The sequence below is a fragment of the Onychostoma macrolepis genome, chromosome 01 (assembly GCF_012432095.1).
Source record: "Onychostoma macrolepis isolate SWU-2019 chromosome 01, ASM1243209v1, whole genome shotgun sequence".
Taxonomy (NCBI): domain Eukaryota; kingdom Metazoa; phylum Chordata; class Actinopteri; order Cypriniformes; family Cyprinidae; genus Onychostoma; species Onychostoma macrolepis.
This window is the reverse complement of record NC_081155.1, coordinates 36171921-36409311: the sequence shown is the minus strand read 5'-3', so window position 1 is coordinate 36409311 and position 237391 is coordinate 36171921. Positions and strand designations below refer to the sequence as shown.

The 237391-nt window shown below is 36.2% G+C and overlaps 13 protein-coding genes across 34 annotated transcripts in view; 8 read left to right on the top strand and 5 right to left on the bottom strand.

The window, feature by feature from the left end:
- Positions 1 to 10190: 10190 nt before the first annotated feature.
- On the bottom strand, positions 10191 to 13036 carry LOC131544016 (uncharacterized). Its single transcript, XM_058781919.1, has 2 exons — positions 12337 to 13036; positions 10191 to 11976 (listed from the first exon to the last, which is right to left on the bottom strand). Exons 1-2 carry the CDS (start codon positions 13034 to 13036, stop codon positions 11942 to 11944), a joined length of 735 nt encoding a protein of 244 aa, XP_058637902.1. The 3' UTR covers positions 10191 to 11941.
- Positions 13037 to 14163: 1127 nt separating this feature from the next.
- mgarpb (mitochondria localized glutamic acid rich protein b) lies at positions 14164 to 20521 on the bottom strand. 2 transcript variants are annotated; one of them, XR_009271531.1, is made up of 4 exons: positions 20302 to 20521; positions 17824 to 17927; positions 17640 to 17712; positions 14164 to 17270 (listed from the first exon to the last, which is right to left on the bottom strand). XR_009271531.1 is itself a non-coding variant. In XM_058777329.1 (4 exons), exons 1-4 carry the CDS (start codon positions 20372 to 20374, stop codon positions 15834 to 15836), a joined length of 507 nt encoding a protein of 168 aa, XP_058633312.1. In that variant the 5' UTR covers positions 20375 to 20521; the 3' UTR covers positions 14164 to 15833. The 2 variants fall into 2 exon arrangements, 1 of the variants encoding a protein (XP_058633312.1); XM_058777329.1 differs by having other exon boundaries at positions 14164 to 16090.
- A 403-nt stretch (positions 20522 to 20924) lies between these two features.
- On the top strand, positions 20925 to 25654 carry LOC131534511 (histone PARylation factor 1). Of its 2 annotated transcripts, XM_058767776.1 has the most exons (9): positions 20925 to 21069; positions 21306 to 21354; positions 21711 to 21885; positions 22072 to 22258; positions 22399 to 22497; positions 22816 to 22966; positions 23143 to 23230; positions 23402 to 23574; positions 24355 to 25654. In XM_058767776.1, the coding sequence occupies exons 1-9, from the start codon at positions 20963 to 20965 to the stop codon at positions 24484 to 24486; spliced, it is 1161 nt and encodes a 386-aa protein (XP_058623759.1). In that variant the 5' UTR covers positions 20925 to 20962; the 3' UTR covers positions 24487 to 25654. The 2 variants fall into 2 exon arrangements, with proteins under 2 accessions (XP_058623759.1, XP_058624194.1); XM_058768211.1 differs by lacking the exon at positions 21306 to 21354 and having other exon boundaries at positions 24355 to 25617.
- A 1106-nt stretch (positions 25655 to 26760) lies between these two features.
- On the top strand, positions 26761 to 103715 carry ank2a (ankyrin 2a, neuronal). Its single transcript, XM_058780378.1, is given in 51 exon segments — positions 26761 to 27248; positions 47752 to 47853; positions 51026 to 51124; positions 51898 to 51996; positions 52124 to 52222; positions 52546 to 52731; positions 53813 to 53836; positions 54829 to 54927; positions 55579 to 55677; positions 56790 to 56888; positions 57071 to 57268; positions 57355 to 57453; positions 57709 to 57807; positions 58493 to 58591; positions 58710 to 58907; positions 59659 to 59757; positions 59844 to 59942; positions 60033 to 60230; positions 61121 to 61219; positions 61333 to 61431; positions 61733 to 61831; positions 61912 to 62010; positions 62108 to 62180; positions 64642 to 64765; positions 64998 to 65082; positions 65424 to 65527; positions 65869 to 65904; positions 66741 to 66965; positions 67513 to 67611; positions 67996 to 68150; positions 68798 to 68923; positions 68926 to 69008; positions 69672 to 69864; positions 69955 to 70051; positions 70130 to 70358; positions 70436 to 70561; positions 70764 to 70886; positions 71043 to 71075; positions 71193 to 71214; positions 79142 to 79219; positions 90775 to 90906; positions 90996 to 91136; positions 91910 to 92111; positions 95105 to 95177; positions 95433 to 97667; positions 98343 to 98432; positions 98939 to 99022; positions 100293 to 100457; positions 100596 to 100769; positions 101097 to 101188; positions 102521 to 103715. Coding segments are annotated over 51 exon segments (8118 nt in total). The 5' UTR covers positions 26761 to 27125; the 3' UTR covers positions 102726 to 103715.
- A 153-nt stretch (positions 103716 to 103868) lies between these two features.
- Positions 103869 to 144823, bottom strand: camk2d2 (calcium/calmodulin-dependent protein kinase (CaM kinase) II delta 2). Of its 14 annotated transcripts, none has more exons than XM_058780392.1 (22): positions 144467 to 144822; positions 142086 to 142180; positions 126140 to 126199; positions 125987 to 126041; positions 122998 to 123063; positions 122412 to 122484; positions 121881 to 121983; positions 120287 to 120370; positions 119596 to 119690; positions 119261 to 119383; positions 119059 to 119142; positions 118444 to 118486; positions 116984 to 117024; positions 114910 to 114969; positions 112375 to 112419; positions 112211 to 112259; positions 111806 to 111904; positions 109993 to 110013; positions 108676 to 108751; positions 107789 to 107883; positions 107464 to 107692; positions 103869 to 105983 (listed from the first exon to the last, which is right to left on the bottom strand). In XM_058780392.1, exons 1-22 carry the CDS (start codon positions 144526 to 144528, stop codon positions 105980 to 105982), a joined length of 1662 nt encoding a protein of 553 aa, XP_058636375.1. In that variant the 5' UTR covers positions 144529 to 144822; the 3' UTR covers positions 103869 to 105979. The 14 variants fall into 14 exon arrangements, with proteins under 14 accessions (XP_058636375.1, XP_058636386.1, XP_058636403.1 ...); XM_058780403.1 differs by having other exon boundaries at positions 116984 to 117021; positions 144467 to 144821; XM_058780420.1 differs by lacking the exon at positions 114910 to 114969.
- Positions 144824 to 149985: 5162 nt separating this feature from the next.
- On the top strand, positions 149986 to 153294 carry cxcl8a (chemokine (C-X-C motif) ligand 8a). The gene is made up of 4 exons (XM_058744332.1): positions 149986 to 152206; positions 152326 to 152458; positions 152590 to 152676; positions 152794 to 153294. The coding sequence occupies exons 1-4, from the start codon at positions 152143 to 152145 to the stop codon at positions 152804 to 152806; spliced, it is 297 nt and encodes a 98-aa protein (XP_058600315.1). The 5' UTR covers positions 149986 to 152142; the 3' UTR covers positions 152807 to 153294.
- Positions 153295 to 165793: 12499 nt separating this feature from the next.
- Positions 165794 to 167178, top strand: LOC131541818 (interleukin-8-like). The gene is made up of 4 exons (XM_058777771.1): positions 165794 to 166373; positions 166493 to 166625; positions 166757 to 166843; positions 166958 to 167178. Exons 1-4 carry the CDS (start codon positions 166310 to 166312, stop codon positions 166968 to 166970), a joined length of 297 nt encoding a protein of 98 aa, XP_058633754.1. The 5' UTR covers positions 165794 to 166309; the 3' UTR covers positions 166971 to 167178.
- A 302-nt stretch (positions 167179 to 167480) lies between these two features.
- On the bottom strand, positions 167481 to 188200 carry pde5aa (phosphodiesterase 5A, cGMP-specific, a). Of its 2 annotated transcripts, XM_058779872.1 has the most exons (23): positions 187996 to 188200; positions 187106 to 187197; positions 181204 to 181587; positions 179509 to 180124; positions 177989 to 178078; positions 177751 to 177831; positions 177435 to 177524; positions 176895 to 177032; positions 176047 to 176114; positions 175755 to 175839; positions 175130 to 175208; positions 174210 to 174379; positions 173920 to 173973; positions 173476 to 173622; positions 173236 to 173361; positions 172926 to 173020; positions 172386 to 172473; positions 171957 to 172057; positions 171779 to 171856; positions 171435 to 171498; positions 171222 to 171296; positions 170946 to 171029; positions 167481 to 170795 (listed from the first exon to the last, which is right to left on the bottom strand). In XM_058779872.1, exons 3-23 carry the CDS (start codon positions 181530 to 181532, stop codon positions 170643 to 170645), a joined length of 2811 nt encoding a protein of 936 aa, XP_058635855.1. In that variant the 5' UTR covers positions 181533 to 181587; positions 187106 to 187197; positions 187996 to 188200; the 3' UTR covers positions 167481 to 170642. The 2 variants fall into 2 exon arrangements, with proteins under 2 accessions (XP_058635855.1, XP_058635934.1); XM_058779951.1 differs by lacking the exon at positions 173236 to 173361.
- On the top strand, positions 187083 to 202747 carry ppp2r2ca (protein phosphatase 2, regulatory subunit B, gamma a). Of its 4 annotated transcripts, XM_058780345.1 has the most exons (11): positions 187083 to 187208; positions 188207 to 188723; positions 188843 to 189046; positions 190014 to 190111; positions 191221 to 191395; positions 193205 to 193317; positions 193484 to 193661; positions 194327 to 194491; positions 195365 to 195534; positions 196447 to 196538; positions 196773 to 200907. In XM_058780345.1, exons 3-11 carry the CDS (start codon positions 188983 to 188985, stop codon positions 197062 to 197064), a joined length of 1347 nt encoding a protein of 448 aa, XP_058636328.1. In that variant the 5' UTR covers positions 187083 to 187208; positions 188207 to 188723; positions 188843 to 188982; the 3' UTR covers positions 197065 to 200907. The 4 variants fall into 4 exon arrangements, with proteins under 4 accessions (XP_058636328.1, XP_058636411.1, XP_058636334.1 ...); XM_058780428.1 differs by lacking the exon at positions 196773 to 200907 and adding an exon at positions 202639 to 202747 and having other exon boundaries at positions 188207 to 189046; XM_058780351.1 differs by lacking the exon at positions 188207 to 188723.
- wfs1a (Wolfram syndrome 1a (wolframin)) lies at positions 199115 to 211728 on the bottom strand. Its single transcript, XM_058779751.1, is given in 11 exon segments — positions 199115 to 203696; positions 204802 to 204925; positions 204928 to 205489; positions 205628 to 205765; positions 206137 to 206291; positions 206437 to 206514; positions 206719 to 206892; positions 207034 to 207178; positions 208240 to 208316; positions 209182 to 209745; positions 210611 to 211728. Coding segments are annotated over 11 exon segments (3195 nt in total). The 5' UTR covers positions 210615 to 211728; the 3' UTR covers positions 199115 to 202522.
- On the top strand, positions 207092 to 228011 carry crmp1 (collapsin response mediator protein 1). 3 transcript variants are annotated; one of them, XM_058780151.1, is made up of 16 exons: positions 207092 to 207163; positions 208257 to 208325; positions 214764 to 214825; positions 214934 to 215022; positions 215737 to 215921; positions 216488 to 216652; positions 217313 to 217374; positions 217465 to 217545; positions 217632 to 217700; positions 217812 to 217932; positions 218470 to 218626; positions 224702 to 224843; positions 224925 to 225095; positions 225376 to 225555; positions 226224 to 226389; positions 226514 to 228011. In XM_058780151.1, the coding sequence occupies exons 2-16, from the start codon at positions 208319 to 208321 to the stop codon at positions 226603 to 226605; spliced, it is 1749 nt and encodes a 582-aa protein (XP_058636134.1). In that variant the 5' UTR covers positions 207092 to 207163; positions 208257 to 208318; the 3' UTR covers positions 226606 to 228011. The 3 variants fall into 3 exon arrangements, with proteins under 3 accessions (XP_058636134.1, XP_058636056.1, XP_058636219.1); XM_058780073.1 differs by lacking the exons at positions 207092 to 207163; positions 214764 to 214825 and adding an exon at positions 212466 to 212831 and having other exon boundaries at positions 208255 to 208325; XM_058780236.1 differs by lacking the exons at positions 207092 to 207163; positions 208257 to 208325; positions 214764 to 214825 and adding an exon at positions 213432 to 214089.
- Positions 228012 to 229941: 1930 nt separating this feature from the next.
- Positions 229942 to 232481, top strand: LOC131544652 (D(1) dopamine receptor). The gene has a single exon (XM_058783024.1). It carries the CDS (start codon positions 230011 to 230013, stop codon positions 231187 to 231189), a length of 1179 nt encoding a protein of 392 aa, XP_058639007.1. The 5' UTR covers positions 229942 to 230010; the 3' UTR covers positions 231190 to 232481.
- A 2760-nt stretch (positions 232482 to 235241) lies between these two features.
- fip1l1b (FIP1 like 1b (S. cerevisiae)) overlaps positions 235242 to 237391 on the top strand; it is a 10034-nt gene continuing 7884 nt past the window's right edge. The window contains exons 1-4 of the mRNA XM_058789305.1: positions 235242 to 235538; positions 236328 to 236385; positions 236698 to 236800; positions 237040 to 237146. Of these exons, the coding sequence (XP_058645288.1) occupies positions 235460 to 235538; positions 236328 to 236385; positions 236698 to 236800; positions 237040 to 237146 (347 nt within the window). The 5' untranslated portion in view covers positions 235242 to 235459. The remainder of the gene's footprint in view (positions 235539 to 236327; positions 236386 to 236697; positions 236801 to 237039; positions 237147 to 237391) is intronic.

Genomic DNA, 237391 nt, shown 5'->3' with positions numbered 1-237391 from the left:
CATACACATAATATGTAGCGCCCTCTGCTGTTTGACTTCTGGCATAATTTAATACATACGTTATTTGATACTTACTGTGAAAACAATGTCAAACACTAATTTTATTGATTGTAAGTTTAATGATTGTATGATCAGATGTCTGTATTTGTTCACAGGATTATAAAAATGTTATGATAGTCCACTTTAGACATTCTACTAACTATAAGTAACTTTGTCAACTAATTCTCATTAATTTGCAACCACATGTTTCTCTACTATCTCTCAGTAGGGTAGGTTTAGGGTTAGTATAATAAGTTGACATATACTTGCAAAGCATAGTCAGTATGTTGTATGTTGTGGACCCATCAAAATAAAATGTTAGAAGATATTAAGCAGACAGATTACTAATACTCTAATGACTGCTAGTTGACATGCAGTTGCAAAGTTACTTCCTGTCAGTAGAATGTCTAAAGTGGACTATCGAAATAAAGTGTTACCAGGTTTTTTTAAAAACTGCATACAAAATAAGCTTGTTTGTTAATGCATTAACTAATGTTTTTTTTTTTTTTTTTTAAAGAACTAAATTATATGGATATTTACTCTCGAAGCAAGACACTGCTTTATGTCTCTCGCTCACAGTGAAGATCAAGCTTTGTGGGTGTCAGATGGGGTTCAGGTCAGCTTCTCGCGGGTCGCTCACAGAAGGATGCCAAGTCCCCTCCCTGGCTGTGGTGCGCTGGATCCGGCTGAGCAGGACTCAAGAGTGGATGGATAAATAAAAAGTTTGGTGGGGTTTGGGGGACCATCACTCTTAAAATGGCTGGGTTAAAAATAACCTTCGATGAAAGGATATTCCAGGCAATTTTCAAAAGGAATTGCAAATTATATTTTCAATTGTGTTTTCCACATGTGACAAATTGTGACATAATCTGAACACAATTGCAAATCTTGCATTACTTTTTGCATTTTCACGAATGCACAGTGACTGACAAATTTTAAATGGAAAAGCAAAGTCCACTTGAAACTGTATTTTCCATGTATTATGAGTAATGAGCCTGTCATATTTAAAAAATACAATGTCAAAGCAGCTTTACAGCATTAAATCGGAAAATAGTGTGTAAATGCAAAAGGACAACAGTAAACACTCAATTTTCAGTTACAGTCATTGATTCAGTGATTTATGTTCCAGCTCAGTTCAGTTCAAACAGTATCTGTGCTTTCAAGCTGACGATATCGCTGGAAATTAAGTGTCCCTGACTAAGCAAGCCAGAGGCGACAGCGGCAAGGAACCAAAACTCCATCGGTGACAGAAATGGTGAAAAAAAACCTTGGGAGAAACCAGACTCAGTCGAGGGGCCAGTTCTCCTCTGACCAGACGAACCAGCAGTTCAATTCCAACTGCAGCAGAGTCAGATTGTGTAGAGGACTCATCTGGTTCCCGTGATCTTGTGCCGATGGCTGTTGAGGTGACGTGGTCTTCGCTGACATTCAGAGCTGTCGAGGTCATCTCTAGGTGCTGATCCACCATCTGATCTGGATATGGACTGGCTCGGTGGCTTCGGAGACCTCGGAATAAGAATGAAACAGACTAAAGTTAGCTTAGATGCATCATAAGAACAAATACATCGGGTGTTATTAATTACCACGTCTGCTTTATCACTGTGTCACACGTAACCAATTACTTTAGCATTTGAATTTCCAATGCCTCACATGGAAACCTGTCAATCCATGTCAGGGGTGGGATCATACTATGGGGCGTGTTTATGTTGGGAGGTGACGTCACTCACAGACGATTGTGCCAAATGCTTTGAACAACGGAGGTAAATTTTTACCCCAAATGCAGCGACTATCCCCTGCTATAGTATATATGCCCCATAGTATGGTCCCACCCCTGACACGGATCGACAGGTTTCCGTGTAAGGCATCGGAAATTCAAATGCTTAAGAAATTGCGGTTCCATTGGAGTTTTGGCATATTACATGCACAACGCAGAGAGAGTGAAAAAGCAGACGTGGTAATTAATATTGCTATTTAAATATGACAGGCTCATTACTTGTAAGACAAGAGAAATACAGTTACAGTTGCTTTTCCATTTGAAATGTGGCAGTCACTGTGAGTTCATGAAAGCGAAAACGCAAACAGTAATGCAAGATTTTCAATTACGTTTGGACTGTCACAGTTTATGCGTCCACATGTGGAAAAATGCAATTGAAAATACAATTTGTAATTCCTTCTGAAAATTGTCCATAATATCCTTACCTGTCCATTGATTATGATCAATGCCTGGGAGATCTGCTGGCCATTTCAAATCGCCATGACAAATGGATGGGGTTTTGTGGACTCTGCCCGGTTAAGGAATTCCACCATGTTTGTTCCAACCTATAAAATAAAGTAAACAATATACAGATTGTTTTATTAGCAATGATTCAGTTCAATTAACTGTGAAGTGCATCATGAAATTGAGTTCATCATGATTATGAGTTAAATTCACCTATACTGATTGGCTGATGTGCTTTCAAACTGTGTAATAAATAGGATGTTCCAGTCAGTATAATCACAGTTTTATATTAATACATTGGCTATATCGAAACACACATGCACAGTCACTGGCACACAGATAAGCTGCAAGGGCTGGTGCTCTCCCTGGCAGTGGCAGGTCGCAGCGCCACTTCCGGTGGCATCCCCGCAGCTGCCACGGTTTTTCTCGCCGTTTCTGCTGTTTGGTCGGTAAAAACTACACTGGGTAACACTTTACTGTTTCTTACTTACTGCATAACTAATAAGGAATTACTGAAGAACTAACAGGTAATCATTCATTAACATTACTATTAATTCATTAATTCACTACTGTTAAGGAAGATGTGTTAACTAATCAGTATGTAATACAATTTTATGATTGTGTTGAGTAACAGTTAGCTAATCAATAACTAATGTATTCTGTCATACCTCCTGAAGAACTACTATTAATTATCTACTAGTTAAGGTTCAAGAAAAATAACTATGAAGTAACTAGTAACTACTTGAGTTGTGACCCTTTCATATAAATGTTATCAGTAGTAGTAGTATGAAAATGCAATATTAATAAATGCAATAAATTTTATAGAGGTTTTGCCTGTGTAGTGAATTGTTTTGCGAGTGTGTTTTGTAAGAAATCAGCTTCCAATAGGAACCCCACCACCACTCCAGTGCCCTGCGAGAACTTACCTTAGTTTTTATATTTTATATGCAGTACTGTATGTGTGCCTCCTCAGCATATACCATATTACCATTAATTCAATTCCTGCAAGGCCAGGACTGAGGGAAAGTGAATTAGTAATTAATAAAGAATTATCAAATAATTCTGCAGGACTTATGTCGAACCTGAAATAGTAGGCCTATTCTAAAGTGAAAATATTGGAAACCCATTAGTAATTAATAAAGAATTATTAGATAATTCTGCAATTTATTTAGAACCTGAAACAGTATTCTAAAGTGAAAATATTGGAAACCCATTAGTAATTAATAAAGAATTATTAGATAATTCTGTAATAATGACTTAGAACCTGAAACAGTATTCTAAAGTGAAAATATAGGGAACTCATTAGTAATTAATAAATAATTATCAAATAATTCTGCAGGGCCTATTTCGAACCTGAAACAGTAAACCTATTCTAAAGTGAAAATATAGTGAAACCTTTAGTAATTAATAAAGAATTATCAGATAATTTCGCAGGAATTACTTAGAACCTGAAACAGTATTCTAAAGTGAACCTATTAGTAAATAATAATTACTACATCATTTTGATTCAAATCAAACTTACTCTTTAAAAAAAACTATAAAAGTAATCATAAACTTTGTAAAATATGCGACACAACTTGTTTACAATCTTTATTTCAGATGAGAACATTTCCTAATACAGCTCTGTGTATCCGCTCTGCGTTTCACTCATAGTTGCAATATGCTGTAACTGACTCCGTAACCTGCCCATAAACAAACAGTGTACAGCTCTGAGAACTTAACATCCGAAGTATTTAGATTTAGTATGTTTAAAAATAAAATAATTTGTTTCATGCAAAGGATCAGGCATTTCCATCACGTAAAACGGAATAGTCATGTGCAACTGACATTGCGTACCTGTTGTTTTGCATAACATAAATTAATTTACAGGTCAGTAATGATTTTATAGATTAAATAAAATGTGCACAAACCTGGGTTGTTAGGCATTAACACAACACAAAAACTACCCAAGACTAAAAAACATAAAAACAAATATGACCCAACAACTTCATCCCAGTCTTTTGGTAAATAAATAAACAAACCACCATTTTACAGAGTGTACTATCTGTAGTAAGTTGGATAGACATGGCAAGACAGTGGAGTTGGGGTTCCTTTCCGAAGCAAATTTCCTACAGAACATGTGCACAAAGCAATTATTTACCATACAGGTAAAAACTTATGTACAATTATAGTAATGAGTCCTTTTGGGTGTGCAGAAGACAAAATGCATATTTCATTTCCATTATAGGCTAATAAGAGTAGTAGTGGACTATAACAAAGTTGCTACTGTAGTAGTACTTTGTACTTGTCCTTTTACTCAAGTATTTTTGAAAATGAATAGGCCTATACTTATAATTTTACTGAAGTAATATTTTATTGGGATATCTGTACTTTTACTCAAGTACTTGATTTGTGAGCCCCAACCTGATTAATATAGTGACTATTTGCGTATAACTGTTCAGTAGTAGTTATTTCATAGTTATTTTTCTTGAACCTTAACTAGTAGATAATTAATAGTAGTTCTTCAGGAGGTATGACAGAATACATTAGTTATTGATTAGCTAACTGTTACTTAACACAATCATACAATTGTATTACATACTGATTAGTTAACACATCTTCCTTAGTAGTTAACAGTAGTGAGTTAAGTGTTAATGAATAATTACCTGTTAGTTCTTCAATAATTCCTTATTAGTTATGCAGTAAGTAAGAAACGGTATTCTAAAGTGTTACCCTACACTGTTCTCAGTGGCGAGCGATGGTGTTTTAAAATATTAAGGCAAAGTTCCCACAGGTGTGTTATTTATTATTATTGTTATTATTATTATAAATTTTTATGTATCATTTATTAAGGGAAAAATGTAATATAATTTATATCATTTATATAAATTTATATAAATATAATTTATTTTCCCTTTCATTTATTAAGGGAAAAAAGCTGTCCAAACCTACCTGGCCCTACGTGAAAAATTAATTGCCCCCTCCTGTTAAATCATGAAAGAATTGTGATTAACCACATTATTTTAGAAAGCTGAGTTAAATTTCACTAGCCACACCCAGGCCTGATTGCTTCCAGGCCTGTTGAATCAAGAAATCAATTAAATAGAACCTGTCTGACAAAGTGAAGCATGTTTAAAGAGCAATACATCATTCCGTGATCTTAAGAAATTCAAGAACAGGTGAGAAACAAAATAGTTTACATGTATCAGTCTGGAAAGGGTTATAAAGCCATTTCTAAGGCTTTGGGACTCCAGCAAACCATGGTCAGAGCCATTAAGAAAGAGACTGGGCAAAAACAGCATCCATGGGAGAGTTCCAAGGCAAAAGCCATTGCTGACCAAAAAGAACACAAAAGCTCGTCTCACATTTGACAAAAAAATATCTTGATTATCCCCAAGACTTTTGGACAAATATTCTGTGGACTGATGCGACAAAAGTTGAACTTTTTGGAAGGTGTGTGTCCCGTTACATCTGGCTTAAAACCAACACAGCATTTCATAAAAAGAACATCATACCAACAGTCAAACATGGTGGTGGTAGTGTGACGGTCTGGGGCTGCTTTGCAGCTTCAGAACCTGGATGACTTTCCATAATTGATGGAAACATGAATTCTGCACTCTATCAGAAAATCCTGAAGGAGAATTTCCGGCCATCAGTTTGTGACCTCAAGCTCAAGTGCACTTGGGTTATGCAGCAGGACAATGATTCCAAACACAGCAGCAAGTCCACCTCTGAATGGCTCAAGAAAAACTAAATTAAGGTTAAATCCAATTGAAATGCTGTGGCATGACCTTAAACAGTCCATTCATGCTCGAAAACAATTCTGCGAAGAATTAATTGAATTAAAACAATTCTGCAAAGAAGAGTGGGCCAAAATTCCTCCACAGCGATGTGAAAGACTCATTGCCAGTTATCGCAAACGCTTGATTGCAGTTGTTGCTGCAAAGGGTGGCACAACCAGTTATTAGGTTTAGGGGGCAAGCACTTTTTCACACAGGGCCATGTGGGTTTGGATTTTGTTTTCCCTTCATAATAAAAAACTTAATTTAAAAACTGCATGTTGTGTTTACTTGTGTTATCTTTGATTAATATTTAAATGTGTTTGATGATCTGAAACATTACAATGTGACAAACATGCAAAAAAAAAAAAAAATCAGGAAGGGGGCCAACACTTTTTCACACCACTATATATATATATATATACAGTGCTCTCCAAAAGTATTGGAACAGTGAAGACAAAATTGCTCTGTTGGCTGTGGAGAAAAGATGAATATGAGACAAAACTACAGAATGTCACATTTTATTATTAGCCGTTTCAACACATACATGTTTTACCAAATAAAAAGAACAGCACTTTTAGAGTTCATCCCACTCATTGATGTGAGCATAAGTATTGGGACTGTTGAACATAAGGCAGATATAAAAGATTAAAAGCTATTATTTAGTTGCACAATCACAGCAGTGAGTCTGTGACCCATAGACATCACCAGACTCTTGGTCTCATCCTTTGAAATGCTTTTCCCAGCCTTTAATGCAGCCAATTCCAAGTGTTGCTTGTTTTGGGGAGTTTCTACCTTTACTCTCCTCTTCAGCTGCTGAAATTCATGTTCAATCAGATTTAAATCTGGAGATTTACTTGAGCAATCTAAGACTTTCCATTTCTTTGCCCTTATAAATTCCTTGACTGAACTGCAGGGTGCTTTGGGTCATTGTCCTGATGCAATATGAAGCACTTCCCAATGAATCTGGTGGCATTTTCTTGAATATTGGTAGGCAAGATGGTTTTGTACCCTTCCAGATTCATTCTGCTACTGTCATCATACATTAAGTCATCAGTAAAGTTGAGAGGGCCTGTTCCAGAGGCAGCCATGCGTGCCCATGCCATGACACCACCTCCACCATGCTTTACAGATGAGGCTGTATGCTTGGGATCATTTGCAGTTCCCTTTTTTTCTCCACATTTTTGCTTTCCCATCACTTCGATAAAGGTTCATCTTTGTCTCATCGGTCCATAAACACAGTTATAAAACTCTTCTGGCTCACGTTTGTGCTTTTTGCAAACTCTAATCTTGCCTTTCTATTTTTGGAGCTGGTCAGAGGTTTGTATCTTGCTGTGTAGCTTCTGTAATTCTGTGTCAAAGTCTCCTGAGGACAGTAGATTGTCAGAGCATCACCCCAGCTTTCTGGAAGTTGTTGGTGATTTTACAGACACGTCTTTTAGGGTTAATTTTCACAGCTTTTATGATTTGTCTGTCATAAACTACTGTTGTTTTCTCAGCCGATCAGGTAGCTGTTGGTCGCTGGTGGTATCCAAACTCTTGATTTCTCCATGCCCTTTGTTTTTGCTATAACTATAATTGACTTCCTCTTTTCTTTTAGCATCCAAATTGCTTGCTTTTCTCTCTAAGTCAGCTCCCTCATCTTCATCCTGGTTTGTGTGTGTCATCATCGAATGCAAGATTCAGAATTCAGAAGTAATGGATATAATTGATACGACATATTCCCTGCTTTTAATATCTGAAGAATTAATGCAACAAGTTTTTCTTTTTTAATAAATCTGCAAAAATGTCAACAATTCTGTCAATATGGGGTGCTGTGTGTACATTAATGAGGAAAAAAATGAACTGAAATGATTTTAGCAAATGGCTGCAATATAACAAAGAGTGAAAAATTTAAGGGGGTCTGAATACTTTCCGTACCCACTGTACACTGTTGGACAATTTTTTCAAGTCAAAATAGTTTCTGTACTGTAATAAATGCTGTCAGGTAGCACTGAATTGTTCATATACTTTATTTATTACCTGGAGATGATTGAAAAAAAGCACAAATAAACCATATATTTTCACAATCGTGTTTAATGTCTTCACGTTTCTAAAGGTTTCTGCCTTTTATTCAGAGCATAAAAAGGCCAAATACAATTATAATTTGTATTTTTACAATGTGTAATATTCTGTTTACCAAAACCAATAAATTTCATCAAGTTAGTGTTTTTTTTCGTATTTTTACATTTATTCCAAAATAATAACAAAAGGCAGTAACAATACAAACATTTTATTTGTCAACTGATGTTCAGCTGTTCTTTTTAACTTTACCAGCGGGTGTCGCTGTTGGACAGAATTACTTTATAAAAACTAGTGACTTTTACACTTTTTAATGTCACATTTTGTAATACTTGCGTTGATTTATTTTTGTTTTATCTATAATTTTCTCATGCAGTTTTTTTTTTTTTTTTCTCTAAAGAGACTCTGCCTCCCTTGCCTTGACTAATTGCAGGCAACGACTGATGGCAGAAGCCGTACAACACACAAACATCTGAAATTCAGTAATCTTAAATTATGATCCTTGCGGATTTGAGGTTATGTAAATTTTGGCAGGTTATTTTACATTCATTTCATGCATGCAAATTAATAAAGTGATAAATGAAAATTGGGCAGTTCAATTAAGTATAGAATTTTTGTAATAGATACAAAAATGAAAATAGGCAAATATCACCGAGAATTTTTTTTTTTTAGGCCTATTACAATTTGTATAGCCACGGTTTTACCACAAATAGCATGCTTAAACTATGGTGAGTGTAGCAAAATGTTTTAACCGTAGTAACCTTTTTTATTTGTTGCAAAACCATGTGTAATTTTCGTAAGTTCTGTTGCAAACAATTTTTACTGTTATTTTATAATGAAAAATATATATATTTAGTAATATATTTAGAATATTTATAGAAATCATTCATTGTTAGAAAAGATAATTTATGTCATGTACTGTAAATGCTCTATAATCTAGGCCAACAAGTTTGAGGCATTAATTGTAACATTAGTATACAGCATACACCAAATAATTTTGACCATACTTTCTTCTTTCACAGCAGGAAAACATTTTTTGAGAGACACCAGGACTGCAGTTGACTGGTGCGGTAACAGAAATTGAAATGGATTTTTATTTTTATAAAAAAAATGTATGATACATACTACATACCAACAAGCAGATGAGCACCAAATTAAATCCCTACCCAAAGCTGCGTGGGCAGAAAGTTCTTCAGCGGAACTGTTCACTTCTTTCCTGTTTGTGAAAAGATAGGACTGTGAGATGTTCTGCACAGAACTTGTGGATAAAAACAAGTGGGCTACTGTCACCATATTTGAGTAAGAATTGTTCATCCTTCAGGATCCAACAGTTCACTTTATACAGTTCACTATTAACTAACTATTGACTTTTGCCTCAATAAACACCTAATTACTGTTCAGGTTAAACCAGTGGCTTTGCCCCGTTGTCCTTTCAAAATGACAGTTAGGGGAGCGATTTAAACATCTTCGAGGCGCGAAGGTCGTAACTCAGCGCTGGGCTGAAACCCAGCATTGCAACCCAGCAGGAACACCTGGAAAATTGAAACTACCCAGCAGTGTTTAAAATGTGATAAAATGAACCAAGAGACTCAGCCCAGCATTTTTTAGTGCCTGCCCCAGGGGATAAAGGATGGGACAGGGGTTGGTGGTGGTCTAGTTTTTTACCATCAATAATCCAAAACAAGCAAACAAAAACAAAATAACAATAAAATAAAAATATATTTGCTGGTGTTGATTGGTGTCATAGTGATTTTTTTTACAGGGAGGCAGAGCCTATCCAAAAGGATTTGTTTCAATACTTTTGAAAGTATACTTGCCAAGGCAAGTGGCCTGTTATTTTCCATATTAGCTATATTTTACAGATTTCATCTAAATAAAATAACATAAAAATAACTAATAAAATAATAGAATCAGGTAATACACCATGCATAGGAGATCAGAGAACACAGCAAGTAATTTGAATGAATGTTCTGCCGCTATTTTGACTACTTGCTGTGTCCGGACTGCTTGTGAATTAGTAACAGAGACAAATTTGAAAATCAGATATTGAATGAGTTTAATGTAAATACACTCTTTCTATTAATGATGACTTCACATGTATTATGCCTTGCCAAGAACTGGTGAATGCACATAGTGGAGATTCATTTCACACTAGTGCTAACACTATATATATAAAAAAAGCACTAACACACTAATTCATTTGGTTTAATTTCCAAAACAGCTCATGCAATTCTTGAAACAAAGATGTATTTAAAATAATTAACTTTTTTTTTTACACACATTATCTGCAATACTCAATAGTTTAATCATGTTCTCATTCAGAACACACAATCACATAATAAACTCAAGCATACTAATCTGTGTGTGTGTGTGTGTGTCTTTATAAAATACTATTCTATTTAAAATTGTGCTTTGACAGTTTAGCTAAATAATTAACCAATTACAGATAAAGTAGAATCCCAGTATGATAATTATGAAAGGTTATGAAAGGTAAATTTATGCTACAACTTACATATCTACTTGACATATTTTAATTTAAGATAGGCTACATCATAATAGCAACACTATGAATTTTAAATTTAATTCAAATTAAATTAAAATCTGTTCACTTAATTAGCCTATATATAGAAGATGTCTAAAATGCACACCTATACATAAAAAAATAATAAAAATAATTAAGATCGGTGTGATTAATTTAAATTTCATATAATGGTTGGGACCTTCTGCCCTAATTCTAATTTTATCTTGTCACTTTTAAAATAAAAAGCAATCTAACAACATGAATGTGCCCACAAAACCTTTGATATTTCAGCATAATACAGTGACACAGATCACTATTTTCAAAATTAGATCAATTAAACTCAAAACTGTTTCAACTGACTAAATCTCACAAATATCTATTTTCAGATGAAATAACAAAATTAAGGAGATCATTGTAATTCACTAAATTTGCATTCATTTGGAAAAAACACTTTTGGTAACACTTTTCATTTTTGGTAACACTTTACAGTAAGGTTCATTAGTTAACAACATTAGTTAACATGAACTAAGCATGAACAATACTTCTACAGCATTTATTAATCTTAGTTAATGTTAATTTCAGCATTTACTAATGCATTATTAAAATCGCAAGTTGTGTTTGTTAACATTAGTTAATGCACTGTGAATTAACATGAACAAACAATGAACGACTGTATTTTTATTAACATTAACAAAGATTAATAAAGAGTGCAATAAATGTAGTGTTCATTGTCTGTTCATGTTAATTAATACATTAAGTAATGTTAACAAATGACACCTTATTGTAAAGTGTTACCATCTTTTTTATGACTGTAACTGCATCACTATATATGTGACCCTGGACCACAAAACCAGTCTTAAGTCGCTGGGGTATATTTGTAGCAATAGCCAAAAATACATTGTATGGGTCAAAATTATCCATTTTTCTTTTATGCCAAAAATCATTAGCATATTAAGTAAAGATCTTGTTCTATGAAGATATTTTGTAAATTTCTTAACGTAAATGTATCAAAACGTAATTTCTGATTAGCAATATGCATTGCTAAGAACTTCATTTGGACAACTTTAAAGGCGATTTTCTCAATATTTAGATTTTTTTGCACCCTCAGATTCCAGATTTTCAAATAGTTGTATCTCGGCCAAATATTGTCAGATTCTAACAAACCATACATCAATGGAAAGCTTATTTATTCAGCTTTCATGTGATGTATAAATCTCAATTTTGAAAAATTGACACTTAAGACTGGTTTTGTCGTCCAGGGTCACATATGTTAACTTCGGTGTATTACATCACAGATTGTTTAGTTTCACTGGTTTTCAGTGTCTCAGGTGCGGTACATTCACTTCAGGCTTGTGCTGCAACATTTCCACTTTCAGCAGCTGTGGAAAAAGAAATAAACATGATGAATGTCTAAAACTAAAGTCTAATTTAAAAAAGGTGGGGGGTAATAGTTCAGCCAAAAATGAAAGTTTGCTGAAAATGTACTCATTTTTCCACTTCACAAGATGTTAAATGATTGGTTGGATTATTGTTATGTTTTTATCAGCTGTTTGAACTCTCATTCTGACAACACCGATTTACTGCAGAGTATTCATTGATGAACAAGCGATGCAAAATTTCTCCAAATCTGTTCCGATGAAAAAACAAACTCACATCTTGGGTGGCCTAAGGGCGAGTAAACTTTCAGCAAATTCTTATTTTTGGGTGAACTGTTCCTTATGGTGCATTAATCATGTTACCTTCATCTGAAGCCTCAACAGGTTTATCTTTGTCCACAGCATCCTGCATCATTACCATCACAATAACTTCTGCAGCTTCTGTTGCACCTGTAGACTGTAATGATTCCTCCAGGTCTGCTGGTGGTGCTGTGAGATCTGCATGTTCTGTTTCTGTTGGCTCATGACACAACGCTTTACATTTGTCCATTTTCTGACCTACTTCCTCGACTGTTTCTGATGTCAACTCTGCAGCTCCAGAGACGGTGTCATCTTCTGGGAGCATCACCACAGGGCTTGTTGAGTCGTCCAATTCCAAAATGTTCTCCATCTCTGTAACAAGGGCCTCCTCTGATGAACCAAGGCTTTCAATATTAACTTCAGGCACAACATGGCTGTCTGCCTCAGACTTGACATGGTCCTCTGCCACAACAACAGTTTCTTCTATTGCATGAAGTGGCGATGGAAGTTCCTCCAGTTCTTTTCCTTCTGTTTTCAGATTCAGTCTACCCATCACTGCCTCCTCAACCACAGCTTCCTCAGGCACTTCTGCTGGGACCTCTGCTATAACATCAGCAACCTCCAGCCCATTGAGTGTCTCCACAGGATTGTTTTCCTCAGACAACCTTACTGTGGCCACCAGGTGCTGATCACCGACTGAAGCAGCTGCAATCTCTGCTGTAGATCCAGCCAGGATTTTCACAGTGCTCAGTAGGTCAGACATTGGGATAACTGCAACAAGATTAGTTTATTACAGAAACACATAGGTAAATATGCCATAAATAGGCCCACATAATCAATGGAATTCATTTTAGCATTTTCTAGTATTTATTTTTTTTTGATGGTTGAAACATTGAAATCACACTTGGAGAACCAATAATATCAGTTAATGAGTGTTACTGTAGGCTACTTTTAGATTATATTGCATAAAAATAAAAAAAATAAAAAACACACATTACAAATGACAACATAGTGGGGTCAAAAGATTCCCTCACAAAGTTGTGCTAAGTGACGCTCATTAGAACATCCTTTTCTATCCATTTCTGAGAACCTTGCACTTGGATTTAAAGGAGATTTATATCTCAATATCATTTTCCTGATATTTGTTTGCAATATATGGCAATGTATCTACAATGCATATAGCAGCAGGGGGCAGCCGAGTGCCATTTGGTGATGGGCACACATAGGACTTTGCATGGAAATATCCCACCATTTTCAAAGCTAGATTTGTAGGTGGTACCATTGTGAAATCTCCTTAAGCCACCATAAGTGGCATAAACCTCTATGATTAGTGACGAAAGAACCAACACATTAGAGAGATTTACTCAGATTAACTGTAAGAGATGCCTAAAGTCATTATAATCAAGCCGGTATGCAAACTAAAATGGAATTTAAGAGCAACAATTGGTATGCATTTTTGCCAGCATAAGGAAGTGGGTTTTAATTTGTATTTACAGAAATGTGGGAACATTTAAAGCAGATGATCAAAACTAAGCAAAGCGTCCCGACTGAAAACACAGGAAGGAGCTTTACAAATGCACACAATATACAGAAATACAAAATATAATGTAAATACACTGACAACTTGTTTATTATTTTTTTCATTTCATTTACAGTTTGTGATGTAAAGGGATCAATGAAAATGGCATTGAATTCAGACTCAAAAAGAATAATATTTTAAGCACTTTTATTTTTACAAATATTTTGTCCGTTTTAAAACCTGCAATCAACAATCAAAAATTCTGAGTTGGTTAAGTCTAAATTCAAAAAACAGCATTGAGATTAAGAGCAAATGTTTCTAATGTAAGTATTATGATATGCAAGTGACACTGGCAATATGTTTCCTTATGATAGTTCACATTTTAAGAGATATTTAAGCTAATTATAAAATTTAAAAAAGGCACAATGTCTGTCTTCCATCCCAATAACTGAGAGACAACATGCACAGGCAGAAAAATGGCAAGTCATTTAAAAAAAAAAAAAAACAAGAGATCTCTTATAAGATTGCTTATAAGGCCACAATGGCTTGGAATGCATGTGTATTAATACAATGTATGAAATATAAGCTTAGAAGAATTATATATAAATGAAGTATTCATGTCTACACTGTAAAAAAAAAAAAGTTGAGCCAACTTAAAAATCTGCTGAAGTTTGTTGCCTTAAAATTTTAAGTTGGCTCAACTTGTTGTTTTAAGTTTATACAACAAAAATTTGAGAATCTCCCACAAGAACAAGTTGAGCAAACTCAAAAATCTGCTGAAGCTGGTAAAAAATGTTTTTTTAAGTTCGCTCAACTTTTTTTTTTTTTTTTACAGTGTATCCACTCAGTTTTTAATCTAAGTGTGCCACACAGCCATTTTGAACTTGAACATGCAATGCATCTGGTGTCAGCCATTTCCAGTCATTATCCAGTTATTTAACTGGCATTTGTTGTATTATTTTAATTAGTTTTAGTTTATTGCAAATTGTTGTTCTACTAGTTATTTAATTAAAGTAGCTAATAAACTGAAAGTCTCACACATTCACAGGAAATAGCTTGAAAAAAGATGGATAGGGTCTATAAGGCTGAATTTAAACTTCATTTAAAATTTGTCTTGATGGGTCTTCTTTTAGTTAAAATTACAGTTATTGCACAATGAATTGCTTCAACTTTCAGTTCATATTAATTCTACTTCCCTAAATATCACAATTCTGAATGCTGTTTACTATAACAATTCAAATTCAATTAAAAAAATAAGAACTGACCTGGGATTTATAAAGCATTTTCAATTCAGTTCTACATATCCATAAAATTTTAGCATGTTCTTATTGCCAATAAACATTATTTAATGTTACTTAAGAAAAATGCCTCCCTGCACACGTATGAGACACTATCCCTCGGCTTCACAGACCAGGCTTAAGCCTAGTCCTAGACTAAAATGGAAGTCTTAGCTGTTTCAAATGAAATAAACTTGCACTGACTGATCTTAAAATATATTAGTGCCTTTGTTTTGTCTCAAGATGCACCCCAGTAATGTTTTTTTTTTTTTCTAAGCATGTTTATAAAAATTACTTAAATGTCCTAATTTAATTATGGCCTAATTCTGGCTTAGTCTAAGCCCTGTCTGTGAAACCGGGCCAAAATGTTATAATGTGGGTACACACTACACAGTAACAAGTATTACAGCAGGCACATGCACTGGGGGTGAAGGAAGAGAGATTAAAAACTTTGTGTGATTTAAATTAGATATTCAAGTGTCAAAACACAGGCTGGAATAATAATAATTAAAAAAAAATTCCATATTTAGTTTGTTTGTTCATTTAAATCTCCAACACTTATTTTTGGACTTCCTCAACCTCTCCTCCTCCACACCTGTGGGATTAACACCCTGTGGAGTTCACAATTTGAAAAGGGACACTTCTTTCCGTTCAGAGGACACAGTCAATTAGTTAAAAGGAGCACAAAAATGGGAATCTCTAACAACTTAATGGAGCGTTCCAATGTGGGTTGGGAAGAATCACATATCTAGACTGCTGGGGACTCAGGCTGCTTCCTCAGCAGAAGATGCCTCACCGGTTGTTTCAGCAATGGGAGCAGCAGCCTCAGCAGTGGCATCCTCAAAAACAGTTGCAGTAGGTTCCTCAGCATCAGCTGCTACTGCTTCTACAATTGCGGTTGCTGTCTCCACAGGTTCTGTGGTCTGATCCGCCACTGCATTAACCACCTCAGCTGCTGTGGTTTCCACAACCGTATATGCTTCTGCTACTGAGGCTACTGAGGCTACCTCGGCCACTGCTCCTACATGGAATACAGTAAGCAGAACTTCAAAAAAAGGCAACATGATCCAAAGAAAATCCAAGATCAAGTGTGATTAAAAAGTTAAAGCAGACTTAGGAAATGTGTTCTTATACTAAATAAAGAGGGTTAGCATTAAGTGTTACTAATTCCATCTGTCATTAATAGAACAACATTAGAGAGATTATGAGAGCAGGACAATACAAATAGATAGCAGAAACCATTCATTCAGATTACACTTCAAAGATTCTAAGCTCTTAGAGTTAGCATTAGAAATGTTTTTTTTTTTTAATTAATACTTCAGAATTAGTCAGATTAGTTTTTAAAGAACTTGCATGGATGCTTGATTAGCTCAAGACAATGTAGACCCATCACCAAGCCAGCATTGAACAAATAAAAACATTAAGATTAAAGATTGATTCACCCCAAAAATTTAAATTTTGCATTATTTTATAATACCAAGTGTTTCTGAAGACATACGATAGATTTTTGAGGCAAACAAAACAAAATTAATTTGTGTGTTCCTTGGAAGTAAGACAATCGTATGGGCTTGGAATTACATTTTTGGTGAATTACTGATTTAATAACAAATGGTTATTACACACAATATCATATGTGTTGAACATTCATTACCATTCAGTTCAGTTCACTTTCGGATCTGTAAGATTTTTTAATACTTCTGGAAGTATTACTCACCAATGCTGTATTTATTTGTTTAAAAAAAAAAAAATTAAAAACAGTAATATTGTGAAATATTATTACAATTACAAATTACTGTTTTCTGTTTTAATGCATTTTAAAATGCAAATATAGGTGCAGTATGTAATATTGACACTTTTGGTCAATTTAATGCATTTTTGCGCAATAAAAGTAGCATTTTTTTTCTCCAAAAACCAAACAAATTATGATAATATGAAAGCACTTTTCAAGTTCAAAGTTCCATTGATGTCATCAATCATGCTTACTTTCCTCAATTTAAATTGTTGCAAACACTAAAAAGTTGTGCAACTACTCTTGGAAAAGTGTTTCTGTTCTGAAATGTGAGATGCATGTTGCTGCAGGTAAAACAAGTAAATGGAAACAGACCAAAATTTATAGAAAATTTTGTTATTGACTAATGAGTGCTGCTCAAAAACAGACATGCTGCCAAAACAGAAGCTAAATTTATACTCACCCTCCTCACCTGATGGGAGAACAAAAAGTAAGTTGGTTAACAACACGCAAACAAGAGAAGTAAACAAGTGAAAGCTGCTCTAAATGTAGCTAGATTAAAGGCTGCCGAGTAGCTGCAGAAAGAGGATCAGACCTGAGGAACTGCACTAACATGCACATACCAGAACATCGGCAAAACCTGACACCCTGCCTCACGGCATCCATCAATTCAGAGAATCCAAGAATAAAAGAACTCTGAATGGGAATCTAATCCCATCTGTCTGTGTACATTATTTCCGCTTTACTGATGCTGAAAGATTAACTGTGATCTTGATCAGCCAAAATGAAAACAAGTATTCAGATAAAAACATTACTATGCCACAAAATAAAATAAACTTACTTTTAGGTCTGGCCTCGAGTTGAGCAATTCTTTCATTATATCTTGCACTGTCAGAGTTTATTGTCTTATAAGCCTGTAGAAGGATAAAAGTGGAAACAAAGATTAGATGAATGGTTGGTTTTTGTAAAAATTACAATAATAACACTTACAAAGTATTTTAAATAAAATAAATAAAAATACATACATAAACAAGAGCAGCAGTAAGTGAGCTTCCACCAAGTACCACGTAAGCTATGTTTGTGCCGGACGCTGGTAGACCAAAGGACATCTGTCGTGTAGGAAATACAGCTATTAAAAGATAAATGGAGACATGTATCAGTTCATGCAAATTAACCAGTTACAAACTATTTTAGTAATAGAATTCATTGAATAAATAAGAGTTTTCCTTCAGTTTTGAAATATGAAAATCTAATACAATCATTTTTATTAATAACCCTATAAAGGCTACTGTATCATATTTGATACTCAAATTTTAGGGCCTCTAAATTGTCAGCAAAATCAAAACTTTGATACAATCTATGATATGCATTCTGTCATCTGATAGTGCATCCATTTTTGATGAACACTTAACGGACTTAACTTGATTATCCATACATTGTTTTTTAGAAAAATCATGTTAAAATATGAGTATACCAAATATGATACATCAGGCTTTTTAGTTCTCAATCATCAATTTATTACATTGCATTATATATTTTACCCTCATAATAAAACCCACAGAAAGCATCTAACTAGGTTGAATTATTGGAAGATATAGAGTGACAGCTGATACGTGCATGCATTTTATAGTTGCTATACTGTTATAAAGATCTCAATAATGTATGTTATAAGCTATCAGAATGTAATCATATACTTTTTGACCAGATAAATATCAGCAAATGCATCAAATTCTCCAATTTCATAGTGTTAGCCATAAAAGCCTCATGTAAATGTTCAGTTTCATAATTCATTTTCTGACTATTACTTCATATGTCAGGCTTTACTGGTTTAATTTTAAAAACTGATGATCCAAAAACGAGTGAAAAAAACATTTCAGTTTTAAAAAAAAAATGTGAACAATAAACAATTGTGCCGCTAATAAAGTTGTATCGTGGATGAGTGGACATTTTAAGTGACATGCAAAGTTACAAGGGACCAGATAAACCTGATACAGCAAGCATGTTTTAGGCTTTTGTGTCTGTGCATGCATTTAGGCAAACACACATCCTCTGTGTAGCTGCAGTGAAGCAGCAGAAGGGAACACAATGTCCAACAGTTAAACTGCCCCTCCCACCCTCTCTCTAAAGCAACACTTCATCCCACTGAAGCACATGCACAGGATACTGTCACATCTCAAACTCTAGACTTGAAATAGTTATTTCTACTAGAACCCAGCATGAATTTCAGGAGCAACTCCAATAGCAAGGTGACTGTCTGCACCAAGGTGGCCTGTGCCTCATTTATACATTTAATCTCATTTACGGCTGCGTCAATAGACTGTTAAGGTGAAGGTAGACCAGCAGGTGTCCAGGACAGTCCTGCTCTCTGAAAACAGTGATAGCTGCACACGTAAAACACTGGCATAGCATGGAGACAGCAGACATGTCAATGTGCAGAACCTTAGGCAAATTCATGCTGGCAGAGAGCCCTGCATAGGGCCCTCTTCAAATATTTGGGTAGTTTTAAAAAATGCCTGAGCAGATTTTGTGAATACATCAGTTCAATCATGCACAGAATGCTGAGTCAGCAAGAAAACTGACCAGCCCTCAAAGTCAAATGGGCCAGAAGATCTTCATATTTTAAAACAATAATGAAGGGGCAAACTTAAAAACAACAACAACAACAAAAAAAAACTTGCACACAGTTCAAACCGAGTGAATCCTTTGACAGGAAATTAACTTTAAACAGATCAAACTCAGCTATTTCCCACAGATGCACTGGAGCAGGGAAGGGTTTACATGTTCCAGCTGTCTGTTATGGAAAACTCTGCATTAAAAACAAACTTCAAATTCAGAAAAATGCTGATGTCAAACATTTTTTTTTAAATGAAACAAAATGAAACACTCGTCTTTAAAAAAAAATTCAATCATATCTCGCCTTAAATAAAAAAAGTCATAACATTCGACTTATCACAACATTTATACCAATCATAAAATAATACCTTCTAGACACTGTAATACAAAACCACACACACAAAAAACCTACAATAGACAGAATCTCTGAATATTCTGTTACATAAAACACTCACGGGTCTCTTCCAAATGCAAAGACAAAAGAGGTCTTTCTAGTTTACTGATATACGATAATAGAAACAATGTTGCATTTTCTATATTTTATGCTTACTTTGGGATGTATTTGATGAGCATATCTCACTTGTTACATAACAAACAGTAGAACTCAGTGTTCTAGATTGGGGTAAAGTCGTAACCACTGACACGCCTCCTAAAAGAATAATTAAAATTGTCCAAAAGTGTCCAGTTACTTTCTCCCATTTTCACAGTTTTCATTTCATATTTCATAGTTTACGCGCTTTTTACTTTTGGAACATGCACTCTTTGTTATATTTGTAACATAGCTCTATTTCTATCTTTTAGCCTGCGAAGTGTAGGCTGGTGAATTTCATTTGTAAAATCGAAACAGCATTGAATATTGATTGAAAGACTGGAAATCGATGTTTTCTTACCATTGCTGAAAGGAGTGAGTGTTGTACGTGCCAGAGGCGCGAGCCTTTGCCAAGCCGCTCTGCAGAACATCATTATTATCGGTGCTGTGGATCCAGAATCGGAGTTACTTAAAACTTGAACTAACAAATTTAGTTGCCACAAGCGTGTCTATCTCACAGACTGATCCTTTTAAACTCCCTGCCACCTCCCTCTGTGTCACGTCATGCATCATTTAGGCTACACGTGGTCTGTGAATAGTCGAAATAATCCCATTTACACTGCTATAAATACAGAATTTAAAAAACAAAACAAATAAATAAAAATTAAAACCGAATAAACTATTGATTCTATTACAGTATCTAACATTGCAATAGAAAATTATAAGATAAGATAGAAAATAAAATAAAAAAATGAATATTTCTTTGTATACTTACTGTAAATTACATTATACGTTGCTATTTGTATGTTTATGATGAAGATAAATATGAATATAAATTTTACTCTAAATATTAAACAAAAAAAAAAAAATATTTATAATCCAAAAATGCTATTCTAAAAAAAAATATCTGGACAAAAATAAACATTTGCTTTTGACATAGGCGTTTGTGCATTTTATTCAGTAGGGACAAGATGATGAAAACAAATTACAAGTCACGACTTTAATTTTGAAATCGCTACCGGATGTTCAGAGCTTTTCTACTGGCTGCAGCGCTTTACGTGGAGACTGCGGGAAAAAAACAGCAGGCATGGCGGGGCGCGGGAAAAGAAAACCCAGATCTTTGCCGCAGGTACATTATATAAACTTCATTAGTTCGTGGCCAGCTAGAGTAAAGTGTTCAGTTAAACTATTACTTTGAGTATTTACTGAGAGGTTATATGCTGTAGCTCGTTTGTGAATGATTGTGGTTCATATGCCTTTAGCATCAACTAACGTTACACTTCTATTATTTTGTTTGTACATTCAATCAATGCTGTTAAATATTGTGTAAATAATCACCATGTAAATCTCTGTTCGTGTCTTCAGTGCTATTTACTTGCAGTCAGTTTCCCAAAACGTGTCAACATTTTATCAGGTGCTAAACAGTTTATGTATCCTTCATCTGACTTTAGTTCATTGTGACAGACAGGTTACAGACATTGTAGTGTTTGTTCATTATTGCAGTAATTTCGTTTTAGACTAAAACAGACCTGTTTATTTGTCTTAATATAGGGCAATTTTATTAAACACTGTTTCCTTTTTTAATGAAGAACAGATTATTTCAATTTTTTTGTTACTGCCATAAAATAATAAGTTTAAGATGATCTCCTGGTCGACGTTTGCTCAAATGTTAGAAAAGTTATGTCTCTCATCCTGTCTTTTTATTATTATTTCATTACAGAAATTATTTATTTCTGCTTATTTAACTTATTCAAATGTTGCCTGTTCCAGACAGAAACACCAAACGGGGTGGTGAAAAAAGCAAAAGAAGGGCAGAGGGACGAGAAGACCACTATCACAGGGGAAATGAGAGAAGAAGTGGAAAAATTATACAAGCTGCGCATGCCCGATGATTTTTTCCAGTTTTGGGAATTTTGCAAGGGTCTTAATGCTGACTGTCCACAAGGTATCTGTGTTTAATTGATTGTTCCATATCCATACCAGCACTATTCGCATATGTTTTTGCAGTATTATCATCATATGCATCCTCAAATTATTAAATATACTCTCATAAATATATTACAGTATTAACTTAATTTTGTCTTGTTGCACTGGTGTTTAATCTTTGCATGTGTTTTTGTGTGCTTTACAGGTGCCCTAAAGGAAACACTTGGGCTTCGGCTAGTTGGCCCGTTTGATATCCTGTCCAAAAAGCACAAAAGCTCATCTGCCTCTCAACCCAACTTCCACCTTCACTGGCGTTATTTCTATGATCCTCCAGAGTTTCAGACCATTATACAGGGCAACTTAGACACCCAGCACCACATGGGCTACTTCAGGTGACTGTTTATCTGTTGCAAAAAAGTTTCAAGGGTGATTGCATTAGCTATTCTTGGCACATACAGATTTTTTTGTATTGTGGCTAAAATAATGCTGTGTCTCAGTGTGAGTTCCTCACTGTACATGTCTCCCTGCACAGAGATTTGCCTGATGCTTTGCCTGTGTTCATTGGGGAGAATGAAGCCAAAAAGGGCTGTACCATCACACAGATGGGGGACAACATCTTTGCAGCTGTTCTGTGAGTGTCTTCAGTAAATAATGAGTATAAATTAAAACGTATATAGATGCTGTGACTGGTCACCATTTCAGGTTCCAAGTTTTATTTTTATTCATTTTTAACAATTCTATTGCCTTCATTAGTTTATTTTAATTGGTCCGTTGGTGTGACAAATTAATTAAAATTAAAATAAGAGAGAGAGAATTTTTTTTTTTAAATTTTGAATGTGACACAAATCATTTGTTTGTTTTTAATATTCTATAATATTTCAATATAAAAAAAATATTTTTCATCTTTCTCTTTGCATAATGTTATTCTCTCTCCTGCCACACCATCTAGGCTGTTTTTGCAGAAGAAAAGGAAGGAGAGGGGACAACAGAAGAACGAAGCAGCTTTGGACCTGTTAGAAGATGATTTAAAGCGAGAGGCAGAGAGGTTGGAGTTGCCTCTGGAGCAGAAAACTAAAGCTATGAAACAAAGAGAGAAAAAGGTACGTTTTATAACGTGATGTAAAATGATTTGACAGAACCACCTCTTTACCTGTGTAAAATATGTGTGGAAATAACTGGGATGTGTTGAGCTTTCTTTAAACAAATAAATGATAATGCAATCAGTAAATAAAAATTATTAGCTTATTTCCAGTCTGTTTTTTTTTTTCTTCTGTAGGTGGTCACAAAGACATTTCATGGTGCAGGAATTGTGGTTCCAGTGGATAAAAATAATGTTGGATATAGAGAATTGCCAGAAACTGATGGTAAACCTGAAAGTCTCTCACAACCTTTAACAGTGGCTACTGGGAGAGTGTGTGAAAAAAATGCTGCTGTTGCATTGTATTATGCAACAACACTATCAAAATGTATAATGGGAGACAAAACAGTAAGATTTTAGTTTACAGTTTTTCCTTCTTCATTTTGTTTACCTTTAGCAAGTCTGAAGAAGATCTGCAAAGCGATTGCAGAGGCCAAAGATGATGAGGAGAGAATGAAAGCTTTTGCGCCCATCCAGGAAATGATCACCTTTGTTCAATTTGCCAATGATGAATGTGACTACGGCATGGGCTATGAGCTGGGGATAGATCTGTTCTGTTATGGCTCACATGTAAGATTAACACACACATACAAATAATCCAACTAAAGTTCAACCTTAAATCCTTGCTCAAATTTATATTTATACTACTTGGTGTTTTTTTTTCTCGGTTGTCTTTACCTTATGTATCTGGATGCCAAAAGTTAGTCAGGAACTACTAATTTACTATTAAACATGGTCTTTAACAGTTTTATTTATGTATTTAAAACATTTTAGTTACATAAAGATTTCTTGGATATAAGTTTAATAATAAAAAGAATAGAAGATAATAATAAAATAAAGAACAAAGAAGCAAATTATAAGCCATAGAACAGACAATATTGCTGTTTGTTTATTGTTCAAAGGATATTATACCTCAGCAGGTCTTTAGGTCTCATGTCTCAGCAGGTCGGCAGTAGATTTACATTGTAAGACATAATGAACAGAAATAATAAATTTTTCCTGTCTGTTTGCCACTTATGATGTAACTGACTGTTTACATTAATATTTTGCAAAGACAAGCATTTCATCCAGAAATTTTTTTTCTTTTTTTTACATTTTAATTTCGGTATGGACTGTGCATTAAGCTTTGCAGGCAAATGCAGTGTTTGAGTTCAGATATTCTCAGAACATTTCTTTTAATGCCTGCATAGCTGTTACTTTTAATAGCTTTCTGCTTTCCATCCAATGCCATTTTCCAGCGAGTGTGTCCTTGCACTTTACAGACACTTTAATAGCCATTTCTGACAGATTTCTCATGATATAGAGTTCTCCCGGACAAATGACCAATTTTTTTTCTTCCCTTTTTGGTAGTATTTCTATAAAGTGGTACGTCAGCTGCTGCCAATGGCATACAATCTGCTGAAGAGAGGTCTGTTTGGAGAGATACTGGAGGCGCACCTCACCAGCCGTTCCCAGGACAACCTTGACCAACTCGCTGTCTGACGTATACTGAGAGGATGATAAGCTATTCAAAATGACTTCCTGTAAATAGTGTTGGGGTGGGGTCAGAGACAGATTACACTGCACTAAATTACGCTGTTAGGTGCTGCTGCTTCATTCGAAATGCAACAAAGTCCAGGAAAGGTTAGTTTCTTAAACCTAAATTACTCTTACTTTTCTAAAAGATGTATTGGTGATCTAAAATTTCAACATTTCGTTTTTAAGTTTAATTGGTTTAACATAATTAAAATGAATAGGCACATTTTTCCCCTTTTTTTTTTTTTTTTAAGATCTCACTGCTCAGTTGTGCATTAAAAGTTAAATCAAATTGAGTTTTTCTCACCAGGTTTTTCATCCTGAGAATCAACTTTTTATGAGCAATACTGTGCCTTTCCAAACCTGAATTTCTTTGATTCTCACTGTCAGTCTAGTAAACCATAGAGAAATGAGTTATAGCTGCTGAAAGTTCAGTATGTTGCATATATTATTTATGATACTGCTTTCTGCATTTCCGTTAACATATTTTCTATAACCCAGTTGCTTGAAAGCAATCCTTCAATTTGCCAGGTTATTTGAGCAGTGATTGCTGAGTGCTGATCAACATCTTGGTTATGGTTTCAGGTCCGTTTGTTTATTTTTGTGAAAGCAGAACGCACTATTCATAGCAAAAGTGAGCTGTTTCTTGTTAAAATGGTACCTTAAGTAATCTGTACTGAGAAACTTAGTTAGAAAAATAAGTTTGCAGTGTCAATTTCTTACTGTCTCCATCATCATTCATCGTTATGATGATTTCGTTATCGTTGTCCAGTACTGTTCCAAAGTAGATGTTTAATAAAGTGTATATTTTTTGTTTTTTCTTTTTAATTGCCTGTGCTGTGTGAAAGATGAAAGTGAATCATAATATGTCCAATTGATATAATTTTGCTTACGCTGCAGATGTAAGTCTTTTTTATCAGTATACTAAATATAGGTTTCAGTGGCCTAAAAAAGTGTTTATAATATATAGATATATAGATATAGATAGAGAGATAGAGATATAGATATACACACACACACACATATATATATGTATGTATGTATGTATATTAGACTTGCTTAGTCTAAGTAAGTATATAATAAATGGAAAAATTTCATAAACAAACAGTCGAACCAAAAATTATTCGGACGCCAGATTTTTTATTTTTTGTTTGTTTTACTCGTGGGTGCAGGACACATGTTGCATTTACAAGTAAACATGTTGTACAACGTGTTGCATTTACAAGTAAACTGTGACATATTATACCCAAAAATATACCCAAAAAAGTGGATTACCAGTAAAATTTGATTAATTTTGTACCAGAAATTATTCAGACACTTTGACCTGACCATGTTTTGCTTAAATGTTTTTCTTTAATTGTTAATGCAATCTTTTTACACCACAGACTGAACAAAATTAAGCATTGCTTTGTAACTGGTTGACCTAAATTGGTTTTATCTAATTGTGTACTTGGGTGGAATAGCTGTCAGCTGTTAAATTTAATTCATTACATACCTTTCTATCAAAGTTATCGTCAGACATTATCAAGATGAATTTGTTCAGACAGTTTAACTCTGAGTTCTTGTCATATTTTATTACCATTTTCTAAACTATAGCGAATCAACTAGCGAAATGTTGAAGGTGTCTGAATAAATTTTGGTTTGACTGTATATAATTTTATATATTATTGTATTTTAATAAACAGAGAACATATTCCACTTGTTATTAGCAACATGAAGCACATTAAATATTACATCAAGGAGTTCCTTAATGGAAAAAGCTAATAATTAAAGCATAAACATGTAAAATAAGTATATATATATATATATATATATATATATATGTATATACTCACACACAATTTTATTTGAAATATTTTTTATTTTGTGTTTATGTAACTCCTGTATTACTGCAAGTAAATTGCTGAAATACTGTATTGCTGCTACTATATCCCTGCTATTTGGGGTAAGTTGTCACCATGGAAACCTGCCAGTAATATATCCTAGGAATAAAAGTAGTTAGCTCCCAGATAAAGTAGTATAGCTTAATTGCTTTGCACTGCACATACCTTGGTTTGATTTTTGCAATAAAATCCTGAAATTTATAATTTTAGGTGTGCTATAACTGTCCATCTACTATTGGGTTACTGTATATTCAAAAATATAAGCTATTAAATCGATTTTGATTTTGCCTCGTCATGTGTAAGTGGGGGTTTGGCTTATGGAGGAGGGGAGTGAGTGAGGGAGAGAGGAGCACGGGAGGGGTCTACTCAACACAGCGATGAGAACATCGCTCATATTGCGCCTCTCTTACACCATCGTGTATTTATCTCAGACTTATCGTTAATTACCCTCATTCCTCCTCCATCTCGGTCAGTGTTTCAGCACTGCAGCATCGGTGCCTGTGCATGTGAGCCGCGGGAGTGCCGCAGGACACCGCGCTTGAGACCCGCACCGCACCGTACCGTCACGCCACAGGACATTCGTCTGTCTCCACTCTCCAGTACAACCACAACATGAGTCGGAGCTTCAGCCCTGACATCTGAGGCCGGAGCACGGGTCTCGACCACCGCAGTATCGGGACTGCCAGATTCAGTTTCGTGGACGACATCACGCGCTGAGCCTGAATGTCAAAAAGCTCGGCAGAAAGTCAGAGCAGGGGCGGCTCCGTCCGAGACGTGAGGATGGCCTCTTCCAACAATACCTCACCCGAAGGAGGCTCTCCACCCCACCAGAACCGCATCCGCCAGGTCAGTGTGCGTGTGTGGAATGATCGAAACATTTCGCTTTTTGGTGTTCAGTGTGTGTGTGGGCGAGCGCGACACCCGTGTTTCGCGGTCTTGTGGTCCATGATGCGGAGGATGAGGCGTTGTCCTGGTTACCGAATCTTTCTGAAGCATCGGTAGACTATCGCAATGTAGCCCGTTTCATTTCATAATGGCAGCGTTGTCTCTGTAAAAACATGGACACATCGAATCTGTCTCTCTATGTAAAATTCTGCTAAATTTACTGTACAAATATACTAACAAACAAAGTTTATCATAGCAAGCCTATCCATTAACTATAGCCAATATTCAGTCATATTTCCTTTTAGGTCACGTGTATTTTCACTGTAAAGCCTATACAGTGACTTATTTTTTACTTGCATAATATTTAGTCTCGTAAATAATGTACAGTACATACTTCTCACACTTCATAAAACCACAATTTTTCTTTATGGTGAGCTAACAATATTTTTCCATTTTATATTGTTTTTTTGTTTTGTTTTTTTCCAGTATATGCCTATTGCATTCGCTTTTCATCTTGGTCCAGCCTATACGTGATGCTGTAGTGACCGTGTGTGTTGACTGTTAGTGTGGTTTCACACCTGGCAAACTGCACGGTTAGAGCAGCATTGTTTTGATCCTTAGGTGCCATTCTGGCATGTTTCCTAAGTAGCACTGCTTGAGATTCAGTTTATTAACTGTGGTGTTTTACGCATGAAATCGCAGCTGATGACCCTGCAGAGCTTGTTAAATAAATAAAAAAAGAGAATGTCCAAACAGTGTTTTTTCTATCACATTCTCTTAAGAGCCCTACAATAACAAGCTTAGCCTCACTCACCTTCCCCGTCTGCTTATTTGCAATCTCATAAACCAATTCATCAATAAAAACCGGCCATAAATAAGTGATGGACTGGCTGAGTCATGTAGGGCATTAGCTTGTCTGCATGGATGCATAGATGCCCTTCCGTGCCACTCAAAGGTGTAGCCTGTGTGATTTGTTGCTCGGAGCTTTCCCAGAGATATTTTCCACTCTATTTTCTTTATTATTTCACTTTTAGAGCTGTCAAGGCTTAGTGCCTGTGGTGGGTTTTTCTTCATGGTCTGTTGAACTACATTTAAACTCTAGGTCTAAATTCGCCTTTCATCTCTCCATTCTGATGTATCCTAAATCAGTCTTCTCACTGTTTCTGCTCTGACATCATGGTTGCACCCTTTGCCAAGTGCTCTTGTCAGATTTAGCTGGTATGAATGAAATTGTTCAGCCATGACAATGCTTTGCATAATTCTTGTATCAATTCTGAGTTTATATCCCACAATTCAGACTTTTTCTCAGAATTGCGAGGGATATAAACTCAAACTTTGAGAAAAAAGTCAGAGCTGTTATAGATAAACAAGAATTATTATTATTTTTATTATTATTCATTGGCGGAAACAGGCTCCCATATAACACAGACCTGCACCTTGAAATTAAATAATAATAATAATTCTGCTTAATTGTAAAAAAGGCCCAATATTACATAATTTGATGATGCTGGGTTGAAAAACCTACAAAAAAAAAAAAAAAAAAATCATCCTGTACATTTTTTTCCACAAATTAAGAATGATTTTTCAAACAATGTTGTTGTCAGCTTTAATGCTCTTGTCAAAATAACAAAAACAGTCAAATGTGAGAAGTTTTAATGACATGAAGTATTCAAAATATATGTTTTTACTTACAATTTATTTTTTCCCACAAAATATGTCATTTTCAGTTGCTGTTTGCATGTATAAAAACACCCACAGCTGTAGCTTCAAACAATAAGTTTGCATGTTCTTCTGTCACTGGCCATAATTCTAACCTTGAAATCAGGATTAGGCACAAAATAATGCATTCAGAATCACTCAAACATGTGAAAAGCTGGCACAAAGGAAGATAGGAATCATATCTTTTTTTGTGGCAGCTTTTTCTGGTGATTAGTGGATAATACAAATTTCTTCACCTTACAAATGGTTGTCGCAAGTAAAAATGCTACAAAATGCACATCATGTGTTGTGAGAAAGGAATATTTTTTAAATCAGCACCCCAAAATTTGTAAGAAACAACATGCATTGGATTTCATTCAGCAAATATGATACAGATATAGATTATATGGAATATGCACAGCTTAAAAATATCAAGTAACCTGTTGTGCATATGCTAAAAGACTGGGCAGAACTCGTCTTCCACAGCTATTTCCTGTCAAACACACTCTAATGCAGTTTCCTATTGGGTCCTGAGTTATGATATGAGAGAGTGCTGTCAGGGTCTCTCTGGGTAATTAGATTTCAGTAATGGACCAAGCACTGCAGGCGTATACACCCAGGCATCATCTTATTGCATGGATACCATCTACTGGCACTCCTAAAGTCTGTTCACTGGCTAAAACAATGTTCATTTGAATATGTGGAAGTCTAGCAATTAATAAATGCAGTGTGATCTTGGTTTGAAGTAATTACAGCAGTCAGTTTAGGAAGTAATATTGCATCGTTTAATTCAATTAAACTGCAATCTATTCCTAAATTCTGTGTGCTAACTTCTTCAGTGGGATGAATAGAGGAGGGGAGTGGTCCGAGAACAACAGGCCTACTAAGTTATGGTGCTTGTGATGCAGGTCTAAAAATAGGCTACCATCAGTCTAGTCATTCCTGCCGCCATACTCTGGTTCCCCTCAGGAGTGGGTAGTGTGTTTCTACCTGCAGGGCTGGTTGGGAGGGTGGTATTTGATTGCACTTCAGCTGCATGGAACCAGTTGCGAGTGGATGGAAGAGTGTCACAAACACTGCTGTACAGAGCACTGTAGTGGGCAAAGTGTTTGGTATTTTCAGCATAATTGGGATGTTTAAGCTATTTGTGTGACACAATTTTATTTTGCAAATATATGACAAAGAATGGACCTTTTCTAAGGTAATAATGTGGTGAGATTTAGCCATAAACTGGCATAGTGAGACTTTTAATTGTCAGTATAAAGTCTGGTTTACTTCACAGCTTATTCTACTAAGAACCTCCATCATACAATGCAGTCACATTAGTGAAACGTCAGTAAAAGGTTCGTTGTCAATCGTGTAGTGATCTATGAAGTACAGCTCACACAGAAATCACTTTCAAAACAAGTAGCTTTCTGTTGAATTCATGTCAGCAACTTGAAATCTGAAGACCTCCTGTTGGGATTTTGCATTTTTCACTCTCACGCGAAAATTCTTGTGACTGGAAATTTCACCAAGCAGCGGTAAATATGACTTAAATATGACCTGCAGACTAATAGAGTGTAACAGTGTCTGTCCACATTTTCAGGGCCTGAAAGTATATTTACCTTAAAGCATCGTAAGCCATGAACCAAACCATCTATGAGGTGAATCATTACAAACTTTGACTTAAAACATAAAAGTATTTTAAAATCAGACAAAAAGAAAAAGGTGCAAGTCTGTTTGCTTGACAGCTGTAATGAGGGAAAGAACTACAATCCCATGAAGCACTGTGAATGACAGTTTAGATAAAAATGATTGATAGTCCCTGTTGAAAAAATCAGCATGTGCTGGTTAGGTATGTTTTGAAGCATGGCTGCTGGTTTGAGTTGGTTTAAGCTGGTTCTTAGCTGGTCATAGCTAAGGACCAGCTCAAACCAGCAGCCATGCTTCAAATCATAGCCTACCTAACCAGCATATGCTGGATTTTTCAACAGGGGATATATAAATATCGATTCAAAGATGGTTATATATATATAGAAACAATATATTTCACTTTTATTGCAAAAGGTAGTATGTAGGCACTAGAGGGTTCTTTTGGCACAGTTTGTTTGTTTTGATTCTCTGATTGCTGTAAATTTTTTATCATCATGGGTAATGTAGTTTTCATTTAAAAAATGATTGATTATTTTAAAAAATGAAAGAATGCAGGCTGATAGCTTCAAATGAAATACTGTATATACAATGGATTAACAACCTTGTTAGATTTATAAGTAGTTACTCTTTAATATGTATAAGGTGCTGGCCACAGCTCATTGTGCTTATTTTACTTCAGCAGTTTTAGCAACTTTTCTTATTTTCTTTTAGTTTAATGTACCTATTATAACTAAAATAACTGATTAAAATAACCATTTAGACTTATTAAAAATAAAAATGACAAAATACACATCAGGATAAAAACTTAAAATTAAAATGAAAACAAAATATGGTATTGCTATTTCTGTGTGTAATATGCATCAGGTGGTCAGTGAACATACTGTGTGTGATCTAATAACATGAAATATTAGTATATCATTGTATTCATGTCACATAACTCTTTTTCAAAGATTTAGATCCAACAGGAATAATTCTGTTAGAATTTCTTGTATACTGTATGTATTAATGAGAATATTATTGCCTGTCTGAAATTCAGAGGACTCCACCTTTTCTATCATTCTTTCACTTATACTGAGGCTAATAGATGCTCTGTAATTCTGCAACCCCTTCAAGTTCACATACAAAGTAACTAATAGTCTTTTGAATAGTAGAGAGTGGAATTATCAATCTGCCGTGATGCCGTGAAGTTTTCTCATTAATATATCACCATGTTGCCAACATCCTGCAGTTCCATGCGCATTATGATGTATTATACTCAATCATTTATGGCACTGCTTTCAGCTATAACTTATTTTACAGCCAAAACTTATCTGGACAGGTGCTATACAATGTGTAGATCTCGTGTGGCTCGCCGTTTCTGTTCATCATTTCTCTCTTGTCCTCTATTTGTCCATAATTCACTCACTCACTCAGTCTCTCTCTCCCTCCTCCCTGTGGGGGAAGTATGATGTGATGTACAGGAAGGAGACTGTAATGGAGCAGAAGGGTTTTTTATTGCATTACACAGCTGCATGCTGTTGCATTGTGGGTAGTGGGTGCCAGGCCTGGCCTGCCCTCTGAGGACTGTTTCTATAGCAACCTCGCTGTCCAGCACTGTCTACACACAACTTAAAACTTTAATGATCATCATTATTGACCATGATCATCCATTATCATCATTGCCCACATTATGATTTCGATGCCATATGAAACTTTGCACAGAAGCTATAAATGTTGATGTTTGCTAAACTACAGCAGGCTGTATGGTAGAGTTCCAGTCAAATGATATAAACAAAAATCCCTCATAATACTTTCATAATATAGGAATAAAACTATAATAATTGGTGTATGTATGTGCTACTGAAGTGGAGATTTCTGGCTCAGCGCATGAGCCAGAATTTTTGAGAAAAAGAAAAAATGAACTAGTGCAGGGGAAAAAAACTATAAATTTGACTGCAGTGCCTTGCTTTAATCCACCTGATTGGCAATTTTTTTGAGGGGTGAGGGTGAGAGTGTGGGACATGGAAATGCATCTCATACGTTAAAATATTTATGAAACATCAATCAGACTTCCCGTAAGAGTGGAAAATGGATCAATGACAGCTTGAGGACGGGTGAAAAACAGATGGGTGGATGGATTAGGAACAATTTGTAAGATGTGGTGGATGCATTAAGGAACTGGTCCTTTGAGAAGTAATGATTGTCTTCTAAAAAGTCGAAATTTGAAATGGTTTCCAAGCCCTTGGAAGGATAAATAAACAAATAGACATAGTGCCTTAGTCTTTAGGTCGATTCTCCTGGTTAAGTAGAAGTGATGGAAATACTCTATGCACATACAGTATAAAGACAAATACAGGTTCAGCTCACCTCACACACCTTAACAGATGGAAAGCGTCCCAAAAATGACGTGTCTGCCAAGGTAATGTCCTATGCCGCATGCTACTTGAAAGCATCTATAAGGAGAGGGCAGACAGAATGGCTCATCACACACACATGCATACACAATAGCCTGCCCTTCCCAGAGAGCAAATTGAGTAGAGTGTGTTTACTGAAGCTTGCTGATGCTCTGATGTGATTGCTGTCCCGTCTGCTGTCTGCATACTTTTATTGATCCGTCCTTTCTTTCCCTCGCTTTTTCTCAGTCCTTCAATACACGCCTTCACTTTTTCAAAACTCACCTTCACTTTTTCAAAGGTGATGCTGAAGTTATTATTTTGTCATTGTCAGGCAGAATTAAGTTGGCAAAGCCCGTAATTTGAAGTCACATGATGTATTATTAATCAGTTGTTTTAGGGTGTGGCTCTTTCCACTGCACAATAGATCTGATGTTTTAGTCTGCAGAACATATCCTCTGCATCCAGATCACATTATGGCAGTGTGTGGGAAAAGATATGTTTTGAAAATTCAATAATTTAAAATCTTGATACTTGATACATTGAAAATTGAGATTCCTTACAGCTTTAATATGGCAAATACCAATGCCATTTTAAAGCTGTAATTTTATGCCAATTAATCTCTATGATATATACTATTGTTCAAAAGTTTGGGTCCAGTAAGATTTTTTACAATTGTTGCCCAAAAAAACAAAACAAAAATAAAAAATAAAATAAAATAAAAGCTGTTCTTTTGAACCTCATACTCATCAAAGAAACCTGAAGATAAAATTGACGGTTTTCCTAAAAATGTTAAGTAGAACAACTGGTTTCAACATTGATAATAATAGCAGCAAATCAGAATATTGGAATGATTTCTGAAGGATTATGTGACACTGAGGAATGATGCTGAAATTATATTTTAAAATAGAAAACTGTTATTTTAATTTGTAATAATATTTCACAATATTACTAGTTTTACTATATTTTGATCAAATAAATGCAGCTTCTGTGAGCATACAAGATTTATTTCAAAAATATTGATTTTGAGAAATACATCCCTGAAATTTAAAAAATGTGGTGCTGTTGTGCGAAAAAGCCATATAAATCAAATGCTTATTAAACTTATAAACATGCAATTTTCAATCCAATGAGAAATGTGGTGTTCATGGATTCTTCCTGAACTGACATGTGGTCATTAAGACATCAGTGACATTTGTCCAGACTTTTGGCTCTCTGCATAAATTCCTGTCCATTTTGAAGTGTACTCTGTCCAAGAACCACCTGATTCAAAAGAAAGTGACTAAGCTAAACCCAGACCAACAAAGGGAGTGCGATAGAAGCCCTAACTGGAAACTAGCAACTTCAAATCAAATTAGAGTGCATTCAGTTTCATATCTTCCAGTCGCATTCATTTTCACCGCACGTGTCCTTCCTTTCCTCCAGAGTACATGCAGAATCAAATGAGCTGGGCTAAGAATAAGAAGCTTCTGGATTCAGAGTCACCAGGTTTACTGCTATTTGATTTCTCTAAATGTGTTTTCTTTTTTGCAGGCACTCTAAGTTAATTTAAGATGATTCAGACACTAAATCAGTGAGTGAATGGTTTATCATGTACTGTATGCTTTTGGTATAGATGACAATCATAGTCTATTATAGAGTAGTATGATAGGATGTAGTAGGAAACAGCAATGACTTGTACATATGGGTACAGTCATTTTAGACAATTCTATTTTTAAATACATTAATTATGTTTCCATCTTTGTTGCCACAGTTTTGGAAGTGCATTATGCTGTTCTAAAGAAGGGGGTGCACCAATACTTTTGTCCATATAGTGTATGTACAAGTCATTGGTGTTTGGTGATGAGTTTTAGGCTCAAGGTCTGCATTTAAAGTCACACCAGAGGTGTTCAGCAGGGATTAGGACATGGCTTTCTGCAGACCAGTCAAGTTCTTCCACACTGACTCAATTAATCATTTCTTTTTGAACCTTGCCTTGTACACATATGTATTGTCATGTTAGAATAGAAAAGGGTTCTGTCCAAACTGTTGCTATAAAATTAGAAGCACACAATTCCCTAGAATATTATTATATGCTTAAACATTAAGATTTGCACTCATTGAAATTACTAAAGTCGTCAAACCTGTTCATTAGAAGGGGGTGTTCCAATACTTTTGTCCATATAGCGGACAAAAGTATAGCGTATATATATATATATATATATATATCATTTTTGGGTCCCACTTTATATTAGGTGGCCTTAACTACGATGTACTTACATTTAAGTTAATTATTTGGTACAATGCACTTATTGTGTACATATATGTTTTTACATTGTACTTATATTTTTAAAATACCTATATGTAATTACATCTGTAATTAATTTCTGTAATTACATTTATAATTACACTGTTGACCCATCACTTACACCTAAACCCACCCTTAAACCGACCCATACCACCAAACCTGTCCCTAGCCTTACCTGTATCCCACCTCAATAGCAGCAGAAGTGTTTTGCAATACAGTATGAACACAATAAGTACATAGTGCTTATTTTTTTAATGTAAGTACATAGTAGTTAAGGCCACCTAATATAAAGTGTGACCCATTTTTGTATTGCCACAAAAGATGACAAATTGTTAGTGGTAGGTCATTTTAGGGCAGCGTACTCGAAGAGCGTTGTGTTGTTTTGAGCAAAGTTAATTCTATGAGGGTGTTGTTCTCTGGAGTGCATTTGCATTTGTCTTTCTCGCTGTCTTCTTTCTGTCATGACACTTCTTCCTTCATTTCTCGCCTTTTATGCGACTTTCTCTCGCTCTTCCTCAGCGACTGCCCTCTTTCTCTCTGTGCATCTGTCAGTGTTTGTGATTGGGTGTGGTCTCTACTGATGTGAACTGAGTCTGTGATTATTGATCTGTTTATTTCTACAGTGACATTTTAAAGCAGAGAGCGGTTTCCGCCCATTGTCTTGATGTAATGTACTGTGAAGCAAATTCCTTAATAGTGAGAATTTTCAGCCCTGTGTCTGGAAAAAGTGGAGCTGTTTCACTGCATGACATTTACACTTTTGAACGAGAGAAGGAAAGAAAGAACGGGGTTGCCTTCATGTTTACGAGGGGCTGTAGTTAATAGGGTGACAAATGGGAGCTATTCTAGGTGCAAATGCAATGGGGACCCACAACAAATCTAGTAGGATGTTGATATAGCATCTAAGAAATGTATTATCAACTTAATTGACAAGATATACAGAGAATCGTTCTGAGAGAAATATTACATTTAGCACATCTTATTGTGATAGGATTACTAGAAATAATTTCCTGTCAACTACTAGACTACTAATAGGAATCTTGACGGATAGCATTATACATAAAGGAGTTGCTGTCTCTGGCCAAAATTAGACTTTTTTAGAGGCTGCACTTTTTTTCTTTTTAGAGGCTGCATAATTTGTTTGCTACAGTTTCAGACATTGGGATTGTGCCTATATGATGCCAAATATGCTGTCTAGGCAGGTCACTCACTACAGGTTGAGACTGTGCCAGGTGTTTGTAAATGGCTATCTGTGTGTGTGTGTCAGTCTTTATTGAGTCTTTAAAACTAGTATTTGTTTACACCAATGCTTTTAAATAGGAATGCAAGACATATTTGTGACTGTTTTTGTAATCATTTTACAAAAATGTTTTGCAGATAATATTAAGGTTTATACTATTTCTTTGTGCTAGTTTTCAAATATACTAAGCAGTCATCTGTTCAAAAATTTGGGATCTGTTATATTTTTGATAAAAATAAGAAGTCTTTTGAAAGTAGTCTCTTGTGCTCACCAAGGCTATATTTATTTGTCCAAATAATGTAAAAATAGTAATATTGTGAAATATTACTACAATTTATAATAATTTTCTATTTTAATATATTTTAAAATGTAATTTATTGTTGTGATGACAAAGCATTTACAGTAAAATGTTTTTACATTTAAATTTTAATCTGTCCTTGCAGATTACTTTTTTATTAACAGTCCTAATTTTGATGTTTTAACGCTTTGATTTCATCTTCGGTGTGTTCTGTTTTGGAGTTTTAGTTTAAATACCTTTTTTTCTTTAAAATATCAGATATCAGACATTATGTTAGTTATTGGCCATAATAACTAATGGCTATTGTATTGGCCAAATATTTCAATATTGCTGCATTCCTGCCTCTAAATTGGGTGCATTAGAGTGATGGATCTGTGCAGAGAAACGGGATTGAGGGTTGACTGTGAGTGAGCTTTTATGAAAGATCGATGTGTTGACTAATGGCTTAATAACAAACACTGTAAGAGCTTCAAAACTGAATAGGTTTTAGATGATGTAAGTCAAAAAGTGCAGACTCGGCTATGACCATACACACACTGACTAATACATCAACACACTATACGCACATAAACGCTTATTTTCGAAATTTCAATTGTCATCATTCACTTTTAGTGGAGATGTTTCCATGTTACAGATGTTACAGTTTTGATATATTATCCCTGTCGTAAATATACTGCACACACTTAAAACAAAGATTCTAGTTGGCATTGATGATTCCATGAAGACCCTTTAACATCCATGGAAGCTTTCCACTTCAAAAGTTGCGGTGGAAAAAAGGTTAAAAAAAAAGTTATTGCTTCTTTGGGGAACCAAAAATGGTACTTCTATGGCATTGCAAAAACTTCTTTTAGAACCTTTGTTTTTAAGTCACCTTGAATAAAAATCATCTGTGAAATTACTACTTAGTATATGTACAAATAAAAAAGCTCTCATTGTTTTTAATGCAGGCCCCTGACGCAGCACAATTTGCCATTCACAGCAGCTGTGATGAGCGAAACATAAGCATCCTGAGTAATGATGTTCAGTAAGTGTAGAGATGACGATAACTTGTATTCCCCTGGGAGCATTGCTCTCTCCACACAGATATCTGAGACCTGGCGCCTCTGCATGCACTGCTCATGTTTATCACTGTATTGATCCTGTCCTCTGCTTGTCCATTTATCAGCATGACAAGACCTTTTCAAGCTCAAATGAACCATATGTCAAACATATCTCTTACGGTGTGGTGTTTTTAACATATTTATAGCAGTCTTACAGCCTGATCTTTATCTGTTACATCATAAAGTCATACTTAGGAGGTTGCAAATACAACCACATGGCAAAAGCAACATACCGGTGACCAATCACAGTTCCCTAGCATTGTGGCAAAAACATTGCTTTTAGATTCTGTATGTAGAGTATTCAAAACTGAAATAGCTTATTGTAATCTGGTTGACTGGGTCTGACCGCCTGGTTGAAGGAACTTGATTGATGGTCCATCTTTGCCCTGCTTTCTGTGTAAGTCTGTCTCTTTTCTAGTTACACAGCTCTTGCTCTACTCTGGAGACTATCAGTTGTCATAAAGGATCAATGTTTTATAGATTTTTTTTTTTTCTTTCTGCATCTGAACAGATTCTGCTGCTGTTCAGTCTGTTGCATCAATAAATAACATGAGATGCAGTGCTTGTTAAGGATGAGAATGCCTTACTGTAATCTAGTACCATCTTTAGTAAAAAAAAAAAAAAAAAAAGTTTTGATTCATATTAATTCATAAGTGTGGTGGAATGGCACTTTACATGAATAGAGTTGGAAATAGGGCTTGCATTTCAGATTTGTTATTTTTTCATTTCAGTTTAAAACCTGTTAAAAAAATACTAATATTTATAAATCAAATCAGAGTAGTGTAGATTAATTTGTTGACTACTATGAATTCAATTAAGGGGGGACAGAAATATGTATAAAAAATTTAACAATGATAAAAAAAATAAATAAATAAAAAGTGCATGATTTGTGTGATATTTTCTGAAAATAATAAAAGTATGACAGTATGAGTTTTAAAAATATGACAACCCTGTTTAGGAAAAAACCCTGGTTTTTGTTTGTTTGTTTGTTTTTTATAACTAAAACAGTTGTACATTTAGCATATAAATGTGCAAAATATTGTTCATTGTAACATATACGGTAACACTTTAGTATAGGGACCCATTCTCACTATTAATGGTTGCTTATTAGCATGCCTATTATTAACATATTGGTTATAAAGCACATATTATGCATGACCAATCCTAAATGTAACTACCTTTATGACTATTAATAAACAGCAAATTAAAAGTTTATTCAGACAAAAGTTGTAATTAATAGTTTGTTAATAGCGATAATTGAACCTTAAAATAAAGTGTGACCACATATTTTATAGTCCATCCTATATAAACCATAATTTCACTGTTCTAACCATGATAGTGGCATTCACCTGTTCCTACTATGATATTACAACACCATATCTATGGTTAATATATAAACAAACTACAGTACTTTTCAGGTGCCTTAGTGTTCAGTTCTTGTCTTATAGGTGTTTTACCTAAAGGACTCACACAGAGGTGTATGGATCTGGTATAGTGTGTGGTTTAACCACCAGGTGTCAGTGTGCTGAGGTCTAAATTACTGAGGTGTAGTTACTTTTGCAAGCCAAAAGGTGGTGTAGAAGTATTTTGACGGAGAAAACGCATGTTGTGTTGCAGTATGGTGTGATAATGTGTGTACTGGTATTCCCTCCATTAAGGGGACCAAATGTCCCCACAGGTATAGTACTACAAGTAAATTTTGACCTTGTGAAAGAACAGCATTTATTTGAAATAGAAATCTTATGTAATCCTTCCCTTTTTTTTATTACAACAAAACTGCTTAAGTGAGATCATACTAAGAAATAGTTCCCTCTCTCCATAGCATCTGCAGTAGTTTAGCAAACACCTTCAAATTCAGGGGGATTTATAGTATAGTCTCACTGGAGCAACCTGCAAGATTATGTGCCTTTTTGAACAAGCATTGACCCAGCAATTCTGATTATCAGCCCTGGGCATTTACCACTATGCCACCCCACCCCACCAGGTCGGGTCTTTGACTACAGTAGATGTGTGTTGGAGTGTACCATTCCCCTCCAGGTTGATTTGTGTATGTGGCTTACAGTTTCCCCAGTGTATTTATTCCCAGTGTTCCTGACAGCCTCCAATGTGGTCTTCCCCAAACTCCTCCCCAGCTCAGAGCAGCACGCTATGTGCCTCAGGTGTCTCTGTAGACTTGCTGTTTGTCACACAGTTTTTATTAACAGTTTCATGTTTTTTTCTCTGAAACAAACACTTTTTAATTGTGTCTCTACTCTTACACACATTTGTAAAACACACACACACACTCAGTCCTATGGCTGGAATATACTGTAGCTGGATGCCTCTACATCTGGACAGACAGGTCCTTCCTCTCTTCCTCTCTCTCTCTCTCTCTCTCTCTCTCTCTCTCTCTTGTCCCTAGTTCACACATGGCGATATATATTCAGATTCAGCAAGTGAGGCTTTTCTCTCTTCAGCCAACCAATAGACTGGAGTAACTCTCTGTAGGGGAAAAAAGAAACAACAAACTGCACTGAGGAGGGAATTCACAGCGGATCAGAGTAGTTTAGTCTAAAGAGTTACTCAGAGTGAATTGTGGGAGGATACTGGCATGGTGTGTCCATTATCACCTTATTCAAAGGAACCATTGGGAAAAGCAGAACAAGGACTCCAACATTTGCTTTACATTAGTATGATAAATGATATGGGACTATTCCACATCTGAAGCGACAGAGGAGAACCTGTGTACGGTTTCTGTGGCGGCTGTGGTTTGTCATCATGGCACACGCAGCAGCACACCTGAAAAAGGCACGGGAACTGGAACAACCTCCTGAGATAAAGGCTCTCGCCAAAGCCAGAGAGAGACGCAAGAGACACAGAGAGAGAGCAGAGCGCAAACGCAAGGTATACTAACACCTAAAAACTCAAATTCATATGTGCCAGCTCGGATGCGGCTGACCTATCACATGTGTCTGTTTAAAAAAATCTGCGATCAATTAATGTCAATATCTTTACGTTTATCATTGCAAAGTCAAAAAAGTGTAATCGCAGACATCCCTAATACTATTTAAAATAGTTTATTTCATAATATCCAAATGTAGCATCTAGTAATCCAGTGGTTGTTCTTCATATTTTAATCTGTGTTTATTCTATGTGAATTGTTCGGTTTTTGTGCTTTCAGTGTTAGCAGAAGTAAAGTAAATGTGATGAGAGTTAATCTCAGTAGCATTCACATGCACAGAGGGTTAATGGAGGTCGGAGGGTATTATGATGTCATACAAATATTTTATATATACAAATATAATTCAGCAGCCCGTCAAACAACATATACATGACTTTTAATGCAAAATATGATTTTATTTTACTTTTGTTTTATTTAACTCACCTTTATGATTTCTTTATTATTAATAATATTTTTTAATTCTCAGTTGTGTACAGAAAGCTATCACGACTGTTACCTGCAGTATATAATAATTAAAGCAAATTTTTATGGTCGCATTTTAGTATTTTTGCGCTGCAGATGAGCTCCGGGGATAAATCCTGTAGTCAGCTGTTCCGCACCTGTTTCAGAGCACAGATACTGGAAGAGGCTTAGGAAATAGGATCATCCTGTATGCAGATTTGTCTCTAGAGTGCAAAATCTCATTGGCTACATATGAGATGACATAACCTTTTGATATAACTCATGAATGCTTTAGTTTTGTTCTTGCAATCTGCCAAGGACATCCAAGTTTTGAAAATGGTTCACTGTATCAAAGATTCGATTTTTTTAATGGCTGATTTATTCATTTTATTTTATTCAGTTAAAATGTATTAATGTATAGTGAGAAACAACTAAGAAGTAATGATTTTTACCACCTTGTTCAATCTTGTTCAGAAAAATGAACAAATCTTTTTATTAATTTTAACAGATTTAAAGGGATAGTTCACTCAAAAATGAAAATTCTGTCATTAATTACTCACCCTCATGTCGTTCCAAACTTGTAAGACCTTTGTTCATCTTCGGAACACAAATTAAGATATTTTTTGATGAATTCAGAGAGCTCTCTGACCCATCCTATCACAATCAAGGTCCAGGAACGTAGCAAGGACATAATCTTAAAATATTCCATTAACATCAGTGGTTCAACCGTAATTTTACGAAGCTACGAGAATACTTTTTGTGCACAAAGAAAACAAAAATAACGACTTTATTCAACAATTCGTGTCCTCCGCGTCACCCTGCCGCCATGTTGGAGAGTATTCACTTGTGTTCTGAAGATGAACGAAGGTCTTACGGGTTTGGAACGACACGAGGGTGAGTAATTAATGACAGAATTTTTATTGTTGGGTGAACTATCCTTTTAAAAAGTTATATTTTCAATAGCAAAATTCCCTTTACACATTCACATAAAATCTTTGATCATATTCAAATCAGGAAATAATTATAATGGAGCCAAGGTAAATTGTGAGAAGCACAAATGACTACTTCACCTCCAGAATCTTGTTTATTAGTAAAGTCAAAGACACAATGAACGAATCATTCATGAAAGATCCATCCCCTCTAAAGAGAGGTTGGAAAGGGTTGCAACAGTGATGATGGGAGTAAAAGTGTTTGTCTTGTCAGCACAGATGTGTCATAAAACAGACTTAACGTGGTAAGCTGTTTGACCTGGATGGCCTGCTGCAGCCTATAACTTCTGTTTCTGTTTATTTCACTTTTAAAGCACACATTAATACAAACTGTTTGTTGCACAAGGTGCTGTACAAACAAAGTCAAACAAATAAAACCAAGAAAATATACAAAAAATTAATTCAAAATAAACACTAAAAAAATTAAATGACACCCCTCATTACCCAGTGGAATCAAAAGCCTGAGATAATAAATGAATTTTTAACCGAGTTTTAAATATAGTTGGAGCTGCTCTAACATACAGGGGTAATGAATTCCACAGTCTAGGTGCAATTACCGAAAAGGCCCGATCACTTCTAAGTTTTAATCTAGACTGGCTTGACTGGCAGTGTCATCATTGCAGTGTTTTTAAATGCATATGAAGCTAGAAGTCTGAGCAGGCTATTATAATTGAGATACATAAGAAGCTGAGAATATTTACATAGAATTAGAATTTGCATGTGGAAATTTTTCATGTATAACATAATTTACATGTAAATAGTACAATATACAATTTTATAGTGTTTTTTTTAATAATTAGTTCCTCAAAAAATATTACTATTATTTTTAAATGGGAAAGCCTAGTTTATTTTTTTAGAAATACATTACATTTTTGGGACAAAATTGCTTTATATAGCAAGGATGCTTTTAAAAATGTTTAAAATTTTGCATTTATTTCTGTTTCTAACAAAAACAGTTCACTGTATCAGTGTTAATCAGCATATGTGACCCTGGACCACAAAACCAGTCTTAAGTCGCTGGGGTATATTTGTAGCAATAGCCAAAAATACATTGTATGGGTCAAAAATGATAGATTTTTCTTTTATGCCAAAAATCATTAGGATATTAAGTAAAGATCATATTCTACTGTAAATATATCAAAACGTCGTTTTTGATTAGTAATACGCATTGCTAAGAATTCATTTGGACAACTTTAAAGGCGATTTTCTCAATATTTAAATTTTTTGCACCCTCAGATTCCAGATTTTCAAATAGTTGTATCTCGGCCAAATATTGTCAGATCCTAACAAACCATACATCAATGGAAAGCTTATTTATTTAGCTTTCAGATTATGTATAGATCCCAATTTCGAAAAATTGACACTTAAGACTGGTTTTGTGGTCCAGGGTCACATATTAGAATGATTTCTGAAGGGTCATGTGACTGAAGTAATGTCTGCTGAAAATGCATATTTGCAGTAAACAGATTACATTTTAAAATGTATTAAAGTAGAAAACAGTTCATTTAAACTATAATAGTATATTCACATTTTAGTGTATTTCTCATTAGATAAATGCAGCCTGGGTAAGCATGAGAGAATATTTTTTTTAAACTTTCCTGAGAATTGCACATTTTTGTGTATTAGTATACCACAGTGAAATAAATTTGGAAATATAAATAGAGATGTCTCGAGCTACTTTACATTGTCAGCTGTACATAGAGTTCACTATGCTTTGTTTTTAAAGGCTAATTAGGATGTGTTCCTTATCATTATTGCCCCATTAACTGTAGTAAAACCCATAGTAGGATGGTTAACAGGGGGCATGGCATTGATCAGGGCAGTCAATAGCAGGTCATTATGTCTGTAGTGGAAGTCAACCAAATGCTGAATCATAGTCTGGTCAATGCGGACTGCCTCGGGACCAGAGATGACCCACAGACACTGATGCCTTGATGCCATTTAGTCTGATTCTGTAGGCATTGCTATAGCTGTTTAATCTCGGTTACACTCCACATGGATGATGAATTGGATTCAAGTGGTGTTAAACCATTTTGGAAGAGCTTTTACATGAGGATAAGAAAGTCTTTTAAATGATGTTCCACGATTTTAAAGATTTTAAAGACAACCAAAGGTTTTTGTAAATAACACCTTCTTCCTCAGTTGTCCCGGTGGATGCACATTCCTGGTCGTCAGGAGGAAAAGGACAGGTTTCCCAGCTGGCTCTTCCCCAGTAGGATTGCCCCTTGCTGGGCCTTGCTCTGTCACATTGCTGCTTGGGCCTGGAGGGGTTAAAAATAACCCAGCCCTGGATCCTGGACGGGGCGGATATTTGGCCTGATATAGCAATGGGAGACACATTTACGGCCGCAGTTGTCAGTCACGAAGGCAGGCGGGAAGAGAGACAAGACCGGAACAGAAGAGGAGACAAGAGCCAAGGTGTCTGTGCCAATACGGGACGCAGATTCTCACAGAAGACACGGGGCAGGGATCAGAGAGAGCACATAAGAGATGATGTTCGGGACCTGAGGAGAAACATAGAGATAAAAGTTTGGGGGATTTCACATTAGCTGGATAGATGCTCTGAAGCTGCTAATTGAATGGGCTCCTGGGTACCTGAAGACTGAGGATAATGCAAGCCCATAAAGCTAAGTGCATATGAGCAAGAATCAATCTCCCGGGAAGCGATTTGATGTTCAGTGGTTGGTTATCACTGGAAGAGGCACAGTGAGTGCGGAAACTTGGTTGATGTAAAGTGTAGTGCAGTTTTTTTGCTAAGCTTTGGGTCACTCTTTACCATGGGCAATGCAGCAATGTGTAAGGCATGTGGTTCAGGTAAAGGCCTGCAGACCATTGGAAGTGATTCATCTCTGGACCGTTACTACAGTTCTGTGGCGGATAGCATGGTAAGACAATCTTAGTAATATCTAGGTTCAGTGGAGGATTGTTGAGGTGATTTTCCTGCTGTCCATTTGTGTTTGTTACGCTGGGGTCGTAATACAAAACATTTCTAACTTTCAATGTTCTCTCTATTTTTAAATTTTTTTATTTTTTTTAGTATGGTGATTGCAGTTAACATCTCATTAAGGATTTTCAACTTTTCAGATCTTGACTTAAAGGGACAGTTCACCCAAAAATGATAATTTTCATATCGTTTCTAACCTGTATGACTATTTTCTTCTGTGGAACTTGAGAAATGTACTCTTGGAAATAAAGGTTCTAAAAGGGTTTTCTTAGAGTGATACCAGAAGAAGAACCATTCTTAATTAAATGAACAGTTCTTATAAGAACCATTTATTTTTCTTTATGTTAATAATCTAAAGAACATTTTTTTTTTATAAAGAACCTTTACTGTAATGGAATGGTAAAGGTTCTTCATGGGAAAACTGTTGCTAATAAAGAACCTTTTTTTTTTTTTTTTTTGGTCATAAAATGAAAATCCATGGGCTCATGGTTATCAACACTCTTCAAAAGATCTTCTTTTGTGTTTCACAAAAAGTTATACAGGTTTTGAACAACTTGAGGATGGGTAAATGATGACAGAATGTTCATTTTTGGGTGAATTATCCCTTTAAGATGGAAAGCTTCCGATAGCCTTCTTAACTAGTTTAGCCAGCAAGACTTATTTGGTCAACTAGCATCACCAGAAAGACCATGTTAACTGACTAGCTTCACTAACTAAGATTTGCTGGCCAACAGCATGGCTATATGCTGGCCTGGCTGGTTTGACCAGCATCAAAACAGCACTAAGCTACAACACATGCTGGAAATTTAAGCTGATTAAAGCTGTTTGATATAATATGTTTTTTTTACAGTCAGCATTTCAAGACTTTGGTGTTTAATTCATTTTTATATTTTATTTTTTATCAAATATAGTATAGTATATGTCTTACCTCAGAAAGGTAACAATGATCACCACTAATGTAAAAGTATGTCTGTTTCCATTGGATAGGTCTTATTCAGATCCCACACACGTTAAGATGTGACCTCTCAACCTCAAAAGGAGCAGAGGTCATGTCTCAAACATTTCGGTCAATAGTCTGTGATGACCTGACACATTAATGCTTCACGCTCCACATGACCTGAGAGCTGTTGAACTGTTCATTAGCTTCTTAAATACCGCTGCCAGAACTTAGCACCAATGCTCTTGTCAGTTTTAATGTAACAAGATTAAAATAAATACCTTAATGCTTGCTTCCATTATTGAAAATGCTTGACTTTAGAGGTTTCTTGAAGTGTAAAGCTTTTAATATTTTCGTAACAATACTGTCTGTATGTTTTAAGAAATTGTGTGCAGCTTTTGAAAGGTAGTTGAAAGGTACTTGTACTCTCTATCTGCTCTGTAGTGTTCATTAATCAGATTTTGTGTTGGTATTGCACATGCAGGTTTTATTGTCACAGTTGTGACTCTTATGCCAAAGGCTTTAAAAGGGATTTCTCTGAAGTAGTATAATCAACACATGTTTGCCTGTTGATGCCAAATCTGAAATTTGATCTTGGCATTAATTTTCTTCCTCACATGGCAAGACTTTCAGTGCATAACCATGCACACATGCAGATCTCTCTCTCTCTCACACTCTCTCTGTATGTGTGTGTGTATGTTCAAATACATGGTTTTTACAATGTCATGGGTACCACAGCATAAACATGGTTTATGAGGACACTTCCTGTGTCCTCGTAAACCAAATGGCTTAAAAAAATATGCTAAATATTGTTTTTGAAATTAAAAAAAAATCCTGTAGTTTTCTATGAAGGTGCAGGGTTAGGAGTAGGGTTAGAGTTAGGGAATAGAAAAGACAGCTTGTGCAGTATAGAAACCATTATGCCTATTGAATGTCCCCATTAACCACATATACATGTGTTTTTGTGTGTGTGTGTGTGTGTGTGTGTGTGTGTGTGTCTTGTCAGCTGCCTTCATTCTGTTTTGCTGTCTATATTTAGCAGAGTCACATTCAAACACAATTCTGATAAAAGATACACCCACTGTAATCACAACCTTCACATACTCGCTGAGACTTAAGCACATACCATAATCTTTGAGAAAATGAGAAATATTTACACTACTTTTCAAAAATTTGGGGGCAGTAAGATGTTTTTTTAATGTTTATGAAAGAAGTCTCTTATGCTCAGCCAAGATGCATTTAAAAAAACAGTAATGCTGTGAAATATTACTACAAATTAAAATAACTGTTTTCTATTTTAATATATTTTAAAAAATCAATTTATTCCTGTGACAGCACAGATTAATTTTCAGAAAGAATTACTACTTTTCGGTGCCTGTCGGTCTTACTGACCCCAAACTTTTGAACAGTAGTGTATATTATCAGAAATGTCACAGATCTCACCCATTTGTTCTTGTTTAATATCTTAGAAATATGTCACATTATGGAAGTAAAATGAGTCGCATTGAATATTACTTTCAGTTTTTTTTACTAGTGTTGAGCTGATGTTTCCTAAATTTTTTCCTTTGTGTTGTATATACAGTCGGACAGTAACACCAGCTTCCTGAGGGCAGCCAGGGCAGGTAATATTGAAAAGGTGCTGGAGTTCCTCAAGAGCGGACAGGACATTTCCACATGCAACCAGGTACCTTTTTACATCAAACAGAATTTAGTGTTGTAAAAATCAAAGAAATAATTGCAATGTCCTCTCATTTATTTTCTTCTCATCCTAAATGTACTATTTTATACTTTTTTTTTTTTTACAATACAATTCAAATTAATTCACCAATTGGAGGTTTTGCACACCGTTACATCTCAAGCCATTTAGATTATGTATTTATATGAATTTAATCTAATCTGTTGCGATAAAATCTGTTGAGTAACGCTGAATATGAAGTCTATGGTTTTCCAGGAAGTGGGTATAGCCATAAACTTCTTTCCAGCTTAAGAGACATGTTCTGTCAACTCTGTGTTAGCTGCAAACTCTTTAGAAAGTCCTAGTAGATTGTGCTTTGTGAGTGGAGGATAATCCTGATTATTAGAAATGTGTATGCTTTTTTACTCTGCTTCCCTCAATTGGGCACAAATTGCATTGTTATGATGTATAGAGAGCCATACTGATTCCTGACAAATGCTACATTGCCAACATTATCAGCTAGTCCTCTGGCAAGCAGTTCTTTCTAGTACATCAAAGCCTTTTTACTCATGCGTGTCTCTGGCAGCTGTTCCCGCTCCCGACCTTCTGTACCTTCTGCCTAACTAAACCCTCCCACTGTCACAGCACTGCTGTGTTCAACCATTCCTTACAAATTACCCCTGGCATAACAATGCACTGATATCACAGAATATATTGAAGCTAATTGATCTTCAATTTTAAAATGTGTGATATCTTTTGAAATCAAACATAGTCAAATGCAAACATGCATGTAAAAAAAAAAAACATTTCCTATATAGTCATATATACGTATATACAAAAGATACAAAGCTGATGTACTTTTATGTATGTATAATATGTATCATTTAGTGGTAAATAATGTACAAAGATGTGCTTTTTAACTTTTGTACCTTAGGGTATTGCCCGAATTACAGCTTTATACCTTTTTTTTCTGAGAGCGTATGATTAAATTGTCCTTTTATTAATGTACAGGAGATACCACATGCAAAATACATTCAGAGAGGTTTGGCACAGGCACGACCTGCAAAATTTTCAACCAATCATCTTCACGGTTTTGGTTTTAGCAAGGTGTGCCATATAAATATTATGTAAATGTAGTACTAAAGGTTTTGGTTATCATACTGCCAAACAAATACTCTTGAGCCATGGAACCAACATGGGAAGAAAAATAGAAAAACATGTTTTAAGTGCTTTAATGTTACAGTAACATTCAGGCACATTTCACTAAGTCTGACTGCCATGTGTCCGAATGAAGTAGTATATATGCTGATACATGATATAAACAACCTTTTGTGAAATATTTCCCTTGAAAAGTGTCATTGTGCTCTTTTTTTTTATTTGTTTTTTTTACATTAAATGCAGCTGGGTGTGAAATAGCAAAAATGTTTTAATGTAAGTGACAGGTCTAGTCAAACTAGTAACAATAAAAATAGTTCTATATAATTATTCAAATTTTCAGTTGAAATGGACTGAATTGACATCAGAGACGACAAATGTCATAGGGTTGCTATGACCCCTTTATTATGTAATGGGCTGAATTTGCCTCTGCTGTGATGTATAATAGATTTGACCATGACATTATCCATTATGATGTCATCTGGAGTCGCCAGCAATGAGCACATCAGTACAACAATGGACAGGCATTCCATGCTGTTTTCTCTAAAACCCACTCTTCTAATCCTCACTGAGTGATATTGCAATATAATCTGCCCATGTTTCATCTGTTTCTTCTTTCCACTCTTTCACTGGAATCGCTCTCTCCGGATGTGAAAACTCCTCCAGCTTTCATTATCCAAATAAATGAGATTAGCGTTTCGTTAATTCTCTCTGCTTTTAATGACGAGTCTGACTGTTAGCCACACTGCGTTACACAAGAGCTGTCATGATTTACCCATCAAGCACGGAATGAGGTGCATTAGTAAATTAAGACAGGTGGTGATGTTTGAAAAAAAGAATGCTTATTTACAGCTTGAGAAAAAGTGATTAAACACTAAAATTCCATGTTTAAACATGCAAGCTTTATTTACTAATAAGTGGCTTTTTACATGATATAATGAAAATCCCATATTTCATAATGACTCAAATTCACAACGACCATTTTTCTGATCATCACATGACAATAGAAAAAGGCTGCTGCCAAACTTAGCCATAGTAAATTCAGTCATAACTGTTCTTTACAAATACAAGGAATAAAATAAAATAACATTTATATACTATATGTGACCCTGGACCACAAAACCAGTCTTAAGTCGCTGGGCTATATTTGTAGCAATAGCCAAAAATACATTGTATGGGTCAAAATTATAAATTTTTCTTTTATGCCAAAAATCATTAGGACATTAAGTAAAGATCATGTTCCATGAAGATATTTTGTAAATTTCTTACCGTAAATATATAAAAACTTACTTTTTGATTAGTTAAATGCCATCGCAAATAACTTAATTTGGACAACTTTAAAAGCGATTTTCTCAATATTTTGATTTTTGTGCACCCTCAGTTTCCAGATTTTCAAATAGTTTTATCTCGGGCAAATATTGTCCTATCATAACAAACCATACATCAATGGAAAGCTTATTTATCCAGCTTTCAGATGATGTATAAATCTCAATTTCGACAGTTGACAGTTAAGACTGGTTTTGTGGTCCAAGGTCACATACAGTATTATGTTCTAATATATAAAGTGTTCAGATGCAAAAGCTCCTATGTTTATGTTCAGTTATTTCACTTTAATGTGATTGAAAATAACCTATTCATCGCCATTAAAGTGAAATGACTAAACCTACACATAGGAACCTGATAAAAATGCTCGTTTTAGAAAACAATTTCAAATGGCACTTAGAGGCTTTTGCATCTGAACTCTTCATATTTCTCAACATGAAATTTCCGTAATTAATGTTTTTGTAACATAACAATTCTCCATGTTTATTAATGAACATATCAGAGATCTAGCACGGGAAACATTTTTATTAGCGTTATAAAATTACCCTGCCAAAAGTCTGTTTTTTATGCAACTTGTATATTGCTATTATTTATCATGAGCAAAATTTGTTGTTGTCTTGTTCTGTATCGTAGCTTAATATCAAATCTGTACTGATTGTATTAATCACAAAAACATATTAATCACGCCTCCCTCTGTGCATAGAATGGACTCAATGCGCTCCATCTAGCAGCCAAAGAGGGTCACGCGGAGCTGGTGGAGGAACTTGTGGAGAGGGGTGCGAGCGTGGACTCTTCAACCAAGGTTAAACACACATAAACACTGATAAATTGGAGGGAGGGGTATGTGATTCCCAAATGGCGAGAGAGAGAGAGTAAATCTGACGGAATGCCAGTCATCCAGCACTGTGTATGATGAGTACAGTTGGACTCTGGTGACTCCTGTCATCTGACACACAGGGCCAAACAGACACACCCACACAAACACATGACCAGCAATCACACTGACTGCAGGGAGTTCTATGAGGACAAAAGCTTTTGAAACTTTGTGTTTGGCAGAAATGTGATTTTTTTATTTTTTTTACATGCGTTTGTTTTATTATGGATTAGATTTGTAAAAGTCCATTTTTTGCCTAATAAGATTTCTGCAGATCAGGTCACATGTAGGTCACATGTAGGTCTCATGTAGTCCGAAGTCCTCATTTGCAAATAGCTGTTCTTGTTTTATGCACACACTGTAAGAAAAGTATGTGAAAATACAGCCCACATGGAATTTTCCATATTGTTTTCTTACAGCTTTTTATCCTTTTTTCCATTTCTTACAGTGTAAATGTCACTGAATTGAAAAATAAAAAAAGATAAAATGTTGCTTTTTGTGGGAGAAAACTATACTCTAATCCTAAATTTGTGATATTTTGTTTGATATTTATAAGGTAAAGCAAGACCGCAAGTTTTTTCTTCTTTGTTTTCAGTGTCATCCTTTTGAGCTTTTAATAATTCACACAAGTACCAGTGAATTTGTACACAACAAGTGCACAATCACAGTGAATGTAAGCATCTCCCTTTCCTTCTTTCCAGAAAGGGAACACAGCATTGCACATTGCTTGTCTGGCTGGGCAGAAAGACGTTGCGAAGTTGTTAGTGAAAAGAGGAGCGGATGTAAACTCGCAGTCACAGGTGAGAAAAGCCTGTAAAATTATAATAATATAAAATTTTTAAAATATATAATTGTATTTATTATGATTAAATATAATTCAATAAAATGTTATAATGTTAAGCTTTACGGCATCTGTTGTTACTACAGAATGGCTTCACTCCACTTTATATGGCTGCTCAAGAGAATCACCTGGATGTTGTGCGATATCTTCTGGAGAATGGTGGAAATCAGAGCATGGCCACAGAGGTTTGTGATTGCGTGTTTCCATTCATTGCAACATGACCATACAAGTACCTGTGTCTAAAAAGAGGAGAATCTTTACACATTTCCATAGACTGAGATTTTGATAACTTGCTTATTGTCTTTGACAACATTGTTCAAACATGCAAGGTAATGATTGCATAAAACTGGATAGAAGTAAATTCTCAAATCCTGAATGATTTTAAATGCTATTCATCCCTGCTAGAAATTCAGCCAATAGCATCATATGGTTAAGGTTTTACATGGTCACTTAGCTGTTTGTTTGTAGTGTTTTCTTAATCTCTGTCTATCTATGTCTGTGTTTGTAGGATGGCTTCACTCCTCTGGCCATTGCTCTGCAGCAGGGTCATAATCAGGTGGTCTCTCTGCTGCTGGAACATGACACAAAAGGTAAAGTCCGCCTGCCTGCGCTCCACATTGCTGCCCGCAAGGATGACACCAAGTCTGCTGCTTTGCTGCTTCAGAACGACCATAATGCTGATGTCCAGTCTAAGGTGAGAAAATAAATAGTGAGGATTTAATGTTCATGCTTTTTCAAAGATGGAACTAATTCTGTGGTTTTCTGACAGGTATATATACTGTAGATAATGCCATTGTTTTAAGGTTTTTCACCATGATAATACTATTTTGGACATAGTGTCATGAGAGCATTGTGTGTTATTTGAACATTTGTGCATACTATTGATGTTTTTTTTTCATATAGTACCTGTACAGTATCATTGTGGTGTTCTTTGAAGATTACTAAACACTGTTATACTATGACTGTACCATGGTACCACAGTTCATTTTTGAAGGATTGTTTATGATTATTTTGACTGATTTTATTAATTCATTCATCTTAAATGAATAGTTCACACAAAAATGAAAATCAGCTGAAAATGACTCACCTTCAGGCCATCCAAGATGCAGATTAGTTGAACTGAGGAACTGATTTGGAGAATCATGCAGATGTTTTTAACTTCAAACTGTTGCTTCCAGATAAAATATGAGCCTTTTTCTATAATATTACTTTCTCCAGTGAAAAAGTAATCTTGTCTGAATCAGGAGAGAAATAGGCACAGATCAAACACTGTTTACAAATGAAAATAGTCTAAAACAGTTCTAAACAAATACGTCGATGGATTTCGATGTGAGAGAACAACAGTAGATTGACTTTTTCACTGGATGAAGCGTTATTATAGACTGGTATGACGGTTTAAAGTTTTTAGTTTGGACTCTCATTCTGACGGCACCCATTCACTGAACAAGCTGCATGATGAGCAAGTGATGTAATGCAAAATTTCTCAAAATCTTTTCTGCTGAACAAACAAACAAACAAACTCATGGATGGCCTGAGGTTGAGTTCATTTTCCACAGATTTTCTGAAATGAAAATTGTCGGTGAACTATTTCTTTAAATAGATATTTTCAGTGAGGTCCAAACTATCTAGCTACTTGTTTTGGCTTTATTTAATCTTCACCGAATTATATTTTTGCTTTTGACATCCCTCCTTTTAAGATAAAAATGTTAAAATTGTTTTAAAATGTCATATTAATGAAAATGCTATATTTTCCTCCTCATGTGCGACTCCTTCAGATGATGGTCAACAGGACTACAGAGGTATTAAGATTCTCAGCAGAATCCTGCACCTGCATTCGTCTAGGCTCTTATAAAGCCTAATGTGCTACTTAACACTGAATCTTTCTTTTACAGTGCATGGAAAGAGTAGAGTCTTGTCCTATTAAATGTTGTAGTGCATGACACATAGTTGTTTTTATTTTAGTAGCAGCACCCTATTTCCTCAAGAGGTTTTTGGGTGTTTCTAGCTCATCAACACGTTTTTATGCTCCTTTATTCCAATGAACATTTTGAGCAGAAATTAGGGGTGCATTTTGTTGTTTATACGCCACTTATGATTTTACTAACAGACAAAGCAGACATTTAACTCCTAATTGTGCATGTGAACTCACACTGACACTCTGTGTAGAAGTCTCTCGGTCACATTTTGCTGCACCTTTTTGTTAATTCTGTTTTTTAAATTGCACCATGTCTGTCAGAATGGAAAGGTAAGAAAAAATGGCTCCATCAAACGAATGAGTAAGACAGACAATGCCAATTTCCTATCTATTTCATCTTTAGCAATACGTAGTGAGTAGTTGCTGAATAACATTTGTTTGTTCAGACATTTTGTTCATCATCTTTTTTTCCTTTCATTGTCACTGAGAAACTTCTCATCTCTGTCATGAAGATTCATATGACACTGGGAATGTGCTCATATATTATTACATGTACAAATCTAATCTTTCTGTTTCTTATTTCATCAGTTTTTTTTTTTCTTTATCTTCACTCCAGTGCATGGTGTGGTTGGATTCATTGGTAGCAGATGAGAATCCAGAATATATATATATTTTTTTTTTACTTTTCCATTTTTCTATCTTTTAAGTTTTTGCACAAATGTGATGATTCATGGGAATGCTGCATGGTAGATCATGAATGATGGACGTTTTAAAACAGTCCAAACTGACCAGCATAGACATTTACCTTCATTCTGTTTTCTCCTTTTCTTTGTTCTATTCCTTCTTTTATCCCAATACTACTCCATCATCTAACAGAGTGGCTTCACTCCTCTGCATATTGCTGCTCACTACGGTAACGTTAATGTGGCCACGCTGCTGCTCAACAGAGGGGCTGCTGTAGACTTCACAGCAAGGGTATGCTCTTATACTGCCAAGACCTTAAAAAAGCAGCAACTTATATTGACAAAATTAAATACTTTAAGTGATTGTACATACTTTTAATTGTTTGGTTGTAAGTCCTCTAAATCAGTGGTTCTCAACTTTTACTTTACTTTAAGGCCCCCCTTGTCCAACACTATAATCAAAGCCCTCCCCCAATATAAGCTAAGATGTTTCTTCTACAGCAATTATGATGTTATAATATAATAATTTATCAATTGAAATACTTATTATTCATCCTGCACCTCCTGGAAGTTTACTGATGCCCTCGAGTGGGCCCCGACCCCCTGATTGAGAACCACTGCTCAAAATCAGTTCTTATTTAAGCTGTTATTCACTTAAATCACACATTTATCATTTTGGGTAAACTCCAGGGATATTTTTATGTGCATGCTTTCTTTTATTAATTTCTATACAGTTAAAACTCTGTTAGAGGGAATGAATTATCTTTTGCTATGATGTATAAATTTTATCAGATTTCATGTACGTTAAGAAAATACTTGCAGTTCCTCTTTACTTACCCTTGATTTTAGAAGACAGTGTGTGTTGCTATAATGGTTTATTAAGTTTCAGTTTTTTCAAGTATGAAAATATAATCTCTGCTAAAGAATGTATTGTTTTGTTTAGAATGGTATAACCCCTCTTCATGTGGCCTCCAAACGAGGAAATACAAACATGATTGCTCTGCTGTTAGACAGGGGGGCTCAGATTGACGCCAAGACCAGGGTGAGTATCAACAGTACCATAAAAATGCAGTAAAACAAGCGCCCTCTAGTGCCTATACCACTAACAGCAGTTCAGAGAAACATTTCTTGTACCGGGTGTACTCAATAATGATCAGTGTTGGGGGTAACGAATTACAAGTAACGCGAGTTTCGTAATCAGATTACTTTTTATTTTACAAGAAAATATCTGCGTTACTTTTTTAAAAAAGTAACGCAAGTTACTTTGTTTTCCCATTTATTGACTGACAAGTCTCCTGTTCCCATATTGGGAGAAATTGGACGTACAGATGCGTTGTGTACGCTGTGTGAACATGACATTACTGTACTGTGATTCTAGACTAAATGTGATGTGCATTAATTCATTCCACTCGCAAAAAAACTGATTTAGTATTCATCAAAATGAATTAAAACAGTGAAATGCAAACTCAGAATATGACGCAAACCTGCAATAATTAAATATGTTAAATAACACAAATGTATCTAATCCCATTTTATTAAGCAATATCTTTGCTGCTGACCTTTGATGATCCAGTTCAACCATACTAATAAGAAAAAATGACTTTAGATAAACTAACAATTGTGCTTCATTGTTTTTTTTTATTGCTGAAGAGTGTTGAACCTTCTTCTCCTGCTTTCTACTGTACAGACGTGAATTTACTTTTCCTTCAGCCTGAGGTTTATTCATTACACATTTTGGTGTGAAAGGGCTTTTACATTTGCTATAAATAGAACTTATATTAAAAACAATCAAGCCCTGCTCATATTTAAAAAGTAACGCGAAAGTAATGCAAAAGTAACGTAACACATTACTTTCCATAAAAAGTAACTAATGTAATTAGTTACTTTTAGGGAGTAACACAATATTGTAATGCATTACTTTTAAAAGTAACTTTCCCCAGCACCGATAATGATAATGCTAGCTTTTTGTGAGCTGTGCATTATGAATGCTGCTTTTATTTTGAAAAACTTAGCAGCGATAGGTATTTTAGTACATGTTGTCATGTGCATTTACCTGAGTAGTTTTCATAATGCATTATTAATGTGTGGTTTCATATATGTTTGTCATATATGTCATATATGTTTGTCTGTATTTATCTTCTCTCTGTTGAACAGGATGGGCTGACACCGCTGCACTGTGCAGCCAGAAGTGGACATGACACTGCAGTGGAAATACTGCTTGAAAAAGGAGCTCCCATACTGGCACGGACCAAGGTACAGGGAACTAAGCGGTTCCATGTTTGTATCTTTTAATTAGTCTCCTATACTCACTAAGGTTGCATCTATTTGAATTTTTAAAATATAAAAATGCAGTAAACAGTATTATTATGAAAAATTCGTATTATTACTTTTTGATCTGTATTTTTTCCTCTCTCTTTCTATTTCAACACACACAGAACGGCCTGTCCCCGCTGCACATGTCTGCTCAGGGTGATCACGTTGAGTGTGTTAAGCACCTGCTGCAACACATGGCACCGGTTGATGATGTCACACTGGACTACCTGACTGCCCTTCATGTTGCCGCCCACTGTGGTCACTACAGAGTCACAAAATTACTGCTTGATAAGAAAGCGAATCCTAATGCCAGAGCACTGGTAATTCTTTGTCTTTGAATAAAAAAGTCAAATGAATGTGTGCTAGTGTTAATGAGCGTTACTGATGTATTTATTGTGTCTGTCAGAATGGCTTCACTCCTCTGCATATTGCCTGCAAAAAGAACAGAGTGAAAGTCATGGAGCTGCTGGTTAAATATGGAGCCTCGATTCAAGCTATCACTGAGGTAAGAGTCTTAATCTTGCATACTATTTCTGATAACAATATCTGATTTGGCATGCAACTTTTTAGAGTTTATTTCAAGCCTAATAATGAAACTTAGCTCTACTGTTAGCCCACTTTAGTTCTAAAAATTAAATTGTAGCTCATACAGGAATGTTTAGAGTTCATATAAACAGAGCTTTCAGAACCTGAAATCAGAATGGATTAATTCAAATTGGTGCATGTAACCATAACTACTTTCTGTTCTCTTTCTTCCTAGTCCGGCCTGACCCCAATCCATGTTTCGGCATTTATGGGACACCTCAATATTGTTCTCCTGCTGCTACAGAATGGAGCCTCACCTGATGTCTGCAATATTGTGAGTACACGGTTTTCATGATTGGACATGATTTGTACCACATTTAGTGGAGCTGAATCCGAAATCTTTTAATATTCTTCATATTCTTTGCATTGGTTGGATCACAGTAGTATAAGGTCTGTTATTTGACCCCTAAATTGATTTGAGAGCAAATCTTCTATGTCAAATTCTTAGGTTTTATCAATAAATTAAATTATAATAATAAGACACTATAGAGCTGTTACCAATCAAATTAAATCAATATGAACTAAATCCATTTTTTGCACTGCATAGATGACATACTGTAAGCTACATTTGATATGGCATTCAGATGTACATGTGTATATCTATAAATATGAATAAAAAAAGATTCATTCAGTAATGAAACACTTCTTTGTGTTGCTCAGAGACACGGATCAGTTCTTCTCTGCATTCTAACTGCATTAATAGACTACATCACACAGTGAAACAGCAGCTATTACAACATCTGCCTATACATATCTATGAAAACACTATATATTCTAGACTATATAACTATTGCACACCCCTACTTTCAGAGCCTATTTTTTTAACTCATGCTTTACCACATTGTTTTGCTAATGCTGGGAGTTTTTGATATCATTTGCTGTCTACTCTCCTCTAAATAAACAAATTCAAAAAGGCCTAGCAATGCATTTCACGTAGTACTGATTGTGTGTGTCCTCAGCGTGGCGAGACGGCATTGCACATGGCTGCAAGGGCAGGACAGATGGAGGTGGTGCGATGTTTGTTAAGGAACGGCGCTTTGGTGGATGCCATGGCCAGAGTCAGTTGATAAAAACACTTACTGAATAAAGCGAGAATACAGATATTAATGACTACACACAAAGCTTTAAATATCCTACATCTGCATTTCTCTCCCTGCATTTCTCTCTTGCCTCCAGGAGGACCAGACACCCCTTCATATTGCGTCTCGTCTGGGTCAGACAGAGATTGTGCAGTTGTTACTGCAGCATATGGCTCATCCTGATGCTTCCACCACTAATGGATACACACCTCTGCACATCTCCGCTCGTGAAGGTCAGATGGAGACGGCTGCAGTGCTGCTGGAGGCTGGAGCATCTCACTCACTCGCCACCAAGGTGGGACTGCAGGGAGATCTGTGAAAGAGATAAATGAGCCTTCATTCCAATATACTATCAAATAGTTTTCAATAACAATATTATTTTATACAGAGCCCGCACATGATATGCAGACAAAACTATATATCTTCTCCAGGAATTAAGAATTTGTTCTGTTATTTTAGGCAACTTTGTACTAATTCGTTGTAAAATGTGGCCATGTTTTGCAAATTTGTTTCCTCGTTTAAATGAATACAAAACAGGGAATTAATTAGTACAACATGCTCACAATTGACTAAAATGAGGGAACTAATTAATTAAACAAGGGAACAAATTGTAATGTAATAATATTTTACAGTTTTACAGTATTTAATATATTTCTGATCAAATATATTATATTAATGATATAAATATATTAACGATGCTGAATTTTGAGCATCATTACTTTAGTCTTCAGTATGCTGATTTAGTGCTCAATACATATTTCTTAATATTATCAATATTGAAAACAGTTGTGCTGCTTAATATTTTTGTTAAAGCTGTGATTTCTTTCTAGAAAATAATGAATTGCTCAAAAGAACAGCATTTATTTGAAATAAAACTCTTTTGATAAATGTAAAGTGTACTTTCTGAATAAAAGTATTCATTCAAAAATATTCATCAATAAATAAATAAATACATACATACATAAATACTGACCCCAAATATTTTTGAAAAGTAAAGTATGTATTCATCTATAATCAACTAAAGACAAATATCCTTCCCTTAACAGAAAGGTTTCACTCCTCTACATGTTGCTGCTAAATATGGTAGTCTGGATGTGGCAAAACTCCTCCTTCAGCGGAGAGCACTTCTTGATGACACTGGAAAGGTGAAAATCAAGCTTTAATCACCTATTCATTGGAATTTATTTTGTAAATATATGTTCACTTTTGTCATTTTGGCTTTCTGAACCAGTATGGTCTCACACCACTGCATGTAGCTGCTCACTATGATAACCAGCAGGTGGCGATGATGCTCTTGGATAAAGGGGCCTCACCTCATGCTACTGCTAAGGTGCAAATCTTAAACTATTGCAAGATATCTCTGCATCCAGTAATTAAAAAATGCAAAACCTGAGGGTTTCTGTTACTCCCTTCTGTGCAGAATGGCTATACACCTCTCCACATTGCAGCAAAGAAGAACCAGACACAGATTGCCTCTTCGCTGCTTCAGTATGGAGCAGAGACCAATGCATTGACTAAACAGGGAGTGAGTCCTTTACACCTGGCATCCCAGGAGGGAAATGCAGAGATGGCCTCCCTGCTGCTGGAGAGGGGTGCACATGTCAATGCTGCCACTAAGGTAAGGTCTAGATCAGGGAAGACCACAGTATGTATCCTCAGCATCAGGCTATTAGCTATTGCTCGTTAATAAACATAACAAATTTACACATTTATTTTTTTTTGTCATCCAAACTGACCATTACAAATGTCAGCCAAACCACTTAGATGTAAAATGTTTACTTGATGGTACCTCATAAGAACGTAAGCTCTTTAAATTATTTCTAGAATTTAATGACACTCCGATGTCAGTTAATGGTGACATGGCATACAAGTAAACAGATAAAATCTTTTTTGTTTGTTTGTTCTATTTGTAGCTAGACTTAAAGTGGATTAAGTCTTTTTTGTGATAGTGTCTCATTCCACATTACAGTCACATTGATGTTTTTGGAACTCAAGAAAATTGAATATTTCTACTACTGAAGAATGTTAGAAATTAAACTTAACCTAGTGTGCATAGAGTTAGCAAGTGCACATTAAATGCAACACATGCAGAGATGGAGTTTGCTGCATTTTCTGTGAACTGAGAAACTGTTCATGCAAACAGTACTATATTACAACTCATGAACCCCCTGTAGTTCCCTCCCCCCAGAGTTCATGATTCCCAGTTTGGGAAACTCTGCCCAAGACCTACACAAATTTATGCACTTTCCTATTTAGAATAATTGCAGACAAAAAAAAGACTTATCTCTAAAGACTTATCTCTAGTTTACTTGGAAATAAATTACTATTCAGATCATTAACCGATTACCAGAACCCATTCTGTTTAATCCTGACTTTGCTAATACGATAGGGCCACAAAAAAAAAGAAAAAAAAAAAAAGTAGACTATAGAATTCAGCAGCTGACCAATCAGAAAGAAGTATTTCAGAGAGCCATGTAATAATGGTGTATGATTTCCTTTTTTTTTCAGAGTGGCCTTACACCTCTACACCTCTCTGCTCAGGAAGACAGAGTGCAGGTGGCTGAAATACTGGTCAAGCACGATGCAAACGTAGACCAGCAGACCAAAGTAAGTTTGAACCATTTTTATTTTTTTTTGTTACCACGGTCTGATTTTTTTTTTTTATTAATGTTTCAGTATGTTACACTTCAGCTTATGTGATATTTGGTTGTTTCTTCTAGTTGGGCTACACTCCTCTTATTGTTGCCTGTCACTATGGAAATGTCAAAATGGTTAATTTCCTTTTGCAAAATGGCGCTAATGTCAATGCAAAAACTAAGGTAAGAGTTTAATATATTTATTAAAGTATATGTGACTTGGTAACCCAATTAATTATTACTTAATAAACTATTAAATTAATGATTCTGTAAGTATGAGCTGTGTGACCATGCATTTTGAGTTTGTGACTGAGAAACAAATGTCTATCACAGATTGTAATTTTGTGCAATTATAATGTTTTGTAATATTCTGTCAGAATTGCAATATTTTAAATGTATGACATGCTTACATTTTTGCATTGCATTCTCTGATTGTTATTATGATAATTATTATTTCTGAGCTGTTTACTGTTTTTTATTTCAGAATGGCTACACACCACTTCACCAAGCTGCTCAGCAGGGAAATACACATATTATCAATGTCCTGCTGCAGCATGGAGCCAAGCCTAATGCAGTCACTATGGTGAGCAACACACTCATACTCACAGAAATTCTATTAATTCTGTATCTTATTTCTCTAACCTCACACTCTTTCTCTCTCAGAATGGGAACACAGCACTCTCTATTGCTAAGCGTCTGGGGTACATCTCAGTTGTGGACACTCTGAAAGTTGTTACTGAGGAAATAATCACAACGACAACCGTATGTATCCATGCCTTTACATATTAACACCATTTGATGCATTCATAAACCATACAAGAATATATGTTGAATGCCTTTTTTATTTCAACTATTGTAGACGGTGACAGAGAAACACAAGCTGAATGTTCCAGAGACAATGACAGAAGTTCTGGATGTGTCTGATGAGGAGGGTAAGATACTCTTTTATTACTGACTTTTATTATGCATAATCAGGATTTCTTATATCTTTGTAAAAGCTACTGTGCCTCTGTAGCCCAACATCAGATGGAGGAGGATCTTTTTACTGAAGTCTCTATGGAGATAGAAGGTATACAGGGTATAGATATAGAGTGAACCGAACTGACCCATTGAAGTTACTAACGTTACACTTACTGCATTACCAAAAATCTGTTCAGTTCCTTCCGTATCTATTCCAATGTGTGGTTTGCAATTTGTGTGCTAACTGGAACGGGCATGATTATTGTGTGTAGAAAACTAAACTGTGAAAAACTAACTTTGTGCTAATCTGGGGATAATTTTTCAAATCATAAAAATGAGAAAACATGATATCTGTGAGTCACTGAGTATTTTAGTTTTAGAAGTACCTGCATAATGGGTGAACGGTGCTTGTTATGCTTAATATGTTGTTGGTTAATATAATTTATTTTTATTAATTTTAGTTTTTTATGGCTTTATTTTGAAATCTTTACTGTCATGTTGTCTAAAACCCAAATGTTAAGAATTAATGCTATTTGGTCTGAATTAAAAAAAAGTATTTACATTTATATTGGTTCAGAAAATGAGAGGTTATATAATACATTGTACATGATTTGGGTTGTTTATTAAACTACAGCCTATGCAATATATCACTTAATCAATAAGGGCCAGATTTACTGAACAGAACAGTAAATTAGTTTGAGACCACAATCCCATAAAAGCACCAATGGGAGTGGAACGTACACAGGTGCAAAATGGGATGAGACATGCTTTTTTGGGTGTTAAAGGGGTCATCGGATGCCCATTTTCCACAACTTGATATAATTCTTTAAGTTCTTAATGAAAAGTCTATAACATATTTTGATTAAAATTTCTCAATTGTAGTGTAAAACAACATCCTTTTTACCCTGTTAAAAACAGCTCTTTTCAGAGCAAGCCATTTTCTTTTTTTTTGTTATCAACATTTTTTATTTTTCATACATAACATCCAAAATAAAATAAAAAAAAAACAAACAAAAAAAACAACAACAACAGACACATACTCAATATCTCAAAGTCCAGTCAAAGGGAGGGAGAGAGGGAAGGACAAGAAAAACACAAAAGTCACTCCTTTATACAGTCACGTCAAAGAGAAACCACTGCCAAGCATCAATGGTAGAAGGCTTGGCCCCATTGATTCGTGCTGTTGTACATTCACAAGTCACTATTTGCAGGAGGCTACGAATCCAATATGTTTTTCCACCCATGTGCGGTGTAAACCAGTTTTGTATTATTGTCTTCTTCGCAGCTGTAAAACCTGCAAGCAAGCCGTTTTCTTGCATGCCGCTTTAAATGCAAATGAGCTCTCCTAAACTTTAGGCGCAGTCATCGTGAAACTTGCTAACTAGCATGTTATTAGGAAAATCAATTTGCAAATATTCATAAAAAAAAAAAAAAAAAAAAGTATACTCACTTCTTCTGTAGGTGAAGCTGGATAACGAATGATTTGCGCGAAGATAGACGCACTTAGGTAGATCGGGTCGTGCATTCCCTTCACAAACAAATGTAATCCTCCTTCAGCGGCTCAGATGTCGGGAGTAAATGACGACTGCTATGTTCATTATTACATCCAACAACTACTGTCACTACACTACTGTCAATCAACTATCACGGGAGGGCCCGGGTCTGTGTGACATCACACAGACAAGAAGCTGAGAACGGCTTGATTTGAGAAAGGGGTAATGATTTTATTAGCTTAAAAAAAAAAACACTGAGTGGATTTTTATCATTATAGGGTGGTTGTGTACACACACTGCCAAAACACATTTATGTTCAAACAACATGTAAAAGTGTATTTCACGTCCGATGACCCCTTTAAATAATGGTGCAAATACCAGTAATCTGACAACCATAAAACCAACCTGATCTCACAGCAATTCTTATATATATTACAAGGTGGCTATTTCGTACAAATTTTGTATGACCTCGCTCGTAGGAATTCGTACGTTTTGTGAAAAATCGTGTGTATTTTACAAGGTGGCAAATTCATAGGAATTTGTACAAATGATCACCCATAACCCTGCCCCTAAACCTACCTCTCACAGAAAACAAAATCGTACAATTGAGGTCGTACGAGTGAGGTTGTACGAATTCATACTAATTAGCCACCTTGTAAAATACTTACGAATTGGTCGTGAGATAGCATTGGAAAAACGTAGTAAATTATGTTGCGTGATTCACTTAAATACTCTCTTCCCACAAATTTAGCATCTGATAGAGAAACTCCTACAAGTGCACATGCAAAAATATCTTTTCATCACAAATTTTTCGCTGCGTCTCTTTAGTAAATCCTGACAGCAGTTTTTTTTAACACCAAAAGAGGGTTTGAGCTGGTGCAAGCTGTTAGTGAATCTGGCCCTAAGTCAGTAATTTGAGTTCAACTGTGTGTATGAGCAGGTGAGGACACAATGACAGGTGATGGAGGGGAGTACCTGAGAGCAGAGGACCTGAGAGAGCTTGGTGATGACTCTCTACCTGGACACTACCTGGACGGCATGAGCTACACCCATAACTTAGACCGGTAAAAAAATAAACCAAGGCACATTTACAAACAGACAAACCAATATTTTAATATTCCATAGACAAGTTCATTCCTGCTAAACAGATTATTACTGTTAGCCCTGCCTCCAAACTCACATCAGAAGCTTTAAACATTTGTTGCCATTTTTGTGGGGCAGTTTAACTCTCACAAGTATAACAGGTGCACACAAATAACGCTGTTTTGCTAACCTGCTTACATTGTCCTACCTCAGGTCCCATGAGACCCCCAGTCATCTTGCTTACAGAGGTGAAGGAATGCTGATTGAGGATATGATCACCAGCCACCAGCTTAATAAGGTGAACCATGAACTATCATACCTCATATGTACACCTAACATTTGGCTCAGTGTTGTTAGCCATGGTTTACAACACGAATTGCTCAAATATAATTATTAGCATTGTTAAAATCTTCTTAGCTGTTCTAAATTCACTGTAAACCATGGATTCACAGGGCTTGTTGCGTTTATACAACAGTTATACCATAAAAATAGTCAAATCGGACATTTTGGAACAATTTTGAAACATGCAGATGCAGTGACATAGTAATACTGTTGTAACGAGGTCACAGGTTGTCATTTAGAACGGCTTTGAACACGAGTCACGATGATATATTATAGTCTGATTATGTTGTTTGTTAGGTTTCTGCATTCTCTCGAGAGCATGATAAGGACTCATATCGACTGAGCTGGGGTGCTGAACATCTGGATAATGTGGTGCTTACTAGCACTCTTCTGCAGTCAGGGTTAGTAGGTTTCACACACAGACACACTAAAACGGACATGAACACACACACACTCGCCTTCCCCCGTCGTACATGCTAGTAAATATATATGTATGTTTATTCAAAGCTGGAATTGCATCAGATGTCACTATTGTGGATCATGAATGATAGCTGCTCAGTTTCCTCTCATTGTTCTTTCTTTCTTTCTTTCTTTCTGTCTTTCTCTTTCTCTCTTTCAGATTTTCTTTCTTTCTCTCTTTCTTTCTTTCTTTCTTGTTTATTACACTCACGTCATCTCCCTAAATCACTCTGCCTCTCTCTCTCTCTGCTGTTCGTGATTGTGTCTTTTGTTCTGCTTTTAGCCGATCAACCCCATGCCTTGACAATGACAACAGCAGGTGATCCTCCACTTCTCTTCCTTGTGCCCTTTTTGCTTCCTCACTTCATCTACTTTTATTTCATTATTGCATGTATTTATAACAACTGACTGCTTTGAGCTTTTTAAATGAGCCTTTTTGTGCCTTATTAAAATATTAAGATTTTAATAAGCATGTTTTGATGAACACAGTGAGTCATGTCTCAGTATTCATAGAGATCCCCATGAAAAATATGAAGTATTATTCAGTATCTTTCACATGGGTGGTATGAAACTGGAGACATTGTGTTTCTCAACTATTACGGTATTTTCCCCAAGTACATCTTGAGCATGTTCAACGGTTATCATTCTTTATTATCCAATTTCTCCAGTGACTTATCTGTAGATTCTTTTGGAGACTTTCTCCATAAACTTCTTGAACAATACATAAGGTAACACTTAAAATAATATTATACTCTTATAGTGTACATCAGTGACTCTGTAATTGTAAAACATAATGGCAACACTGTCTGATGATAAAAACGATGTTCAAGGTTTAACAGAAATTACTCCTTTTGATCGCCGAAGAAAACTATTGGAACCCAAAATGTTTCTGGAAAAGTGTGTAATTTCAAATGACACCAAAGAGAATTGCAAAATTAATAACTGTTTACAAACATACAGAAGCCCACAGAGCCTATAATGTAAGTTTAGAAAAATAGACAGAAAAATAATATTGCATGGCCTAGGTGGCTTCTGTAAGTTTATAAACAACAATGTAATGCATTTATTGCAGTATTTCATTTCTGTATAGCTTTAATGAAGATGTTAAACATTGTGTTGTGTGTTTCACTGTCACATGCTGTTCTATGAAAACAGCTTCCTGGTCAGTTTCATGGTGGATGCCCGTGGTGGTGCCATGCGTGGCTGTCGTCACAATGGACTACGCATTATTGTGCCACCCAGAAAGTGCTCAGCACCTACACGGGTCACATGTCGTCTGGTGAAGAGGCACAGGCTGGCCTCTATGCCCCCTATGGTGGAGGGAGAGGGGCTCGCAGGCAAGCTCATTGAAGTTGGACCCACCGGAGCCCAGTTTCTTGGGTAAGGGGGTGTCTAAGGGGATCTAAAATTGAAAATGTATGCTGTATCACCATGAACATTTTTGTCTATCTTTGTTTGTGTATGATGCAGTTTTATATGTTCTCTATTTTGTCTCGTCTTGACTGATAAAGTAGCGCAATATGTCAACATATTTGATGTGTCCTAACCAGGCGCGATGTTACAAGATTCCAGCTGTCCATGTAATCTCAGCCAGTAAAATTATGTTTGATGTTTATTTTGTGAATTTTGGGCCAATGAGATTCAGTGGATAGATTTTAGTTTTAAGTTTTAGTATTTTTTTATTTATTAATTAAAGAAAGAATTTTAGGTAGATTTAACCAAGTGATGAACAAAATGTTGCAGCTGGTTAGGACAAAACCTCATGGATGAGCTTTTAGTGTTTGTCTCACCTGGTTGGGACACTTGTCATCTCTAGTTTGGAGGAATGACAACGATGTTCCTCTCTCACTAAATCTGAGTTCAGTAAATCAGGTTCACAGTGTGCCTTGTTTTTTTACATCTTTTTTAATGGCTGCGATCGGAACAGTAAACTCCACCTCCCAACAGCCCCTCCTCCTCTTAATGAGGGTGAAAGTCTTGTCAGCAGAATTCTGCAGCTGGGTCCACCCGGCACCAAATTCCTCGGGTAGGAGAGATCCTAATGCCAAATATCCTCTGGATACCAGTCACATATCCCCCCTAATTCTTTTAAATACACCTCCATCTGTATTTTATAGTTTTTTGAGTTTGTTTTTATCATTCCGAAATAGAGGTGTTCCATTAATTTATCTTTACCTCCCTTGTTGACTTTTGAATATCGTTTGAGTTTAAATTTGTTATTTTCTTGTATTGGTCATTGCTCTGTGTATGCTGTATATGACATTACCCATGGTTTTGTTCCTACATTGCTGCATGCTACATTTACCTGTGTTTATGTCTTCCACAGATGCAATATCTGTTTCTCAACAATCCTCACTTTGACAAGTCCAAAGCCATACATTTGGCTGAAATAACACCCCTTATTTTTCAGGCCTGTGATAGTGGAGATCCCCCACTTTGCTGCGTTGCGTGGGACAGAGAGGGAGTTGGTGATTCTGCGCAGTGAGACTGGAGAGAGCTGGAGAGAACATCACTGTGAGCATACAGAAGAAGAGCTGAATCAGATACTCAATGGCATGGACGAGGGTGAGTGTGTCCCGAATACACACGGAGACACTTGTTTGATGTAACACACCTTAAATTGGCAAGTGGTATGCTAATAGAACTGTACTGAGTTTGGGGTCAGTAATGTTTTTTTTCATAGTTTTGAAAGATTCTCACCAAGGGCAAAACAGCAATATTATGAAATATCATTACAATTTAAAATAGCTGTTTCTATTTTAATATATTTTAAAATGTAATTTATTACAGTGATGTCAAAGCTGAATTTTCAGCAGCCTTTAATCCTTCAGAAACTGTTCATATATACTGGATTTGGTGTTTAAGATCAATGTTTAAAGCAGTTGTACTGCTCGCTATTTTTGTGGAAACCATGATACGGTACGTTGTTTGATGAACAGAAATTTCAAAAGAACAACACTGAAATAGAAAGTATTTGTAACATTATACATGTTTTTACAGTCACGTATAATCAATTTATTGAATCCTTGCCAAATAAAAGTCTAAATTTGTTTAGACAACAAAACTGTGTGACAGTTCTTTTCAAACATTTTAGAAAAGGTCTGTGCTTAGTTGAAAAGTTTGGTTTGGTACAGAAGGATAGCATCTTTCAAATGAAATAAAATGAAGATTTTGGTCATTTGGAACAACTGAATTTGTCATTTTCACACCAGAATTGGACACTCCTGAGGAGCTGGAGAAAAAGCGAATCTGCCGCATCATTACAAGGGATTTCCCACAATACTTTGCAGTGGTGTCCCGCATTAAGCAGGACAGTCATCTGATCGGTCCAGAGGGCGGGTGTTAAGCAGCACACTTGTTCCACAGGTCCAGGCTGTGTTCCCAGAGGGAGCATTGACTAAACGGATACGCGTCGGGCTACAGGTAACCTACTATGCAAAGCAATCTTCATCATTGACCTTTTAATGTTATTAAGGTATTATTTTAAGGTGTCCTTGTTGCAGTGTAATTATACATTTAAGTACAATTAAGTAATATTAATTAACAACATGTACAAACTATAGCATTAGGTTTATGGTTTGGTTTAGGGTTATTGCATGTAATTATGCATAATTTTGTGCTAATTCTATAGTAAGTACATGTAACAAGGACACCTTAAAATAAGGTGTTACTGGAATTTCAAATTTTTCTATTGATTCATGTTAGTTTTCTCACAAACGATGTTGAGGGCAACACTAGATCAATAGTACAAACAACTTTTAGTAACTTCTTTGTAATTAAAGCTTACTCAATTGAGATTGAGCTATATATCAACGCAGCAGCAATTTTCTTTTTTTATGTAAAGGTAAAAAATGTATTGGTACACTGAAAAAAGTAATACTAATGCATTGCTATTTTGTCTTTAAGTCTTATTTTAGGGTTCATATTAAAAGTGTGACTCTATGGAAAAAGCTTTTTAGCTATGCTCTTTTGTAAAATATCTAATTAGCAATATATTACTCTTAAATCGGAGGGAGGGGGATGAAATTGAAAAAGAAAATGAGACATCCATCCTGCCACTTGCATCTCAATCTCATCTTTTATTAGGCCCAGCCCATCACTGAGAATCTGGTGAGGAAGATCCTGGGTAATAAGGCTACATTCAGCCCAATTGTTACTTTGGAGCCCAGAAGACGCAAGTTTCACAAGCCCATCACCATGACTATTCCTGTCCCTAAAAGCCCAACCAATGATGGGACAAACAGTACACCCACTCTACGACTATTATGTAGCATTACTGGTATGTGAGAATAAAGAGTAAAACATATCTTTTGTAAGTAAGTGCCTTTATAAGAAGGTGTAAATAGTTCTAATAATTTTATTTTTCTAGGTGGGACGACTCCAGCACAATGGGAGGACATAACTGGATCCACACCGCTAACATTCATCAACCAGTGTGTTTCATTTACCACTAATGTGTCAGCAAGGTGAGTTCAGATGCAGTGACAAATGTTTGTTTACTGTTCTCCCATGACAAATCGTTAAATACATGTTTTCCCTCCCAGGTTCTGGCTTATAGATTGCCGTCAGATCCAGGAGTCTGTGAACTTCTCCAGTCAGCTGTATCGTGAGATCATCTGTGTTCCCTATATGGCCAAGTTTGTCATCTTCGCCAAGACATTGGACCCTATAGAAGCACGACTCCGCTGCTTCTGTATGACGGATGATAAGATGGATAAAACTCTGGAGCAGCAGGAGAACTTCACTGAAGTGGCTCGTAGTCGAGATGTTGAGGTAAGTGTGGTTTAACTAGTCTTGCTAGTGCATTTGAGATGAACTTTTTCTACATGGTGGTATGCTTATCTCTACAGGTCCTAGAGGGAAAGCCGATCTTTGCAGACTGCTTTGGAAATTTGGTCCCACTGACCAAAAGTGGACAGCACCATGTGTTCAGCTTCTATGCCTTTAAGGAAAACCGTCTTTCTCTCTTTATCAAAGTAAGTTATTATTTGTAGCACTATTTATAGTAGATAACTACGTAGATATTATATTGAAGTTTGCACAAAAATGCACTGAGTTACAGATTTAAACGTGTTACAGTATGCCACAATGTTCCCTACTAGTTTAACTGTGATGCCACAGTATTGTATAATTGTCAGTTGGTGGTGAGCAAAGTTACAGATTTGTTGTTTTCAACAGATACGTGACAGCACTCAAGAACCATGTGGCAGGTTGTCTTTTACAAAAGAACCAAGAACATATCGCAGTCTAAACCACAATGCAATATGCAACCTGAACATCTGCCTACCTGTTTACTCAAAGGTAAGAGAAACACTTTCATAATGATATTACCTCACAACCACATATACTGTACATGTGCATATACACCACAAAAAAACAATACCTTTTAATCAAAATCTATTTAGTTTAGCTAAATTTAATCTGACAGTTGATTTTTTTTTACTCTTACTTTTTAAGGAATCTGATTCTGACCAAGATGCAGATGAGGAGGTAAATACCTATGTTACACCTTAAAAATAAATAAATAATTTTGTAAATAATGTTGTCTTTGCAAAAGAGATCATTTTCATTCGATTAACTCTCTGTTTCAATCTAATTTCTTTATAGAGTGAGAAGACACATGAGCAATGTAAGCAATTTTTAAGTTTATAAATATATATACAGTATACACAGCTTTTTCTCTCATTCTTTTTAACCCCCATAACTCCTGTAAATGTAGGTTACCAATGTATTAGTACATTAAGATATTTAGCATATTTATTAGCGATTTTAAGAGAAATTGTATTTGTGGATCCCTGATTGCTATGCTATGGCTGATAAACATCCCTTCTTCCATTTTTATTTGTATGGTCTGCTGTTCTCATGAAACATTACATCCAATTCTATTCTCTCACAATGGTATCCTGCTTCTGGCATGATGGTTTCTAAAATGTTTAGTGTGTTACATGCCAAAAGAGATACTGGAAAACAAACCATTCTCCCTAATATCAAAATCATACTGACCAGGCACATATTATTTTGCCTGTAATGAAATCACTTAATTTGCTTGCCACAAATGTCACCTTTGCATGGATCATTTCCTTTGCATGGAAATAACTTGACTTACACATATTATATTATTGTATATGTATGTGTGTGAGTGTGTCTGCTTGAATGTGAGGATATCTTTTTTGAAATATGCATAATTTGTGACATTTTTTTATCCCTATCACTCACATTCTTTGTTTCCTTTGTTCGCTTGTGTTTATTGTTTTTCTAAATTTTTCTTATCATTTACCTCAGACTTATAACAAATTCCCATATGTTAAACAACTCCATGTTTGACTCCAAGATCTGCATAACTAAAAAGCCATAGCATTTAATAATTTGAAAGTGTTTTATGGGAAAAGCCTCTGATTGTATCTCAGTGTTGCATAAGGGCATTGTTTTGAAATGCTATCTGTGTTTGTGTTGACATGAGCTCTTCATGTCGAGAACAATCTTGAGATGCCTCATTGGTACAGCTCCACTCTGTGTTATGATTACTTTCCTCATTTGTTCTTTGTGCACAGGTTTATGTATTACTTATCCTTTGTTTTTTCTTTATACTTTCCCTCTTGTGTAAGTGTATGAGTGGATACTTGAATCAATATAACATGTTTAAGCAAGTTATTTCCTGCCCATTTCCTGCCCTCACTTTGTAATTATATTTTGCTTTGCTTAACTGCTCCTATGCCTTCCCAAATCCTTCGGATCCAAATCTAGATAAATCTAGCAATGTTCTTCATTCTGTCAAGTAGTTTCCTCATCATCTGAACTGAAGACAGTTTGTATTGGTCCTGCCCTGACTAGTTTTCCAATGTCTTTTGTCCTCTTCATTTCCCTCTTTGTTCTTTACAAACTATTTGTGCTGTTCAAATGGAAGATTATGATGGATCTGAGTCAACAGAGCTTTCCATGCTGCAAATCATACATGATCCTGCCACACTCGCAAGTCCAGATCTACTTTCAGAGGTTTCTGAAATGAAGCAGGACCTGATTAAAGTGTCAGTCCTTCTGACCTCTGAAAAGTTGGAAAAATCGGGCTGCTCTGATCCCGGAGAGCGATCAGACAAGGCTGGGGATGAAGAAGTGGATGAGCCATTTGAAATTGTTGAAAAAGTGAAAGAGGACTTAGAGAAGGTAGAAGAGATTCTTCGTGACAGAACAATGGATGATACGAAGAGGGAAGGTGCTATTGGGAGATCTGTAACCATTGATGATGAGGAGTGGGTACTTCTCAGTGAGACAGATGTTGAGGAATCCAAAAGCAAAAATATCACTGAAGTCCAAGAGGCACTCATTCATGAAGTTCGAACCACAAGAGACACTATATCCAGTTCTCCTCCTAAGAGGGACATTTCAGGTATGATTTCTTATCTCAGCAGTGACTTAGAACAGTGTCTGCAGGAAACGCCTGTACCATCTAATAAGTCACAAGATGTGGATAGTGTTCAAGAAAGCTTTAAAGAGGTTGTTGTGACACGTGGTAAACACCGTCCAGCAGAAATCAAAAAGCCAGCAAGGAAAAAGCGTAAAGACAGGGAGTTTGCAAGCGGCAGTTCAGAGGATGACTTGGAAAGGATGAGTAGGAGTCAGTCTGAGGAGTCTCTTGATGACGATGCAGTTATCAGTGGATCTGAAACTGTCTTTGGACCTGTTCCTGTGTCTCCTAGAGTTGTAGAAACTCCGATTGGATCCATTAAGGAAAGGGTTAAGGCACTGCAGAAGAAGGTTGAAGAAAAGAATGAGGTGGACAGTCAAAAGTGGAAATCCCAAACAGTGAGTACTTCCCAGAGTAAGCCATATGTCACAGAGACAGAAAAATCAGCCAAGCTTCCTCCAAAATCCCCCAGATCCCCAAAGTCGCAGACGGAACGGCTAGAGGAAACTATGTCTGTAAGAGAGCTGATGAAGGCTTTCCAGACTGGCCAGGATCCATCGAAAAGCAAGTCTGGACTTTTTGAACATAAAGCAATTACGACTGTAACCTCTGAAGCAGCACGTTCTGATGTGATACAAGTTCCCCCAACATACGATAGCCAAATGACGGTAACAACTCAACATTTACAAGAAAGAACAATCACAACGGTAACCTCAGAAATGCCAAGTCCTGATGTGGTGCAGATTCCCTCAAGATATGATAGCCAAATGACAGCAACAACTCAACATTTACAAGAAAGAGAACTTACATCTGTAACCTCTGAAATGCCGAGTCCTTATCTGGTGCAGATTCCCCCAAAATATGATAGCCAAATAACAGCAACAACTCAACATTTACAAGAAAGAGAACATACATCTGTAACCTCTGAAATGCCGAGTCCTTATGTGGTGCAGATTCCCCCAACATATGATAGCCAAATGACAGCAACAACTCAACATTTACAAGAAAAAGAACTTACATCTGTAACCTCTGAAATGCCGAGTCCTTATGTGGTGCAGATTCCCCAACATATGATAGCCAAATGACAGCAACAACTCAACATTTACAAGAAAAGAATTTACATCTGTAACCTCTGAAATGCTGAGTCCTTATGCGGTGCAGATTCCCCCAACATATGATAGCCAAATGACAGCAACAACTCAACATTTACAAGAAAAAGAACTTACATCTGTAACCTCTGAAATGCCGAGTCCTTATGCGGTGCAGATTCCCCCAACATATGATAGCCAAATAACAGCAACAACTCAACATTTACAAGAAAGAGAATTTACATCTGTAACCTCTGAAATGCTGAGTCCTTATGCGTGCAGATTCCCCAACATATGATAGCCAAATGACAGCAACAACTCAACATTTACAAGAAAAAGAACTTACATCTGTAACCTCTGAAATGCCGAGTCCTTATGCGGTGCAGATTCCCCCAACATATGATAGCCAAATGACCGCATCAACTCAACATTTACAAGAAAAAGAACTTACATCTGTAACCTCTGAAATGTCGAGTCCTTATGCGGTGCAGATTCCCCCAACATATGATAGCCAAATGACAGCAACAACTCAACATTTACAAGAAAAAGGACTTACATCTGTAACCTCTGAAATGCCAAGTCCTTATGCGGTGCAGATCCCCCCAACATATGATAGCCAAATGACAGCAACAACTCAACATTCACAAGAAAGAGCAATTACAACTATACCCTCTGAAGCAAGTTCTGATGTGATGCAGGTTCCTCCAACATATGATAACCAAATTACAGAATCAACCCAGCATTTACAAGAAAAAATTGTAGTAGAAAACAAGATCCTTCAAGAATCATCACATATTGAACAAAACACAATTCAGCATAAACCAATGATCGATGATGGTGAAGCAGTACATGGAAAACCACTGACGATCATCCAAATCGAAGGTGATCAAGCTGTAACATCCAACATTATCTTTAACTTTGAAGAGAAAAGCTCTCCAGAAGACCTGCTCGGTAAACATACAGCAAATGACCAAAATGGAAAACCATCTCAGGAACCAGGAACTGAGGAACAACAAATATGTTCTGAACTATTAAGTAACAAAGACCCACGGTTGATACATGAGAGAATGTATTATGAAGATAACATCTGCCAGAACAGGAGATTGTCTGTGGAACCTCAGATTAGCCCAGACAGGAAACCATCAGAGGATTTTAGTGCAGATATTAAGGCAGAACTTGAGGAAAATTCTGAATATCTGCTCTTTAGGCGAACTTCAGGTGAAGCAAGTAAACATTATTTAATGTGTAGTGATGGCCTTTCTTTGGAAGATGAGGAGCAGATACACCAGGCAGCAGTGCATCCAAGTAAATCGAACATAATCACTGCATTTGCTACTGCAATGGTGCAAGGTGAACCCTTACGTCAAAGTGAAATACATGATGGAGCATTGGAAGAAAGTCCTGATAGTGACAAACACGAGGCCTTGGCAGACTCTCCTGGCAATAGTATAGGGACAAGGACTCCTCACTCCAGCACAGGTGACAGTGAGAAACATGAGGGACTTGCTGAAACCCCTCAAAATAGTCCTGAAGTCCTTGTTTTGTCTTCCAGTACAACTAGTAAAGAAACAGAAGACAGATATCCAGGGGATCAGGAGACAACTCACCAATCAAGTTCGACATTGCATGAAAGAGTGGAGAGTGACAAGAATGAATTATGTTTAGTAACCTCCATAAAAAGCAAGACTGAATCACCTTATGATTCTAAGATTGAATCATCTTCTCCATCCACCAGTATTGAGTCACCGTCCTCTGCTAATTCAAAGACAATAGTTCAAGATATAATTCAAGTTATGAAATTGGAGACTGAAATATCAGCACATGATATGACAAGTGATTTAACCAGTAAAGATAGCATGAAGCTGATAAAATTGGATGTAATTACGGAGTCTGAGAAGATACCACAACATAGCCATCACAGTCAAGATGCACCAGAGAGACCTTCTAGTTTGGATTCTCTGCAGCCTGCAACCATGAGTGATACTAAAACTCTTTGTAGAACAGACTCGCTTGAAACTACTCCCATCAGAGAAGATGGATCATCCCAAAAATCCCCAGACTCTATTGAGCCAAGCCCAACCATGGAGTCCCCATGTCAAGACTCTTTAGAGGGAAGTCCCACTGGTCAAGAATATGGTCAGATGGGTTACACTGAAAGGGTCTTCTCAACAAGTCAGGCTTTCGTTTCTGACTCTGGGGAAAAAGAAGGAATTTCTAAACAAAATATTTATTTAGAAAGTGAGTCATCCCAAGGTTCCCATGAGACATTAGATATACAGTGCATTTCCATGACCCGGGAGCAAAAAGAAAAGGTGATTGACAGTGGGGATCTTCATGACTTTGATGCTTTACAAAGGCAATTCACTCCAGAAGAAGAGATGTTTAAGATGGCTGCAAAGATCAAAACATTTGATGAAATGGAAAAGGATGCAAAAGTTAAAAAGGTCAAATTTGATTTTGATTGTGGTTCTAAACAATCAAAAGAGGACGAAGCGCTGTCACCACATAAAAGTTCACTAGACTTTAACACAATGTTAACCATAACATCAGAAGAGCAGTACTTGGAGAACCCTGCTGAATCTGGCCCGGTATTACCCTTACATTCCTCATTGTCAGATGATGATTATGACATTCCTGAGTTGGATGAATCAACTCACAAGGTCTCAGGAGAAACCACTGAGGTTTCAGAGACCACAGACAAAATGGAGGAGGAACATACTCATTTAAAGATTGCTGATTTACAGACATGCATAGACATACCATCTATGCAAACACATGTAGAGAACGAGGAGGAAGACTATGAACAGTTACCTTCAGAGTACCATAGTATAGTGATTGGTGAGACTACAACTAATGAGGATTTCATTATTACATCAGCAGAGAGCAAAATGGGCATTGAGAAGGATGGTGATGTTGATTCTAAGTCTACTGGTGAGAGCACAACTTCTGAAGAAGTGCTTGAACCAGTTTCTCCCATCGACAATGTAGGTGCTACCGCTGTTACAAAGGAAGTGCCGGATGAATCCCTGCCAGATTTATGTATTTATCAAGAGGACAGTGAAGAGAAGCCAGAAGAAATCCCAGTATCTATTCCAAGAGACTTGGTTCCCTGGAGTGCTGAAGTGGAATACGATGAGGCATTCGATGCAAAAATTGAGGCTGAGGAGCAGATGATACTTGCTTTGTGTACAGACAGACGTTCCCATGGAACCACACCTGACACAACTCCAGGACGAACCCCTACTGAAGAGGGGACACCAAATCCTTTCCTGTTCCAGGAGGGAAAGCTATTTGAGATGACCAGAGGTGGCGCTATTGACATGACCAAAAGGACCATGGAGGAAGAAGAAGAAAGGTTAGTCTTTTTTCCAATAAATGAAGATTCGGGTGAAGAATTTGAGCAAGTCGATTTCAGTGCTAGTGAGTCTGTTGCAGTAGCTTCATTTGAGATGCCTGCAGATGGTTTAGTGCATCAAGACAGAATTACTGAGGAACCTGATGACTTTAGTAAAATTGGAACCAAAATTGTTCAACTAGAACATCCAGAATGGAATGATTTTCCTATCCGAAGTGAACCAAAGAGTCCCACAGAGGATAATGGAATCTGTGAAGACACATTAATATCGAATGTTGACACTGCCACTTATACAGTAAGACAAACAGTTTATTCTGAGCAAGACCCGGAATCCTCTGACTCTTCGGTGGAAGATGAACAGCATTCTGTTGTTGAAATGCCCATATCCACCCAAGTATCTACAATTTCCCCTAGTGGCTCAGTTCATACTGTTATTCAACAGCAATTCCAGACATCACCTTCAATGTACACTGCATCCAAGGACCTTGTTTCTGAAATTGAAGGCACAACATCTAAATCAAAAATAGCTGTAAAAGCAGCCAGCTTTGACCAAGTTTTAGGACAAGGGGACTCCATTGAACAGAATCAAAGGCCTAAATCTGTAGCAGATATTGGTGACTCAGAATGGTCCGTGTCTGTTGTGGATGATCACACTAAAATAGACAGCAGCTACACCAAACCAAAGACTTCATTCTCCCAGATGCCTGTTTCACCGACACAGTCTCCTAAACTACAGTATGCTGTATCCAGTCAACCTGAACTTCCTGCTGAATTCTCTCAGGATTTGGACTCTTCAAGGAGCACAGAGCATGATGAAACCAAAGGAGACAGAGCCTCTGTTGAGTTAGGGGTAGAAAGTAGTTTGAAAGCAATTCGACCCCCATCTGTAGGCGATGATGTCTTTGAGTCAAGGCACAACTGGGAAGATTGTGTGGAGACACAGATGCAGAGAATCTCAGACAGCACTACCCCAGACCAAAGTAAAGGTACCTCTGCTTGGCACTTGCCCCCCGTATTACTTAATCCAAAATTTACTCCATGCCAGTCTCTTTTCTTATGATTTTTTAATATTATTTCTTGTTCTGTGTTGTCTTGTGTTTTGTGCTGTACTTTGTCTCTTTGTCTCTCAATGTTTTCTTGTATGTCATTGTGTTTGTGTGTCATATTTTGTGACCTTTTTATGTCATGTTTTATTCATTTACATATCAGTGTGTACATGAAAACTGAAATCTCAAGATTGATTGTCTACTTTTATTTGCTAATAATACAGTTCCCTGTGCATTGCATGTTAACTACTGCATGTTTCCTCTTAGGAATAATAAAACAACCATGAAAAGGGCACTTTTTGTGTAAAAAGTTTTAAAAGAATGTTATGGCATATATTATTTCAACAGATCTTCAGTCACCATGTTGTCCAACCTAGCTTCAATTAACATTTCTTGATCCCACTGTTACAGGTTTAAATTAATTTTTTAATTATTTATAGACATTTAAAGACTTTACAACAACTCTACTCACACATTTACGTGATATCTCAAGTATCTTTAGTGCACATCCCATAATACAAACTCATAAATAGTTCAAATAGTCAATTTAGTTTATATCATGAATTTGATGTTTAATCGTTTAACTTCGTTAAATCTTTTTTCGTGTGTGTGTTTAAATGCATTTCTTTAAGTATTAATGAAAATACTCTGACTGATGTTTACAGTGGACTGGCATGATGATGCAGATAGGAAAGAAGAGACTTTGGCCATCATTGCTGACCTTCTAGGTTTTAGTTGGACAGGTGAGTATATCAGTAGTATATTTAGTTTATCAATATAGGATATACAGTGCCCTCCACTAATATTGGCACCCGTGGTAAATATGAGCGAAGGTGGCTGTGAAAATAAATCTGCATTGTTTATCCTTTTTATATTTCATTCAAAAAATTCACAAAATTCCAACCTATCATTGAAGTAAAACAATTGAAGGGGGATCTCATTGTGAAATAAATGCTTTCTCTAGTTCATGTTGGCTACAATTATTGGCACACAATTATTGCAACATCCTTTTCCCAAGTTAACAGCTCTGAGTTTTCTCCTATAATGCCTGAAGAGATTGGAGAACACCTGATAAGAGATCAGAGACCATTTTCTTCATACAGAATCTCTCCAGATCCTTCAGATTCACAGCTCCATGTTAGTACTTCTTCTCTTCAGTTCACCCCACCCATTTTCTGTAGGCTTCAGTTCAGAGGACAGGGACTGCCATGGTAAAAGATTCATTTTGTGCTCAGTGACCCATTTGTGTGTTTATTTTGATGTTTGTTTTGGATTGTTGTCCTGGTGGAAGATCCAAACACAGCCCATTATAAGATTTCTAACAGAGGCAGTCAGGTTTTGATTTTTTTATCTGTTGGTATTTGATCCATGATGCCATGTATCAGAACAAGATGTGCAGGACCTCTGGGCAGAAAAACAGGCCCACAACATTAAAGATCCAGCAGTATATTTAACCGTGGACATGGGGTACTTTTTTATCCCTGTTTGTACAAAAAAGGTATTTTTTCAGTTTCATCTGACCATAGAAGCCAGTGCCATTTGAAGTTCCAGTCGTGTCTGACAACTGAATTTGCTGGAGTTTGTTTTTGGATGAGTGAGGAGAATTTTCCTTGAAACCCTCCCGAACAACATGTGGTGATGTAGGGGATGTTAATTGATATAATATATTTTTTTAGGTTTCTGACCCCAAGACTCAGCTAATCTCTACAATTTTCCAGCTGTGATCCTTGGGAGAGTCTTTGGCCACTCAAACTGTCCTCCTCACCGTGCATTAGGACGATATAGACACGTCCTCTTCCAGACAGATGTTTAACATATTTAGTTGATTGGAACCTCTTAATTATTACCCTGATGGTGGAAATGGGGATTTTCAATGCTTCAACTCTTTTCTTACAGCCACTTTCTATTTTGTGATGCTCAACAATCTTGTTCTGCACATCAGAACTATATTCTTAGGAAGTCATGGCTGGACAATTTCATGCTCCTAGTCACCCTGGTGTGCTAAAATATGGGAATATACTTCAGAGATATTTTACTCATAAGAATTTCTAGGGGTGCCAATTATTGTGGCCAACATTCATTGGAGAAAAAAAATTATTTCATCATGAGATTTTCTCCCCACTTTCAATTGTTTTACTTCAATGATAGGTTAGAATTTTGTGAATTTTTTTGAGTGAAAGATCAAAAGGATAAACAATGCATATTTATTTTCACAGCCGCCTATGCTCATATTTATCAAGGGTGCCAATATTAGTAGCGGGAACTGTATACAGTAGCCTATATCAAGTAGTCAGATCATCACCTACCTCTCACATTGCATAAAGTTACATTGACCAGATATCATAACAGACTTAGGGGGCAGTAAATACCCTAGAAACCCCCCAGAGCATCTTAGTAACCACCAGTGTTGGGAAGGTTACTTTGAAAATGTAATAGGTTACAGATTACAAGTTACCCTACTTAAAATGTAATAAGTAGTGTAACTTTTCAATTACTTTATTAAAGTAATGTAACTGATTACATTTGATTACATTTTGATTACTTTTTGAAATTTCAACATGATCTCACAGAAAAAATTCCGTGATGGGCTCACAGAAAAAATTCCGTGATGGGCTCACAGAAGTGATAGCAATGTAAGTCAGTGACAGGCATCAGCCGTGCTCCACGCACAGAAACCCTTAGCATCAATATGCTGACGCGATACTGGGAAATTTATCGTCATCATTATTGTTCAGAACTGGGTAGGTTTAGGGTAGGGGTGGGGTCAGGTACTCCAGTGAAAGTATAACTGCATCGGAGTCACTCTTTTTACGTGGTCCGATGCAGCGCTGGTGTTGAACCAGTGAATCCGTGCATGGACCACGGCTGATGCCTTCTGTGAGCCCATCACGGAATTTTCGGCGATTCCGTGATGCCACCACAGATTCGGGGTTAATTAAGTCCGTGAACATTACACGGAATTCTGTGAGATCAGGTTGGAAATTTCAATGTTTTCAACTGTTAATCATTTTGAAACATGTAAAGCAGACAGGGTTAACCTTACAGTAGTGCTCAACACTTCATTTCAACACAAAGTCATTTTCTCCGCGCTTGAGCAGCTGTAGTGACAACAATGTATTGTAAGCAATGCAGGTGTTTTCTTGTTAGATGTAGAAGAATATAAGAGTCCTAATACTCTCCAGACATCAGAGCCACTGAGGACGCAGTGGATTCGTTTTTGATTTTGATGGTAATGCGTCAACGAATACTCCTAAATTCGTTTATGTCTGCGCAAATCATTTTCTCCTTTGTTTTCTGAATGAGGGACAATTCAAGGCAAGTTTTGTTAAAAAGTTAAAACTCAAGGATGGATCAGTACCCATTGTTCATGATCCAGCTGCACCTCCAGAATAAGTAAGTCTCACACTTTATATTTTTTTTAATGATTATTTGCGAATCGCCTTTGCTCTTCCACAAAAGAGAGGGGCGGGGTGAGCAGAGCTCATTAGCATGTAAAGAGATATGCAGCGAAACGAGGTGCTGTGAACAGAGCTGTTTTTGACAGGGTAAAAAGGGTGTTGTTTTACACGACCACTGAGACCATTTCGAGAAGACCCTAAATAATCATACCAACTTGTGGAAAATGGGCATCCGATGTCCCCTTTGAAGCACAGCCACCACAAAATCAAAATCATAATAGTTTAATAGCTATGATACTGTTTTTGAAATCAAATCTTTGCATAGCTATGACAGGAAACACTGGAATCTAACAATGCCTTAAAAAAAACAGTTAATATTAAAAAATAAAGCATTTACATAAACCCATATAGGAAATAAAATAGTTATTACTGTAAATAAGCATATTATAAACTCCTGAAGCATTGTTGTTTCATATTTTAGAGCACTCACTGCAATTTATGAAAAAACCAATTAAATCTGAATGTGGGAGTGTGTGTGAGGAAAAAAAAATAAAAATTCAGATGTAACCCTTTGTAATCCTTTGTAATCCTTAACATTTTCATAAGTAACTGTATTTTAATTACATATTTTTTCTCAGTAACTGTAACTGATTACAGTTACTTTTTTGTAATTAAATTATGTAACTCCGTTACATGTAACTAGTTACTTCCCAACACTGTTAACCACATAAGCTATGGCATTATTTTACTGCCAAATGTCAAGAGCACATTATTGTAGCGCGAAAGCACATAAATATAATGCGCGAGCGCAAATCTCTCTGCTCGCACGCGGATTTCCTTTGCTCTAGCTAGCACAAAACCGGACGCGCGCGCTCAGGTACACGCTGCTCTCGCTCAGAGACAATGCGCACACTTAAAACATGTCTCTCCTCTCACTCAAACTGTGCCCTGTGCACTCGCAAATCACACTGTACTCATGCGCTAGATATTAATTATTTTCGCACCTGAATTAAACGTTGTCAAAAGTTATCAACCAATCAGATTTCAAAGATGGATCTGTAATTTCTTTACAATTTAATACTACTTAGTCATAATAATCAAATATTAGAAATCAATCGGGTGCTTGGATAATTTGAAAATAACATGTTTGGTCAAACCTCTCTGAACGATTTATCTAAACACAAACAAAAAAGCATATGATTCTTAAAGTTCTTATGGTCATATATGTATTGTGTACCTATATATATATACAGGTGCATCTCATTAAATTAGAATGTCGTGGAAAAGTTCATTTATTTCAATAATTCAACTCAAATTGTGAAACTCGTGTATTAAATAAATTCAATGCACACAGACTGAAGTAGTTTAAGTCTTTGGTTCTTTTAATTGTGATGATTTTGGCTAACATTTAACAAAAACCCACCAATTCATTATCTCAACAAATTAGAATACTTCATAAGACCAATAAAAAAAAACATTTTTAGTGAATTGTTGGCCTTCTCGAAAGCATGTTCATTTACTGTATATGTACTCAATACTTGGTAGGGGCTCCTTTGGCTTTAATTACTGCCTCAATTTGGCGTGGCATGGAGGTGATCAGTTTGTGGCACTGCTGAGGCGGTATGGAAGCCCAGGTTTCTTTGACAGTGGCCTTCAGCTCATCTGCATTTTTTTGGTCTCTTGTTTCTCATTATCCTCTTGACAATACCCCATAGATTCTCTCTGGGGTTCAGGTCTGGTGAGTTTGCTGGCCAGTCAAGCACACCAACACCATGGTCATTTAACCAACTTTTGGTGCTTTTGGCAGTGTGGGCAGGTGCCAAATCCTACTGGAAAATGAAATCAGCATCTTTAAAAAGCTGGTCAGCAGAAGGAAGCATGAAGTGCTCCAAAATTTCTTGGTAAACGGGTGCAGTGGTTTTCAAAAAACACAATGGACCAACACCAGCAGATGACATTGCACCCCAAATCATCACGGACTGTGGAAACTTAACACTGGACTTCAAGCAACTTGGGATATGAGCTTCTCCACCCTTCCTCCAGACTCTAGGACCTTGGTTTCCAAATGAAATACAAAACTTGCTCTCATCTGAAAAGAGGACTTTGGACCACTGGGCAACAGTCCAGTTCTTCTTCTCCTTAGTCCAGGTAAAACGCCTCTGACGTTGTCTGTGGTTCAGGAGTGGCTTAACAAGAGGAATACGACAACTGTAGCCAAATTCCTTGACACGTCTCTGTGTGGTGGCTCTTGATGCCTTGACCCCAGCCTCAGTCCATTCCTTGTGAAGTTCACCCAAATTCTTGAATAGATTTTGCTTGACAATCCTCATAAGGCTGTGGTTCTCTCGGTTGGTTGTGCATCTTTTTCTTCCACACTTTTTCCATCCACTCAACTTTCTGTTAACATGCTTGGATACAGCACTCTGTGAACAGCCAGCTTCTTTGGCAATGAATGTTTGTGGCTTACCCGCCTTGTGAAGGGTGTCAATGATTGTCTTCTGGACAACTGTCAGATCAGCAGTCTTCCCCATGATTGTCTAGCCTAGTGAACCAAACTGAGAGACCATTATGAAGGCTCAGGAAACCTTTGCAGGTGTTTTGAGTTGATTAGCTGATTGCCATGTCACCATATTCTAATTTGTTGAGATAGTGAATTGGTGGGTTTTTGTTAAATGTGAGCCAAAATCATCACAATTAAAAGAAATGATGTTTTATTAACAAGGTTCAGGAGGAGCACGATCAGATAATCAGTCTGGCCCAGGTGGAGCTCGTCAGCTAATCACCTTAACAAACACATCAGGTGTGTATATATATATATATATATATATATATATATAGCCAACTCACCTCTGTTCTATGACGGTTTTCCAGCATCCCACCTCCACCCCAACTCCTCACTCTTAATCTAATTTCATCCTATTCTTGGGATGGGGGCGTTCTCTGGGTTCGGGCTCTATCCCGAGCTCGGAGCCCTCCCTCCGGACAGCACGCCAAATATGCTTACTAATTGCTCAATCATATTATATGTTAGTGCGAACTCGTGAACCAAAGACTTAAACTACTTCAGTCTGTGTGCATTGAATTTATTTAATACACGAGTTTCACAATTTGAGTTGAATTACTGAAATAAATTAACTTTTCCACGACATTCTAATTTATTGAGATGCACCTGTGTGTATATATATATATATATATATATATATATATATATATATTAATCCAAGTACACAATACATATATGACCACAAGAACTTTAAGAATCATATGCTTTTTTGTTTGTGTTTAGATAAATCGTTCAGAGAGGTTTGACCAAACAAACTAGGTAATTTTCAAATCATCCAAGCACCCAATTGATTTCTAATATTTGATTATTATGACTAAGTAGTATTAAATTGTAAAGAAATTACAGATCCATCTTTGAAATCCGATTGGTTGATAACTTTTTACAACGTTTATTTCAGGTGCGAAAATAATTAATACCTATTGCGCTTGAGCACAGAGAGATTTGCGAGTGCACAGGGCACAGTTTGAGTGAGAGGAGAGACATGTTTTAAGTGCGCGCACTGTCTCTGAGCGAGAGCAGCTTGTAGCTTGTGAAAGAGCAAAGGAAATCCGTGTGCGAGCGGAGAGATTTGAGCTCGCGCATTATATTTATGTGCTTTCGCGCTCTCGATATTTGGCAGTAAAATAACGCCATACTATGCATAACAACATACTAAAAACCCTATGGGGATCAGAATCCCGCCAAATGTATTGCAGTCACGGATAAAAACATAACAAGCGTGAAAACAGAATTTAAAAATATATTGCACAAAATTTTAAAATGAAAGCAAAGTTTTCAGAATAGCAAACAATGGTCACGGATCGACAAATAATGTGTAAATCAAAAATTTAATAACGCATTTAAAAAATAATAAGCATGAATCAAAACTTTAAACACATTTGAAATCATATTGCAGAAAACTGAAATAATATTTCAAAATTATCCAACTTGCACACAAAATCATGTTTTCCTTGGTTATATTTTTCTGTTTTTGTGATCTCAGACATTTTCTTCTCATATTTTTATTTTTCGTATGCTTATGCTGTTTTCCCCTTCGCTCTTGTTTCCACATTCTGCACTTGCTTTTCCAAATGTTGCGGTCAGAGTTTCATGTAAATCAGGGCCTCATCATTGGTCCACTAGTTCTTGATTGACAGCTCCTCCTCTAGCTAATCAGTCGAAGAGGGGCGGTGACGTCATTCCAACGCGCCTAATTAGCTGCAGATGCTCAGCGTTCACTTGTACAGGTGAACATGGATTACTGTCAGCTGGAGTAACATCTTTCCATACAGGACACCGTTATATGTGTCTGCTGTACGCCTGCCTGGCGATCCGTTAATGTTAAATGAGCCGTCCTAGCGACCCGTCACTATTATGTTAACCTATCTTTATTCACCTACGGTCACATCGCGAAAGGGAGCAGCCACTATATTCACAGGTCTCTCAAAGTCAGTTATATAGCCTACCTGAATGATGATAAGTTGGTGATCTTGTTATGGTAGGGTGACCAGACGTCCCGTTTTTCCTGGGAGAGTCCCATATGTATTTCAGCTCTATTTTTAGTGTCCTGACTTGTTTTGAAAAAAATCATGTTTTGTCCCGTATTTAAAAATTTCTTTACGACTGGGTGATCAGAGCGAGTAGTAATAGTGTTCTGTCATATGAGAACAGCCTAATCAAAGGTAACCAAGCTCATAAAACAAAATTACTATCCAATCACAATTCGTTATCTAATGCCGAGTTCACACTGCACGATTTTAGCCCGATTTTTCACTCGCCGACAGGTTTTGATAAATCGCCGACAAATGCCTGAAATCGGAGGCAAATCAGCGCTCGTTCACGCGAGTGACAATCACGCAGTGTGAATTATCAAAGACACGATCTGATGCTGAGTTCACACTGCACGATTTTCAAACTCGTCGGATCGCTGTTGTTTTCACACTGCGTGACTATCTGGGGTAGAATTCAGTCGCTGCTGTGTTCACAGCAGAGGCTCGACGACAGGGGCTTTCACATTGCACGATTTCACAATAGGAAGAATCGCCGACAACTCTGTCTGATCCGCAAACTATGTTTCACAACAAAACCCACGCGAGAAGTGATAAGGAAATAACGCGAGAACCTGTGCACATCAGACCGTTGGTCTCGAGCAAGACTGGAAGTATTAAAAAAATATAGCCCGCAAATTGTCTGTGCGCTGATTTCCAACTACAAAAAGAAAAACAGATTATGCAGGAGGGAGATGCAGGGAACAGGGATTGTGTTCTGCAAAGAGTGGCAAATAATAATTTTGCAGTAACTGTTATGCTGATGTTGCGGCTGGTCAAGCGTTTGTGCTTGTTTCTGTATGATATAATTGTACATATTAAAATATTGATATGGTCTATAACTCCTCACCGAACTTCCCTCTGCCCTGTATCTTTGTCTGTCATTGGCTGAAGGTCATCGCCAATGTAGTTTTCAGTCATAAATCATTGCACACAGCAGGACTGTGAATCGCCGACAGCTCCAGATATTTATGCCGAGTTCACACTGCACGATTTTCAAACTCGTCGGATCGCTGTTGTTTTCACACTGCGTGACTATCTGGGGTAGCATTCAGTCGCTGCTGTGTTCACACTGCACAATGGATCGGCGACAGGGGCCGTAGTAGTTTTCAGTCAGAAATCATTGCACACAGCGTGATTGTGAATCGCCGACAGCTACAGATATTTAGCATGGCAAATATTTCACGGGCGTCGGCGACGTGTCGGCGATTCTCTCAGATCGCGTCTTTGTTAATTCACACTGCGCAATTGTCACTCACGTGAACGAGCTCCGATTTGCCTCCGATGTTGGGCATTTGTCGGCGATTTATCAAAACCTGTCGGCGAGTGAAAAATCGGGCTAAAATCGTGCAGTGTGAACTCGGCATTAGCATGTCAAATATTTCACAGGCTCGGCGACGTGTCGGCGATTCCCTCAGATTGCGTCTTTGATAATTCACACTGCGCGATTGTCACGGGTGAAAACCGGGTATGTGTCAGTAGCCTTTATTACATCCATATTCAGTTATAAAGGGACAAACGTCTGCATCATTAATGTTAATCAAACAAAAGATGCTACAGAAATTTATACATGTTAAATAAACCTTCTGTATTTGAAAAATTAGTTAATTTAATTAATATCTCTATAATATTTGTCTTATGGTTTGTAATTTGCTGCTTTGTTGTTAATAAAACAACTAGCCTATATATAATGAAATAAAATGTCTCATATCGTGGTCATATTTCCCACTCCATTCCACCATGAGAAATATGGTCACTCACAGTTATGGTTATTAGCCTACTGTTAGAAAAAGGATACTATGAGTAAGAGTAATATGTGCCAGTCACAATTGTTTAGTTCACTTGTTCGTGATTGCAATATTTTTTTCTCTCTCAGATCTGCAGCTTTGTCTTTCATGTACAGTAGGCTGTGTCATTGATTGGTTGTTGTTAGTTTTGTAAGATTTATCACATTTTATGTTACTCTGAGATTATAAAATGGCATACAGTTAAGCAATATCGAACAAGGAAGAGTGTTGTTTTCAGCACCATTGCAAATGTTTATTGAACTGTAGTATAAAATCAACATAAGAAGTCAAATCTGAGTAAGTTAAATAATGTAAGCTATTTTCTCATTTTGCTCTATTTCGACAAAGAGTCCAAACAAAGCCAGAGTAGAACAGTGTCCCCTACAAGCAGCACACAGCAGCCTTTCGTATTGATAAAATGATATAATAAAATGATTCACTGTATTCCTCACTGAACGAATCAGCCGTTTGAATGAATGATTTAATGACTCACTCTAGATAGAAACTTGCTGCCACCTACTGGCTATTTTACTTTCATATTGTTGCTATATTCAAACTGTATATATTTAAGACATTAATCGACCCTATTATGCAATTATATATGAAAATAAACACAATATCCAAATGAAAAATTGTGTATACCAAATCCATTTGGCCTCTAGCAGTCTCCTCTGTAACACTATCATTTTCACTGATCACTCAGTAGTCAAATCTAGCCAAGTCAATATAAAAACACTACATTAATTCATAATTAATTTACCAATTTACTCATTTAAAGTTAACGGATCGGCAGGCAGGCGTACAGCAGTGACAGACAGACACATATAACGGTGTCCTGTATGGAAAGATGTTACTCCAGCTGACAGTAATCCGTGTTCACCTGTACAAGTGAATGCTGAGTAGAGCTGGGAATCGATTCCGAGGCGTTGGGAATCGAGAGTCGATTCCAAAGGAGGAATCGACTCCTCATTCAGAGCTTTTTTCAGTTCAACAAAGCTTATCTATGGGTGCCTCTCAAATGGAAGGCTGCATACGAAGGCTGCACACATTTAAATTCACTAAAATAAACTGAAAGAAAACGAGTCGGTACTTCATCATCATAATTTGAGGAAGCAGCCTTCCGTTTGAGAAGCACCATTCGCCTCCCTCATGCTCGATAAAAGCCGTAATTACGAGAGTTGTGAGATAAAAGATAATTTTTTATATATATATATAAGATCTATTTCATTTTTATATTTACCCTTCGCCTCATGCTCGCTAAAAGTGATTAGAAGTCTGATTCGTTTCCACAAAAAGGTTCTTTCGGATAGTTTTAATCAACCAGTTAAAAAAACAATTAAAATATTCAGGGGTTATTTTACGGTAGAGCTGGCTTATGTTGTTCACAGTTTTGAGCGCTGCACGACAGAATAGATCATGACATGATTGAGGATGTTATTTCCATCTAAAATACTATTTATTTCTATCAGCCAATGATAATTCTAAAAGAAAACGTCACGAGCATAGATCAGTGGCCGAGCATCTGATTGACAGATAAACCACGAGCTCTTATCAGTGTTATTGTTAATGTTCTGGTTATTTTGTTTCAATGTACAGTTTGTTAATTTTATTGTCATTTTTTACAAATAAAGCTTCATATTATGAGAAGGATACTTTCTACGACCTTTATATCCTGCAGTCATGGCGAGATTAGGTTCCTTCGATCTAAAAAAAAAACAAGAATCGAAAACAGATGAATCGATTCTCGGAATCGACTCCCATCGATTCCAGAACCAGGAATCGAATCGGACTCGATTCCAAAAATTTCTGAATCTTACAGCCCTAATGCTGAGCATCTGCAGCTAATTAGGCGCGTTGGAGTGACGTCAGCGCCCCTCTTCGACTGATTGGCTAGAGAAGGAGCTGTCAATCAAGAACTAGTGGACCAATGATGAGGCTTAAACCCGCCCAGATTTACATGAAACTCTAACCGCAAAATTTGGAAAAGCAAGCGCAGAATGTGGAAACAAGATCGAAGGGGAAAACAGCATAAGCATACGAAAAATAAAAATATGAGCATAAAATATCTAAGAGCACAAAAAAGCAGAAATATAACCAAGGAAAACATGATTTTGTGTGCAAGTTGGATAATTTTGCGTTAATATTTCAGTTTTGTGCAATATGATTTTAAATGTTTAAAGTTTTGATTTATGCTGCTTCTTTTTTTTAATGCGTTATTAAATTTTTGATTTACGCTTATTATTTTTTGATCCATGACAATTGTTTGCTATTCTGAAAACTTTTGCTTTCATTTTAAAATTTTGTGCAATATATTTTAACTTTCGTTTTTAATTCTGTTTTCACGCTTATGTTTTTATCCCTGACTGCAATACATTTGGCGGAAGAGAGCACCATTTTTCTTCTAAAAAAAATGTAAAGAAAAAAAAAGAAATGGAAAAAGCTTTGAAAAAGAAAATAACATGATGTTGATGCATAAGTGGATTTGTTTCTTTTTTAACAGCTCATACATTCATCTATTTTCAGAGCTGGCCAAAGAGTTGGAGTTTAACGAAGATGAGATTCAGCAAGTGCGTGCTGAAAACCCAAATTCACTACAAGAGCAGAGTCATGCTCTTTTACAGCGCTGGGTAGAGAGAGAAGGAAAGCATGCAACTGGTAAATCCTGTTCTAATTTACACTTTTAACAGTCAATGCCTGAAGTCCATTTTAATTGATAGTTTATGATTATGTCTCAAATTCCACAGAAGATACATTGATTAAAAGACTCACTAAAATAAATCGCATGGACATCGTCCATCTTATTGAGATCCAAATGCACAAGTCGGTTCAGGAGCAAACTTCAAGAACATATGCAGAGATTGAAAAGACCCTGGACCACAGTGAAGGTAGGACATTCAGCACATTCATGTTTTACATTTAGATCTTAAACACAAGATTTAGATCCTAAAAACAACACTGTAAAAAAAATTCCGTAAAATTTACGGTAAAAAAATGGCAGCTGGTTGCCGGAATTCTACCGTAAAATATACGGTAGCAACGTTTTTAAAATAAATTTATGGTTAAATACCGTATTTTCATTAACTAATATAATGATAATATACCAACCTATTAAAGTACTGAAATCTGTTTTATACGTTTGTATTACACTGATAACCACCAAATGCAGGTGGTGATGAGAAAGTCACATGATGAACCAAAGCCCATCACAAGCAGATTTTAAATAATAACATATATAGAAGGTGCACAGTGTCATTCACACAAACACTAAACACCATCATGGTGAGACTCATTAAACTGAAATATGCAATAAACATTAATTTAACAACATTAGATGTAGCATACAACCCTAATAAACATAACTGATAAGAAAAAACTAAGAAGAAACCTAGTTATTTAAAAGAAAAAACATCAAATTCAAACAAAATTTGAAATGCAATGCAAGGAATTCTGGGAACGTCAATTTACGGTTTTTCCCTGTAAATGTTACATTCTTTTCACTTCCAAAAACGGTATTTCACCGTATATATTAGGGGAACTTACCGTTAACCATTTAACAGGTTTTTACTGTAGATTTTTCACAGTTTTTTACCGTTAAAATCACAGTCATTTTTTAGTCTTAGTCTTTACACTGTCAAAGTGAATGTTTTGTCTTTTGTAGCTCTCTCCTCAGTCCAAGAGGATGGTGACAGCCTTCGGGTGGTGCGGAGAGTGGAGACTTCACAAAGGCATCCTCCAGCTGTGTCAGAAGAAGACTTATCTGTGGCCTCTCTCCTTGACATTCCATCGTGGGCTGAAACAATGGGAAACACCCATTCAGAGAGCATTCATGGGGATATGATCGAAGAATTGGAGATCAACCAGTTAGTGATACGCAGATTGACTTTTACAGTGATGTTTACTAGAGGTCGACCGATAATGGATTTTACCGATACCGATAGCTAGGATGGACCACACTGGCCGATACCGATTAATCAACCGATAGTTTTCAAAATGGATACTGAAAAAAAGCTAGTGCTTTACTATTTAAAAAAAAGCAGTAACAGTACTGAACCATACATTGTAAATGAATAAAAATATTAGGTAACACTTTATTTTAAGGTCTCTTAACTAGTTGCTAATTAGCATGCATATTAATAGAATATTAGCCATTTATTAGTAGTAATTAAGCACATATTAATGCCTTATTCTACATCCCTAACCCTACCCAATACCTAAACGTAACAACTACCTTACTAACTATTAATAAGCAGCAAATGAGGAATTTATTGAGGGAAAAGTCATAGTTAATAGTTAATAAGTGTTCCCTATTCTAAAGTGTTACCAAATATTAATATTATTTACTATATTGATCATTAAAGTTATTTCATAGTTTGCTAATGTTAAAAGAAGAAACTTTAAAATTTTATAAATGTAGCCTATTAGTTGCTAATAGTGAATGTTGAAATGAACACTCTTACAAGGAACAATACTTATAGTTTTCATTAATGCTACGAATGGACTCTTATTGTTAAGTATTACCATTTAATTTCAACAATCATAAAGATGGCCATCTTTAAATTACATGCATATGGATATTGTGTGTGTACTCACACACTTTATATGCTTCTATTTTTTAACACTTGATAATTATCTAATAATAAAAAATAAAAAATGTTAGTCACACACCGGGCAAAATCGCAGCGCTGCGTCTAGGAGAACTCAGAGGTATCACACACATACACCAGACGCCACACCAGACGCATTCAAATCAAGTGGCGGTCTAAAACTATTTATTTAATCCCCAAACGGACATAAGTTTGCTTCAAGAATGAACAATGTGGCATAAATGAGTTTGAAGTTCGGTGTTTAAAAAAACAGAGCAAGCGGAAAGAGAAAGCGATCTATTACAGCTCTCTATATGAAGCATACAGACTTTATTAGAGCCACAGAAAGACAAACGTTTTGCTGAAAAATACACAATACATAATTTATAGCCTAGGGTGAAGTCATTATGTACATTCACAATGATTTGGGACAAATATAATGTAATTTAATAGGAAACTATGTGAATGGCGCTTTGTTCCGCGGCAGGATTTTCTGTCGGCTGTATTTAAATGCGCGTCTGGAGTTTCCCGCTCTGTGCAGCGCGCAGTGTCACGTGTCAAAATAAACAACACGTGCTGTCAGTGATTTCCGCCTCTAGAGGCCTCTCTCATACTGTATAATGCCAGCGGACCCTTCTCAGCCACTCCAGCAATGGTTGCAAACCAGAAAACTATCGGCGTGGATTTTTGCCGATAACCGATAGTTGCGGCAATCAACTATCGGTGCCGATTAATCGGCAAAACCGATGAATCGGTCGACCTCTAATGTTTACAGTACATTATAAAAACATTCAGTTAATCATCTGTTATTACACCTCCTGGGCCCCGGTTGCATAAACTGTTTAGACTAGTCTTAAAAAGTTAGTCATCTAATTTTTTTTCTTCAAGGCTGGTCATAACTTTTTTAATTAAGTTATAAAAAAGGAAGATTGGTCTTATATTTATTGGAAAAATAAGCCTGATTACCCCTTGCAGGGCTCGCAAAATTTCTAAATCCCTGGTAGCCCTTCAGGCAGGTACTCTTCAGATTTTGGTAGCCCGAAAATTAATTTAACTAGCCTGAATTAAAAAATTACTATTTTATTTCATTTTATTTAAATATTTTATTTATTTATTTAATATAGAAAATCAGATAGGAGTTTAAATGTCAATCAAAAATATTTTCAATACACAAATATCAACAAATATGAAGGAAGGAATTTTATTTCACTATTTACAGGGTATCTGCAGAATTTAAAAAAAATATATTTAAGGCAATTTATGACCCATTTTAAGAGCTGCACAAGTAAAATGAACACCGAATGAGCGGGGTTGGACAATGTCTATGGTAACATACAGTTTTGAGCCATAAAATTACATGATTTGCAGTTCAGATACAGGTTTTCACAAAAACAAAAATCTTATACAACAGCGTTTCAGGCTATAGACAGTTTTTATGAAAAGGGATCAATCAAACATATAAATTGTTAATTTAAAACATATAAATATTACTGTCTTAATTGTTTAGATTTTTAGAAGGCACATCAACTTCTTTCTCATTTACAACTCTATGTGTTTGTTGCGTAAAAACATGAGTTGATATCTGCATTGATCTGACCATAAACAGTAAGAAAGGCTATTTGGAAATGCAGATTCACTCTCTGCCACGAGGTGGCGCTTTAGGAGCGCTGAAATATTGCGGTTTCCCCGGAAACGCTGTACACAAAGCAGCTCCGCGCTCATAAACGCTGCTTTATCAGAAATTATAGGTAAAATGAAATTAAAATGCCAACGTTTCTGAGGACAGTCGGTTCCCTTCAGATACATTCACATAAAGACATCTGCGCCGCATTTTGACTTGAAACTGCAGCGCTCATTATTTATTCAATGACATCATTGCCTTTTGAAGTTTAATCCTGCAGTATCGCGCGACTCTTGTCTTTCCGTCCCCAACTGTAAGACCTCTAGAAATTATAATTAAGACATTTCTTACACCATTTAACATATTTAAAACTTTTTATGGCCTTAATTTTGATACAACTCACTTTCAGAGTTTTTAAGGACCCTTGGGAGATCTGTATTTAAGGAGCCCGTCGGGCAGGCAGTGATACATTTTGGTAGCCTGACTGGAAAACACAATAGCCCCGGGACGTTGGGCTAGCGATTTTGCGAGCCCTGCCTTGGCAACTGCTTGTTGGTCAAACTAGTTCTTAAGACACAGTCTTAACATGGTGGCTAAATTTATGCAACTGGCCCCTGGTCATTCACTTTCCACTCTCAATGTCTCCTAGGGACAGCTTCACCAATCCATGGCTGTTTCAAGAGGCCAAAAAAGAATCTACAAAGGAAGATGCAGATGAAGAAGTAAGTTTATGGCATTGTGCTTTTGAAACATAATAAGATGGTCATGTCCCGAGTGTCTGAACACCAAGAAACCTTTCACAGGAACTGATTACTGAATGATAAATGATTACATGGATATGTTTCTGAGCTGAACTCGTGATCATTGCATGTGCTGTTTTATTTTGTTGTTTGTCTCTCACTGGTTGTAAGTATCCCTTCAATATCATCTCTTTTCCCTTGTCATATTTTCCATACCTCATATAATTTATCCCATAGGTTTCTGCAGAATCTGAGGAGGAAATTCAAGCTCAGTGTGACTTTTCAGACCATGAAAATGCTTGCCTCTCTTCATCACCAATCATTTTGAACAGTCAGTCAGAATTCCAACAACAGTCAACGAAGGCTTCTCAGAATGCCTTTGATTTCAGTCAGGTATCTATTGTGAGATTTTCGTCAAGTGAAAATTCAGTTTTGTCAACAGTTGACTCTGAACACACTGTACCCGACCTACTGCAACACACTTCACCAGACAGTCAAGAAGAAACAACTCAACTCCAAGAGCAAAATTATCAAGATGAAGGTTCTGTGTGTCTTGATCAAGTGTCACCTGTATATGAAAAAAGTGATTTAGAAGGCAATGAAAAATCAGTAGAGGCGCATCACTTTGAATCTGATGAAATTTCAGACACCATGGAGTCTTCTTCATGTCATGAAAGCAAATCATCTGAAGTTGATATATCGGTTCCTGAGAGCAATCAAATAGTAGGCGAAAATATCAGTCCTTCATTTTCCCCTCCTGCTCTTGAAAGGGAGGCTGATGAAGCTGTCTCACACAGTGTTGAAGTGAATCCGGGGGTTTCAAGAGTGACTCCAGACCTCATTAAGGGCTCTCCAGAATCAGGTCAGGTCTTTCTTACCCCAGAAATGCTTAGTGATTTGGATCCAGTGCCATCATCGCAAAGCCATAGAGTAGAAGAGCAAAATTTTGTTGAATCGTCTCTTACAGTTGACTCTGCATCACTGCAGTCATCTACCCATCACGAGGTCACAATTTTAAATCAAGAACAATATAATACCAACAGCTCCCCACAGCATCCTTCAGTGCCTGAATTTGATCCTAGGATAGAACAACAATCTGATTCCCATGAACAACATCTGCAACTATTAGAGTCTCCAGAGCAAAAGCCTGAAACCTTAGGAGACCATTGTGGTGATCAGGACGATGAATATAGTCCTGAGGAGGGAAAAGTATGTACACAACTGGATTTAACTATTGAACCTCTTATAGATGACAGTCATGAATTTAAGAAAGAACTGTTGTCCCAATCGGAGACTGACTCGGACATGTGGATTCAAAGTGAAACTCCACAGCTGAGTGAAACTTCACCTTTCTGTAATTCTGACCTCAGCCCACAAACACCAGAAACAGTCATAACTTGTAAACATTTTGACTTTATGGAGAAGTCTTCTGAACTTGGATCAGCATCTATTAAGAAACCTCTTTCACAGGAGGCTGTGGTATCCAAAGGTTTAAGACGACTGCAATCTGAATCAATAATCTCTAATGCAACCCAACAGTCAGAAGAAAAACATATTGACCGGTGTCTCTCAGAGTCCTCCGAACCTTTGATGCTCACTCTGAACATGAATCCAGCACTTAAGGAACCTGTTTCCCAGGAGGCAGTACTAGCTCCGCCACTCTCTCAGGATGGCAGATGCAAGACCTTAACTTCCAAAGGTTCCAGACGCCTGCTGTCAGACTCAGTTATGTCTGGTACAACATCCCAAAAATCAGACGAAAAACACTCTGTCCGTTTTCTTTCTGACTCTTCTGAACCCTTGGTTTTCAGCATGAATTCAGTGCTTGAGGAACTTAAGAAAACAGTTCAACCACAACAACCATTGTCTGATCAACCACTCAGCTCCGAGATGACTGTTTCATTAATTCTTGGTGTATCCCAAGACACATTCACAGGGAATCTGCAATCAATGGTTGAAAACGCATCAATTCAGTCACCTAAATCTCAAATTGATCTGAGTGAAAATGTGAAATTAGAAGTCACTGATGTGCCAAAACCTGGCAAAGTTGAAAAGCCAAAACACAAAGATTTACTAAGCATTAATCAACATGATGAGTCTGATCCTGAGACTTTTTTTGACTGCAAACAAACTATCTCAGACTATTCTGAAGCAGAAGACGAACCTTGGAAAGGTGCCATGGCGCTGAGTAATAAAGTTTTAGGGTCTACTGTTCATGAATTACAACAACAACCAAATGTCAGAAGTCCCTCAGGATATAAGTCATCCCATGAGAGCCCTCGTTGGTCAATCAGGTCATCAGACAGTGAAGATTTCGAGGATTCTGCCATTTTCCATGAACCTAATGATGATACAGAGGAGAAAGATGTTTACTTTCCATGTCAGCAGAAATGTTTGGAATCATCTGCACAAACTCCTCAGGAGCTTCCTCCTCGAGGAGGGGCTGAGTATAATGATGATGATCTGAGGAGGGTAAGCGTCCTCAGCATGACCTCCCCCTCCACCCATCCTTCTCTGAGCTACCCTAATCCATTTCCTGCTGAATGAGTTTGCTGAAGGGATGGTGTTTGGTTTCTTTTAATTAACAATTTCACTAATTAGGTGGATTTTAAAACCTAAAAAACCTTTTGCTCAAGCAAAAATAAAAAATAAAAACGTGATCATGTCACATTCATGCCTTAACACCATCATAATTGCTGTCAGCTTGTTCAAATAGTGCTGATGCATGTACTACATTTATGACATTGTAAGGTCATATACTAAATATGCAGGATTTTGCAAGTGAGAGTTTTTTCATAGATATTTACACTAACATCTAAGCAACTGATGTTTCATACAAGAAACAACACACAGTTGTTTCATACAAGAAATCTGTTTAAAAATGGTGCATGTTGTCAAGTTAACAATGTTTTGTTGCCCCTTCTGTTGTTTTTCTGTTATGTTTTTGATAACAAGAATTGTCATTAATTTTCATCTTATTGATTTGATTGTCAAGTTCTTATAATGTTATATCTTATGCTGTTTTGCCAGAGGGGGCAGCATTGCATTCATTTTTCAGATTTATTTATTTTTATGTTTTATTATACATTTCATGTACATTTCAATCTTATATTATTGCATGATTTTTCATACATACTGCTTGGTTAGGAGATTGATGAGACATTAGGTGTGCTGTCGGATAGCTCTGATGAGGATGTGGTGACCACCAGAGTGGTACGGAGGACAATAATTATTCAGGTATATCTATGACTGAAGATTGCTTGCTCCGTTTTGGAGGTTCGGTGTGAAAGCTGCAGTGTTTCTTAACATAAATCTAGTGTACAACTTTGGCCTAGGCTTACTTAATAACTCATTCCCAACAAGCTGTGTGATGGTTTTTTATGTAGCTCTAAGATTTATTTTGGAAACGGTTTTGATTTAAAAATCCTGCATTTTCAGCTGTGACTTAAACTCCCTGCTCCTGAATTATTAGTAGAAGTTGTCCATTTTAAGATAAGAACACACATATAATCTCCCCTGTATTATGTTATATCGTTGTTGACACTTAATCACCATAAAATGGACAACTTCTACAGGAAGTGTGCTCCTTTCTAAATTGGATGGATATTTTCAACATTATTTCTTTATTATTCCTCTTATGCTAACCCTAACCTTTACTGAAGCCAGGGCAGCTGTTTCCTCTTACGGTGAACACTGCTTTAAACATTGACATGTACTGATTAAGTGTCTGGTTTCTTCTACAGGGTGATGATGTTCCAGATGTTCCTCCACAGTCTGTAACAGAAGAGCAGTACACAGATGCACAGGGAAACTTGGTTGTGAAGAAGGTAAACATCCGAGATTTGCAATATTCATGTATCCATTCATCCATCCTTTAATCCAACCATCTATCCATTCACCCTTTAGTTCGTCCATCTACCCTTTATACATTTTACAATCCATCCTTCCTTTAATCCATCCATCCATCTTCGGAAACACTTTATTTTGATAGTCCATGTCTAGACATTCTACTAACTATAAGGTACTTTACAATTACATGTCAACTACCAGTCAGTCTTCTAACATTTTATTTTGATGGTCCTCCAACAGACATCCACCTTTCCTTTCATCCTACTACCCATCCTTCCGTCCATTCACCCTTTCATCCATCCATCCATGCATCCATCCATTCGTCCATCATCATCCATCCTTTCACCCTTTCACCCTTTCAACCATCCATTCACCCTTTCATCCATCCATTCACCTGTTCATTCATTCATTCATTCATTCATTCATTCATTCATTCATTCATTCATCCATCCTTCATCCATTCACCATTTCATCCATCCATCTATTCACTCTTTCATTCACCCATTCATCCATCCATCCATTCACCCTTTCATCCATCCTTTCTCCATTTAATTAATTAATTCATTCATTCATCCATCCTTTCATCTATCATTCACTCTTTCATCTATCATTCACTCTTTCATCCATCCATCCATCCATCCATCCATTCATTCATTCATTCCATCATCCATCCATTCACCCGTTCATTCATTCATCTATCTATCCTTCCATCCATTCACCTTTTCATCCATCCATCCATTCACCTGTTCATTCATTCATTCATCCATCCTTCCATCCATTCACCATTTCATCCATCCATCTATTCACTCTTTCATTCACCCATTCATCCACCCTTCTATCCATTCACCCGTTCATCCATCCATTCATCCATCCATCCACTCACCCTTTCATCCACCCTTCTATCCATTCACCCGTTCATCCATCCATTCATTCATCCATTCATTCATCCTTCCATCCATTCACCCGTTCATCCATCCATCCATCCATCCATTTACCCTTTCATTCATTCATTCATCATCCATCCATCCTTCCATCCATTCACCCTTTTGTCCATTCACCCTTTCATTCATTCATTCATTCATTCATTCATTCATCATCCATCCTTCCATTCATTCACCCGTTCATCCATCCATCCTTCCATCCAATCACTCTTTCATCCATCCATCCATCTGACTGATCAACAATGGATTTATGCTAAATACATCATATCCATACAAATTTGTTTATCTTACTCTCTCACCTTCTCAGGTGACCAGGAAGGTCATTCGACGATGTGTGTCATCTGATGGGGTGGAGACAGAGCAGGTGAGGATGGAGGGCTCCCCCCAGCAGCCTGTCAATGTGGCACTGGGGGACGGATACTCAAAAGTAATAAAAAGGACAGTACTGAAGAGCGAAGGACATCAGACAGAGGTGTGTGATGCTTTGATTACTTAATCATGTAATGAATTTAAAACTAAAACTAAATAAACTTAATATTAGTTTAGTGAGATCACTTAATCTAAATATGGCCATTTAATGAGTTTGGCTAAATGTTTTATTTCATTTCAGGTGACTTTCCATGAGCAAGATGGCATGTCATCTTCAAAGGGTGAATCTGCTCTAGGCCAAGAGGTCAGACAGGTGGTCCAGATGACGATGCTACATGGAGAACAGCTGGAAAAGCATGAGGGGGATCCTTATCTTGCCTCAGACCTGCCCTCAGCCCAGGAGGACTTCACCCAGGTGAGCTGCCAATCACAGCAGTCAGTTCTGACATCTATAAAACATCAGATTTTAAAGATTAGGGTCATTTTAAGGAGGAAAAGTGCAGAATTACCACTGCAATTTTTAGACTGCAATTTTTTTTCTAACCAAAAGTTCTTTCACAGTTTGTTCCAGTTTACCAGCTTTTTATGTTATGCAACCAGAAACCTGTGATAAAATTATATAAATGCCATGTCTGGTCCTGAGAAAGTAATTACATCTGTGACTAACAGCTGTTCTGACTATTATAATATAATTTATAATATATAATTTAGTGTTAATATAGTGTGTGCCTCATTCCCTCAGGCTCTAAGCTACTTTGGAGGTTTTAGGAAGGTGCAGATCTCTGGAGTGGTAGAGCAGGAAATACTGCAGCCTGATGGATCTGTGATCAGGAGGTTTGAGAGACAGGCATGGTGTTTGTGTGCATATTAGTGTGAAAGTGTGTGTATGGGGGCAAGTAGAAGGAAGAAAAACAAAATCTAAACTATGTTCAAAAGCCTCTTATGCTCACAAAGGCTACATTTATTTGATCAAAAATACAGTAAAAATAGAAATATTATGAAATATTATTGCAATTTAAAATAGCAACAGAATTTAGTTAATAATAGTAAACTTTACTGTTCATTTTGATCAATTAAAATGTATCCTTGTTAAAGCTGCAGTCCGTAACTTTTTTGGTTAAAAATGATCCAAAATCAATATTTGAGCAAATACATAACCAGCCAGTTTTCAAAACTATCGCCTTACTTTAGCCCGATTCACAACGGTTAGCTTATAATAATGTTTTCTAATTTGAGTAGTATGGGTAGGTTTTCACAGGAAATTCGAGCATGGCACCGCGTCATTACGTCATGTCTGTAAACATAAAGTTGTTATTAGACTGTACAGAAATTGAAATCTACACGCTAAAACACACTATACTCATAGTCACGCAATGCTAATGTTGTCAACATTAATAATTTGAGAATAAAGTATAACAATAATAATACTTTGCACGGTTTGATGTGATATGAGCTAACTGATCTTTAGATTTAATCACCATTGGTAGCGCGATTTATTGTTATGCTTTTTTCCTCAGTTGGTCTGAACAAACGTGGCAGACTTGTTACTTGTTCAGATGGCAATATACGCTGAAAATTCTTATTTGGGTCATATATTCCAAGACGTAGGCTAGAATCTGGGATTGCGAAATACAGTAAACATCTACACCGGTGCGGTGACGGTAATGTTTTAATCAAAACATTACATTCATCCAGCTGGAGCCGTGCCAACTCACAACCCATGCAAGTGAAATAATTCCGCAAGCAGCTTGCAATTCCAGGTTTTCAAACAGAGATGGCGACAAAGAGGCAAAATTTAAGGACTGCAGCTTTAAATAAAAGTATTGATTTCTAAACCAACAACAACATGAAATCTTACCCAAATGTTTGGTAATGTATGTAATATGTTTATGCAAATGTTCTGTAGAGATTGTATTGGGAATTTAGAATTTTTTATTTAGCATTGATGTGTGTATATTTGTTAACAAAGCATGTCTTTACATTTTATTTCTCTCTAATAACATTTTTCTTCCTCTCTCCTATCAGTCTTCTGAATGCACACCTAAAAGAATCTTATATGTGCACTTGCATCTTAAATGTACACTTAAAAATTCTAATTTCCCACTTCGAACTTTTGGTAAAGACATAAAAGCACTGATACCCTGTTTCTTTCTTTTTCACTCACAGGGCGAGGATGCAGAAGTCTAGGACCCACAGGAGGTCAGTAGTGAGGGATGCTGGGGGACAGAAGCGGGTGTGCGTGGAGCAGATAGACGATCGGTCTGAGCCCCATGACAACTAACAGCATCACCTCCATCACCTCATTCACCACTACTGTGCCCAAAACGACTGAGAGGAAGAGAGAGAGGAAGCCGAAGAGAAGTCCGAGTGATGGTTTTCCCCTTCATTTTCCTCTCCCTATCTCCATCGCTCCTCTCTTTGAGCCTGTCTGCTCTCCTAACCACTCCTATGCACCATGCTCATGCAATCCCAGAGTGCACTTCACTCCTGCCACTTCCAGTCTTCCTGTCCAGTCAAACTGGATCTTTGCCCAATTTAAGTCAACAGACAATATTTTCTCTCTCCTTATTTTCCCCAGTTTACCACAAGTGTTTATCTTTTTCTGTCCTTCATTGTGACCAAATAGTGTTCTTTCCTTTCCTTTGCTTTTTAAATCCCTCAGTTATAACACCTATGAACACACCCACAAAAATCACAATAACCAAAAACGTTTTATCAAAAGAGAGGAAAAAAAGTCCTGGTTGTTCATACTCAGAACATTTAAGCTTGAACTAACAGAACCTGTACTGCACTGCCTACCACAACTATTGAATATCGTTGCATTATATCACCACATCATGAACATGCTATTTTGATCTCAACGGTTGAGATGTCTGAAAACTTCTTGCCTTCTTTATCAGCTGTTGGGGTATCGTGTGTCTGTGTATTCTATCCATGGAGAGTATATATAATATGCATTTTTAAAATGACAGTAGATCACATTAGCCACCTGTAAGGATATTAGCAGGCATGCTTAGCTAGCAGCAGTCACTTATTAATAACAGACTCTTTCTGTGGTTAGACGACTGTCATTTTTCTGTCTTTTTCGTCTCACTTCTCTCTTTGTGTCTGTGATCTGTAGCAATTCTAGTCGTCATCATCATCACATTTCAGTGCAGCTTTTTGTTGTAATAGAACACATTAACATGCGCTTTATGGTTTTAAGCTCACTTTAGCAAGCGTGTCAAGAGGGACTCAGGAAGCAAAGGTGGAATCAAATTCAAGTAATCAGTTACACATATTCTATTCTATTTTTATCTTTCGATCTGAATTCATTAATTTCTTTACGTATGTGTTTTTGAGTGAGTGTGTGTGTGTGAAATCAGAAATGTGATTATTTTCAAATGATATTAATTTTGTTCTGTACATATTGTTCAATATCAGTATGTGTCGAGGAATTTTGCTCTGAGGTATTTATGATGGTAAATGCTTTTAAAATGTTACTGGTTTCAGAAGTGAGCATAAGGGATGTATGTTTTTTTTTTTTTTTAAAGAATGTTTTATTTTGATGTATTTCATTTATTATACATAAGTGGGAGTATTCTCTTCATGATTCGCCAAATCACAGGTTGGCTTCAGTTGAGACTGTTGGGAAGGAGTGCGTACCATGTGATATTCGAATGACTTTTCCTTTTAACTGCAGATTAATACAGCTGTGTTAGCAGAGGTTGTTTTTTTGCTGCTGATCTGAGGCCAGCTCTGCTTTTTTTTTTTTTTTTTCTTATAATAATTTGCGTTTGGGAAACTGGCCCTGGAACAGCATTTCAAAAGTCATCCTCTAAACTGAGCAATGTCATTAAGTTGAACACTGCTACTACTTTCACTGTGACTGGCCCACGTTTGATTTACTGAATCTGCATTCTATGTCTGTGGAGATAAGAATATGCATATATATATAGTACATAAATATCTATCCATAAAGGCATGTATTAGTTTACTATATGACTTTTAAAAAAGACATTTAAACACTATACCTTGGCTGCAGTGTGTGTATATGGCTGAACGAGAATAAAAGTGTATAAGTGTCACGCTGTGGTCAATATTTAATGGTTGTGTGTGAAGAAAAATCTGAAACTTGACATCATGCTTACAGTACATATCACACCTTTATTGTATTTTTCATTAAATATGTTGATTTGCTAGCGCCACCATGGCAACAAATTATGTAGTTCACATCCTCGTATTGGCGTTGAGGTTCTGTAAGTATCAGCAGAGGAAATGTCTTTAAGAAGAGAAAAAGGAACACGGAGAAAACGGAAAGCATGGTGTTGGCATAGTCCAGTAGTGGTGAGGTTTTTCCTCAAGGAAGACCGTTCCATTCCGACATTACCTTCTATGACATCTTCTTCCGATTGAGTGGCGCACAGACACTAAGTCGCCACTAGGGGCAGTGTGCATGCTTGTAAATCAGACTCGGCTCAATTTCGCTCTTCTTGCCATGGGCGAAAATAATGTCGGGATAAATAAAAAGCACAAATATGTGTGAAAATGATACATGTAGTTTCTCTTAAGCTACTTATATTTCTTTTTCTCATACAGCCATGATATAAAGTCAAAGGATAATATTTTCACAGCCACTCAATATAGGAAAATTAAGCTACATCGATCTGAAAGTAGGGTGATACTTCTAGATATGTTGGGTCGTAATGATGATAATCGCTATCATCGTTACCACATCAGATTCTTATGATATTGATAGAAATAAACAATTTGATAAGGAAACCATGAATTACACAACATAAACAAGAGCAAAAAGAAACAAATTATAGCATGGTCATTCAAAAAATAGTCCTCCATGCAATACCCAATGCTTGTCAATGTTTGATGTATCATATATGCTACATTCTCTTTGATATCTGTTATTTTTTCTCATATTCTATGACATAAAGGTAAACATACAGTCCATATTAGTATTCTGCAGTTCTCTTAATCAAATAAAGTAAATCTGAATCTTTAAGGAGCCAAACATTGTAAGCTAGCGAATATAAACAAAGCTTTTTGACAGCATTTACTAAAATTTTTAATTTTGCTGTAAGCCAGAATTTAAAGTACGTAATTTTAAAAGTTTTTTTTTTATTTTTTTTTTTTTTTAAGATTTTTATTTTATCATTTTTTATCTGAACGATCACGACATATGTACATCACCAGAACAATAGCAAGCTCAATATTAACATTCTTATCTTTCAAAATTTGATATATTGCACACACATAAATAGACATAAAAATACAGTACAGACTTGGGGAAAGGTGATTCTCTTTACATATCTATACATTTAAAATGCATACCAAAACAGCTTAAAAAAAGAAACAGAAAATAAAATGTTAAAAATACACTCCTTTTAATAATGTCCATATATGCGAATGGCCCACGGATTTTGGTGTAGGTGATGACCTTTAGCAAAATGTTTGAACTATCTGGTCCATGTGCGATAACATGTAAACGACCCTCCAGGGGGGAGGGGGAGGGGCGTGGTTGTTGGGAAGTAGGTGTGGCTTAGTAGACACACCTCCAGCTTGACTGACAGACAGTTGGGTTTTTGCTGATGGTTTTTCCTCAGTTGGGAAAAATTGAAGCTTAATATTCCATTAACTACAAAATATACACACAAAGAAACACACATTAATAACATTTAGAAATAAGCATGAGATTAAATTAGAATTAGCAAATTCCACTAAATTATGAAGTAATGTTAATGTGTTAATATGATATTTTTTCAGTTTGCCCAAATAAGCCACTAGGAGCAATAACAGGTCATTACATATCAAGCCTCAAGTCACTAGATCTGAATATGTGTCCTCAAATATACGCTACTATTAAAAATTAAAAATAACTGTTTTTGTATTTTAATACATTTAAAATGTAATTTATTCCTGTGATGGCAAAACTGAATTTTCAGTAGCCATTACTTTCATTCAGTGTCATATGATCCTTCAGAAATCATTCTAATATGCTGATTTGGTGCACAAGAAACATTTCTTACTACTATGAATGTTAAAAACAATTGTGCTGCTTTCATCTTCTTTTTCATGTTTCATTTTCATTTAACTGTGATTATTTGTTTTCAGGGTCCTTTGATCAACAGAAGATTCAAAAGAACAGCATAAAAACAAAAAATAAACTTAATACAAATTTATTAAATAAAAAAATGTACAATTAAAAAATAGAAATCTTTTGTAACATCATATACTTATGATCAATTTAAAGGGATAGTTCATTTGGGGGTTAGGGTGTAATGCAATCTCTGATCGCATGCAATTGCTGCACTCTCGCGAAAGCATGCAATTGCTTTCCAATGTGTGCTATTTGTTCTGATTTTACTTTCACTTTTGAACACGTTCAGCAAGGAGGAGAGAGGATGGAACGGGCCCACTGCTCGCGAATCGCTCTTCCGGTAGCCTACTGATAGGCTAGACGGTGCGCCCATGCTCCTCCAATTAATTATCCATTAACGGTTTAAATAAATAAGTTCGTTAAGAAAACTGAGGGGGCACAAATTCTTTCTACATTATTATAGTCAATAGTCGTGGGAGGGGACTGTGCGTAACTATGTCACTCTGCCAAGAATCTCAGAACAGCCTGCTCTGAGAAAGTGATCGTTATTATTGGGGATTTAAAAAAAGCACTGGGTGGATTTTTATCATTATAGGGTGGTTGTGTACACACACTGCCAACACACAGTTACAAACAACATGTAAACGTGAATTTTGCATCCGATGACCCCTTTAATTACCCTCATGTTGTTCCAAACCCATAAGACCTGCATTCATCTTCGCAGCACCAATGAAAATATTTTTGATGAAACACGGTCCTACGGGTTTGGAACGACAGGAGGGTGAGTAATTAATGGCAGAATTTGTATTTTTTGGTGAACTATCCCTTTAATGCATCCTCATTGAATAAAAGTATACGTGTTTAAAATTTTGATTTCTTGAAAGGTCAGACTCCGCAGAAACCATTTCAAATTAAATGATAAAAACCTTTTCACACACTTTCCTGAGAATGACCCTTTTGTGATCATGAACATTATTATTGCATACATTAACCAGTAGAGACACTCTATGAATCTTACTTGATGGGCACGCTGGGGGCTCCAGAGCGATGGAAGTGTATGTTCAGCCACTTGCCATCTCGACGGTGCCAGACGCGGGTCTCCTCTGACTGCATGGTGCGTGGCATCCCACAGCCATCCATGTACTGGGTCAGGCGGATGTACGCAATACATGCTGCATCCTCCCCAATCAGGTGCACATGGGGGTTCAGCAGGATAGTGTGTACAGGTTTATTACCTTTGGACAGTGCTAAAGAAGATGACAAAGAAATACGGTGATCAAAATACTGTTGAAAAACTATATTCTCTTTAAGTTTTGGGTGTGAAAAGATATGGATCTAGATACCGTTCTCAAAGTAGAACCTGTGGAAGTCATGCCCCTCCACCAGGTTTCCCAAAGCTTCTGGCTCAAAGGAAGTAAGACCAGGATCGCAAATCTTTCTGTGAGATAAAGAGTAGAAAGTAAAGTAAAAGTCTTAATTTGTGTGCAGACATTGGTAAAAAGAAAGCATTAGAAGTCTTCCGATTTCTGCCCATCAAAAGCTGTAATTAAGTGAGGCTTGGATCTAAATATAGATGGAGCACCTGTTATGAAAAGGTAACTATTAAATATAATCTTAAATATAACGCTTGTTTTGTTTACTGTGTGGAGACGTGCTGAAATCGCGTTTGGTCTCGTACTGTATCGCGTCCCTTGTCAGTGTCAGGCGCTTGCTTGGCCATTTGTTGTGATTAACAGGAAAGTGTGTTCAGCTGAATTGGATTAGTATTTTGTTAGACGGGTATAAAAAAGCTTAGTTTACAGTCGCAGCAGCCATTGTGTGAAGACCGAAGAGTGTAAAGACCATCGACTCTACCATGCGACTCCACCGGACAGGGACACCGGCAAAGGATATAAGTATCGCTTTCTATTTTTCCTCTTTCCTACTACTTGTTTCACTTCTGTTCAGTTTTTATAACTATTTCTTGCTATGTGTAAGTAAGTTAATGTTGTTTTTTTATCATGTGTGTTTGGCTCAGTGTTATTTTTTAGGATTACTGATAAACTAATGTAGTTTGATTTGTATGTGTTATCTGTTTTAGTTACAGTTGTAGTAATGTTGTCATTTTATTAGTTTTAGTTTTATTTAATTTGAGTTATTTTAGTACTTCAACGTACTAAATGGAAATGAAATAATATATATATTAAGGGGGCTGTGGTTGTCATAGCAACATGTTTGACCGTTCACTCACGCGTAAGCCTCAAAGTCTCCGTTGTTGATGGATTCAATCAGCTGTTCAGTCACCTTTATGATCTCCTGCTTTCGAGCTGAAACACACAGAGACGTCTAGCGAGTGAGTCAGACAACCTCGCAGCATGAGAACCAGTATTATTATTCAACATCCCAACTCATTTCAAAACTGAATTTATGCAATCCACAAAATGCAAACCTTTGTTTAGAAAGCACCAGACAAAATTTACAGTGAACCTTTATAGCTTCTGTCTTTGCAGGTTTTAGTTGGCTTCAGGGCTGGGCGATAAATTAGCAATGAATCATAAATATCGTTATTAGCACTTTTTATTTGGCCATTACATTTCTTAAAGAGTCTGTAATTAGACCAGTTTCACAATCATTTTTTGACTACACTCTCAGAAATTTGTATTTAAACGCCATTAATGTTCAGTAATGTACAAAATGTTGACAACGGTTGGTAAGTTTGATTCATTGCAACGAATCAGATCAAACTGGCCATTTCATTGAATCAATTCAAAACTGATTGAGTGATTCTTTTGCGTCAACACTCATGTTCACTTTAGTTCCTGCATGGCATAATAAATATAGGTAATGTATTAGTTTACAGATGCATTTAAATGAAATATACATTTTCTTGTTCATTTAGAGAAAAACCATGGAAAACTGGACCTAACTACTTCTATAAAAAACTAACAAACTTTAACTAAAAAGGAAAAACGGGAACACTTTAGTATAGAGACCAATTCTCACTATTAACTTATTGCTTATTAGCATGCCTATTATTAACATATTGGCTGTTTATTAAAGCACATATTCTGCATGACCATATTCTACATCCCTACCCAATACCTAAACTTAACAACTACCATACTAACTATTAATAAGCAGCAAATTACGAGTGTATTGAGGCAAAAATCATAGTTAATGGTTTGTTAATGGTGAGAATTGGACCTTAAAATAAAGTGTGACAGGAACAACTCCATCCTCCAAAACGTTTCAGAGCAAACGCATTCTGTAAATATTAAGATATATAGATTTTAAATAATATTTAATAAGAGGTTATATCGCCCAGCCCTAATTGGCTTACATAGAGGTTGTGTGAATTTTCTATAATGACTATGTACAATCTGTAGTTGTTCTGTTTTCTTTATTAATAGCAAGAGGCAATTTTGACACTCGATAAACAAAGGGCACCCAAAGGAAAGCGTATTCCTAGTACTCCTAGTGCTCTACGATGAGTTTCAGAATGAGCAGTGTTTACTGGTAGAAAATCACAGGCAACACTTTCATTCAAAGTATTAAAGTTTAAATTTACCTTTATTGATAACTTGGCAAGCTAAGGGACAGCAAAGAGATGGCTCATAATTGGTCAAAAAGGCAATTTCTTATGAAAGCACCAAATAAAACTAGAGCAATGTATCTACGTCTACTGATGATGACATAATAACTCCAGCCCACCGGGCAAAAAGACGTTAAATGTACTTTGTACTTTTAATATTTAACAGTTCATTTAATGTGAAATATTAATTATATCATTAAATCACTCATTCTCCAGCACTGAGTTTATGGTGTCTGCAAATTAATAGATGAAAAGAAAAAAAGGAATGGATACGTCTTCTAGCTGATGTCTTTCGCCCGGAAGGCACTGAATGACAAATGAGATGGAAAAGGGTTTGCGGCTTTCAAATGAGAAAAAGAGGACTTTACTTTTCTTCAGAAAAGCATTCCGTCTAATGCTTATTTTCTCTTACAATGGACATGCTTTGTAACATGGGGCCTTCAACCTTTTTTCAACATCATTTTCATTATTCAGCATAATGCCGCTGTTAGCATATGTGGAAACACCATTTCCCTCTGTGTTTCATAAGATATCAGAATGTTTTTTGTTAAAGAGTAAAAGAATCAGGGCTGTCAATTGTGTTATTTAGTGGGATTAACGTATTAAACATTTAACATTCATTTCTAAATGTATTTGAATTCATGTAAATGTTTGACTGTGCATTTAATTCAATGAACTACATTGACAGCCCTAAAATAACATAAAAAAAAAAGTTCATCATGTGAAACACAGAATCTAGACAAAATGCTTTTTGTCTCATGGTCATGTCAACATAAATTGCGAACAGAATCTGACGTTGAAAAACAGCGTATTGTCCTTTCAATACTGGTTTAGGTCCATTCCATATTACTGAGCTTAAACAAATCCAAAGCGAGTCTGTTTGTTTAAATATACACACATAAATATAGATCTTTTTTCAGGTTGGATTGGTGGGAAGGGGGAGAGATACTAAACAGAAGGAGCAAACATCAGGCTCTCAGGCATGGAGCAGGATGGGATACCGGAGCAAGTACACTCCTAGTGCAGTGGATCTCTCCGTATTAGGAATGTTGGGTGTAATACAGGATAATGCAGACTCTAGTCCTAAAACACAGGGGCAAAAGGTCAACTGAACAGTCTTTTCAGTGAGAAGAGGTTTGTTAGTGGTGCAACCGGAAGGCCTCAAGCACCTATAGAGAGCTAAAAGGCAGTCAGGTGGTTTTCTGGCAAGAATGAAGAGCGCTAAAGGACTTTCTCCCACGTCGAGAGCGTTTGAGACAGTGAGAGGGTGTCTTTTCATGAAGAGCACATTGAAAGAACGTTCTGGTACTTACACATTAAAACCTGATTTCCCATCGACTTGAGCATCTCTCTATTGATTCAGAGATTTACTTTTAATCCATCAGCCCTTTCTAACACATGCTACACGCATCTATGCCTCCCTCTCCTTCACAGACTGGAGTTGGAGTTTTTTTTCTTGAAAACCAGATGGACAAAATGGTTTTAATGCTAGGCTAAATTAGAATTTGATGTGTTCTCTATTGTGATTTATGATATTCTTGGCCTTAAAAGCACAGTCCATGAAGAATAGGCAGACACAGACGTGTGTCTGATAGAAACAGCTGGATGGATTAAAACATTTGGAGCATTGATGAGGAATGATGTTTGGAGTTGTCAATTAAAAAGTATCCTTAAAAGGGCAGATTTGATTTGTTGAGGGGCCTCTCGTTCATACAAGGGGGGTTCGAAGCATTTGAACGACGTTAGGGGAGGACGGGGTGATTTTGCCTCCTGCCCATTACGGACTTACTCTGCACCGAGGAGTTGGGCGCCTGCTTGGGCTCGGAGTTTTGCGGGCGGCCCGCGGGTTGCCAGATTGAATTAATGCTGAGGTTTCCAAAGCGTCTGGCTGTACATTGAACCAATGAGAGGAAGAAACAACAGGAGCAGGACAAACGAAAAAGAAGACATTTCAAATAGAACACTCGACAAGAAATACTGAAACAGACACCCTTAAGCAGGGAAACGAACGAAGGATGAAGGGGGGGAGAGAATGGCTGCAACGGGCAATACAAATTCGGTGGAGAAAATAAACAAGAAAGAATGTACATATGACTGAGGAGAAGCACAGATGGAAGACATATTGAGGAGGGAAAACAGCAACAAATGCCACGTCTACGGGCAGACACGCGGCCGGGGAAATGCCAGGCTTTACCTTTAAGGTCCTCATCCTCAATAGTTGTGTTGGCACTCTCTGTAGACTCCTGAAGAAATGTGAAAGAATACTTATGAATCACCTTCAGACTGGACACTGGACAGTGTCTCATTTGGTGTTGCTATTTTTGATTCACCTCCGCTAACAAAAATGCGCCACATTACCTTGTTTCTGTCCACTGGGTTGTGGATCACGGTAGTTTGTGGCTCCTGAAATAGTGCAAGGGAGTGAAAAAAGATTATTATTTGTATGGAAAAGAAGCTTGATAAAGCATAATAGCATATAATGGCTGTGTACCAGACACAACATGCATGGAATTGCAAATGACTTCGTTCTCAGGCATTAAAGAAAATATATAAATACAAACTGCTAAATAAATCCAACCAGCAAAACAATGCTATCAGAACAGAGTCTCATTACTCGCATGTGCCCTGCATGATAATGCAATCTGGACCCCCATCCAAAACACACTCTCACACACACACACACACACACACACACTCACACACACTCACACACACACACGCCTTCTTTCTCCCATTCATGCTGAAAGTTTTCCATGCATATTGCCAGTGCTTTAGCAAACACTACACCTCAAAAAGAAACCTGAAATCCCTATGGATGTGCATTTGTCCTCTAATATTTTGGAAGTAGACTCATTATTCTCTAAAATGGCTCCTCATCCAGTTCGGCTCATGCAGAGATGGAACAAAAATGTCCAGTTTGTTTGGAGTATAATTGGATCTGGCATAGCTTTAAAATACATATTTTAGCAGGCATTTTCATACCTAAGCAACTTAAAATGATGTGCAATCATGTGCACACATACCAAATAGCAATTACCAAAAGCACAAGGAATAGCAAAAGCTTTTAGCTCTAACTGCCCCCACAGAAACTAGATATATGGCAAATATTACATGCAAAATATATACAAAATATATAAAATGTATGATCAGTAATTCAGCACTGTATAAGAAATCTTTCTTGATCACCGAATCAGCATATTAGAATGATTTCTGAAGGATCACAAGGGAAAATATTACTGTTTTTACTGTTGATTAAATAAATGCAGCCTTGATGAGAATGAGATACGTCTTTCAAAAATGTTTGATTTGTAGTGTATGCTTAAAATACACGTACAAATATGTGACATTTTTACATTGGTGAAAACCATGATCATATATATTACTGTATGTCTTTTAAATGCATTGCTTGCCATATATCTGATTTGTTGTTTATGGGAATTACTAAATAAATCACAAGAAATTCCATAGATTTTGGATCAGTTTTCTCCTGCAATATGATATATTTTTTCTTTAAAACAAACAAGCTGTGGATCACTGCTATGAGGTGATCCCTAGGTCACAGACACATACACACACACATATCCTGACAGATACAATGTAATTAATCAGCCTGGTGGTCTTTGAGCGGGACTAAGCGGAACTGAAGATGTCTTGTCTAATGACCACCAGATTAGAGAAGATTACATACACACACTTGTCATTTGTCTAAGAAACATCACCCACTGAGTGCCTGTGTGTGTTAGACAGAAGAGAGAGAGAGAGAAACAGTCTATGTGTGTCAGTACGAGTGCGTCACAGTGTCGTCAGTCTGAAAGACATTTGTTTACATGCATGTCTGCGTCATTATGGAAGGCAAACAATGTCAAGCTACACACAGTGAAGAGCTTCAAGTGTATGACCCTATCAAAGCAATGCTAACACCGGCCATGCACTGCAATACTTCAATTATGCATCTGCCGGAAAAAGACAATCTGATTCAACAAGATTAAGATTTGAACAAATGGGAAATACAAATGGGCAAAAATAGTAGGCTAATGGCAATACACCATGACTGTGCAAGCAAAACCACAAGCGTTAAATGGATTTTTGTGCTTGAGATGCCATAAAACTAGATCATTGCAAAACATCAAGTAGCAGCAGTCGCTTTTGATGTTTCAAAGATAATTTGATTGAATACAACCCTAAATTTCCTGGAATTAAGAGTTCAAATGGAAGAACAACACATGGGTGACATAAAGGTGACATGAGAGGTAAGTAAAATCATGCAAGGTCTCTGAACTTTGGTTAGACGACACACCAACAGTGCCAGATTTACAAACCCTTGGTTTTCCTTGCATATGTTGTCTTTCATTTTAGCTTGATATGAAGTTCACATGGTCTTAAGCTGTTTTATATACCTTAAAAAAACTATAAGGCATAAAAGTGTTGCATTAGCTTATTAGCATTAGCATGAGCAATCTAGACAAACAATGCCAAAGCTGTTCCAAAATACAGGCAGCAACATCAGGCAAAATCCAAAGGCAGCATCATATATCCTTTTTAGACAAACCAATCCCAGAATGCAATGCAACATGTATGAGCTGTATGTACTGAAACATGAAAAATAGTACAACCTAATTAAAATTTCAGTATTTCACCAAACATCTGGTTACCAGATTATACCAGATTCTGGTATATGTTTTCTGCTTGTGTTAGCTTAGCAACATGCTAACATTACAATCTGTTGGAATCAAATATGAATTGTGTCATTTGCTTTATGCAGGAACACCATTTGTGTTTGTTTGATTGCTATTGTGTTATGGTGAAAAGGTAAGCAAATCTGGCTTGTTGGTTAAAGGGGGAGGGTCTACACGGGTGATGTCGTGCAAGGGGCGGGGTTGTTGTCGTGGGTACCAGTGCTGGGGCGGGGCCTGTGTCTTTGGGGCTGCTGGCTAGGTTGGTTTTGTTGTTAACCTGCAAGTGGGACGAGGAGCAGATCACACATTACCAAATATCACACTGATGGGGTCTACTGCATCACAATAGGGTTACAAAATTACACAAGACTGGGGGGAAACAGGAGTGTTGTGACAGGACATCCACAACTAGAAATACACACAGACAAACACAGATACGCATGAGGGAACTGATGATGGATGATCTGATGATACAGCAACTCCCAAACAAAAATTGTGCACATATATTGTGCCACAAATAACAAAAGAATTTAATTATAAAATTAAAGGTTCTGAGATTTATTAATTATTTTCTGTTGTTTTTTTTTTTGCTTTATAAATTAACTTTTTATACTTACCATATACCAAAATTGCACCCATTTACTTTCTTATTGCATGTTTCTGCATTAAGGTCTTATGGTGAATGATTCATTAGTGCAAAATAAATAAAAATATATATATTTATAATATTAATCACCAAATAGCCATTTAGGCATTGTTTTAGCAAACTCGGTCTGGCTTTATTCTTGTGTGTGACATTCACTTTTCATGATACAATCGATCTCGGATGCTTAAAATACAAGTCCCACCACTATATATTTTCAAGTGGAATATCCTGCTTAAAATGTCACATTATGAAAGTAAAATAGGTTGTGATTGGCAATGCACATTATTAATATTTTTTTACAACAACAACGTATATATTTTTAAAATAATTGATATCCTTTCTTTACTTATTTTTTAAATATGTTTTGTGAGAGTTGCCCAATTATTTTCAATTTTTCTTATGTAAAATCTGATAAAGACATAAAAGACACATGAGTGACACGTGGCAAACCAACATCACATTTAAAAAAAAATGGGTAACACTTTACAATAAGGTTCATTAGTTAACAACATTAGTAAACATGAACTAAGAATGAACAATACTTCTACAGCATTTATTAATCTTAGTTAACATTAATTTCAGCATTTACTAATGCATTATTAAAATCACAAGTTGTGTTTGTTAACGTTAGTTAATGCACTGTGAACTAACATGAATAAACAATGAACAACTGTATTTTCATAAACTAACATTAACAAAGATTAATAAATATTGTAATAAATGCATTGTTCATTGTTTGTTCATGTTAGTTAATACATTAAATAATGTTAATAAATGACACCTTATTGTAAAGTGTTACCAAAAAAAAATGTGTGTCAGAAACCTCTTATGTATTGTTTTAGAAGAAATGATCAGAAAATAAAATTCTAGATCAGGAAATAAATTGAAACAAGAAACTCAGGAAATGGAACACATTGGGGCAAAAGTATATGGGGCAAATTCACTAAACAGTATTTCAACACACAAAAACCCGCATCTTCTGTGCTCTTTGGCATATTTGTGCTCTTCCATGTCTATTCAAGTTAAGTAATTGTTCATTTTAGGAAACAAGTCCGCCTTTCTACATAGATTAGGCTTATTTAGACAGCAATTTATTTCTAATGATCTGCACTCAGAAGCAAAAAAAGATGCATGGTGTCCGTACTTTTTACTTGATTTGCATAATTTCTTTAGTGAATCCCTAAAAATCATTTTTAGTGAATTCCCCCCATAGTGCTTAAAATTAAAAACAATGGAATACACATTCATATACATTCATATACACATTCAAAATAAAAAGTGACAATGATGGGTAATTCCATTTAATTTCCAGCAAATTCAGGGAATTAACTAAACATTTTACTAATGACTGAAAGGTCCAAATAAATTTTTATTGCCAAAATTTCCTAAATAAAATCTGAAAATTGGAATTGAAATGGAATTTATCAAAATGCCACACAACACTCTAATATATTAACTATACTGTTGTTGAATTGGAAACTGATCCAATTAAAGACCTCAGAATTTCTGGAAAAACATCCAAAAAAACAAATGCAAACCTAAAGGATGTTCTGCTGCAAGATTATTCTCAGGCTTTGCCAAGTACTGATGTTCTTTATACATCTTAGTTTTGCCAAAAGATAAATAGGAAACAGATTTAACCCACCTTCACACCATCTGTCTTCTTGTTCAACAAGCTCTTGGCTGCTGTTGGATGAAAAATAAAAGGAAACCATGATTATTTATGCATAATAACATTATAAATCCATGAAGGCACATGCAGCAGGCATTCTGGGATTATTGTTCTCCTTATTGTGTCACAAGACCTCGGTCAGGAGAAACAATTCAAATAATTCATTTTTAGGATAGAAACTCTTGGTACACAAATGCAAGGCTAAGGGATCGAAAAGATTATACCCAGGACAGAATTTAAACCAAAATAAGCAACTCTATTTTTAGAGGATGTGTTTTATAGGATGTGTGATATACTGTGTACAATCTTCTCACAGTCTATGGCTGTAATCTCCTCGTTGGTAAACAGGAAGATATATAAAAGTGACTTTTTTTTACCCTAATATAACAGAAATCATCCTATTAAATTTATTTAATTACTTATAAATGTCATGATTATTGAACTGTCATGCTATGTGCATAGATATTATAAAATAATATACAAAATTGCATGCAAATATATTGTACAGCCTTCAAACATCTTTAACTAAAAGTAAAAAAGAAGCGCACACACTTGCCCTTGAAAAAAGAGTTGCTTTAGAATACAGCTTATTACAAATAAAGTGCAGACGACCATACAGCTATTACACTGAATCTAAGCTTTCTATCATTCTATTATCACATGTTTCCAACTATATTTTGGTAACAACCATCATATGTAAATGCTAAACCTATGAATTATATCTTATACATAAATGTAACATTCCAGGATGTACATGAACATATCCAGACAGAAATGTAACCAGAAAATGATCAAGCATTCAAAATACTTCTATGAGCAAGACAGAAAACATTTACTCACCCAATAACTCAGAATTATTATATTGCGATTACATTCATAAAGTATTTGTTTTTTATTTTATTATTGAAAATGCATATTGAAACTTGCAGTTTTGTTTGTTTAAAACATTGCATGTAAGTTCAAGATTAATGCTAGTTGACGTTATGAATGTAATCTGTTTGATTCCATGCAAACAAGGGTAATTAGTATCTCAGAGTAACAGGGAAGTGTGTCAAACAAGCAAACCAGCTCACTGGTTAGAGTAAAAACACATCCCCTTCTTATGTCCAAACAGACTCTTACCTCACAGGACACACAGGACCCCCCCCACCCAAAAAAAGAGATAAAGCAATGATAAACAGGAAAGAAATGTTAAATAAAATGTCTGAAAAGGTGTACTTTACCACCTTGCTTTAAAAAATAGTCTTTGTCTAAAAAAAACTTAAAATAATAATAATAAACAACAAATTAACTGTAAAATAACCAGTAACAAGATTAATGAAATATAGCATTATGAGAATCATGTTCACATGTAAGAAGATAAAAAAGGGAGTTTAAACACACACACACACACACACGCATTCACACATACAGGTCAGCAGAGCCAGACATACCTGAGAAGTTTCTTGTGACCAGGAGAGTGGTCAAAATTGCACCCTAGTTGCAAGAAGTTTTGGAAATTAAAGAAAAGGAAAAAAACAACAAGCAAGAGAGAAATGAAAGAAAGAATAGTACAGAAGCAGAAGCAACTGCAGGAGCAATGTATACCCTTATTTTCATAATGTATGTGGAGGATGTCTAATTTGCTGGAACATCTTGTCAGTTTTGGGCATTGCAAATAATCATTGCATTACATAGTTCTTGGAGTTTTGGAAATAATGAATAAAGAAACACTATTTTTTCTAATTTACACACAATAACACTGCTACTTTTAAGTAACGTGTTATACTTCTGGCAAACACAATTGATAACTTTCCTTTCCTCACAACATGGGTTACCCTGCTGGTAGATTTATCAAATCTAACTCAATTATTTTCATGAATAATTGGCAATTATAATGTAATTAGCATAACAAGATAGGGAGTAATGCAATAACACAAAGCATTACATTTAAAATAATCCTTCTTGCAAGCAGTAAGGAGATAAATGCATAGTTTGTGAGACTCTGTGTGAAGAAAGCTGAAGATTGATCAAAGGACATGTTTAAAGAAAGTCAGACCAAAACTAACCTTGAGTTTCCTTCTTGCATTGAATTTCTTCAAGCACTCCACGGTTTCCTGTCTGTGCATCATAGAGGCTACAGTGGAGCGTTGCTACAGAAAGAGACAGATCATTAGTGAAGATTAGGAAATTCTTTTGTTGTATTTAAAGAAGCATGCATGTTAGTGTGTGTGTGTGTGTGTGTGTGTGTGTGTGTGTTGAAACACATACGCAGATCCAGGGGTGTTTGAGGGCTTCAGCAGCTGTGATGCGTTTAGAAGGATTGATAGTCAACATCTTATTAATCAGATCTTTAGCTTCAGGGGTCACTGTGTCCCACTCAGGAGAAGGAAACTACATACAGACATAAGATACAACACAATAATCCATCATTTAATCATTTTTGTATGAATTTGTAAGCCTTGGAAGCCAATGAACTGAAGATGACATCAATTTATCATCCGAGTTATTAGCAATATAATCATATGTTGCATTTGTAGCTGTAACAGATTTAATAATCTTGTAGTGAACACTGTGCAAGCAAATCATTGGAAATTCAGACTCACGTCATATGCACCAGCCTTAATCTGCTGATAGAGGCGATGCTGGTCTTCATCCCAAAACGGTGGATATCCAACCAGCAGAATGTAGAGAATCACACCTAAGAAACATATCTCCTATTATCGCCACATTCAGAGAGAAATATTCTTCAAACAAATACTTGAATATCACGTAATCTGGTCATACATTTGGCTAAGATGACTGTACTTAAGCAATCACATTCAAACACTGCGTACGGTGGAATCAAATAAACATGGTACTCTGGTACTACTACTATGTTTTTTGGACATCTACCATAGTAATGTTACGTTTAACTTCGGATGACAGTCCTGAGGTGTGATGCATGACTATGGTAATAATTCAGTACCATTCAGAAAGCACCATGGTATTACCATCTAACATCTTTTTTAAATGAGAAGAACTTCCTGATGGTGAATTTGAATAATTGTGCAATCATTTTAACATCAAGACTAAATTGAAACATTCATTCAACTGCTTGAATTGGACTAACTAGTTTTAAGCCTAAAAACAGAAAGACAATTTACCAGGGACACTCCATTTAGCTGATTAGATTCAACGCTCCTTAAAAACTCAGGCTGCAATAATTTAATAATCGGTTAATGAGCTTCAACAGTGACATCCATCACACCGACTCACTTACGAGGCTGATATTTTTGTGACTCATTCATCCCTTACCACAGGCCCACATGTCCACCGGTTTGCCGTAAGGATCTTTCCTCAAGACCTCTGGGGACAGGTACCCTGGAGTACCAGCAAAACCTGAACAGAGAGAGCGGTTTAGAGAAATAAGGGAGCAGTTTCTACAGTATTCATTTATTATTTTGTAGAATATTAAAAAGTGTAGTCATGCAAAAATGTTTAAAGCAAAATTACTAATAAAACAGTGTTCCCTATAAAATTATGCTTTTACAGCCTCGACTGAGCCTGATTACGTTTTTGAAGCAAACTTGTTCTAATTAAATACACTTCATTACAAAAATACTCTCAAATGCTGACATACACCATTCAAAAGTTTGGGTCTATAAGATTTTTTAATGTTTTTGAAAAAAGTCACTTATAACGATGCATTTATATGATCAAATGAGTGCTGTTATGTTTTGTTTACATAATATATGTGTGTATACTGTGTATTTTTATTATGTATATATAAATACAAACACATGCATGTATATATTTAAGAAAAATATATGTTTATATATTTATATATATAATATAAAAATATTAATGTATATACATGTAAATATTTTCAAAATATATACTATATGTGTGTGTATTTATATATACATAATAAATATACACAGTACACATACATATATTATGTAAACAAAAACTTTTATTTTGGATGCGATTATATGCGAGATTAATCGTTTGACAGCACTAGATCAAATATACAGTAAAACATTAATATTTTTATTCTTGTTCATATTACAATTTTAAATGAATGTTTTCTATTTTAATATATATTAAAATGTAATTTATTCCTGTGTTGTCAGGTTATTAAAGTTAAACTAAAACCATTAAAAAATTTAACTTTATTTGGAGTATTTCATTATTGAACAGTGCACTAAAAGGTGTTTTAATATCACTGCTTATAGGGATTGTATGATCTCTGTATAATCTCTCAAATTTTCTATTTAAAATATAATTAATATAATTATTCAAACTGAGCATACTCCTAATCCATTAGCATATTTATTGACATATCATTTAAGACTTACTGATATAAAATTATTATTAAACTTACTTTGGAGTATTTCAATACTGCACAATCCACATTTCTTACTATAATGCCTAAAAAGTGTTTTAACATCACTACTAATTAGGATTGTATGATCTCTGTATAATATCAGTCTTTAAATGCAATATATTTAAAGTATACCTGACGTATACTTGCAATAGTTCCACTTTAGCACAATCAAATATACTTCAGTATATCTTTAGCTGGACTTCATCACTAGTTCCACACAATTAAAGTGCATTAAGCACAAAATTAGTTGTTCCAGTATAACAGACTTTAAATATAACAGTTTAATTTACCAAGAGTACAACTGCGTGGAATTTTTATTAAGCACATAAATATAAAAATGTATTTGTAGTATACTTTCAAATACATTTTAGGGGAGTATTCAAAAGTAATTCAAACTAATAGCTTCAGTTAGAGTTTGAGAGTCTTTTGACTCTTAAGAGTGATTTGTTTGTGATTTGTTTGTCAATCTATCTATCTATCTATCTCTATCTATCTATCTATTTATTTTTTTGTGGTACTTACCAAACCATGCCTGCTGGTCACCCTGGACCTCTATGGCCAAACCAAAGTCAGCAAGCTTAACTGCTGCCCCCTTCATCTTACTGGCCAACAGCAAATTCTCAGGCTTTAAGAACAGCACAGAGACACACAAGCATATCACTAAATGGTCTTAATTCTCCCTTAGGTAATGACTTTTCTAAACGTAGCTATTTATTGAATAAAAGGTTTTTTAACAGCAGCCATGCTATGACTCATTCCTCCTCAGCAGGTTGAAAGACATTTTGGCCAAAGAACAAAAAAGCGAAATCTGTCAAAATCTGAATTGTATCTGCACAAATGTGGATTGATTTTTACTAGTTAAAAAGCTTTGTAAAGATTTCAGTAGATGAAAGGATAAAATATTAGATTCTCAGACACAGCAAGGCTATTTTCTGTTAGACAATACGAGATCCGGCTACGTCAGACTGTGCTAAATTTGGCACTGAACTGTGCTACATTGAGCACCACTGTCTGGAGAAGCATAAGTGTGTGTATGTGTGTGTGTGTCCTGACCTTCAGATCCCTGTGGACGATCCCATTAACATGGCAGTGATGAACGCTCTCCAAAATCTGCTGAATGCAGTGACTAAGAAAGAGAGAGAGGCAGTGAAAGAGAAAGGTAAGACAGAGGGGAAGCGTGACAAAGGCAGCCGGAAGGAACACAAGTAAAAAAATCAAGCAACATAATCAGTAAAAAGAGGGAACTTAGAGGTAAATAGAGATAATAGAGAGTTTATCAGCCTTTTTTGTGAAGTAAAAATGCAGTTGTGGAGGATTTACATAGAATTATACATTCATGGATGCATGCAGTCATTAATCATCTATAAATAACATGCCACACACTTTCTTGTCCAGCCCCAAAGACACACATGCACATTTTCCTTTACACATGCAAAATTACACTGAAGGAGGCGAGGCTGTAAAGGCAAGCAGTGTATAATTTATCATTGGTATAAATAACTCGCACACAGAGAAACAGGCTCACAAATGTGTGCGACCTAAAAGAACTGTCTGTAAACATATTTTATGTAGAGCAAACTTGACGTTATGAATGTTCTAATGCGCTACTGATATAATATGTCTGTCTGAATGTTCTTACCTGGCATCAGCCTCACTGTAGTACTCTCTTGCTACAATATCTTCGAACAGCTCACCTCCAGTAACCCTGAGGTCAAAGGTCAATATGTAAAGTTATTGTTTTGCTACACGCTTTCATAAAAGCAATGTAATTTCAAAATATGTTTCATTCCTGAAGAAGTGCTTTTCTATCCTGAATCCTAAAAGTCCTGAAGTCAGATTCAGCAATCAGAGAAGTCACTGTTACCATAGAAATGGCAATTACCATAGTCCCCACAGTAGGGAGTTTTTGCAAGATAGCGGTGGATAGTTAGACTGTAAAAAGAGTGGAATAACAATAGAGAGTATGATGGGGGTAGACAGACCATTATGGTGACATTATGGACCTCTCAATCAAAAAAAAAGCACACTGATTGAAGCAAAGGCATCCCTTGTGAAAAAAGAAGCATGCTTAAGCACACTATTATAAAAATATATATATATATGTTAGTTATGTTAGTATGTTAGTTAAAATACTTTTTAAAGCCTGACAAAAAATTATTAAAACAATGCTTTAAAATGTATTTTCAAGTAAAACTTTTAATTTTGCAATATTACAGTAAGTATACTGAAGTGTTACAAAACAGTCTCTCCACACTTAAAGTGATAGTTCACCCAAAAAAGAAAATTCTGTCATCATTTACTCACCCTCAAGTAGTTCCAAACCTGTATTAATTTCTTTGTTCTGCTGAACACAAAGGAAGATATTTTGAAGAAAATTTGTAATCAGGCTGTTTTGGGGCACCATTGACTTCCATAGTAGGAAAAAAAATACTATGGAAGCCAATGGTGCCCCAGAACTGCTCTGTTTCCCACATTCTTCAGAATATCTTCCTTTGTGTTCAACAGGACAAAGACATTCATACAGGTTTGGAACTACTTGAGGGTGAGTAAATGATGACAGAATTTTCTTTTTTGGGTGAACTATCAGTTTAAGTGTCCTTTTATTTCATTAATATTATATCTGCAAGTACAACATTAATATATATATATATATATATATATATACTTTTGAGAATTAAAGTACACTACAAGTGCAAAAATTAATTTTCACAAGGAATTGCCTGATATTTGTACTCTACAACATGCATTTACATACCTGAATACAGTTTTTAATATGATTTGAATTAGAGAAGCAACAATTTTTATTGAACGCCATTTATATCAACATTTGTAATTGAAACAACAAATTTGCTACTAAGGACGACCTATCTTCACTTACCTAATATGAGATGTTATATAGCATTTAAACAGACTAATTCAATTATGCCTTTCAACAACGCTTTTTTTTATGTGAAAATTTTGTGAATGACATTGTACTGTTTGGTTGTAGTTTCTGTAAGCTATAGTCCAGTGATAAAGTGAGCTGTACTGTTGAGCTCGATTCAAAACCTAAACTGAAAATCAACACTGTATGTTTATTCGTACAAAATCTGACAGTGTTTAAAAATAGCAGTGCAAGCAGTTGTCATACTGTGTGAATCTGGGTCACAAACAGTTGAATATTACTGAATATGACAGCTTGTGTCTCTCTTCTTGTTTTTCTCTGCTTGTTTGTCCTTGTGTTCTCGTCTCTGTTTGCCTGCCTTTCTCCCATCAGCCACATCAGCTACTAGCAAAACTACATCATAAGCCATTTATGACAGAAGATATTTCTTGATGCCATGCAGACAGGAGTCAGCACAATCCACTGCTCTGCTCTATTTCAAAGGATATATTCACACAGTCAGTGTTTAGGACTGACAACCGTATTCACAAACAGGTGTGACTCTTGAATTGTCCTGTTCATACAATAATATATTATACCGTTCAACAGTTTGTAATAATTATGATTTTAATGTTTTTAAAAGATGCTCACTAAGGCTGCATTTAATCGAAAATACCGTAAAAACAGTAATATTGTTAAATATTATTACAATTTAATATAACTGTTTTTTATTTGAATACATTTTAAAAAAGTATGTATTTCTGATGGCAAAGCTGATTTCTAGCATCATTCCTCCAGTCTTCAGTGTCACATGATTATTTAGAAATCATTTTAATACACTGAATTAGCACTCAAGAAACCTTTCTAGTTGTTATCACTGTTGAAACAGTTTTTGCTGATCAATATTTTTGATGCACTAGCATTCAAAGGTCTTGGGTAAGTAAGATTTATTTTTAAAATACTTTTATTCAGTGAGGACACATTTAATTAAAAGTGAAAGTGAAAAAAACCCAAATATATATATATATATATATATATATATATATATATATATATATATATATATATATATATCACTGTTTCCACAAAAATATAAAGCAGCAAAAACATTGATATTAATATATAAGAATTATTATTAATAATTGATCCCCAATAATAATTGATAATAATTAAGCACCAAATCCTAATTTGAAAAAAAAATATATATATATATATATATATATATATATTTATTTAATTAAAATTTTCAAATATATTCAAATAGAAAACAGTTCTTTTAAATTGTTACATTTCACACTATTGTTGTTTTTACCTTACTTTTCAAATTAATAAGCTTGAAAATACATTAAAAAAAATTAATTAAAAAATTTTTTTAATGTAATTATTCTACAGCTTAAAGGGGAATGTTATAAAAATGGGGTTGTCATGTTAGTTTATCATCAAACTGTTTGTGAACGTAACTATTTAACACTCAAAAACAGGACTGGCAACTGTATGCAGCTGCAGTATGAACGTAGCCAAAAAAAACAAACAAAAAAAAAAACATTCTATAAGTCACTTCTATAAAGCAATGCTGAAAATGGGCTCACTGATTCAGAGATTTGCCGAAGGCTGCCCTCTGGGCACTGTCCTGCTATCACATAAATATCAGTAGCACTTTGTAAATGGGGCAGTCTAATACTAACCACACAGACTCTGAGAAAGCAAAGATAGAAAAGAAAGCCTAATAAGAAGTAAGGAGGAGATTGTATTAATATATACTTACAGATCAAAAACTAGGTAATGGAAGCCCTCCTCCGATATGCTGTCATGTAGTCGAACTACAAAGAGAATTTTCTCTGTCATTTTCTCATCTTTAGTTACCATTAGGTAATACAAATCTCTGGTAAAACGTCTTTGGAAAAACTGAATCCATTACCAATATTCGGGTGTTTCAAGAGACGGCAAATCCGGGCCTCTCTCTCCAGCTTCTGGTGATCTGAAACAGATTTCAAAAAAACAATTTATTGAGATTATTGATATACTGGACATGTGTCAATCAATAAGATGCTGCATGCAGATCTGTCTATGAAACAGTGCATTTTCATGTCTAGTGCTTCTGTGAGAGGCTGCAGATCTTTTAATCACCACCAGAGGACAGTGTTTTAATGCCTGTGAGGGTGTATGCAGGGCAGATGGCACCCTGACCTGCAGAAAACTATAAATAACCACATGCGCTCTTCTCTCTTCTGTGCTAATCTGATATATTAAAAAAAAAAAACATACTAAACTTAACTCGCAATCAGAACAAAACATTATGTGACACGATTCAGGATTCAAAGTAATTTGAAGCATCTCACATCAGTCACATTAAAATTAACAAGCCATTAAGACACAATGGAGATAAACAAATTAATAAAGCAATTTTTTTTTTCTGCGTAGTGTACTGTACATGTACACTGCCTACCTAGAAAAAGAAACAATCAATATAGGCAAAGATAAATGCTTCAAAGTGTAGTATGCTGCATTGTTTTACAGGTCCTCATTACGCTGAATGCTATGCTAAATTCATCCCAGAAAGGGTTATTTTGCATTTTGAATTAATTTTTGTGTAAAAAATGTCTGATTAAATAATGAGTTAAAGGGATGATTCACCCAAAAATGAAACACTCACACTCGTGTCATTTATTTCATCTGTTGAGCACAAAAGAAGACATTTTGAAGTATGTTGATAACCAATCAGTTGACGGTAACCATTGACTGCAATAGTATTTTTTTTTTTACATACTACTGACGTCAATGGCTACCATCAATTGTCTAGTTACCAACATTGTTCAAAATAGCTTATTTTGTGCTCAGCATAAGAAAGAGACCCATACAGGTTTGGAACAACTTGAGGGTGAGTAAATAATGACAGGATTTTCATTTTTGGGTGAACTATGTATCTCTTTATGCCGTCCCTTTTGAAAAGAAAGGGTAATAAATGTTAGAAATGAAAGACTGACAAAATACATGAATACTGCACATTTTGGCAAATGCATAGTGCACATTATGCATAAAATACTGCTAAAATAGCATGAGATGCATGCTAGTATGCAATTCTGCACATAGCCATAATTGCAGCTGATTCATTGTGAAATGAAGCCTGGTGAATCACATAAAAAACATGATTCATTTGAATTTGAATTGAGATCATAAATGAATAGCTCATGTCTGCTCAGCCTTAGGCCACATTCAGTGCCTTCTCTCATTTTTGTTCAAATGGAGGGAATAAATTAAGTTTTGAAGAGGGTGAGGGGGATAAAATAGCATGCACATTAGCTCAAATAATTCAGTTCCCCATTTTATATATATATATATATATATATATATATATATATATTTTTTTTTTTTTTTATTATTATTTTTTTATCAGTTTATCGTAACTCTCTCCTTCTATCTAATAAACTCCCCCCACCCCCAGCTCCACAGGTAGTCAACCTACCAACCAGCCAGACATCTGTTGTCTAGCAACTCCTCCACCAATCAGAACGCAAAGGCCTCTCTTCCTCTCTGCAGTGGAACCAGCCCTGCATGCAAATATCAGAACCCTCTGGATCCCACAGAACCCAAGCAATTACAGCACAACTCTCAAAGTTCAGAACCAAACTTTAACACTATCTCCTGTCACCCTAGTCAATAAATAGTACTAACAATCCATGATAAATGCAACACCATCTTATCATGATTACACAATTGCTGGTTACATATTTCTCACATCACATATTTAAACAAAAATCTTTCAGCACAAGAATTATGCGCAGATAAGTATGCAAATTCCCAAGACGTGCCTAGATCTACACTGAAGCAGATGGCTCATTCATACACTGAACAATATTAGTGCTATTGATCTGGCTTTGAACCAAGAACAACCACCATCATAAATTACACTTTTAATATTGGACAACAGCAATGAAACAATTAATGCAGGAGAGCAGAATTATGGATTTTTGCATTAGTGTCCTAAATATAATAAATAGACAGAGAAGTATATTATATAAACATCTAAAATACCAGGGGAAACAAGGGAAATTAGGTCCTAACTGTATAATTGTCTATGATTTACAGTTGTACAATACAAAATATAACACTGAAAAATCTAAATACATTTTTTTTTCATTATATTCATTAATATAATCAGCATAATTTGTGTGAAAAGGCAAATATATATAGTACATAATATATATATATATATATATATATATTATACTGTATATATTATACTGTTAGTATAATGACAAACACTTAGGCTATCAGCTGTAGCATCAGTTTGAAGGAAAGGGAATCCTTCGAAACCATAAACCAAGAGCTGAATGTCAGCAGATTTGTGGACCTTAGCATTTGTACATGGCCTTTTCATAAAGAACTGTACTCTGGACTATACATGAATCAGTGTTGTCAGTAGTAGAGCAGTGTGTGCACTATATGTACAGTATGTATAAAATGCAGTCTGGTCAGTAGCAGGGAAAGGCCTACATTTGACAGTCCCGCTTCCTCCCCTCTTTTCAACGCTGTTCTTTTTTTACTTGCTATCTGAAGCCTTCCGCACTGCAGCAGTGTGTGTGTGTGTGTGTGTGTGAGAGAGAGATGCTGTTTGTGTGAGATAGAGAGTATTCCTTCATGTTTTGTGCTGCTTTTCCAGGAGATTAATGAGAGATTTGAGATCATCAGAGAAAGAGAGAAAGAGAGAGAGAGGGAGAGAGCAATAAACCTCTGAAATGAGTGACCAAACTTGGCTAGTCCTTTCACTTGGCTATAGCAATCATGCTTGATAAATAAATAAATAACAAGGTTCACAATCTTCTGATCTGTACCCAGCTGCCTATATTCAGACCAGAACAGAACCATGCAATGACTTCCAGATGCAGCTTGATTTACGTACTGTTACTGTTGTTCTTGTTTCCTGGTGCATGTAAGTATAGTCCATTAGTAAGTATATCCAGACAAAATTCAAAAGCAGTTGCAAATTGTATTTCACTATATTGCAAAATTGCATATATTTGTATTTTGGGGGTGATACATACATTTGTAAATCACTGTAGTTGCCTCTCTCAACAGCTGGGAGGATTGAGGAGAGTTGTTCATGATTATTTGCATAATTATTAAATAACAAGGCAAAAAACTCCCACCCCAAAGTCTCACAAGTGATACTGTACACCAGGCATCCTCAAATCTGGCCCACTCCGGCAGAGTTTAGCGCTAACCCTAATCAAACACACCTGAGCATGCTAATCAGAGTCTTCAAGATCATTAGAAAATCACAGGTAGGCGAGTTTAATCAGGGTTGGAGCTAAACTCTGCAGCAGATTGGCCCTCCAGGGAAAGATTTGAGGAACCCTGCTGTACACTGTAAAGCTTTACTGCAAATTTGCCATGTTTTTCACACTGAGATACCTTATACTCATGTCCGTTACATGGATGAGACTATTAATCACTGGTTAACTGTTATGGGTTATCAATGGCCAATGCCAATACTGTTAACTAAAAATCAATATATTGACTATATTGTTCACAAATACACTGAAAATATTATTAGAATTACTTTTTACAATATTAGAGACTGCATACTTTTTAGCAGTTTCTATTCCAATGTATTTTTACCAATTAAAGGTGACATATCATGAAAATCTGACTTTTTCCGTGTTTAAATGCTATAATCGTGCATCTACCAACCCAGAAAACGTGAAAAACAACAAGCCAGTAATTTTTTTTTTTTTTTGGTAAACCTTTCTCTGCAAGCTTGTGAAAAAAACAGCTGCTCAGATTTCGCTCCCCCTGTTATGAAGAAAGGGGTTCTTATTATAATATTAACGCCTCTTTAATCTGCACGTTTCCACCCACATCGCCACCATTGCGTTTTCGCAAGCGACAACGGTGTACCAGTTCTAATGCCATGGCGAAAATTCAAGCAAAGCATGCTAACTGTTCTGTCTTTGGCACTGTACTGACAAGCACAGAACACTATTTAGAGTCCCAGCCTCAGAGGAGACAAGACAGCAGTGGATTTATTGATTTATTTACTGTTTATTACGCTGCTGCCACACAGATCTAATATAAACATGTGATTTCTTTTCCAGCTGTTTACCTTCACAGACATAACCGACTGTTTTTGTAACTCGTGTGTTTTTAACATAAACTTGTGCATATTTGACAGTTTAAGTGCAATAAGACATGAAAGAGAACTTAGTTTAGTACTCACATGCCATGTTACAGCCGCTTTCTGTGTGCGTGCTTCAGATGTGTGCGCTCAGAAAACTGTATATCAGAAGGTTAAACTGATATGGTTTAAAATGCATGATTTCAGCACACTAGACATGATGATAATCAAAAATGTCTTTTTTTTTTTTTTTTGGCAGAATATCTGAGATGGGTCTGGCTGAAGACCATGGGCGAGTGGAGCTCCACTCTTGAACAGGAAATACGTCACCTCCACTCAGTGTTGCCAAGTCCGCGGTTTTCCCTCAGATTCTTTATTTTGTTTTTGTTTTTTAATGATGTCAAAACACTTACAAGATAGAAAGTAAAATAAATAAACTAAAAGACAACAAATATCTAACATAAACCAAAGGGAGGAAATTATACAAGGTTAAACATTGAAAGCAATTTTTGAATTTTAATGATTTTTTAAAATTTTATTTTATTTTTTTTTAATGCCCATTAAAGACAAAACAAGAATTATAGTCAACCAGACTGGGTTCTTACCCAAAAATTTACACTTGTGAATAAAACATTTGCCAAGTATAATAAAAAGATTAACAATATATTGAATACAGGAGTTAGAGTTATAATAAAAGAAAATAATACCAAAAGTGTTATACATATATATATTCTAACATTTGTTTTATCTGAGAGATAGGTATATAACTCATTCCAATAAAAATTAACACAAACACATTCACAAAAAAGATGTACAATGGTCTCTTCTAAATAACAGAAAGTACTTTTTTTTCTTTCCAATATTTTGCATATACTTATTAAGTACACCATTACAAGGGTAGCATCTATGTAATATTTTAAATGTGACTTCTTTTATTTTGTTTATTAATAAATATTTGTGCGGAAGAGACCAAGCAACATTCCAATTAACATTGTACAATGCCATACATTTCAAAGAAGACGCTGGAATAGGTTTTCTGTTGATATGATTTCGAACAAAGCGGTTATTGAATTTGTCCTCAACAATCAAAATCCCTTCTACTCAAATAGAATTGTTAGGCCTATATATAGAAACAGGATTAAGGTTTGCTCTCCTTTCAACAGAATTTTTATACCACTAGGAATGGATTAAATACAATGTTATATTCTTTTAACGAAGCCCCAAAATCAAAATTCCTGGAAAATTCTGAAAAGGAATATAGCTGACCATTGTCATCTATAATCAGATTTTTTCCCTCGGAATTGGGCTACTTTAAAATATGTTGCCGCGGGTTGAAGCAAAACCAATAACGTGATATTTAGCCCCTGCAATGTGATTTTTACTAGGGGACCCCCCTCGAAATGCCATTGGGCTGGTTTTGGGCTATTTTTTTTATTTATTCAAAGAACAATAACATACATTATTTTATCAAGAAATAACATCAAAAAAGAAAAGGAAAATAAAAAGGAAAAGGATTGAAAAATAAATTACAGCAAATAGGAGTTGCAAATAGGGAGGTAAGTATAAAAGTTTTAAACAAAGACACAAGACCATAGTCATACACGTATACACATATCAAAATCAAATAAATAAATATATTATAAAGTTCACAGGTTTTCAAAGTTCTTACAGCTTTCTCATTCAAAGAATTTCTTATACTGTCAATATGTATATAATTATATTATATTTCAGTCAACAAAACCATAAAACTGGGTTTCTTATTAGTAAATTTACACTTATGAACGTGAAATTTGGTCAGCAGTATAAGTAAACTATTTTCTAGACAGAATAGTAAGTAGTGCCAAAGAGTGCATTTTCCATAGGCGTGAAAAAGAAACATTAAATATTTTAATTTATAAATTTTTTAACTTTACACCATAGTGTAACTGAATATGTACAGTACCAAAATAAGTGAAAGTGCAAATGCGGTTTCCTCATATTCATTGCTGGAAATACAATTTACATTTGTTTTTGTTTTTTATTTTTGTAAATGATTTGCTGGATAAAATCTATGAATGAGCTTATAAGAAACTTCTTTAATTTTATTTCTAAGATAATATTTCTGCGGTAACAACCACACTTTTCTCCAGCAAATCAATTTTCCATTTAATAAAGAGGTCCAATGAAACAAAACATAAGGTACAGTAACAATTTCTCTTTGGAAAAGAGTACGAATAGCTCTATTATTACTCTTGGGATTTAAGGAAAAACTCATTTTTACCAATATAAGACTTGGTAACATCAAGAGAAGCTGAATCAGGAGAATGGTCTTTATTAATACCTCTACATAACATGTGAGTACCTGAAGAGATTGAACCAATAACAATTGAGTAATTGGTATTTTACAATAAAAAAAAAGAATTCATCATAAGAAAAGAGAGTTCCTTCTTTGTTGAATAACTGATTAACCAATTTAATATTGTTGTGAAACCAGTTCTTAAAAAAAAAAGAGATTTGTGTTTTGTTAACTGCTTGAAAATGTGCATTTTCACCATGGGTGTGTGTAATTTGCATTGTAGAGCAAAAGTATTGTCAAGTTATGTTTATCACAGACCATATTTTATTCATTATTTGTAAAAACCCATTATAAAAACCCATAAGAAAATCTTGAGGGAACCAGTGGAGAATTTCAACTAAAACACTCTATTCTCAGGGAAAGCAAGAACTGAAATCTATTCTGAACTTATTATAAATCTATTATTATATCAATTATATGTTATTGTCTTGTTGTACTCACTATTTTATTATCACTTTACAACAATTTGTACTATACTTTTTAAATATCACATATCACTTTTACTATATGTTTACTTTACTTACTTATATATTACTATATTTATTATCAGTGCATAATGTTTTAACACTGTAACTTTTACTGGATCCATTTAAAGGATTATCAGTTATATTTCTTATTGTTTGTCGTGGAGTTTATATCTGTATCCATAGAGTCCTATGAAAATATAGAAAGCAGACTACCAGTGTGTTAATTTTTGATTTGTATTTACTGATTTTATTCTATTTTATCAATGATGGTCAATTATTAGTACTTAAAGATGTAGTTGTATTCCATATTTCAAAGGGAATGATGTGTTCTGACCTGAAGCACAAGACAAGCTGAAATGTTGGGGTTGAAGACACAGAAAGCAATTTCCACAAAGAAAAAACTTAATTTTATTTTATGTACATTAGATTGTTTTACATGTATCACAGTTATACTAAATTAATATTAGAATTGTTACCAGAAAAAAAAAATTTAAAGTTGCCAAATCAACAAGCGTGTGAGCTGTCACAATTTTTAACGAAAATTAATCATTTTCCAAGCATAACTAAATAACTGGACAGTTATTTTTAATTCCATGTAGATCACAAACCACTGAAATCGACTGATAAATGTAAACGTCGTCGTGTTTTAATCCAGAAAAAAATGCAGCTCCGTTTACCTCCGTTAGTTTTAAGGCATTCTTGTCCGGACAAACATGACGGACGCGTCGCTAGTGGAGGTGATGTATTTCCGCTCTTGAGTGCAGCTCCGCTCGCCCTATGTCTGCAGCCAGACCCTCTTGGAATATCTGAGGTACAAGCTCTAAAGGCACAGCCCTATTCTGGAAAAGGGGGCAGGGAACTGCAGCTCATTTGCATTTAAAGATACATGCACGAAAACAAACGTGTTTCTGCTTCCACTCAAAATAGGCATTTTCCAAATGATATATTAAATGATCTGTGGGTCATTTTGAGCTGAAACCTTCTGGGGACACCTGAAACTTACATTACATATTGTAAAAAGTGGCATAATAGGTCTCCTTTAAGGACTGAGAAAATCCTTAATAAAGAGTTGTAAGCCACAAATAAAACCACTGTGATGCAGCTTACAAATTTTTTTATATGTATTTGAAAATCAGAGAAAAAGACAAAATTACAGGAGAAGCATTTTACTACATACACCATGAAGCACTGCAAATGACATATCAAATGATAAAAAATGGACGGTAAAATATAAAATGATTAATTTATAGACGTTTATTAAAAGTGTAAAATGTGATATATTTTCAGTTTACCACAAAATAGTCAAATGTCTATAAGTTGTTTGAAATTGTAGGAAGACTGATTCAATTACATCATTTGCAATGCTTCATGGGAATGGGAGTCTGCTGCTGAGCTCTTTCAGTGCAGTTCTTGTTTCCATAGTAACGCTGACTACTGTGATTGGTTGATCTAAGGTGTTGACCGCTGCAGGATTGTGCGCAGTGTCAGTATTCACAGGGAATTAGGGTATTATACTAAAAAAAACTATAAAATAAAACTACAAAATCACACAAAGAAGCAACTTCAGAGCTCATGGTACATCAATTTTGAGATGCTTATACATTATTGTTAATTAAAATTTTTATTGGTAAAATCAATAGCACTATGTAGAAAGTGATAGGCTGACTTCCGAAACCTCATTAAAAATATGTTTAAGAAATCCATTATTCATTAACTAGGCTGATGATCGATTTTGAAACTGACACCATGAGAGACATTAAGGAGACATCAGGGAGAGCTAATGCTTCTGTTAATTGGCCAAGCGAGGCCAATAATCTCAAAATAGCTGATTTATTGGCCTGGCTGATGCATCCGTCTATCACTTTTGGTAAGCAATGATTTCAATTCAAATTGTTGACCTGTCAGAACATCAAAAATATTACAAAGGATTGCCCACACACACACACACACACACATGCACAATCAAGGATGAGGATGTACACACTGAGGATGTATAACTTCAACCGCTCAGACAAGAGTTTAGAACAGAACGTTCAGTTCTCAATGGATACACGTTTCAGCGTGAAACTGACTACACTGACTATTCTGCAATCTATGATGATTAGCTCCTTTTATTTACAGCCCCAGGGACAGAGGGCCATAGACCTCCTTTTCTCTCAGGCAAGTGACCCTTTAGCTCCAACGAGACCACAGACTCTCCAGCGAGTTACAGCCCTCAGACAATCTGAGCGGATCTGAACTACTGGTCAAAGAGCAAAAGAGAGAGATGGGGAACTGAGAGAATGTGTCTCTAATTAAAAGTGCCCTAGCTATCTCTCCTCAGAATTCCATGGCCTAGTTTATTAAAGTGGGCATTGAGTTTCTTTCTGTGCTATACTACACAGACTGAGCACTGACCTACTAGTTTTGCACATAGCCTGAACGGAGAAATAGGTTGTGTTCAAAAACTGAAAAATGCTGTCTTTGCAGGTATGATAATACGGGCAACAAGGCAGCTGGCTTAGGTTTTACATGCAGACGAAAACAGACAAAACATACACAAAAATTTGTAATAATGTCAAATTAAACATTTTAAAGTACATTTAAATCATAAAGTTTTTAATAATTATTTGCCATGCTTTAAAAGTACACTCATTTTATTTTTTTAACTAAGGCATGTAAAGTACTTGATTATAATTTTAACTTTAGTGCATTACTTGATACTACATTTCAAGAAAATATATTTTAAATTTACTAAATTGCAACTTCATTACAAACATGGAATTACAAGTGTACATACAAGTATATTTTAGTTTACCATAATTCATGTTACTACATTTAGCAGCACACTTTAACCATATTTCAAAAACAACAGAAGTACTGTAATTATGAAATTGCATGTAAAAATGTTCTTAAGTCCTACTTAAGTGTGTCAAAAAGCACTCTTAAAGTGATAGTTCACCCAAAAATGAAATTTTGATGTTTATCTGCTTACCCCCAGGGCATCCAAGATGAAGGCGACTTTGTTTCTTCAGTAGAACACAAACAAAGGTTTTTAACTCAAACCGTTGCAGTCTGTCAGTCCTATAATGCAAGTCAATGGGCACACAAAAAACATGCACAGACAAATCCAAATTAAACCCTGTGGCTCGTGACGATACATTGATGTCCTAAGACACAAAACGATCGGTTTGTGCAAGAAACTGAACAAAATTTTTATCATCTTTTACCTCTAATACACCACTATGTCCAACTGCCTTGAGCGCGTGCACGGCATCCGGTGCGTGACGTCTGTATGTGCTCTGGCGTAGTTTATGCAAGCAAAAAATTCCACGTTGTCTGATGATACATCAAAATCGTCTTCCATTGTGATGACCTATACTTCTAAATATCTTTAGATCTTCACAGTGGCAAGGAACACTTCCACAATCTCTGTGCACTGTGTAAATAATGAGTGGCGTATACGCGTGATAGATCGCTAACTGCGCTTGCGTAAACTACGCCAGAGCACATACAGACGTCACGCACTGGATGCCGTGCACGCACTCAGGGCAGTTGGACATAGTGGTGTATTAGAGGTAAAAAATTATAAAAATACTGTTCAGTTTCTCACACAAACCGATCGTTTCATGTCTTAGGACATCGATGTATCGTCACGAGCCGCAGGGTTTAATTTGGATTTGTCTGTGCATGTTTTTTTTACTCTCAAAGATTGTGTGCCCATTGACTTGCATTATAGGACTGACAGACTGCAACGGTTTGAGTTAAAAATCTTCGTTTGTGTTCTACTGAAGAAACAAAGTCACCTACATCTTGGATGCCCTGGGGGTAAGCAGATAAAAATCTAATTTTCATTTTTGGGTGAACTATCCCTTTAAGTTCAATTCATTACATTTAATTTAAGTTTAAACTATAATACATTCAGTTCACTTGAGTATTTTCTTTCAAAGCATATTATTTCCAAAATAAGTAAAAGCATGTTAAAGCGTAATTATTTTTCATAATGGAGCGTTACAGGGCAATCAGTTAGAGGTATGCTCAACTAATTGGCTGTATGCTGAGCTTGTAGGCAAATCAGTTAACAGGCTAATTGTTATCGCTCTGTAAACCTGATAGCACAGGTACATTGTGGAGATGTGTGCATTTTTATCTGGAAGATGTATTTTTTAGAAGTAGTTTCCTGACAGATGTTAAACAGGCATTTGGAAAATGACTTTAAGATGTTTATGATTTAGAATTTATGTAACTGCTTATGTAAAACACCTCAAAGAAATTATATAAGACTTATAGGAAGAAAAAAACATTGGCCAATTTTTGTTTGTTCGCCAATCCATTCCTATATGTGTTCAGTTCACAAATCCAATCTCCATTTAACACTTTGTGTGTGTGTGAGAGAGAGTGTGTACTGTATAGCCGTGTATGAGGTGCTGTCTGAGAAACCAATGGGTTTATTTTTAGCTTTGCAGCACCATAGCCTCTCATGTGATTGTAGTCTCTCTCTTTCACACACCATGAGTGAATGACTCAACATAGGTCAAGGAGATTCAGAGGTAATGAACATTTCTGTCTTGAACAGCAGCTCAGACAGGGCTCAAGTGAATTCTTCATTAACACAATTTATGAATTATTGTCCATATTCAGAAATGTTCAACTTAGCATCTTCATGCCAAAACATATATTATGAATTAATTGTGTGAAATTAAATAAAATAAAATAAAATAAATAAATAAATATATGTATGTATATATATATTTGGCATAAGTGAAGTGAACAGACTGTTCTGTCAAATAAGCTCTCTATGAACGCTGAAAAAAAAAGCCTCTAAAATGTGAAACGTCTTTGCTGCAAAGAGATTTAGATAATTAGTGTGATTATTTTATATAGAAAGTGTGAATCTATTCTAATTTGAATTTTAATTGAGACAATCAATTTATTAAATTCACTAATAAAACCAATATTGATAACATCTGTTTAGATATTAGTACAGTATCAATACTACTCTCATAAATCGTAAAAGTAAAACACTGATAAAATTAGTGGCTGATTGACACTTTTTCATTTGTTTCTTTGTTTAATGGCTAATGTTAATACCGATACCTAGTGATTCTCAACCTTTTTGTCTCCAAGGCACCCCATTGTTCACAACAATGTTTGAAGGCATGATATATATTGAAATAAAACTGATAATGTGATATGGCTTAGTGCAGTCAAATCGTGCAGGCTGTGATTTAATTAAATAAACGCTGTAATGGTTTCAGAGGAAAGTGCAGCATTTACAAGCGTGTAGTTTATGATACAGTGTTTCAGCGTCTGAGAACGGCTTGGCTCACTAACTGCGAATTGAACCTATCATAGGCTGCATCCAAACTTCAGTATGAAACCGGCAGCACATATTTTTTAGATATCAAAAATGAACACATCAAATCAAAAAAAAAAAAAAAAACCTTGATGGGTTACTATTTGAAAATGAAGAAATTAAGATGTAAATATTAGTATAATTTTACAGTGAAATAATTTTTTTTTTGTATTTGCTCACTTTACAGTATTAATATATTTCTTATTTTGTTTAATATTTCTATTTCATAATAATCACAATATTTCAATTATTCTTTATTATTAAATATTATTATTATTATTTTATAGTTGTACTGAATTTGTCTAAAGCCATGGGGATGTGGTCTATGAAAACTGGGGGGGTTGGGAATAAAATAAATAAATAAACTGTGGAAAGCGGTTTTTGAAATGGTTCTTGTAAAAAGTATGAAAACCCAAATTGTTTATGTTTTTCCTAAGGAAAAGGTTTCACACTAAAAAAGACAGTTTACATTCTTTTTCAAGTCATCTGGTGAAAATTCCTTTATTTTTTACATATTGCAATAATATATTGTAGAAAAACAAAATACCATAGTGTAATTTTTTTTCATGTATTTTTTTTTTCAGACTTACTGGATAAGGATTAAGATTTTTTTTTTTTTTTTTTTTTTTATCAATTTTAACCACATAAAATAATTTGGAGCTTGACATAACTTCTTCATAAAAATGACAACAAAGTCTTACGATTAGATACATTTTTGTGACTTTTCCAGGTCTTTTAAAATTAGGCTTCCTCATATATTCAGGTTTTTTGAGACCAGTTAGGAAAAATACTGTCTTTGTTGGGGTGAAATTAAAATACAAAGTATCTTGATTTTGGCTTAAGTTTATCTTATTTTTTAATTCTTGTTTTGTTTTAAATCAAGTCATCTTGAGAGTCCCTTGGATGTTTACTAAGGCCCCCTATAGTGGGCCCCCGGCTCCCTGGTCAAAAACCACTGATCTAGAGAGAGGTTTGGCTAATTAAGCCTAAAGCTAATGTATAGTGTAAATGTAAATATGAAATGTAAAAAATGTAAATGTAAAATATTGTAAATACCGAGTAAAATGTACAGCAATTTGAATATTCATTGACAAACCTGTAAAGAACGTTTTTCCACTATAGAACCTTTGTGGAATGGAACGGAACCACAGATGTCAATATAGGACTTTTTTTTTTTTTTTTAAGAATGCAGCATTCAACAGCAAATTGCATAATATGAAACCATTGAACATACTGTACTTCTATCCTTCACAGCCTTGCTTTCATTCTTGTCATATAAAATACAGCATCTACCCATATTAAGCTCCACAGCACATCAAAGCAATGATTATAAAATGAAGTACAGCTGAGCACAGCGCTGCAACGCTCAGGAGTAGAAAATGGGGACAAATAAGGTCAGAGAGCATTGTTTTTTTCCCCGTTATCTTCTCCACCAAGAGACTAAACTGTAATAAACTAGCAGATTATTTCTGTTAACATTCATCTGATGTAACATAAACACATACAGTAGCACCATCAACATGGACAACGACCATCTGGTTGTTTTGTCAGACACCAGTCTACTGCGTTTCTGCTTTCTCTTTCCCTCCTTCCTCTTCATCTAACTCCAACACTATCCCTTCTTCTTCTTGTCGTTGTTCTTTTCTGTATTTTATTGCCTCTGCTCTTCTGCATGGCATTTGCCTTATGTAATACACAATCTGTAGTCAGCTTGTTTGTTGACCTCTCTTTTGCCTTTCTTCTTATTCCAGTTCTCTCGTTTACAGTCTTTATCCTCCTCTGAGTTTTTCTATTTTTACACAACAAAAAAATCTCACTATTAATCAGTATCTTTGACTTTTTTCCAAAAACACACAAACACAAGATGAAGAAAATTGCGTATGGTACTAAACTTATTTTCAAAGATTGTATTCTGATCATACTGTAAGTGTGTTTATTATGTTTAGTTCCAATGTAAGATTTCTATTACTTTTAAGCATTTTCCTTACTAATTTAGAGCAGTGAACAGAGATGTTATTGTAAAATGGAACCTTGCCATTGCACACAAGGTTCTGTTCACTAAAAGATTCTATAGAGAACCCAAAATGGTTCTACTATGGCATCACCTCAAAATCCCTTTTTTTTAAACCTTTAATTTAAAGTCAAGAGCTATATTCTTAGGTTTTTTTTACAAAGGAGTCTATTCATATATCATTTGCTTGATTTTATACATGGCAAAACAAGATTTTTGAACCTGGCTTTATCCAATGTTCAGATTTCTGTTCTGGAAATGTATGCAAATTACTGCATATGTAAATAGATAATGTCTAACTTAATATAATCAGTCATCTGGGGAAATATGATATCCATTAGTTAAATGTTTTAGCTAATTTACCTGGGGTGACTTGCTTCTACCGTACCAGACAAAACATTTTTACAATGCAGTGGAATTTGGAAAAAACAAAGACTGTGTTTTTTTTTGTTTTTTTTGCAGTGTATTAATATAAAATAGCAGATGTTGACCTGTCAGTAATCACCTCACATCCTTAAATGTCACCCTTTACCCTGCGTTAATCTAGTGGAGGTCACGATCCTACTAGCGAGGATGTGTCTAGTGTCACTGTGTGTGTGTGTGTGTGTGTGTGTGTGTATGTGTGTGAGTGTGTCTGTGTGCAGTGGCATTTATATACATGTGTGTGCTCATAAAATCTCAACGCCTGGGCTTATCGTGGAAAGAGGTTAAGACCATCTCTGACACGGAACAGCATCCAGTGCAGCGGAGCACTGCTGTGCTCATGAGAGAGCGAGAGAGATATGAATACAACAAACTGCCACACCACCCGATGCTGTATTTTTGGAAACGCTATCCCAGCATGCACCAGCACAGTGATACTGATCCCAGAATCTAGGTGTCCATTTCAATCCCACTGTGCAGTAAAGGGAGGGGTGTGACTCAATCCTAATGATCCAGAAAATATTCGTGAATTCCCTTCCCAAATTCACATTTCAAAAAAGTGAAACTTTAAAGCACAAAGATAGAATTGTTGAGAAAAAGGCAACATGAGTCATATGATTGGCTCTTAGGAGAAGAGATGCTGTGGGAGAAGAGAAATGATTGGTTGTTCTGAGGGTAGGAAGGAGGCTGATTGGTTGTTTTGCCCTATAGCAGCAGAGCCTGCAGGCAAACAGGCCAACAGCAACAATTACACTGACGGATCTGAAAGAACTGGGTCGCTCACTTTCCAACAGGGGATAAGACCAGCCAAAGCCATCGAAAGCACACACATATATAAGCACACATCACATATTACTGTGTTTATACACACCAAATCCCAAAACACTATATACAGTGTTTAGATTTTTTCTGGATGTATGTGGTTCTCAAACACATAATCCCTTCAGCTTCTTCACAGCTATGCTTAGACCCAAGCATCTGTTACGTCAGAGCACATGCACAGAGCTCCAGATGAGACCCAGATGCATAGTCTCTTGCGTTATCCCGGGTTTAACTGGATGTGCTGCCCTTACATCAGAGCGTTGCCATGTTTGGCTACACTCGACGCTCCATTAACTGTACTCAAGTCCCACATCGCACCTGACAGGAGCACAGCACACTAAATAAGAGTCACCTACCCCTGGCTGACAGCTTCTTTGTGTTGATGATTTTGGCCGCATACTCTTGGCCGGATGATATCTTCACGCATCGCCTCACGACAGAGAAGGCGCCCCTGAAGAAGAGGGAAAAAAGAGAAGACGGTGAGGAAAAAACTGGGCACGAGGCCCTGATGCCGAACAGATAGAGCATATGGCATGGAGAGCAAAATCTGTGCCATGATGGAGGCACAGACTGAGCTCTTCCAAGGTTACACAACTACGATTTTACATGGTTGTTTGTCCGTGTGTGTTTGATGAGCGTGTGTGGGTGTTTTGAAATTGCTTAACATATTCGCTAACCGCATGCAAACACCAAATCTGCGTGTGTGCTCGTTGGAAATGAGGGGGTTAATTACACGTCACCTTAAATGTCCTCTCTGCTGTGGTTGTTCTTCACTCATCTATAGAGAATGAGACAATCTGCATTTCCCCCCAAATCTCACTTAAATAAATAAATAAACTAAATAAATAATTTTGACCCCAAAAAAGTACAATAAAGGTTAAATCACCTAACCATATATGGCCAAAAAAATTAAAATAAAATAATAAAAAATATAAAAAATAAACAGAAATGGAGACATTTAATCATGTCTTTTTATCTTAATTTTGTTGTTACTTATTTTTTATCTTTTGTTTACACAACGTGGATTTGTCTGCTCCAAGTATGTGTGTATAAAATACTATATTACTATAAAATATTTGCTGTATACATACATAATACATAAATTATTATATTATATTTACTGTTATTTAATGTAACCATATATGGTTTAAATTAAAAAAAAAAAAGTGGTTTGCACAAGGAATGCACCTTTCCACATAAATTATGAGGTGATTCATATTTACTTATTTGTTAGACGCATTTTCAACAATATTTTACTGTAAAAGTATATCTTATTTTAAGTAAATTATTATTTAAAAAAAAATGTATTTACTGTTATTTAATGTAACCACATATGGTTTAAATTAAAATAAAAAAGTGGTGGTTTGCACAAGGAACGCACCTTAAATTATAAGGTGACTCATATTTACTTATTTACTTAGATGCATTTTCAACAATATTTTACTGTAAAAAATATATATAATAACTTAAAGGTGCATTCCTTGTGCAAACCACCACTTTTGCTTGGATTAAATTTATAAAGTTAACACCATATATCATAGGCTACATTTTTTCTATAGAACATTTTATCATTATCTTATAGAAAACTGTATGTATGTTTATATAAACACACACACACACACACGCACACTTATGTTTAGTCAATGTGAGGGCATACTGATCCTAATGGAATCTCTAGCAGCATATTGTTGCTATAGCAACCTCCTCAGGTAAAAGCGACTTAGCGAGCGTCTATTTAGCGCACTCTGACTTTCAATCTGACTTTCGACTAGTGAAACGTTGTTTGGAAAGGCTATTAAAACGTAAACTTGTATGCAAAAATGCATGCACCCCAAATCTTTTGTCTCGCCTTATTTTGGAGGGAACAGTTAAATATTTCAGTGTAATGATAATTAGCATGTTTTATGAAATAAGAAATGGTGCAAATAAAAAAACAGTGGGGAGCCAAGCTGTGATGCCCAATCTTTATACATGATACCACCGCGCAGATGGCGCAGAGACGTTTCGACAACATCATATTTTGTACGGACTGTTATTCTAGTGATTTCAATTTAAGGTCACAATGGGCTTAAAAGCGAACTCAATCCGGGGCGTTTTAGATCTGAACGCATCAGCTCGTAGGGATAAATATATCACATGCTGAAATGTACTAGGGTATCTCCTGAAACCCGTACAGATCGGGACCACCGATGTGGCCTCTGCGCACCCTCCCCCTCCCCAGTCAGTCAAACGCAACGCAAGGAATCCCCAACGCGATAATTAACGGCACGGGAATGTGTGTCTGCACTGTTGTCGCATTGCCACGAGTATTTCTGTCTCCGGGGTAAAAAGCCCGAGCCCCACCCCCCTAAAATGTACATTATATACCAGCTGTTCGGATATCTGACGTGATGATCACAATGGCCGCGTCACAAAACCTAAAGCGGTACCTACATACACTGCAATTTGGGCATCACTGGCACGTTGGGAACGTTCCGTTCCGTTCCAAACGCGCCCGTGATTGTCAAAGAATGCCGTCTGGGTTGGCAGCTCGCTGGGCTTTGAGACAGAGACTCTGTAATCAAGCGCTCACGGCAAGGTTATTATAAGCGTTCGCTGCAATTATAGCGGAGCTGTCAAACAGAAGACGCGTCGCGGTCGCATCATTTCCCTGTGCGTTCAGCAACATCAGACGTGCATATTATATAACAAATGCACAGGAATGCAATGATTCTGCAGTAGAAAATCCAGCACTTACTTCCCGAGCTCCTCAAAAAGCTGATATTCGTCCGTGAATCTGGTGCAGATGGTCAGAGCCATTGTGATGGGGAATCGGCAGCGCGAGGAAGAGGATGATGCGGGGAAGCGCAGTCAGTCTCCTCTCGTGTAGACCGAAAGGAGAGCACTTGAATGATTTCTTTTCTCTTAGCTGCTGCTTCGGTTCCTGGTCTCTTGAAGTGAGATGCGCCGATCAGTGTCAGATGATCAGATATGTAAACCTAGGGTTCGATCGCCGACGGGAGGAAGAAGCGCTTTCACATCCGACGGTTCCATGGGCTCATCATTATGCGCGTTGACGTTGCCATCTCTCTCTTGGACGTGTTTGCATACAGCACCTCGCCCCCTTCTCCCCTCCCTTTCAAAGCCATGCCCCGCCTTCACAAACATCATACACTTGTAGAGTTTTTTATATTCATAGCCTACTTAATAAATCGTCATTGCAATGATAGCAATAAGGTCAAATGAATAATTGACAGTGTAACTCATATGCATAACCGACGTGACATTTCACATTGCTGCAGTGTGCAACATGCAAAGCTAAAACTGTAAACATATTTTCACTTAATGCAGTGTTTCATCTTATAAGAATTTGCCTATTTATACATTTCCAAAAAACATCACATTAAGTCACAGTAGGCTATAATAAACTGCACAAAAGCTATAGATTAAAATGTGCAATGTGCATTGAGAAACTGAAGTTCTTAGTTTATTACTATTAATAATAGGCTATATGAATAATAATGATAATAATAATTTTCTTCAAAAACAACATTGCCAGCAAATGTTGCTGCATTTTGTAATAGCCTACTGTTATGCATTTCAAGATATCTTCTCAGATATATCTTCAAGATATCCTTTTGTTGAAAAGTTGATAATCATCATGGTGTCCACCGCCCTCGAGGAAAAATAAAACATACTGGGCATACCGTGTAGTACTTTTTGAGAATAGCAATAATGGTTCTGCCAAAAGACAAACAACATTACAAAAGCACTGGTATAAAAAAATAATAATAATTGTATTGCAGGTTGAAAAAAAGAAGAAGAAAAAATCCAACAATCTAGAATAGCTTACATTGTTGGATTTTACAGTAGAGTAGAGTACAGCACAGTACAATAGGGTGTTACTGATAAATAAATTGACAAATCAATCAATCGGCGCAGAGCTGTTATGACGCACATCTTCAGCTGGCATTTCTACGCATGCCCACGTGCCCATCTCTTGTGCGCTTCTATATTTTGAACACAAGAGTGCACTGTTGTAGAAGCCATAATTTCACAGTCGCCTTACCTTATTTAACAGAGGCTTTAAAATATAATACTTTTGTACTATTGCCAGCTTAAAAGTTTTTTTTTTATTTATTTTTTTTTTATAAGGAGTAAACATGCCAGCAACATCTTTCTTCATATTACACCCTGGAATATTCCATCTTGCACTGCGTTCCTATCTTTGACATTCAATCTTTGTGTACTGCAGGTAGAGTTAGGGATAGTTCACCCAAAAATGAAAATTCTGTCATCATTTACTCACAGATTACAGGTTTGGAACAACATGGGGGTGAGTAGCTACTTTAACCTTTTTGGCCCTGTGTGGAGTAAAAGTAAAAGTTGGCTGAAATATAAAAAGTTTAAAAACTCAAATAAAGTAGATACTTAAGTACTGTAACAAAGTATTATTACTTCATTTCAATACACCACTGGCAATGAAGCAAGTTTTCTCTCATTTTCTCCTTGGTGTTATTATATAAGCTTGAATATCAGTTTCAGCTTGTCTTGTAAAATATATTGTTGCCACCTGTTGAGCAATAAAAAATCAAGTAACATGTTAACAGGAAATACATTAGAACCGTTTTATCACTTGGCAGTGGCTGCAAACATACCTTTTGAGATTATTTTGCATCTCAGCAACATTAAACCGAAGTTACTACGCACGCCGAGTCATGTCATTACTTCAGTGTCATCTCCATTCTAAACCACAAAATCTCAACAGCTTGTTTTAGTGATATAAATGTATAACAAAGACATGCTGGAGAACTAGACAGATGGATAGTTTTTACAAACAGAAAACAGAGAAAATATACAATTAAAATAGCCTACACATTACGATAAATTTGCTTTAATCTTTTCTTGTAAACTGGAATAAAACAAGACCACAAGTATTTCCTGAACAGTATCAATCCTGCCCTTGATAAAACAAACATTGGGATAAGCTTTTACAGGAACATTCACTCTTTTTGGTTTGCCTCCAGCTTTCTGCTGGCAGCGTGCCTATGGGAATAACCAGCAATAACAACCATTTCAATAGGGTGTTCTTTCATCTATAGACGGGATTTTAAAAAAAACAATGAATTGAAACGGGAAAGAAGTGATCTTCAACTGAACACATAGATATTGCTTCATGGGTATAGACTATAGACATGGGTATTTAGTCAGGGTAGATAAAAATGAGGTTGTTATGGATCTGTCTGAATACTTCCCTTCTATAGCAGAAGAAAACAGTATGGGCCAGGGATCCTCAAATCTGGCCCACGAGATCCACTTTCCTGCAGAGTTTCGCTCTAACCTTAATCAAACACACCTGAGCATGCTAATCAGTAAATCACAGGTAGGTGAGTTTGATAAGGGTTGGAGGTAAACCCTGCAGCAGATTGGCCCTCCAGGGAAAGATTTGAGGAACCCTGGTATAGACTATTAGTATGTCCAAATTCAAATTATTAGTAATAACAGTATGCACCCACACAACCTACTATTTCCAGTTGAGATTCTGAATAGCTGATGTAGCCTACATGGATTTCATGAGACCACAGGAGAGGAGTTGTAAATGACAGTAAAGTGACACAACTGTCACTGGTTAGTTACATGGCAGTAACAGCATGTCATGACAGACAGAGTAGGCTATGTCGAATTTCATTCATACTTATTCATACTATAAAGAACATACTTTTTGCAAAGTAAGTTTCAAATAAAATGTAGTACCAACTAGTCAGTATTACATTGGAAAATGTAAAACCAAGTGGCATTTATTTTAACAAAATAAAGCACAAGCATTCTTTAAGTAAAAAACAATTTACTGCACATGCATGTGTTGTGGTACTCTCGTGAATGGTGGCGGACTGACCCACAAGAGAAGAATTCATTAAATAAAGTCATTATTTTGGTTTTCTTTGCACACAAAAGGTATTCTCGTAGCTTCATAAAATTATGATGTTCTTACTCCTTGGCATTCACAGAAAGCTCTTTAAAGCTCATTAAAAATATCTTCACTTGTGTTTCGAAGATGAACGACGGTCTTGTGGGTTTGGAACAGCATGAGGTTAATTAATGACAGAATTTTATTTTTATGTGACGAGCTACACTTGAGGTTACTCTGCTTAGACACTTGTTTGAACTTGAGGAGAACTGATTCATACATCCATCGTATATCCACCTTGGGTCCAGATTGAGCCAGAAAAGTAAATGTGAAAATGTCTCAAAAAAGCTAGTTCTAGAAATAGTTCATTCATTCAGACATTGTTTGTGGCTTATAATGTCTAAACACTTCTAAGCCAACTGTTAACAGACAACTATTTCATATTTCATAACACACACAGACACTGACACCATCTATGTCTCTCTGATATCCTGAATATTACAGTTTACAGAGGATTTATCTTTATTAAATTACACATAAGCAATGTTGTCAAGTATGCACATCATAATCTTTGTGTAATCAGGGGAAAACAAGGAAATTCGAAATCAAACGAGAGTCACTTACTATAACTTCTCCATTTTAAAAGTGCGTATGACCGCATATGTAGATCTCTCAAACAAATATTCCAGGATTCCACAACCCCATTTGCAAAGGCTATGATGGTAAAAATGTATTCAAATGGCTGAATATGCAGTGAGTACAGTAATACTTCTTTGAAACAGGTAAGTACACTTCCTGCATTTTGTCACTAGAAAGGCTCCCACACCTAAAGCAATTACTCAACTGTAATGTTTTGTTTGACAGCCTAAAAAGTGCTTCAGGGTTTCACTCAAGGCAGATACCTTATTGCAAATACTTAATCAAACAGATGTTTATTCAAACTAATAAAATAAATTTTTAACAGTCGGATATGGTGGAAATAACCGCCCATACTCATGTTTTACAGTGCAGATCTGTCATGTTGATGAGAAAACTATGCTACTAAGCACATGGACTTAATATATCTTATACACACACCTACACTAAACAAGTGTCTGACTCACTCAGTCTGAAGAGATTGCCTTGGAAATGTCCCATTTTTCACAGAGGATTATCCTCAATGAGGATTATGGACTGAGGGTAAAACGTACAATTCTTCCTCGTCTAGTAAAGACAAAAATTCCACATTTTACTGGTGTAGGATAGCTATTAAAATGATAGATTAGAGCTTTTAAATAGACAAAAAATCATTAGTCTGCTACTTCTTATAAGCTACCTGGTCTCATGACACGTATTTTTATGAGACCAGGTTGCTTATAAAGCATAATAAACTGAAAGTAACTGAAAGGTCTATATGACTGCATTATTAACTTATTTTAACCTTACAAGATTCCTGTAATTTTGATCCTGTGTGTAATCAATATATTATTATGAAAGTCCCTGAGAAGAATAGATGCCTTGATTGTGGGCAAGCCCATACAGCTCGTTCCTTACCAGATAAGCTGATTTATGACAGATTCACACTACAAGAGCTGTTAGCTGTTATTTCATAGTTTCCTGTCTAGTTTCCTTAAACAGAGATTCATAATTACAAAACTCAGGATCAATTGTCAAGTCATTAAGACAGAACTCTTCCTGAAAGATTTCTTGAAACCCTTGACGGAAACAGTCCAGTTTTCTGCGGAAGAAGGCGTGCCGTTTAACAGATGTTGGGAACAATGCACTTTAGTATAGGGACCAATTCTCACTATTAACTCACATGATCCTTCAGAAATCATTCAATATGCTGATTTATTATGAGTGTTGAAACTGTTTTGCTGCTTAATATTGTTTTTTGGAACCTGTGATACTTTTTTCTTTGATTCTTTGGTGAATACATGGTTAAAAAGAACAGCATTTATTTAAAAAAGTAATTTTACAGTATACAATGCTATTTAAAAGTTTGGGGTCAGTAATTTTTCTTCCTTTAAAAAAAAAAGATATTAATAAAAGAAAATGTTTTTATTTTGAATTAATGCTATTCTTTTTAACTTTGTATTCATCAAAGAATCAAAGAAAAAAGAATGATTTCTGAAGGACCATGTGACACTGAAGACTGGAGTAATGGCTGATGAAAATTCTTTTAAAAAGACTTTTAATAACAATGCAAATGCAGTAAGCAAGAGAACAGACTGGAATACATTAAGCCAATGAGAAACTAATCAGTTTGATTCTTATGCATTCTCTAATTTTATGCTTTTATAATTCATTGTCAAGAAACAGCAGGTTTTGGACCCAAAAGGTTAACATAAAATAAACTGTAACTTTTTACTTTGACATATGGGTGGAGACTTTTTTTTTTTTTAGTTGGTAAGACTATATGGTCTCTTTTAATGTGTTACTGACTTACTAATCTAGTACAAAGTGTGACAACTTGCCACAGTCTCCTCTACTAATAAACTGGCACAGTAGGATTACACACACTAAAAGTGTTATTTTGTTACAGTAGGTGAGTGATAATACTCCTTTGTTCACAGTGCCATTGAGACTTCATTGCATTGCTATTGCAATAAATGTGCAGATTATTTGACAATCGGATAACTTTTAACAGCCTGCACAGCAAACGTTTCCTAAAGTCAAGCTGTAGTTTATTTTCTGATGACTCTGCTGGGATTATTTTTTAACATTGCAACTTTTCTATTGTGCTTTTATAAGAATAGTTTGAGACCGCAGTAAGACTGTTTATTTTTTTAGCAAACATTTTGCAATACTGGATAAACTCTTTCCCAAGGGAGACATATTTGTGGTTTTGCAGCATTCTGTATTTTTTTTAAAGTAAGTAAATTTTGGTAATGAACCCATTTTTGTTGCATATACCGTAACTTTTTCAAATCAGCAACCAAGGATTCTTCAGAAAATGCTGTCATACACAATCATCAATCACAACGTGAACTCAGTTACAACAATAACAGTTCTCAACATGTTCACAGTAATAAAAAAAAACTGATGGGGTCACAACCTCAGGATGTGCAGGTGAGTTCATTATTTGCTTTGGAGGCATGCAACGCTAACATTCAAAAAAGAAAAGGAATATTGGTGGAAGTGTGATAGACTGAAAATGTGATTGAGGAATACTGGGTACCCTAAAATTTATTTTTTCCCTCTCTTCCATCAGATTTATTCTTTAAGAGACTCTTTAAAAATGTGTTCTAATGTTACATGAGTTTTGGTGTCTTCTGTAAAATGCCTGTAGGTGGCGCATTACACTAGAGCAGGGGTCTCCAACCCTGTTCCTGGAGAGCTACCATCCTGAAGATTTCAGCTCCAAGCCCAATCAAACACACCTGAACAGGTGTTCAGGGCTACTTGATAATTACAGACAGGTGTGTTGCAGCAGGGTTGGATCTGAAGTCTGCAGGACGGTAGCTCTCCAGGAGCAGGGTTGGAGATCCCTGCACTAGAGTGATGAGGAATTTACGTTCTGGTCAAAGGGCAAAGCCATTAAAGTAAGCGCCAGAACGCTGCAGATTCTAATCTGTGTGTGTCTCATCATTTCCTACAGTTATTAGCTCTCATCCTTCCCTGTTTGAGACCGGTAACAGAAGGTACATTATAGAAATCCCTAAAAACAGGAAATGGGTTGTCACTCGTGAGGACGATCCCTTGATAAAGTAACTGAAAGTAGCAACATAGCCAACTCAATTTCAGAAGTGCAGATTTTTATATAACAGGAGCTTTCCAGGAATATGCAACTTTTCCCAATAAGTGTATAACGTAACAAATCTACCACATCTATTTTATTTTATTTTTTTCTTGTAATAGGAAATAGGATTGTGCAAACTAATCAAACGTGTTAGCCTACATGTCTACTTCCTCTGGAAAGTCAGATTATCAGTTCAATCGGAAGGCTCATTTAAATATATTGATCAATATTTGTCCCTACACAAAGCTTTGGACTGAATTTTTCCACTGCTTTGCAAATAATAAATACATGACTACAAAATTCTATGAGCATTTTTTTCCCCCCTGAATTTTTCATGGAACCCTTAGTACCCCATTGTGGGGTCACTGGAGCCCAGTTTGGAAACTTTGTGGCTCAGTTTGTTTATTTATTTGTTCTAGTTTTTGAGAGTAAATGAAACTTCCACCTGCGTAAACAACATTACTTGTAATGTCTTGCAAAAGTCTTGATTTGTATGTGTGTGAACATATGTTTCACTTTTTTTCATGAAATGTGAATATGCCAACATCACAAAATTCCTGAAGCTCACTGACACTTTTTTAATCATATGAATGACATGATGAGGCTCACATACTCGTGACATCAGCACAAACTTTCCCAGCCTGAAATATTGCGCAACTCTCTGACTCATATCCAGGACGGAGCTTTAAAAGAGCTGCAAGTTCCACAATGTGGACAGAATTCACCAACATCTCTGAACACTTCAAGCGTCTAGCTTCCAAACTCTAGATTTACTTTTACTTTTTGTTAGTTTCACTTGGGAAGAATGCACTGCAAAATCTTTTTAGTCTCTGTTATTGTTTTCCTCGGATTCCTGACCATTGGTGAAGGTAAATGAATTGCAATATTTGGTAATATTTCTTGGTAATCATTAACCACAGTTAGTACAAATGTACTTTTAAGTTATGCGTGTATGTGATCAAACATTAACTTATTATTTTGCTTTCAGGAATGAGTCTTAAAGGTCTGGGTGTAGATCCACGCTGTCGCTGCATTGAAACTGAGAGTCGACGCATTGGAAAACACATTGAGAGTGTGGAGCTCTTCCCTCCAAGCTCACACTGTAAAGACACAGAGATCATGTGAGTTTCACACTAATAATGCTATAACACTTACAGATTACCAACTCAGAATGAATCTATAATGATCCAGATTAATGCAGTAACATCAAAAATAAGGTTCTTACTGATTTTTCTCCTTATTTTTAACACAGTGCCACCCTGAAGGGATCTGGGAAAGAGATCTGTCTGGACCCTACTGCACCCTGGGTTAAGAAGGTCATTGAGAAGATCATTGCCAAGTAAGTGTCAGTAAATCCTCAACATGTGTTTGAGATGTCTAAAGCTATAAAAAGTACAACAAGTATCTCATCAAATATAAAACCATGTTAATAAATAAATACCTTTTTGTTTTGCAGCAAAGCCCCATGAATATCTGGGTCATCTGTGAGGTTTAGCCTGAAGATATGAATGATATGGCCACCTCTGACATATCAACCTGTACCGATGGGCACAGTCCTACTGTTTGGTTATGTTTAAAACAGTTTGTTCAATATCGAGTGTTAGGTAACACTTTATTTTAGGGTCTCTTAACTAGTTGTTTATTAGCATGCATATTACTAGAATATTAGCCATTTATTAGTAGTAATTAAGCACATATTAATGCCTTATTCTACATGACCTTATTCTACATCCCTAATCCTACCCAAAACATAAACTTAACAACTACCTTACTAATTACTAATTAGGAAATTAGGAATTTGTTGAGGGAAAATTTGAAGTTAATAGTGAACAAGTGTTCCCCATTCTAAAGTGTTACCGAGTGTTGTTCACATAAGTGTTAAGTGTTGTATTTATATATATTTATTTATGTATTTATTTATTTATTATATTTTTTTAATAAAATGATTTTGTACTAATTTGCAGCATTTGTTTTTTATATTTAACATATTTACTTATTATGTCTACAGTATAGACTGTAGACTGTACTGTCTACATTGGAAAATGTCAAACCAAGTGGCATTTATTTTAACAAAATAAAGCACAAGCATTCTTTAAGTAAAAAACAATTAATTTACTGCACATGCATGTGTTGTGGTACTCTCGTGAATGGTGGCGGACTGACCCACAAGAGAAGAAATTGTTAAATTAAGTCATTATTTTTGTTTTCTTTGCACACAAAAGGTATTCTCGTAGCTTCATAAAATTATGATGTTCTTACTCCTTGGCATTCACAGAAAGCTCTTTAAAGCTCATTAAAAATATCTTCACTTGTGTTTCGAAGATGAACGAAGGTCTTGTGGGTTTGGAACAACATGAGGTTAATTAACAACAGAATTTTCATTTTTGGGTGAACTAACCATTTAATGTGACGAGCTACACTTGAGGTTACTCTGCTTAGACACTTGTTTGAACTTTAGGAGAACTGATTCAGAGCCAGAAAAGTAAATGTGAAAATGTCTCAAAAAAAAGCTAGTTCTAGAAATAGTTCATTCATTCAGACATTATTTGTGGCTTATAATGTCTAAACACTTCTAAGCCAACTGTTAACAGACAACTATTTCATATTTCATAACACACACAGACATTGACGCATCTATGTCTCTCTGATATCCTGAATATTACAGTTTACAGAGGATTTATCTTTATTAAATGACACATAAGCAATTTCATCAAGTATGCACATCATAATCTTTGTGTAATCAGGGGAAAACAAGGAAATTCAAAGTCAAACGAGAGTCACTTACTATAACTTCTCCATTTTAAATGTGCATATGTAGATCTCCCAAACAAATATTCCAGGATTCCACAACCCCATTTGTAAAGGTTATGATGGTAAAATGTATTCAAATGGCTGAATATGCAGTGAGTATAGTAATACTACTGTGAAACAGGTAAGTACACTTCCTGCATTTCGTCTCTAGAACAGCTCCCACACCTAAAGCAATTACTCAACTGTAATGTTTTGTTTGACAGCCTAAAAAGTGCTTCAGGGTTTCACTCAAGGCAGATACCTTATTGCAAATACTAAATCAAACAGATGTTTATTCAAACTAATGAAAGTAATTTTTAACAGTCGGATTTGGTGGAAATAACTGCCCATGGGGGGTTCGAGTCTCAGGTCTGGCAGGGATTGTAGGTGGGGGGAGTGAATGTACAGCACTCTCTCTACCTTCAATACCACGACTGAGGTGAGACCCTTGAGCAAGGCACTGAACCGAACTGCTCCCCGGGTGCTGCAACATTGGCTGCCCACTGCTCCGGGTGTGTGTTCACGGTGTGTGCGTGTTCGCTACTCACTGATGTTTGTGTGCACTTGGATGGGTGAAATGCAGAGCACAAATTACACCATACTTGGCCACACGTCACGTCATGTCCATACTCATGTTTTACAGTGCAGATCTGTCATGTTGATGAGTAAACTATGCTACTAAGCACATGAACTTAATATTTGTTACACACACACTAAACAAGTGTGTCTGACTCACTCAATCTGAAGAGATTGCCTTGGAAATTTCCCATTTTCACATTTCCTCAATGAGGATTATGGACTGAGGGAAAAACCTAGTAAAGACAAAAATTGGACATTTGTGACCCTGGACCACAAAACCAGTATTAAGTTGCTGGGGTATATTTGTAGCAATAGCCAAAAATACTTAAAAAATACAAAATTATTTATTTTTCTTTTATGCCAAAAATCATTAGGACCTTAAGTATAGATCATGTTTCATGAAGATATTTAGTAAATGTCCTGCTGTAAATATATCAAAACTTAATTTTTGATTAGTAATATGCATTGCTAAGAACTTCATTTGGACAACTTTAAAGGCGATTTTCTCAATATTTAGATTTTTTTCCACCCTCTGATTCCAGATTTTCAAACAGTTGTATGTCGACCAAATATTGTCCTATCCAAACAAACTATATATCAATGGAAAGCTTATTTAGTCAGCTTTCAGATGTTGTATAAATCTCAATTTTCGAAAAATTATGTCTGGTTTTGTGGTCCAGGGTCACATTTTACTGGTGTAAGCTAGCTATTAAAATGATAGATTAGAGCTTTTGAATAGACTAAAAATAGTAAAAAAAAAAAAACATTGGTAACACTTTACAATAAGGTTCTTTAGTTAACATTAGTTAACTACATTAGTTAACATGAACTAATAATGAACTGCACTTATACAGCATTTATTAATCTTTATTATTCAATTCAAATTTATTATTCAAATATATAGTATTATTTATTATTCTGCTACTTCTTATAAGACAATAAACTGAAAGTAACTGGAAGGTCTATATGACTGCACTATCTGACTCTGCTGCAGTTGGAATTGAACTGCTGGTTCGTCTGGTCAGAGGATAGCCGGCCCCTCGACGGAGTCTGGTTTCTCCCAAGGTTTTTTTCTCCATTCTGTCACCGATGGAGTTTTGGTTCCATGCCGCTGTCGCCTCTGGCTTGCTTAGTTGGGGACACTTATTTTATCGTCTATATGATTGCACAGGTACTATTTAAACTGAACTGAGCTGGACGATGGCATCACTGAATTTTTTAACTGAAAATTGAGTGTTTAATCTTGTCATTTTACATTATTGACACTATTTTCCTATTCTGATATTGGAAAGTTGCTTTGACACAATCTGTATTGTTAAAAGCGCTATATAAGCACCTATAAAGGTGACTTGACTTGACTTGACTATGAACTTATTTTAACCTTACAAGATTCCTGTAAATTTGATCCTGTGTGTAATCATTATGAAAGTCTCTGGGAAAATAGATGCCTTGATTGTGGGCAAGCCCATACAGCTCGTTCCTTACCAGATAAGCTGATTTATGACAGATTCACACTACAAGAGCTGTTAGCTGTTATTTAATACACTCTCAGAAATAAAGGTACAAAAGCTGTCACTGGGGCGGTACGTTATCAAAAGGTACACTTTTGTACCTATTAGGTTCAAATATGTACACTTGAAGTACTAATATATACCTTTCAGGTACCAAAATGGATCCTTTAGATACAAACATGTACCTTTTGAAAAGGTACCGCCCCAGTGACAGCTTTTGTACCTTTATTTCTGAGATTGTAGTTTCCTGTCTAGCTTCCTAAACAGAGATTCATAATTACAAAACTCAGGATCAATGGTCAAGTCATTAAGACAGAACTCTTCCTGAAAGATTTCTTGAAACCCTTGACGGAAACAGTCCAGTTTTCTGTGGAAGAAGGCGTGCCGTTTAACAGATGAAGATTGTAAACAAAACTCTCTTGTTGGGAACAATGGTATCACTTTAGTATAGGGACCAATTCTTATTATTAACTAGTTCCTTATTAGCATGCTATTATTAACATATTGGCTGTTTATTAGTACTTCTAAAGCACATATTCTGCATGACCATATTCTACATCCCTAATCCTACCCAAATTTAACAACTTCCTTATAACTATTAATAAGCAGCAAATTAGGAGTTTATTGAGGCAAAAGTCGTAGTTAATGGTTTGTTAATGAAGCAAATTGGACCTTAATAAAATATTAACAAAACATAAAGAAATATTAATTAAAAATTAATCATATAATAATAATAATAATAATATTAATATAATAACACAATTTTTTTTGCAAATGCAGTAAGCAAGAGAACAGACTGGAATACATTAAAGCAATGTGGAACTACTATATAATAAGTTTGATTCTTATGCTGTAATGAATCTGGTCCATGACCTTCCGTCCGATTGCCACCAGAGGTCACCCTTCCATTATATTGACTTTCACACTACACTGACTGTTGCACTTCACCCCGGACTACAGTTCCCATCATCTATTGCATTGATTGCACTTACACAGCTGAATTCAATCAGATATGCTACATAAGCCATGGACTTCCTCTTTCTCACTGCCGAGTATTGTCTGTGTTTATCGCTCTCCAAGTGATAGCACTTTACAGAGCCAGTTTATTGTCTGAGTTTTAGTCTAGTTTATCCTGTTTATTACCTGAGTCATTCATGTCTTGATCCTAGCCTGTGTATCTTGTTATCTGAAGTTTATAGCCTGCCTTGGATTGCTCTCTTGTCTTGTTGTTTGGATTTTGTTTGCCCCTGCCTGGACCATTGCTCATGTACCTGGATTACCCCTCTTGTCAAGCCCTCTGGATATTGTTCGCCGATCGAAAAACACGCCCGTTTACTTGAGTACTCATCTGTCTTGCCCTCTATATACCTGTTTGCCATTTATTTGACCCTGCCTGTGTTTTGACCATGTCCATTAATAAAAGCTTGCATATGGATCCGCACGTCTCGCCTCTCGTAGGCTCTGTAACAGATGCATTCTTTAATGTTATGCTTTTATAATTCATTGTCAAAAAACAGCAGATTTTCTATGCGACAACTTATCGCCATGGACCCAAAAGGTTAATGTAAAATGAACTGCAACTTTTTACTTGTAAATAATCAGTTGGTAAGACTATATACTCACAACCGGCGCAACGTCATAGAATGTCTCTGAACAGGTTCACGCCCACTTTTAGGGGAAAACAAACGGCCATAAGGCATCGGATCGAGGAAGTGGACTAACCTTACAACATGCCAAAGAGTTGTTGTGTGGTCGGGTGCACCAATAATGTTTGTAAAAACCCAAATTTAACCCAGGCTACCTGCCATCATCATCCATATCTTGCTGTTATGGAAATATTATGAATTACGGATGATGCTATGGAAAGCTAAGCCAGGCTAGTTGTATGGCTGGACAGAAAAGTGCACTCAGTACTCTAAATATAAGGACATAATATATACATTTAAAGATGTTTACTTTCAAACGAAGTAAAATCATTCACTGGCTTACCTGGTGATTAGATTAGGTACGAGTAAATGTCCGGCAAGACACCTCTGGCCACTGGGTGGGGTTGTTACACCAATTTGACGCTGGGATAATGAGTTTTTAAATTGACCAAATTAAGTTTGTGGATGTATCTTTCACGCTCTATGGCAGGCAGGGTGGACATATAATTACTTGACATGATTAATCCTAGTGATTACTTAAGTTGTTCACGTCTGTCGGCTGTGTACAGACGTTGCTTTTTGCCGCTATTTTGTATTGAAGCCTATGGGAAGTCTAGTTTGTTTTCCCCCAAAAAGGGGCGGTAACGAAATTGACAGTTAAGTTCCCGGATGTGCTTGGGGATGGGGGCGTGACGTCACTGCTCTAGCGCCGCGGTGGCTGATGGGAAATATCGCCATTTTGTGAGGCCACTTGTTGCGACGCGCTGAGGAAGTTGTAATATGAACCTGTTTTAAATAGGATACAGAAATTGAATAAAGTGTAATCAACATATTAAAGTTATTCAACAAAACATTATTTAGTCAAGAGCAGTGAGGGATTTCTTCTGTCTTTTGTTGTTTGATTAACATTAATGACAGACGGCACACTTTATTAGGCTTCTGTCACAAGACCTGTTTCACGGATCCAATACTTATACATATGCGTTTTCTTTCGCAACTTAAGACAAAACTGACAATGCTTATGAGGATACTTGCCAGGACGACCATTTTGACATTATTTTGTGTGTATTTGGCCACTTAAGCGCGACTGCAGCGCACAGAAAAGCGCCTCTCGAGCGCACGAGTACAGAAAGACTTAAAAAGTCGTGCAAATAATACATTTCTGTGACGATGCAACAATGACCCATTAGGCAATTGACAATTCTGTCAACTGTACCGAAACGCGAGCTAAAGTCTTGTATCGCAGCGTGCAGCAGATGTGAAGAGAAGGTCAAAGAGAGAAGACGCGGTACAGCTGAATCACTCACGCTGTTTTTAAATGACTGGTTGTGTGAATTTATTTACTCATCTAACCTACACGCTATATTGAATAAATGTTTTGCAGGAATTTCCCTCATTTTGAAGTCGAAAACTGCAGGAATATATGCGCAATCCCACACCGAAATTCAGGACCTGATTAAGCATAATTCTACTGTACATAGAATTGTGAAACATGACTTTTCCAAAACTTTCTGGCTTTATTTATTTTTCCAAAAGTTTACAGGCCTGGAAATTGCTGTTTTAAAATTCCATGACTTTTCCAGGTTTTTCATGACCGTATATGAACCCTGAATGTGACGATCGGGTGCGGTTATCTAAATCAAAATCAGGCAAAAATATAGGTGCGGGTGTTTGGCCATCTTTTCCAGGTACCGTTTTCTTGCGTCCGGTAGAAGTTTGTCTCTGTATAGTACATTTTGTTCTTTTAATCGACTTTTCAACATTGTTTTTCATGTGGTTGTTTTAAGTCTCGCCCGATGTGGCCTCACAATATGGCGGCGCCCTCTTGCGCAGTGACGTCACGCCCCCATCCCCTATAGACTTGGTCGGCATTGCTGGGAACGCCCACAAAAACGTGATATCTGTTTATGCCGTGGGGGAAAACAAACCATTCAAATTAATGCGCGGAGACCTTGTTAGGCGCTTGATCTTTACTTTTTGTTATGATCTTGATTGATTTTTGATTGGTGCAATGCCGAAAAGTTGCTCTGTAGCCTTCTGTACCTCTAATTAGTTTAAAAAAAAATCCCAATCTGAAGATTTATATACTGCCGAATAAACACACGAGCGGGTAGCACACAACATCAGAACTCCGATAACAGTTACGGATATACAACGTATGAAACATATCAAGCTTAATATTCATATTTATATGCACTCCAGATAGGCTATATTACTTTACCCTTCAATGACCTGTCATTAGTCCTGTCCCGCCTGCACCGCAACCCAGTTCTGATGGGGCTTTGTAGGGTTTGATACATAAATATAATTTAATTTAGCTCAAAGGGAATCATTTGTGATTTTATAGGGAATTTGAACAGAATCACTGTTTCACGGCTGATCACTGGCAGCGATTCACTGAATGAACCGTATAACATTAATTCTGCACTGGATATTAAAATCCAAAATATAGTGTAAACACTATTAATAAGCACAGTAACAAGATCGGCAGATTAAGACATTAACTTGTAAGCACAAAACACAAGATACTTCTCTTTTAAATATAAATACGACTTTATTTATATAAACCTAAGACATAAACTAATCTAACCTGACCACACGCATTCACACATTCATACGTTGCAGAAAGAGAGAGAGTTTAGAGAATGAGAAAGTGAAATCCCAAGTTTATAATAATATGTTCTATTGCATAGACCTGAACAACCATCAGTCACTTAATTAACCCTCGCATTGAGTTTCTCAATGAGGCTAAAATTTATATTAAAAGCACCAGTTCAGCCAGAATCTGGAGGTACTTGCTTGCATTGCGTTCGTGTTACAGGGATTCTCTTCTGTCGTCGTCGTTTGCAGGAAAGGGGTTTTCCCGAGTTGGTGATTGGCTGGAAGTTCAGTAGTCGTTGAAGTGATGTCTTGGGCGTTGGCTGAGGATGCGGAGTTGGTCTGGTTGAAGTTTTGAGGCGGTCACAGGCTCGAGTTGAACTCAGAGACAAGGCGTGGTGGCAAAACTTAAACTGAGAACACGAAACTCGCAACAGAAAATAAACTAAAATAAAAGAAAGAAAGGGTGTAATGAGACTAGGTGGTTTTTCTTCTCACCGTGGTGTTAAGTAGCAACTGGCCTGTAGGCCAGAGCACGCTCAAAGAGCGCTAAAAAGCAGCATCAAAACGCGGTGGCGAGAAGGGAGAAGGGAAGATTTGATGGTGTCCTAAGCTTTCAAACTCGGCTTCTGGACACATCCCATCTGGTGTCTTGACCAATTAGATAGGCTATTATCTTAGCTAGGGTTGTTCCTTCCATCATAAATCAGCATGTTATCAGTCACATGGTCCGAATTTTACACACTCTTGCAAAGTATAATTTTGGATGTGATTTCTATAACCAGAATATGATACATTTGACAAAGAATCAGTTGGAAGAAACGTTTCAAGCTAGAATTGTCAAACTCATACATACCAAACAGGAATAACCCTTAAAATCGTTCAATAGTTATTAAAAAGACATACATAATATTTGCTTAAAACATGATAGTCTAATGTGTGGTTACATACATAATATAGTGTTATGCCTAGAAATGTCCTTTTAGGATGATTTTATATGCATATGAAAAAGAAAGTCTCTGTGTAGTTCTGTGGAGACCAAAAGACATGTTCTTTGGACAGAGGAATTTCAGTCTGGTTCTTTGTCTTCTATGGGTGGGGGAAAAGTCAATCTGATTTACGACGTTGTCCTGTTTTCTTGGGGCCTCTCAGGAATTTCGGCTCCTCATGTTTCGATGTTCTGATCGAATCTTAGTTTTGTCTGACTCGTTCTGATCCTACAGCTTACAGCAACCCTCCTTCACATCAAATAAATGTCACTCCCTGATATTTTGTGATGTAAATGTCATAATCTATTAAAACATTTATTTCATATTATACACAATCCCTTACAAAAATTAACAATGTATAGTAAAAGTAGGCTATAGTAGGCTATAACCTTGTTTTTTGGGCATTTTTATTACCAGTTGTAGCCTATAACCACAGTTTTACTACAAATACCATGGTTAAACTATGGTTAGTGGGTTAGTGTAGCAAAACATGTTTAATTAGTTCTTTTTTTACCATGGCTTACCTATAGTAACCATGTTTTTTGGTTGTAACCATGGTTAATTTTCATAAGGGATATTTTCATGTTATTTTATATCTTTTTATTTTACGGCGTGTAGGCTATTTGTAAAAATGATTAAGCTATACGTTTAGCACACACCACATAATGCTGTGCATTTCAAGGCACTTCAGTAGACCTTTAATGTTACCTATGTTTTGTCAATGTTAAAATTATTTTTAATATATCAATAAAAAAGTATGACAGGCTTTTACTCTAGTCTTTATCACTTTATTAAAATTAAGCAAAACAAAATGACAAATGTTTACTTTCACAAGCCGTCCAGTATAGGCTTGTAGTAAGCTGTCTCTTGCCTGGAGACTCAATCAGGTAACAAAAAGTGTCGGGAAACGACACCTCTGGCCATTCCGTTGGGTCATTTGGCCAGTCACAGATACCGTACGGACAGTCCGACCCAATACGGCTCAGTTTTTTTATGCATCTTGCTCTGTCGAGCGGCAGAAGTGATTTTATGTAGACCATTCTGGGTCAACACCATGCTTTTCCAATGAGGGGGAAAGGATCGTTTTCCCCCACACCAACTCTGCCCGCACAGCTATGACGCGACACCGACCAAATCTATGGTCTCTTTCAATGTGTTTCTGCAGAAACCGACTTCTTTTTGTTGTTTAATCTAGTACAAAATGTGACAATTTACCACAGTCTCCTCTACTAATAAACTGGCACAGTAGGTTCACACACACTAAAAGTTTTATTTTGTTACAGTAGGTGAGTGATAATACTCCTTTGTTCAAAGTGCCTTTGCCTTTGTGCTTTGAGAATCAGATAACTTTTAGCAGCCTGCACAGCAAACGTTTCCTAAAGCCAAGCTCTAGTTTATTTTTTGATGACTCTGCTGGGATTATTTTTTTTAACACTGCAACTTTTCTATTGTGCTTAAAAGAATAGTTGGTAACACTTTATAATAATGTTCAGTTGTAAGTCATTTATAAGTGATTAGTTAATGATGAACTAATCATTTACAAACATGACTTTATGTTCACAAATGATTAAGTAAAGGGGTCATATAATATGATTTCACCTTTTTAACTTTTGTTAGTGTGTAATGTAGCTGTGTGAGCATAAACAACATCTGCAAATTTACGAAGCTCAAAGTTCAATGCAAAAGGAGAAATCGTCTTTTAAAAAATTAGCATAGCATCGCCTACAGCGGACGTCTGGTAAGGGACTACAACAAAATAATTCCGGGTTAGTGACATCATAAACCCAGATAAACCCTGCCCCCGAGAACATCCAACGAAGGTGGCGAGGCCATACTACGCTGCTTTAGAGAAGAGGAAGAAAATTAGGGGTGCACGTAAAAATCTATTCATATACTGTATGAATCGCGATTCTGTCTTCTAACGATTCTAATGGATTCACAAGTTTCAAAATCAATGTTCTAAAGCAGCGGTTCTCAATCCTGTTCCTCGCTTCGCCCTGCTCTGCATCTCTCTCTCTCATTCAGTTCAGCTGAGCTCGAACTGTTACATTTATATTTTCACATAGCTATGACAAGCATTAAACATGCACGCGCATGCAGTTGCCGTACTGTATTAAAGCTTTTTGATAATATCGTATATATTAAAGCTAACATAAGCAGTAGCAGAATAACAGCATATCTAAAAGTATGAGACAACAACAAACAAAAAACATAGGCCTACCATTAAAAGGTTCTGCGCGATCCTCTTCACTAATATCCTCTGCGTCGGGCTCAATTTGATAAGCAATATAGACGACGCCGCTGAGGTGAGGGGCAAGATGTTCAGACACGCACTAGAGGCGGTTTAGCTAATCACAACACACTGGGCCAGCTAACCAATCAGAGCCCACCGTGTGTTTCTGAGGGAGGGACTTCACAGAACCAGGAAATCAACCAGCTGTTTTTATGCTAGTTGAAAAGCAGTGTACAGTACAGGTAAAATATGTGAAAAATAATACGATTTTTAAAAAAAAATGAAGCATGAACACATGTTGCTGTGCACTACATAAACACAATCAAGCCTTCAAAAAAATCCATTAGACCACCCCTTTAAGTAATATGCTAACGATTTACAAATCTGTCGTAAGTTATGCAAAAACCTAGCATATCATGAAATAATCAAACAGATCCTTAGTAAATGGTTAATAAGTTACTAGTTAATATATGATTAGTATTTTACACTTTAGTTTAGATGCAGAAAGTGTTGTAAATGCCTTGTATACACCTACAGATAATTTGTAACAGGTAAGAAAAATCTACAAATGATGTGTAACACATTTACAAGTGATGAATAGTTTACACTTTAGATTAGGGGATGCAGAATGCTTTGTAAATGATTTATTCATGAGTTTACACAACAGGTTTTGAATACTTTGTAGTGTGTACTGCAATGTAAGGGCTGACCGGTTAGGGTATGGAGACAAATGTCTTCTCTGACGCACATATTAATGCCTTATTCTACATGACCTTATTCTACATCCCTAATCCTACCCAAAACCTAAAGCTAACAAATACCTTACAAACTATTAATAAGTAGCAAATTAAGAATTTATTGAGGGAAAAGTTGTAGTTAATAGTGAATAAGTGTTCCTTGTTCTAAAGTGTCACCATGAACGTATAGTCATGTTTTGTGAATGATTAGTTCATCATCATCTAATCAATTGCAAATTATTTATAACTTACTTTACAAAACATAGATAAAAATATTAACATATCACTTAGTAATCATTTATGAATGCATATAGTCATATTTTGTAAATGATTAGTTCATCATTAACATATTAATTGTAAATTACTTGTAAATGAATTAACAAAACATACAGAAATTGTTAGCATATCACTTATTAATCGCTTATGAATGTTTTGTAAATGATTAGTTCATCATTAACTAATAACTTATAAATGACTTACAACTGAACGTTATTATAAAGTGTTACAGAATAGTTTGAGACTGCAATTTTGTTAGCAAACATTTTGCAATACTGGATAAACTCTTTCCCAAGGGAGACATATGTGTGGTTTGGCAGCAGTCTGTGTTTTTTTTTTGTTTTTGTTTTTTCTATGAGCCCATTATTGTTGCATATACTGTAACTTTTTTAAATCAACAACCAAGGAATCAAGGGTTCTTCAGAAAATACAATCATAAACAATCATCAATCACATCATAAACTCAGTTATAGCAATAACAGTTCTCAACATGTTAACACTAATTAAAAAAACTGATGGGGTCGCAACCTGTGCAGGTGAGTTCATTATTCGCTTTGGAGGCATGCAACACTAACGTTCAAATCAGCAGATACGAAGTAGATGGTGAGGGAAAAGAAAAGGAATATTGGTGGAAGGTACATGATAGAAATCCCTAAAAACAGGAAATGGGTTGTCACTTGTGAGGACATCAGCTTGGTGGGGGATCAAGTGTTGTGGGGGAGTAACTGAAAGTAGCAAAATAGCGAACTTAATTTCAGAAGTGCAGCTTTTTATATAACAGTAGCTTTCCAGGAAAATGCTATTTTTCCCAATAAGTAGCAGCATAACGTGACAAATCTACCACATCTTTTTTATTTATTTTTATTTTTTTTGTGATAGGAATAGGGTTGTGCAAACTAATCAAACATGTCAGCCTACATGTCCACTTCCTCTAGAAAGTCCGATTATCGGTTCAATCAGATGGCGCATTTAAAAATATTGATATTAAATAAATATACAGAAAATAAAAATAAAAAACATTAACAAATAACTAAATGAATAAATATACAACATTAAAAATAAATACATCTTTACAAATAAATAAAATAAATAATAAATACATGACTACAAAATTATATGTGCATTATTTTTTCCTCCTGAATTTTTCACGGAACCCTTAGTCCCCCAGTTTGAAAACTTTGTGGCTCAGTTTGTTTATTTATTTGTTCCAGTTTTTGAGAGTGAATGAAACTTGCACCTGCGTAAACAACATTGCTTGTAATGTCTTGCAAAATTCTTCATTTGTATGTGTGTGATCATATGTTTCACTTTTTTTCATGACATTTGAATATGCCAACATGACAAAGTGAATAACTTCTAAAATTCCTGAAGCTCACTGACACTTTCTTAATCATATAAATGACATGATGAGGTTCACATACTTGTGACATCAGCACAAACTTTCCCAGCCTGAAATATTGCGCAACTCTCTGACTCATATCCAGGACGGAGCTTTAAAAGAGCTGCAAGTTCCACAATGTGGACAGAATTCACCAACATCTCTGAACACTTCAAGCGTCTAGCTTCCAAACTCTAGATTTACTTTTACTTTTTGTTAGTTTCACTTGGGAAGAATGCACTGCAAAATCTTTTTAGTCTCTGTTATTGTTTTCCTCGGATTCCTGACCATTGGTGAAGGTAAATGAATTGCAATATTTGGTAATATTTCTTGGTAATCATTAACCACAGTTAGTACAAATGTACTTTTAAGTTATGCATGTATGTGATCAAACATTAACTTATTATTTTGCTTTCAGGAATGAGTCTTAAAGGTCTGGGTGTAGATCCACGCTGTCGCTGCATTGAAACTGAGAGTCGACGCATTGGAAAACACATTGAGAGTGTGGAGCTCTTCCCTCCAAGCTCACACTGTAAAGACACAGAGATCATGTGAGTTTCACACTAATAATGCTATAACACTTACAGATTACCAACTCAGAATGAATCTATAATGATCCAGATTAATGCAGTAACATCAAAAATAAGGTTCTTACTGATTTTTCTCCTTATTTTTAACACAGTGCCACCCTGAAGGGATCTGGGAAAGAGATCTGTCTGGACCCTACTGCACCCTGGGTTAAGAAGGTCATTGAGAAGATCATTGCCAAGTAAGTGTCAGTAAATCCTCAACATGTGTTTGAGATGTCTAAAGCTATAAAAAGTACAACAATCTCATCAAATATAAAACCATGTTAATAAATAAATACCTTTTTGTTTTGCAGCAAAGCCCCATGAATATCTGGGTCATCTGTGAGGTTTAGCCTGAAGATATGAATGATATGGCCACCTCTGACATATCAACCTATACCGATGGGCACAGTCCTACTGTTTGGTTATGTTTAAAACAGTTTGTTCAATATTGAGTGTTGTTCACATAAGTGTTGAGTGTTTTTATTTATATTTATGTATTTATTTATTATATATTTAAAATAAAATGATTTTGTACTAATTTGCAGCATTAGTTTTTTTATATTTAACATATATATATATATAACATATAACATATATATATATATATATATATATATATATATATATATATATATATATATATATATATATATTGTTTGTTTATTTTATTTTATTTTATTTTTTGCTTTGCTAAAAGGATCCTCTAAACTCACAACATCATACATATAAAACACACACACACACACACACACACACACACATATATATATATATATATATATATAAAAGAAAAAGAAAACTGCTCTTCTTCAACCACTTCCACAAAACCTCATGATTCATTTTTAACACTGGCTGGCTAAAATAAGGCTTGGCGATTACTTCACTTCTTTTTACCAAATAAGGTTGTAAACTGTTGTAAACATGATTTCCTCAGTATGGAGTACCACAAGGCTCAGTACTAGGACTGCTGCTTTTCACGCTTTACACGTTACCCTTGGGAGATATCATCAGGAAACATGGTGTTAGCTTTCACTGTTATGCTGATGATACTCAGCTCTATATTTCTTAGCGACTCGATGAAACATACGAATTCACAAAATGAACGGAATGTATAGTTGACACAAAAAACTGGATGACTAGTAATTTCCTACTGCTAAATTCTGAAAAAATAAAACAGAGGTTTTAATTATTGGACCAAAAACCTCTGCATGTAATAACCTAAAACACTAACACTTGATGGCTGCTCTGTTAATCCTTCATCATCAGTTAGGAACCTAGGTATGCTATTTGATAGCAATCTTTTCTTTTGAAAGCTTGTAAAACTGAATTTTTTCATCTTAAAAATACATCTAAATTATGACCTATGCTCTCAATGTTAAATGCAGAAATGTTACTTCATGCGTTCATGACCTCAAGGTTAGATTATTGTAATACTTTATTGGGTGGTTGCTCTGAGCGCTCAATAAACAAACTCCAGCAGATCCAAAATGCAGCAGCTAGAGTTCTTACCAGAACGAATAAGTTTAAGCATATTAGCCCAGTTCTGTCAACTCTGCACTGCCTCCCTATTGAACATTGAATACATTTTAAAATCTTGCTAAATTACTAATAAAGCCCTGAATGATTTAGCTCGTCAATACTTGAGTGAGCTCATATCGCATTGTAGTCCTTCACGTCCGCTGTGATCTCAAAATTCTGGCCATTTGATAATACCTAGAATGTCAAAATCGACTGCGGGCGGCAGATCCTTTTCCTATTTAAGGCCCATCTCTTTAACCTGGTTTACACATAACACATTATCACATTTCTATAATTCAGGATATAAGGATTGTTAGGCTGCATTAATTAGGTCAACCAGAACTGGGAACAATTCTCATAACACCCGATGCACTCACTACATCGTAAGAAAAATGGTCACCGTAGCCATCGAGATCCAGTCTATATCCAGACCAGACGGTGGATCAGCACCTAGAGATGACCTCGACAGCCCTGAGTGTAAGCAAAGACAATGTCAACTTAACTAGATGCTCCTCAGTGACAGATCCCCTGGGAAGACCGTGTCAACTAGACGGTCATCGGGACAAGACCACAGGAACCAGATGAGTCCTTTGCTCAATCTGACCTGTGTTGCTGCCTGGAATTAAACCATGCCACGCTGGTTTCATCTGGTCAGAGGAGAACTGGCCCCCCGACTGAGCCTGGTTTCTCCCAAGGTTTTTTCTCTAGCCTATTTCTGTCATCGATGATGGAGTTTTGATTCCTTGCCACTGTCGACTTTGGCTTGCTTAGTTGGGGACTGATTGCACAGACACTATTGGAAGAGAGCTGAACTGATGTTGACATCAGTGAATAATGAATAAATTGACTTTAACTGGAAAAATAACTCTTTATTATTGTCCTCTTGCATTATTGACAAACTACTTTCCTGTCTGACACTGTAAAGCTGCTTTGACACAATTTTTGTTGTATAAAGCGTTATAAAGGTGACTTGACTTGATCTTTATTCCTTATACACTCTAAAAAATGCTGGGTTAAATACAATCCAGTGCTGGGTAAACATTGGACAGAACACATGCTGGGTTGTTTTCAACCAACAGTTAGGTTAAATGTTTAACCCAACCCAAGCAACTCATTTTGCTGTCAGTCTCCCAGAGCTTTGCCCTGCATGTACTGAGTAGGTTAGAAAGGTAGATCTGGCAAACATGTATATGCACAAGACCGCACATGTTGCCACAGGTCACGTGAAGACTTGTGACCACATCAAGGGAAAACACCATTCTGTTGCACCGTCAGGCACACCCCCCTTATCTGCTGCTAATTTCATTGCACGCTGAACAATGACAAACATTTCAGCATATTACAGGAAACATTCGTGGCTGTGATTTTTGATTAACAGGTCAACATGCAATAAACAATGTGGATAGCAATAAATCAAATAAAAACAACAGTAACACTCTAGATTAGGTAACACATTCACTATTATCTAAGAGTTTTCCCTCAATAAACTCCTAATTTGCTGCTTATTGATAGTAAGTAAGGTAGCTGTTGTAATAGTTATGTTTAGGTACCGGGTAGAGTTTGTTATGAGCATTTATGCTTGTAATATGCATGTTAATAAGCAAATAGTTGATAGTGAATAGTGTTCCATAATCTAAAGTGTTACCAAGACAACAATATTAGTTATAAACATAACAGACATTAATTATGTTTTATAATAAAACATTTTTATTGTTGGAAATTCCTCCATAAACAATATGTTTCTAGCTTTTCAGTTTTACCGGCGCATGAACTTAATTAAAATGAAGGAATTTGAGGAATGAACATGAACTTTATTCCATAAAATAAAATAAAAGTTGTGCTTCCTTGTCTAAACAACTTAAAGGGATAGTTCACCCAAAAATGAATGGGAACATTTCAGTTACACTGTTGTCTATGAAGGGTCAACAAAGGTCTTATGGGTTTGGAACGACATGAGAGTGAGAAATTAATGACAGAATTTTCATTTTTGGGTGAACTGTCCCTTTAACACAAAACGTTAACATATGTGTTTTGATCTAAAATTCATTAACTATAAAATAATTTAACAATGATTCACTAGTGTGACAAAGCCAAACAGGAACTACTCTTGAGTAACTTGTGATATTTCCCACATAAATTCTATGGCTCATTTGAAAATCAAGAATGGCAAGATGGGCATGACTGGTTGTTTTGGACTACAGTATACCAGTGTCGATATAGGTAAACCAACAACGCAAGAGTGTGTATCTAATTGCATCTCTTTCATATTATTGAACTATTTAGTTCTAAAACCTAAAACTATCTTTTTCCTTGTTTTCTTTGCTTTAGTATTCACTGGCAGCCAGATAGTGAGGGCTATCTTGCTATCATGCTTAATGGTTTTAATTTCATCATATAAAGTAATAATCTGAATATCAGATATGACTTTGAGTCTTGCTGGTCCACTCTATGAGTGGTCCGCCAAGAGTTTACATAGCATTAACATGCTTCTTCCCTTTCTCCATCTGTTTTTCCTTTCATTTTTATCCTTTCTTCTTCCTCTCCGACATCTGCGAGCTGTTGCCAATGTTTTCTGTTCCTTCTGCAACCTTCTTTTAGAGGTGAACAGGACTCACAAATGCTGGCCAGGGCCTGGGAAAAAAGGAAAAAGACAGAAACAGTAGGTACAGACTGAATGCTTCTTTTGCAACACAAAGGCATTGCAGCAGAAATGTCTCTTACTCACTTAAACACACATACTGACACACATTTCTAACAGGATGTGTGCAGGCAAGCCCTCACCTCATAGAGCGGAGAGCAAATCCCATCAATATAGTCAACCTGCATGTGAGGTAAACGAGTCCAGTTTTCACGGTCCATCACATGCTGTGAAAGAGATTCAACCTTTGATTCAAACTCCTGATTAAAGAACACACCTATAAAATTTTTAGAAAAAAAAAGGACTACAAAGTAATGTCTCCCTCCCTCTTAAATATAATGTCTTCCTGTACAAAAAAGTAATAAAGTAAACAAGCAGAGAAAGATATAACTCTTTAAGGTATAGACTTACAGACTTACCATTGGCTGAATATTTAATTCATACTTTTCTCTGTCTCCTTGTGCATAAAATTCTGTTGCTACAAGTTCAGCAATCTGTCAATGTGAGGAGAAAGAAAGAGAAATTTGTGTATGTGCGTATATAAGTGTTTTTCTGTGTGTGCGCTTGAATGAATGTGTGGTTGTGGTGGATCTGCATGCATGCATGTAAATGTGTGTGTGGGAGATGCTCACCCGCTTCTGAACTGGCCATGGTTTGGTTATTGCACTTATGTCACTTGCTGTCATTAGCATTGACCTATTTAGATTAAGAACATCAGTTAATATAGAGACAGGAAGTGGTCATAAGCAAACAAATGTGGTGAAGGTTTCCTGTTCTTGCACTGTGTTACAGTTAGATCTAACGAGAGCAGATAAAAGTAAACAAAAATATATAGCGTGTATGTGTTGTTAGAAGAAGACAGTATAAGAAATATATGTAGATTTTTGTTGGTTTGAGTGAGAATGTGTGTTTTTTTAAATGTGAATATCATGCATTAATGTGCATATTCTTCAAAAAGATGTTTGAATATTTTTACCTAAGCAGTTCTCTGTGTCCTTCATCTGTCCAAAGACAGCTGTTACTCTGAGCAAGTTTAAAGAACTTAGTTCTCTTCCTATAGATAAACAAATACATACAGACACATACAATTTAGATAATTCTGTTTTAACGTATTTTGTATGAACAGCTGTGTTTACAGCTTGATTAATGCTTACTCTATATAGATAGCAAGGTCTGTTGCCAGAATGTTCTTTTCAATCATCTGCACACAGGCCCTGTATTCCTTCAATGAGAGTGAGCTGAGAATCTGACTGCCCTGAGAGAGAAGAACGTTGAGGGGTTTAAAACAGTTGTGCATGGACATGGATTCATAAACTTATGAATATTGAGATAAATGGACGCCAGATAGATGGATAGACGGACAAATTCTAAGGATGCTATGGATGGATATTATGGATGGATGGGTGCTATGAATGGATGGATGCTATGGATGAATGTTTAAGGATTGATGCTATGGACGGATGCTACAGTATGAGCGGATGACTGGTCAACAAGATGAATGGATTTATGGCTGGACGTTATGGATGGATAGGTGGATGGATGGACGTTATGGACAGAGGGACGGATGGACGGATGGATCTTACGGGATTGTTGAGAATGAGAAGGCACATGTCATAATGATGGTGCTCCAGGGACGAGTGACCATACAGTTGTGCCAGTGGCTGGTTACTCCTAAGACACAGAGAGAGGAAAAAAGGGGAAAAGAGAGAAAGAGAATACAATAGGGGATCAAAAATTCACAACAGACTGTAATATTGCATCTATTTATCAAATATTTATTCAATCTACCAGGACAAAATATTAAGGCAATTTTCAAAGAAACAGTGTTTAAATATGTATAGGTATTATGTTCTTAAATAGTTATTCAAGAAGTTTTTAATTAGAAATCATTGTGTGGCATCTCAAATACTGACACAGCACTACAGAGTGGCCCCAAAAAGTGCTTCCCACACTTTAAAAAGAATAAATGGCCTTGTATAAATAACAATGGCATTCACGCATGTTTAAACACGTTCAAATACTTTTTAGGCCAATGTAATGCTATACTTTAGACAGATGTTTATAATAACACCATAGTAAGGTATGTTCTTTAGCACATTGGTGGTTGGAGTAGTGTAGTTTACCTCTCTATGAAAGAGTTATTTACTCCTCTGTGGTCCAGATCATGGCACAGACTGGCAATCATGAGAGCAAGAACCTCCAGACTGCTAAAATTACTCTGGATTAAAGAACATGAGAGATTAAGCAAGCTTGGAATGACACCGAATGTGAGGGCAATGAAATATCAGAGATTTGGCAGAACAGGGATTAATTAACTAATAATTTGCTTAATCCAGTTTTGTCAGAATAAACCTTTTAACTTATTAACCCAGTGTGCACTGCTGAGTTTAAAAGATTACGACAAATTGTTTATCAACAGATTATAATTCTGACCTTTAGTTCCTTTGTCTGTAGCATGGCAAACATACACTGGGCTGTGCGCAATGCGTGGCTCCAGTTATGATAGACTACATTGCTTCTGTAGCACTTCTGTACACTCAAAACCCACTGACACAGGGTCTGAAGAAGGAAAGGAAATACCAATCTAGATCCGCAGCTTACACAAAAGTATTACTCAAAGCTTGATTGTTTGTGACGTTAGTTAGAAGAGCCAAGCAGGATTAAACCAGAAACCTTGTAGTCAACGCTGAACTCCTGGGGCAAACTGAGATCCAGGAACATGCGCACAACGGCCTGAGTCATGGCATTCTGGGACATATCAAAATCACTGAAGCCAAAATCCAGTAAACAGAGGGCATCTGCTGATGGGATGACGGCCTCCTAGAGGAGAGGAAAGTAAATGGAAATGCAAAACTTTAAGACTTTCAAATGACACATTGAAAAAAAAAAAAGTCCTTTGTTCAAGTGCAACTGACAAAACCACAAACATACACCAACAATGCTCTAACCACAGGAAGTTGCAAGTTCTGTCTATCACATCAACATTTGCAAACTTTAATGCAGTTGCACAACAGTTTGACTGAGTTAATTCAGTCATGTGCAGATGTAGAACGGTTGGAGGTACTTTTTAAAGAAAAATAAAAGGAAGTACTAAAAGGAGAGTTTTTGAATGGTTACCTCCAATGATGCATTGATTTCCTCTTGTGAAGCAGAGATTTGATAAGATAAGACCTGTGGGTACAAACATACACACACACACCTATATACATACACAGTGTGAATAGAAAAAGAAAAACAATGTGTGTTTATTGCTAAAATCTGTGGAACTTTTAAATATTAGATTTTCCTGTATAAATCAATCCTGGTATTGCGTGATTGCTGAGTCAGTATTCGGATCACTTGCTCACTGTTCTTACAATATGAAGTGATTTCCAGTGACTCGAAAGGAACGTGATGGCATTTCCTACCTCTTTAGTCACAGCCAGCTTTGCTCTGGTTTTATCTGCCCTCTGCTGCGAGTTGAATTTTTGTAATCCAAGAGCACAGTACACAACAAAATCCTCCAGGAGGTGCTCATCAGCTCGACTAAAAACTTCTGTCTCAGTGAAAGCCATTTTATTGACTAGCTGGCACACACCTATACGAAGAAAACGTAAAAAAAAAAAAAAAAATGTTTCTGCTTTCTATATAAACTATTTTCATACCAATGTCATTATCAACCCTCTAAATTCCTGTAGAGATGCACAGAATGGCCTCTATTTGTATCTAAACCAAGTAAAATAACAAATTAGATCTGTTTGCATCAATGAGATTAACAAGCGAGCAAATGGAGACGTGTCAAAGAATTCTCAAATTCTTTCAAAACCCAATGATCTGAACTATGTTTTCTATGTTAAATAGCATAGCACTACTCTTACTGTATGCAATATATGGTTTCACTTTATTTTGATGGTCCCTTTAACACATTCTATTGACTATAAGTAATGTTGCACCTACATTTCTACTAACTCTCATTAGAGTGTTAGTAGTGTATTAGTTGACTGGTAGGGTTAGGGTTAGATTAAGTTGACACGTTCTTGCAAAGTTACTTACAGTCAGTAGAATATCTGTTGGGAGACCAACACAATAAGGAGTTAGTAGATATGAAGCTGACAGTCTACTAATACTCTTACGAGAGTTTGTTGACAAGTAGTTGCAACATTACTTAGTGTCAACAGAATGTTCAAAAGGGACCATCAAAATAAAGTGTTACCCAATATATTATAATATGAACAACAGTATATAAAAGAGAAAAGTCTGAAACAAACAAACAAAAAAAATCCTCTAGGAAAGCATGATGACTGAGAGCTTTGGTTTGTTGGATCAACACTAGACTGTGGATATTTACCCATGACGTTATCTCTCTGTTTGCCACTCAGAGGTGTGCCGATCAAACTCCTGATCTGAGAGACCTTAGAAATCTGGGCCTTGGAGAACACACACAAAAACAGCGCATGCCAGAAAAAGAGGTAACACTTTAGTTATGGGACCATTTCTCTCTATTAACTAGTTGCTTATTAGCATGCATATTACTAGAATATTGGTTGTTTATTGATAATTATAATGCACATATTAATGCCTTATTCTGCATGACCATATTTTACATCTCTTAAATCCTACCCAATACCTAAACTTAACAACCACCTTACTAACTATTAATAAGCAGCAAACTAGGTGCTTATTGAGGAAAAAGTCATAGTTAATAGTTAGTTAATAGTGAGGATTGGTCCCTGAACTAAAGCGTCACTGAAATAGAAATGGAAAATCCCAAATAAGAGGTACTTTTTGGTCACATGATGATATGGTTTTCCCTAAAAAGGAAGAAAAACTATGAAAATGTCATTGACTTCCATATAGACATATGATCCCAATCAATTCATTAGCAAAAATATTTATACCAGCACTATGTGTTATAGGTAATACATATTATATCATTAGAAAAGTGAAAAAGTGAATTAATCTGATAAACTTACAGGTCTGTTGATAATGTTCAGAGTCTCCATCGAGTTTCGCACATGCACGGCATACATGTAGCTGATGTCATTGCTGTCATAATCCCTAAAGATTACAGTTACACATTTAACTATGCTAAACTCATTGTATACATATGAATATAGAATGTTTTATACCTTTTTTGTTTGTTAGTATTAAAGTGCAATACTGAACACTATTATTATGTGACTTTCAACATCATTGGCTTAAAAAAAAAAAAACTAGGTCATTTTGTGTATATCATGATAAAATTATAAATATACATTTATTTACCTTGTAGAACACTGGACAGAGCAATTGCTTTCTTTGTGCTCTATATGGACTATCTTTGAGAAAGGCCCCTGCAAGACATCAACAAAAAACACAAATCTCTCAGTATCAAGTTCAGATGTTTTTTAGTAGGTCAGTATTAAAAGAATTGTATGAGCTTCATGCTTTACAGTTACCAATAAACAAAGGCAGTGGCTATTTGCACTAAGTGCAAATTTATAAATTTTTTTAGCAATAGATACTATTTACACTAAGTGAAAATCTCAGTATTTTTTAAAGATATGCTATTTACACTAAGTGCAAATAGCTATAGATTCTATTTACACTATGTTAAAATAGCAAGATTTTCTGCTATTTATACTACTTATAGTAAATAGTGGCAATTATCTGCACCTCATTGTAGTACATTACAAAACAGTACGCAATAATAACGTATTGAGTGTAAATTATAGTTTTAATTCAAATTATTAACTAGATGCCACCTTATTGGGACAATAAAGCCCTCCCTACACCTACCCTAACCCTACCCAATACTCTTATTTTCAACTTTTTGATTATTTCCTTCATTTTTACTTAAAATAAATGCCTTTCTGATGCAATATGAGGTTTGAAAAGAAAGAAAAAAAGTTCGGCAAAAGGCGGGCTCGAAATTGGGTCGATCGCTTCAAAAAGCTTGCGTCTTACCATCCATGCCACTGATAGCCTTTAATGGCCTAAATAAAAATAGCCTTTGCCAACAAGACAGGCTATTTGCACTTAGTGTAAATAGGACACTCCGATAAATAAATACAGCATCCTTTTTGTTTTAACAATGAATCGTTGTCCATAAATTTGATTAACTCTTGTACTACCGTGGAGCTGTCTTCTGAGATGAAAACAGTACAGAATTGTGCTTTTGTAACTGGCAGGATGACAGCAGCCAGTTTGCTGAGCATGTCCTCCACAGAGGGGTAGTCATGTGACACCAGTTGGGCCATCTCCAAAAGTACCTGTCAATCACATTATGACACAGTGAATCATAAAAAAGTGAATTTAAGATGAATCCCTAAAGTAGCGTACAACGTAGGATGTAAGTTAATCATTCATTATGGCGTATGTTTATATATATATATATCTTAGTAACATATTATTACCCCACACAGTATCTGATATCACCACTTTCCCAATACAGTAATTTTTAAGGATAAAGTTGCAAATTATGTGTTTTTTCCATGTTGTTGTATTGCAAATTGTTGTGTCTTTTCTGTTTTAGCAGAATATTGTTAAAGTATCTTGTTTCAAGCTATAGAGAAAGTTATTTGTGATAAGTTATGTATTCTTCAGAAGAAGAATTTTAGATAAGCGAGTAAGCCACTTTAGATAAAGTGTCTAAATGAAAGTCTGTGTGACACCTGGTTGCGTTTGCTCTCTTGTTCTGAACTTTCACACAGCTGGCTGTTTTCCAGGATCAGGCCGAACAACACCATGTGTGACGACAGCACCTAGAGACAAAAAGATGGCTCATTCTTTGACTCTTTCAAGTCACATGAAAAAAACTGCATGTGTTATTTATTATAGATATGTGGCCTGCCACATACAATTCTTCTATAATTCATACTCAATGCACTATGCCTATTGATGAAAAATTTACATGTGTTCAATATTAATGAATTTCAGATAAACTGAAAGGCAAAATGTTTGCCATCTTTATTTCTGACAAATACTCACTTTCTCATCTTGTTCTGAGAAAAAGCTGCCTACACATGTGCCTGGCCTGCTTTTGTTCACAGCCATGACAACACCTATAACCTGCCAATATACAATGGACCAGTTCTTTAACAGACAATATGTCAAATCACAAATATAAATATAATGTAAAAAAAAAATACAATCAGTCTTGTTAATGGTACTAATGCTTATCTGGACATATAACAAAATATTAATGGATAATCTAGGATTGTCCAACCTCCTTTTTGTGGTTCAGGATAGGCACACTGAGAATACTCTTGGGTCTGTCCTCTTCCGTCTCATACAGTTCAATCTGAAATCTTGGATCCTATAAAAGCACAGTTAAAATCAATCATTCAGTTTATTTAGTTAACCGCATCAATTTTAAACCTTGCTTCACTATGCTATCTTTGAGGTGATGACAGCGTATGTAGTTTTATGGCTGTCTGCACAGGCAAATACGATAAATTTCAGCGGTGTAACAGGGTTGGAAGTTGGAAATCTAGAGAGGCTTAAAGATAAGAATTAAGTGGCTTCTGAGAGAGAAATGCCAGTTAAGCACATATTACTATCTTTGCTATTCATTCTGTCTCTCTCTTCTCTGCTCGCATTCTGTCAGCTGTAACAGTGCCAAATCAGGGTTTCAAGCTTAGATCAAGGAAGGATTTCCCTTCCCACGCACATGTCCCAAAGCGTATAAAGACTCGCAAGCACACATAATCTCATCCCTTATTCCCATGCCTACTCATCTCCAATAAAACTAACTATGCCTGATATATTGGTAATGATATAATCATATACGTTATTGTTTTTTAATTTATTGGTATGTCAACATGCAATATTTGATTGCGCATACCCATTTCTCATTTATACACTGAGATTACCTTTGCCATCATTTAATGCGCACTTAAAAGTAATGTTTAATATATAACACCATTAAATGTAATCGTCAAACTTCATAATGATGTTGCATTTTCACATTATACTGCAATATGTAGCAAGGCCTAAATTCAATTGGGCACTGTAAAACATTATTTTTCGAAGAAGTAAATAAAACAAAGATTATTGGAGTACGTTTTACAAGAAAATACTATTTCTTGCTTACTTCATACTGTACTGTGTTATTTTGTGATGCATAAATTTAATTGTAGCATTTAAAATTATTTATTTTATTTTTTTATTTTAATTTAATTGGACAAAACGGTATAGAAATGTACGATATATGTCATTTATGGGCCATCGGTTCATTTGTATATCAACATTGACTGTTTATTAATATCAATGTATCCATAAAAAATACAATACTGAAATCTAAATGGCAGCATACTATATATTTAAGATATTCAGCTACTTTATCTAAGCAGGACCACACCCATCCTCATCTTCATTTCCAAACACGTTCAACTAACACTTTGATTTCTGTTTTCATTATTGAAATTACATTATCATAAATATTTATTTGTTTACACATTTGCCACTATTGAATAGTGCATTAAGACCTTTGAAGTCACCTCAGATCAAAGTGTTAAAACCCTAGATAAGCTCTGAATAACTTGGCACATTATAGCAAACTCAAAGCACCTTGGATTAAAACTCAATTTGTTTTGAGGATAAAGAATTAGTTCAAGTCAGTCCTGGAAAGCCTGAGTAATCTTAGTGTTTCTGTTACGAGGGGAATCCTGGACCACGGTCCACCAGTGACCTAAACTGACTGTGAGGCCAGGTTAGACTTGACATGGAACACCCCTCGTTTATTACCTCATGGGAATCCCTGATGTTAAGTGGCCTCCCAGTGCTGACCACGTATCCCATAATGCACTTGTCCCACTCTGCCTGTGTGTAACCGTAGACAGACTCCTCATCTGATTGGAAGATAGGACCCAAACACTTTACACCTGTTTTGTCCACCGTTGTCATGGAGAGACAGCAGCGCTGGGCCTGAGTGATCTCAGAAAGGTGCTGTAGGATCTGACAGATGATTTTGTTCTGTAGAGGTCTAATCAGACCACCAAAGAGCCTCATCATGAAGTTACAGGACTCGCCTCTTTTACACTGTCCTGCTGGTCTTGGGGAGCTCAGAGAATGTGGCAAACACTTTGACCTTGACACACAAGGTGAAAATGGAAAGTATGTAGACTGCAGTGACTGAGGAGAACGACCTCCGGCCCGATCCAGACACACAGGATCATCAATCTGATGGACAGAAAGGCAGGAGCGTGGTCTTTCCATTGTTGCAGGGTGCACATGTCCTCGAGAGGGCCCACACAGGGGGTGGGAAACCCTGCGTCTGCCGAGATTAGTCAACCTAGATCTGGGCTCAGTTACGAGGGTTTGGGCAGCTTGGGCTCTTTCTACACAGCCATGCATCCAATGTCTAAGAAGAGAAGAGACAAAACAGCAGGTTAAATGGCAATGTAATACTTTGGGAACAGTTACTGTATAAAGTACTGTTAAAAAAGATCAGCATGGGTGGTCACCAGTATATCTTACATTGTTGATCCACCAGACGAAATTTAAATTGAAATTCCTACTAAATTAAGACGGTCTGTTTGGTGTTTGTGAGATCACTTATGATGTCTCTCAAAGAGAAGGTTTCCTTAATGGTTCCTTAAATTTGAATTTTTTTTTACAGCAAAACCCTGATATGCGGAAGTAGTTATTTGTCAAGATATTCACTTTTACACTAGGCTCCTGTTCTTAATTGAAATGAAAATGCAAAAGATTGGTAGTACCATATTAATAAATATTTTTTAATTAAAAGTGTTAACAAATTAAATAAAATATTAGTTTTATTAGTTTATATTATATTTATATTAGTTATTAGTTTTATATTATAACTAATATATATATATATATATATATATATATATATATATACACACACACACACAGTATATTAAACAGTATAGTAAAGAAATACAATTAAAAATTCCCACAAAGATATTAAGCAGCTTTTTTTTTTTAAACAACTTTCTTTTCTTTTTTTACACTGATGTAATAAATGTTTCATGAGGATTTTTGAAGGAACATGTGACACTGAAGACAGTAATGGCTGCTGAAAATTCAGTTTTGCCATCACTGAAATAAATTATAAGCATATTGAAAAACACTTATCTGAAATTGTCTTAATATCTCACAATATTACTGTATTTTTGTTTAAATAAATACAGACTGGGTGAGCTAAGAGACTTCTTTCAAAACTTTAATATAAAGTACTAAGCCATGACTTCCCACAGTCATTATATAAAGCACTGCAACTATTTCTTTATCTGCACCACAAAGAACTTTAATCTCATGTTATTTACAACCATTTTTCTTAAGAGTGTATAACTACTGTAGAAAATGTTTAAACTTAAGACATGAAGAATGAATAAACGTGAATAAAAAATGCATAACATCACAAAATGTAACTTTTTCATACTCCCGCAGAACAGGTACAGCTTCACTGCTCACCTTGAGGATCTGCTAAAGTAAGATCTGGCAGAATCTGAATGATCATCCAGCCATGCCTTCACTTTCTCGCTTTCCTTTCCCATCCTGAATCCCAGTCTCTGGGTTTTGGCCCCTGGGGTCCAGAGAGGTGAGAAGAACCATCCAGCACTGGTGATGACACTCTGTTCTTTCTCACTGTCATTCCTCTCCACAAACGAACCCTTCTCTGCATTCTTCCCCTTTTTACCAGACTTGGATCTGGACCCTTGAGACCCCCTGCGGGCTGAGGTGACTCCATACCTCCCTTCAGCAGGCAAAGAGGGCAGGGACTCCGTATGCAGACATGGCATGTTTTCTCTGGCCTTTCTGCTCTCCAAATGAAGATGCAGAAGTTGCTGGACCTTCCTGAAGGAGCGATGAAGAGAGATGAAAACACTGATGCACGGTCTGTATCCAAGGAAGGTCAGAGGATTAAACTGTGCTGTCACCAGCTACACCAACCTCACAACTCCGCACAGTAGAGGTGGGGGCTAATCTGTTACATAAAACTAATCCGAGAGATAACACCAAGAGGTTCTGTTACACCCATTCAGGCAACAGGATTAGTGTCCCAGAGAACTATTAATGACTTTGCACTCTTTTCTTTAACTGCTTCTACCTGCCAAATAGCTATTAGAAAATGTCAAGTGGACATAAATAGACAAATCCCACATGATCCAAACCTAGATAAATAAGCAAACTGATTAAAGACTGGAACAGAGCATGAGGACACAGTGATTAATGAACATGACAGAGTTTCACTGAAAAAAAATAGTAAAATTTGCGTAATTTTTCTTTTGCAAGTTTTTGCACACATATTTTTTAAGTAAAATTTAAGTATTGAATTAAGAACTACTTAACGTAAAATTAGCAAAGGGAATAAGTCAATTTAAGATTTTAGAGTTTGATGAGTAATTTTGGTATCACTTTATTTTGATGGTCCCTTTTGAACATTCTGTTGACACTAAGTCATGTTGCAACTACATGTCAACAAACTCTCATAAGAGTATTAGTAGACTGTCTGCTTCATATCTACTAACTCCTTATTGTGATGGTCTCTCAACAGATATTCTACTGACTGTAAGTAACTTTGCAACTACATGTCAACTTATTCCAACCCTAACCCTACCAGTCAACTAATACACTACTAACAATCTAATGAGAGTTGGCAGAAATGTAAGTGCAATGTTAATTAAAGTCAACAGAATGTGTTAAAGGGACCATCAAAATAAAGTGAAACCGTCATTTTTACTTTCAATCATGGTTTGTAAACTTTAATCAAACAATGAAACACTGAAAAAAGCCATGCTATTGAAGCATGTGTAAGCAAGTAGACAGCTTGTTATTCTTTTCAAGGAAATATGTCTTCTCAAATATAGTCATTACTGACCATCTCAAAAAAGAGTTAGCAGATATTAATCAGACAGTCTCTAGTCTACTAATACTCTAATGAGATTAGTAGACGTGTAGGTGCAACATTACTTGTCAACAGAATGTTCAAAAGTGACCATCAAAATAAAGTGTTAGCCAGTTCTGACAGTTGCAAACATATACAAACTAAATGTTATGGAATAACACCCAAAAAAACAGTGTGCTTAATTGCAGAAAAAAAGGTGTTCTGTAGAGACGTTCCTTTAAGGTCACACACAGATTTTCAGACTTTCAGACCTACTCACACACCTTGTAGCTTTGAGAGAGGGGAACACAGGAATATTTTACAATAATAAATTTAGGGGTGTATAGTTAAAATCAGTCTCAGTCGATGGACTAAAACATACACTGTTTCGGTAGTAACATGAAAATGCAGGACACTTTTTTTTTTTACATAAAGTTTCATGACTTACAAAGAATTATTTTTTTTTTGTAACTTTAAAAAAAAAAAATCTAAAAGATATTTTTAAAAACAACAATGTAATAAAATGCTAAAAAAAAATGCAATATTGTTTTCATAAGTTGAAATTTAGGGGTCAGGGTTCGGGACAGTCACCTCCCAATTGAAAGTACTCAATAAATGATTATTTTATATATATTAAGCTTACTGATATTTTAAATATTATTGTGGGTTTCAATAGATAATTAAAGGATCTTAGTAAACGGCTAAGATTTGAAGTCTTAAATGCTTTTTTTGTTGTTGTTGTTGTGGGACAGCAGTTTGCACCAGTTCTGTAGAATACAACTCGAAAACAGCGAAAAATTTAACCAGTGCATGATGGAAACAACGGGATCATAACTTTGATATTTACTTAAAGAATCCTTGTAAATATAAGAAAACAATTCCAAGTAAAATATAATAAGGTCAACCTTTAATTTCTACAAGCTTAAATATAGTAGTAATATAGAATTTACTCTTTTTATTATTATTATTACCTGAACTATTATTTAATGTAGAAATTACATTTGCTTTTCTGTAGTTTTACTACACCATAAAATCATTTTTATCAGTGTTGTTTAATAAGGTCGAAATGACTTTTTTTTGTGAAATAACCTAACTTTAGAAATAAAATAATAAATAAGTGAATAAATAAATAACAAAAAGCACTAAAATATTACTGTATAAACAATAGTGAGTGCTAAAAACTAAAAGCTTTGTCTAGGAAAAAATGCTAAAACATTTAAAGCCTCATATTATAATATTCTGTATATTATTTGCATAATATATATATTTTTAATTATAAACATTATGATTATGACATCATGAATTTCAAATGAATTTCACTCTGTAAAGATGTCATTAGCAGGAATTTCCGAGGATGTGGTGTTTGTTTCAACAAAAAAAAATGCAGATGCACTCAGAAAATCTTTAACCACATTCCTTTTTCTAGAAAGCACTTCCCATTCCCCTAAATTTAACAATTGCAAACTACTACCGTGCAACAGGTTATAGCTGGTTTGAGAGGGGATTCCAAAAGTCCTTATGTTAAAGTGATGCAATCAATATGGCGTAGTCTTGATTTGAACATCATGAGGTTTATTTATTTGTTTGCTTGCTTAAATGTTTATTTTTGTAAAATTGTCTTTTGTGCTATCCACCACACATGCAAAGTTGGTTGATTGTGTAACTGCAATAAAGTAATAGGCTAGTTAACAATTACTTGTTTACATAGGATATATAGGCTAATGTATTTTATATTATTTAGACACTTATAGGCTATAGTTTGACAGAATGTTCTAATTCAACACGCCATGGGGAGTCAATCTAACTTAACATTTTCTTATATTGATATTGTTTATTTCTTACTCCTTAACAGTTTATCAGGCTCTTAATGATTTAATCTATGCCATCATTGGAATATCTGAAGGCCAGGTTTTTCCATTACTCATCATTAGAACCCATTGGCTCTTGATTCTGACTTATACTTGCTCTTATGAAAAAGTACCATAGTTCTTATAGCATTATAATATGGCTAGCCTATCAATCATTACCAGGCCAATAATGACTTTTTTATTAATCTATATTGCATTTGTTATGAGAAACAACAGCCTTTAGAAACAATAGCTACAAGATGCCACTGTTAATTAATATAAATCTATAGGGAAATAATCTATTCCATAGGCGTAAATCCCAGGGGGGACAGGACTAAAAGGGTTGTCCCCCCTAAAAATATCATTACAAGCCACTCTGTGTATTAAAAATAATATAATGGACATATACTTAAAATAATTGTGTGAGTAGTAAAACAAAATAAAGGCAAAAAAAAACGTTTTAAGTTCAGAAATGTTTTGATTCCCCCCTCCCTTTCCTCACAGTGGTTTGGTCCACTGCCTGCTTTCCTCTTTTACCGACACACACGAGTCCAGTGAGAGAGAGCAAGTTCCTCAGTAACAGTTGTGTAATGTGTAAGTAACTTAGGCTGTCAAGGCTATTTTATTCTGTATTATTTGTGTCCCCTTCAAAAATTGCTCTTGAGAAATTTTATGTTTATTGTCCCCCCCTACTGTTAGATTAAATTTACGCCCCTGATCTATTCCCTTTAACAGATTATCTATTATAAATTCTACAAATTAGACAAAATTTACCACAATAAATAAGCCCACAGTAAAACGTGATAAGTTATAGTAAAGGTGGTCATGAGTAGTTTAAAAAAATATTTTAATAGGCTATTATGTTAGTGCTGGTGCAAGATTATGTTTTCTCCTCTTTTCATCAGTCTTTTTAGTTTGTGCCTTTTTTTAGATAATGTTTGACTTTCTTCATAGCATTTTAAAGTGGCAGTTTCTCAATAGAATTCAAATAGATTGCATATTTTACCATCAGCTTCGCGATAAGAATGGCTCGCGCAAATCACTTCTAGAGCGCGCTGGTGAACGCGCACAGAGGGTGATTCGCGCGCCGCTCGTGCACTAGGGATGGGCGATACCTCTTATTTTATTCTCGATCCGATACCGATATATTTAAGCCCAGTATCGTCGATACCGATACCTCTAAACTAAACTGATCTTTTAAATGATTAAAAGAATATAATCAGTAATTATACTCACTTAATATTAGATTTTAAAGCCATGATTTTTTTTCTTTTACATTTCATAGACCTTTTTTTGTTTACACTGTCAGAAATAAAATATACTAAAATTGTATTTTAGCCGTTTACTGGGGCAGTAATCTCAAAGGTGCACCTATACCCCTAAAAGGGAGCATATTAGTACAAGTATGCATGCTTTAAGGTTAGATAAGGTGTACCTTTGAGGGTACCTCAAGAAAAATAAACATGGTGCTACATAAGTACTAAAATGTATTATTATTATTGCCATGGTAAATCTGTGGTTACTGCAGTTTTACCACAAATACTGTGGTAAACTGTGGTTACTGTAGCCTAATAAAACCATGGTTAATTTTTGTAAAAGGTTGCCAGGATGTTGTACCCCTAAAGGTGAAACTTTAGCATATTTTTTTCTGTCAGATTTATTAACAGCAATTACAGAACATAACACAATCTATTTGAACTTTCAACAACCAGTTTAAATAAATTTACTTAACTACTTAAAAATAACTATTTTATTAACAATTCTATTTTAATATATTTTAAAATATAGATTAAAATTCATCTGTGATCAAAGCTGATTTTTTTTTAGCATCATTACTCCAGTCTTCAGTGTCACATGATTCTTCAGAAATTATTCTAATATTATTTGCAGAAACATTTCTGAGTATTGCTGCTTCATATTTGTGTGGAAACCGTGATGCATTTTTCAGAATTAATTTTATATATAACGATGATATGTAGTAATGTAATAATGTGGCAATGGTTTTTTAAGATCTACTTATGCTTCTGGGAAACGCAGCCCTATTTGAACAAACTGAGCCATGTGTCAGCAGAGAACGCTGTCTGTGATTGATTGGTTCTGTCTTTCAGCATTTGCGTGTGTTCCGATGAGCAGGAGAAATAGCTCTTTCCAACACAATTATTCGCTAATATAGTATATTTTCCCACTTAGAAGCTTATTTTATGCACCAAGTTTCTTGATAAATAAAATTAGTGGTTAAAATAATGCACTTTAAAATCTATATTTTTATATGAGGATCGATCCTTTCGATACAACATCATACAAAAAAAAAAAAAAAAAAAACTACGCCCCTGGAAGCAATTACTTCTAAAGTCTACTAAAGTAGGCTACACCAAGTACAGTAGTGCTGAAGTATATATAATAAAATGTAAAATAATTATGTAAAGTGTAATGCTCACAAGTACAATACAAATGTCTTGCTGTAGGCTATATTTTATTTTTGTTACTTTATTTTTTATTTTTTCCTTTGTATTTTATTTTTCTTGTGAAACTGTCCGGCCAAAACATCTCTTTGAAGATTGATTTGATATTAGCGGCCTCTACTGGTACTCTCAAGAAATAAAAAATAAATAAATATATAGAAAGCCAAGGCATACTTTACCTGGTAGATGTGACATGACGAAATTTCTGTCGGCTGGTTATCACGGATGATGGCGATCTGCATCCAATTCATCGGCCTACATAAGTAGGCTACTGTACAAGTGGTAAGAGAGTACATTAATTTCTGATAATCGTTTACAATAGGCTAACAGGTTTTTGCTGCTTTTAAGCGTTTAAGCGGCACCAAATAGAATTGTAAAAAAATAAAGACTGTTTCCAAACAGGATTTATGTTCATTTTAATGCATCATAAATTACTTGCATCCATAGCCTACCCCTATTTATTTATTTATTTTTTAATAACCTGAAAGGTGCGGTCACATTTAGCCTACCTTGCTTAGTGAAATTTGATTTCGCGGCCAAAATCCAATCCTCTCTCAAACGTGGTTTTCGGTTGCAGTTAAATTATTTTACTCATTAAATGAGAACCACTCATAAATAAGAAATAGAGACCAATTAATTTACTTAACTCTTATTAATTTGCAAGTTTTTTCTTTCTATCCCAGCTTAATTGTTGAGCCTTTATTATTTATTTATTTGCACTTATGAATGACATTATATAAAGTGTGCCTATCTGTATCACTAAATTGGCATAGCTTTAGTTACCTCATTTTTGTTAGTTTTTTTTATTAAATGTTTCCTTACAGAAATACCAAACTCAAACAAGAAATGTTTACGTGTAGATCTACTATTTCCTTTTTTACTTTTGACAGTTTATTGTGCAATCCTAAACTTTCCCATCATCCTCCTGTGTATTAATATCTACAAACACTAGAGGGAGCAACTCAACAAGATTTCACAGCATCTTTCATGCCTTCCTTATTTCCCCATACTATTTCCTTTCATTCAGTTAAACCTCTTTTCACATACATGTACATCTCCTTTGGCTTACCTCCAAAGTGTATTTTTGTCCTTCCGTCATTTGCATTTCCTTTCATCTGCTTTCCGTCTTCCATCCCTCCCTTTTTTGATGTCATCTTGCTCCATTTCCCATCAGTCTCCTCGTGTCACACGTCTCACTCCAGTGACTATCTCTGGCTCCACCGCATCCCAGATTCTCTTGCCTCCATCTCTCTGATTTCCCCATCTCCTCTCCTTTCCAGGCTCATTCCTCTTGTCACCTGCAGTGGGAGGTGCGGCCGAGGGGAGCTGGGCTCTGATTGGCCGAGCAGGGAGGAGGCTTCTGTGACATCGTGATGCTGTGCAGATGCTCAGCAGCAGTGGTAGTCGAGAAAGACAGGCTGGCGGTATCCTCTCTCTCTCTCTCTCTCCCTCTTTCTCTCCCTCCCCCCTCTTTTTCATCTTTCCTTTCCCTTCACGCACAAGCACGCATACACACACGCGCACTCCGTCACACTGCAGCAGAAGGGAGAGGACACACCGTGAAGGCCTCTCCTCTTCCTCCTCATCCCTCCCGTGAAAGGCAACCTGTCTCTCTCTCCTCCGCTATCCTCTGCTTTCTTTCAAGGACTACTGCACCCAGGAAGCGCCTGGAAAAGGACCTACCGCAGCACGACGGATCTACGGATCACTCACACACCTACATCCTCTTTTTTTCCCTCTGCGTTTCTTGTTGCCAGGCAGTGTTGGCTGAGCGTCAGGACGTGCGCTCGAGCATGTGTGCGTATGACAAGGTGCTTTTCTCCAGCTGACTGAACTGTGGTTTATTCATCCCATTTCTTCCTCCCTTTTCCCCGTGGCATCCTCGTCGCTCGCCGCTCGTCTTCCTCCTGACAAAGCCGGACCGTATCCCAGGATGCCGTGCGGCAGGCCACTCTGCTAGGCCGCAGCAGCATGGGCAAAGCACCGGGGGGGTGGGACAGCACGGATTGGACGGCTCTGCTCCGGACGGGCGCGCTTACGCACTCCGCCGCTTCCGATGGGTGAGGACGGCGAGAGCCCCAAAATCAATCACAGCTTCCTCCGAGACTATGTCACAGAAGGTATGTGCACACACCTGCATGATCCTCCTTCATTGCATAGAAGAAAAAAACACATCCCCTTGCCATTACACACACACACACACATACTCAACCGTAATTTGATCCTGTTCACCTCTCTGAAGTCCTGAATATAACCTTGATCTCAGCAGCTGTGCGGTAAGGTCTTTTAATTCAGCTGACTCATCAGACTTTGGTCACCTGGTCCCACCACACACCTGTTATTCGGTTACAGCATGCATTAGTGAGTCTGTTTTCATTCAATTATTGGGCACTGTAAGCCTGCCAAAATAATGCATGTGCAAACAGAACCAAGATAGTCTTACATTTCATGCATTTGAATGTGATTAAAATCATGTAGCATGTAGAATATATTTAGAATTTTTCATCCAAGCAATTGCATATTATTCCTAAAATTGTCTAGCAGTCATTTGTGTCTTTTGCAGGCCTTACCGTAATCACGTTACAGAGCAGAATGCTTCATCAGGAGCAGGCCAGGCTGTTTTATTTAGTGGCATCGTTATTGTACTAGCAGAAGCAGGAGCATGACATGCTGTTTATCAACTATTAGGCTGTACAGTATGAAGCCATATGCCCAGATGAAGCTCTTGAGTAAAAGTGTTTGCGTAGACAAAACTACAGTTGTGCTGTGCTAGCACATGCCCATGAACTTCTATTACTTTAGGTAATTTGTACCGTAAAAGATTTTTTGGCTGGGACCTGCCACCTGCAGTTGTTCACTTACCTAAAATCTGTGAATTTTCTATTATGGAAAGTAAAATGGCAGGGGAAATTTTTTTAAATATTTTTTTATTATTTGTTCCGAAGATAATAAGAATGGTAATAATAATGCATATTAATAATAATGTATTGTGTGTGTGTGTGTGTGTGTGTATGTATATATATATATAATTTTATTTGTATTTTTTTCACTGATAATTTTAACACCATCTTCTTTATTTCTTTGTAGCTGATGTCATTTCTACAGTGGAGTTTAACCAGACGGGGGATCTGCTGGCCACAGGGGATAAAGGGGGGCGAGTGGTCATCTTCCAGAGAGAGACAGAGGTAGGTCAGACTGTGAGCAAAGCACTGCAGTGGGGAATTGATGATTGGGGAATAAAGCAGTGGACTGAATTAGATGGTGAACAGTTGGACTCTGGGGGAGGAAAAGAGCAAAGGTCATATGGGTAAAAAATATGGTGCTGCCAAAAATATCACACACGCTTTTAACATGCATTTTGTAGCTCTGTAACATAGGGTGCTGAATATGTATGTGGTGATTTTAATTTCCTTTGCCCAAAGAGCCTTATGACAGAATTTAAATAGATCAGGTTTAAAATACTTCTTGAAGACATATTATCAGATATTGACTTTGATATAGAGCAGTCTGGTTCACAGATCACTGTAAGGTCTTCTCAGAGCATTGAATCTTTTCAGTGTATTAACCCAGATTTTAACCTAGATACTGAACAAAACACACTGTTTTATTTTAAATGTACTCACACTGAAAAGTCAGACAGTAAAGAGATCCACTGTTTATTTGCTCTTTTAAAGGACATTTAAAACAAGCAATACTAGCAATAATAAGTCTAAATTGACAACCGATAACAGATTTAACTTAAAAAGGGAATGTCATGTTGTCATGTATGTTGCATAAACCAAACTGTTTGTTAGAATGTTAGAAGCTATTTTTAGGAAAGTAAAATTAGAAATCAGAAATACTTTAAACATAAAATGTTACGGTCCCACTTTATATTAGGTGGCCTTAAATACTATGTACTTGCATTTGAATTAATCATTTGGTACAATGCACTTATTGTGTACATACATGTTTTTACATTGTACTTATATTTTTAAAATACCTATATGTAATTACATCTGTAATTAATTTATGTAATTACATTTATAATTACACTGTTGACCCATCCCTTACACCTTAACCCACCCTTAAACCTACCCATACCACCAAACCTGTCCCTAACCTTACCCGTATCCCACCTCAATAGCAGCAAAAGTGTTTTGCAATACAATATGAACACAATAAGTACATTGTACTTATTTTTTGATGTAAGTACATAGTAGTTAAGGCCACCTAATATAAAGTGTGACCAATTTTACTATTATTTATGTGTAAGCATATATACTTTGTATTTGGATCTTCTTTCTTACTGCAGTCTAAAGGTGAACCTGAGGAGCTGGGAGAATCGGGTGAGTATAATGTCTACAGTACGTTCCAGAGTCACGAACCAGACTTCGACTATCTGAAGAGTTTGGAGATTGAGGAGAAGATCAATAAGATCCGCTGGCTGCCACAGCAAAACGCTGCCCACTTTCTTCTCTCTACCAACGGTAATCACACCACTTCCTGTCCATCAGGAGTTAATCTAGCCTCATATTTGTCCATGTAATCCTCCTAATTAGAAAATAACCCATTCATTTTAAGACATAATTTAAGGCCTAATGTTAAAAGGCACTGTGATTATTCTGTGCAAGAAATCCATACCAGATATCAGACTGAAATAGTTGGGTTGAATTACATTACACATTTCTATCATCTGTAAGCACCATTGAATCATAAGACATTATTAAAAGTATAATAAGCACAGGGCTTAAAGTTCTCCGGCATGCAGCGTTTGGCTGCGAAAAAAAAAAAAAAAAGACTTGTTGATATCACTGTCGAGTCCATGAGTTCGCCTATCAGTGGTATGAGAGGAGCACAGCTTTCACTCTCAACCAAACTAACATTACTAGCCAATCAGAATGTTTTGCTCTTATAAACACGAGACGTGCCGCGTGTAATAGTAGGCAGAGTCGCAGTCCTGATGAATGGAGAAGCGCGACAAAAAGCTGCGAGGCGCGATGGTCAAAGTCCATCTAGCGCATATTTACATGGAAAAACTAATTAAAAAGCACTTTGTAAACAGCTCAGAGTAATCATGTCTTCTCCATAAGAACGATATGATTGCCAGAACAAATTTACCGAGCTTTTTGTAAAGGTCCTGTTCACATATGATCTAATGGTATTTTACGAGTAAAGACTGTATGTGTGAAAGGAGCTAAACTCTTCCTCTGTATGCTGTGAGAATTGCTTAAAGTTCATCTGGGAAAACAATGTGCATTATCTCACTAGATTTGTAAAGTAAATCATTTATAAACCTTTGCCAACACAGGAGAATAAGTCAACCTATGTCTAAATGCCATGTTGTACATCGCGATTTCAAAATAAAAGTTTCTGCATGTGGCCAAATATTAAAATTTATTGGATTAAAACATCGTTTAATCACGCTGTAAAGTGAACGTCACCGGGCCGTTGGCGCCCTCTGCAGGTATTTGTTATAATACATAATTTACTTAAATTGGTTATGTTCATATGTATAGGCATATTACATTATGTATTTTAACTGTGTTGTTAAATAAAACCATGTAATTACTTGGTTTTGATATTTTATTTGAGCCAATTATTATTGCCTCATCGTTAGTTTATATATAAATAATCATACTACAGCCTGGTATTTACTTAGGTCTTTTTGTGTTAATAAAAATATCAGATTACTCAATTGTCAAAATGATCAGTAGATTACTTAATTACCAAAATGATCATTAGTTACAGCCATAGATTAGTTAAAATATTTCAAAATAAAACTGTATTTTCACTTTTTGTAATTAAAAGACAAATATTTTGTCATTTAAAATTTCTTAAAAATAGCATTAAAATTGTCTCATTCTAGTGAACCAATTATCTGTATTTTGTGTCATCTCGTGATCTAAGTATATTGTCACAGCCCTAGTGTTGATAAGCGGTGGTATACCTCATAATTTTCCAAGTGTATGATATAGCTTTCATTCTTCAGGTCAACCATATATTCATGAAAAAATTCAGTTTGAATAAGGAAAGCAGTAACTTTGCCATAGTATCCTTTCAAATGTTTAAGTTGCAACAGTCATTGCATGCTTTGCATGTGCTGCACCCTCCCCCTTCCCCTGGGAAAAAGTTCAGGCTCAGGATCTTTTTTTGCTTTAACCCCTGTAAGCATGAACAATGCCTTTCAAGGCCACTTGCATTAGAAAATGCCATATAAATATGTATTGATGTTTTGGTATAGAAAGTCTCTATTATAAAAATGAATGGCTGATAATTTCTCAGGTATGTTCCAACAGATAAAACGATAAAGCTATGGAAGGTGAGCGAGAGAGACAAGCGGCCAGAGGGCTACAATCTGAAGGACGAAGAAGGGCGAATAAAGGACATCTCCACCGTGACCTCATTACGGGTATTTTCACAGCTGACATATTCAGTCCGGTGCAAAAAGATGGACTGGTCATTATTGACATTATTGGTACATTATTAGTTGCTATGTTATATAGTGTTACCCTTATATTGAGTAAATAATCTACAATAAAAGAAGACTTCTGATGCTAAAATCCATTTCCTTCAAGGTGCCGGTCCTGAAGCCCACTGACCTGATGGTCGAGGTTCGGCCGAGGAGAATCTTTGCCAACGGCCACACCTACCACGTCAACTCCATCTCAGTCAATAGCGATGGCGAGACATATCTGTCTGCTGATGATCTCAGGATCAACATGTGGCACCTGGATATCACAGATCGAAGCTTCAGTATCCTTCATGTCAGAAAAAAGAAAAGATAAAACAAAACGCAGCCAGCCATTATGAATGACACTTTAAACTGGCTTATATATAAAACCAAAATGTTGCATCAGTAGAGTGAATATGGTATAAAATTGTTCTGTTCCTGAACTGGATTGCTTTGATTTCTTTGTGTTCCTGTGACTGGACTGAAGGCAGAGGGTTTTGTGTTCCAGATTGCGTAGCTCCTTCTTCTTTTGTGCAGGGCTCTGACCTAGAAATAAAATATCTATGGAAACGTTTAAATAATTCACCAAGGAAACACTCTCCTCTAAAACACATAATAGCTGCCTTCAGGAAAATTGTAGGTTGTGTGCTTGTGCTTGCATGTGTGTGTGTGTGTGAGTTCTCAGAATAATAATCATGCAACTGTAGAGATTTACACCAATCGGATGTCTGTCAGAATGTGCTTGCAGTTGTAGATCTTATGTGATCGGTTTCTTAAAAAGGGAACAAAAATATCATGAAAGTGGTCAATATGACTCTTTTATGACCAAACAGACCAAACTTTAAGCCATTATTCACTGAAAATCTGCATTCATGAGAGTTCATGAAAGAAGTAGGAATCTCAAACAGAGAAGAGGAGCTTTCAGAGCTGTAAATCAGAAGCTTTCCTTGACCCCTTCCCCTCTCAGACATTGTGGACATTAAGCCAGCCAATATGGAGGACCTGACGGAGGTGATAACAGCTGCAGAGTTCCACCCACAGCACTGCCACCTGTTTGTATACAGCAGCAGTAAAGGCACGCTACGCCTCTGTGACATGAGAGAGTCGGCGCTCTGTGACAAGCACTCCAAAAGTGAGTGCATTACTTGCCATCCCGTTCAAAAGTTTGGGTCCAATAAGAAATAAATGCTTTTATACACCAAGGAATGCATTAAATTGATCAAAAGAATCTTGAAAAATAATACATCACAGTGTCCACAAAAATATTAAGCAGCACAACTGTTTTCAACATTGATAATAACAAGAAATGTTTCTTAAAGCACCAAATCAGCATATTAGAATTATTTCTGAAGGACCATGTGACATTTTTATTGTTTTATTGCCTTGGTGAGCATAAGAGACTTCTTTAAAAAACATTAGCAATCTTACCAACCTTAAACTTTGAACGGTAGTGTATACCGTTTTATATGACGTGCACACTATTACGGTTAACATGGAATCAAAATATATGCTTCATTTTGTCATTTAATAATTAGTGACAGATGCATCTCATATAACTATGCCCAAACATTGCCTTTAACCTTTCATTTCTTTATGCCCCTAAAATCTTTCATTTCAGAAATTCTTCACTTAGCCAGAACCTGTTGGAAGTAGCTTAGTTAAAAAAGACAGCGGGAAACACTGAAAACAATTAAGAAGAACAGCTGTGCTAGTTGCTGGGGAAATTCACGCAGATGTAGTGAGGTTTAGACTTATAGCTGCATTAAATGATAAGCAGACCACAGCTTTAAAGATGTTGTATTGCTGTCATTAAGTCATTAAATGTAAAACCATCATTCCCCAGCAGCTTCTGACAGACACAAAATGCCTGGTGATTGATAGCTAAAGTGTTAAAAAGTTGAGCTAAATCGCATGGAGGCTCATCGTGCTGATAAAAGCCGCCCCATCCTAACTATTTCAAGTGACTCTGAGCTCAGTTTGAATCTGTTACTTCTCTTCACCTCAGTCTTTGAGGAGCCAGAGGACCCAGGCAATCGATCTTTCTTCTCTGAGATCATCTCGTCGGTTTCTGATGTTAAGTTTAGCCATAGTGGACGTTATCTGCTCACCAGAGACTACTTGACTGTCAAAGTATGGGACCTCAACATGGAGAAGGGCCCAGTGGAGACCTACCAGGTGGGTAACATGCAGGTCTTGGTATATGTCACCAAAAACACATGATATTTGCAGCACATATACTAGGCTAAACTATTTCTGGTTTATGAAGATGTTTTTTTTTTTTTCATGTGCAGTAAGACACTTTTTACATTTCTATTCTAGTAAATCAGTTCATCCTAAATGGTCCTCTCCTGTTGTTGGGAAGTTAGTGTTATTTATGTACTATTATAGTATTTTAAACAGTAGTATATTTATATATTATAGTATAGTAGAAACAAATTTATATTATATTTTCATTTTTAAGTTTACAGTTTAGTATTTTTGTTGTGCTTTTTTTTTCATTTTTATTTATTATTTTTAATATTTGTATTTAGCTTTATTTTTAGTTCAGTTTTAGTTTTAGTAATTTTATCACTTTAACTTAAACTTGTTTTATTTCTGTTAGTTGCCAATGCATCATTTCTAAGTTTTTCATAAAATATTTATATTTAATTTAATTTCAGCTTTATTTCAATTAACACAAATTCATTTCATGATTTTTAGTTTTAGTTATCAATAACAATGCCAATTGAATCAATTCTAATAGACAATTTATGTAAATGATAAGATTTAATAAACAATTGACTGGTTTGAGTCCCTGTGCTCCATTTTCGGTCTTGTTTATATATATTTTGGAAAATTTAGTCAAATTCTGCTGTTCATCTCTGTCTTCAACTCTGTTATATAATTTAGAGTACATTCTTGTTTTTAGTTGTATTTATTATAAACTTATGTTTTTGTCTGATGTTCTCACCCTAAATGATTCATCAACAGTTTCAAAGCCGTTCCCCAACACGTATCATCCCAGAAATGATTTTGCAATGCATTTTAGAATTAAACATGATCGAATTTTAGAATGACTTTCAATATGAACATTCCCTTGTGTGTCAGGTTCATGAGTACCTAAGAAGCAAACTCTGCTCTTTGTATGAAAACGACTGCATCTTTGACAAGTTTGAGTGCGTCTGGAACAGCACAGACAGGTAACAACTTCTGAGGCTTTGAATAATCATATTTTATGCAAAATAGGCTTATTTCCTGGTTTGTACTCATACCTTCTTTTTCTTCTTTCTATCTTTCTCGTATTTCCATTATGGTCTGTATCCTATTGATTTGCTCATTTGTTCCTCTTCCAAACTCTTGTTTACTCCGCATACCCGTTCTGTTTTATACACATCATGCTTTGCTGTCTCTCACCTCACCGTTCCCCCTCCAAGTGTAATCATGACAGGAGCGTATAACAGTTTTTTCCGGATGTTCGATCGTGAAACCGGTCGCGGTGTAACCCTCGAGGCATGGCGTGAGAGCAGTAAACCGCGTGCTGTGCTACGGACTCGCCGCGTTTACACCGGGGGCCGGCGTCGGCGGGGTGACGTGGGTGTGGACAGTCTGGACTTCACAAAAAAGATTCTGCACATGGCTTGGCACCCGGCTGAAAACATCATCGCCATTGCAGCCACTAACAACCTCTACATCTTTCAGGACAGGGTCAACGCAGAAAACCTGTGACAAACCACACACACAGCCACACACAAACCAACATGCACATATATCAATATTATACTTTAAAACACAGATTCTTGGTCCTGTGGAGATGGACCCTGAAAGTAAACAGATGGACTTTGCAGTTAAGCCGTTCCAGGAGAGCAGTTATGTATAGCCAATGACTTTATGTGATAACTGTTGGTTAATTACACCACCAAGAATGTTGCCGATGAGCTACGGTACGTGGAATTTACGATCGACATCACAGTTAGCCAATCCCGGACTGCTTCGATATGTGATGGATGGTGTTGACGGCCATTCCCTGACTGCGCTGATCTGTGATTGACAGCTAATTTGGGCTGAAGACCAGGAATGAGACCGCTCCACTCCTCTGTGCCAGGTTGCCATGGAGACAGGTTACTCTGTTGTCATGGTAACAAGAGTGCTCTGAGCAGTCTTCCTATCACGTGCTTCCCAAAAACTATCCCACAATGCATCTGCTACACGAGCACTCATTTTACTTCACATCAGAACATGGATGCCTATATGAACCAATCGCTATATCTCGCACTTGGAAGAGGTTTATTAAATTCCAGTACTTGTCTCATGCATCCTAACAAAAGGATTGATCTACTACTTCATCAGAACACTGTCTTAACCTGGTTACACCTCAAGATGGGTTACATTTACACCTGTATGGTAAGAAAAAAAAAAAAAAAAAAGAACGAGGATATATCACACCACTAACACGCTTTTAAAAAAGCCTCCAGCAGACATGCGTTAGGGTCAAGCTCTGATATAGTCTCTGGTTACACAGATTTCTGGGCTCTCACAGTGAAGCACTGCCTTTTTATGTATGATTGTAGCTACTCTACTGAACCCTCAAAAGGAAATTTAAACAGCCATGTTGGAAATATAGATGAAAATACTGACATGGGCTACAAAACAGTGCAGAAAGCATGAAAAATCAGTTTGTTAATTTAAAGAATATTCCAGTAAATGCTTTACCACAAACAATAATTTTGACACATTACTCTGTTTTATAAAAAAAAAAAATGTAGAGTAATGTACTTTCAGTGGAAGTCTGTGGGACATTCTGAAGGGTTTAAAAGCAAAATGTGCAGCTTGTATTTTTGTTGAAATGCTTATATGAATGGTTACCAACCTTTTTGACTCCAAAGCCCCTCATTGTCTCATTGTCCACAAAAATATCTGAAGACCCTATTACTTTTACAGTTGTTTGTGATTTACTGGGTAAGGATTTTATAAATATTTTTAACTCACAATTTATACCCAATAAAATATTTCAGAGCTTGGCATGATTAGAAAATAATGTATATTCATCATAATGTATATCAGAGTTTTAAGATTTTATTAACATTACTTTTACAGGTCTAGGAATCACACTTTTAAAATTAGGCTACCTTATATATGCAGGTTTTACAAAAAATGTTGGAATGCTAGTTCTTTAAAGAGAGAGAGAGAAAAAAAAACTATTGAATCGGTTTATTTAAAAGGGGTGGTTGATTATGATTTCACTTTTTTAACTTTAGTTAGTGTGTAATGTTGCTGTTAGAACATAATGTCTGTTTTTTTTTTTTTTAAAGAAATCGCTAAGCACTACAAAAAAGGCTGGTAGGGACTACAATGAGCTTCTTCCCGGGTTTGTGACATCACTAACCCGATGTTTACATAAACCCTGCCCCCCGGGATCATGCAACTATCCATAATGGTAAGGGGCTGTGACGTTTCCGGACAACGAGCACTAGGCGTCAGCGAATCACAACATACTGGGCCAGCTAACCAATCTGAGCCTGATTGCTTGTTTCTTAGGGAGGGGCTTCATAGAACCAGGAACTCAACAGACTGTTTTGACGAGAACAGAAACAGTGGTGTAGAATAAAGGTAAAATATGTGAAAATAATGCATTTTTAAAAAACAAAAACAAAGCATGAACACTGCACCCCATAAACATAAGCCTTCCAAAAAAGCTGATCAACCAACCTTTAAAATTAGGCTTACTTGTGTATGCAGGTTTTACAAAAATCGTAGGAATGCTGTTTTTTAAAGCAAAAAAACAAACAAACAAACAAAAAATAAAACAGTTGAATCAGTTTATTTTAATGCTTGTTTTGTCTAATTTGAAGTCGTCTTTGTTGAGGCCCCCTAGTGGGCCCCATTCCCTGGTGGAGAGCCACTGGCTTATATTTAATTCTTCTGTCCAAAGGTTATATGTCAGCTACAAAGTTGTCAAAATCTTTTAGTTGTGGGACACTGGTCTAGACTAATGAACGTCTGCTCATGCATTACTAATGTAATTCCTGTCCCTTTTTTGGGAATATGATTTATGATTGCACAGACAAGGTCAGTTATTGATTTGATCAGATTTATTAGTTTTATTTTAATATCAAGAATACTGATGTTTTGAGACTATACTTTCAAAAGGCATTTAATTTTTATTCCCCCTATTATTATATGCTAATTCCTTGCTCCCTGGACTTCCATTATAAGTGCATTAACATAGTTGAGGACGTGTCAAAATTGCGTTTTGTGGCAGCATGCCAAATAGCTTATCTTTGAAAAAAATATCGGTCCCACTTTATATTAGGTGGCCTTAACTACTATGTACTTATATTTAAATTAATCATTTGGTACAATGCCCTTATTTTGTAAATACATGTTTTTACATTGTACTTATATTTTTTTAAATACCTATATGTAGTTACATCTGTAATTAATTTCTGTAATTACATTTATAATTACACTGTTGACCTGAACCCACCCTTAAACCGACCCATACCACCAAACCTGTCCCTAACCACCCGTATCCCACCTCAATAGCAGCAAAAGTGTTTTGCAATACAATATGACCACAATAAGTACATTGTACTTGTTTTTTGATGTAAGTACATAGTAGTTAAGGCCACCTAATATAAAGTGTGACCAAAATATCTAAAATAGCTTATCTTGTATTGAATTTGGAACGTTCCAATATGTAGCAGCTAGTAAGTGGATAAACCATGTGTAAATGTGAATCTCTGCACACTGTGTTTTCAATGACCACACAGGTGTACATGTAACTCTCTATCCACTGTAGAAAGAATATGGCGAGTTATCTTTTGTTTAAGGTGCCATTCACCTTCTGGGTGACTGTTTGTTTGGTGTAGATGTGGTAATGAATTGTTGGGTGTCTGTGTAGACTATGACACGGAGGTCAGTGATTGTTTTTGCTATATGAACAAGGCTGAATGAATGTAACATGCTTTTAATGAATCCATTTTTAAAGTGTTATGATGTTAACGGGGTGCTCTCAAACTGACGAGCGAGCTTGCTTGCTTGCTTTCTCATTTTCTCATTTTCTTTGACTTTTCTGTCTTTTCTGGTGTTCACGTGTTTGTCTGTCCCATTTTTCTAGTACTCTTTGCTCTACATATACTGAGGCTGTGCCTCTTACAATCAGTCCCTCTACTCTTATTTTTACATTTGTAGTTCATTCACATCATTTTTGTACCCTGAGACAATGATTCTCCGCTTTTTTCACTCTGTTCCTCTCTTTCTCTCGCACACTTTCATTCTCTTACATCCTGTTACCATGGCAATAGGCCTTCTGCCATTATGCATTCTCACATGCTTTCCTCTCAGACATGCAGTGAAACACACACTCACATTCACAATGCAACCAGGGAATAATAGCTTGAGTTTTTCAGGGCACACACACACTCTCTCTCTCACACACACACACAAATTAGGCCTATACATGCAAGCATACACACAAAAACGCATGTTTATCATTATCCAGTGTTACTAATGTGTATATCTATGATGCCTAAACATATTCTATTGACACTTAATGAAAAAATAAAAGAGGCAAATGGAGGAATGTGATTAAATTAATATGACCTCTGTATACCTCCTTAGTTTAATGTTTTGTTTTGTTTTTTTTCATTTTTTTTTTCATAGTGCTTGTTTCTCAGTCTATCTGTCTGCTTCTGGGTATTTAACACAAACACACACGCACGCACACACACACACACACACACACCTGATATGCTTATAGTGAGCTAACTGCATACCATGCAGCATCAGACCTTAGAAGGACAATAACTGTGAATCTTAAAGGCACTTTAATTCATTTTTACATTTTCACAAAAATAAAAACCTAATTCCAAACATAATGTAAACAGGTTTTACATCCACTTGTCATAGAACCTTTAAGGAAAACATCTGTGTGGAGATGGTTTTTCCATTTAACAAACAGTAACATCATAAGAGTGCAACAAAGTGTGAGCTGTATGATTGTATGCAGATTTGTATCAATGATGTAGACTCATGTTATTTAAAAGACAAAAAAAGGGAAAAAGTTATTTGAACTAACAAATAATAGATAAGGCTCATGTTCACAGAAATACTTCATTTGATAAATACTCTAAATACTAGACAAGTATTCCATGCATTCTTATTCATGACAAAAAAAAATTGAAACAAAATCACACAAATATGTGAGTAAAGATCCTTTGCACATAAGATCATAATCATAAATGAGTTATAAAGGTCAGGCTGAATTTCTGAAGGTCAGAAACATTGGTTCAAGATCAAATTTGATTTGCAAATCTGCCTTTTAAACATTTTTCTATGTAAACGTGCATTAGAAATCTTTGAGAGAATGCAGAGAATGCTAATTTGCACAAAACTTGCTGAAAAACATGGTTAATCTATGGAATGAGGGCAGTTGAAAAAAACACTCAATGGATAACTTAAATTTTTAATTTGTAGCACTTGTAAATAATGAGTAAATTTAATTTTGGGTGAACAATTTTTTGTAGACAGATTACATTAACTTTTATCACTTTACAATAGAACTGTCATTAAACTTATCATTAATGACAGTCAAAGGTGTAGAATAATTATGTTTTTATGTTGTTAAAAAAGCATTTACCAAAGCTGCATTTATTTGATCAAATATACAGTAAAACAGTAATATTGTGAAATATTAATAACATTTAAAATAACCATTTTCTATTTAAGACATAATTTATTCCTGTGAAGCTAAATCTTCAGCAGCCATTACTCCAGTCTTCAGTGTCACATGATAATATTTGACCTGAAGGATCATGTGACAATAATTCAGACATTGTAAATTGTAATAATATTTTACAATATAACTGTTTTTACTGTATTTTTAATCAAACAAAAGCAGCCTAGATGAGCATAAGAGAGTTAAAAAAAAAAAAAAAAAAGTTAATAGCTATGGAAAAGAATCAAGCTAATATAAAAGAAACTGATCAATTTTCCCAATGCCACAACAATAACACATGATCTCTAACATAACACAAGAATTAATTTTTATGTTTCCAGAAAAATGTGCAAATTGTGTTTGGAGTTTGACAGCTCTTTTAAATTCCTCCGACTCTGAATAGGAAAAAACTCCAAACATTTTGACTGTGATTGAGATTAATGTATCTCTGTCTTTTTTTCTTCCTCTTTACACATTGATCCTAGCACAGAGAAAAGGAGCAAAGAAGAAGTCAAATGCAAATTTAATGGCTTTAAGCATGGTTTTCCTCCAGTTCCGTTCAATCTTGACCTGTCGTCCCTCAGGCACCAATGACGAGCTGCAGTCCAGACAGTGTATGGCTTTCAGTTCAAATGCAGGTAATTTGGTACCCAACTTCCCTTCCAGCTTTGTGCTGAACTCTACCATGCTGCCTGGATCGAGGTTCAGTAGCACCTGTTTAAACTCGTGACTCGCCATTAGGAGGATGTCACCTGCCGGATCGTCAAGTTGCGTGACTCCATCCACCAGCATGCCGACCGTCACCTCAAAGCGGTAACTGTTGAAGCGTTTAACATGGCATTGGTGTTTAGCAAAGGCCTTTATCCGACAGAGCTCTTTCTCTTCCTGCTGGAGGAACAGCATTGTGGCATTAACAGGCTCGACTCCCGTGACATTCGCAACCGGAGACGTATTATTCTGTGCTTCACACTTCGGATAAGCCTCACCATAGAGACACCGCAACCAGTCTCCCATAAACACCGGTAGCAAGTTTATAACAGACTGAGCTCCGTTTTCCATCTCGACTACACGAACACGACGGAATATTCCTGTCCAGGTGACACGATGACCTTCCAGATGGCTGCATAAGAGCTGTGTTTGAGCCATTCCGTGATCCTGCCAGGCACGTGGGCCGCACAGTGTACCATATTCCTGCCAAGTGATTGTGGAGTTATACACCTTTAGACCTTCAGCATTATAGACATAGACACCGCAGAATAAAATCACCGTAGTGATGCACAGGAGGATCAGTTTCACCGGACCTCTGTGGGTGATGGAACGGAAGACATTTAGGATGGACAGGCTGAATCGAGTCCAGAGCCGCAGGATCACAGGGACGGCACACACTGCCAGCGTCACCAGCATTTTGGTCAACTCCAGCTCCAGGAACCACTTAACCACCTGAATCAGCAGCATCGCCATCAGACCCAAAGCCAAAACGGGTAAGGCAAACAGGAAGAGGAAGTAGGCCACACATGTGCGGATAAGGCCAATGGTGGTGGAGTTCTGCAGCAGGACCACAGAGAACTCGCACCACGTGAAGCAGACCAGGTACGGCACCAGGAAGCAGTACGTCCCTCTGAATCCCCTCATGCGTGCCATACTATACATTTAAAAAAATATTAGGTTAGGTACTGTATGGTCACTGTATCAATATATATTATACTAACTTGACTTAAGTGAGGAAACTGTTACTTGCCCTATTGGGTCAGTGCTATATTTTATTTATTTAAAAATAACTGTGACACTGGTTATGATATTGGTTTCTTCTAGGTAAAATTATCTAGCTGGCTAGCATAGATGAATAGCCATCTCGAAAATATGCAAAAATTAATTGTAGCATAATAATGATTTAAAAATTACTAATCAGTTAGCAATGATTTGACATTATGTCTTTATTTTCCAGCAAAAGTGTTTAATTTATTTCCTTTGTAATTTTTGGCCAATTTTCCTTTGTACAGAAAATGAAACATTTAATGAAAAAATATGTGTTTGAAATGTGTAATCATAAATAATATTTTTAATAATCTTCCGCTATTATTGCAAGTTTTCTTTGTGAAAAAAATGTACATTTCATGAAAAAAAAAAAAAAAAAACATTTACGTGTGGAAAATGCATAAATATTGAATAATTAGACATTAAAAATGTTCATGTAAATAAAAAATTAAAAATTTAAACATACATTTTTTGGCAAATTTTCTTTGTACAGAAAATGTAACATTTATGAAAAATGTGTGTGTGAAATGTATAATCATAGATAATAGTTTTTATAATTTTCAGCTATTGCATGTTTTCTTTGTGAATATATATATATATATATATATATATATATATATATTACATCTGAAATCATTAATTCAGAAGATAAATATACACTATAATGGTACATAAATGATTCTAAAATAACAGAATTAGATGCAGGGGAATAACACAACCCATGTTTGCACTGGCTGTAACATGAAAACAAAATAATTTTTTTATTAATATAAATTTATAATTTTAAATATTTTATTGTCTAATTATTCAATATTCAATATTTAGTTTTTCATGTTATATTTATTTCAGCTGTATTTCAAATTTTTTGGAAATAGCAAAAAAAAAAAGTTTTAATTTAAATTTGGTTTTAGTTTACATAAAATAACCCTGGTCCAATCCAGTTCATTGGATGTACATTGCCTTAAATAGATACAGTAAAAACGTTCTTTTACCTGAAGAACAAGTAGAAAAGGTAGATGTAGAGCACACAGGGTACACTGAGCTCCAGCACCAGCGATTCTCCTAGAGGGATAGTTGTGAAAATATGCCCCAGCATCCTGGCCATCGCCATTTCCTTGGCAACCTGCTGGTCAAGGTACACAAAGATGAAGCCACCTCGATGATGAGTGCCCTTCGTGTGTAAGCTGCCACAGATGGGCTCAGGCTCATGTAGCTCATTGCCGTGAAGAAGATAGCCACTGTGAAAAGCTCCGAGCATGGGATCCAGCCTTTATCTGCTACTGGGAAGGTGAAGATCATAAAGAACACTGATATCATGAAGTAGAGGTACTGCTCCAGGTTGTTCCAGCCAAAGTTGGACTCCGCTTGCTCCACGTCCAGGCTGGGCTCGAAGCGTGTGAGGAGGGCAGTTAAGGCACTGAAGTTCTCCCATCCTTTGCTGCTCTTGAAGACTCTCAGTGTGCAGATGGCCATGGAGATAAAGGAGAGGTAGAAGATGAGGAGCGGGATGACAAAGGCAAACAGATCAATGGTGAGATTGGAGATGATGAAGAAGAAGATAAGGGCATTGACGTGTTGCGTTGGGATGATGGTGCTCAGCCACTGGACACCAGCACGAGATGCCCAGTCAATTAAAAGTTCCTTCATCTCAATAATCGCATGGAGAGGGTACTGCAGACCCTACAAGGTGAGGTAAGACAAAGTCAACATCTGCATTTTACAAGAGTACTGTCAAACAAAAGTTAGATAAACAGCTAGATCAACAGTTCCTATGCCAAGCAAACTTTTGAACATATTTTTTGTCAATTTGTTTTTCACCAAGAAGTGGGATTTTATGTCCAGGGCTCTCTTCATCGCACCACCTCGTCCGGTAGCCAATATCATCCCACTGCTCGACATTCCCCAACTGGACTTTCGATGACGCTTATGAGTGACGGGGGCCAATTCATTTTTTTCCTGTATGAAAATAGCAGCATTTTTTGATGTATTAGCAAGTATGAAGCTGGTTTTATCAACTTACATTACGGTCTCATTGGTGGACATTTAAGTTAAAATTATGGCATCGTTTACTCAACCAAACAAAACATTCCAAACATTTGTCATTCCAAACAAAACACAAAATATATATTTAAAAAAATGTCTTACAGTGAAAGTCACTAGCATCCAGTTTTGCTTTGGATCTCACTGAGTTTCATTATAGACAAAAACTGTTTTCCACAAAAGACAGAAAGTCACAGCGCACTCTTTAAGCGCCTTTCTCATAGACAAATAAATGATGATAGCTTATATATTCATCAAACACCTCCATACCTTCCATAGCACCTCACCATTTCAAATGTGGCTGCATCACTTTTCCTTAACATCTTCTCCTCTTCCTTTGCATCTACGTCTGAGGTTCTCAGTGTGGGAGTGCACGCAATGCCTTCTGTGAACTTTTTCGTCATCTCCACAAAATCTTCCACATCGACATACTTAGAGCTAGCTGTAGAAGGACAAAGATGCATAGTATCTCTGGCTAAAATTTAGAAAATTATACCTCAGGTTGGTTTACCAACCATTCAGTTCCTTTACCAACAAACTAAGATTTCATTTATTGTATTTGTGTACACACAAATATGTACACTTACATTCATTAGACACCATGGTCTCCAGGATTTTCCTCTGAGTATTAATGCTGGGTGTTACACCGCATACAGAAGGTTCACCTATTAGGAAGAATGGATTAAAATAAGAGTTACTACTAGCAAGACATGTTAAAAAAAATGTATTTCTTAATCACAATCAGGTGTTTATTTAACAATATAAGCATCCCAAAATTCAAAATTTGGTCAAAAATGCCACCTGTTTCAGATTTAAGGTACACAAGGATGGAAAATGCTGTTGAAGAAAGAAAGAAATCTGCCAATTACCTGGTACAGTATTGACCTGGTTGACATTCTCCAGCATCTCAGACATGGCTACTTTCTTCTTTCTGTCAGGATTGAGTTTCCAATACATCGACATGGCTGCTCTCCTCACTGCCTGTTCAAACTTACTCTCTGAGGACAGCCTTCTCACTTCCTGTGCATTCTCTGGTGTGATGCCTGCCAGTATAGAAGAATGCATTTGGGATTATTATAAAGAATTTGTCAATAACCAGTATAACAACTTTTCAGATTATATTGACATAACTTGCAATTGAAAGCATGTTCTCAGTGTTCCTTGTTTTTTCAACTTCTCCTCACCTTTCTTTTGGATCCAGCATTTCTGAAGTAGTTTGGCTGCATCCCTCCGACCTTGTTTTGCTGCCTTCACAAACCATTCAACAGCTGTATGGATATTTGTCTCTGTGTCTTTTTCTTCTGCCAGTTTAAGGTAGTATTTACCGAGCTACAGCACACATTAAAAAAATATACATTAAAATAATTAACCAATGTTTTAATTTCTCAGCTGACATATAGAAACACCCCAAGAACCTAAATCGTGTGCATAATAAACCAAACTTATTTTGTTTAGAGTAGTTTGCTTAGATAACAACATAAGAATTAGACTACATTGCCCATCAACCCCTGCATCATTTTGATGAACAATAATAACTGGCCTAATATCCCAGAGGCTCAAAGCCAGACTGAGTATCATATAACCATATCTAATCTTAGCCTGAATGCTAAACCGTGATTATTAAACCTTGGTAAGCGCTTCACAGTGTGCCTTTAGCAACACAATCATAGATTAGTGCAAAATCATTAACAGAAAGTAAACTATGCAGTCAAATGTTTGGCCTATCTACTAGGCTTATCTCCATCCCCCATAATGCTTTATGTACTCGAATCTAACTGAATGAAAAAAGTAAAGATGTGGAATTCATTTAGGAGGAAAGAGGAAGTGGAGGTCTCAAAGAATAGTCAGGGCTCATCATTTCATGTATGTGTCTACAGGATGTATGTCCGCTGAGTCTGTATATACAGACACATTTGCTCTGACTGAGAGAGTATGTGTGAAAATATATACACGTAGGAGCAATTGAGTTATATTGAGACTGGGCTCATCTTCCAGAAAGCTGAAAATAGACACACTCATCATGACCATGCCAAAAAGGACACACTTTAAGGCAGACAGAAACACTACAGAATTCAATACACTGTAGATCATTTAAAATCTTATAGCTACATTATAAACACTTGTGTTCATTATATAGGTCAGTGGAGAATAGCATCACAGTGCCAATACCATCACAAATCACAGCACACATGTTTAATCAAAGAAGGCTGTTGAAGAAAGCAACCCAATTGCAGAATAGAATTCAGTCCACTTCCATATTAAGTTATGAGATGTCATTTCTTTGCTTGTTATCAGTTTATACACTACATGTTTTTTCACAATAAATTGTCAACATTTTATGACCAGTTTCACATTGTCATATTATTTCATATGTGTGTTCGTGCACTCACTCTACTCTGCGCTCTAGGGTCTCCAGCCTCAGCCTTCTCCAGGAGTTCCTCAAAAGACAGATCTTCGTCCAAATCATCTATGAAAGGTAATAGTCACTTACAGTTATGTTAACACTATTGTGACACAATATTGAAGACTTTATGAATCCACAAATCCTCTAAATAATTTAGCTATGTTCATCTTTGAAAAAATTAAATAAAAATAGAGTGAATCATGTGATCCTGGTAGTTAGATCATAATCAGTGTTGATTAAAGTTTCAGAACAATCCAAGAATGACTATTTTTAATTAAATAATCATTTTTGAATGGAAACAAGAGCTTGAGTATGCCTGAATAGACATTTTACTGAACATAGTTTATCTATAGATTCCTGCCAACTGAGTTGTTTACTTGGTTCTCTGTCATTGATTTAATCATGGCCTCAATATAGTTAATAGGTTGCAGCTGAAGGGATCTTCAAAGTTACCTATCTCCATTACCTTCTGACACTATAGGCTGAAACCAAGCCACAAACGCAAAACCAGACCATGAGTAAATAAATGTACCCTTTAGATTTTCAAGTGAGAGGTGGATCTATTTCTTGAACACTGACGTCCTAATAAAGCACACTGGTTTGGGATAAAAATAGGATTTATGTTCTTGGTGAAAATAAAGCTAGCACACACTAGCATGTGTCAGTAGCTCTGCCATGTCTCACTGATTACCTTCATTTGGATGCATTCCTTTAGTGTAATGCGTAATGAATGTATATCAAGAAACTACAATTAATATGGTACTATCAAAAAATATCAAACATAATAAGTTGATTTTTGACAAGGTAAATATCTGAAGTAATTTCAAAAGTTAAATACAACAAAGAAATCTGAAATTGGATCATACAAAAACTATTTTCTTTAGCAGATTGTCCTTCAGCTTTCTTTGCTATGCAAAGCTTCACTTACCACATTCTTCAGCCTTGGCCTCTTCCTCAGCCTTTTTTATTTTCTCCTGCATCATCACCTTTTGGGCTGCAGCCAAAAAGCTCCGTTGACGTGGGAGTTTACTGGAACCCACTGCAGGTATTTTGGTGGAGGACAGCGAACCTTCAGGAGGCGATGTAGATTGTGTAGGATCAGCAGAAATGGTGATGCTGGGTGTGGATGGGTCATTGGGAGAAGATAATGTTGATTTTGATAATGATGAAGATGTTGTAGTTTGAGTCGTTTTAGAGATGTGTGATGATGTAGGGGTAGGTTTTGGTGTAGCTTGTTTTTCAGGTGTTGATCTGGCTGTAAAGTTTGAGGTTTTAACATTAGTTTGTTTTAAATTAGTATCTTGAGTTGAAGAAGGGGTGGATTTAGGTGGTTGGTCTGGGCCGCCAGAACTGGAGAGAGGGGGACCCGCCGTCTCAGTGCCTGGAATGGATTTACTTGATGGAACAGGAGGGTTGAGACGTTTGTGGGTTGCACTTTTCTCCTTGAGAGTCTCAGGAGATGGTGGTGGGTTAGCATTAACATCCTTCTCACCTAAAAGACATAAAGTGCATAGACATATTGTTTACAGAGACCTTTTTTACTTACACTCATTTCTTACATATTTATGTGTTCTTACACAATTGGTAATATGCTTTTTACATCTAAACTCTACTCCATTTACCACACAAATGTATACAGTATAGAGTGTATATATGTGACCCTGGACCACAAAACCAGTCTTAAGGCACTGGGGTATATTTGTAGCAATAGCCAAAAATACATTGTATAAGGCAAAATTATAGATTTTTCTTTTATGCCAAAAATCATTAGGACATTAAGTAAAGATCATGTTCCATGAAGATATTTTGTAAATTTCCTACCGTAAACATATTAAAACTTCATTTTTGATTAGTAATATGCATTGCTAAGAACTTCATTTGGACAATTTTAAAGGCGATTTTCTCAGTATTTTGATTTTTTTGCACCCTCAGATTCCAGATTTTCAAATAGCTGTATCTTGGCCAAATATTGTCCAATCCTAACAAACCATATATCAATGTAATGCTTATTTATTCAGCTTTCAGAATGACACTTTAATCAAATTTAAGCAAATCAAATGACACTTATGACTGGTTTTGTGGTCCAGGATCACATATAGGTTACAAAGAATAACTTAATCACTTGCTCTCATTTCTTACATATTTAATTAGCCTGTATACATAACCAAATTCATATCATGGTTTTTACATGTTAACTGTATTTTTATATACATTTTGATAACCTACTACATATACCTAATAAATGTGTGTAAAGTCACACAATATACAATGTTTTGACAGACCTTAGAGAATAACTACTGAAATTAAAGGTAGTTTCACTACTCAAAATAAAAGAAAACTGAATCGAAACGACTTACTCATTTAAGCTGAATGAACAGTCTTCCTCAATATATGGCGTAACACAACAAAAAATAAACTCTTTTTAAAGTTTTCTGTGCTGTCCACACATTACAGCTATGTGAAACCGGAGTCCCACTAAGGAATCGCAGTTGTTAAAACCCACCATATCTCCAGAGAACGAGCTTCGATTGGATAATTCAAGTGCCAATCAAAGAGTTCCTCTCTGATTGGATAAGAATCGAGCAGTGTGAATGTCATCGCCCAGAGGATTGTCATCATCGCACTTCATTTGGATTCGCATGACAACAAAACACATCAGTCTTACTGTGGCGAAAGACTAGTGGGGAAGCTTAGAATAGCGTAAAATAATAATTGTGACCCTTTTTATCATGATAAAATCATGAAGGAGGTTCAGTGAATGAATGTCGGTTAGACCTATGGGCAGCCACTAGATGTCAACGACGTAATAGAGTTGTTACGGGACGCTCATGCAGCTCCAAATGTTCATTACACCCCATGCTATTTGTGAAACAAAGATGAAATAGGAGGAGACACCGTGGGGACCAAGGCTAGACTGAACAGTGAGAACAGTTGGGGGTTTTGATTCATCCCAACTCGAATCTTTTGAATCTATTCTGTTTAACTCACTAAAGATCCGATCACTGATTGACCGTTTCTGCCATTCTGAACCATTAACACCAACTATATTACTGTCCAACCCAACAGAATGATCCTTTTCTGTTTATTATAAACGCGATGTTATGTTGTTTGCCGGTTTAAATGCTCGAGCTCTTTAAAATTGATGGATTCTGATTGGCTGTCAATTTTTGACGTGAACATCAGCTGAAAAATCGTTCTAAAAGCGATTCCAGTGACTTCCCCTCATAGAATTTAAAGAATTATATTCTATAAGCTATTTATATTTATCCTTATACTTTGACTCTGCAATTGATTATTATCCGTCTTAGTGCAATCAGGCATTTACGCCAGCATAAGCACAAGTGTGTTTTTTGTTATGAAGAATTCATTTATTCACTCAACCTATTCGTTAAAAACAGTTCATGGTTGAAAAGTGTGACTCCAGAAAGAGTGCTTTGAGTAGCAAGCTACATCCCACAAAATTAAAAATATATGTATTTGTTTGTTTATCTAACTTTGAGACAGTATGTCTATAAGGTATAGAAAAAGGTTGATACAAAGAAAACAATCATAGTTTAGCTAAATAACATTGAAGGACAATATTCGTATTCATTTCGTTCATGAGTATCATTCTGTTCTATCACACAGGCTACGTGATGAAGGGCCTATTGTTCAAAACATATTAAAAACGTATTCCAAAGCAGTCACGTGCTGAAACAGGAGAGACTTCAGTGAAAACATAAGTCAAAAATATAGCCTATAGTCTAGTCCGTGTAAATAAACAATTTTATTTGAAAGATTTGTTCACGACTCGAAACACCACTAGAGTTCTCCAAAGTTCCATGCGTTTACCCAGACTGGTAGTTTTATGCAAGTCAGTGCAGCTGACTGCAGTGTTTGTGCGCATCTTGCACGCACTTTCGGATGGAGGATGGCAGTCACTGGCACTGCATTGCCCAAATCTTCAGTTCGACAAAATAAACAGGAAAAAAAAATGATATAGGTCTAAATTAAAACAAGTAACTTCATTTGATTTTACCAATGTTCTGAGAGAACTGGATTTGAGGATGCAATTTATTCGGACTAGCTCATAATAAAACGCTTTAGTATAGCCTACTGTCTGGAAAGTAGATCGCAGCATCATTATCAGTCTGCAAGCTGCGACCTCCGCATCCCCAGGCAAACCAAGGCTGACCTGGTTTTCTGCACTGGCTCGCTTTATTATTGTATTAGAGCATCCTATGAGTGATGTCGGACTGTAGGCGACAGTGGAACCGGGAGGATGAGCTCCCTGTGTACCTGGCTAAACCCATCTCGACTGGACCCAACCAGCGACACAAGTCTCACGGAATGTTCAGCTCCGTCGAGGGCGCATATGATAGCAAGACTATCGATTTTGACCAGTACGCCGTAGGGAGGAAGGGGAACAGGAGCTCACGGAGCAGTAGCAGGGAACGCATCGTGGATGGGGACTTTGAAGCTTATGAGATCAGCGGGGGGACCATCGGCTCCCCGGGTGAGAGAGACGACGGGCGTCCGGGTGTCGAAACCACGGATCAGACTGAAAAGGAATGTCGTTATGAGCAAAACAACGGGAAGGTGGGCTTAAATGTTATGCGTGACAATTTTGGCGGATTTGAACCTTAAACCATGCAAGTAGGCTACACAAGGTTCAAATGTGCTCATAAAAGAATAACAACATCTCTTTGTAGAGCATTGAATGAACGCATAGCCTAAGTAGCTATTTTTCTGACATAAATTGCGAAAGTAAAAACCTTAGTTAACTTACCATACTTTATATGATTTAAAAAAGAAACAAAATTTACAATGAAATGCTGGAATTTTCTTATTATAAGAAAAAGAAATAAAAATTAAAATAGCCTATTTTATCCTATTATGCGAAAGTAAATCCTTATACTTGGAAAAACATACTAAGATGTAAAATGCATTAGCCTACTGTAGTTTTACTATAAGAAAACCAAAAATAAAACTTTAAAATTAAGTTTGAATAAGCCTTATAAACTACAGAAGAAATATATGCTTATTTTGTATTTCAGTGTAAAATATTGCTACAGTAGGCTAATGCTACCATAAGTTAAAAATAAAAAGTTTAAATTTCCAGAATTTCCTATGCAAACCATCTTTTTTTTTTTTAAGTTGCATTTTCTATTTAGTAAATGTCTGTTGTTGTGTTATTTTACTGTCACGTTTGTCACTTTGAAGATTTTTGCCTGTTTTGTTGGAACGATATTTTAAGGTTAGCATGCTTGCTCAACATTATTTTACTTGATAACTCAACATTCTATAGGAACGTCGATTTGTAACATTCCAAGAATGCAAAAATGTTATTTTTCCTTATAAAACGTTATTTATAAACTATTCATATATATATATACACATATGTGTGTGTGTGTGTGTGTGTGTGTATAAAACATTTATTAACGTATTTGACTCGTTTTTAATTTATGAATTAACCTTATTATTCAATATATCTTAAAACAAAACTAATTTTACGAAACTATTAGTAGACCATTTTTGACCCATAACGCCGACATTCTCTTTACCGATTCTCGCCCAGTTCTCTCTCTCTTTGTATGTGAGGGGGGCGCTCCAACATACACTCCAATACAAAACACGTCTTCGAACAGGCTAACAGATACACACTCACATACACTCAAACACACACACACACCTCGGGAGAGGCGCTCGCTTGTGTAGCTCTAACGGAGCGCTAGTTCGTTAAGTGGGTTGGTGGCACAAAGAAGCGGGTGACTGCTCGTTGTTCATCTCCTCAAATCATAAAGGAGAGATGTCTGGGACGGGCTACCAAGGGAAGAAGAACATCCCGCATTTGACGGTAAGACACCGGCTGCAAGGCGACCCTTCTGCTCCCGGTAAATCCTGCGCATGGGGGAAACGAGAAGGGATTAAATTCTTAGCGAGCCAACAAAGCAGAGGCCGCTAAGAAGAAGAGCACTGAAATCAGCCAACGGAAAGGTTACCATTACTGCTACAATGTGGCACAGCCAGGCACACATCCCTGCCGTGCATGAAGCGACGAACGCTCCGTTTGCGTTTACAGTAGATGCCGGGATAAATAATGAATCTACAGCAGCTTTGTTGGGCGCGCTTCATTTGACAAATGGCGAGTGCATATGCAGCGGACTAGACGCAACAGGGTCTGTTGCCAAGAGCAGAAATCTGGAATAAACGGACAATTTTTTTTTTTTTTTTTAAATGCCAGTGCACACATTAAAACAAAGAACATAGGAATATGAGCCCTATGTGTTGTATGTTTGCCTGTAGTTATGGATTAGAATGATCCTAATCCTCTAAAGCAATCTTTGCGATCTGTGCCTGGTTGACATCTAGTAATAGCGCGTATGTTGAGGTTTTTGCTTTGAATATGAAGCCTGAATCTGTTAAGGAAAACGACATGGTATGTGCCTACCTGACAACTGGGTGATGCGAGGTTACCATGGCAACCTAACATCTTTCCACATTACCACATTTGCTCTTCTCTGTTCATAGAACCCCACCCATTCACAGAGTGTGAGGCTGAAACTGTGCAGAAGGCTCTTTTATCAGTGGTTGTAAGAGCACTTCACTGAATTGCAAATATAGCAGGTAAAATAAGGTTTAAACTGCTGTTGGAATCACTCATTCTCTTGCTTGCTCTCTGTTTCTTTTCCTCTCTTCAGAGCGAGCGGCTGCTGATTAAAGGTGGAAGAGTGGTCAATGATGATCAGTCGCTATATGCTGACGTTTATGTTGAAGATGGAATTATTAAGTAAGACATCTTTCACAAGCAAATGCACACAAAGGACAATTCAGTTTTTTCAGTAGCAATTGCTTATCATTGTTGTAAATATGAATGATGCATGCATGAAAACTACGCACCAATCAGTCACATTCAAAAAAATAAACACGTAAATTGCTCTATGCAACATCTTAAAAAATATATAAATTCATAATTTTACTGGAATGTTATTTGGTCCCACTTTATATTAAGTGGCCTTAACTACATCAAAAAATAAGTACTTATTGTGTTCATATTGTATTGCAAAACACTTTTGCTGCTATTGAGGTGGGATACAGGTAAGGTTAAGGACAGGTTTGGTGGTATGGGTAGGTTTAAGGGTGGGTTAAGGTGTAAGGAATTGGTCAACGGTTTAATTATAAATTGTAATTACAGAAATTAATGAACACTTATGAGGTATATTATGCAGATTTGTTTTTCTTTCTATTCTGTTGTGTTTCTTTCTGTGGCTGTCAATAGAGTGAAATAATGCTTAATTGCATTATATTGCATAACATGTTAAATTTGGCATCATATGAAGTTCTCCTGTGGCATCAGGCCATTAAAACCTTTTTATAACTTTTTTGTTTCAATTGCACACCTGTATTTTTGTTTGTTGTGTAATGCAGTGCATGTGTAGTACGTAATATATTTGTGTAGTATGTAATGTGTTTGTAATGTATTCATCTCCCATCTCGCCTTCAGACAGGTTGGGGAGAACCTGATTGTGCCGGGGGGCGTGAAGGTGATTGAGGCTAATGGGTGTATTGTGATTCCTGGAGGTATTGATGTGAACACCTGCCTGCATAAGCCTTACTTGGGCACACCACCTGTGGATGACTTCTACCAGGGCACCAAAGCTGCTCTGGCAGGAGGAACCACCATGATCAGTAAGTCTGGATGAATTGTTAACCTGGTATTAAAAAAAAAAAGAAGAAAGTTTTTCTTAAAAAAAGGACTAAAATGCCATTTTATCTCAGGATTGTGGCAAAGGTACAAGTATGTCGAATATTTAGGATGCAGTGCCAAATGTTCTGAGCAACCTCCTGGACGAGGACTCACTGTGAGAGCAAAGCAGTGTCCCAAATATGTCTGTTGTTGCTTGCTACAAGGACATGCCCTCGGTTGTGCATGTCAGCTACAGCCAATCAGATTTCATTTTCTCTAGCAGTCTGAGCCAAGAGTTTTTTTATGGTTACAATTGCTACTTTTCTTTAAACAATGAATTATAACTATTAGCTGTTGTGAATGACACAAAGCAAAAAAGAGTCTTTGTGCATGTGAAAAGTCTTCAAGGAGCATGCAGAAATCAATAGAGTAATTAGGACTAAAGCAGCAAAGTAACAGCATTTTCAATAGAAAAGAATAAGAACTATTTAATAGAATCTTCAAAAATCAACACAAACATAAAATCTCAAACAGAATCTTGAGCAGAATCCATCATTTTCTGTTTCAGTTGACCATGTGACTCCACAGCCTGGTGACAGTCTTTTGGAGGCCTTTGAGAAGTGGCAGGAAGCAGCAGATAAAAAGTCCTGCTGTGATTATTCACTTCATGTGGATATCCCTCATTGGCATGAAGGTGTGAAGGAGGAGCTGGAACAGCTGGTACAGGAAAAAGGTGAACACATATTTAAAGATGTGACAATATTTGCAAAGCTACAAATCTTGATCATACTGATGTTTCAGAGCCACTTGTTAGAATTTGCCAAATGCTGTTAATTCACAACCGTTCAAATGTTTGGGGTCAGTCAATAAAAAAATATATAATAATTTATTCACCAAGGACACATTAAATTGATCAAAAGTAATAGTAAAGACATTTACCTTTGTAATGTTACAAAAAAAAATTTATTTCAAATAAATGTTCCTTTGCACTTTCTATTCATCAAGGATCCTGAAAAATGTATGATGGGTTTCAAAAAATATTAAGCAGATCAACTGTTTTCAACATTGATAATAATAAAAATTATATATTTATTGAGCAGCAAAAAAAAAGCATATTAGAATAATTGCTGAAGGATCATGTGACACTGAAGACTGGGGTAATGGCTGCTGAAATTTTTTTTAGAAAAGTTGCATTTTAAAATATACTAAAATAGAAAACAGTTCTAAATTGCAATAATAATATTACAATTTTACTGTTTTATCAAGCAAGTCCAGCCTTGGTGAGCATAAGAGACTTCTTTCAAAAAATTAAACCATGTTACGCACTCAAAACTTTTGAACGGTGCTGTAATTGTTTTCTGAAATACATGTTACTGTTCTCTTCTTTTGGCAGGAATCAACTCTTTCCAAGTGTACATGGCTTACAAAGGGTTATTTCAAATGTCTGACACTCAGGTTAGGTATCCATGCTTCCATCTATAGAACATCCTGTACTGTGATATAATAAAATAACTAATTTGATCTCTCTTTCTTTCTCTCATCTAGTTGTATGAAGCATTCTCATTCCTTAAGGACCTGGGGGCAGTGGTGCTGGTGCATGCAGAGAATGGAGACCTCATAGCACAGGTACCTGTTGTCAAATGAGCAAATGCCATACAGAATTCAAACCCACTTTGCTGCTACTTACTGTTTTTTCAATATTTGTGTTAAAGGAGCAAAGCAAAATCTTGGGAATGGGCATCACTGGTCCAGAAGGCCACCCACTGAGCCGTCCAGAGGAGGTGGGATCAATAAATTGGCAAACTGTTTAGAAGTTTAATTGAGTAACTATTTATCCAGTCAGTTTCAGCAGAAGTGAAGTGTCTTGATGTAATTGGATGTCTGTTTCACAGCTGGAGGCGGAGGCTGTTTTCCGCGCAATCACTCTTGGCAACCGAGTCAACTGCCCTGTCTACATCACCAAAGTGATGAGTAAAAGTGCAGCTGATACTGTGACCAATGCACGGAAGAAAGGTGACTGAAACATTGTTGCATGCTGAACTCACAATTTAATATTCTTGAAAGAAGTCTCTCACCCAGGCTGTGTTTATTTGATCAAAAATACAGTAAAAAAGTACAATTTTATAACAGTATTTTCTATTTTAATATATTTTAAAATGTAATATATTAAAAAGCAGAATTTTCAACAGCCTTTTCTCAGTCTTCAGTGTCACATGATCCTTCAGAAATAATTCTGTTATGCTGATTTGCTGCTCAAGAAACATTTTTTATTATCACTGTTGAAGCAGTTATACTGCTCAATATGTTTGTGATATTAATTTTTTTCAGAATTTATTTGAAAGACTACTGTAACAATAATAAGTCTTTACTGTCACATTTGGCCAATTAATGCATTCTTGTTGAATAAAAGTATGAATGTCTTCCAAAGTAGGTGTACTTTAAAAAAAAGTTATTTAATGCTATGTCTAGCAAAATTGGTTAATTTAAACAAACTTGAATATGCCAGTCCTACAATTTATGGACTTATGCTCTTTATTGCCCTGGCTTTAGGCTCTGTTGTTTTTGGTGAGCCAATCACAGCCAGCTTGGCAACAGATGGATCCCACTATTGGAGCAAAAACTGGGCGAAAGCAGCAGCCTATGTGACTTCTCCACCCCTCAGCACTGACCCGACAACACCTGATCACCTTCACTCACTACTGGCCTGGTAAATCATTTTGAGTTATTTCTACATTTTTATATATCGGTGTCATTTGCAGAGTTATAGTGTAGATGCAGTGTAATACTGGAGTCTCATGCCAAGTGGCACTATCTACCAATTTTTTTATCTACTCTCTCCATTACTTTGGCTCTTTGCTACACCCAGACCACAGACACACCTTTTCCTGGCCCCATTTCTAAAAATAGATCAGGCTTTCATCTCCTGTTGCCATGGTTACAGCACTCTCCTCCTCCCTCCTCACACACACACACACACACACACACACATAACTTGCAGGCTGCTAGACTATGAGAGAGATGTCATTATGTTGACATCCACAGCCACACATACTTTCACATGCACACACACACACACACTGTCACGTAGAGGCAGACCGGCACAGCTGGAGAGAGGACATTTATTTTTAGCATAGATACATTAGTCGAGTCCAAAGGATGATAGGAAGTTCTAGAAAAACATCAAAGATTTTTTTCAAAGTATTAAACATTATACAGTATGTAGGATGCGAAGACAAACTTTAATTGTATTGTGTAGAGTGGTGTTGTATTTTGTGGATTTCAAAGCATATCACCTCTGTCTTGATTTTCATCATTTCATTGTGTGCATCTTTTGTCCACATTAACAGTCACTACATGTGTGCGATATATATCGTCTGCGATAATATCGTAATTGTTGTTTTAACGATGTGCAATTTGACATTATCGAGTATTTTGCAAAAACCAAACAGAACACCTACACTGTAAAAAAAAAAAAGGTTGAGCCAACTTAAAATTTTAAGGCAACCAGCTTCAGCAGATTTTTGAGTTTGCTCAACTTATTTTTGTGGGAGATTCGCAAATTTTTGTTGTATAAAAACAAAAATCTGCTGAAGCTGGTTGCTTTAAAATTTTAAGTTGGCTCAACTGTTTATTTTATTTTATTTTTTTACAGTGTACGGAGCTAGTGCACGCATTAATGAAGCCTAGAATAGGGCGCATGCGCATTTAGAGTGCGTTCTTTCACTGCATGATTCAGTCTAATAAAATGCATTAAGAATGATCACAAAATTCAAGATATGGGGGCAGAAAATGTGTGTGTGTGTGTGTGTGTGTGTGTATGTAAGGAATAATTGACGACTGGCCGTTGAATTATTATGGTTGACGCTTCGCGTCGTGACCGCATCACCACCTCGGGTGTGCATTATTTTTCTAATAATTCAACGGACCGAAGTCAATTATTCCGCTTATACTACGGTTGCCACACCTCAAGACATCGATCAGATGATGTATTTCAAGGCATTCGTCCAGTATTTCTATTTAAATCGCTATTGTGAGTAGGATTATTTCTTCCGCATTTCATCCAAAGCCTCCGTTGCTAATTCCAAAACGCCATTTTAAACCTAGTAACAGAGACTTGAGCCGTTGATAACAGATTAATGCAGTTAATACAGTTAATAACTAAGTTATGAGAGAGAGAGAGAGAGAGAGAGATTACCTCTGTGCGTCTCTCAATAGTGTTCGGCAGCAATGTCTCTAGTTAGTGAAACTTAGTTCCTTTTGTTCACGAACAGCGCCGTTATTGTTACCTCGCTTGTGAGAAATCATGTAGTTTTTAAGTTGTTTACTGATAAAATCGTCAGAGTGTGTATGTTAGTGTGTGAGCAAACTGTAACTGTTATGTATGTGCGGTCTGTGAGGCAGAGAGAGCGGAGAGATAGAGTATGTGCTTTCCGTACATAATAAAGCGCAATTTTGTGGCAAAAACATGGACATGATCTGTCGTTTTTATCATATTGTTTACTATATTTATTTGTTTGGCCAGTGTCATTGTGGGTTTTGGTTATTTTGCTGTTGTAAGACCTTTGAAATAACAGAAATCATTTGGCGAAGTGATATGGTCATGTAATGCGGTCAAGAGCTGCCTGGAACTATGTTCGCTGTGCGTTTCCCTGAAAATAATTGCACCCCTTAGAACGTTGGTCAGCCAATCAGATTCAAGCATTCAACGGCCCCGTAGTATATACAGGTGCTGGTCATATAATTAGAATATCATCAAAAAGTTGATTTATTTCACTAATTCCATTCAAAAAGTGAAACTTGTATATTATATTCATTCATTACACACAGACTGATATATTTCAAATGTTTATTTCTTTTAATTTTGATGATTAGAGCTTACAGCTCATGAAAGTCAAAAATCAGTATCTCAAAATATTAGAATATTTACATTTGAGTTTGAATAAATGACCATCCCTACAGTATAAATTCTGGGTATCTCTTGTTTTTTGAAACCACAATAATGGGGAAGACTGCTGACTTGGCAATGATCCAGAAGACAAACATTGACACCCTCCACAAAGAGGGTAAGTCACAGAAGGTCATTACTGAAAGGTGTGGCTGTTTAAAGAGTGCTGTATCAAAGCATATTAAATGCAAAGTTGACTGGAGGATTTGATTTGGGTAGGAAAAGGTGCACAAGCAACAGGGATGACCGCAAGCTTGAGAATACAGTCAAGCAAAGCCGATTCAAACACTTGAGAGAGCTTCACAAGGAAAGAACTGAAGCTGGAGTCAGTGCATCAAGAGTCACCACGCTCAGACGTCTTCAGGAAAAGGGCAACCAAGCCACTTCTGAACCAGAGACAACATCAGAAGCATCTTAACTGGGCTGTGGAGAAAAAGAACTGGACTGTTGCTCAGTGGTCCAAAGTCCTCTTTTCAGATGAAAGTAAATTTTACATTTCATTTGGAAATCAAGGTCCCAGAGTCTGAAGGAAGAGTGGAGAGGCACAGAATCCATGTTGCTTGAAGTCCAGTGTGAAGTTTCCACAGTCAGTGATGATTTGGGCTGCCATGTCATCTGCTGGTGTTGGTTCACTGTGTTTTCTGATGTCCACAGTCAACGCAGCCATCTACCAGGAAATTTTAGAGCACTTCATGCTTCCTTCTGTTGACAAGCTTTATGGAGATGCTGATTTCATTTTCCAGCAGGACTTGGCACCTGCCCACACTGCCAAAGGTACCAAAAGCTGGTTCAATGACCATAGTGTTACTGTGCTTGATTGGCCAGCAAACTCGCCTGACCTGAACCCCATAGAGAATCTATGGGGTATTGTCAAGAGGAAGATGAGAGACACCAGACCCAACAATGCAGATGAGCTGAAGGCCACTATCAGAGCAACCTGGGCTCTCATAACACCTGAGCAGTGCCACAGACTGATCGACTCCATGCCACGCCGCATTGCTGCAGTAATTCAGGCAAAAGGAGCCCCAACTAAGTATTGAGTGCTGTACATGCTCATACTTTTCATACTTTTCAGTTGGCAAAGATTTCAAAAAATGCTTTCTTTGTATTGGTCTTAAGTAATATTCTAATATTTTGAGACACTGATTTTTGACTTTCATGAGCTGTAAGCTCTAATCATCAAAATTAAAAGAAATAAACATTTGAAATATATCAGTCTGTGTGTAATGAATGAATATAATATACAAGTTTCACTTTTTGAATGGAATTAGTGAAATAAATCAACTTTTTGATGATATTCTAATTATATGACCAGCACCTGTATGTATATATCAGTGGGGATTTCTTTAAGACTGCAAGGGAAGCTCGGCTTCCCCTATAATGTCAAAAAATTAATGGACAAATATGTACTATTGTGTTAACATTTTATTGACTAAAAATGTGTTAGAACACTTTCATCTCGAAGACGAGTTCGTTCAGAATCAGCGGTCGGCTGGCTCGATTTCCTTCTCATACATTCCTGTAGCGTCAGTGCATTTCTCTGTTGAAGCCGAGCGTCCATTGACTTCAATGGGGCTGCTTTGAACAGTTTTTTTCAGTGCTTCCAAACTAGACGGTCATTGGATAAATGCTGCGATTATGTCCCGCCCACGGACGCTCAGCGTCTCTGGGGGTGAATGGAGGAGTGGGCTGGCCTGGACTCCGGGCTTCTGCGTGATGATTGGAGGGTCTGCATCTCCTTTTGATTGACAGCGATTTTGTCCTATAAAAAGTCGCTGACGCTGAAGCCATTGGAGCTCAGTCCCATCGCGGCTTTGCACTTGGTTCTTATCAATCATTATATATATTTTTTTATTCATTTATAATGTTATGTTTTAATATACATGCTGCTAACTCGGAAATTTCAAGATATGCGAGCAAAAAATGCTCCTGACACTTTGGCAATACGACACGAGCAAGAGTGCTGTTTTTGTTTCGTGTCTGTGTTCGAATCCAAATCCGCGTTGATTTGGGCGAATCACTGATTCACTGAGCCATTCATAAAAACAGTCATTTGATTCACTCCTGAAGGATTCAGCCGTTTTGAAAGAATCATTTGAATGACTCAGTGATTCAGTCACTAACTTCTGCCACCTGCTGGCCGTTTTTAAGTTTCCCGTCTAAAAGTAGGCATATTACATTATTTTCCAACATATTTCTATATTCAGAATGTATTATTTAAAACATTAATCTCATAACATTATTTATGCAATTATAAATACAGTCTAAATGAATAAATGCCACATCTAAATGTCACTTCATGCAGCTTCTGTGCAGTGCTAAGATGAGTTTGGTTTAGATCATTTCATGGATAACAATACCTAGTCATTCATTCACATTAAGTATTCAGAGAATAATATTGTCTGTTTTCACTTACATCTATTTATTTATTAAATTTTGATTCATTTTGTAGAATTGAATTATAAATTAAGCTGGTATAGTATCGTAAGACATTTTTATGGTATCATGACAACCCTATTATAGGCCTACACCACATTCCCTGTTTCAGTTTAACCTAATTCCCACATTTCCTCCATCGAGTTTTTTTTTTAGATTGTTTGTTCATTCATTCTGTATGTGCATTCATACAGTAGGCTAGGCTAGGGTCACTGGAAAAGACGCCTAGTTGGTACGAAAGGGTCACAGAGCATTTTCTTGAAAAGGGACGTAGGGCAGGATTTACGTATAAATAAATGGGACAATTTTTATGATGTAGGCCGAAAATGAGCTTCCCTCTTTGAAAGACCAGCAGCCGCCACAATTTCATATGGTTAAAATCACATGAAGAGTGCCGTTTTTTCTTCAAAAATAAGCATTATTACAAATGTGATGTTGATTTTATACAACAGTTCAATGAACAATAAGTTAATATTAAGAAACTTACGTTTTAGACACCATATATTACCTGTTTTTGCTCCATTTCGCCAACAACAACAAAATTCCAAACAGCTACAGCACTGTTTTGCGTCTCTGAGCGACATAACGATGTTGTTTCGTTCCTGAATGAATCAACCGTTTAAATGATTCCAATAATAATCCACAAAGATTAATTTTGTTGATACTGGTTTCATTTGTTTGGTAACAGCCTAAATGTCTTATTATGCTAATTGACTGATTAAATATAACAATTTGATTCTAAAGATGCACACTTTTAGGGGAAAAAAATGATTTATTAAAAGTAAAATTGCCCATAAAAGGTCAAAATCAATTTATGATTTATATGAAAAGATTAATTTCTATCAGTGATGTGAACTGACCACACAGAATATGAAGAATATCAAAAACTGCAGCTGTTCTGTTTAAAATTAATGCTGTTTTATTTGAAATATCTATTCATCAAAGAATCCTGAAAAAAATGTTTTGCTGTTTTGACAAAAATATGAAGCGGCACAACTGTTTTCAACACTGATAATAAGAAATGTTTCTTAAGGAACCAAATCGTCATATTAGAATGATTTCTGAAGGACTGGAGTAATGATGCTGAAAATTCAGCTTTGTAATCACAGGAATAAATTACATTTTAAATATATTAAAATAAAAAACAATAATTTTAAATTGTAATAATATTTCACAGTATTACGGATTTTAGTGTTGATCAAATAAATGCAGCCTTGGTAAGCATAAGAGAAAGAGACATTAAAAAAATCTTTTGACTAGTAGTGTAGGACCATGACACATTGTGCAACCTCTAAATAAAAATATGGTTGCAAAGAACATCACAACTAGCTCTAGAGGGCAGATCATGTTCTTTTTGGAGCTGCTACCCCTGTAATTACATTTCTCTTAATCTTTCTTCAGTGGGGATCTGCAGGTCGTGGGTAGTGGACATTGTGCTTACAGCACCTCTCAAAAGGCCATAGGGAAGGACAACTTTACCCTTATACCCGAGGGAACCAATGGAGTGGAGGAGAGAATGGGTTTTGTTTGGGACAAAGCTGTGGTAAGTACATCTGCATATATGTTTATATGGGTTGAGGTGCAGGTTGCATGTATCAGTCACCAATTTATTTGTTCCCTACAGGCTATGGGGAAAATGGATGAGAACCAGTTTGTTGCAGTTACAAGCACTAATGCAGCCAAAATCTTCAACCTGTACCCCCGTAAGGGTCGGATAGCAGTGGGTTCAGAAGCTGACATTGTTATCTGGGACCCCAACAAGATCAAGACCATCACAGCTAAAGCACAGCAGTCGGTGAGGACTGAAAATCTCTGCAAGATGCTGGAATATTGAAAGATACTCTGAATGGGTGTTATTCAGTTCAATACGTACATTTAATATTGTATATTCCGGTAATAGGATGTTGAATTGTCCCACTCTAATACATACATTTTCAAAACTACATTTTTTCTAAATCTAAATCTTTTCTAAACGTCTGCAAAAAATTAATGGTGATTTTATATTTGATAAGCAGGTGAAAATGTGTGAAAATAGAAAGGATTTTTCTGGTATATCTCTCTTCTTCTGTTTCTAGGCTCTGGAGTATAATATTTTTGAGGGGATGGAGTGCCGTGGTGGTCCAGTGTGTGTGGTCAGTCAGGGCAGGATTGTGGTTGAGGAAGGGAAGCTTCAGGTTCAGCAGGGGACTGGACGTTTCATCTCTCGTAAAGCCTTCCCTGACATTGCCTACCAGCGCATTAAGTACCGCAACAAGGTATGACTCTTCTTTGATTAATTAATTGACCATCACTCAGTCTCAGTTAGTTTTGTTGTATATATGAAACTAATTTGGTATATATACACTACCATTCAAAAGTTTGGGTTCAGTATGATTTTTAATGTTTTTAAAAGAAGACTCTTATGCTAAGCATAAAATAATAAAAAGTAAAATAACTGTTTTATATTTTAATATATTTTTACATTTAATTGATTCCTTGTGTCACATGATCCTTCAGAAATCATTCTAAGATGATGATTTAATGCTCAAAAAACATTTCTTATCAATGTTGAAAACAGTTTTTTTTTTTTTGGCAACAGTGATATTTTTTTCCATATTTTGGATTAATAGAAAGTTCAAAAGAACAGCATTTATTTGAAATAGAAATCATTTTATAAAGGTCTTTACTGGTCTTTATCATCAATGCGTCCTTGCTGAATAAAAGGAATGTCTTTTAAAAAACTTACTGATACCAAACTTTGTAACAATAGTGTAGTAACATAAGGGTTCGGTATTTTCCAAGCATGCATTTACTAAATAATATCATAGTAATAACAGTGAATTAGACGTGTGTGTTTTTTATAGTGACAAATAACACATCTTTTAGGTTCATGTCTCAGTTTATATAAGTAACATCAAACATGTTGTTTACTGTTGTTTGGAAGGTGATGAACAAGCAGGGAGTTTCTCGTGGGATGTATGATGGTCCAGTATATGATATCCCAGCAACACCCAAATACATAACCCCAGCACCCTCTGCCAAGACCTCACCCACAACACACCAGCCTCCACCAATCAGAAACTTGCATCAGTCTAACTTCAGCCTATCAGGTGAGGAAATTACCTTTTCTAATGAATATATTCCCCAATATCCTCAATTCCTTTGAATAATGTATCAATTTATCAGTATTTTACAGCAAGTGTATAATTTCTGTGATTGTTTCAATACTATTAGGGGCTCAAATAGATGACAACATTCCTCGGCGCTCTGGCCACCGCATTGTAGCACCCCCTGGTGGCCGTTCCAACATCACCAGCCTTGGTTGAGCCCTTATGCAGCTCCCATGTGACTTTGAGAGAGTGTGTGTGTGTGTGTGTGTGTGTGTGTGTGTGTGTCTGTGTGTGTGAATATTATTACAGTTCTATTTGTTGACAAATAATCAGTATTCTCCTATCACAGGGCCATGCTATAAAATATTTTTGTGTAATGCATGCATGTCAAATATAACTGTACCTTACCTGTGCAGTAAATGTCCCATCTACAGTCAATATTACTGTGTGCATTGTACACAATAGTCTCACTGCTAAGACATATCTAGACAAATACCTATATATAGCTAGACAATCACTAGAAAATACTTTATATCCGTAACAAATTTCAGAAAAAGTAGCATTTAAACAATGCTAATACAACTACTCACATTTATTATGAAAACCCTCGTTCTGCTGATGTGGCCCCAGTGTTTGTGAAAATGTCCTGCTTTAATGCCCTGTGAAGCCGGTAACTAGTCATCCCACAAAATGGTGCTCCTCCTACTGGACAACTTACAGAACTAAAGATAACTAGATAAAAGTGTTAGAATGCAGGTCTGAGATCAGTTTTAGCACAGATGTACAACTAATAAGTACATTCTAAAGCTGAGTGACGATCTGCTCTTACAAGCACTTTTAACTTTAATGTTCTCTGTGCACTGAAATGTTTTCAATTCTGTGTTATCAGTCTGTTTGTGGTAAAGAATGGTGATGGATTGCATGATCTCACTTTTAAATGTTGGTATTATTGACATCTGACCTTTTGATTCTTACACTCTTTATACTTTGAAGGATAATTTGATCAGTTATCTTATCAAATTTGAATTGTTTTACGAGAAAAATGTGTGTTATATCACTTTTTATTTTAATTTTACCTGTAGTGAAAAAGACTGCATGCCATTTTAGCTCCTCCAAGCTCTTGGCTGTGTAGATTTTGCTCATTGCAAAATTAGATGTTGACTAGAGAAGACATTCACATTACCTCATATCACAAATGCACAATCAAAGAATGCAACTATATGCAACACTCTCACGTGTGATGCAAATGATCACATCTGGAGCAAGAGCAAGTCACACATGCATTCAAAAAGAGCTGAAAATGCTTTCATTTAATCTGCCTGTTTTTTCTTCTATTGTGAGATTTTTACAGTATTGCTCCACATCCAAGTGGCTCTAGACTAGTCACTGTGTACGCTCAAAGTCTTAATACCGAACTTCCACGGAATAAACGGTGATCAATACAAGGCCAGTGCCAAGCCTGCTGTATTGTTTTCCATAGCCCATTGTGATTTTGTATTGCCTATGGTATATATAGTGATTATGACCAATGCCGTTTAGTTTTTGTAGGCTGATATCCACTAATGCACTCACTGACTGTTGATAATGATATTCACTTTGCTATGGTGAAATAAAGTTTCCCTTGTGTGAGATTGCCTTTTTCTGACTTAACCAAATCTGATCTGAAATGAACAAAGAAAACTGGGGTTTAATAATTCATTTCAGTGTCACAATATAATGTATTTTTTGATAGTCAGTTTCTGTAGACATACAGTTATGAAATTTTATTTGCAGGCTTATATTATATTGGCCATTGGCCACCCTGCGCTTCAGATATTGGTATTAGTATGAAAAACCTTATCAGTCCGTCACTAAAATTTTCATTTTGTTTTTGGATGAAAATACTCATACAGAAAAGGTCAGTATAATTAATGTGATTTCAATAATAGTGGTTTATATTATATAACATGGTTTAAAATGTAAAATTCTGCAAATAATGTTAAGTAGGCTATACTGTTCAAGTTAATTCATTGTGTCCTCTTTTAAGTTTAAATTCCCCAGGTAGATGTGTTTAAATTAGTCTCAAATTCGCCACATGGATCATGGATTCAAAGTGACTTATGAGTCATCACTCCTTCATATATCGCTATTCTATTGAAAAGTCTTGCTATGTAAAATGTCACTGAAATATCTCTAATGTGATGGCACCTTAAGGGGTGCACTGTAGGTCATTACATTAAAGAAACGGTTCACCCAAAAATTTTAATTTATGTTGTGAAGAGAAAATCTGTTTGTAAGAAACAAATCCATCAAGGCATTTTAACTTTAAACTGCCTTGCCAAAATACCAGTTCATAATCTATAACACTTGAAAGAGTCCACCAACATATTTGTTTAGAACTCTTTTGTCTGTTTTCACTTGAACACAGCTTTATCTGTGCATATTTCTCTCCTGATTCAGACAAAATGACTTTTTACTGGAGACAGCAATGAATAGAGTCATATTAGACTTATATTTTAATAGGAAGCAATGGTTTGAAATTAAAAATGTCTTAATGCCTTTGTTTTCGAGTCCTGTGGATTACTTGTGGATTATTGTGATGTTTTTATCAACTTTTTGAGCTCTCATTCTGACGGCACCCATTCACTTCTAAGGATCCATTGGTGAGTAAGTGATGTAATGCTAAATTTCTCCAAATCTGTTCAATGAAGAAACAAACTCATCTACATCTCGGATGGCCTCAGGGTGATTTTCTGCAAATTTTAATTTTGGGGTGAACTTTTGCTTTACCTGAAAACATCAATCAATCAACATTTATTTATATAGCACATTTAAAACAACTCCAGTTGACCAAATCGCTTTACATATAAAAATTAATCAAAAAACAGACACAAAACACAACAATATACATCACTGACCAATGTCCCAACAGCTAGGGGCAGCTATATGCCACAGAGTAGAGGTGTGTTTTCAACATTGATTTAAAACAGTCTAATGAGTGACAAGATCTAATGACCAATGGAAGGCTATTCCACAGACGTGGGGCTGCCACAGAAAACCTTTGGTTTTCAACCGTGATCTTGGAACATGTAAAAGCAAACTCTGAGATGATCTTAAAGGTCTGGTAACATAGTGGTTGTCTATCAAACTTCAACTCCGAGTCAAAGGTTACACCAAGATTTCTTACATGTGTGTTTATTGGCATGTGATATTATTGGCTAAGGGGCCAAGATGTACACTATCTTGTACATGTTCCAACCAAAAAACAAATATTTATTTATCAGCTTAGGCCTATATATTGTTGTAATTAAATTACATGAATGCATTTTTCATTATGGAGATGGATTAAGCGTCTAAAAACGTTTTTGTGACACTGTAGGCTATCTATTGGGTAAAATAAGCAAAAGAGGGCGTTCTTCACCAGTATGACTGTGACCTGCAGAGGAACCTGACACGAGACACTTCAGATTGTCGTTCAGTCGTGTGAACATTTCAGCGAGGGTCTTAAGAAACAATGAGGTCAACGGTAAGATCCGGTCAAAACGCTGGAGTAGATGGGATTGCTTTGGTGGGGAGTATGCGGTGTCCGCCTCACGGAATATATTTTGGTGTGTTTTTGGTTATTTTGTGACACTTAAAGACATGTACAACTTCACATCCCTGAGCGCTCATGGAGAGCCAGCGGGTCGCATTTTTCTAGGTGTCGCGCTCTCTCTCCTCGTGCTGTGGACGTTATTGGGGAATTTCACGGTTTGCGCTGCGGTTTTGCGCTTCCGTCACCTGAGAGGAAAAGTTACCAACATCTTCATCGTGTCTCTGGCGATGTCCGACCTGCTGGTGGCGGTTCTCGTGATGCCGTGGAAAGCGGCCACGGAGGTGACAGGACACTGGGCGTTTGGCTCTTTCTGCCAGTGCTGGGTGGCTTTTGACATTATGTGCTCCACCGCTTCCATCCTGAACCTGTGCGTAATCAGCTTGGATCGATACTGGGCAATATCAAACCCGTTTCAATACGAGAGGAAGATGAACCGTAGAGTCGCCCTCGTTATGGTCAGCGTAACTTGGATCGTATCGGTGGCTATATCATTCGTGCCCGTACAGCTGAACTGGCACCGGGCAGACCTGGGAACGGTCACCACAAGCAACTGGACCACCAAGGAAACATGTGACTCGAGTCTGAGCAGAACCTACGCCATTTCATCCTCTCTAATAAGTTTTTACATTCCCGTAGCAGTGATGCTGGTCACATACACGCGCATCTACCGCATTGCTCAGGTTCAAATCAAGAGCATCTCTTCGTTGGAGCGCGCGGCGCAGCGCGCACAGAGCTGCAGAGCAGGTGCGCGCACCTGTCCTCTCCAACACCGCGCGATAAGAGAAACCAAGCTCTTTAAAACTCTCTCCGTGATTATGGGGGTGTTTGTGTGCTGCTGGTTTCCCTTCTTCGTCCTGAACTGTGCGGTTCCTTTCTGCCACAAGCCAAATTGTGTCAGCGAAGCAACATTTAACGTGTTCGTGTGGTTCGGCTGGTGCAATTCATCTCTTAATCCGATCATATATGCTTTCAACTCTGATTTCAGAGATGCCTTTGCTCGACTTCTGTGCTGCCATGACCTGTGCACCAAAACACTTCTTGATATTCAGTGCAAGGATCCGGTGTCCACTAATCAGGGCAGCTCTGTTAACACTATGGAGGTCGGTTATGTTAGTTTGGAGAAGGTGGACAACGAAATGCAGCGTCCATTGGTGGAAATACATATGTTTGGAGATGAGAGCGAGGTTAAGCATGCTAACTCAGAAGATGCGTGTCAGAGTAAATGACTTTTTTATTAGGCTTATAGGTGTAGGGGAGACAGGGCTAGTTTTCACAATTAATATTTTTCAGGTTTTATTTTTGAATGTCAATTTCTGTATAGGCACATACCTTAACGTTTTGCCTACAAAAAGATTAAATAATGTCCAGTTCCATCAATACACATTGATTTTATCGGGGCATGTTGTCACATTGGGAATCTGCTATTTATTGGCCGATTTGAGGGGAAAGTCTTAGTTTAAACTGTTCAGGTAAAAATGCCATTTTCAATTTCAAAGTAAAAATGCCATTTTTAACATATATTTTCTTTTTAAAGCAATTTTACAGTAAAGCAATCCATCCAAAATGTAGCTGTAACATCTACAAAATAATCAAAACCAATTTTTTTACCTAAAAGGTAACACACATTTAATTAAACTGATTGTATGAAATGATGTTTTATAAAACACATAGGACAAGTTGGCCCAACCTACTTCTGAATATAATCCAGCAACTTTAAATAAAGAACTTAAAGGGATATTCACCTAAAAATGTTAATTATTCTCATGTCTACAAACCTGTGTGAACCTTCTTCCATGGAAGATGACATTTTGAGATTATCAACTGCTTGGTGGCCAAAAGTATTTAAAATATCTATGTTCTACACATAAAGTCATACAGAAATGACATTTTTGGGGGGTTGGGAGAACTATCCCTTTAACATTTATTCATCAGTGTTTTTGCCATGGTTAAAAGAAAATAAGTGAATAAAAATTAGTTTGATCCTTGTGTGCTAGTGAATTTACACCAGATTGACCTCTTGAAAGTTTCACCAAACTTACATTGATGTAAAATACATATGTTTTTGAAAATACAGTTTTCATTTTAAATTTGCTCCACAATATATTTGACCCTTGGCATAAAATTATCCCAGTTTGAGTTTATTGTGTTCACTATTTAACTACAATCTATAGTTTGGAGGATAATACATAAATATTCTAAATTCTGAAAATTTTGAACTAGGTGCCTGGAACCAATTGGATTTCAACACCAAAACCTTCAAGCTCCTTTGCTATAATCATTGTGACAAATTTCCATGTCTCCTATAGCCTATTTTTTTGTTTACTTCTTTGTATACATTTGAAGATGTTATCATGGCCACAGAAAGAGGTTTGAGGGTTTAATAGACCGAATGCCAAAGAGCTCGACGAGTCCTAGTATCGTTTTCCATTAGGCACAAGTGCACATGATTACTTCCTCTCATCAATAATTAGTTGGCTGCAATCTCCACTCAAGGAATGTTACATTTCAATGTGCAAGGGCTTTGGGACTATAGATTTATGTATTGGCATGCTACAGATGATGCTTTGAAAGTGCATTGTACATGTTGATGCTTGTCACCTTTATCAGGGTCTGTTAGTTGAAGAACATGGTATTTTTAACAGTGCATAACAATCAGGTATATTCTCTTTATTAGGTTGATCATCTTGACTTTGTTAAATTAGGTTGGATGTCTTTGTCTTCTAAGAAACATACAGTACTACTCATTATTCTTCTTTAATGTGTTCGAATTAAATGATTAATTGCAAGCACCAGGTTTTCCTGTAAAAGTTGCACACAGAAGCATTTCCTGAGCACTGGGAGTCTTTTAAGGACACATTGGGCTAGAGTGTATTCACGACAGGCATGTTACGTATGTAATTAATACACAATGAGAGGTTTCAGTTGGCTCACAGCAATGAATAAAACATGGGAAGGCAATCACGAATCCCTTAATAACCTACTACAAACTAAATAAAAAAACAAGTATTTTGACAATTGCATTTTTTTGTTGATTTTAAATGACAAGTGCTGAACTACTATAATATTTCTAAGCTGTTGCAAATTGGTGTAAATATGTTTGTGAGTCAAATCACTGCTCAGATTTGTCGCTGAATGAAAAGGTGTTTAAAATTGATGGCCCTTGCAGCTAAAAATACATCACTGTCCTTGATGCCTTCATTCTTGTATCACATCCAGCCCCCGAGGCTTGCTTTAATTTTGGAATCCACAGGGATGTTTGTCTATTGAAATTGTTATAACGAGCCATGACAGAGCTGCTAAGAACAAGTACATGCCTCTTTTTACCTAATTCATCTCATTTTAAGATCTTAATCTTAATTTCTTACAGCGGCTGGGGAATCTGATGGGAAAATGTGCCAGTAGGTGTAACATTTAAAATCCTTATTTGAGTAACTGTATATCCCATATTCACAGAGGTCCCAAAATATTTGGACACTTAAGTCACACTTAAAATGTATAAATGTCATTGCAATAAAGTGGGTGACCATACATCCTATTTTTCCTAGATATGTCTTGACCAGGAATTTTAAATCGTTTGAAAAATGTCTGGGTTTTGGCTTTGTCATGCTATATTATTATACATTCATTCATGCTCTCATCCTGTGTGTTTGCATTGCTTTGACTATTCTCTATGTCCCACTTTTGCACGCCACAATCTAAGAACTAGTGTTAGTTTATTTGAAAAAAAAACAACAACTTTACAACAATTTTAGAATTGAAATATTTTGCATATTTTTAAATATGTTTTATATAATAAAACAACAGCTAGACTAATCAAAATGAAGACAAGAAGTATCTGAATGCTTTCTGGTTATCAAACGCTAGTGAATCATGCACATAGGTAATGTGATGGGCTTCACCTGTGGTTTCTCTGCTAGGACACTTGTGTGAACTTGAGGAGAACTGACTTCATATATCATTAGAAATCACTCAAAAATGGCTCAGAAAACTGATTAGTTATGAGAAAAGCTCTAGCATTATTTGTTTGAAGATGTCACTTGAGATTAAGTAAGTGTGGCTTCAGTATCCAAATACTTTTTGGGGCCATTGCATATGCTTACTTAATGAAGAAGAAAGAGTATCTCTGTCCGAGTGCTTGGTCATCAAACACTCACAGTAATGCTAGCCTGCACACAGAGTTTCCTGTAACTGGTCAAAGAGGTTAATGTGCACACATAGTGTTAGGAGATCTTTCACTGAGGGACGAAACACAAACAACACAGGAATTAATGAAGCGTCTGTTATTGATTTTTAAGTATTAAACATTATAATGGAACTGAAGTAAGAGTAGTAGTCAATCATATAATCAGTTAAAATGGAGGCAAGTAAATAAATATTAGTTTTAATTTGTATTAATAGTTTTACCTATTTAAATCACAAAAATATTGCTTAATTATAGTTTTTACATTTAAATTTATTGTCTGTTTGCACTAATTAAAAATAAGTGTCGCCAGTGTGTAACATTTTCAAGTTTGTTCATTTTGTTTTTATATTTATATAAAAAGGCTAATTTCAAGGCAAGAGAGTGTGGGAAAAAAACTAGTTCAATATTTTCTAATTGGTCAGTTAGAATGTGTGTGAGTGTGAGAAATTTGCACATTTCATTATTGTTTATGGAAAACACATAGGCTACACATGACCTAAATTGTATAAGAAATTTGTTGAAATAAAACTATTGCTGAAAATGCATTTGATCTGATTATTAAATTACATTAACTAAATTATATGAAATTATTATTATTACCTGACTTTAATGTAGGCCTATATACATTTTTACAGATAATTGTTTTAGGAATCAGGATTAACATGGTATAATGACAGGTTAAAGAATCACACTAATTATATCGATCACTCCAAGAATTGAATATAAGAGAACTTGCTTAGAGACATCTAGTGGCTGATGTGCGCAATAAAGCTCTATTAGACTATTTTCGTGAACATTTAGCAGGTGTTTATATGAGATGTAATGACTTTTTTTCAATAACTTTATACCTGGACCAAGGTCCAAGACAGACCCTAATTTGATTAATTTCAATAATTCATACATAATTATTTTATGTTATCGTCTGAACTATTAATTAAAGGATTACACGTGTATACTGCACATTAACTAATTCCAGGTATTCAAGCATAAGCAAAAATGATTTTTAAGATCATAAAAAAACATCATTTCCGTCAACTGTGTCCAAACCTATGACTTGTAGAGCGTGTGAGACTTTTAATTTGTACACCCATGAACCGGAACTGATGTCCTCAAGTCTGCACGAACATCCTACAAAGACTGAAGGAAGTGTGGATTGCTCCGTAAACATCATTCAATACGTTTGTTTTCTATATTCGTATGTGCGTTTGTGTTTTTCCCACCGAAATATCCGCGCGGTCTCTCGGGGTTGGTGGGTTTTAGTCTGTGACCGTGTCTTTGGTTTCTGGAGCGCATTGTAGAGCCCAGAGGAGAAGATGTCTACAGAGGAGGCGGATAAAACCACCACCGCTGATGCGAGTGCAGGAGACGAGGAGGAGGAATGGCTGTACGGGGGTCAGTGAGCGCCAAATCTGCACTCCTGTACTTTGTTGTTATTACCGGCTAGGAGAAGAGTGGTTATTAATATACAACACCATATATTGGCATGATTAATGTAGGGGCCTTTGTACTGCAGTGTTATGAGAGACCTGTCATGCCACTAGATGTTTAAACTTCACGTCCGTGGTTTAATTAATATTTATCTTTACGAGGTAATACATACTCGTTTCAGATTTTTATTTTTATTTAAATTTTTAGATTTTTTTTCGAGATTCTGTTATTCTTGCGAAAAATCGTTCCGAGGGTAGCTGATAGATTCCATTCAATATTCTACATTTCGAATCTGTTCAAGATTCTTTTTGTTGCTAAGAGATTCTACTTTGATTCATATTGAGACCGCATTCTTCGCTACTTGATACGTTAATATATAAATTGAATTGTTTAAAATTGCCTTTGAGAATTCTGTTTGAATCTATACGATTCTGTGATCACTGTTTTGAGAAAACGGTAGAATCTTTTCACGCATTCGTAATTATTTCTTTTTTTGTTGTTGTTTATATTAGCTACTTTGAGAGATAATTAAAGAAATGATTTCACTTTCTATGTAGAATGATTTTGAGATTTTTTACAAGAATACTTTTCAAATCTGTTCATGGTTCTATAAGGTAAATATGAAATATTTATATTTATATTGTGAGCTGCTCCTCCAGGTAACATACTTCATACCAATAGAAATTGGGTACCTTGTGCTCATCGTCATGTTGTTGCTCATGCATTGTGTTTTTTGTTTGTTTTGTTTTACAGATGAAGGTGAAAGTAAAGAAACTGAAGAAGAGGAGGCCAAACTGACAGCAGCCATCAGGTGAGATATGATATGACACTGGTGTATACAAGTGGTCTGAATTGTCAGAAGATGTGAAGTGATTGATATAAAAAAAGTTACAGAAAGACCACACAAACTGCTTTGTTACTTCCAGGTGTTTTCCCTGAATAACATTTTGATTGTATGACATGGGCTACTAGTTTGCAAATCGCATACACATTTATTGCAGGAACAGGTCATGCTTTTTTTTAAAGCATATCCTGTAAAACATGTGCCAACATGTGATTTGCCTTTTTAAGTTCATCTGCATTTGTTTTCATCATTCTCATGCTGATCCATCTTTGTCTGCAGTGCGACCTCTGCTCCTCCTGTTAACGAAGAGGTCACCGCGACCACAAACGACACCACTACCACCACCATCACCACTACTACTGGAAATGGTGTGGCCAGTCAGGTAACAAATGAAACTACTGTAAACTGATTTGTTTTAAATTTTGATTGCTGTTGTGTCAGTTTTATGTAGCGAAAGCTGCAGATACGTGCATTTATTGAGTTTTTAATGGCTTAGTTGGGTTGTCTTTTTCTATGCTTGTAAGTAATAAAAAATTGGCAAATTTGAGATCAAGGTACTGTAACATTTATGTTTAATTATGGATAATTATTACAAATGGACACTCGTTTTGTTTGTCTTAGGAGGAAGCACCTGGAGAAGATGAAGACAGTGACAGCGATAGTGATGATGACGATGATGATGTCCGCGTCACCATTGGCGATATAAAAACAGGAGCGCCACAGTACGCGTAAGCATCCAAAGATTGTGCTCACATTCTGAAGATTATAAGGTTCACACTGCATGTTTGATAGGATAACCTGACACTGCCTGCAACCCAAGGTGACTGATCAAACAAACAAACAAACAGTGGAGTGTTCTGGTTTAACTGACTTGGATCATGTGCTTTAAAGGGGCAGTTCACCCATAAATTAAAATTCTGTCATTTACTCACTCTCATGTCGTTCCAAATCCATAAGACTACAGTTAATCTTT

Coding starts and splice junctions, on each gene's coding strand:
- LOC131541818 (XM_058777771.1), top strand. CDS start 166,310: ATGCACTGCAAAATCTTTTTAGTCTCTGTTATTGTTTTCCTCGGATTC. Junction 166,374..166,492: donor ATTCCTGACCATTGGTGAAG/GTAAATGAATTG, acceptor TTTTGCTTTCAG/GAATGAGTCTTAAAGGTCTG. Junction 166,626..166,756: donor TGTAAAGACACAGAGATCAT/GTGAGTTTCACA, acceptor TTTTTAACACAG/TGCCACCCTGAAGGGATCTG.
- LOC131544016 (XM_058781919.1), bottom strand. CDS start 13,036: ATGTCTGACCTACTGAGCACTGTGAAAATCCTGGCTGGATCTACAGCA. Junction 11,977..12,336: donor TGTTGAGGCTTCAGATGAAG/GTAACATGATTA, acceptor CTTTTTCCACAG/CTGCTGAAAGTGGAAATGTT.
- pde5aa (XM_058779872.1), bottom strand. CDS start 181,532: ATGCCATGTCTGCATACGGAGTCCCTGCCCTCTTTGCCTGCTGAAGGG. Junction 174,380..175,129: donor ACAGAGAGATAACGTCATGG/GTAAATATCCAC, acceptor TTCTTCGTATAG/GTGTGTGCCAGCTAGTCAAT. Junction 171,857..171,956: donor GACCTTGCTATCTATATAGA/GTAAGCATTAAT, acceptor GTTTATCTATAG/GAAGAGAACTAAGTTCTTTA.
- camk2d2 (XM_058780398.1), bottom strand. CDS start 144,528: ATGGCTCTGACCATCTGCACCAGATTCACGGACGAATATCAGCTTTTT. Junction 119,143..119,260: donor TCAAACACCCCTGGATCTGC/GTATGTGTTTCA, acceptor CTCTTTCTGTAG/CAACGCTCCACTGTAGCCTC. Junction 107,884..108,675: donor GGAGACTTTGAGGCTTACGC/GTGAGTGAACGG, acceptor TTTATCTCACAG/AAAGATTTGCGATCCTGGTC.
- LOC131534511 (XM_058767776.1), top strand. CDS start 20,963: ATGTTCAGAGCTTTTCTACTGGCTGCAGCGCTTTACGTGGAGACTGCG. Junction 22,498..22,815: donor AACATCTTTGCAGCTGTTCT/GTGAGTGTCTTC, acceptor CACACCATCTAG/GCTGTTTTTGCAGAAGAAAA. Junction 23,575..24,354: donor TGTTCTGTTATGGCTCACAT/GTAAGATTAACA, acceptor CCTTTTTGGTAG/TATTTCTATAAAGTGGTACG.
- ppp2r2ca (XM_058780351.1), top strand. CDS start 188,983: ATGGGTGAGGACGGCGAGAGCCCCAAAATCAATCACAGCTTCCTCCGA. Junction 190,112..191,220: donor TCTTCCAGAGAGAGACAGAG/GTAGGTCAGACT, acceptor TTCTTACTGCAG/TCTAAAGGTGAACCTGAGGA. Junction 196,539..196,772: donor GTCTGGAACAGCACAGACAG/GTAACAACTTCT, acceptor TCCCCCTCCAAG/TGTAATCATGACAGGAGCGT.
- cxcl8a (XM_058744332.1), top strand. CDS start 152,143: ATGCACTGCAAAATCTTTTTAGTCTCTGTTATTGTTTTCCTCGGATTC. Junction 152,207..152,325: donor ATTCCTGACCATTGGTGAAG/GTAAATGAATTG, acceptor TTTTGCTTTCAG/GAATGAGTCTTAAAGGTCTG. Junction 152,459..152,589: donor TGTAAAGACACAGAGATCAT/GTGAGTTTCACA, acceptor TTTTTAACACAG/TGCCACCCTGAAGGGATCTG.
- mgarpb (XM_058777329.1), bottom strand. CDS start 20,374: ATGATGTTCTGCAGAGCGGCTTGGCAAAGGCTCGCGCCTCTGGCACGT. Junction 17,713..17,823: donor TTACTGCTGCTCTTGTTTAT/GTATGTATTTTT, acceptor ATCCTTCTACAG/GCTTATAAGACAATAAACTC. Junction 16,091..17,639: donor ACTCGAGGCCAGACCTAAAA/GTAAGTTTATTT, acceptor TATTCCATGTAG/GAGCAGTGGCCGAGGTAGCC.
- LOC131544652 (XM_058783024.1), top strand. CDS start 230,011: ATGTACAACTTCACATCCCTGAGCGCTCATGGAGAGCCAGCGGGTCGC.
- crmp1 (XM_058780073.1), top strand. CDS start 212,481: ATGTCGGACTGTAGGCGACAGTGGAACCGGGAGGATGAGCTCCCTGTG. Junction 217,546..217,631: donor ATGGAGACCTCATAGCACAG/GTACCTGTTGTC, acceptor TTTGTGTTAAAG/GAGCAAAGCAAAATCTTGGG. Junction 218,627..224,701: donor CTTCACTCACTACTGGCCTG/GTAAATCATTTT, acceptor ATCTTTCTTCAG/TGGGGATCTGCAGGTCGTGG.